The sequence below is a fragment of the Eutrigla gurnardus genome, assembly GCF_963514095.1.
Source record: "Eutrigla gurnardus genome assembly, chromosome: 12".
Lineage (NCBI taxonomy): Eukaryota > Metazoa > Chordata > Actinopteri > Perciformes > Triglidae > Eutrigla > Eutrigla gurnardus.
The window spans coordinates 18,313,659-18,535,124 of record NC_139926.1 but is presented as its reverse complement, the minus strand read 5'-3'; the positions used below and the strand labels follow the sequence as shown (position 1 = coordinate 18,535,124).

The following is a 221,466-nucleotide window of genomic DNA, read 5'->3' as shown; positions in this document are numbered from 1 at the left end:
ACATAGACTGGAGGCCTGTAGTCTCAGGCCTGATGTTTATATCTGGGCTTTACGCAACTCTTTAGCAGAGTTGTGAAATTGAATAGTTAACAGTAACATACAAATAAATGGGCGTTTGGGTGATACTTTTGGGAGATTACGCAAAAGCAACCGCACAATGAGCCCATTATCTCAGAGGCTGAGTGTACAGAAGGTAGAGTGTCTTGGGGGCAATAGCATTATACTGATGGTCTGTGTACGTAAAAAGGACACTGCGCATGTCTGCAAAGTTCCCTCTGTCATCGTGTAGACGTCTGATGAGAAGTATTTTAATAGAGATCCTATTTGTGGAGTAACTTTCGTTTGCATAATTATCCACCAGCACATCTCTCTTTTTTTTTGCAGGGTGAACAAAGGAAAGGAGGGGAGCAACCATCCTGCCTGTTCGGTCTATAGTGAGTAAAAAGTGCTGCTTATGCAAAAGGTTATTCTCTTATCACTAACCCAATGAAACCTTATTGTCCAACAAGCACTGCGGCACCACGTCATCAGTGAAAATGTGAGTGTTTTTTAACCTCAAGATTAAAAAAAAATAAAAAATGTCTCGTTCTGTTCCCCAAACCGCCACCGTCTATTCGCCACAGGTCATGTCGTGTCATAAGGACACGTCAACACATGTTTTTATGGTAACACAGGCAAACAATAAAACTAAATATACAACATATTTATCCATTTCACGTGCACGAAATATTGTAACTATTTGCTTTTTAAGAGCGTCTACGGAGCTCGTTTGCAGTATTTATGAGTAATGGATTGAGGAGTTGACATGTGCAGCGTTTAATGTGTTCATCATTTGATTATGGGATGAAATACTGTTGGATGTCCCGTTTTTATGATCTGAGGAAAAACCGAATCTTTTAGTGAAAATGGGACTTTTAATGATCACCAATGAAATAATCACTGTCCGGTATCTCCAAGCTATGGATGCAACTACAAATAATACATTGTCATAAGGAGTTTTTTTTCATACAATGTTCTGTTTGTGGAGTTTGACAGAAAAAAAGAAAAAGAACTAAAGTTGAACGCTGAAGCTGAAAATCCAGACTGACAAGACCCGGTGCCTCCTAATACAGAGCCATTCCCCCATAATGACCGTGGATAACCGATAACCCACTTTTAGCTTCCCGTGTCGTGTGCGCAAATGAAAGTGATCAACTGACAGAGCTGACAGTCTAATTGTCAAGATGTTTGCTCTCTCCCTCTGTGTGTGTGTGTGTGTGTGTGTGTGTGTGTTTTGGGGAGTGTCGCGCTCACGGTTATGCAGCAGTATTTGAATATGTGCCCGATGTGTGGGCCGGTGCACAGTCAGAATGCAAAGAAGAAACAGTAAACAGGCACACTAATCTGATGGGCTGCGGTTACGCTTAAAGGTCATCATACAAGACTGGAACGAGAGCGCCAAAACAGTTGTGAAGAGATATTTTCCTAATTATAATCTCCTGCTTTCAAATCCAACCGTTCTCTTCCAAACAAGCCGCGGAAGAAAGTCGGCGCAGTGTTCTCTCGTTCTGCTTGTTGCACTGCTGCTGACTTTCTGACAATCTAAGACAGATGCGCGTAAAAGACTCCTTTAAAACTAATTTGTTTTTGTGCACGATTGCTGACCTCTAGCCTCTCGTTAAAGACACGCCTTTTGCAATCAATAGCTGATCAATCTCGCAAATGTAGTGCGCCAGAATATGCATTTTAGAGAATAATGAAAGAAGCGACGCCAAATATTGCAGCCACAGTCAGGATTGCTGTTGGGAAAGTCACCAGATATAAAGAGACCCCGTAGTTTATATAAATAAATAAGTTTTGGACTTGAAAAATGCTTCGGACAGATAATCGATTACAACACGACCAGGAGCGCAAAAGGAGCGCGTTCAAGTGCGCGAGAGCGGCGCAGTTGGGGACGTTTAGTGATTTAGAATATGAGGAGCAACTGAAAGGTCACACTGTGTAGGAAGAATCTATATGACTCAACATGAAAAAGTCGGTAAGCCTGTTTGGGTGTGTTTACTTGTGTGGTCTGTGTGTGTGTGTGTGTGTGTGTGTGTGTGTGTGTGTGTGTGTGTGTGTGTGTGTGTGTGTGTGTGTGTGTGTGTGTGTGTAATCGCACACATGACACACTGATCAAATCAAATCAAATCAAACTTTATTTATATGGCACCTTTCATACTTTGCAGTAACACAAAGTGCCCTACAGAAAATAAAAGCAAAACAAAACCAAAAACAAAACAAAATATGAACAACAAAGAAACACTATGAAACCCAAACCTCCCACCCCCACAAATATACACAGAGATACACAGAGACATACACACTCACGCACACACATAGCCAAATGCACCGACATACACACCCACACACACAAACACACACACACCCACACACATACACTATCTGTCACTGAGGAGACATGGCTGGGCACCAAGATCTGAGGTGAGGAAAAAGCTACCTTTGGGGGCCGACGCACACCGAGAGGAATCATGGTCCATGACTGTAGGGGGCGCCACCACAGGGACCACCCCAGCCCAGGCAGACAGGAGGCTCCACACCAAGGTGTAGAGCTGTCCAGCCACCCAGTCCAGGGCCGTCCACGGGACAGCACCCCCAACGGTGGACCAGAGACAGCTCCCGGTGCGGTAGGCCCCCAGGAGGAAACACTGGAAAACCGAGGGGCTAAAACAGTAAAATAAGATAAAAAGGTAGAAGTTAAAAACTGAGGGAATAGAAACAGTAAAATGCATCAAAATGTATAGAATAGACCCAATAAATAAAACAATAAAAATAAATAAATAAATATAATATATAAAACAGTAAAACAGGATAAACTAAAATAAATAATATAAAATAGAATCATAATAAAAAATGTAAGAAGCATAAAAGGAAGTAGAAAGAATGAAACAGGTCAGATAAAAGCCTGATTAAAAAGGTGGGTCTTGAGCCTCTTTTTAAAAACATCAACATTCTCTGCGGCCCTGAGGTTCTCCGGCAGGCTGTTCCACAGTCGGGGGCCATAGAAACTGAACGCCGCCTCCCCGTGTGTTTTAGTTCTGACTTGTGGTATGGTTAAAAGGCCAGCACCGGAGGACCTCAGGGTCCGTGAGGGTTGATAGGGTAAAAGTGTTGCAGATAAATAAGAAGGCCCAAGGCCATTAAGACATTTAAAAACTAGTAAAATAACCTTAAAATCGATCCTGAAACGCACAGGGAGCCAATGCAGCGATTCTAAAACTGGTGTAATGTGCTCCCGCCCTCTGGTCCTCGTCAGCACGCGTGCGGCTGAGTTCTGTAGTAGTTGTAAATTGTACATGTTCTTTTTGGGAAGACCAGAGAGCAGGGCATTACAATAATCTAAACGACAAGAAATAAAAGCATGCATCAGCACCTCCGTGCTGGCCTGAGAGAGAAACGGGCGGACTCTGGCTATATTCTTAAGATGGTAAAAACCTATCTTTGTTATGTTTTTAATATGTGGAATAAAAGTAAGCTCAGAGTCCAAAATCACGCCCAGATTTTTTACAGATTTTGCGGGTTTAAAATCCTGTAACTTTGGTAAAAGTTTCTCTCTCTGGCCTTCAGGACCAATGACTAAAACCTCTGTTTTGTCCCGGTTGAGCTGTAGGAAGTTTGCTGCCATCCATGACTTGATGTCTAAAATACAGTTAAAAAGGGCATCAATTGGCCCTGTGTCATCAGGAGACACGGCGATGTACAGTTGCGTATCATCAGCATAACTATGAAAGCTGATGCCGTGCCTCCTGATGACGTCCCCAAGGGGTAGCATGTAAAGGTTAAAAAGAGTTGGACCTAAAATTGACCCTTGGGGAACCCCACACTTTATCTTATGGGTTCCTGAGGAGCATGTATCCATACTTACAAAGAAACTTCGATCAGTAAGGTAGGACGTGAACCAGTTAAGAACAGTACCAGAGAGGCCGACCAGGTTCCTCAGTCTATTTAATAAAATGTGATGGTCTACTGTATCGAAGGCGGCGGTTAGATCCAGTAGTACCAGGACTGTGAGTTTATGATTATCTAAATTACACCTGATGTCATTTAAAATCTTTAAAAGTGCTGTCTCTGTACTGTGGTTCCTCCTAAAACCAGACTGATGAGTCTCTAAAATATGGTTTGAGTTTAAAAAATCATTTACTTGATTAAAAACAAGTTTTTCTAAAATTTTACTTAAAAATGGTAAGTTGGATACAGGCCGGTAGTTATTTAAGACATTGGGGTCTAAATCACTCTTCTTCAGAAGGGGCTTCACCACCGCCGTTTTAAAGGAGGTGGGGAAGACACCCGTCTGAAGAGAGCAATTCACCAAATACAGCAGCTGTTCCTCGAAGAATCCATAGAGTGTTTTAAAAAACGGTGTGGGAATTGGATCTAAAAGGCAGGTTGTGGGCTTTACCTGGGAGAAAACTCGACCAAGTGTCCTCGCATCAACCAGGTTAAAACTCTCCAGTGTTTCCTCAGGTAAAAGCAATGATCCAGGTGTTAAAAGCTGTTGGGATAAAAGACTGGATCTGATGTCATTGATTTTTCTTCTGAAGTGGTCTGCAAAGTCCTCACAAAGGGCGTTATCTGCTGTCCTGGAGGATTTTTTAAAATTTGTGTTTGTTAAAAGATCGATGGTGGAGAATAAGAATTTGGGGTTATTTTTATTGTCATTGATTAATTTTTGGAAATGGGAGATTCTGGCTTGTTTGACTGTGTTATTGTAATTTTTGAGGTGTTGGCGTAAAATTTCATAATGGACTGTTAATTTTGTTTTTCTCCACCTCCTTTCTGCACTCCTGCAATCTCTTTTCATTTGTTTAGTTTCTTCAGTTCTCCACGGGGTTGTAGGTCTTGTTTTAATTGATTTTATAAAAACTGGAGCAACTGAGTCCAGTATCGACTTTATCTTATTATTAAAATTGTCAGTGATAAAATCGCAGGGTGCTGGTAAAATTTCGGCAGGAGTGCTCTGTAAAATCTGGATAAAATTTTCAGCCACTTCAGAAGTTAGGTAGCGTTTCCTCACTGTTCTCACAGGGGCCTCCCGTTGATTAAAACTGGTGATCGTAAAAAACACACAAAAGTGGTCAGATACAGCCAGGTCCACAACAGAGGGCGCACCAATGGACAGGCCATAAGATATAACCAGGTCCAAGGTGCGCCCTCTGCTGTGGGTCGGCTGCGTCACATGTTGCTTAAAATCAAGGCAGTTTAAAAGGTTTAAAAATTCTCTAGACATTGAGTCCATGTGTAGATTAAAATCACCGGTTATTAAAATTCTGTTAAAAGTGGTATGAATAATTGATAAAAGTTCTGAAACTTCACTAATAAAAGAAGTGGAATACTGGGGTGGTCGGTAGACTGTCATACATAGAATCGGTGGGCTGCTAAAAACGAAGGCATGGTACTCAAATGTTGAGTAACTGTTAAAAAATACTTCGTTAATATTCAAGGTGTTATTTGTGATTGAAGCAGTACCTCCCCCTCTTCTGCACCCCCTGGTTGAGAATAAAAAGTTAAAATTTGGTGGGGAAGCCTCAGTGAGAACAACAGGTGCGTCAGTGCCAAGCCATGTCTCTGTAAGGAGAATGCTGTCAAGGTTATTGTCTAAAATTATATCATTTATGATAAAAGACTTGTTTAAAAGAGAGCGCACGTTCAGCACAGCCATTTTAACGTCTGTGCTGAACGTGCGCTCATCACATTTTTTCAGTGGAATGTTAAAAACACATTTTGGTCTAAAAACAGTCCTGGGTTTCAACTGTCTGTGTGAGATTATGGTTGTGATTGTGTGAATACTGTCCTGTGCCACTGGGGTCACTGAGGGAGGGGCGTGTATGATAGGGACGGGTGAAGATGAGTGTGAGTGAGATGCAGAGGGCCTGTGTGTGGGTGTAGTGAGTCAGGAGGTGGTTGTGGGGCAGGACTGGACAGTGAGGTCAATGTTGAGTGCTAAAAGCCTTGACCCCTCCTGGTTTGGATGCAGGCCGTCCCGTTTAAAAAGGTGGGGTCTGTTTAAAAAAGAAATAAAATTGTCCACAAATGGAATACCCTTCCCCAGGCAGTATCCTTTCAGCCATATGTGTAGCTGTCGTAGGCGACTGGTGATGACGTCACCAAAACGCGGCGGGGGAAGCGGGCCGGAAACAATCAGCCGCTTCCCCGTGTCCAGCAGGTGGTCCACCATGGACCTGAAGTCCTGCTTGAGGACCTCCGACTGGCGGTTTTTGAGGTCGTTGATACCGGCCTCCAGGACCAGCGTGGAGGCCGAGCTGTGCTGTGCACACAGCTGCAGGGCGGAGGACTCAACCTCCTTAACGCGGGCTCCCGGGTGGCAGAAGGTCCGGCCGCCGCGCACCCTCACGTGCCTTACCATCGAGGTCCCGACAACCAGCACGGAGGCAGTGCGCTGATCCCCGGGCTGCCTGGAGGTGCGCCGCTGGCGGGATGGGCCCTGAGGTTGGTGGCGTCGGCCCGCTGTTGCTCCTGACCGAGACGGAGAGGAGGGGTCAGGCTGGGCGAGCGGACCCCGGCTCCTGGGCTGATGAGAGCCACGACCAGCTGGATGGACAGAACCCGGGGGCGAGCTGGACGCACCCACAGGAGGGAAATCCTGCAGACTTAGGATGTCATACCTGTTATCCAGCGGTAGATCCGGAGGCGGAGGAGGTGGAGATGAGCGAGCCCTAGCGCCCCTGTTCACCACTGACCAGGGCTCGCTCGGCTTGAGTGGTGTTGAACTCACCAGCGCCGGGGCCACTGATAGCGATCATCATTTGCTTCTCAACATTTCTGCAACTTTTCAGACCATAACGAGTTTTTTTTTTTTTTTGTAGTCATGTGGAAATTTAGAGAAGAAGAAAAAAAAACTGAATATAATCAAATGTTTTTTTTTAATTAAATAATGTTTTCAGATAAAATCAAGGATTAATTAGTGCAATATGAGTTGCAGTCCAAACATATAAGCAGCTGTTCTGTTCAATGTGACCAGTAAAGTCAAAGTAAACCCACTGCCCTGCATGTGATGGCTTCAGAGTGACTGTGATTGTCATAATTAAATTAGACATTTAGATCTCAAAGATTTAGTTTTTTTTTTAAACAAATGCAGAACACACTTCATGTGACATGCCGCACTTTTCAACTCACACCAGTGCCTGAAAAACGTACCGGCGGCATGCAAACACGGCCAGTCAGTCTGTCAATGGTATCCTTGTCAGCTGCACTGGGGGACGCAGCCCGAGATCAATGATGTTCACTCAATTAACCTGATGGATAAAATGTCAGGGAGGTCATGGATGTGATTTTTCTCTTAGTGAATATCTTTTTACGTCCCAGATAGTGGTGCATGTCTACGGGCCCGGAGAGGAGACAGTGGGTGAGGCCTGTCCCTTCTAAAGCACCCTGTGTCCAGAGCAGAACTAGGTCAACAGAGACCGCTGGTTGGTGAGTTGGAACGATGCTGCTCTCTCACACACACAGGAAAGAAAAGGAGGGGAGAAAAAAAAAAAAAAAAAAGCAGGAGAAGAAAATCCTTGCCTTCGATTGAGGGATAATTAGAGACTGTTTGTCCCCTTAAATAAACCGTTGGCCATTTAGCCGGGAGTGGGTTGAGAGCGTGTTGAGCCCTTCACTGGACCCCTCCAATTATGCTTTTTAATGGCAAATTGCCTGACGAAGTTCAAAGGTCCCCCCCCCCTCCTCATTCTCTTCCCTTCTTGTTTCTCTGTCACAAACTCACATTCAGAGATTCAGCGTGCAAAAAGCAGTCAATTACATAAACATTAACGGTCCAGCTTCAGTAAGACAGTATGACAAACTAGATTAAAGCAGTGACCGTCTGGGTTCGCTGGGATCACGCCAGACGCCACGCCAAATCGGGCGTAGGGTTATGAAGTATGTGAAAGGGTGATGGGTGGGGGCTTCCCCACTTCTCCCCTCCCATCCCCACTTCCAGTGCCCTTCAAACTCGGCCTTCGTTTTAATCTCAGCTACACACCTGAAAAGTTTCATGATGCCGAATCAGGCCAGGGGTGTAAAGCAGAGCCCCCTTGTGCAGATCACACCCATCTTCAATCTTGATTCTGAACTACACCTGTAAAGTTTATTGGGTCCATCATGGTTGCTGTTGTGGCGACAATATCTGTCCAGAGACAGACCGAAATCTAAACATCTGGCTGACTCACACACAGAATCACAAGGTTTATGCACTGATGTGGTTGGTAAATAAACACCTGGCGAAGTGGACTACCCGAAACCTCCAGGACTACATTCTGCCATGACTCACAAGGTGAGCACAACAATAAATAAGTCACTTTAAGTCAGTAAAGGTGCCGTTACCAGCCATTTTTTAATGGATGTATTCAAATTTTCCAGTTAATCTTTTTAAAACAATACTCGCATGCCTTCATATGGACATTGAACCAGTTGTTGGGATCTGTAATTATTCCGCTCCCGCTTGAAAAGCCCAGTAAGGCTCCGACAGAGATCGTTAAGTTGTCACAGAGGGCCGTATCTCATTGTGCCGTAAAGGCCATCAGTAAAATCATGATAGCAAAATTTACATGTAACCCCATGTGGCGCTGCTGAGACAGAGCTCAGCTGAGTTGTTTTTTTTTTAATGTGTCAGAAATGTATCATTGTAACACAGAAGGCGTTTGATTCCGAGCAGTGTTATTGAGCATATCAGCAAATTTTAACTTCCGTTACATACGTTGCAAAACGTGCTATCTTGTAATGTGCGGTTATGTAATATCGATATAGGAACCTGACACGGGCTGAGGAAGTCCCACACACGTAGACCCTCAATGCAGCATGAGTGTACGCACAAAAGGTGTCCCATATTCACAGTGATTATGGGGCTGGTGTCCATAGGGACAGCTGCTCAGTCTGTCACCACAATGGGAATCAACAGGTAACTTAGCGACCTGAACCAAACACATTTCCCATAGAAATCCTGAACACAAAGGCTATGAGGTATATGTTCCCCTTTCCGTCTACATGCAAACCTAACCCCCACCTGAAGAACCAGAGAAAACAAGGAGAACGCGCTTTAAATTGAAATCCATTTCCTATTTATTCCCAGGTGAGAGCTGGACGCCGGCGCCATTTGCATGCGTACAGTATATGGCTGTGTGTGATAAGGGCGCCGGAGACAAAACACACGGAAGTGACCAAACATATCGACTGTTTGGAGGGCTGAAGCTGGCACCTCATGAGCGAGGCCTATGACTAAGATCGGAACAGAGTAGGAGGGCGCCTGTGCCAATGTTGCCATACCAATACAGCAGAGAGGTTGGAAAGAGTGGATGGTGATTGGCCCGAGCACGGCTCCACCAAAATAAGACCAAAAATAGGCGGCGTGTGTGTGGAGTGGGATGGCAGTGTAATTCATCCTCATTTATGTAAACACTTCCAACACTTTGACCCCACAGGCAGAATCGTACTCACGTGTGTGTGCTCTTCATACATTATGTACAGGATGTGTGTGTGGATGCGTGACTGTGTTCATCGGATAGTCTGCAGGACGTGCTGTATTTTTTTCCCAGGATGGGATAGCAATACAAGCCTTTTTTTATTTTCTTCTCCCCAACGAAACAACAAGACGCAAAAGTGTGGAGACTTAAAAGGGAAGTAATCACTGAAATCGCCTGCTTCCTCTTCTCTGTTCTAACTATATCTTTTCTTGCTTGCGTAGCTGGACGCAAGCTATTGCACTCGGAGCCAACTTTTAAAAAAAATAAATTGTTGAGGACTTGTTTGGGCTCTGCAAAAGCACAAGGCCATCAACTGTGCCCCGGCATCACACCTCTGCTTTTGTTTATTGATACGTGGCTGTGAGTAATATCCTCGCCAAGAATAGACGTCGTCAGGGCCAAAAGAGACTCTCACAGCTTCGTCTTTGCTTGTTATTTTGTTTGATTATCCCTGACCAAATTTTTCCTCCATTGTGTGGACTCACACCCTCACATCACGACGAGCCCTCCCTCATTCCCTTCCTATCTCTCATCCCTGCTCCTCTCTGTCCCACACATGCCTCTCTATTTATACAGTTGAGTCAGTTCGCCACTGACAGCAGTTAGCGATAAGGAACATTGAATCATCGTGTATTCGAAAAAACTTCGGGGTTTTCATCCATCAATACGCGTTCTCGAAAGGAAGCAGCGAGTGTTGCTGAGCGGTTTCGGCAAAGCGTTTCAAAGATGCTGCCAGCTACAAATAAACGTCAAATAAAATAGATGTGTTTTTTTTTTGTTTGAATGCATCACCGTGTGCCAAGCGGAAAGTCCTCAGCATCGACTCCAGAGAAGGAGAGGTGTATCACTCCAGCAGGGTATTTGGTCCATAGGTGTCTGGTTTCAGATGGCAGGCATGCTGGGAGCACAGTGTGGAGCACAGCACAGCCAAGTGGACAACAATGGAAACACGCAGAGACACAGGTGTCCCCGCTCAGTCCAAACCTGTGTTTATTTGTCCATGTGGAAAAAAAAAATACGTAGTCGTGCATTAAGCTTATGTTTAGACGCAGTTTGTCTGCAACTGCAGCACATGTGCATGTATGTGTGTGTGTGTGTGTGATACCTGGTGTCTAATGTGTTTGTGTGTTTGTATTAGCTCACTGGTATTGATTCCCTTGCACTCTCGCTGCACTTTAGCTGCACTCATGCATACTTCCCTCAGGACGGCAACACCTGCAAACGGAAACGAAGGACGAAATTTCCCAAAAAGAGAGACGCGTGGCTCTGGGAAGTCTGCGTGAACAAGAAGCGTGTCGTTTCAAAGAATGAAAATTCAGATCGCCGTCATACACCTCTCTCTCTCTCTCTCTCTCTCTCTCTCCCTCCTTCCTTTCTCTTTCTCTTTATTTACAAGTCTCTTTCTTACCCGCTCCCTCCCTTTAACTCACTGGAGGATGCTAACCCATCAGGTCCCTTGGCTTCCCTCCATGGGATGATGTCATTTTAGATGACATCACCATGCAGTGTATGTGTGTTTGTGCTATGTGTGTGAGCGTGTGCCCCCCCCCCCTGCAGCCCTCTCTCCCCGTCTCTTTCCTCTGAGGGAAGGTGCTGTTTGACACACACCCTCTATATACTCAGACCATCAGCCAAACTGCCGTGCTAGCACAAGTACTTCGCAGAGAGCGGGGCGAGGAGAATGAGGGAGATGGACACGGAAACGCTCGCACAAAGGAAGAGGCGAGCCGGGTCTTTAGAGCAGCAGTGGTGTGATGTGAGGAGAAAGAAGAGTGGAGGTGTGGCGAGGACTCTCAGGGGCAAGTTAGTTTAATTACACAACATCGCTGCTGCCATAACACCACAAAAGCCAGGCACACACTGTCATTAAGATTTAAGCTGGTACATGGAGGAGTGCCTCAGACAGTCTTGTCTGAATTCTGTTTGGCTCCATTGTCTGTTGTTAACACTGACATATTCAAGGCTTCATTGTCTGGTGCAAAAAAAAAAAAGGGTTTAAAGGCATAATACAGGATCTTGGAGATACGCTCATTCTCTTTTCCTGCTGGGAATTAGTCGGGAAGATTGACTCCTTTCATGTCGGTACATACTTTTGAGGCTACAGCAAGCAGCCAGTTAGCTTAGCTTCACTTAGCATGACTAAAGGTTGGAAACAGCTTGGGGTCCTGTGCATAACGTCCCTGAAACCATGACTTCTGGTTTGTCTTTTTGTGTGAATTAAACAAATGGGATATGAAGGAGCTGATTTTGTCACCTTTGGACGGAGCAAGTCTAGCTGTTTCCAGTCTTTATGGAAAGCTACGCTAGCCACCTGCTGGCCGTAACTTCTCATTTATCCTACTGACGTTAAAGTGGCATCCCTCTTCTTGTCTCTGTCTAAGTCCTCCAAATGAAACAACAAAATATGTGGTCTTTGCCTTCCAACACCGCTGTTGAAAAGTGACCCTCTTTGTTATGATGTGAAAACGCCATAGTTACGGTTAGGTTTAGGCACAAAGAAGACTTGGTTGGGTTTTTGGGAAAGAGGGTGATTAAGGTTAAAAAATGACTAATGACTTGACTTTATTGGGACCTTAGCCTTCGTCGTCACGGTTACGGTGATAAACACGTGGCTATGGAGCAATCGCGGTCATGATTTTTCAAAAAAGGAATCTCGACTGGCGATTTTAAGTGGGAAATAAACAGTGATCTCCTGTGTTTAAGTCTGTGTTGAGCCACACATCCACCCAGACCTCCTATCGACGATCGTCACTTCATTATGTCGTCACCTGACTCCCATCACAGTACCCACGGCTTTGTCACTTAAACATCTGTTGTTTTTGGGGGCCTTTTTGCTTTAACGACTGATGCAATCATTCTTCCTGCTATGACAGTCTAGAATTACCTACCAGCATCTCTAAAAGTCGCTAATTAACGCCTTACATGTCTCGAAATAGAGTCCGCTGCAAACTGTTCCACAATAAAAGGCATCCCCACCGAGCAGTTCATCTCTCTGAGCTCAGCCACACACACGTTAACATCTACGGGAGGCAGGGACGGCTGTCGTCGTAGTGATTCAGATTCTTTACAATCAGCGAATACTGGTGACAAGCCATACTCTTCCCTAATGTTTCAGCCGTGACTAATTTAGTACAAAGCTCTTCTCCCTCACGTCTTTCATACGAGCCTCGCTGCAGCAGCGGCACTCCCACACTGAAACACGCCTGGGCTTTATTGAGCACAGTTGGCACGCTCTGAGCCAATGATGTCATCCTGGTGAATGGGCCGGCAATATGGGGATCAGCAACTTTCTGTAATGAGAAATGGCGAGGACAGACACCATGTGTAGTTGTAGATATCGGAGTCAGTGGGAAAGGTAAAGTAGCAGCGTTTGTTTTCATTTTTTTCATTTTTTTTTGTTGGTGTGTTTTTCTTTTTCTTCTTCTCTCCGCCAAAGGGGACAATGGTGAGCATTCGGAGACTGCGTGCCCACAAAAGCTGGTCTCAAATTACATGTTGCAAGTCTCAAAATATTGAGGCATGGTTGGAGGTTTTCATGTGGTGGTGCTAAACAGTTTTGATAAGTGGTTTTAGAGTCTGCCAGTTAAATCTGTTGTTTTCAGCCTGGGATTGAAACATAGTATGACGCAGATTATAACCGTCAGTTTGAGGCAATAACAGACTCATTTTTATGTGTGTGCGTGTGTGTGTGTGCCGAGGTGGGGATGTCATTATCGGTTCTATATCTAGATTGTGAGGTCCGGGGCTTTGGTCATGGTGTTCACCCGTCTGTCCCATGAGTCCAGGCCAGGGCCCCCGTCACCTCCACCTGCTCCAGCCTCTAGAGGGGACCGGGGCTAAATTTAGACCAACAAGGAAGCACGCGGGGTAGAGATCCTCCAGATTGTTGGAAACCTGGGGATACCATCTTTGTGCCAAACATAGAGATCACATATCTCCCCTCAGAACCAAAACCATTTTTAATCTTTTTTTAAATATCTATGTAACATTGTTGCCCATAAAGTTGGAATATTTTGTTTTCAGACACAACCCTCTGTTTATTCCTATTTAAATGCATTAGTGATCACTTCTGACCAGGTGCAGTGATTACATTATGTATCCCAATTACCCGGGTGAAATTAATTCATTTTTTGGTGCTATAAAAGACAAGACATTTGCAAATTATTCCAACTTTATGGGCGACATTATATTTCTTTTTAGCGATGCTAGCATTGCTCTTGTTTCATCACTTTGGTCCAATATATATTTAATATCTCAACAGTGTTGAGGGGGCTAAGGCAAGGGGTCCACCAAGAGTGAGGCGTGGACCCCGGCCAAATACTCTCTCTCTCAACACTCATTACACACTCACACATGCACGTACACAAGCACATGTGCACTCCTGCCTTGCGCGCACCTGTTGTCCTATATGGAAACATGCGGCTTTCCCTTGAACAGGAGGTAGCACTAAGAATTTCCACCTGTGCGTGGGATGTGTGTGTGTCTGTGTGTGTGTGTGTGTGTGTGTACATGACAGTAAAAGTGAGAGGCAAGCGACAGTGGTGTTTTATTAAGGGACGACCTGAATGAATTTCCTCTTTTTAAAAACACACCCTCTTTAACTCACTCTGCCCTTCAGCTGCCCCCCCTCCCCCCTCCCCCCCTGTGGGGCCAAATGTCGCCCAAACATTGACATGTTTTGGGTCATTTCATCTGATGGGATCTCCTGGGAGGAATTAGCATGTGCAAAAGAAAAGTCCATAGTTTTAAAAGCTCAGTGTTTCCAATTTGCTGCCACATGCTTCAAATTAGCCACGTATTTACTAAGGTCAGGCACTGGGCACCGAGCCCGTGGGGGAGCATGTGTAGTACGAGTTTGAGAGGGGGCGGGGGGGGGGGGGGAGAGAGAGAGAGAGAGAGAGAGAGAGAGAGAGAGAGAGAGAGAGAAAGGCAAGTTTGTTTAATTGCAATCCACGGCTGCCATCATAATACTGCAAGATTTAAGCCCATCTAAACAAATGCACAAAAGGATAACCATTTCAACAAACTGTCAGGCAATGTGGAAGTTCAATATAAATCCTGATAATGTAGTCATTTTAATATTTGGACTCCGGGGGGCACACATTAAAAAACCTGCTCAGGGAAGACACCCAGCTCTGTTAAACGCCTCTCCCTAAACACACATGGCTCTTTTCAGAGGGAAGGTCCTGTTTTACTGCCAGTTGGTTTATTTTTTACTCACAGAGGAACTCTGTTTATAAGAAGAAAATTAACGCGCGGCGGTTTACAGTACTATTACAACACAATGCCTTTGGGTTATTAGTAGGCTCAATAGGATCGCATTCAGAGTCTGATTTAAAGTAGCCATTTTCCTGACATGACAGTATATGGGAAGCTGCTGCCTGGTTTCTGTCAGAAACCTGAAGGTTTACAACCTTATTATTAGGCGTTTTTAGTTCTGGAGACGTGCTTTATTTATTCTGAGGCCAAATTACTTCCTTATCGCATCTGTTGTGTGCTTGTCTTGTTTATATCACGACTCAGTCTTGGGTGAGGCTCCCGGAGTGGGTTTATGTGTGTGCGTGTGCATGCACACGCTTTACTGCGTGTGTGTGTGTGTGTGTGCGTGCACGTGTGTACATGAGTGTGTGTGAGAGTGAGTGAGCGTGCGTGTGTGTGTGTACATGAGTGTGTGTGAGAGTGAGCGTGTGTGTGTGTGTGTGAGCGTGTGCAGCCAAGCCTAAAAGCATTTAAGCGGGAATGGGAGAGGGTCTGGAATCCTGGGATGACATCATTATCCATGATGTCATTTCTGCAGGGTGACTTTGGCACATGTGATCGTTTGGATGAGGTCACACTTTCACTTCTAACTCACTGTAATTGACAATGAAACAGCAGGTCACCACCGCAGATCGAGCCATGTCAAATTTATGCAGCCAATTAGGTAGTCAGAACTAACAGTTTTAAATTTAATTTGATCATTTAATAATCTCCAAAAAAAAAAAACCTCCACAGATCTCATTTTTGTAAACTCATTGCCTCAGTCCTTGGAATAACCGATCACGCTCTGTAGTCGATATATCTCGTTTGTCATTATTGATTCTAGATTGCGTTGATGTGAGAATTTATGATGTGCTGCTTATTGTATGTAATCGAGGTCCAAATTTTCTCCACATGTGCACCCATTAAAAAACAATGCCTGCTTGCCAATTGTTACTATGATCTTCATAGAATGGAAATCATTTTCAGAAGTAAAATAATTAGTCACATTAAATATGTGAAGTAGAGGAAGAAAAACATCACACTCAAACACAAAGAGAGCGCTGGTGTGCTGCTACCAAAGGGTTCCAACAGCCAAATCAATTACGATGTTGCTTTTATTCAGTTTAAATGGCAACAATTAGAACGGGGGATTTTTTTTTTTTAATTTGGGGGGGGGGGGGGGGGTGGTGGAGGACGTCTTGTCTTTGCCCTCCTCAGTGTGCAATACCCTTCAATTTCATGGTAGACTCGTTTGAATTTTTTAAAGATTTTATTCACTCGGCTAATTCAGCAACTAACGACGAGTCGGACGGTAGAAAGAAGCTTCTTTAACAATCAAACGCAGGGAAGCTCAGGCATTAACTCCACGCCGTGTTTTTATGACAACGGATTATGTGTCAGAGATCGTGGTCATTGCTCGGACCACAAGGAGTAAACTTGGAAACACACTCAACCTTTGGTCATTCTGTCTGCTGGGTTCTCAGCGGTACTCATCCGATGAGTGGCCGCGCGTCGTCTTTGCTCCGTGAGACGTCTGAGAAACAGAAGGCCATGTGTCAGCAGGAAAACCCCCCCCCCCAAAAAAAAGAATCAAATTCATGTGAAACTTGTTGACCTCAAAACTTGCATGTTTTCCTCATGTGTCCTCCTCCGGCGAGGATCTGTAGGTCATTTGCATCAACCCTTCTTGACTACATCATTCTGCCAATAACCATCAATTTATCAAATCATGAACATGTGCACTCTGTCTATCTCTCTCTCACACACACACACACACACACACACACACACACACACACACACACACACACACACACACACACACACACACACACACACACACACACACACACACACACACACACACACACACACACACACACACACACCTCGAGGCAGGCTATCCATTCTCATTAGTACCCTGGTGCAGTCGGCTGACGGTAAACTGAGCGTGTGCCAAAGTCATAAACTTACACACCCCTCCCGCCATTACCTCATAATTATGATATCACACAAGTGTCTCATAGTGATGACATCACGCCACCAGATTCACGGTCATGCCTCTTTTGATTACATTACATTTGGCCAGCACATGCCAGGACCCTTTATCCCCCCGAAAAAAAGCCAAGGACGAAATACAGACTGTGAGACAGGGTCCAGTCTGGAGAGTAATTACCCAATTTTACTATTGAGACCAAAGCGTCTGCTTTGTCATCCAGTTAGAAGAGCTTATTGGTCATTCTTGTTCACACTCTGAGATAATGGTGTTGGCAAGTGAAGCTGTCATTACCTATAGCGTGGAAATTTGCCAAAATAAAAAAAACCCTCCGCTGTATTTCACAGGAGGAACGTTTTGGTCTCTCTGGTCACGAACTATGAAGTCAGTCGTCCATCCATTCATGTCTCCGATATAAATATTCGCTGACAAACGTCGTTTCATGCATCACTTAAAAATGACTGTTTGAAAATGCCAATGTGTTTATTGAACACGTGCATCGGGTCAGGGAATTCGGCGCCCTTCGGAGCAACGTGAAATCATGGCGAGAGTCGTTTTAGTTTAGTGGGAAAATGACAGTTCTGACATAAAAGCGTAGATCCATCATGGGAACAATTTCACTAAAAGTCTTGACTAGTTATTTTATGAAGCCGCCGGGTCAATCTGTCTTCTGAGGTAAGTTAAAGGCTGTAACGCCGATCTCTCAGCCACCCCGAGTTCCTGTCACCGCGGCGTAGTCACTCTGCCTCCCTCAACACCTATACAGCCTGTCTGTCCATCCTCCGCTCTCATCCAGCATCTGCTTTTCCCGTTCCACTAATGACTCTCATATTGGGAGAAGTGTGAGAGGGCTGAAAAAAAAAACAAATTCAAATTGAATTCGAATGAAAAGCTGCTCACAAACACCCCAAACCTCGGGGTTAAATCATCCGGCGTGCTTGATAAGAGCCGATGTGCAATGCGTGATGACAGCAGTTTGGTATCGAAATGAAAAGTGTCCTTCAACGCTGAGGATTTTTCTAAATACTGGAGAATTTATTTGTCTTAAGGGGGAATATAAAATAACCACAGATGTGTTACAGTGCATATACACATGCGTGTACACAAAGGCACTGTGTAATAGACTGTGTCTCCCCCCCCCCCCCCCCCCCGAACTCTTTGATTTATATGGTATGAACATAATGACTTTGCTCCCAAATTATCCCAGCATGCCTGTGAAAGATCCAGATAATCTTTAAATGGCTTGAGTTGTCGACTATCTCATTGCGCAGCTCATAAATCTGGGAGTGGAGAAAGCGCCCCCTCGGCAGCTCTGGTCCCCTCCACCGGTTCGTGTCTGAAACCGGATCCCTTCAAAGTGAAACGGGAGACGTGCTGCTATCACTGAAGAAAGGGCGAAACAGTGAGTCTCTGCTCGACGCGAGAGATTCAGGGATTGGTGGAAGTCCCAGGTGGAGAAAACAGTTGCTGCAGAGATACTGAAGGTGTAAGTGAGATGTGCTTCTTCAAATAAGATGTTTAGAAACTGCATGTCAATGTCAGGCCTCTTCCTCTATTTTTTAAGTGTGACGCACTTATTGGGCGGCGCTTTGGATAAAAGCTTCAGCTAAATGAAATTTAATGTAATGTGATCGGAACAGAATACCACTCACGTATTTTCTTAAAGCAGAATTAAGTCAACTTTATTTATATGGTTATAAATGTTAGTATCTGTACGACGGGCAACACCTTCTCTGTGAAAACTTTTTTTAAAAAGGGAAAGAGAAAGACCTTAGAAATCCTTCTCTGAGGACGGACATGATTTGCATAAAGAGAAGTTGCAGTAGTAGAATTGTATTATGCAAAAACAGTAAGTTAATAAATTACACAACATACAATATTAAAGTGAGCCTAATGCTATGTGTCTTTTAAGGTAACAGCGTAGGGGGTAGAGTCTAAAGTTCACCAATCAACATCACATAAAAAGTCACGCTATTACTGGTATTTAAGCTAAACTAAGCTAAGCTAACTGACTCCTGGCCTGTATTCATTTGCATACGGAGCTATGGAAGCATTAGCTTTCTACATGATGTCATTTTTACAAGTTTTGGTACAGCTCAACAAAGGAGACACGTGATAGAGGCTAGCTGTTTCCAGTCTTTGTGCTAAGCTATTAGCTGCTAGCAGTACCTTAACATTTAGCGTAGGCCTACAGACATGAGAGTGGCATCACTGAATTTAATCAACTTAAACTTTGCCAAAATGGCAGAAGTTAGCTAATGTTAGCCACTACAAGCTAGCGGCCATTTCAGACCAGGTTTCAGAAAACCCCTGGGCATATTTAATTGAATAAGAGTGTTTAAAAAAAAAAAAAAAAAAAAAATAGGTTTTGATTTAAACTTTTCATTCGTGCAACAATAAAGTGTTGCTACAGTTGCACGGCCTCATAACTCTAGTTTCGGGGGTCAGATCCCCCCCGGACAAGATCCAACAACCTCGGAGAGCATAGAAGCACGGCGAAGTGGCCCCAGAATCATGGGGTCTCATAAATAAACAAATAAACACATTTCATTCACAGAGTGCTTTTTCTAATTACAGCCCTGGACATGTGCTGAGCAGCCTTTAATTTCTCTCCGAGCAGAGAGACTTGCGGAGCCGTCTGCGGCAGACCAGCAGTCGGCAGATGTAATTACCACATCATCTCTGGTCCCGAGGACGGAGGGAGGGAAGGGGGGGGGGAGGTTGATCCTGGTAAACAATAATTAGGGTTGGGGATGGTGTATTGTGGGACATCCACTCAGCGGGACAGACTAAAGACAGGGAGAGAAGGAAAGAGGAGACGTGCAGGGATCACAGGCAAATGACAGTTTACATTTTCATCAGGTACCACACATCAGTGAAGACTCAACGTCACGCTTATCTGATTTCAAACCATCTGTCAATCATTTCTTTTTTTTTTTAAATTGGTTTTTAATTAATGGTTTACTTTAATAATCAAATTTCTCAGTTTGTATTAAAATACTAATAACATAAAACCAAAAAGAGCTGCAAATTATCACACTTGATAACTGGACAAGTGATTTTTTGTTGTTTTTATTTGATTTTTAATATTTGATATTTAAGCCCGAGATCCTTCATTGGAGTTGTCGTTTGAGATACAGGAATGATATATGATGAAGAGATAAAACACATTTCAAACATTAAAATGCCCAATTGGAAAATTAATTTGTACCAAATATGAAATGTTTTACAATAGTATACTTATCATTTTTAAATTACTACTTTAATATATTAAAGGTTCCATATTAATATTCAGTGTTTCTCAACAAAAAAGCATTGTGTGTATGGAGGTCTTACAAATGCATTTCTGTCTTACGAAAGCAATGATTTTTAAAAATGTGTCTATATCCATGTTTGCTAGCATACAGTACTAGCATACAGTATTCTTCTTCTTTGCTATTGAGCGGCCTAGTGCTACTTTTTAGGGCACATAATCATCACCACATTCAGTTGAACCTTGTGAACCCATCGACAGGCAGGATTCACATCCTAAATGATGTACAAGACACACAATTAAAATAGTTTTACAGCACTACTACTCCCTTTTTGTTTATAAATCTGACTAACTGTTGGGACCAGCCGTTCCCCTCCCTCCTCTTCTGTTTCCCCTCTCCTCATGTCTCGTTTTGCTTTGATATTTGTCTGCTTACGAATCCCGACTCACTGGTGTGACCCACAAAGACCAGACCACATCTGCTCCGGCCCACGTCTCAGCCCGTCCACCTGCAGTCTCATGGATTCTTCCGTTGCAACGTCCACTTCTCATGAAATCACTGAACGCTGACTCGTGTGTCTTGAATTCAATAGCTCTGGTTTCAGAATTCCAAGAACCTACCTTTGGGTCAAAAACTCAACAGGGTACCTTTAGCTAAGCTACGTAACTTATTTTCGGTGATTTCTTACCTCTTTGCTTGCAACGGTAGCACTAGATGCCGACGACGAAGTTGAGCAAAGATTCTTAAATGTCGCCGTAGAACAGAAAATGTAATAAATACATGTCATCGTACTGTGTCCACTCTGAAGTCAAACACAAGTCAGACTCACCTGTAAGTGACGGCGTTTTGCTCCGGGCGGTTGCACAGAACTCAGTTTGGCCGAAAACATTGTGCTCGTAATCCTCCGGTTTGAAATGGAGACGACAAACTTTTTATAGCCGTGTTCTCTCCATATTTTGGATTATTGACAGCTCCCAGCTGCCATTTACAGCGTCCGGCTACAACTCCACAACCACGTAGTTCCTCTTCGACTCCAGCAAGCTGCTGTCACTGAAAATGAACAACAAGCCCAGTGCATTCTGGGTGTTTTCTACCTTTTTGAGTAAAAAACAATAATACCACAGACCCTTTTTCTCTGGTAATTTAGCACCACTTTTTTAAAAACATTTGCACCTTTCTACTGCAAAGACAGCCTAGTTCCATGAAAAGATGGAGTGTGGAGGCTCTCCGCTCACTTAGGCCCCGGGGCCACCTAGACGGCTGATCCTGCCATGATTAGGTGCTTTAAACCTAAAGCTTCATGAGCTTATTCTACATTTTGCATATGTTCTGCAAATTATCTACAGCCTTAAGATAAAGGTAGTGGAGTAAAATGTAAATAACCCTCAAAAGGGTACTTAAGAAACATAAATACAAATCTACACATTTTCCCACCAAGCAGTTTATTCTCAAGCCACGACGCCACTTTCTGCCTTTAAGAAGAGGGGAAATACCCCATTCAACCAGAGGCCTCACACGGAGCAACTGATGCTGGGAATAAGGAGTCACCGTCCCGTGGGGGGGGGGGGGAGTAAGACTTTACGGGAAGGAACGGCTCCCCAGTGAGAGGAACCGGCGAGGAATATGATGCGTGTGTGGGTGCAGACGAGACACGTGCGCGCTCAAACTCAGACTTTTCAAACGTGCATGAGGGAAATAGCATTTGGGTGATTCTTGCATTCCCGACATTCCTCCCTGTGAATTTCCAGTCAGCGTGAGATTCACTGTTCCAGAGCTCTGACATCACGAGGGGGTTCCACTCTGCCTTCCACATTCTGCCTCCCGCTCGCTCACAATCCCACCCATATTTGGAAGTGAGAGGAAGGGAATCCCAGATGATGACTCAAAGGGCTTCGGCTGCCAAGGGGAATTCTCTCCACATCTGTTTTCTCTGTGTGTGTGTGTGTGTGTGTGTGTGTCTAGTATTAATGTGTACATTACCTCCTCGCAGCAGAAGATCCACAGGGAGGTGAAAATGTGGCTTTAACAGCCGTGTGAAGTAACAGCTTATGTCTGTATCTACACAGAAAAAGGTTGAGTGATATTGTCTTTTCATTTATAACCTGCTCCTCTTGGCAGCCGTGACCATTGAAATCAGCTCTTTTCACTGTAAATACTGAAGAAAAATATATATTTTTTTTCCTTTTTAAAATGCACCCTTCATATATGGCACAGCACGTGGCGGTGACACGACTGCTCGGGGCCAAGTCGATATGTAAGCTGGAACCAGTCACCCTGCATTGGACCACCACAAATGAGGCCACAGAGATAGATATGACCATGGGGCTGTTCAATGTGCTCAGCAGAGTGTGACCAACCGTCCACCGCCTGCTGGCTGCAATAAACTCCTACCTCCACAGAGAAGTTTATTGGAATCGTCTTATTATTTTAACAAGAAATAGCAAGCTTAAGAGTGAATGACACAGGGAAGAGGAAGTAGAGCTTGAGGGGGAGATGGCAGAACAGATGTGGCTTCTCTTTTGTTGGATGTATGATGTATGGGGATTTGGGTTTTGGGAGAGGATGGAGAAGTCTCGGACTATGGGAAGCCATATCGGAGCCTAAATTTAGACCCACTTTGTTCTCGTCTGCATGCTGGTGACAGAGGACTCGACTCTCTGGGGCTGTCTGTGGTCCAGCGTATCAGAAAGGCCGCTGTTGTTCTCCCTGGCAGTCAGAAACACAGACGTTCCCTCAAGCAGCCCAAAAAGAAAGAAAGCTTTCATGGAATATTCTGTTTAGCCGCACAGACTGTTGTGTATGATACCCCCGGGACCCATAAAACAAGTAATTCACAGACAATATCTCACCCACGCTCTCTTTGCCACAGACTACAGCAACATAAATCTAACTGATTTTAAGGAGGAGACAGTGTTCAAAGGGTTTAGACTTGGAGCATGTGTTTATCAAATCTGGGAAAATAAGCCTGCAAGGGAACATTTTCAAATGGGGCCGGGAAAGAAAGTGATACAAGACACAATAAACGCAAAAACGCTGAAAATTGGTGCCATGAAAATGAGCGAGTGAGAGAAACACGAAGCCTTAAGTAACCCTGCGTAGGGCTGTAGATTTTCTTAGATCATGCTGCTCCCCACAGGTACATGTAAAGGTGATGTTTAAAAGCTTCGTCAACCAGCATCCCACCCTTCCTCGTGAGCAAAACAAGCCAATTAAAATCATTTCGGCTGTGCAATCGGTGTCTTGAAATCAACATCCATAAAAAAACAGCTATACAAACATATCAGGGGGACCCTGATACAGTACAACAGCTTGATGACAGACAGCTATAGTCACAGCTAATGGGGTATGAAAACACACATGCATCCTACACACACTCATGTGAGCATGCAACACAACCAGTGCAAGAGGGAGGAAAATAAGTGACTCACTGAAAACCAACTGGGACACACACAGTGTCACATGCTGAGAGAGAGATGCACCTCCTCTTACTGAAGGACAGATGGATCCCCCAATCTGCTGCGTGCCAGTGTGCCAAAGGACAACTGGTCACGAAACAACCTGCACCCGGCGAGCAGAGACCCTCCTTTAAAACCGCTATTCTTTAAAAAACAAAAATGTAATTCCAGAAATATCAGGAAAGTGACCGGATGGAGAGGTGAACTGTGCTGGGCAAAACCTCGAATGTTGCCATGTAATTATTATCACGGTTCTCGAGCGACCTCTAATGGCCGCGTTTGGGAACTGCACGCCGAGGTGACGTCACCACGGAACGTTCCACTGAATAAAACAAACGGGTAGAACAGGGTGAATTAAAAAACTATAACTGCGCTTTTGTACCTTATTTTGAGCTCGTTTCTTCGCCGAAATAATTACTTATTGCGCAAAAATGTGTTTAATATAGCTTGTTTTAAATAAATAGATGCAAACACGCCGAAAGCGTTATAATACGTGTCTTGTTTTCCTCCCGTGTGACGAACGCAGAAATGGTGGTCGGAGAGGCGCCTTTTCTGAGCTCACATCGTTTAGGCGAAAGGTAGCTGTCAGTGTTAGTAGGCCGACACTCGTTCTCAGCCCAAACAAACAGCAATAACAAACCTCTTCTTCACCCTGAATCAAACAACATGGCTGCCAAAAAGAAGCGAACGCCTAATTTGCAAAACAGCAGCTGGGTTGTCATCGCTGCAGGTAGGCGAAGTTTGAGCTAACTCGGCTAGCTTGTGGCTGTGTAACATCACGTAGAAGTCATTGGTATATTAATAACATTGATGCCTCTTTAGCCACCTGTCGCAATGAACACGTAACTACTACTAGGTTGCATAGTTATGTGTTGGAATCACCGACACAATTAATGTCTGTGCTCATATTCGTGTTTACGCAGCTTTTATTTATCACTTATTTTTGTTTTGGTGTTTCACAGACTCCGCCATCGACACACAGAAGCACGACACTGACCCAGCTTTTGTGAGGCTGAGGAATCCCTCCACAGGTCTGTCTTTCAAAACAATAAAGAAAACATTGTTATAGAGCTATTTAGTGCTCCAACTGACAACATACTGCTCGGTCAAGTCTATAAATCACGTTTACTTTAATAGAAGACTGAAAATCAGCAAATATTCACATTAGAGGGAGTGAAATAATGTAATTCATGCCCCCTTGTGGTGTTTTTGACCTCTAGTAGTGCTGTGGAGCTGTTTCTCTGTGAGTTTTATTTATCTTGTGCACATGTTTTATGAGGAAGGAAATTAATTCACATTTGTTGGACCTCAAGGATACAAGCGCTGGGTCTCATTCAGGAAACGTGTGTGCAAAAAAAAAACTGTTCACTGAAGGACGTTCACATTTTAAAGAAACATAATCTGAAGCTTAAATATTAGAAATGCCTTTTGTCTTTCATCTGCATACTGTGAACATAACATAGCACAGGACGCATTAATGTAATTTATGATAATGAAGAATAATATTTAAAAAAATGACAAAAAGCTCAACATGAGGACGTGTTTATAAAATAAAAAATATATAATAAAAGACAAGCCTTTTGATGATGCAGGCTCGTTCTGCATGTCGTGAACTGTGTTTGTGGTAATGAAAGTAACCGTTACTCTTTTCCTTTATCCTGCAGATGCGGCATCTCTCTACATGCTGAGCTGTGGTGATCTTCAGCTGTTTGAGGTCAAAGCATTTGATGAAGACTTCCACTCCTGGTTTGTTGGACAGACTGTACAGAGAGGTCGGTCTCATTCCTCATCACGCTGTAATCTCTGAAGCAACCCTAATCATAATTGCAAATGCCGCCACGGAGGTGGCTCGCATTGCGTTTAGTCCCCGTAAGCCGTGGTTCTTGGCTTTTTGCAATCAGCTCTAAGCATCCCGGATAAACCAACGGAGTGCCAAAGAAGCTAAATCAGCAGTGCAGAAACTACCGGTGCATTCGGTCATTAATGTTTAAACAAATGTTTGACGTGTCCAGAGGAATGGTTTCCATACATCATGACAAAATATGCCAAGTGCAGACAAACAACACGGAGAAAGAACTGTGAAGTTACCCTTAACTTTGAGCATTATTTAAACATTTGGAGTTTTATTCTGTAATTTTAATCATGCGTTAATCAGGTGTTGTGTGTCTTTTTTAAACAGATGGGAGACTTCTCTTTGTCACACCAATGGATCCTCTCTATCTCATTTTGCCCTATTTGATCAAATCTGGCAGAGAGGTAAGAAACAGAAATCTGCATTGATCCTTGTGGTGTAATGCAGTCTTTTTTACAGTTCACTTTTTAACTTAAATGTATGTTGGGGCTCCAGCATGATAGTAAATTAATCTCAATCAGCTGAGGTGGTAATTAACGTATTCATCAACAACCACGGGGTCTCTAAAGGGCGTCTTCATAATGAGGTGTTCAGGTTGTATTGTAATCTTTCTTGTCGGGTTGGTAATGGTTTTCAGCTGCTCACTTAAGCCCCTTTGGCGTGACAGTAGCAGTATTTTTAGCTTTATTCTATGCGGGTAATATAAAGAAGATACAACCTGCAAGGCTAATTTAGAAGTTGTCAGAAGGTGTTGACGCCGTTCTGAGCAGACTGGATTTGATGCCAAACTAGCGCATTTACTGCACCAGAATATTTTGACTTCATCACAAATAAAAAAATGAAGCGTGGCGGCCATTGCAACATATTAACTCACAGTAGAGCAGCAACATCTCGCCCCACATATAACCTTATACATATTGTAATTTCCTGCTCAGGGGAAGTTCCAGCCTGTGGATCAAGTCGTTATGGATGAACAATTCCCTGCTTGCTCAAGGCTGCTGAGCTGCACACGTTCCCTGGCCTGCCTGCACCACATTGCCGAGGAGAAAGGTTAGGTTTATCATTATTAAAGAAGATACCACTCCCTATGATGTTGTTTTAAACTGCTGTGATTCATATATCCTCCCAGAGGTGGGAAAACTGAAGTTCCATCGATACAGTCAAGAGAAGACGATGAACTGGTTGAAGAAAAAGGTATTCTAACAGACGCCACCGCCACAACCTGATATCATATGCAGCATTTAGTCATACTCTGTGGAATTGCTTCGCTTGTGTAGGTGGAGAGGACAGTGAGTGTGCTCAAGGCCAGAAACATCTCCGTGGGAGAAGGAGTCAAATCCTCAACATACGTCAGAGTGAAGTCGGAGTCGGACTACCACGAGGGTAAGTCGCTTCAGCTACAGGCCACTTCACATTCTATTTCCCATCTTGTTTCTGTGTGAGAGTCCCGTCTCTTGTGAAAAGACATGCAGCAGATAGGATGTTGACCAATAGATGGCAGTAATATTGCACCGTTGATGGGTTAGAATCCCATAACATTGTCCGCCAATGTCAAACAATACAAATCTCAGGATCATATTGCTAATAACTGGCACTGTCATTCTTTGATTCAGAGGACTACCTCCGCTATGCACATGGCCTGATATCAGAGTATCTCAGCCAAGACCTGAGCAAAGCCCTGCTGAAACACTTGGAGTGAGTTCAAAATCTTAATTGCAAGCTTTGATAATGACTAGTGTGAAGGTACAACGGTGATCAAGCATGCCTCTTCTTCTTCTCCACAGATTACCAGAGCTCACAAGCCCAAAGGAGACAGAACCGCCTTCCAAGGTATGTTTCTGTCTCTTAGACGTGTGTTGGTAGAGCATATGGACTTCTCAAAACCAATGCTGGGCTTACATTTCTGTAGTCCTCCTCCTTTACGAACATCGCTGCTTTGGCTTTGTGCTTTAACTTTGGTTGTAAAGGTGTGTTAAATCATCCGAGCTCTTACTGGTTGTAGTTCTTGGGTATAAAAAAAAAAAACTTGGTTTCCGCTTCTCACGGAAAGCTCGTCTTACTTCCTCCTTTTGGCAGAAGCGGAAACTTTCAGAAAAACCGGTGGAGGCTGAAGACGACTACACCAAGTTCAACAGTGCAGACTTTGCACGGAAAGTGAGTGTTGTCTGCCTCAATCACTGCAGGAATCTGTGGCTTTGAGCATCGTTTGTTTTAATGATTTCATTCATTTCTCTGCTCTCTTTTCTCTCGTTTGTTTAATGGTTTCTTTAAGCTTTGTATAGTGCACACAAGGGTCAAAGGGGCTCGCCTTGTGGTTTTCCTTTTTCCTCATCTAGACTGAAGTCGTAATGAATTCCCCGGCTTCTCTTTGCAAAGGGTGTTGCGTTATATCGATTTTCTTCCATCTCATTCCAGCCTCCTAAGAAGATGACGATGGCTCAGAAAGCTCTGGCTAAGGTGGACAAGACCGGCATGAAGACTATGTCGTCCTTCTTCAGCCCCAAGGTCAAAGCAGAAAAGAAATGAAGGCTATATAGTTTGTGGTTTTTGTACATGAAACATTTGTAATAAAGAAAAGAAAATGTATTTGATGTTTTTAATTTAATTGTATTTTTCATTTGACCATTTCTGTTTAACTTGATACTTTTATGCCACTACATTTGACAGCTATGCAACTAGTTACTTGTGAGAATACGATTTTGCTTAAAAATAAACAGCATACACTTATATGATCCAAGTACTTTAAAGAGCAGTAGTACATAAAACATCTCAACCTGGCTCCAAATACACACTTTTTACCTGCAGTGTTATATAAGCATGCAGACGGTTAAAGGTTCAATAAAAATATCTCTAAACCAAGCAAATCAAGAAAAAAAAAAAAAAATCAGCATTGGAGATGAAGGTTTGAGCCAGGGAATGTGCTCGTTGTAATTTTGTGAACTGACCCTTTTGTGTTTAAGCTCATAGTAACTTTGGCAACAATGAGCAGAATAACCTGAGGTAGTTTTGAAGCTTCAGGTAACAGCCCTGGGACTCACCTTACAAATGTCATCTCAAATGAAACAGGCATTCATGCAGTACAGAAATAAATTCCTCTTTCAGCCAGTCTTGTTGCTGTGAAGGACATTGTTGCAATTTACCGTTAGCTTCAATAACTCAAATGAAAGCTGTCTCTCTGCAGGTCTGACCATACATATAAATATGCATGTATATACTTACATATGCATGTATATATAAATACACATATGCATATGTATAATATATACACATTCCTTCCCATAAACACTCACATAACAGCATGAGAAGGTCATCTTCACTAAGCTTCAAAGGACGTTGAATATTTAAAAAAGTTTTAAATGGTGTTTAAAAGTTCAGTATCCAGAAAGCATGAAAAGATGTGTTACCTTTTCAAGTGTCAATGGAGTTTCTTCCTGAAAGTTTGTTTGAGTAAATAAGAATTCAGTGAGAATGTTTCAATTTCGACAAAAATGTGGAACTTAAGTAAAAAACAAAAAATAAATAAATGCATCGTAGGAATAGTAAAAATAAAGTAGGTTGCTAATAGCTTTTGTTTCAGGGTCCTGCTGTCATGGCTTACTATGTTATTAGTAACACCTGCTTTTTCAAATATGACAAGTCAAACATTCAATATGAAAAAAGAAGAATTGGCTAGACAGATTTTTTTAAACATTTGCTTTATTAAAATTCCTTTTAAATATTAAGTATTAATTGTCCGGATGTCAGCAGAGCACACTTCAACAGCGTGGAAATGCTAATGAGTTTCAAATGTCTATCAGCTTCACTGCTTTTTTAATTTGGGCTTGAAGCGCAGAGTCTGGAACGCACTCTCCACCACTTTGGGCAGATGGATCGGGTTCCTCTGCAGCCGCAGTCTGCTGCTTGTGGACCCGGTCTGGGCTTTCTTCTTTCGGGCACTTTCCTTGGCACACTCGCGACCTGCTTTCTGCTCGGAGTCACCCGCGACCCGAGGGACCCGCAAGACCCAGTTGGAGTGGAGGTCATGTTCGGCCGAGCTGGACGCCACTGTAGGGGAGGAAAGTACCTGGGGTGAGGCTGAACAACGCAGCAGGGGGGGTATGTAGATAATCAGCTAGTCCCTGAAGACCTGGAGTGATGCATAAATGAGCATCTTCCAATCCTTGACCCCACTTGACCTTTACCAGTCAAACAAGTGGTGGAAGAAGAATCGTTTTTGTGTTTACAGCTGATCAATGATTAACGGCTGCATTCCATTCAGGTGTGCCGGTTCAGCTCTAAAGGTGAACGCTGACCGGACCAACTGAGCCGTCATTAAGGTTATTATTCCTGTAAGAATATTCCATCACAAGGTATGAAAGAAATGACAGCAATTCAAGTGTGACAAGTGAAGGGACTTTGTGTGAAGTGGCCTCATTCGGAGCGAATTATTGATCCATTAACCTGTAAGCAGCATTCCTACGTTGTAACTGTTCCAGGTAGAGATACATCACTACACTATACGTTTAGGCATTAAATCGGCACACACTGTATCGCTAAATGGGTGAAAACACCGTGTGGGTGTACCACAGGGCTGTGTGTAGGTGCTTTAAGCTCAGTATTTGTGTGTCCATCTCTGAGCTCAGCTTAAATAAAAGTAGCAATACAGCAAATACTGTTAAATGTAAAAGTCTTGCATTTAAAATATTACTGCACAACATGCTCAACGTAGAGTAAAAGTACTTCCTGTAGAATGGCCTCTTCCTGCGTCTTTATTACGGTTTCTCATTTTATCGGATTGTTGATGCATTGAAGTGTAAAACATGTTTTCATGCAACTAGTGAACGCAGATCTAATTATATCCACTTTATGTACTGGTGGTTAGTGTATTTAGCATGTAAAATCTTCAAGTAGTAGACTAGTATAACAATCATATATAAATATCCATGTAGCGTGCAAATCATATGTATGTAATCAAGTACAGTTGAGTAAATTAAAGTACTGATCAGCTGATTATGTCATACGAGCTTCTGTAATGGTTATACTTTTATATATTATACACTCACCTACACTAATGCATCTGGTCACAATATAAAACTGCTTTACGTGCCGTTGGGCTATTGAATGTAAAGCTATACATCGTATTTATAAAATCAGCTTATGTTTTGTATATAAAATGTGACGGTTCTTGAGTAAATCTACTTGCTTTAAACCATTATCTAACTCTTAAAGTAAACACGTTTTCAACATCATAGCTATATTTAGTAGTTTAAGGCCTTCCGGTCCTAAATCCCAGTAGTTACAGTTAGAGAGCAGCATCTTAACCCACCGATGAAGTCCACGTCTGCGTGTCCATCATCCATGTACGGTTTGCGCTGAGGTTCGCTGTCGCATCCGGCGATGACCGCATCAAAGAACTGCAGCGTGTCCTCCTCGTTGGGGACTGGAGGTGCAGAGGGTTTGGCTCTTGATTTCTGCGGGTTGGAAAAAAATAAAAACTGGACGCTTTTCTCAGATATTACCTGCTGCGTGCTCCGGGGATGGAGGAATTCAACTCACCGGTTCATCCTTTGTCGGTGGCGGAGGTGCCGGCTTCTTCTTGGAGGACACCGTAGCCTTGGCGTCGTTACTTTTCAAATCACTCACACTCTTTGTGTATTGTCGTCTCAAAGCCACAAGTGCCTCCAGGTACTCCAGGCAGTTCTGATTCTGAGAGTAGAGCCATATCCTGTCCTCTTGTCTCTGATAATAGTACAAGGTCGACTCGATGCTCACTGTACTTTTGCTCCGTTTTAAAGTCGAGCCCACGGCCGTCTGAGTCCTCTCTCCCACCACGAGCATGGAGGTGCTGCGGACCAGCCTGACGGTGCAGGCGTTGTGGTAGTCCTGCTCAGACCTGAACCCACCATCACCTCCGCCATCCCGCCCTCCGTGTCCGTGCTGGTTGGGACGGAACACATTATTAATCTTCCTGAACATTCCTCTAAAGGGAGTCTTTTGGGGTTACAGACATGTCCTTAGACTCCTTCGTGTTTGTGACGCATTAATCCATAATCGTCCCGTCGAGCTCGCCGATACGTCTCAGGACAAAAGCAAAAAATGCCTTTAAACCTGACTGGGTTTGTCAGACTGTGACCGCTCGCTGTCCAGGGTGCTGAAATCGCGAAGCCGCTGCTCTCTCGTGACACAAAAGGCAAAAGCGGGTCCGAGTCTCCTGTGGAACCTGAGCTCAGTCTTTAATGTCATCGGATGTTGCTCGGCAACGCTGCCGGTAACTCTACACTTTGTGTACGATTGCAGCTGAGCAGCAGGCCTGTGTCAAATATCCTGACTCACTCAAGCCTTAATGGACAAAACAACAACAGCCTGACTCCGGGTCAGTTGGATTCCTCATAAACCATATGTTACGACGAAACAGGAGAACAAAATATAAACTGCCTGTTTGCGTTTAAATGAAGCGGCTCTAAAGATCAAAACTTCTAATACAGTTTGTTGTATGAAAGACCAGGATGTCGTAACAAACTCGAGCAGTTATGCGAGGTTGACTTATGTCGAGGTTGACTCACCCGATTAATAATAAAACGTGTCGTCTTGTGTTTCATGTGCTGCAAGCAGAGGAAGTCTGAATACAAGAGTCTTCATTGAAGCGAGTTATGTATGCAGACAAGAGTATTCTCGTCTAGGAAAAAAAAATCCCAGCCATAAATGCAGCCTGAAAGTTTCCACCACACTCACAAGATAACCGACTTAAACCACAGCTGTGAAAGAGAGTTTCTAACGAAGTGGAGTTCAATTCAAGTTGGGCCTTGGGATGTTTACACCGTCTGATCTACTCGGCCACCTGTCAGATAAAGAGGCTAACGTGTGCTCAAATAAAACCACAAACAAACAAACAAACAAAAAAAACATGCTGAAGATTCGGCACGGTTTCAAAGAGGAACCGATGAGTTGTGGATACACAACCGAGCATGAAGTCAGACTTCTGCTTTTTTAACAAGTTACCAGGAGGAGTAAAGCTCGGAGCTCCAAACAGCAGTTATTGGACTAAAAAGATGCATGTCGTCAAAGAGAGGCAACTATTGTCAGAAAATGAAAACAGGAATCAGACAGTAGCGACTTTCTTTTCTGCTTTCCCCTCTACACACCTGCTGCTTTTACGAAGAAACAAAACTGTGGTTTCCTTAATAAGAATAAAACATCTGTCATCTCCCTTCGTTTGTTCAGAGGAAATTCAATACATCTTTATGCAAGGCTGTACAAATTGACTAATTTACAAAAGTCCGTTGAAAATAAGCTATTAACGTTGGAATTCATGATTAACCCAGCTGCAATATCAGGTTTTCAAAAATGGGAAGAAAGAGAAAATATCTAACATTCCCACTTCCCCTTGGGGTCGTACAAAATAACCCTCGCACATGAATGCACTCTTATTCATGCAGATCTTGAATGAGTCGCAGTGCACAAATGTTTCTAAGAAACGCTCCGCTGCGATAAAGACCGTGGAAGGATATTTGGAAACCCAAGGTGAAAACTGACAAGAGACCGGTCCGAGGTAGGAAGACGTTCATTCAAAAGGACGATGATTATTGGACGCCCTGTGGTAAAAAAAATCCAGGACAGATGTTTGTTTGAAGGGGATCAATAGGTTGGACCCGGTTAAAAAAGATTTTTAAAGCGGGATCATGTAGTCGTGAATGATCTGGTGTTTCAGTTTTATTGCAATTTTATTGTATCAGTTTTTTTATGTGCGTTTTTTGTTGAGTTTTGCTGTGTGACACTGTACGGCTTTGGTCTATAGATCTGTGATCACACATGGATTTGAAGAGATAAATCTGCTGATGTTGCACTGTGTTTTTGACAACTCGTCTCACGGCTTCTGTGAATGTGCTTTTGTGTTGTAGCCATGCTTTGTGAAGGCAGACTGTTGAGCATGACCTATGGTGAGTCGGAGGAGACGGATCCCCCCCCTCCTCAGAGAGCTCTGCAGAGTGTTCACGGGATGCCGAGAGCAGCTGCCACCCTGGTGCCGGGCTCCATCAGACACACTTCGCTTGTTCGTCGCAATTCCCCCGAGCCGACGGGTCGCACGGACAACAGGAGCGATCCTGTGGAGTTCTACATTTCTCCGCTGCAGTCCTTGGATGGCCACGAAGCCCTGCCGGGCAGACAGATGTCTCCGGAGATCGAGATCCCGGCTCAGGCTCGCTCGGTCGGCGATGCCCCTTTCCTGGTCCCCTCCTTCTGTCAGAGCTTCTGCCAAAACTACAGCGACCTTCACATCGGAGGCGACCAGGTGCTGCCGCTCTCAACCAACGACGGGGAGCTCCGGGTCGGTACCGAAGCCCAGGGTTTCGGCCCTTTCCTGCAGTCCTGTGATGTCCCCCCAGCTAGGGAGGATTCTCCCCCGGGACAGACATCTCCAGGTGGACGTCTGAATCCACACAGGGGGGGTTCAAATCGCTGGAGACTGGGGAGCGCCCGTGATCGGAGCTTCTTGTTCCAGAGCCGTGAAGGTCCATTCTCCAACTCTCTTCTAAACCACTATCTGGAGCAGAAACTCTTGGACTTGTACCAGCAGTACATGATGGAGAACATGGCCAAGGAAGGGGCCCTCGGTTCGGACTCCGACCCGGGCCCCGTTTGCGCCCTGCTAGGCTCAGAGCTGTTCCTGACCAGCCTAGACCAGATCACTCTGCAGCTGAGTCGGGAAGGGAACCTGGAGGCCGGTCTGGCCAAGGACATGGTACTCAGCTGCCTTCTACGGGTGGCTGGCGACATGCAGTCAAGTGAGATCAGCACTCCCTTTCTGCAGATTTCAAATGAGGCATCCAGGGAGCAGCTCACAGAGAATAAAGGGGAGTAACCCCGGGGCCTCACCAATTATTTCTCCCTTCTGTTTTAGTTTTATCACCGTTTCTCCCTTTTTATAAGCTGTGGAGAGGAGGTGCTGTATGTGATTAATAATAATACCGTATGTATCATCATAGGTTGCGTGTATGTTGGGCAGTTTTGCTTTCTTAATAAAAACAGGAACTGAAAATTGAAACCGATCTCTTCCTCCCCCGAACAGAGTAACACACCACAACCAACTACAACCTAGTTCTTGTACTGCCAGCCACTTCTGTGAATAATACTTTCCAAATCTGATGATTATTTATTTCCATCCATCAATTGTCTACTGCTTATTCTGTATTCAGGGTTGCGGGAATGATGATGATGGAGATATAATTACTGATAAAGATATAATTAATGAGACGATGCAAAGTCTGCAGTTCAATAAATGGTCACAAGGGGGAAGCGTTATCACCTAAGTAAGTATTAATGCAGATTGCAACACACACACACACACACACACACACACACACACACACACACACACACACACACACACACACACACACACACACTCTCCCACTCCCACTCCCACTCCCTCTCCCTCTCCCTCTCCCTCTCCCAACATCCATCCACCCGTCCTGCTAATGCCTCCTATCATCTGCACCCTGCCAATCTATGATGTCATCAGGACTAGGTTGTAAATCTGTAGGCAGACGCAGGCAGTCGGGCACTAACACCAAATTTAACAATGTGTCTGATACTGGTTCCCCTACAGTGTAAACACAGTACAAGCCTGAGATAAGGTTATCTACACTGCAGGATTTATTTTGGGAAAATATTACACAAGCACAAATGAGCAACTCAGCAGGGCTACAAACCGATGGATTTGCACACTAAGTGACCCCCCCCCCCCCCCGCCGCCTGCCTGCCCAGCCATACCATGCTTTGAGAGACCCCCGACTCCATCCCGGCTCCGTGCAGCTGTGGCCTTCTGAGCCAGCATTTGATCGGCTTCCTTGTTTCCTGTCCAAACAGAGAGCCACAGGAGGAAACTGTGTTTACCGAGCGGAGCGCTGCAGTCGCAGCCCTGTGAAGTCTCAAGGCCGCAGAGACACGTTTGGCATTTCTGCTTCTATCCGGATACAACATTCCAGGTACACGTTAAAAGGAGCCGAACCCTTACGGACCAAAAAAAAAAAAAAAAAAAAACATGCTCGTATATACAGTCATGCCCGAAATTATTCACACCCCCGGCAAATTTTGACTTAAAATCGCTTTTATTCAACCAGCAAGTTTTCTTTTGACCGGAAATTACACCGGCATCTCCCAGAAGATAATTAGATGATGTACAAGAGGCATCATTGTGTAAAATATGTCAGCTTTTATTTACATTGGAACAAAAAAGTGGCATGTCCAAAATTATTTATACCCTTTGCAAACTGTCAGAAAATCCAAAAATCTATACCATTCCAAAGATTCCAAGCTGTTCTAAAGCATCCTTATTACCCTGATTCATTGGGAACAGCTGTTTAAATCAACTCAACAGGTGAAAAACAGCAGCTCATGGCTAAGACATAGGAGCTCACTGAGGACCTGCGGCTGCTCACAAGGAAAGGGCTCTAAGGCCATAAATCTAAACGCTTTCGAGTTCCAGTGGCTACAGTGCAAAGTTTTATTAAAAAATACAAGACGTTCCGCACTGTGGAAAATCTCAGAGGACGTGGCTGGAAGCCAAAAGTGACACTTGTTCTGGCCAGGAGGATAGTGAGAGAGGTGAAAACGAATCCAAGGATCAGCACCAAGGCCATAATGGTGAATCTGGACTCTGCTGGTGGCAACGTCTCAAGGCAGACAGTCACTGCTGCCTGCTGGGTTCAACGGACCCAGACCAAGGTGGACGCCACTTCCCCAGATAAGGCACACGAAAGCCCACTTGGCCTTTGCAAATGCTCATCTGGACAAAGAAGAAGACTTCTGTTTTATGGTCAGATGAAACAAAAACTGAATTGTTTGGCCACAATAATGTATCTTCATTTGGAGTAAAAAAGGAGAAGCCATCAACCCGAAGAACACAGTCCCCAACGTCAAACATGGTGGTGGGAACCTAATGCTTGGGGGTGTTTGTCAGCCAATGAACCAGGGAACCTAATCACAGTAAACGGCACCATGAAAAACGACATCATCAGGCAGTCTGCAGAGAAACGTGGCCTTGGGCACCAGTGGACATTTCAGCTCGACAACGACCCAAAACACAGCAAAAGTGGTGAAGAAATGGTTAGCAGACAAAAACGTTTACAGTGGCCCAGCCAGAGTCTTGATCTGAATCTGATGGAGAATCTGTGGAGGGAGCTAAAGATCAGGGCGATGGCAAGGAGACCCTCCAACCTGAACGGGTTGGAGCTCATCACTAAAGATGAATGGGCAAAGATACTTGCTGTAACAGCCAATAAAGGCTTTTCTATTGATTATTGAGAAGGGTATGAATCATTTTAGACATACCACTTTTTGTTCAAATGTAAATAAAAGCTGACATTTTTTTCCTTGTACATCGTTTTATCATCATCTAGGAGAAGCCTGCGAAAAACGTGCTGCTTGAATAAAAGCAAGTCAAAATTTGCCAGGGGTATGAATCATTTCGGGCTTGACTGTACCTATAACTCACCTATGCCAAATTGCGCGGCGTGAGCATTTTTCAAAAACAAACAGATTTCCACAGACCCTGGAAAAATGAAAATCAGACATCTTGTTCCAGCAGAGATTACGAGTTGTTTACAAGGCTGAGAGTAACGCTATAGTCTCTTACATAAACACATGATGTGCATATGTATTCACCAACCCTCAACTTTACCAAATGATACAAATGGTTTACCTGTCATTCAAAAAGCTTAACAAATAACTTTGCACCCTTATTTTGGGTGCAGATGCAACAATTTGAAGGGCAAAGATGTTTTTAATATTCTGTAATTAGTAGGCGTTTTTACTCTTTAAGAAAAAGTGAAACGAGGGTCAAAGACTAAAGGAGAAGCTAGAAAATGAGAGCAGGGACAGACGGATAAAACAAACGGTGAGCTGCAGTGAATTTTTTTAAATGGAAGAAAACACACTTCTCTCATTGTCTGGCGATGAACCTAACAGGGAGGTTGAAGTGTTGGAGCGTCTTTCAGAGGTTCATAAAGTAATTTCCCTGTCACAAAGAGCTTTTAACATGGAGGGCGGTTAAGGCAAGGCCACAAGATTTCATATCAAAGCCAAGGTCCCTCACGATTGTGGCTTTAATGCTCTGTAGCACTCTGTGGCTTGCCTTTATTTAAAAAGCTTTTAGTATGTAGCCTTGTTAATTGGAACAGTCATACTGTTTACTTATTTTCCCCCCCTTTGTGACTGTCTGATTTAAAAACCTCTTTCACCGATTTTTCAAGGCCGATTGAGAGTCAAGATCTTTCGAGCTCTTTTCCGGATCAGACACGGATGCACGCGTACATTTCCATTCACTTTTATTTGAACTAATGAATTTGTTTGTCGATAAAGATTTTAATGTATTGCTATGGTAAATGCTCGTAACCAAACATGGTGGAAACATTTCAGCCTACAGGTGGTGTGTCCAGGCACTTAATTCAATTAAGTCCAGAGCTCTTTCTCCTAATTTCTTGGATGGCCTTGAGCAAATGTGGGCTTTTTTTCTCCATTTTTTTCCCCCTTCAGATTCCATCTACCGGAGTGACCTAATGTCCAAGTGACAGCTTGCTGGAACATTTAATGACAGCCCTGGCTCTGTATCTGGCTGATTGACACTGGGACACGTAGGTGGTGGAACGGGAGAACACACATTTCCCGGTCAGTTAGTCGCTCAAGGTTGCGGGGAGCCTGTAGCGGCGCCGGTGACCTTGGCTAAGCCGGAGCAGACAGAGGAAGACCTTGGGAGACAGCGGGGCAGCAGGATCTGGTGCTCAGAGAGCCGGGGAACATAATGTGGTAAAGCATGACTATATATCACAGCACACGGCAGTCATGTGACTGTGGATGGCAACTGGAAGGGGACAAATATTTGTATCTACTCATATGTTTGTTCTTCTTTACCACAGAGGTTTGTAACACTGTTTTGTGGACATTGTTGAAGGGTGATGGAATTTCCCCCAAACTTCATCCTTGCTGTATCTTTATGTAATTACAAATAGATTATGGTTATGCTTAGGATTAGCCCTGACCCCATTTCCTGACGTTTGTGACATAATAGTTCTTTTATCTCTTATGTTCTCTCCTTTTTATCTGCCTTTGCTCTTTGCATGCCATAACTCATTCCATAACAAATGTCTTTATGGATGATTTGACTAAAACGGCTCGACAGCATCTCAGAACAAAATCACAGAAATTGTTTGAACAAAGACAAGCCAAAGACCTTTGCGATCACAAGTCATAAAGCATTTGCGTTTCCATACAGCATTGTTGCTGTGCTGGTGGAAAATGTGCATTTTGCAATAAAACAGGAAGTTGTTCTTGTAACTTCAGCATTCTTTGTCAAGTCGATGTTTGGTCCAGTCCCGAGGACATTTACGTTCCTATATAGATTCATAGCCACGCCCCTCACATTGCACTCGTTATGCCCATCCTCTTTCATAACTCATGAACTGAGTCGTAGACTTTTATGGGAGGCATCATGTCACGTTCATCGCTGCTTGCAGCTTTAAAACAAAGGGTGTAATATGCAACAGCTGTTAGTTGCCGTTTGTAATTACAGAGCATTCAAAGTTGGCCACTCCTCCTCGGCTCAAAGAGCGACGGAGCGATGGTCGAGCAAGCTACATAGTGAATGAAGAGAGGGAGCGGCGTTGGTGAGGAAAAAAAGTGAGGAATCAGAATGTCTTTTTTCCCTCTTGATTGTTTCAAATAAAGACTCTGCACGGCTGCATGGGAAGGTGTAGGTGAAGGATTTAAAAAAAGAAAGCATGGCCAGCTTCCTCCTGTCTGGTGACTGAGAGCTGGTCTCGGTCACTCTGAACACAGCAGAGGAGAGAGAGCAGAGCAGGGGACACACACACAAACACATTCTCATCCATCAGCACGGCTGCTTTGTATCTGATGAAGCTAAAGTGGACCTTGTGCCCATGGATGGGTCTCGCCATCGGACGCCGAGCGCCATGATTAAGTGGTGGTATTTGACAAAACGAACGGGCTGCACACCCTGCATGCTGTTATCGGCCGGGGGGTCACACCCCCAACTTGAGCCGCCAGATGGTTTGCTCCACAGAACCAATCAGAGGAGTCGTCATTGGAAACTGTTTGGAAAAGGGCACTTTCAAAAAAAAATATGCTGTGAATTTAAGGTGATTGGATGAACCATCAATGTCATCATCAATCAAACTCTTAGGGGAGCCAGTCGGGTGAAAGTAAAATCATCTTTTCCATCGAGGCTCTCTGTAGATACGGACACCACCACACATCTCAGGTGGGTCTGAGGTGATGATTGAGAGGGATTATGTCCGTATCAGGTGATACATTTGTTTTTTAAGAAACATCCTAAAATTGTTCGTTCTACACCCTATTGATTCAACATTTCCTTTCTGTATCTACACCACAAGTCACGTTAAAAAATAGTAACTGCCTCACATGTCAGGGAATAATTACAAAATAGTGTATGAATTCAAGGTTCAAGGTTTAATGAAAGAAATAATCTTTGTAAACGAGGAGATGCAGAAGTCTCTCTAGAGAGAGATAGATAGTGTTGGAGAGATAAAGAGGCCTCTCTACAAAGGCCCCAATCAATTCAGTTCATGGTGTACTTCAGCCTCAAACTAATTATCACAAATACTTGCCAGACAATGAAACCTGTTTCTTTAGACCACATAAGAGTCTGGTCCAGTTGGTACTCCAGCCTTGACTGCTGGAGGGCAGTTTTATTAATTTCAGTTAATTATATATTGTAAAGAAAAGACTTTCATCTGTTTGTGTTAAAGGCGAATATAAGACATACAAGTATGATGCCTGCCGAGGTAGCTCAGCAACAGAATGTCTAATACAAACAGGAAGTTCAACAAGCTCAACTGGCCTTTAGCGGAGGCCTTGGCCTTGGCAAAAGCAAACATGTATAGAAAGAAACACCCTGAAAAGAGAGGAAAATTATACAGGTACAAATAAATTGTGAAGAGGAGGCAGAATGGTGTGCCAAAGCAATTTATCTAGTTAAGCAAGGCCAATGGATGTACTTGAAAGGGTAGAAAGGAAGAAATAATTGGAAAAAAAACTTCTTGTGATGAAAAGAATCTAGGTTTAGATTCAGACGGAGAAATATGACATGCTTTAAAACCTCAATCAGTCATGGTAAGTGCATGCTTCGTTTCAAGACACAACATACTATTATTATTATCATTATTAATATTAAATAAGTAGAATTAGTTGGTGTTAACCTTGATCTGTTACCGTTGCCCCAGTGCTCCGTTGTTTTGTCACTGTTCAAATTAAAGATATTACCGGTATAAATATTTGAATATTAATCTGTGATCGTTTTGAACAGAAATCCAGCTTTCTCTGGCGTAAAGTGTTTGTGTCTGGACCAATCGGAGCGTGTGATGCAACCCTGGACCTAGGGGTGGGCGATATGGCAAAAATATATCACAATTCTTTTTCATGTTGGTTTGTAAGACTATTTTGCAAGTTACTGAACAGTACAACCAAAGTAATTTCCCTATTTAAAAAAATATAGCCCTACAAGGTAACAAAACTGAAAGAATAACAGACCATTTAGGCCAAAGTACCTTTTCAAAGTATGAACATTCAACAAGAATTTCAAAAGGTAAAACAACACTATAAATGGCAAATTCCTTTTAGGGTCCAACTTCCCCGTGTTGTCCTCCATGCCGCTTGCGCGCTGTATACAAGCTGTCCGTAATCCCTCAGCGTAGTGGCAGAGGTGCGACAGCGTATTATGGCCACTGTAGTTAAAAAAAAAAAAAAAAAAAAAAATACAGAACCGAGAGGTGCGCAATATTCAGAGAAAAAAGTAGCAAATTTATAAAGTAGCAATTTTGCCGTTGCTCCAACAACAAGTGAAAGCTACGGCTACATCTTAGCCTAACCACCCGATCAATAAAAACCCATAAGATGACATATAAAAAAAACCCCAACAATTACCATCAACAGCCCTCACCCTAAGGACCTTAACGAGGTGTTGTCACACATTGGCATGGATTAATTAGAAAGATAAATGTACGTACATTCATGGGAGCTAGCATAAATGCCGGTTGTTTGTTAGCATCGTAATAAAGTAGCATATCTGCAACTTTTTTCTCTGAATATTGCGCCCCTCTCTCGGCTCCATTTTCCCATACAGTGGCCCTAATAAGCGTCGTACAGAGGAGCAGAATATCTGCTGCAGCACGATCCAACGGCCCAAACTTGCTTCTGCGTTTACACACAAAAAATGTTTCCGTGTGGACGGCGAATGTGTGCTGTAGCACGATGCTTAAGATCTCTCTGTAAAGGCAGATCGCGATCTAATATCCTCATATCGCACACCCCTACCTGGACCTGAAAAAGACCGCCGACTGCTCCTTCAAAACAACAATGGCGGCTCCTAGAGGTCAGCGCTGATGCTGCAATAGAACCCATTAAATCAAAGACTGGAGAGGATTTCTTTGTTTAAAGAACCTGCCATGTATTTTTCAAAAATACCACATTCCACTTTCGAGTGACGGCTGAGTAACAAACCACCTGCAGGCCCACTAAAATAGCAGCAGAAGCTGAACAGAAAGTTCAGACATCGTCATCTACTCTCGAGTTTGTAGCCAATATGATGGCAAGCTGGCAAGGTTACTTCTGAATTAGCTCAAAGAGGCACGGGCTGAATAAAAGGCTGCTAATTGTGAAAACTCAAATATTAGTAGCTCAATATGCTGCAGTAGTGATGATAGTGTCACTGCGTCTTGCCAATAGATCTCATCTGAAGACCAAAAGTTAACTGATGCAACCAACAGGTCTGCACTTTTAGTATAACTTATTTTGAGTTAATCTCCACATACACTGTTCTGATGACATAAATATTCATTAAATCCGCTGGAGAAAACTCCAACAATAACCAAGAAACATGTTATTTACTCCCGTTTGGATATTTGCTAAAAAAAAAAAAAAAAGGCGCCCTTAAGGATGTTTTTATTAAATAAAACGATGTAATGTCTACAATAGAAACAAATGGGTTTGAAGCTGAGAGCCAGAGATGATGCACGGAGCTCACATATGAATAAGACCTTGTTGGTTTTTTCATGGTATTTGTTGACAATAAATTACATGTAGAACATCGCCAGCCTTATCCCTGAACCATCATATACACAGGTTGAGTAGGTCCTTTACCCCACTTTACTCTCATTCATCCAATGTATTTCAAATGAGTGTTCAGTTGTGTAGTTTTCAGAACATTTAAGTAGATGTTACAATACAGCAATAAGAAAAACACAAACACAAGTGTCCCGCATTAAAAATACAGAAGCAGAATGTATGGAAATTAGTCATCATGGACAAAGTATTAAATTATTGATGCATTAATCACCATTCTAAGCTGGTCGAGGTGGAGCCCTTTTCAACCGCTCTCTTTGGCTGGTTTCATCTTTAGCAATGCATCATGGTTCATGAACTTACTGTATATATTCTGCACATATTTAAAGTCAAAAGCAGCAGCTGCAGACAGATAAAAGAAATTGAGCTCAAAGGAGAAAAGGAGGAGAGAATGGGAGAATAAAATGGACGTAAAATTATACAAGAAAATAAAGAAAGCAAGTTCTGAGCTTTTCAGCCCGTGAGTCATTTCACAGCTTCAACTTCAAATAAGAGAGTCCAACTCTTTCAGGATGACATTAAAAACGTCAGAAAACACTACGCGATTAAGATCCGTGAGGCTTTCAAAACTCAAAGTATGACAGCGTGACTCACCGCCTGCCGACGAGTCACTTACAGAAGTCTGAAACTGTGTTTGTTGTTGTTCAAGGTGCCCAAGTCTGAAATGAAGGACACGTCGCTGACGGATTTAATGAGAAGTTTTCGCTTTTGCATTTCATCGGCAACAAAAGACCGATCAAAACGTGTTTATTCTTATTTAAAGTATTTGGTTCCTCTTGGTCTCTTCCCCTCACCTCGGTCATCGCCACAGCCGAGCCCTTTTCTCTCCTCCATTCAAGCCCCCTCACCTCCTCCCACGGCTCTTCCAGGCACGCCGACATTGTTATTAGTGTCATAATTTACCTCCTTATGCAAACATGACCCTGTCCTCGATACGATGTAAGGCAAAAATATTCATTCTGTAGTCACTGTGAGACCAATAAAGAATGAGATAGGAGGAACATAAATTATTGCTCTACAGTCGTTCATATTTCACTCGGAAGCCTTTACACACATCACACAAACACACACTCTGACGTACACATGTGTTGTCAGTAATGGCTATACATATGAAAAAGCAACGTTATTTCATATGGTGACAGACAAGATAAATAGATCGGCAAGGACAAGCCGAGAAAGAAGGAAAGGACAAGAGAGGGATGAAGGCGGGTAAATGGGATATGCATATAAAAAAAAAAAAAAAAAGAAGTCCGGTGAGGCAATCTGCATTTTAATCGCTGCTTTGTCCAAATGCATTTTTTACGACGCCGCTGTCGAGTAAATCCTTTGCGACTTGCCGGGGTAAGACGGGCCGAGTGACGCGACGGGAATTAAGTCGTGTTTTGCCAAATGAAGACGGTTTTGAGCAGCGAGGAGGCTGAATGAAGTCAACCCCGTGAGAGTGGCACTGAGGGGAGTTGCTGTATGGATTCAGTAGCACGTGCACACTCATGGGTTTGACCTTGGCAGCCTCCCCCCCCCCCCACACTTTACCCCCCTGGGTACCACTCATCCTTGGCTAATTAGCTCACGTCCCAGTGGCATATGTTCAACACACAATTTATCCACAACAAGGACATTACAACAGCAGCGTCCCGCCTCTGCTCTGCCTCCCGCTCACTGCCTCATTCTGTCATATCGTGGGTTTATCTGTACATGTTTGGATACAGGCAGCGATGACTTCTCTCGATCCTTCAAATCTGACTTTGAGTGCACCCTTTTTAAAAATTTTTTTTTTTATATTTGGTTTAAAGCTGTTATAATCTGTATTATTAATTAATTAACAAGGACGACGTTGCCAAAGTCTCAAATAATAAAGACATTGTGTGTGTTTGTGAGAGACTGTGGACGTGTTTGTTGGGGGCGGCTGTGGCTCAGAGGCAGAGCGAGTCGTCCTCCAATCCCAAGGTCGGCGATTCGATCCCCAGGTCCTCCAGTCCACATGTTAAGGGGCAACATACCAAACCCCAAAAATGAATGTTGACATGTTATGTAAAGGTGGTTAGAAATACTAGAAGTTATGTAAAGGTGGTTAGAAATACTAGAAGAGTGTGTGTGTGTCTGTGGTGTTTCACCATCTTTCGGATCATTTTGGTTCAGGCTTACTTGTCTAGGAATGTCACAGAACGATACTTTGGTACCAAGTTGATGCTAGAATGTTTTTTCTATTGTACTGCAGGTACCGGGGAGCAATAATACAAATCTAGAGTGAAGATATAACCTGCCTACTCATCGGATTCTCTCTGGCTATGCCTCTACCATAGCAGGCTTCATAATTAAGCTACAGGGGATCAGGGATCGAGACCAACGGTGTCACGTCTTCCTGGGGACGGTCGAAAATTTCCCCCATAATGCCTCATTGGGAACAACAAAAAAATCTTCAGGAGAGCTAGAACGTTAGCTGGTTACGTTGGCCTGCTTGGCTAAATAACTCAATGATTATTGGGAGAATTCTACCATTATCACAACAAAAGGCTCCACCAAAGAGACAGCTCTGTTGGTGGAGACCAAAAACAGAGCTAAAAGAGTGAATATAAGACTCAGCTTATCATATGAACTTGAAAGTTGATAATATGTCAATGTTGTATTTCTGCTGCCCAAGTAGCCCCCCCCCCCCAAAAAAACACAGTTAATACAGGCTTAATATTACTTTTAATATATATAAATAGATGCTTTTAAAATTTGAGTTGTATGTGTTTTCTTTTTTAATAGCGCTGAAACCACAGTGACTGAATAGTGACTCAGCCACAATATTTACTCTACTTAGACGTTCAATATCTGAAGTGCTGCTAAAACTCATCCAATCTGAGTTTGAAATCATTTACTCACAAAAACAACCCCTGAAGACAAATAATAGCTCTCAACTCATTATTTAGAAAGAATTTCAGAATAAACTGGAGAGGCCCTTTAAAATCCTACTCTGGACATTAGGATCTTGTTTTTGTTTTGGACCACAGATACCCTTTTTCCCGACTCCACGAATGAGGTTTCTTGAATAGATTCTATTCAGCTGAGTGCATAAATAAAGCTGAACTTCTTGGTTTAATTATAGTTTGTGTGACCCATGTCCAAAACACTGCACATTTAAAAGAGGTAAGTATGAGCCGGACGATATGTATTTGACAACTGAATGAACGGCATCGACACCCAGGTGGTTCTTGTTGGCAGCTGGTTGCCAAGCGGTCTGGCTGAACTCAAGCCTCCCATGCTAGGAGTTTGGCTTGAGATTGGCCTGAGCCTGCAGTTTGAGGGGCATCGTGCCCCGGATCGATGACACTGCAGCTCATCACTCCCTGCATCCGCCCACAACCGGGATCTCAGTTTAATACTACCTTAATGCAGAGCTTTTTTCTTTAGTACAGCACGCCATATGTTTGTTTTTAATGTGATTGTGTGCTTTGCTTTTTGAAATTGTCCATGCAAACATCTCAATTGAAAATATGACAGCACACATTGTCATCCGAGACAGAAAAACAACTTCTATATGAGTAATTTTCTTTTTGTATGAGGTTTTTTTTCTCCATCCATAGGACAGTCGGTTGACGGTTGAAACACAAAAAATAGTTTTAAAATGTGATAATTATCATCATAAAAACTTGTAAAAGTGTACATTTTTAAGATTTGTATTAGCATCTCCGTTAATCCGATGCTAATACAAGATTTGTATTAGCATCTCCGTTCACAATACTGTATCACAAACACAAAAAGGTATAGAATGTATGCCAGCTTGAATGCGAAACACTCAACCCCAGGAAAAGTTATGCAAAATAAAAGATCTGAAAGGCTATTATCTCAGGCAGAACACCATCACCGTGCACGACAACACAACCATTTAACATTACACAATGCAGCGTACTTTATCGCAACATGTTGGAACACAATCCGAGCAGTGAACAGCAAAATCATCTGGCATATCTGCTGCTTTGTTTGTTGTATGCAGCGTGACCTTGCACCCATATACCAACCTTGAACAGTGTTACAAGAGAAGAGGCAAATAGGCTACAGACTGTCGTATCACAGGTGTGTGTGTGCCGTTTACCCACATACGGTGAGAGGTTCACAGCTGAGGTAAACAATGAGCAGAGCTTGTTCAAAGAGACCTTCTGTGAACAACTGAGCTGCTTTTATTAATTATTGGGGTTTCTGCACCCAGCTGACTATAAAACTGAATATGATGCCAAAGACCATCTATGCTGAGGAAAACGGGGTTTCGATGCCCCGACACTGGCTGCACTATATACAGAAATCCATCCAAAAACCATTAAAAACAGAAGAAACCGTAGTAGGTTTCTTCATTACGATGACCATGGCCATTGGAGTGTATTCTGAGGGCCATTCAATCAGAAATCAATCACTATCTGACCTTGCAGCACTGTTGCCATTGTTTGCACAGTTCATGCTGTAAGCACCGTTAGCTGCTAGCTGCCAGCTCAGTTGTTGCCATCTTGAGAACCGCGTTGAGGCAATCCCTCAAACAACGTTCTATCATTCTCATGCAGGTCAACACGTAGGGGAAAAAAGTCAGAAAGTGATATATTCCTACACCATCTTGCTGTCATACTCTCCAAGAAAATAGTCCCCAAAAATAATGGCAAGCTGGATCGTGGATGAATTACTAATCTGGGTCCACCGGGCACAGGCCCAAAGTGTCAGGGCGCCCCCTGGCTTTTACCGACAAAATGTGAGACACGTGGAAGAGACTCCAAATAACCACAAAGAAACAGAAAACTACAAAGAGACCGAAGCAACTACAAAGAAATGAAAAACAGCTGCGGAGACAGACTTATAACAATAAACTAGAAATCTGTTCAAAGTAGCATATAAGATGTTAAATATAGGGCTTGACTTGTCACTTTGGCATGTTGTCGGGAAAATGTGTTTTATTAATTAAAGTTGACTATGGCAAACGACCGCTGTACACACCCAAATCAAGACTACATGACATGTAGAACCCCACAGGTCATTTTCAAATATTCAGCTCTGATAAGGTTGTGTGTAAAGCTCCTTTTTTAGGAAAACATGCAGCCTATAAAGACAAAGAAAGGGTAGCTTCTTTGTGCGGATTATCAAAGTCCTCTCCCCCTGGTACATCCCTTCATCCAGAGTACATGTTCTCTACCTTCTACCAAAATTTTTACTTCCACAGGATATCACGTATCACAGCAACCGGACGAAACCAACGAAAGCACCTCAGCTGAGAAGAAAAAAAAAAAAAACCTGCTGCACCTCGTTGCCCTTCTGTGTTCTGCATTCAACAGTAAACAAGTATTCAATCTGTTTTAAAACTGCCAGGACGTCAAAAAAACCTCAACAAACTGTACATTTGACCTCACATCACATCTGAAGCAAAGTTGTCTTCTTTCCTTCTTCCTCTCCGACACACACACACACACACACACACACACACACACACACACACACACACACACACACACACACACACACACACACACACACACACACACACACACACACACACACACACACACACACACACACACACACACACACACACACACACACACACACACACACACACACACACACACACACACACACACACACACACACACACACACACACACACACACACACACAGTGCTGCTGCTGTAAGTTGGTGACATGAGTCCTTGGAAAGTGCAGTATTCAATTTGTAACTATTATGGAGACAAGGACACAGCCCTTTATGCGAGCAGCCACAGAGAGAAAATGGAGGCAGTCACTATAGCAACCGCCAGAAGAGCGCCCAACAAATCAACAAACAATGCAGTACAAGACTTTTCCAGGGGAGCCATTTAATGCAAAGCCTTGAATCCAACGAAGTTGTCCTCTTAAGTTTCTGAGACCTGCCTTTGAGTGTCTAATCCCCGAGTGTTTGGTAAAAAACCTTGTATTTTTTTTCTCTCCACACTTGTGTTTCAAGGACGACTCGACACAATATGCCAGAGAGCTGTCTTCTTGGGTCACGGCAACCTCTGAATTTCATTTGTGTGATCAGCCTTCAGGAAATGTTTACTCCTGCACAATCGCTTAACATAACAATGCTCACTTATTGAAAACATTTGGTGATTTCTTAAACAATCTGTACATGTTGAGAAATACATTTTAAGTTTTCGTATATATATTATTCAACAGAGTTATAACAGAAGATCCTTTTTTCCTTCCATCAATCCAGCTGAGAGATTGTGAGAAATCCTCCTGGATATTCAGACAAAAGTTGAGGCGCTTCATTTCTTTTGTTGTAATTCGAGCAAAGTTTTCATGAAATCTTCTTACCGGCATCAACACTGCAAATCTAAAGCAATGGAATGTACTTTTGATGCTGCTCTCCTTCCCACTTTGATTGGTGCACGCAGCTCTGCTCTCACTTTCCCATGCCCCTTGTCTGGGCAGATAGCTTCTTTGCTACTGACCTTGCTCTAGATTTCAGCAGTCGACAGAAAGCTGCAGCGTGGCTGATGCTGTCTGACTCGGACTGTCTGGGTGTCACAGCAATTAGTTTAAGAGTTGCAGATCACAGATAGACGATTGTGTGTGTGTGTGTTTAAATTGTGTGTGTGTGTTAGTTTAAATAAAAACTAGCATGTGATGTTATTTCAGAGCAGACAAGTCATGTGATTGTGAGTCCTGGGTTGGACTCATATTTATGATGCTGAAATGTGGCCGTTTTCTAGCTGTAGACTAACACTAACCGTGTGCAGTGCTTTGTAGGAAGTGTGTTCGCCTCCTTGATGTTATGTGAAATGACTGTGACGGCGCCCCCTGCAGTGCCATTTTGAACTGGGCTTGGGACCAGCAGGCACCGGGGAAAGAGACCGCTGTACGTCTCAGAAACCTACGAATAGACTGGACCTGAAGATGAAAACACGACCGTGGATACTTTATTGGATGGTAGAGCTTCTAAAAAAATAATGTTTTTGCAAATCAGTCCAGAATAATCTAAAAATATGAATCTGTTGTAATCTATTCACCACGGATCTCTTCTAAAGGTATTGTCTAACTTAACCTTTAATTGCTGCCATCTACAAACAGTTTACAGTGTCTCATTCAGCCCCCAAAGACTCATGGGAAATGTGTTGTTAAAGGCCTGTTATAAAAAAAAATAAAAAAAATAAAAAAAACATGTTTGTGTTTAAAAAAAAAAAACTGCCATCCTTTGGCTTTCTATGGAAACCTTTTATTGTTGCGGAGTCTGCCATTCCACCAACTGAATTCAGATTGCCTGCGTGTGTACAAGGGATTCTCAGAATATGATGCACATGCTGTTGCCACGGCAACCATGAGTGACGCCAAATCTAGCAGCACTGAAATCTTAAGGATTAGGACGGTTCTCTCTATGATATTCGGAGCAATAATATTATAGCTATTGGAATAATGTGGAATAATGGCCACTGAGCCGCCTTGGTAAACACCGATAGCTCTGTCAGGACAGTCTTACCACAGCTTCAGCTGTCGTCCATGTTGGAGGTGCTAGATATGCTCTGAATTAATCCTCCCATTTACACGGGTTTCCTTTTATGCACACAGAACTACAACAATACAAAAAAAAGCCTTCACCATTTATCAAATGGAAATATTTGTAGTCATGTAGCTCGACATATTTGGCATTTTTGGACACTTTTGGATCTGCGCTGAATGTTAAATAAAGCCCAGTTGCTGCGACAAATACATGACTGCACATCAGGAGCCGAGGGTCGGCGCAATTTAAGATCATAAAAGAAACATTTTCCGATGAATTGCATTTGCGTCGTCTGAGGGAAGATGATGGCGTAGGAGTGGAGAGCTTCTAAAATACATCTCGCACAGATTTGATAAATAAACGAAAAGGAAAGAAAAGGTGGACCTGAGAGCAAGACAAAGAGCCACGGAGCACTGTAGCCGTCTTTTCAACTTTGTGCGTTTGCAACAAGACATAATGTAATCTCTCCTTGAGACGGAAGGATTTTTATAACCTGCGCTGGCTGGGCCTTGAGCGCTAGAAGAGACAGGCTGGGTGAAGGCTGTTTATCCCGCGCTGTCCTTGATATAAACATGTGAAAAATCTCTCCGTTTTCTCTCTCGACTAAATCAATACAAAGGCATTCGGCCTCCGAGCAATGTTCTAGCACTCCTGCAAAACTTCTTCATCCTGCCTCCATTCAGAGCCGCGTCCTTCGACGCTAAAGAACCGGAGCCGCTGAGGTCCTACTTACTGTGAGTTCATGAATGTGGCCGTGCACTCAATGTCATCCTTTTCTCCACACCAAAGGCAGCCTTGGATGCAGACCCTCGTGTGACATTGTGTAGGTTAGTTGTTTGGTGGCTGCATCTGAACCGCCTGAACCGCCAACGTACGGTAAAGCAAGTCACGGCCGCTGCTCAGAACTTTTGCATTATTCTCACGGTATTTTTCCCCTCATTCAGACAACTTCTTTGCTTGCTTTTTTTGTGGTTAAACTCTGTAATCTGATTTCCCCGAGCCCTCGTCTACCCTCACTCTCTCTCAGGTAGCAGCCAAGCCTAACCTGCGATCCCTCTTAGGAGCAATTAAGATAAACCTCTTAATTCATCTGCTTTATCCCAACCTGTCTTTCTCAGTCTCTCATTCACTTGACCTCCACTCCTCCTTTACTTCAACCCCCCCCCCCCCCCTCCTCCTCCTCCCCTCCCATCCTCCTTCAGTGACAGAAGCAAGGAGAGCATTGAGTCATGACATCATAATTCACCAGCTCCCGTTTTCACGGTTAAATCAATATCAGTGTGTCCGAGTCAAGGTTGGAGTCTGGCCTTCGCAGCTCGGCTCTTCCTACCTTTTTTTCCCTCCACCCCCCCCTCTATAGAAAATCATATAAATTGTCCCTAAAATAATTAAGCCTTCAGCTCCGTCGCTGGCCTATATTTTTTACCGGCTCCCGTCTGATAAACAGCGCTGCCACAGAGTCAAGGTAACGCTGAGAATAGAAGCGGACCCCGATTCCTTGTCCGTCTCTGCCTTTTTTTTTTTTCTTTCCACGACTAATAAATGAATCTGTTTAATTAACGAGGCCTAATGACTGCCACTTTATCTATTTATTTACCATTGATGTCATGTGAAGACCTTTCTTAAACTTTCACATGCGAGCCAAAGAGATGCAAAGTGCTTTTGACTAATTTTCGAGTGGTTTCTTGCAACAAAAAAAAATCATAAATTATCATTTTTATAGCCTGGTGGTGAATGTGAGAGCCCTGAAAAGTCTGTGTTTATAGGTGTGTGTGTATGAGAGTTAGAGAGGAAGACGGGGAGGAGGAGGAAGAGGAGGCGCCTAAGTGCGGGGAGGCGGGATATGCAGAGAGAGTGAACAAGCGCTCAAATCCCGCGGACAGACAGGAGCTAATATAAACGTGGTGCCTACACTCGGGGCTATCAGGGGCTAAGGAAACAGCGCTACCTCTGTCACTGACCTCCGGCGCTTCAAAGAGACAGCGGGACGCGCTGAGCTCCGGCCCCGCGGCCATGGCCACGCTGGACGGCTGCCGCTGCCGGGGAGCCGGCGGGCGGAACAACAACAGCATCCTCTACAGCATTTTAAAGAGTGACAGCCTCGCGACCGCGGCGGAGCATCAACAACAACAACAACAACCCCAACAACAAACACTGCAACACTTGCTCCACAAGACCTCCTCCTCCGCCGCCGCCGCCGCCTCCTCCGCCGCCCCAGCCACGCTGCAGGAGCTCCGGCAGCAGGCGTGCTCCTGCGGCTCGACGCGGCGCCGCGGCGTCCTCCGCTCCCCGCAGGTGACGTGCAAAGCCGCGTCGGCGGTGCTGGTGAAGACGCTGCGCTTCGTGAAGAACGTGCCCTGCTTCCGCGAGCTGCCGGAGGACGACCAGCTGATGCTGATCCGGAGCGGCTGGGCGCCCCTGCTCGTGCTGGGGCTGGCGCAGGACCGCGTGGACTTTGAGACCACGGAGACCGTGGAGCCCAGCATGCTGCAGCGCATCCTCACGGGAGTACCGGACCGGCAGAGCGAGGCGCCGGCCGGCCAGGGCAGGGGGGCCGCCGGGGTCTCCGCCGTGGATATCGAGGCGATCAAAGCCTTCCTGAAGAAGTGCTGGAGCGTAGACATCAGCACGAAGGAGTACGCGTACCTGAAGGGAGCGGTGCTCTTCAACCCGGGTAGGTGGCCCGTTTATACCTGTGCGTAAAGTTAGTTTACTCAGGTGCCACAAGGCGGGTACTGACAGTGTTTAATTATTATTCAACACTATTTGTTTTAATATTCTTTTATAAATTATAATGTACACTTTCCATAGGAAAGGTGTATTTAGTGCACAGGCATCTTCTCACAGCAACATGGGTTTAATTGATATGAGACAGAGAAGCTATTTAAATGACCCATCCAAGCTTTCAGCATTGAGAGATTTCAGTCACATGTCTTTGGACTTCCACTCATCTCCTTCCCTCCTCTCCTCCCTCCAGATGTGGAGGGTCTGCGCTGTCTCCACTACATCCAGTCCCTGCGTCGGGAGGCGCACCAGGCTCTGAACGAGCACGTCCAGATGATCCACCGGGAGGACACGACGCGCTTCGCCAAGCTGCTCATAGCCCTGTCCATGCTGCGGGCCATCAGCCCGCCGGTGGTCGCGCAGCTCTTCTTCAGACCTGTCATCGGGAGCGTCAGCATCGAGGAGGTGCTCATGGAGATGTTCTACGGGAAGTAGGTCACGGTCCACGATGGAGTCCACAATGGACCTTCAGGTGAATTCAGCAGAGCTGGCCTGCCACGATGGACCCTCCTAAAGCTCTTATTCAGGACGACATTAGGGACTGAATTTACTGTATGTGGGATGATCTTCAAGGACTGTGAAATGACCAACACAGGTGTGTGCGTGTCTGCGTGCGTGTGTGTGTGTGTGTGTGTGCATGGGAGAAAGGAAGAAAGTCTGTTGAAGGCAATAGATGTTATATTGGAGGAAAAATACAAAAGCAGCTGCTGTAATTCATAACTTATTTGTTTTTATATAAACTATTTTTATATAATAAAAAAAATACTCTGAACTTTTGTTTATTGTCCCTTTCTCTCTCGCTGTGTGTGTGTGTGTGTGTGTGTGTGTGTGTGTGTGTGTGTGTGTGTGTGCGCTGTCATCACTGACACACTTCTCACTGGGCCGAGTGTGTAATCAGTCCCAGACAGAATCTCGAGCAGGAGATTATGTGTCGCAGCACGTAAGCGATGACACCCACCGATTACTTATAAATCTGGCGTCACCTTGAAAAGTCTGAGTCACACTGATCCTCATCGACTCCTGCTCATATAAGTTATTGATGAAAAAGGTTTAAGATGTGACCGATCACAGGACGATGTAAACATTTCATTTGATATTATCCTGATAAAAATCAAACCAGAAAATACATAAAACTCTTAAAATGACACTTAAAACAAACTGGTGTCATTTTGTCAAGAAACAACTATTTTTATTGCATCACAGATAAGACCATCTTAAATAAGATCAATCATAAGTATAAATAAAAGGATGAATATGTGTTTTAAATATCTAGTTTTCACTCATCCACCACCATAGTGAGCTAGACAGCTTTCTCAAGTCGCTTAATGTTCTGTAAACTAACCACGATTATTATTGTGAATGTTTTGAATCATTTTGAAACGCGAGCTGCGACAGAATCCTCTGGCGGTCGCATCCCTGGATGCGGCTGCAGCGGAGAGCTGCTCGCTGCCCAACAGGTAAAGTGGAGCGTTTAACCGCTCTGACTTCTAAATTCGGATGAAGTGCTGTGTTAGACCACCAGAGTGCAGCAGCATACCACACATGCGTCACCCTCCTCCAGCCAACACACACAGAAATGGTTTGGTAAAGTGCCTTGGGTCATTTTCTGAGTGTGCCGTATTCTGTGGATGCAGGAAGTATCTCGAAGAGGGATGGAGGGTCGCTACAAAATAACAAAGAAGAGCATTTCTTGCAGAGGAAAAGCATCCAGAGACGGCTCCTGAAGACACAGCCGGATACTGGAGGCGTATAGCATCATCATACATCCAACCATCGTCTAAGCTTATCCTGTATTTAGGGACGCATCATCATACAGGTTCCATTAATTCCACAAAGATTTAAGTGATGATCCAACTCAACAACAACAACAACGGGGCAAAGATTTCCAGATTTTTATCATACGAGTCCCCGAACACCTGATTACCGCCTCCATTCTACTCAGAGGCCAGATGGCCTGTACCTGGTCTCAGTCCCTGCAGTTTGGTTTGGCTCACTGACATGAATAATCTGGTAGTTAAAATGAGACATGCATCTGATATGATACCTGAGCAATATGCCTACAATCTTCTATCCTGATATAATTCAAGATATATCATGTTTTCTGGTCACTGAATAAATAAACAGTCAACGTGCAATATCCCCATGTTTTTGGATGTGTGAATGATGATGTAACCGTGCATCACAATATCTCCAGATATGATTCTATTGGAAGATAATTATCACATTTATTGATATTTATTTTTATATAGACAAACATCTGGTATCAGTCAGACAGCCACTGGACCATCCTGTTCCTGGGCAGACCTTAAACCCGGAGGGACTGGCATCAATGCTGCAGCTGTGCGACAGAACGGGTGTGTGAGTGACGGCCTGCAGGTGGACTATTGTTCCAGAGTCACAGAGCAGAAGAGTTTCAGCAAGCAACAACCTTATTAAACTCCTCTTTGATGCAGAGTGAGACAGACTGATGGGATCATCAGTGTTTGCTCGTCTGGGATCTCTCCATTCACCGCTACATTTATTATGAAATCACACGCCAGCTACGGCGTCGGCTGAAATATAAAAAAAAAAGAGGCCAGAAAATGGATTTTCCAGTCTCAGTCTCATCAAAAACTCAATGAAAATCTGTTTACAAGAGCAGCCGCGGTTCAAGTGTGCCTCAAAGAAGCAATTGCTTTTTTTCTCTCTTGAATATTCAGCACAGAATAACCCCATATAATCAAACATTAAATGACACCAGAAGGAAGGAGGTCAAGGCAATAATAAGCTGAGAACATGAGGTACCAACTGGATGTTAATGTGAGACCATCACCGATTACTCTCACACACCTCCCAGTGGTCTGATCAGGTACTGCAGGGAGAGACAATAATGACACAAACTCAACAAACCCACCGTGGCTCTGAAGGTAGTGTTGTTCAAGGGAATTGAAAAAAGGAGGCTACTAGAATATTTTATTTAAGTAAAAGTACTGCTAGTTACGCAAGTACAAGGTTCGTACAAATGTAGATTTACTCAGACTACTGGTAAGAGGGTGGGTAAAGGAAAATGGCTTTGATGATGAGGTTATATTGGGGCTGGGCCATATAGAGATGTCAAATATCACAATATTTCTGACCACATACTTACATTTGGTATATTAATATTGCCACAATATTGTAGGGTTGACAGTTGATGCTTACACGAAATATTAACACTGATATTTTTGATAAATAATCATCAGTAAGGTGGATACAATAACTGAGTGGGCAAAGGAAAACAATAGAAATGTCTGGTAAGGAAATGCCAATTTACCTTAATGCAGCCTTTTAAACCAGGAGAAGGCAACACATATATCACAATATCCAAAATCCAAGAAGATATCTCATATCGCCAAATAAATATATTTCCCAGCTCTAGGTTATATGTTAGACCTTATTAAATAAAAAAAAAGACATTTAGTCTACAAAATAAAGTGTATTATTTAACAGACATCACATGTCCAAACCAACATATTCTGATTATACAGAATGTACTTTACAACCAATTAGCAACTACTTTCTTTTTTAGGAACCGTCAAACCCCAGCTAACTTATTCACAAAAGGCCTTATTTATGATATATATATTTTAACATTCTAATCCTTTCTGCATCACCTCAAAACCAGTCATTTAGAAGAGACATGCTTTGATAAATCACAACCGTGTAAATTAGTTGAGGAGCTATGCTAGCCTGTATGCTAGCCTTTAATAGCAGAAGTAGGCTACAAGTATCAGACCAGTAAAAACATCACGGTTACCTCACGTGGCTCAAATGTGTACTGCAGATAGAAATGTTTGATAAAAGACTAAGAAAGTTATCGGGCGACCCAGATCAAATCTCCTGCGGCCCATCTGGGGGTCCCGAGTCAGTCTTTGAGAAGAAACAAACCAAGTCAGCAACGCGCGCACATAGAAGAGCGCAGCATTAGCGCGCGCGTTAATAGACTCACCTGTCCGAATGACGCCGCCCAAATCCTCCGCGTGCACCTTCTCCGCTCGTTTAAATCCCCACGCAACACACAGATCCGGTCCGCTCTCCGCTGCAGCCCCTCAACGGTTCCAAACACTGCAAAGCGACTCTGCAGCCAAACGGTCCCTCCACGATCACCTAGCATGTAGCTTCCAGCTGGACCGGACGTGAACTCCGCGCGCGCCTACAGGTCACGCGACGTGTGGGTGCGCTTGATTTTTATCACTTCGCATGCTCCTTGGGCGGTGCGGGGTGGTGCGTTCAACCAGCAATCAATTAAGGTGCAACCTTTGAACCTCAACTAACGATGACGTATTACACCGCGTTTTAATACTGTTTATCAACAGCTAAGAGACACACCTCACTCTGCCACTGAATCTAAAATATGTCTTCTGACCTCAGTGAAGCTCAGCTCTACACTCCACACACCAGCAGCTTCCTCTTCCACTTCTTTTATTAATTGAGATTAAGACGAAATACTCAAGTAAAAGTCAAATTACTGATATATTCACACATAAAAAAAACCCTGACTTACATTAAGGAGAGTAAATATAATTTGTTACTTCCACCCCTGATTATTCCTGTCTGTCTCCTCTAGATGTTCCCTCTCGATGGGGCCTATTTTCTCTCCAATTAACTCCTTAATTGCTCTAGGTGATAAAGAGTCTATTAATCCTGTGTCTGCTAATCAAACTCCAGCTGTCTGGCAGGAGGCTGCCAACACGCAACAGTCACCGGCTCTACTTGTGCTCGATTACATGTTGTGCGTGATGTTGGTGTCTGTAGTAAATTCCAGTGGTTTGCGGTTAATCTGTGTCTCATTTATACAGTTGTACCAGTTTTGTTCTGTGTGTTTGCATACTGTGAAACCATCTGAGCCTTACAGCTCTATCCGTGTACCTTGCCACAAACAAAAATGTCCTTTAAGGTGACAAACTCTGTCTTTCACTCTCCCTTTAACTCTGCCCGTCTTCTTCCTTTGCCCCAGTTTCTCTTTTTCTCTCTTCTCTCCCGGGAATGACAGAGAATCACTAAATCTGCTTTCTGCATCTGTGTTTACAGCGTTCAATCACAAACCTCCCCCTCCTCCCTTATAGGTGGTGTGGATCTCCAGGAGAGGGCACTGTTTAGCAGCACTGCACCGCCATTGTTTTAGGTTGCCGAGCGAGTCACTCTTCAAATGAGACTCATTGGCTTTAAGCCAAAATGTTTGTTTTATCAGCACTTTTTTAAAAGGCCTATCTTTACCATTTCTGCCTCTATCTGAGAGGCAGGAAGGAAACGTGGAGAGATACGATGAGACTAAAGTCCCCGGCCAGCATCGAAAGAAATGGTGATTGCATGGGAGGAGCCCCCCAGACCCCCACATCAGCCCACTTTAAACCGTGAGATTCCTTTGCACTCGACCCCCTGCTGTTCATGATAATGCTAGTGTTGTATGATGTCAGTGAGAATCATGGAAACAGCAGCAGCTCTTCTACTCTCCTTCAGATCTTTCATGATTCATTGATTGGAAAGCACCATTAGAGGGCATTTTGGAGTTAAACAAATACATGAAATACATTCTTAGTCCACTGAAGCATTATTTTAAAACTTTAACACCGTGGATTTCATCAGCTTTCCCGTTGGGAAACATGTCAACGAGGGATCTGTTAACGCCCAGAAAGAAGTACTCATTTTAAATGTTAGAAAGAAACCTGAGCCCGTCTGTGTTCGTCATGAATCAGACTATTAATGTGGAGTTTTTTATGGATTATTGCCAACAAACAGTCAAAGTCAGACACAAAAGAAAAACATCAAGGAAATCAATGCTTTTAATGTGCAGTGAGAAAGTAAGGGCAACTGATGATGATTGTGTTTCTATAAAGATAGACATTTCTTTCCAAGTGAAAATTGTGTTTATATATTTATATAAATATCTATATTATATATAGAATACATATCTATTTGCTATGCATACTCAAAAATCACACCTTCAAATATATTTAAAAAGTCTTTCAAAACACAAATGTATTCTTTTTCTTTCCTTAAACATGAACTATCCATATGAACCAAAGTAATTTTCAGGATGGGAATAATATTATGCTTTTAAAAACCAAAACATTGAAAAATGCTTTGCTTTTGAATCTAGAAGAGTAGAGGATATTTTTTTTTTCGTGTGTGATTCAAAAAGCCACCGTAAACCTCTTAACAAACCAGGAACCACGTTGCAAGTGTACAAAACCAGCATAACACTTATACACAAATCCCCTTTCAATGGTCGATGAAATGCAAATAAGTATGACTTCTCAAGCAAACTCTTTTCTGTTACAAAAATAGAATTCTTTTTAAAATAATCTACAGATTTCCTTTTAAGGTGAGGCATTTCACTATCACTCTAAAACAGCAAGGCTGTTTGTTTCAATAGAAAATATGAAGCTTTAGAGAGATCTGCCGGTCTGTCTGATTGGAGAGGACTAGCGCTGCCCCCCAATCGCTCCTCCTTTTTTCGGTCCCACGGGACGGTGGATTTCTGCCAGCTCCTCCTTCTTTTTGCATATTCTATGATTTCTTAAAAGAGAGTTTTCCTTTTAAACTTGATGCACCTTTTACAGGTAAACAGAAAGAAGATTCAGCTCCTTGAAGCTCCTGAAATGTCCAGGCGATTCCAAAAAGTGTTAAAAATGTTCTCTTAAACTACACAAAGATTTAAAAACAAACAAACAAAAACAAAACCAGAAACACTACAGCGCAGGTACATGGCATACTGGCTTTCCAAACAAGCGTATTGAAATAAGAGGGAGGGGGGGGGAAAAAAACAACTAAAAAGAGAAAACAATAAAAAATATACAACTCTGTATAACAAGATAAAGCAAAGTCCTACAGTAGAGAAGGCAACAAACATGACTGAATAAAACAAATAAAACAAAACAGGAAAACACTGATGCTACAAATAAATTGAAATATATGTACAAGACCCTGTTTTCCTTTTGTTTGTGTGTATGCACATTTGTGTATGCGTGTGTGTGTGTATGCGAGTGTGTGCACAATTGCCATAGTGTTGGTTCTTTAATGTTGGAGTTCTTGCAAGTCCGTGTCTCGCTCGTGGATGAAACAGTGTTTTCATTGTACCTCCTGTAGTTCCACATAGAAAACATCCTCTGCCACAGAGGCCTCTGTCCACTTTAAACAACAGCAAAAAAAAAAAAAAAAAAAAAACGAGGGGAAACTTTGTCCAAAAAAACCTGCCGTATCGCCAACGCTCGCTGCCAGTTAACAACGGTTGGAACCCGCCGGATCCAAAACACTTTGCGGCGTAATCACCAGCATAAACTGTGTTCCTAAGAGCCACCAGACGGAGCCTCGGCGCGTCTGGCTCTGACCGATCCTCCTGCAGCTGATGCTGAGCCCCGTCCATCATTACCAGATGACGCTGGAGATGCTGGTCTCCCTTGGCAGCAGGGGGAGCATGGCGTTGTTGGCGTGCGCCTCCTCCAGGCTGTGCTCTCGGCTCTTCCCGGGAGGCCTCTGTCCGTTCAGCAGTGTCAGTGGGATGTTGCAGTAGGTGTGCTGGTTCCCCAGAGAGGAGAGAGGTGGCAGGGTCCCTCCCGGGGGCAAGTCATACTCGTAGCTGCGGTAGTAGTGTTTCTGCCTCATGGTGGTGTGGTAGGTGTTGTGGAAAGTGGAGCGCAGCTCGGGGTGGGCGGTCGCCATGGCGGTGGAGGTGGCCGCCGCCATGGAGATGGCGGAGACGGTCTGCAGCTCTCCGAAGGGGCCCTGCTCGCTGACGTCCAGCGCCGGCTCGTGGGTGAGCATGGGCTCGGTGCGCCGGAACGGCATCTCGTACTGCAGCTGCTTCCAGAACTTGGAGTTGAGCTTGTTGCTCTTGGGGCCGCGCCACTTGATGACGGTGAGGGTCTTGATGGTGTGCTTGAGGGCCTCCACCTCCTGGTAGTTCATGATGCCGCGCAGCTCGGCGCACTCGATCAGGATGACTTTGATCTCGCCGGTCACCAGCATGTTGCGCAGCCTCGTCTCCAGCTCGAAGATGCTCCAGCCCCGCCGCACCACGTAGTTGGGCGTCATGACGATAATGAGGCGCTTGCTCTGGTCCACGCAGCGAGCCACGTCCTCGATGTAGGCTGCGGGAAACGGGAGGCGGAGGAAGGAAAAGAACAAACGTGCGTGAGACACAAGAGCAGCCGAAACAGCTGTCGTAGAATCAGAACGCTCTGAGATGTGATTTTAATGAGGACCACACTTAACAACGATGGAAGAACGTACAGCGTGAGACACGAAACACAATGACAAGGTGCTCATTTTGCTGCTCCACCTCCAGCATGTGGTCAAATAACAAGTCATTTTAGCCTGTAGCTCATAGTGTGGAGAGGAGGACATGCGGTGTCGTACATATCTAACAACATGGTCTTTGTTCAGTTGATTATGTGTCGTTTGTTCCAGTGTGAAGAATTATTCTATGCATTGTGATCAATACTCTGGAGGGCAGACCCACAGACAAAGCCGAGCGCTCCACTAAATGGCTCGACTTGGGGTGGGGGTGGGGGGGTGCACAGTGTATGGGATTAGGCTGAGTCGCTGTCTAGATCACACAACAGCGCCTCTCTAAGAGCCTCTCTGACACCTTCTAGGAGCAAATACATGACAGCAGCTCATACAAGAGGGAAAAGACGGAGGGCGAGTACCTCCAAAGAGTCGCGTTTCATCCTGGTAATGCTCATTGGTGAGACCTAAACATAAACATTTGGACATTTAGGTCACAGGGCAGAACACAGCACAGACACAGAAACATGCTCAACACAGTCGTGAAAGTGGCTCCTCTCACTCATCTCTCTCTCTCTATATATATATTTTTTTTATTTTTCGGATATGATAAGTAATATACCATGTTTCCCTGATTGGACATTCATCTGCGATGAGTTTGCTCGGCGTTGATGCCGGCAGCAACTCTCTTCTGATTAAAGGGAAGAGGCGGCGGGGCTCGGAGACTCCACACACACACACACATTTCCCACTGATGTTTAATTCAATCTGGACCAACTAGGACGTGTTTGCGTTTTATCTCTTTCACATGAAGCCTACAGTACAAATACACGGCGTTACTACTAACTAGAGCACACTGGCACAGACGGACTACTAAGCAGAGTTAGCACGCATGAGAATATGTTCAGACAGAATTTTCATGGATTTATTAATGCATGGATGGAACCCAGGGAGGATAATGAATTTGTTCAATATCTGAGCTCCTGGTACACAATCCATAGCATGCTCCCATGCCTGCAGCACATGAAACGAGAGTAGCCAGTGTGCAACCGCTGTGATCTTTTTTTTTATCCAGAGAGATTTGACTGAATATTGCCTTTTTTCCTTTTCCTTATTTGGACTAATCACCCACAATCCCTTTGTGGGTGTTAATGAACTTGAATCTGCCCAAACAGCACGGACACATTGAAACACGAGACAGTGACAGTGAGAAACAAAACAGAAGAAGCACACACAACGAATACAAACTAACAAAGTGAAGCAGTTATGGGCTAAATCCCCACCTCTAATCTAACCCTGACTGATTTATACCTGGTTGACCCATCCTCTGATGCCGCTTCCTGCTAAACTACATCAAAAACAAGTTAGACAACGCTACCTTCCATTACAACATCAAACTGTACATCAATCTGCACCGTCGAGGCGATGACCTGCATGAAAGCGATTCTCCTCCAGCCATTTCAGTCCCGTCAATCCTGACACTCCCTATATCCGCCACCACCTCCAGTCCACTCTCACGAGACTCCCAGCCTCTCCGCCGGCTGTCGCAGCTGCCAATCTTCAGGGGGGACACTAATGGTTCAGGTAGCCCACACTCAATCACTCCGATAACGGAGAAGCTGGAGGAACCCGTAAACATCTCGTTCGTTCTCTGTGCGGCTCACGTTCCCCGCCAGCGGCGGCTGATTCATCGTCCTGCTCCGACATTCATTCCACGCCGGGTCCCGCCGCTTTCAGCCACGATACTCAACTCGCCCCACAGCTGGAAAACGTTTTGAATACTTCACAGGAAGCCATCCTTAACAGCCTCACCCCATGCACTCCCTCAGCCGAATATCGACCGGCTGGAATTGTTTCCTGGCGTATCGTAGCACATAGCGGCCGCCCGCTCCCTCTCTAGACATCATGTAGTTTAATCACTTCATCCTTCTCCTCCACCATCCAGACCAGATTATCAGGAATCAAACTAGTTACTGTCCTTCTACCTCACATTTCCACGAGTCGATCACTTCCGACCTGCTCAGCCTCCATCGTCTACGCATCCTCCCTATAATCCTTCTCTTCCTCCCAGTCTATCTGCTATCACCATTCATACTCTCTGATATTCACACCGTGGGGAAGTGAAACCAGCCTGGAACTTCATCCTTCACATTTTCCATCTAGACTCCTAACTCCGACCAAATACATCAGTCACACATATGCAACCACGCGTTCTCACTGAAACTGGAAGAATGGCCACTAGATTTGGGTTCAAACACATTTTCACCAAGTCCTCCACATTGTTGGCGTATCTTAACAATATTCTACCAATTCTTTAAGCTTCCACAGCAGCCAGACTGGACGTTCAAGTCCTCGGTTGCTGATCATCTCCGGGATATCGCACCGGGATTCGCAACAATCTTAACAATCTCAACATTTAAGTCAGCTTTCAACACACCCGTCCCAGATCCCCCTAAATGAACGACTTCCTGCTCCACCTTCACATCTGACCCCGACATCCAGTACTTCCTCCCTTTGTTAACCCTCTGAACTAACACGTATGACCAACCCTGACAATCCACTACAGATATGATACATGAACCGAGCGTGCAACCACGCACACACGGACGGCCACGGCGCTTACTTCCTGTCGGAATGAGATCTCGATCCGGGATGAAGAGTTTGTAGCCGTAGTGTTTCTCCAGGACATCGGGGAGGATCTCCAGGGCGAAGCGTTCCTCCTCCCTGGTCTCCTGGCTCCACTGGTCAGGGTCCACTTTGGTGTAGGACAGGTACGCATCGTAGTCTTTGTTTTCTGAAACACAGAGAGACCAAGTGCCTCATGAAGAAGGGCTTCCATCATACAAACTTAAATACTCCAAACCAACCTTTAGTATCTTTAATCAAAGCAGTCTAGATTTAAAAAAAACACACACAGACTGTTGTGTTTGTGTTGTATATCTACATCTTCTGCTTGTTCAGCACTTTGGTTGTTTTAAATACTACAACGTGACTTGACTCAACACCAAAAGTATTGCATTTGGACAGTGGTGTGTTTGGCCACTTTGTGTTTATGAGGAATAAATTGGGGTAGATAAAAAAAAAAATACTCAAATGAGGACTGAGGCAATATCTTGTTCCCCACCTCAAATGATTTCCCAGAAGACAGTGAGAAGAACTGAAAAGGCAGACAATGGGGGGAAAAAAAGCACCACTGGTGACGTTCAGCGAGTCTTAGTCATTACGCTCGATACAAACTGGATTGTGGGACCGCCAAAAAGGGAAGAGGGGCTTTTTCACAAACTCTTTGAGGAGCGCACGTCGCTTTGAAAACTTGCTGGAAAGGCCACGGCTGAGCCCGATAGCATCCCAACATCAAACGGCGTTTTCAAATTAGCAAACCAGCCTCAAATTAACCACCTAGCAAAGTTGGGAAATCAGAAACAGCTTGTGTCTGCGGGTCCCTGACGGTACGACTTAATCATGTGGAAGTTTGAGTCAACAAAACAGCGTGTAATAGATAATTCATGTGACTGTAGATACAATGCGATGATTAAAAAATGAGTTCCCGTCTTTTCCCGGAGAGTTTTTTTTCCGAAAAGAAAGCGAGGGGGGAAGTTACTGGGACACGAAGAGACACATCGTTAACTGAAGCAAAAGTTAACTACGATCTGTAGAGAAAACACAAAGTTGCCCTCCAATTGCGGGCTGTTTACGCCCCTATTTGTCGCCGAGGGAAGCATCTCCGAGCCGGCCCAGGCCCCGTGTCCCGCTATCAGGCCTTCCACAGCAGAGGGTGGGCATCATTCCATGACATATTGAGACTGATCTCTTTTTAAATGGGCAACAAATTGAAAATCTGTCTCCTCTCTATGCAGCCTCTGCAGCAATGTACCCACAATCACATGCACCTCTACGCCAACAGAAGAGGGAGAGGGAGAGGGAGAGGGGGAGAGAGGGGGGAGGGAAAGGGAGGGTGGAGAGAGAGGGGAAGGAGGGAAGAGAGGGAGAGGGGGGGGGGGGGAGAGGGGGGGAGGGGAGAGAGGGAGGGAGAGAGAAAGGGAGGGTGGAGAGAGAGGGGGGAGGAAGGAGTGGGGGAGAGAGAGAGAGCAGGGGGAGAGGGAGAGAGAGGAGAGAGAGAGCAGGGGGAGAGGGAGAGAGAGGGGGAGGGAAAGGGAGGGAGAGAGACAGAGAAAGGGAGAGGGAGAGAAGAGCAGGGGGAGGGGGGGAGAGAGAAGGAGAGAGAGAGAGCAGGGGGAGGGGGGAGAGGGGGGAGAGAGGGGGGGAGAGAGAGAGCAGGGGGAGAGGGAGAGAAAGGAGAGAGAGAGAGCAGGGGAGAGGGAGTGAGAGGGGGAGGGAAAGAGACAGAGAAAGGGAGAGGGAGAGAGAGAGAGAGGGAGATGGAGAGAGAGAAGGAGAGAGAGAAGGAGAGAGAGAGCAGGGGGGGAGGGGGGAGAGGGAAAGAGAGGGAGAGGGGGGGAGAGAGGGGGGAGGGGGGAGAGAGGGAGAGAGAGAGGCAGAGAGAGAGGGAGAGAGAGTGGGGAGCGAGAGGGAGAGAGAGAGAGGGGGGGGGAGAGAGAGAGAGAGAGAGGAGGGGGAGGGAAAGAGAGGGAGAGAGAGAGGCAGAGAGAGAGGGAGAGAGAGTGGGGAGCGAGAGGGAGAGAGAGAGAGAGGGGGGGAGAGAGAGAGAGAGAGGAGGGGGAGGGAAAGAGAGGGAGAGAGAGAGGCAGAGAGAGGGGGGAGTGAGAGGGAGAGAGAGAGAGAGAGAGAGAGAGGAAAATGGGCTCCTGTCACTGAGATAGGAGAAGACATTTGTATCTTACCAGGGAGTCTGTTATGGATAGAAGCTCTGACAGAACACACACACACACACACACACACACACAAATCGTATGCACATGGGTAAAGAAACAGAGCGTTAACATCCATGAAAACAGACAAACACACACACATTCATCCAGGCTCAACATGACATCTAAGTTTGGAGAAGAAAAAAGGCCTGGTGGAAAAAAACGAGTTCAGAGAGAGAGAGAGAGAGAGAGAGAGAGAGAGAGAGAGAGAGAGAGAGAGAGAGAGAGAGAGAGATAGGGTTTGCTTGTGTCGTGTTTACCTCCGTCCACGTCCTCGCTGCCAAAGTGCCTCCTATAGAAGAGCATCAGCTCAATCTTGTGGCATTTGTAGAGGGAGATGAGGAAGATGAGTAGCAGCAGGATCGCTCCCAGCCCTCCTGCCAGCTCCACGGTGTACATGAGCTCTGCTGAGGACGACACACACACACACACACACACACACACACACACACACACACACACACACACACACACACACACACACACACACACACACACACACACACACACACACACACACACACACACACACACACACACACACACACACCAGAGAAGATGCTTCAAAGCTGCAGAGACAACCACAGCGTGATATAGCGAACACACATACCTCCCATTAATACACAACAATACTCCTGTTTTTTTCTTGGTCGCCCTGTTAAACTCACAGGATGAAGCACTTATAGGACACATTTACATTAGCTGGAAGGCTGGATAATCATCGGGCTTTCCAGAGCTCGGCTCAGAGCGGAGCGGCATCAATCTTCAGGGGGAAGAGACGCGAGGCTCGTAAATGACTTTGGGAAAAAATGAGAGGGCACAGTGCAGGAGGACACATGGGGGGGGAAAGAGAGGATGATGAGAAATTGGGTTCATTTCGTTGCAGCGGTGCAGGAATGACACAACTCTGCCGTCCACAGTGGGACCTGTGACAGTTCTGGACATGGATGGAGGCATTTTCCAAACAAAAGGCTTCGCTCTCCCACTCACTCTCCTCTCCACCATACCTCTTCTATCTATCTCTCTTGCTTCCTCCCCACCCTTTGACTCTCCATTCATGCCTCCTCTCTGTTATCTCCCCTCCATCTCTCAGAGACCTGCCGTGGGGGGAAGGATGACTTATGTTGTGTATGAGAGCAGCATTTACCTGCTCGGCTCAGCTATAACAGGTTCACCTTATATCACTGGAACACAGCACGGCTGCCATGGCAACCGCAATACAGCCTCTATATCATTACGGATTATGTGCACTGCAAATATCTTCACACGTCCGTCGGTGACATGAGATCACTAGGGCCCGATGCAAGCAGTTTGATTATCTTATTTCTCGACAGGGCGGGAGTGTTAGCGTGTTAAAGTTACTCCTCTGGTCGGTGTGCGAAGATAAGCGGCGTTAATTTGGCCCAGTAAAATGTAATATCTCCGTGTTCCCTCATAACTTTTTAGATTACCATCATCCTCACTCTATAAGTTGTTCATTTTTCATTGACCACCATGTCCCTGCTGCCTTCTCCCTCTCCATTTCTGTCCTTCCTCTGATATGGAAGGAAAGGCAGCCTGCAGAGACACTCACATACCTGCAGGGTTTAAGAGTGAGTGATGCATTGTGGGAGGGGGAACATGAAATAAACATCAGAATAATGTGCCTGAGAGAGAGAGAGAGAGAGAGAGAGAGAGAGAGAGAGAGAGAGAGAGAGAGAGAGAGAGAGAGAGAGAGAGAGAGAGAGAGGTTGGCTTTTCTTTAGCATCCCCCTCCTTGGAAATGCTGCTTTGACAGAGACAGAGAGAGACAGAGAGTTAAATGAAGCTGTCTGGAGTCTACAAAGACCACTCAAAAGGAATTGGGCCATCTACAAAAGCCGGTCACAGAGACAGAGATTAAAGCGAGGAGACAGATAGATAAAGACTTAAAATGTAATTGTATGCTGAACTTATTGGCCTGTTGGGAAAAGCTGAGGGCCAATTTGCTGTTTAAACAGCCATCAAATTACCTCTCGTTGCAGGGTGACAAGCAGTGCATGAACAGAGCATCAGACTCGTCATGCTACAGAGGCAGAATAGCTGCACAGCTGCTGGAGCAAACGTGGAAAGGAACGGCACGACCGAATGGAGCCGGAGCGTAGATTGTTAACAAATGCATGGAAGGGAATGAGATATATATTTAAAAAAGAACCAGAACGGTGCTGTTTGAAAGGGTGCTGTAAGGTCTTTGAGGGTGAGAATCGAGGTTGAAGTCTTGTTTGTGATCTTAAAATAATATTTAAACATCTGAAGTGACCTTAAAGAATCAGAGTTTATGCTGTGAACACCTGGAAGCTTTACACCTGCAATAATGATGTTTTGGCTGCTTGGGGAGAGCAGTGAAAACAAACACAACACTGTTATATGATACTATGTATGACCTTATAAACCTAGTACAGAGAGAGAACAGATATGGAGCAACGTTAGTATTCATTTGGATTCGTGTTTTGGGCCAATATTGTCTCTCCTTTCATCTCTTTTGGTCTCCATCATGTCTTGAGGGAAACATCTGGCTCTCACTTCCTGTCTGGTGTTTGGTGCTGAGCAGAAATTCATTTACTAGCGATTTTACCATCCGACGATGAGCTAAGGTAAATTGCTCTGTAGAGCGGAGAGAAACTGCAGTCAGGTGATAATTCTTTGCCTTTCATAATCATTATTACCATAAAAAAATATTAATTAGAGCACCGTTGAACCCTTTAACCCGAATGAGGCAGCAGATGCTGTGCAGCCGAGTTTGTTCACAACACACAGAAATCCTCGAGATCCCCAAAAATACCAAATATGTCAAGCTGGCTTCCAGGAAATGGAATATTTTTCATTTGATGAAAATGGTGAAGCTAGGCGTTGAATATTTCATTCATCATATAGCTTTAATGAAGTGCTGATGCAGAATATGTATGAGCGTGTCAGACAGTGAGGAATAAGATGGAAGTTTTCAACCTTAAATGAAATGAAATGCAAAAAATCGGGATGTGAAGGGGTTAACGCTCCTCCCTTACCCCGCCTGAAGAGCTGGATGGTAGCTTGGCGACGGCCGTTACCATTTTCCACATAACAGGAGTAATTTCCCAGGTCCTCCTCCTCCAAGGACTCAATCGTCAAGGAAATGGCCACTTCCTGCTCACCGAGATGCTCCTTGACGACCCTGCAAGAGAGGCAGACAATACGTTACTGAGTGATTCCTCTCTGCACCGCTAGTTATGGAAGCGGTAGGCGAGGTCAGGCCCTCCGATCTGTGCCAATGTGCAAGAACATGTAATCAGTGCAAGGGAATGTGACGGCAAATAGCACGTGTGCGTCGGGGCTTCAAGTGCAGTGGATCCAGAGTGCAGCAATAACACGTTACCATCGGTTACGCCATAAAATGCCCACGAGCAGCTTCTTACTGTGCGACTGTATCTGGATGAAGTCCCTTTTGTGTTACTGTAAGTACTTCAAGGTATGTTCATTTCTTTTTTCTTTTTTTTTTTCTGAACTCAAAACATATGAGAAATGAAAATCAATAAGGGACCTTCTTCGGAGTGTGCGGGGGTTGGGGTTGGGGGGGGGGGGGGGGAATCAAATAATGGCGATCAGAGGAAAATCTTTTTATAGCGGCTGCCATGGTAACTGCGAGAAGGAGAGAAAGTAATATTCCATAAAGTAAATGAGCGTCCCCCGCTGGGCTGGTTGAGCCTGATGGAGGAGAGAATGGGGAGATAATGCTCCCTCATACCTTAGACACACCACTCAGCCCACTTTTGCAGCATCCTCAGCACAAATTACACTTTGGAGGAAACAAAGTGCAAATGAGAAAAAGATCTCCCCCGTTTGTTTGCATGTGTGTGTGTGTGTGTGTGTGTGTGTGTGTGTGTGAGAGCACCATCCTCCGCTGTATGAGTTCATAAGGGCCGCGTTGAGAAGGAGATGCGGGATGAGGAAAGCGTGTCGGGGTGTAACGACCCTCAAGCTTCTCTGTTCGCCTTGGAGCGAGCGCCTTCAAACTGCACACGAGGACAGCTTGTTGGGGAGATTTGGCATCAGTAATTGAAAGTGTATCATGGGCTTTGCGTGGAGAGGCTGAGGCAGGGCTGATGATATTTGTAGTTTCAGTTTGAGTTTGTGGTGCAATGGGGTTGGGGGGGGGCTGGGAGAAGTAGGCACGGGAATAATTCATGTCTCCCCGGGGAGTGCTGGGTACTTTGAAGCCTCCAGTTTCACATTATCACACTATATGAGGCAACTCAGCTCGCTGCTATCCACCCTGATAGATAATGACCACCGCTGTTCAACCTGAGCCTCCAAAGGAGGCGATGAGGGCCTACAGTTAGACGCGGCTGCAGCTGGGAGCTGAATGACAGACGGACAGACGGACACACACACACACACACACACACACACACAGCTGTGCAGCTGCATCTCCTGTAAAATGGTGAACCAGGGGGACTAAGGATGGCAGAATTCCACGTAAATCTTTGTAAAGCTCTCAACATGGGCTCCTTTTCTTCTGGGTGACTGAGGTTGATCGATATCAAGTTAGCCGAATGAGTAAATCGTGAACACGTTCTCAAACTATGACTGCTGCAGGCACTTTTTTTCTTTTCGATATTCTCTCCCTTCCTCGTGGGAAAAATCCTCCGTGTTCGCAACTTATTCATTCCTTTTATACATTCAATTGAAGGCACAAGTGCAAAACACAAACTGAACCGGGTCGATAACATATCGATCACCTTCTTCATTATGCTGAGCTAGATTTGTTTGGCTAATTTATTAATCTCTGCCTGCTATGCTAATGTCCAGTCATCCGTGCTATGATAACAACAATAGCCCTGTCCCGGCGGTGCAAATGAGAATTTATGGGCTCGGGCTACTGTAGAAATGAACTCCTCTGAATCAATAGACTCAGACTCGGTTAAGTAAATGCCTGCAGAAATTCTGCGCCCATGTTATGTGTGCCGGTCTCTCAGCTTAAGTTTGGCTGCTGATGCATTAGTAATAAAGCTAAAGTGTGTGGGTGCCAGCCTGAAGAAGAGAGGTAACCCTTAGAAACATGCCCACTGCATCATCTAATAGGTAGACAGCTTGGCTGCAGGGTAAGCACACATTTGTTCATGTTTCGTTTTTTTCCTCTCCGTTCTCTCCATCGCTCCCCAGCTTTGCCTGGTCCATACGAAAAAAAAAAAAAAAACAGAGGCACTGACTGGATGTGGAAAAAGCTTCGGCATCAGCAACAGAGAGTGGATGATCAAATACATTATTGATCCGCTGCATGAAATATCGCTATGAATAATTGAAAAGATAACCCCTCAGCCGGTGAGTGGGGGGATCCTGGTGTCAGGGGCCGACGGAGGAAGAGAACTACGGAGGCCGAGGCGGAGAGCAGCGTCGGTGGTTTAAATATTTGTTTCTGTTGCATGTTCATATCAGTGAACAAGCAAATTCACTATCACAGTTGTGTCTTCTTTACTTCCGTCTTAAGTGACTTCTACTGTATTCCTTACTCTTTCCACTGCCCCCTCCCTCTCCCTCTCAGCTTCCTGCGTCCCATCTGCATGCCTCTATAGGTGGGTGCAGTGAGGGAGATAGCAATAGTGGCGGCGGTGTGAAAAATGGCGGTTGTTAACCATCTGACAGGGCTGTCTCCCCAGAGCTGCAGCCTCTCCAAACAACCCTAATGGGAAACATGCACACGGACCAGGGAATGGACTTGTTTGAATGTGTTACACCGTCAGGACGGAGAAACATGGAAATGAGCTTGTTCTAAATCTCTTAGAGCCCTGAAAGCGAAGAGACGGCATGAAGAGAGCAAGTTAGAAAAACAGATTTTTTTTTTTGTGTGTTCAACATTCAGCCCATTCATCTTTGGTGCAATATGTTAGAGAACATGACACGTTTGTGGACAGAAAGCAGAGAGGGCTTGCTCTTTTTTTTATAGAACTGTGGTTTCACATTGTGGCGGTGACTATAAACCGGCAAATGTGCGTCCTGTTCTCCAGCTGATAAACAGAAATGTAAAGAAAACAAAAGTCTTTCCATGCAATGAAATGGTTAGACAGAGAAAAATGAATCGGTTCAACAACTCCAACGGAGACGAAATACACAAAACACAATAACATAAAACGAATACTTCCCAGATTTATCGTCAACACTTCAGACTACATTTTTCCTTCCAAGAGAAAACACTAACTCAAAGTCTGCAGTACTTGGAGACAATCAACAGCTAAACTGGAGAGAGAATTTATAACTGCATGTCATACGGCAACAGATGTTTTCCTTTATGACGGGTTTGAGGGTTTTTTAAAGCAAAAATGCCTGTTTAACACTTACATTTAATACAATATTGCCATTGCGCACATTGAATGCACAAAATATTTTATTCATAAGGGTTCATTAAGACAAGAACTGAGAGGACAGTACTGCAGTGTATGAGTTACTGGTTTCAGCAAATTTCAGAAAACGAAAATATTCTGCAGACTTCAAACTCCACCATTACAAACAATTCACCTCCTGCATTCATTCATACATTTTGATCAGGAGTGGTTATGCAGCAACACAAGGACTGCTTTAAAAACTCTCTTTGTTGTAGAACTCGAGGACACTCGGCGTCCCTGACTTGAGTCAGCTGCAGAACAACAAACTTTTAATACAACAACAACAACATAATCATGGTTTTCTTTTCTCAAAGCACCGACTCGCTGTTTTTGTTGTTGTTTTGTGGCTTGACTTTTTGACAGCATAGCTGGTAAATGCAATGAGGCATGGGACAAAGAATCAATATGAAAGTGCAGTACAATACAATACACTGGCACCAATATTGGTAAAACAGTATACGGCCATATTGAAGCAACATTGTTCTGAATTCTGAGCTTGAACTCTTGTGTTGTGTCTCTAAAAAAAAACAGATGAGAGCACCTTATAACGCAGTTAATAAATCCTATTACCCCTGTAGTTCAAATATGATTTCAGGGGTGTTTGCTCACACAGATATTGTGCTGCATAATAGATGATTATCTTGCTATGCGTGTGATGTGTGCAGTCCTATTGTTACTGTGCACAGTGTAGCACATTATGAGTGATCCTGTCTCCACCTGCTTGCTAGAGCATCTCCACAAGACAATAATGTGACAAAATGAATGAATAATGTTATAAAACACGCATTTAATATCTGCGTGAGCTTCATAGCATTGCAAAATAAATGGCAACCAGCAGCTGCTCGGAATGCGGCACATAAATCTCTGGAAATAGCCGGTTTAGTTCATGCAATTTGAAGTTAATGGACCAAAACACGCAAAACCATTGGTATCGTCCCTTAATATTTCCCAGTGCCTGTATCTGCATCTGCACTTAATTCCTCGTTAGTGCCAAGTCCTGTGAAATCAAATTCCGGGCGGTGTGTTTCTTACTTGATGTCGGTTTCCTGGATTCTCTCCTCGTCCAGATCCTCTATGAACTTCTCTCCCTTCATCCAGTAGATGAGCGTGCTGACGTCGCCGCTGTAGCCGAAAAACGCCCGGCAAGTCAGGTTCAAAGCACTTCCTGCGAAGACAGGAGATGACATGCCGTCACGCTCGATTGTCCCGCGGGCAAAGGTGTGCGTTTCATGTGTGCAACACACAAACTATACTCCCGTATGTATGTATATATAAATATATATATATAGCTTCAAAGTCATATGTACCTTCAAAGTCAGGGGCATCAACAGTGTGTGAGTGTGAGATGGTTGGTGACGTGAGAATTCACAATTCTTTGTCCATATTCTGCAAAATTCAGGTCCCGTGATTCTGTCACTCAACAAACGTCGGGGTACGTACGGCTTCGATTAAACCGTTCGCACAGAGGGGAATATTTAATGCCAATAGCACACACATACCATACACTGATCTGAAAGTAAACAGTAATGAACACATGAGGGCACTCAAGAGCTTCCTAAAAGCCCCCTCGAGACTCTGTGTCCATGAGAGAAAAAAAAGAAGGCAAAAAGTATTGAGAGGAGGCTGACAACAACATTATTTTATTTAGAGCTGCGGCTGCCGGGTATGAAGACGGGTCAGGAGTCAACAACTGCAGTTTGCCGAGTGTCGATATGTGGAAGAAGGAGTGATTGTCACCGAAGAGCCAACGGGGTCTTTGTTTGGCGAATTGATGGATTATCTCTGCAAGGTGATACTTCATGCACCAATTACATACAAGTTATTTGTAGTCATTGATGGGCTGTTGGGGAAAGGTTTTATGTTTCAAGTGGCACTGTGAGCTGATTACAGTTGGCATAAATAGGACTGTCCCCCCCCACCACACACACACACATACACACACACACACTCAGGCAAGACCTTCAGCATCCATGAACTATGCATGTGTGAGGCTGCTGAGCATAAAGACGGAGCACCGTTGGCATATACCATCACATGTTTATTTTGCATTCCTCTGAAGTGGCATTCTGGAAAAGGCCTGGGGTGCAGCAATCACATGCTGCTGCCTCTCAGGGAAGCACACGGCCACATGTAAACAACAGAGATGAGGGAGGCTCATCATGCAGCACGCACTGGAAGCTGTGCGGCGGCGGCAGCGGCGGTGGCCACTCTCCTGGTGGGAGAGCCAACGCCATGTCTGCCTCCGAGGCATGTGATTTGGGAAGCGGTGGGAGAAAAGCATTATGGGAATGGAGGAGGACGCTCTGCCCTGTTCCGCAGCAGGATTTATGAGCAGGAGTTGAAGGTAAACCGTGCTGGTATGGAGCATGTATTCATTATCCTGCTTAGCATGTTCCAGCACCACGGACAGCTCCCAACAGTCGAGTGCAGGGGAGAGAGGCAAACGCTAGCACTTAACTACAGCATAGTTTGAGTCAAATCCTCTCTGATTTAGTCCAAACTAAATGCCTGGTTTTTAACTTCTACTGGAGAGAATGAGCCTCTTCCACTCTTCCACTAACACCTTCCTGCCCCCCTTTCTCTCAGACGCCCTCGCTGTGACCAGGCGAACACATGCCTCCAGAGCAACACTGGCAAAAGGTTCCTCTTGATGTTCTTCTTGAGAAACTGTTTGTGTTTGAACCACCGGACATGTATCCTCCGTGACCCACCGCCCGATCTCAACCGAGACACAGCTTCAAATGATTCCAGTAGGTCACTCTCAGCGCGAAGGAAAGTTTTAATGCGTGCAGGATGGAAGGACACCCGGCACTGAACCGCCGGTACCGTCTGTGAGGAGCAGTGGCTGACATTTCCAAAGTTCAACAGCCACTCTCAGCTTGGTATTTGTGCACAGCCGGGCTCTACAAAGGCTACACGCTGTACCTACAAAACAGTCAACCTCCTGCGTGTGATTACAATACAAACACACACACACACACACACACACGTTGGTGCAGCGCTACTTAACTGCAGTCACACCTATTAATTTGGTTAGCGAGCGCTCAAAGTAGCCACACTGTGCCAAGTACATACTGCACAACTGTGCACGTCGACGTGCGAGACGGATTCGGCATATCCCTTCTCCCCTGTTTGTAAATCTCCCCCATGCTGTTAGTTTATCCCACAGATCAATGGCAAACTAGGAATGCCATGCTGCTGGCAGCCGCTGCCTGGAGAGGAAGTCTCCACTGAGCTCCATGGGAATCACAGGAAATTGTTGAAGGCCTCATGCTGTCTTATTCTAATCCAAGTGCAGCAACCTCCCCCCCCCCCACCAAAACTCCCCCTTTACTTTTGTTACTTCTGACGCCACTAAAAACAACAGCGGGCGGTGCTACACCTTCTGGAGGTTGTGTTGCCATTCAGCATCTTGGCCCATGCCTGCAAAAAGGCTGAGATGAAGATTTACACTTTAACAAAACCACGAGGTGCTTTAGTAGATGATTTGCTTCTGAGTCTCTCTGAGTACTTTATGGACTTTCATTGTTGGCTTAGAAGTTCAGACTGAAAGTCTATTATCTCGAGAAGAATGAATGAAGAAATGAATGGATTTCAATAAATCAACTTTTTCCAGATAACACAGACGAGAAGTCATTTGAAGAGGACGTACTAACTCGACACTGCGTCAAGATTTATTTCAGTTTCTAAGGTGCTGATGAATGTGATGAGATGTGATGTATTGCTCCATTGACAAAACAAAGACCAAAAAAACCATTCAAGATTTTATATAAACGGCTTTACAGGCACGTTGTTTATAGTGATCAAATGAAAAACATATTTTTAATGAATAGGATGAACTGACAGTGAGGTTGCTACACACAGCTATTCTCTGGAACCGCTTACCAATTCATATAAAAACTATGGAGAACAGAGAAACATTTAAATCACTGCTGAAGACCAAACTTTTTAAACTCATTAGCATTTGATGTATTTAACTCCTGCTTTGTTCTCATTATGTGTTCCTCAGTTCTCATTGTTGCTCTGGATTTATCTGCATCTTCAGCCCTTTGGTGAACTGTGCGGGTTTTAAATGTGCTATACAATTAAAGCTTCTCTTGACTTATGCAGCTCCTTAATGAAAAAGATATCCAATCACGTCCTCCACCTGTGTAGATTGCACCCTCGCCTCCTTCTAGAGCCCCTTCTTTATTCTCAGATGGTTTATTTTAGACTCCGAACCGGCAGGCTGATCGGCAGCGTGTCGTAAACAAGAAGACGTACAAATATCAGCTATGACTAATATTTGGCATGACTCTGTCATTAGCCTCCGAGCCAGCAAACTACTGTACTATGATGTTGAGCCGGATGAAGTTTGAGCAGATGGTGGGAAGACTATTAACCAGGACTGGAACAATGAGGTGAATAATTTGCACACTATCAAGTTAAAGAGGAGGAGCGGCTTTTTAAATTTCTTCTCTCCTGCTGCCAAACCCCACAGCAGTATCATTATTAGTATTATTATCATCTATTATTATCATATTATTATACGCAGCAGTTTGTAACCCCTGGTAACTCAGGAGAATGGTGTCTTTGTTGACTTTAACTGATATCGAGGGTGAATTATTACCGAGACTTGCTGCTTCTAAATGGGTGAGGAGGTGACGCGTGCAGACAGACCCCAGATCAGCTGACTGTTATCAGGCCTAATGAAGTGAGCGCGTTTGCGTGTGGAGGAGTTACGGGTTCATCCGTGACCACCTCGGGGTGCCGTGGCAGGAGGAACACACACACACGTCTAAAAGGCTGGGTAATTAAAGCGCTTACCGGTTCGTTTTAAAAGAAGAGTACAGTACGTTTCAGATAAAAGCATCACGGAGGGCGAGGGAAGCCAAAGAAAGTTAAATTATGACCTTGGGCTTCGGAGAGGCTTTCAAAAGAACAGCACAAAAAAAAAAAACAGGAACAAACTGAACGATCTGTTCCAGCAGGAGATTCACATCACAGCGAGTCCTTTTCACGTTGCTTCACATTGTTAGGACATTGGCAGCGAAGGTTACAGGTAACCTTCGTTTGCTATCTTACACAGAGTTTTGTTCGTTTTTCTGTGTTTTTCTATGAATGTCCAGCAGTACGACTGAGCTCCACCTGCCCGCTGTGTGACTACTCCTGCTTTTTGGTCTACGGCGACGTGGTGGGATGGATCCATCTCGGCATGGCTGTGCCTGCTGCCATGGACTACTGTTGATACTATTGCTTCTGTTAATGCTACTACCATACTACCAGAACCAAATGGAGTTGGAACCCAAGGGCCTGGGCTGCATGAGATTTCTGCCTAAAAGCCTATTAAGGCAGTTTTTTCCTCACCACTGTCACTGTAATGCTTGCCCCTGGGTGATGTTGGCACTTTTGAGCGTGTTCTAGTCCTGCTCAATGTGTTAAGTGTCCTGAAATGACTTCTGTTGTGATATGACACTATAAATAACATTGAATTGAATTCAGCAGCAAACCACAAACTGCAGCATGGAATACGTAACAAATAAGTAAACACTGACTTCACAGAGGAATCCTGGCTGACAGTCCTGTGTTCGTTTGACTCGCTCGTTTATCACAGTCACCTGTCCTGGCTCACGATGACATGAATTATAATACGAAAATGAGTTTGTACAGTTACAGGTGACATATTTTGTATGGAGGCCTTAGATCTCTGAATTCTATATTGATGACATCAAAATGCAGATAATCCTGCAGTGAGAGGTATATTGTGATGTGCCGTTTTTGCCTTTTTATTGAGAGAGAGTGAGAGTGAAAGGGGGAGAGAGAGATGGGGATGACATCGCAGAAAGGGCCGGCGGTCGGACTCGAACCCGGGGTCGCTACAGCGAGGACGCAGCCTCGGCGCCGACTCTACCGCCGACTCTACCGCCGAGCTATCCTGGCGCCCCTGCTCGCATCAGTTTGATAAAAAGTCAAACATTCAAGTCCATCACTGTGTCATTTTTTTGAAGTTCACAAATAAATGTGCCATTACAAGACTTGGCACGACGCGGTGTGAAAAAGATCCCCCGCTGACTGAATGTGTGCCTTGTACAGCACAAGAGCATGACTAAGTGTTTCCATGAGTGTGTTTCTTTATGTGTGCACCTCTTTGTGTGTTGTGTCTTCCTTCACGCGTGTGTGGGAGTGGAACAAATCCATGTAATCGGAGTGATTGACATCCTCCCTCCCGGCTGAGAGTTGGTCACAGCGTCTGATGGAAATGAGATTTAAGATGCACCTTTTCTTTTATTCCTGCCCAGCGCCTCGTATAGTGTTTTCACTTCAAACTGGTTCCTTTTCCTGGTAAGTGGCTCATTTCTGCTGGTATGAAATATGTCAATCGATCTGCTTCTATGAGGACTTTGCTGCAGTTCAAAATCTTCAACCGCCAAAACTGTCCAATCAATGAGTCCCTGTCAGGTTGTATACCTTCAGTGTGAAGAGGAACCGAACCAGAACTAAAAAGTGTCACTTTTCCACCTCGGTCCAGACCGGATGAACCCAACTACAGGTGTGAAAACCGAACAATTTCACTCCACCACGTCCTATATGCTGGCGACAGTATAATAACCTTGTTGTAAGTGGATGTGCAGTGGAGGTGAAGTTGAATAGATTTGCTATCTGGCATCTGGACTCCTGGCGTTCTTATTGGTCTGTCTAAAAAGATGAACATGGAGTTTCTTAAACAAATGGCTGTGACGAGCCTGACAGTCTGGAACTCCTCAGTTCATTTTCAATTACCAAGGAGCTGCATCAACATATCAAGCAGGACTTGAAAACATGAGCTGGTGCACAACGACTTTCTGGCGTCTTGGCGTCACCAGCAGTTTCTTATCATACATTAGAAAAGAGCTGGGATCGGCTCCAGCCCCCCCGTGACCCTGAATACAGGATAAAGCGGTAGACGATGGATGGACATTAGAAAAGCTGTACGGACACGGCAAAATTCAATAAACTCTCACTTTGTTCGAAAAAACCATACCACTAACTCCTGACCAAACTCAAAATAATTAGGATTTGGTTTTTTTGGTGACATTTCAAAAGTCTGCTTAAAATGTGCTTTACAATTAAAAGGTAACATGCTTCCTGGGAAGCTGTCAGGCATGAAAATATCCCACACATAACCTGTAAAATGTGTCATTTTTACACTTTGTCTTTTGCAAGTTAAACAAAAAAGATATATTGTGTAAATTTGTGGGACAGATTCAGGCTATGAAGCCTTTATGCTACGTTGAGCTACCCTAGCTGCTTGCTGGAGCCTTATTTTGTGATGTGTACTAACAGCAGGTGATAATGCTGCTTGGCATAAATACCGGCCCTGCACTTACACAAAAGAACATAACAGAAAACCACATCAAGCCTTTCCAAAGAATCATTCAAAAAAAGCCCTTTAACAGAACATACATGAATGCAAACTACCTTCATTGATGAATGAATAAATGAATGAATGAGTGAAACTGTGAGAGACCAAGACTCACGATCGCATTTAGAAAAGATGATAAATTGACGTGTGCCACAGAGGGTCATGAATTTGATTTGCATCAACCGTTGGTGCACGTTTTGGCTGATTTCACAGTATTTGGGATAATTAGGCTTCACAGAGCCGATGCTCATATTCAGAGGGAGGAAAACTCCCTGAGCCAGAGGAGAGGAAAACAAACCGTGCACAGAAAACAGTCCGTAGATGTCGTCCAAATTCTGCACAGATGCACAGCGCCCAGCGAGATTGACAGATACGCAGACAGACGGGCAGATGAATGGACAGGCAGCCAGGAGAAACAATAAAACCATGCGCATACAAACATGATTATAAGCGAACAGACGCACGTCAATGTCATCTCTGTCTCATCGCTTTTTCTCCGAAAAAATCCACTGAATAGGCCTGTTGTCTTTCACATGTCACTGCTCGGAGCAGAGTCGGATTGTTGCGTTGCTTTGTGTTCCACAGCCACCGCCATATTTTATTTGTAGAATAACAACAATCCGGAGTGCTTTTTTGAATAAGTCATAGTCGGAGTGCGTTTGATGTTTCATAACGCACTCTGATCTTCATCACAACCCACTGTTCTCTTACTCTCAAGGCCGGGGCGAAGTCTGGCACAAGAAGAGATACGGCATCCTGGAGTTGCCTTCACCCTGAGGTGCACTTTGCACATTTGCTTGATTCTCTTGCCCTGTGCAGGTGGGAGGAGGCACGCGGCGGAGATGGAGGTTGCATGCTGAGGTGTTATGTTGAAAAAAAGTCGGATCTATTCGGCTTCATTAAAATGTCACTATTTTTGTGCTTCCTAATTCCATTTTGGTTGATATCAGCTACCGTGATCTGAAAAGTGTGGTGCCAAGACACAGAGCCGGTACGTAGGAGTTGCAGTTAATTCAATCATTTCTGGCAACCATAGAACACAGATAGAGATATTGAGTCCAAGGAATGTATAAAAATAAAAGCTTGCACGGTTGAAAATATATGAAAATGATTTTCTTATTAACATCCCTTCATCCTTGGGACCGCCTGTTATTACTCTGCGGACTCATCCAAAAACACAAGGTTACCAAGGGAAACAGCCGCTTGCATCATCTCCCTTTTTCCCATTTCCCGTTTTCATTTTTAAGACCGTTCTTAATTGCAATATGATGTCATACAGCAAGAGAAATCAAACCGACTCTTCACTTGTATTAGACAGCGAGGACACTGTATTAAAACCTCACCAAACCGAATTAAACTGTATTTGTCTAATAACTCAAAACTAAAGAAAAAAATCTCAAAACTAGATTGTCATAAAATTTGGTACAAATAGTAGTAAAAGTAAAAAAAAAAAAAAAAAAAAAAAATGCAAATGTAGTTTCCATGCTGTTAAATTAGAGAAAATTAGCAGTTTGAACTCTATTTTATTGGTTGTGTTTGAGTCACTGCACGGTGTCCTTAAGGGCTCTGAAAGGCACCTATAGCATGTATTATTATATATATATATATGAAACCTATCATCTGAGGTGAAAAATAACCAAAGATGGAGTAATTCTGCAATACAATTTCAGATTGAGATTTCAGATATCAAGCATTAATTACCATAAGCAAAGCAAAAAGTGCATTTGTGTGCGAGAGAGCGAGAGAGAGAAAAGGAAAAGAAACTGTTCAGATTTCCTGCAGATAGAGAATCTGATACTCGTCCTGTCAGTCATGATTCTTCCCCCACGAGGTGTGAAAGAAGCATGAAAAAGTGCACACAGTACTGTGTAATCCGTTCTCTGCACACGAGGATGAGACAAGCAATAAATAGCAACATGCCTTGAACAACAAATTCACCACCCATTTCAAACTATTGTGGCATATTTGAGATTGTTTTCACTAAAGTACTGCTGTGTGTGTGTGTGTGTGTGTGTGTGTGTGTGTGTCTCGGTGTAGCAAAGGGAGGCACATCCATCTGCGTGGTTAAAAATGGATGGATCACTATGGAGAGTGGCAGTGAAGGAAGTCTCTCATGCATGTTGCATATGATAATCATATCCTATATTTCTGTATGCGCTCTTATGTAAATGACATGCAGCCTCAGATTCACCCCACAATCATAGAGTAGCACACTTTCACCATATATACATATATACACATGGGGGAGAGTATCAGATGAGTTTGGGGAGGGGGAGTCATGATAAAAAAAAGATGGTGGACGTCAGCATCAACAACATCCTCTAGAGATTCCTTGAAATTCTCATTCTAATCGCAGTTTGGAGGGTTTAGCCGCCCTGCAGGTTACCATGACAACGCCTACTGTGCTGGGTAGGCTCGCTGGGCTCCGTCAGAACCAGAAAACACAGCGAAACACAGGTACCGCGCACCGCATCGGGAGCTTTGCGACGCAGAGTGGCAATCAATGTGGGCTGTAATTGGAGGAGGGCCAAAAACCCAATCCTGGGCGCAGTCACGCAACTTTCTGAACCATTTTCCACCTGAGAAAAAACAGCCCTACTGCATGTAAAGACGAGGCCTTTTTTGTTCACGGCACAGCAGTGAGCCGGTGTGGAATAATGAGGATAGGCTGAACTGATTACTTTTGGCTCTGCATTGCGGAGAAGTGCAGGTCGGCGTGAGGTGGTGGTGGTGGTGGGGGGGGGATCGGAGGGGTGAGCAGTACACTGGAGGAGCGGATGGAGGATTTGGGGAGAATAAGTGGAGGAATGAGTAAGGGCAAGGAGAACAGGAAAGAGTTGGGGGCCCAACCCCCTCAGCTTCTCCTCTGTTCTAATATCGTCCCCTCTCCAGAGACAAGCCCTTAATTACCATTACAAGCCTGAGAGCTTTTAACAGAGGAGAATCCTGCTTCTTTTCCCTCTCCGTCGCTGCTTCTCCCCATTTGTTCCGTGGCCCCTGATGATCCATCAGGGAAATGTCAGCCTTTAATTACCGGTAAAAATTAAAGCCTTTGTGAACAGGTAGTTCGTGCCCCCCTTTCCCCCTGCTAATCGCCCCCCTTTTTTTGATGACATAATAGGTGCTCTGTCCAAGGCAGCGGAAGACAGAGGCCTATTATACTGTGAGAGGCACTGTGGGGGATTATGGGATGACGAACTAAATAAACGCTCCTTTATCTTTTCAGGCAATTTCATAAAGAACGGAGGGATCACCGCGGCATCGACTGTCTGTTCCTCGTATAGCTCAGCCATGGCGGTAGGACACTGCGCCACAGAGATGAAATTCCCCAACACCCCCGAGCTCAGCTGTTCTGTGAACTTGCTTTCCTAACCCTCCCGCGCCCCGAAGTAAAGGAATTCACACATTTAGATACTTCTGCGTCTTGTTCTCTGACAACGTGTCTTTTCTCGACATCGCCGCAGGCTCCACATCCTCCCTCCCTTTTAACGGCGCTTTTATTTTGACGCCAGAGGGTTTGGGGACCGCGTTCCCCCACCGCTGCGGGTTCAACGCAAAATCTCCTTTTATGGTCAAAATGAGACCAAAGAGATTGCGATTTTCCCTCGATGACACTGGGAGCCACCCTTCTAAACACCGCCTTTCCAACGCCTTCGGAAAGCTGGGGGGCAAATTGCAGCTGACCAGGAAAATATACCGAAGATGAAAATACGCATAAATACCCCAGATGAAATAACATGAAAAAAAAAAAAAATCGAAGCAGGGGCTAGAGAGAAGGAGAGAGAACAGTTTCAACATTGCAGAGAGACAAGTGCCGACATGCAGAGCATAAGAGCGAAGGAACTGTAATTGGCTCCTGTCCAGGGGGCTGGAGGCCAATTAAATGGTGTGATTTGAACACTTGACGAGGAACATCACTTTAACGAACGACCCGAGAGAGGGCCTGGCTTCAGGCGCTGACCCACTGACCAGAATACCAACCGAGGCCGGACTAACTCAATCAAAACCAGAGCTCACAAACCCAGATCAGGGCACACCATACAGCATGCGGGCTCCATCACAACCCCTGATCTCACGCTTGTGTCATCCTGCGTCTGTCAACAGAAAGGCCCTCTCACCCCTCAGAACTCCACATTCCCAAAGTTAAACGAGGAAAAATGCTGCCTGTGATGAAAACAGACTGGAAAAAAAGGACTTATCAAAGAATGTGACGATCATTAATCTGTGCTTCTCCAATGACTAGAGGTATTTTATGGTAAGGTATGAAAACTGGATGATCTAACAGGTATGACCGATGTTGGTCTCTGTGGAAGTCTGATTTAAAATGCAGTGAAATAACCTCTTACATGCTTAGAAACGATGACTCAGAGTTAATAGGTCCAGTTGATTAGGATCATGAACTGCCAGTGATTTTATTATGTTATCACACTAGTAGCTATGGCGATGACGTGGAGCAATCACAACATAGCAAGCTGGAAGTACAAATCTCCATCCTGCGACTGGATTACCACCTGATCGAGATGTGGATTATGCTTGATTAGCTTCACTGAAAGGAAATTCACGGAAAGGCGTGAGGTAAGCTGACAAGTGGTGATAATGTATGACTGATTGCAGGATTTGAAGGCGACTAATTCCGGGTTAGATGTGGCAAACACGTAAACCAGATATTACACATACTTTTTTTTTCTCCAAATCATAATCAAGATCTATGCTCCTTATCCTGGACGCCTGATTAAAATAGCCCTTGAAAATAGTTTCAAAATAGGGTACCAAATAAGGTGGGATACAACAAAAAGTGTGTAATTTAAAACGCATTACCATCTGAAATTTTGGGTGAAGTCAAGAACACATCCTGCACTTGTCTTAATCAGGTTGCTATGAAAACCAAGCAAGGATTCATCATTATAGGCAGAAAGTTTCAGAGGACAGAGAAACAGAGCGTGCACGTAACCATAGTAACTCTCTCTCACTCCTGCATGAGTGCAGATGTGAGTATATTTCTCACTTCCACCCTGACGGTCTAATAACTTCCTGCTCCGCCTCGTCTGTCTGTGCCATCGTGTTCGATCTATGGTTATCAGTCATACATCACATTATTGTGGGTAAATGTGGGATTTGGTGTTTTATATCTATATGACCAAAACAAACGTTTGTTTTATCTGCTCCCCAAATGCCCTCGTTAGAGCAATATCTGTATTTACTGAATGTGTTGTAGCTGTTTTGTTATTGTCGTTGTTGTTGTTTGAAATCTTACATTCATGATCAGTTTAAGCTGTTTGAAACACTGAATTTCCATTTCAAATGCTTTAATATCCTCAATGTTACCGATCAAAGAAACAGGATAATAAAAGAAAAGTATTCCAGTTTGAAATATCTTAACTTTTTTTTGCTGTTGCTATGGCGACGAATTCACTCAGAGGAAGTTAAATCAAAACTTCATCACCGACTTTAGCTTCCACCTGTCATTATGGTGCGTATACCATCTTTTTAAGCTCTCTGTTAATTTATTATATTATATATTCATTCTATTATATTTATTATGTTATTTATATTTTCTTAATTTATCTATAAGTTCTATTCCCACTTCTTCCTGATATGACAATTAGCTAAATCGACAGTTGGTCTATTGCTTTGAGAATCCATTTTGTTATGACAAATTAATTTTATTTTTCCTGATTTTTGGTCACTAACATTTGATTCGAATCAAGCGTTTCTTGTCCAAAACTGTCGTCCACACTTCTGTCCTCACCCTTTTACTGGAAGAGTTGTTTATAGCTCCCTGCACACATGCGTCTATGCACAGTGAGCACAGAGGAGGCCAGCGATGTATTTTGGTTTTTAGTCCCATCAGTGATTTACAGAAGGAACAAGGAGCCGTATATTAAACTCATGTCAGCAGTGCAACAACAGAGCTGCAGCGGGCGTGAATGTCACTGTGGAGCAACATGTTCCTGAAAGATCACTCATGCATGTTCGGTCTATAATTAATGAAGCGTAAATAAAGCATAAGTACTAATAACTGTGAGATTAAAAAGATTAACAACGAAAACATGTCAGAGTGAGTCTTTTGTTTCTGATGGCGCTCGGTCAAACCACCGCAATTCATAAGGATGGAGACATTTAGACAGAAATATGGTGCGTTTAAAGCAACTACGGCTAAAATATGTGTGTCTAATTTAAAAAATACATGAAGGCATATTATACTCATTTGCCAAGTTTAATAGCGACAAGACTCGGCCATGCCATTCCTACCTAAATGTAACAATTTTATGCAAAAATTGTGATTTCTTTTGCACAGCCTCTGGAGATTAACATCCACACACACACACACACACACACACACACACACACACACACACACACACACACACACACACACACACACACACACACACACACACACACACACACACACACACACCTCTGGCTTTACTCTGTCTTGAGAATAGCAGATCTAAGGAATTAATTTACTATTTCTCTTTCATCTAATTTCTCCATGCGAGAGATCACATATCTTCACTTCCTGAACACAGAGACCTTCGCTATCTCTTCTTTATCCTCCAGATATGTCGCCCCTCCACTCTGGAGCCAACCCTTTTTTTTTCTCAGGGAAGCTATCTAGCGATTTCCTCCAGCCAAAGCTTTGGCTTATCTTCAGATTCTGAACATCACTCCAACCCCCCCCCGGCCTGGTTTTTTCTCATCACCTGCCTTCTCCTCCCTTTACAGCACATCCCTCAGCACACACACACTCACCCTTTCAGCCCTCCTCCTTTCTATAACACAATGGGGTGCTCGCCCCCCCTTCACCCCCCACACCTCTGCCTCTTATTGCACCTCCAGCAGTCTGTCCTCGCTCTAACCCCCCTGGTTTGGGAAGCTGACCCTCGTATCTCAACACACCACTTCTTCCACTTTCAATTGAGCCGGGGCAGACACAAGAGCCTCTCCAGCCCTCCTCCCACCTCTCTTTTCCTCTGTTTGTCTCACACCTCTTTCTAATCCTCCCTCCTTGTCATCTCGTTCTCTCTCCCCTGTTTCAATCTCTGGTCCCCGTCCATCATGTCACCCCTCCTCCTTACCCAGCCCGCCCAGAGCATGTCCGGTAAATTCAGGACTTCTGAGTGGGAGTGCAGCTTGAGCTCCAGCCGCAGGAGGCCGGTGTGTTGATAAATCTAAATCAAGGCTGACAAATGACTTGCGCCGAGTGGGCTGGAGGCACTGGGACAGGGGGGCACTGGGGAAAACAGAAATGTTTACACACTAACACAGGCTGATGATGTCCCCTGGTACCTCCAAAGCGCCGGGATAATTTTACTCCGGCAAAATACATGTGGGAACCGAGCTGCTTCTCAGGATGACTTTCAGCCAATCAGAGTGGCAGCGAGGGAGCTAGGAAGCAGGCTAGGACGTTAATTACTGCAATGATTTCCTGTGAGAAACGGGCTCTGTTGATTTGTCCACGTATTTGCATGTGTGAATGTGTGTGTGTGTGTGTGTGTCTTCCCTACAGAATAATGTATGTTCCATCATACCAGGAGGAGAGCTCAGCATCAATCAGTGCCCCCTTGTCTCCAGAAGAGATTAAATAAGATGCGCTGACTCATTGCTCTTCTTTTTTTTCTGTCACTTTGACCACAACCGTAAGTCCTGCTGCACTGTTGTTGCACGGCAACGGTATCCGGCATGAATCTCACACAGCATCCTCTTGATGATCCAAACTTGCCAGGACCCTATTTTGAACACATCAAAACACAATACATCATAGCCTATTTTCTCTTTGCTCCTTTTGTCCCCGAGGAGCACAACTTTAAAAGAATATATCGTAACAAATAAAAAGTTTGCATTGCCTTCTTGGCTAAGCAGACAGAACAAGGCTTTGAATTATCAGACGGTATGATTGTGTGAGTGCATGCACGTCACAGACAGACGGTTTGACTGTAATGTTGTTGATTAACCCGACGAATACTGCTTACACACACACACTGGTAACAACGGTGTATTTTATTCTGAGTAAAGTAAAAATTATTATTAGTATTCAGTGAATGTCAATGAAACAAACTCTTTATAGCTCATCTAAGTGTATGTATTGACACTGAGAGCCATCCATCACATTGTCAACTCTTTGTTTTATAACTCTTTATTTTCTATCAGCCATTTAAATGTTACTCACCTTGAGAGTAATTAACATATTGTTTGTTAATGACTTTGGTGTAATGCATTATTTCAGATTCTTAACTCATTTTACTCACAGTTAATTAATTTAATGTGATATATAAATAAATACCGTTAATGCATCTGCCTGTATGTTGATGAATATCTCCATAAGGGATCGAGGAGATCTGGGCATTTTGATCCTTAGCTTGGAGATAAAATTTAAAAAAAAGATTTATTTTTCAAGTTTATCCTCTGTTTTTCATTTACATTTGATGTGAAAACATGTTGAAATAATCTGTCCGGGTTCCCATCATGCTTTGTATAAAGTTGTCATGAGTCAGCCGTGAGTTACACCTGAGCCGTGTTTTCATATTTATAATCTGCTCATGCTGTATAGATTACCAGTACTCTATTTAAAAACTACACTCATGAAAACTGCATCTCCAGATAACAAAAATGCACAATACTGAAAGCACACACACACACACACACACACACACACACACACACACACACACACACACACTGACTTATGACAATGCAGCATCTTTAAATGATGAATAAGGACCATTCCATCAGTAAACTATAGAGAAGTCTGGATTTATCCTTGGTCTGCTGGGCTCAGAGAAAGTGTGAGTGATTATTCTGTGTGTGACAACAGAAGCTGTGCCTTATGGTGGACTCTAATTGATTCCATAAAGAGACAGGTATTACCGGTGAGGCAGTGTGGTAATTCATTTCAGAGACAAGTGGCCCTGAGAAATACACTCACTCAGAAACACACACAGCCAGCAATCATGGCTGCGTGCGTCTAAACGTTCATAATGGAATATATACGCTGTGGCTCACATTTGAACGGTCCTCAACCACACAGAAAAGATTTATAATATCTTTGAATTAATAGAGGAAGACGGCGTGCATTTCGAACATTTGAATCTCACCTACTATCTCCTTCTTAAATTCCCGGTGAAAGAAAGAAAGAAAGAAAGAAAGAAAGAAAGAAAGAAAGAAAGAAAGAAAGAAATCTACCTACCCACCCACCCACCCATCCATCCGACCACTAACTGTATAAAAACAAGCATAAAACAGAGCAACTAACTAAGTTGCTGCACTTTTAATGAACACATTTTTAAATGTGCTACAAGTTTATTAAAAAACATTCAAATACTGTAGACAAACACTGCAATTATTACTCCATTCTGCATTAAAAAAAAAGGCAGAGAGAGCAATTTGTTTGTTATATTGTGTAAATTGTATTGTGTCCCTCCTTAATGGACATAAAAATGATATTAAAGAAAGGACTTTGCTCATCATCTGCAGACAATCCTGCCAACATGGCTTCTCCAAGAACAAACGAGTTATTAAGCAGATTCCTCATCCGCTAATGTCGGCAGGCTTTTGGGTAACACTTCATTTTATGGATCTGTAATGTCCTAATCATTTCCTTGGGAGCTTGCTGCATAGAACTATGTAATTTTAATTAGAGGGGAAAACAGACGAGACTCTGAGTTCTTGGAGTTAGTTGTGTTTATACAGAGAGCGGTTGCTGATTTCCAGAGAAAATATATCTGACCTGCACTGAAAGTGTGACACTGCAATGCAGATCTGCCTCGGCTTGATGGATGGCCAACGGTACGCGGTATTCATGAGCACAAACTGTTTTGTTTACAGAGGTGTGGACACCAAATAGAAAGAAGATGAATGGAAATTGCAGACGGACCCAGAAAGGAAATATCTGGATTATACCAACCTGCGGTTCATAAGCAGGGTGCTGGAGATGCGTGACTGATGAAGGGCCCACTCATATGAAACCATTGTCACATTCTCCTTATCTGCCTTTCCTCCCCTGTCATGCACCAACTCCCCTGTCATTTCCTCCCTGCCACTCCTAGTTTTGTTTGTAACATGATGGAAATAAATAAAAATCATCATTAAATTATGTTTACTGTCCACAGACATTAACCAACACAATTCAAATTACTATATGTCTGCATGCAAATTATTGAAATAGACATATTGTATGTTTTCATGGTGTTCGGCACTTTAAATGTTGCTCTCACAAGGAATTGTGGGTCGTTTTAATCTCCTTTCCTTTAGTAAAGGAAGATCCGTTGCATCCTATGCTAAAGGAGATGTAAAAGGAAGCATTGGAGCTCCTTTCCTTTGCATTTAGAGAATTAAAACGGCTCTCATCGTGGCGGCCACGTGTTTACTTCGGGTCATTTCTTCAGTTAGTTAACGACTATTCGACCGCAGCCACGGTGTTCTGCTGGTTACAGGTTGCATGCCTCTATGAGCTGTGAACAATTTTATCAAACAGTCGTGTTTACTTCTGTTGTCAATGTGGAGGCAATTATCGGATTTCTCCGATTATAAATAAAGACAAAGTACTTTGTTACCCATCTGTGCTCTACTCACATTAATTATATTAAAACTCATGGATTCGTCTCGGTCGCGCTGCTCTCTCTCTACTCTCGTCTGTCTGTAATTTTTCTTCAGGGCAATGTCTGACGTATATAATGCTCGGTTGTGCTCTACTTTCCAAGATGAAATACAGGTTTTGAGTCCATCCAACATGGTGAAGTCACTATATTGTGTAGTGAGAGATTTTAGGGGATTGTTGGGAATCTACTTTACGTCCCATCTCTGAACCTTTAGCAAAGCAGCTTGTTAGTTATGCTATATGTCCTCATAACCAACAGAAATGATCGCCGAAGCTATTAAACCCAGGGTAAAAAAAATAACTTATTTTCCTATAATAGCTTTGAGTGGGCCAGTGGTTCAGTGTTTCCATTCTTTCTAACAAACCATCTGCTGCCGGCTCACACCCACCACAAATGTAAATGCTAAAGTTTGTAATCACTACAAGATGCTGCGATATCAAATCTTCTCTCACACAAATGACAACTGGAGGCATTTTTAGCGCACAAAAAAAAACCTGCCAGATCAAGGATCAAAGAGCGAACGTGCAAAACGGGCGAAAAGGTGCCGTGAAGCCGGATCTCCGTTAGATCCAACGTGACTCGAGGCGATACAGTTGTGTGATGTGAAGAACATAAAACCCCAGTGTGTTTGTCTGTATTTTCTGATTATTTGACTGATCTTTATCTCGGCCTCAAACGGGTGGCAACATTTAAATGCCAAAGGCTTTTAATCATTGGCATTCAAATAAAGTTCCTCTGAAGTTCTATCTCCTTCATCCGATGTCAGCGCGGATCAGGACGTTTCACAGATACCTCTCTTGTTCGATGTTAAGAGTTGAGATGCAAATGAATCTAGCGGCGTGCAGCAGGCTTCACCAGAGAGGGTTCATCTCCAAGACGCACACTAGAAAACACACAACAAACCTGACGACCCCCCAGACACACACTAAAAACACTCTCTTTCCCATGATATTCAACCCTTCTCTGCTTCTCCCACTCCTATTTCCCTTCCACTTTCCCATCCTATTAACTGCAGGCATTTAGTCTGTGTGGAATCTTGCCGCAGTACTCTCTCAGAATGCTAATATGCTGGGCTGATGTGGGTCAGGACTTAATCCTGTAGAAATGATTATCGCTGTGCGGCTGGAACTTCTCCTGTAGGATATCATTACCATTCTGTACTTTTCCACCGCCGTCACCCCCACCAAGAGAAGCACATCACTCCGGAGGAACTGGAACAATCAAAATGAAAATGATATGTTGTAGCACCCAACTGGGAAATACTCTTTCCCTCTGTGTATTCATTGGCACATTGTGTGTGTGTGTGTGTGTGTGTGTGTGTGTGTGTGTGTGTGCGTGTGTGTGTGTGCGTGTGTGTGTGTTCATGCAGCATACATGCATGCAAATCCACTCGATTGTCTCTATTCTGATACAAATTATAATAATACTAAAACAGGGCTGCCGAATAGGATTACAGCAGGCAAGGTGAAAGAAAAAAACCATACGGAGAGATATTAGTCTCAATACTGGGGACAAATATGTATTTCATAAAGCAGGATTTACAAATTTGCATGACAATTTGTGAGTCATCATGAAGGTATCTACTAATCCACCAACATACACACACCAAATTCAACAAATATATAAAACAATTTTTCAAAACTAATGCCAATTTTCACGGTCTCCGACAAATGCATTAAGGTGGAATTGTTTCCTTGTGCGTGTGTTAACCAGTGAGTGTGCACGCATGTTAATTCATATAGGCCACGCTACCTACAGAGCGCAGGGAATCTGGGTTATGGAAAAAGTTATTTGTTTCACAAATAGAGTTAAAGCCAAAAGGGAATACTGTTGTTCTGTTGGAAATTACACATGCATGCTTAAACAGCCACACATGGAGGAAGAAAGAGAGGAAAAGGCAGCGTTGAGCACATGTGATGGCTGCATGTATATATATATATACGGTAAAAATAACGACAGACAGAAAATATAGAGGTACATAAGTGGGTGGCTCTGGCTGTTGCCTCAGGGACGACATAGCCGAAACTCCCGGATAATCCAAAGAGGTGGAATATCGGTGGGGGCGGCCTGAGTGACGCAGCAGAGCAGACAGCTTGCAGCACCTGAGATGACGCCCACCTGTTACTCAAAGCACCCATGCCCTTCTGCCCATCTTTAAGCCTTCATAGGATTTAAATGGACTAGTTATATAAGCATGAATCCCCTGTACAGAAGTCATTAAGGGGGAATTCGTTATGGAGAACAAAAGCATTTTGCACCAGATTGTAAACACGTTTATTTCTGCTGCGGATCTGTGGGGATTGACTTGCAAGCCTCAAGTGGTCATTTGGGGAACTGCAGTTTTTTTTTGTCAATTATGCTTTAATTATAATAATTGATAGGCCTTCTATAGTGCTTTTTTTTTACTACTCAAAGATGCTTAATTGTTCAGCAGCAGAAGTTGCCGCTTGAGTAAAAAAGCTTTTTAGAGTGTTAACTGCAATTATAAAGCAATGCGTGGCATTTTAGTGATATTCTTACTCTTAAAGTACTTTCAATATGATAATCATTGATCAGTGAGAAGGGTATATAGCAGGAACAAAAAGACAATTTAATTGTATTACTCAGAGGAAAATGTAAACAATCCATTTCACTGCAGTGCTTCAAAAATAAAAGTTAATGTTGATTCAGATGTCTCAGATGAGGGTTGATGAGTAGATATGAATACTTATTCACCAAATTGGTTTCGAGTGGAGAAAAAAAAAACCGGCTCAAACTTTACTCTGAGTTAATGAGAATCCCACAAAAGGGAGAGAAAGGCGAGGAAGCAGCTGAGAGGAAAAAAGAGGCAGGGGTCCATAACCAGCGAGCAGCAAAGAGTGCGATGAGGAGGAACCCGGCGAAAGAGTGAAAGCGACAGATTACTTGTGAAACAAGGCGTGATCTGGACGAGCCGCTCTTGTGAAGAGAACAAGAGACGAGGTCAGAGGTGTCCTTGAAAGCTCCGCTGCACTCGCACATACGTAAAGGTGACTAATTTTCTCATTTTCCAGTTGAGGACAAAGTGTTGTAATGGTCCTCTCCGACTGAACTCCTTGATCAAGTCCACTTTAGCCCCACATTATGCTCCACTCCATCCACAGCTGTTCTCAGTCTGCTTCACTCTTAAAGGTCACACAGGAAACTGCCAACACACAAAAGGTCATGTTATCTCTAATAGGGGAGTGCATGCGATTACGAAAAGCCACTGAGTAGGGGAATAATTAAGTACGAAGAGGAGAGAGCGCGGATTAATATAGTAGCAAGTCAGTGGAGAGAAAATGTATGCTTGATAGGTATTGTCTGCCTGGCCACACCTCGTATGGAAAAGGCCACGCTTACGTGATATAAGAGCAATAATTAAATGTCCAAATGAGATGAGCCAGAGAGTTGAGATAGAGGATGGAGAATAAAGTAGAAACACCAAGATGATAAGGTACTTGTCTAATACAGCTCTTAGTTTTACTGAGTTTATTAATAACAATGAAACTGTTAATGTTAGAAATAAATGTGGGGAAAAATGAAAATTTGTTGCAAAGTAACAAAAAAAGAGTAAATAAATAAAATAAAAACAGAATTAAATTTCAGAGTGTTTGCAAAGGAAGCTGTATTTTTAAATCCAATTTTCACCAATATTTCTGCAAATTAAAATAGGTAAAAAAAGAGGTCCATGTGTAACGCCCATACAGGATCAGAGTGTTGATGAATCACATCCACATAAACTCTGCTGGCTGTTTGGAGGCACAGACCAACGAGTCCTCAGAACAGATAGTGAGAGCTGTACAGGAATTGTAAAAACCCTGAGAGATGAGACAGTGAAAGCAACCCGAGGTGGGAGGAAGTGAGTGAAAATGTGTCATGGTCAACATCAGACCTGGAGGAATTCTCAAAATTAATGTTAACCGGCAAAAAGTCTGAATCGTTAAACCCACATGCTAAGCACCTTCCATAATGACCGATCTGGTTTCTGACCTACTTTTTAAATCTTCTACCTTTGCTACTTTTTAATTTAAAAATGTTTTTATTATTAACAAACATGAGGCAGACTTTAAATATGCTGGAAGCGTCTAAACAAACAAGCAATGTTGGTTAAAAGTAGAATTACAGCCTCCGTGAAGGACCTCGTCTGTCCAAAATGTCATGACGTCATCATTTTATCCAAAATGATCATAATTATCATATGCATTATTAAGTCATGGGCTTGATGATCTTGATCTTTAACCATCAAAATTGTGCTAATATGAAAGAAAAATGAAAGAAAAAAAAAAAGAAAAAAGTATTATTGAGATGTGACGTTCTCGAGAATGGACCGGATGAAAATACGGACGGACAACCTGAAGACATGATGCTTCATCATGATGCCACTGCTGTTGCCGGCGGCGATACATAAAAGCGTCCCCTTTAAAGACGGTAACACTGTCCCTGACAGGAAGAGCTCATCACAAGGAAGCTGTTTCTCTTATATAACACCGTGACCATGATGCTGATGATGATCGGCTCTACTCCGGATCCTAAACAAGGCAACATGATGATGCTTGAGGAGACACATCTCATTAAGACTGAGGGAAGACGTGTATAACAAAGACTGAGCCTGATAGACGTAGAGCCAGAAGTTAACCAGTAAACGTACCTGATCTATGTTAAAAAGCAATAACAGCTGAAAGGACAGTTAATGAGCTCGTCCCTATTGTTTGTCAAACATGTGTAGAGGAAGACAAATCCATGCTCTTAACGTTGCACATCCATTGAGTCACTGAGATCAATGTTGACCCAACATGAGCTGGTTAAGTGTCGTAACGATGCATCTTTGTGACATGTGGAGAATGAGTTAAAGCATAGAGCACATTTGTTGATCGGTTGCTGAATTTGGACCAGTGCTAATGCTCACCTTGTATATATAACCTTTACTTTAACCTAATAACTTGAGAAAAAGAGCACTGGTATTGGGTTACTGGTATTGGGTTACTGGTATTGGGTTACTGGTATTGGGTATAGGCATATTCTGAGGTGAGGTAAAATAAGAGACAAAATCCACATTTGATCTCAGCAAAAATGCCTCCTAAAATTCAGATGAAGCTAATATGTGGCTTCAGATGTCTGACTTTTTTTCCTCTTTGTGTTCCCCAGACAGCCTTGTATCCCTGCCAACGGCAGCGGAGGGATACGTCCAGGTGGAGGAACTCGCTTGTTCTTAAAAGGACTGTGTATTTCATTTCAGGGAGGGATTGTTTCACAGCAACCACGGAGAGGTGGAACGACTGCAGCGATGAAATACAATCTAAACAATGAACAATAAAATGTGAAGTGCTGAATGCACTGTGTAATGAACTGGTTCGGTTGTTTGGCTCATTGATAAAACAAGTGGAAGTTATAAACTGGAAAACAAGCGAGGGGGGGAAAAAACTCTGCGATCTGCAATGATGTGTTAGCTAAATATGTGCAAAAGTAAGTGTGCACCCACACAAACGGAAAGCACACGACCCCAGCTGCATCCTTACTGCCTGGTAACCCAGGAAGGGTTTTATTTGACTTTTGTTTCCAAGGGGCAATTATTACCATGGGGGTAGTTATTAAGGAAAGCAAAGCTGGCACTTAAAATGCCTATTCTTCCATTGTTAAATGCTAATAACACATTTCAGAGGCTGAAGAGAGTGGTTAAGGGAGGAAGGAAAGACGGAGGGAGGAGAAAAGAGCGGAGAAATTGCAAAGAGAGGCTAAAATAGCGAAAGGAAATTAGGGTTTCTCTCAGTCTTTCACTGGTCAAATTACAGTTGAAAAAAGGCTGTTTATTTTTTTACCAACAGTTCTCTTCCATCTCGAGCAGTTTCCAGAGCATGAGAAAGAGTTGCAACCTTTCTGAACCAAAAAATAAATAAATAAACACAATAAAAAGAAGCTGGCTATACTTTCCCGTGAGCATCCCCGCAGGCTAGCAGCGGGCCAGTTAACTTCTATTATTAAAACAGAGTCAGCAGCAGCCAGTCATAGTCAATCCAACAACGTTCATGGTAATGACTAAATTGAAGATAATTATCCACCTAAAACTGTTTATTCATAACATCATGCAAATTATGCACCAAACCTGTTCTATACTGCTTCTGCAGCAGGTTTTGATCTACTGTATGATGTGTGCCTGCTATGTAGAGGGGGGGAGGGAGAGAGAGAGAGAGAGAGAGAGAGAGAGAGAGTGTGGGGGGGGGGGGGGGGGGGGGGTGTTAGAAAAGGCCTGGCAGAGGAAGAAAGCGGGGAAGAGAATGCGGGAAACAAGAAAGACGAAGACAGAGAAAGTCCATTAGCACACTTGTAAATGAGTCTCGGCTATTTACCCCACGCTGGGGCTCTCGAATTACCGACTGTGTTCAGGATGCAGACTCCGAACGGCAATTAAAGATGAACCGCGTGCACACAAAGAGGCACGCACGTGCACCATGGTGAGCTCGCATACACTCTCTCCTAAGGCGGCAGTTCGGTGCAGATCTGCTGATCTCCATAGCAACCTTCACTGCCGTGGGCGATGGTGACATCACGAAGATTGATTGTCATCGAGAAAAAAAAAAAAATGTTAGTAAAAAAAAACCCCACAGAGAGGGCCACGGTAATAGAGGTGTTAGCTGAAGTGCAACGGTGCTCCTGGCTGCTGGATGGAGCCGTGGCCTCCAGCTGGAGGTCTTCTCTGGCTAATGAAGAGCAGACATAGGGGAAAGGCCTCAGCTGGCCTCCAACATTGTCAGCGGTGAGGATGGAGAGATCGGCTTACGTAACACGGAGAAAGATAGAGAGCTACTGTAGATGGCTCTCTGGGGTTCAAATGCTCAGTGTGGTCCCTCTCCTCTCCTTTTTCTGTTTATCCTCCCTCCTCCTCCTCCCCTATTGCTCTCCATATCTTTTTCTGTCCGACAGCCTCCTCTCAACCCTCCTTTCTTGTCTCTCTTCACACCACCGACTGATCTTCCTCTCTTCCCGCTCACTCTTTTACCCTCGCTCCACACCAAAGCTCGGCGCGGTGCGGCGACTAGCTCCAGCGTCCAGATGCAGCTACGCGCTTGCCGGAAACATCAGAGAAATTAAGTTTGGAAGTTCTCTCTTGCCTTTCGTTTTTCTCTCTCTCTCTCTCCGCTCTGCCTCCGTTTTTTTTTTTTTTTTGGCACTTGTTTTTCTTCATTTTTCTGTTACGTAAGACAGACAGAAGTGGAGCAAGCTTCAAAGTGAATGGCAAAGCCGCCTTTTCCCCTGCTCGCTTTGCTGTTCATGCATGTCATTCCAGTGCCAGCTCTCTCCCCTCCATCTCTCTCTCATCTATCTTTCCTCACTTCTCCATCCTTCCTCCAACCTTTTTCCACGTTACTTAACATCCATCTCTTTCCACCTACAATTACTCAATTTCCTGTACGTCATTTTACCCCTTTTGTTGCTCACCTTCACCTTCACCTAAGTGACCGGAGGAAGAGGATGAACGGGCAGTTTTCTGAGAGCAGAGACCCTTCTGAAAAAAGAAAGCGGGTCTCATAATGTCTGCCTCTTCCTCCTGCCTGCCCTTGTTGTATCAAATACTGAGTGATACAGGGATGAGTGGGGCGCTCCTTCTCTTTGATTTCCTGTCAGTGAGCCTGAGCATCAAAGCCGACGAGGTAAAAGCTACCATTACCTAAATCATCTCTCTCTTTAAAAGACATGCGTTCCTCAAAAGGTGGAGAAACTCTTACCGGTGACTGATTCAACACAACTGCTCGGGATGGCCTGGATAATGGTTGTGTTGTAAACACACAGACACACACACACACACACACACACATGACTGACAAAATTGAATACGCGCTCCGACAGTAAGCATAAAGTTGAGCTCAGGCCAGAGAGAGACGAGGCAGATCTGTTGGCCTTGTTGTGGGCGGACCTCATGGACCTGACACGCCAAACACAAAGTGCTGACAAAAACCCACTGATGAGTCGCCTCACATCACCTCAAGTCTTCTAAGTAGCACTTAAACACACGGGGAAGACTGCGGCAGACGCGTAAAAGCATCCGAGCACGTGCGTGGCAGGAAAAAGAGAAGATTTTTAAGGTCAGCGTCGCGGTGCTGATATGATGTACACAAGTCTGCTGTGATCTAAACCTTCAAATAAACCTTCAAATAAACCCCTCATTAAACGTTTTCCTTCCTGCCTCTCGAGCACACTGGTGCTTCTGATACACAAGAACGTTGGATTTAATTAAATGGAACACAAGTCGAATCCTTTCGCAGACTAAGTGGGATACGGATTGAGAATGCGTCTGATGAAAAGTTGGCACTGTCACTGTAAAAGTTTTGCTTTGCTTTGCTTGTTGTGTGCTGCCAGTGGGAAAGAAAAAAGAAACAGCCAAAAAAAATCGCACTAAATGGATGAAATCACTGATTCACTGGGCTGAGCAGCCAGTCAGACAGCTCTTTCTCAGACTATGCCACCGACTCGACATGCTGAATCGGCTTAACGGCTGCTGATAAGGTCTATTAAAACCAACGGTGTTGGACACGCCGCTGAAACTGCAGCTGCTCAAAGACGGCGGCTGACAGTCCCACGTCAGCCCGGCGCCTCGCAGGAATAACAACCGGGGAGACCGGTTTGCATCAAGAACGGGTTCACACCTCTCTTGCATCTTCTCACCAGCACGGCTGGCTGCGGTGAGTAATGTGAAGGCAGCAAATAAACAAACAGCTGCATGTGACGCACAGCGGGCCGGAGTGTCCGTCCTTACTGCCTGCAACGCGGTGCTGTTTTCCGTCTCTGCCTTTGTGTGTTTTCTCATTCCCTCTCCCCTTCCTGTTGGGCATGTGTAGAGGCGCTGTTAGTTAATTTATCATACGGCACGCTCCGGCTCTCAGCCCCGGACTCGGTGATTAATGACGACCGTTCACACACTTAAACATTTAGCTTTGTTTCGCTGACACACTAGTTACCATACCGGTCACCACGGCTTACTTAAGGCGAGGTCACTGTGGGACTGGAGCCAAATAGAACGACGGCACTTCCCCCCCTCCTCTGTATCTGCAGAGTGACCTTTAAGGGCTGGATTTTTCCCACTGTGTTGGAATGTAAATATGTCATTTATCACAAAGAAATTAACATATCCAGACACAGTCAATTGAGAAAGTGCCTCGTGGCCCATCTGTCCCCACTTAAAGATATAGATACATGTACTTGGTTAATTAAAAATCATCTTCTGATTGATTTCGTCTCATTAAATGAGCAGTGTGACCGTTTCTAAGCATTAAGGGGCCAGCTGGACCACATCCTCTGGTCCTTTTTCATGGATTCTCTGTAAGATCCTCATATTTTCCAGCACCAAATATCACCATGCATCATTAGCACCAACAGCTCCAATTTCTTATACGCGCCTGCAGCCACACACAGCTGCATTCAAACTTCAAATTTCATGCATGTCAAACATGCGCTTACTGTCAAATAATGCAGGTTGGTCGAGCTTCAAACAAGACACTCTGAGTCTTATATCCGCTTATTACATGCATAGTGTCTTTTCACAATAAACTTCCATCTTCACAGGAAGTTAGGCACCAAAACCACCTCAAAGGTTTAAGGACCTCTGAGTCCTTGAACGTCCACCTCCTCACCCGCCGCCCTGCGGACCATCTCGCCTTTGTACCGCGTCAGTTGTGCGTCAGTCCGCCTGTAACGCAGCGGGCGGGTGCATCACATGCACACACTTAACGAGCGAGACGGCGAGGAGCGCTGAGCGAGGTGCGTTATTGGACGCGTCGGCTGAGAGAGCGGGTTGGCGTACATCTCATCCCGAGCAAAGAAACGTGACAGGAAACCAAGAGATACGACGCTCAAGTGAGCGAACGAAGAGCAAGAGGGACAGAATGAGAGACGCCGAGAGTTATCCAGTGATGTGACTCCGTTTTGACCTTTAGCAACTCTGCAGAGCAATGTCAATTTCAATTTGACCCGGGGAAAGGTTGACGTGCGTGGTGAAACAGCTAGGTGTTCTTCAGTATTGTAGACTTCTAAAGATGGCAGCGTTAACCACTTCAACAGATGTTGGGAAATCAGGACATCCTCAATGACAAATCCTCCAAATCTTCAAGCAAGCAGAGGTCAATATTTGAAGCGGTGAGGAGAGAAGAGAGGTGAGGGATAAAAGGATGTCGGAGCAGATAGAGAAGTGAAGAAAGGTCAATAGAGCGTGCTTCAACTGCCTACCTTCAGTTGAAAGGCAAAGCGACAGGAGGCTTGCATAAATAAATGAGCTTAGACCATAAATGCTGCGGTGTGTGTCATGTTAATGCTACATACTATTCCCCATACAGATAAACATGAAATAAATATTGTTGGTACCCCTCACCGCTTCACTTTATGCCACAATATCAGTGTCACATTAGCATAATCTGCCCTTACTTGGAGTGGAGCTCTGCAAACCAAAAGAATTTTTGATTTAAAAAAAAAAAAATGTGCTCAGACATACAGTAGTCATAGCAACCTGTGACAGAAAATAATTGCGTCTCAGTGCCTGGTCAGACCAGAAAAGTGGCATAAAAATAGTCCCCTACATGAAACAGTTGATGCTGCAAGTACTGACACATTCGGGGTTGGCGAGCTAATTATTAGCATGTTCTCCAGCAGGTCACACGCAGTGTTGAGCGGCGACATATGCAATATAGGAATATAATGAGGACGTAATAATAACAGTGAAATTATGACTTTTTTAATTGGTAATAAGTAACAAAGCTAACTTACTGACTGAGTAACTTGCCCAACACTCCTCACACACTAATTCTGGCCACCAGCTCATCTTGCTACTTGCTTGGTTGCTAAGCATATTTATTAAAGAGCCATTACCAAAGTTTGACTATGTGAATTTTCTCTTTAATTACTTTGTCCATCGTCAACCGCTTATCCTGTATTTAGGGTCACGGGGGTGCTGGAGCCGATCCCAGCTGTCATTGGGCGAAGGCAGGGTACACCTGGACAGGACACCAGTCTATCACAGGGCCGACAATTAGAGACACACAACCATTCACGCTCACATTCACACCTACGAGGAGGAAGCCGGAGAACCCGGAGAGAACCCGCGCTCACACGGGGAGAACATGCAAACTCCACACAGAAGGAACCCGAACCCGACCTTCTTAAAACCCTCTGTATTTACTCACACAAGCAAATCCACTGATTGGAGCAATCCTATTAAATGAACAACAACAACAACAACAACTGTTGTTTGGTGTCTCGGCCAGCAGACAGATGTTCCCTTATTTATAAGGAGGAGATGGAGGTAGTTGGGGGAGAGAGAGTGGGACTGCCACAGTGGGAATTTGTCAAAAACATATCACTAAAACACCAGGAAAATCAGGAATGCCATCATCTATTGCAGATGTTTAAGTGTGTGTGTGTGTGTGTGTGTGTGTGCCTCTACACAGTCCTCCTCTCTGGAATAATTGATTCTAATTCCTTTCCACTAGAGTGCACCCATCTGCTGGCTTTGGGGGACAGTAAAATCCTCTATCAGTTACAATTACAGCGCCGCGAGTGCGTGTGACCTGCCCACCGCAAGTGGTGAGAATGTCTGTGCATGCTGACGGAGGGTGGAAGCGAGACGGACCGGCGGAGTGCTGCGTAAGCGTGAGTTGAATCCCTCCGCTCTTTTCCTCTGGGACGGCGAATTCATGACAAATCATCCCGAGGGAATAAACACCGAGTGAGTGAGTCTGTGAGTTTGAAATGTGGAACTTTGTGTGATTTGTCACATACTGTGTGTGTCTGTGTGTGTTTCTGTACAGACCCCAACACAACAAATCAAAAACCCCCACATTATGAATCACCCTCCCGTTTGCGGAGAAGTGGACTGCACCAACTTAACACCTATCTTGCAACAGAAAAAACTCGAGGGCTACTGACGAAAATCCAAACCGTCCTACGCAACCTTGATTTTGTCTCCTTTGAAAGCTAAAAATACCAAAAGTAACATTGCTGGTGGAAAACAGGCTTTCAGTATTCGCACAGTCACACGTCCCTGAGGACTGCTGAGGTCCCGAGGCCTCGTAGATCTGTGATGACGGCAGCACACACACACACACACACACACACACACACACACGGCTATGTGCTGGTGGTGTAGTCCTGAGTGACATAATCTGCAGCTGTGGGATTTTGGCCCTTCAGCTGAAAGGGTGGCAGAGATAAGCAAGGTTGCGTCTGGAGAGCTGGGGGACGCTCCCGACAAGAACCCTCAAACTCTCACCACGCTCTCGCTTCAGATCCCCTCTGTGTTCATCCCTGCAAGAGTTTAGGCAACATGAAGGTGTTTTATTTCTGCGTGTACGTTTGTGTGAAGCTGGCCGCGATGGCGGCTGTCTGAGATCTGCACTGGTTGCAGCAGCAGAGGAGATAAAGTGGGGCTGTGTTTCCTGGCAGTGTTGCAGATTTATCTCTCTGCTTACGGCTCTGATTTTACTGCCCGTCCACGAGCCTCCACTGGATCCTCTCTCTCTCTCCCGCTCTCTCCCGCCCTCTCTCTATCTCCCACTTGCCATAAGGGACCAGCCTCTCCCTGTGCACGCTCTGGCTACCATAAATCTGCCACGTTGCTCCATAAAGCTGCTTAGGGCATGACTCAACAAATATTAAGGAAGAGGAGAATAAATAAATAAAGCAAAATAGAAACTCTCGTCTGGGGGGAGATACAACTTTTTTTGCCCACAAAATGGAGTCCGGCTTTAAAATATTTACCTCGGTGTCTCTGGGCTTTAGACACTCTTCTGGGAGTGTGGAGGCTCACTGAACAACATCACACACACACACTGAGTGTTTGCCACGGTAGTGCCAAGCTCGTGTACCGCACCATTAGAGAGGAGCTCCGCTGGTTTCACACATCGAGGTCAGTTGAGATGTCACTAATTAGCCATTTCTTTTTTTTTTTATCTCAAAAACGAACCTCCACTGGGTTATCCTGGCTTGGGCTTAGAGGAAAAGAAATTGCAATTTCAAACTGGGGAATGTGGTGCTTGAACTGCATCTACCTGGCACAAAGAAACACTATTGGATTGTGTTGTGGGGGAAATGCAAGATCCACAGTTTTTGGAGCTCGTCTGGGACGAAGAGTCAGGATATCTCGACCTCTGCTGCACCGATTTAAACCATTCCTCCTTTAAACGAGTCTCAAATGTTATGGACGCTCAGCACTACTTCCCTGTGCATGTTGTACCCTCACCAAAACATACGGCATACATTAGTAACAACTGGTTTTAAATGAGATGAAGCTTCAATATCATTAGCAGCACCAATGATATCAAGAGCCAAACAGCTGAAGGGTGCATTGTGCAGCCTGTTCATGCATGGGTGTGAGTCTGCTGACATGCGAGGGCCGTGCTTGTCAGTTTATCAACAGCAGCAATTTTTCACTCTTGATCAGCCAAGCGTGGAGGCAATATAAATGAACTAACTGGATTCCAACAGCATCAGATAGGAGACAAAAGGTAACCTCTCAGTGAATCATTGCACCTTCTTTGTCTTCGTCCCCACCCTCCTCCTCCTCCCTCTCTCTCTCTCTTGTCACACACTCTTCCAATCCCCTGGCTTCCTTGTCCAATCAGCTTCACCGGGACTCATTCACAGAGCGGCAAGCTCCATGTGGACTGCAGACCGTGCCCAGAAATCAAGCAGTATGCTGTCGCAGGAAAAAAACAACCCAAAAAAAAACACACAACCGCTCCGCATAGATTCGCTCACGCACGCGTGCTCGTGCAGTCGGCCCTCCGTGACCCCACGTCAAAGAAGACAAACAACGGCAACCGAGCAGCAGCCGCTTTTCCATGTGGCGAGCCGGCGTTTGGAACCCTGGCACCATATGGGCTCTTCATTGTTGACAAAACAGCCGCAGGGACATTAGCACCCACCATTTGCATATGGAAAACACTTTTACAATTGTTTTTTTTTTTTCTTCTTCTTCTTCTTCTTTTGCTGTTTGTGTAGCAAATAAAAAAAAAGGTGCCATCATCAATCTGTGTTCGCCGCCCCGGAGGCGTGTTGGAGTGGATTTGTAAAGTCATCCATTCCCTGTCATTTTGGAAATGACACGAATAGTAGTGACTGCAGCTGGAGGAAATCCCATGATGCTCTTACCTAGCTGCAGCTCCATGTTGCTAATCTTGTTTTCCGTGGGAAACAGGATCTTCGGCGGCTTGTCGGTCAACGGAGCTGAAAAGGAGGAAAAAAAGGAGAATTTAAATATAGTAGCAAGACAAACGAACAACACGCGTCTGCCTTGGAGAGATTTTGAACGCAGCACAGACAGAAGTCATCTACCTCCTCTTCAAAATAAATAAAACGCTCATGCCCTCTCTGGCTGTCCTCGTTCCTCGCCCGACTTGCTCTGGGTGTCTCTTTGCAGACACACTCCTCCCTGGTGTCTGCACACCTTGGGTTCCATTCATCTGACCTACTCGTAATCATAACTGAATCACTGCTTTGCCAAGAACAAGTCATCAGTTAATCTGCACGAGTGCGAGGTGTTTGAAGAGCCATCGTGGAGTGTTTGGGTGTCTGAGTGAGAGGGAGCAGCTGATGCTCTAATGATGCTAATCATCCAAACGGCGGATGTCAGACCTGCTGCCGGAGCCCGTCCTCCGGGGAACGGCAGCACACGGAGCAGCTTTATTGTTGTTAAAAGCGTTTGTGTGTTCGGTGGTCTGCAGGGTTAAGGGGTGAGGAGAACACAAAGAGGGGTTTGTATGTACCTGACTAAACGCTGACACGAGGGGAGCGACATGGAGGCGGAGTGTCGGAATGTCAGATGTCCTTTTACATATAGATGTTACATTCAAGCTCTTCCCAAAGGAGTGGTGATTGGCCTATTGCTGCCAGGTATGAGAAGTTGCACATTTCCCCACCATGGGATTAATACAGGATTATTTTATCTTAATTGTAGATTTTTATTTTTATTTTTTGAGGCACAGTCGCCTTTTATTAGCAGTAGACAGATAGGATAGACAGGAGAAAGAGGGGGGTGTGACATGCAGCAAACGACCTCCGGCCGTGATTCGAACCGGGTGCATATGTACGTGCGTACATGGCATGCGCTCTAACCACTCCGCCACCTGCGCGCCATCTTAATTGTAGATTTAAGATGTACACGCAAGATACTGCAAACTTTTGATTGTCTCAATAAAGTTGGTTTGAAAAAAAGAAGAGATCATAGTGAGGCAGCAGCAGCGAGGGAAATGGCGAACATCCTAAGAATCTTCCAAGAAAGTTTCAGGAGTGGATGCTCCAGATAAAAAAACATGACGGGCTTAAAAATAAAAAAAATAAAAAAAGCTACCAATAGTCATGACAAACACGGATCAGATGTGGCGAGCTCACCTGCAGGTGTATGTCATAATCAAGCAACGTTTTTGTGTAATTACTCTCACTACCAAAGGGGGGAGACAAAATATCCACATTGAACACAAGCTTCATCTCCCATTCATAATACAGAAACAAAACTTTTTGCAGACCAATGTGCTTATCTTGGGTTGTGTATACATTCAATTTATGTAATCATTATTCTTTTTCATTCCTTATATATGTAAATTTTCATGTATAATGCATATGTGATTACCTGAATAGATGTGTTATGTAATGACAACACATTATTTCAGTTAATTGATTCTCATAATGTGATGTCTCTTCCATTATGAATGCAAAAAAAAGCAAAAAGTGAAATGAATGAAAATGTGGTCACAAAAAAGAAGATTAAAAAAAGATGCATCATCTTTATGAAACAACTTGGCCTTTACTTCTAAACGTATGGTCCGTTTTGCATTTGACAATGAGTTTTTTGTGCTCACCTTTACGTAGAAACAGCAAGTGAAACACACTTTTCTTCTCTGCTGATTATAAGGCTTACTTTGAGCTTGGTATACTCTGTGATATACACTCAAACACACTATTTTTGTTGCTGTGGCATTACATCATGATGAGGAGAAAAATTGGGGCATGTTAAGCTCATTATAACCCACATTTCTCTGTTGGCAAGCATGATCTGTTTGATATTATTGCAGACCTGCACATTTCTCGTCTTCTTCTCCATATTAAAATGAGTGCAGACACATTCAGATACAATCAGATGCACTAAAGAGGCCAACACTAATTCTGGACTTCCTAAACCCGCTATGGAAAAAAAAAAAGTGTGCTTTATTGAATAAAACAGAGGCTACTCCCAACAGCAGAGCTTTCAGGCATGTCTAATTATGTAGTGGTGAATTTGCAAAGGCAGCTTATTCAGGCCAGTTTGTAGCCTGGTGCTTTCATTAAGATGTTCCCTTGGAGTGTCCTCACAAGCCCTCTTCTTTAGCCTTATTATAAGGGCGCTCTAACAAGCGCTTTGAAAGCCCCGCTCTGTTTTTGGGGTCTGTATTTGGGGAGGAACAGGACATGTGATGTTCCCGAGCTAGCAGTGATGTGCAGTGGAGTGCGCGGTGTAAAGTGTTTAAAGGCTGCAGGATAACCGGTTTAACATTTCTACAAGCTGTCAGGCTGCAGTGTTGGAGGGGGAAGTGTTTATCCATGTGGTGGTGAGACTGGAGGTTTGCGGTCAGATGTAGAACCGGTGTGTGAACGCTCGGCGAGAGGAAGCAGAGTGACGTCGATGAGAGGGGCGGTCACGGGCTTTTAGGCACAACTGTTTGCACTTTTAATAGGTAATCACACAGCACAAATTACACTGGATACTGATACAATTTTAATTACATATCAAACTGCTATACATAATTACACAATGGGTGATCCTATAGCCAATTATGCACTGGGCAAACAAATGAGGACAAGCTGTGTAAGGGAGACAAGAGCGGGGTAGCGAGAACGCAGATAGAGGCAGAAGGAAAGTAGAGCTGCCGAAATGAGGAGAATAAAACGGGAAAATGCATGAAGTAAAAGTGAACCAGTCAAGAAACATGCTCAACCCCCCCCTTGTTTTGGCATGCTACACTTGCTTCTGAAAATCTCATTATCTTAATTACAACTCCTTTATGGGAAATACATCAATTATCACGGTTCAGGGGGGGGACACCATTTAAAAATACGGAGGATGGGGAGCAACCGTCAAACAAAAGGAAAGAGTCTCCGATTGCCATTAGCAATCAAAGTCTGGAATTAAGCAACCATAAACATAAACAGGTAATTAAACACGCAAGTATATCTATTGAGCTTTCAAAGCATTGTGAGAAGAGAAATGGATGTTTCTTGTCTATTTTTTTTTCTGGAAGACCGTGATTATAGGCTGTATATTCACGGTTTGTTCAATTTCCATCCATGTATCTCTATCTGCTACTTCAAAAGACAGGTAAAAAATATTTTAGTTTAATTCAACTTTTCTTGGCCCAATTAAAAATGTGTTGTGTGACTCTGCTTTATGTGACAGTCTGCAACACCTGCATGTTGGGCGCTGAACGTCTTATTTTAGTATTTCCCAACCACACCAAACGTTTAATGATCAACAATAGAAATAAACCATCATCAAACAATTATATCTGCTGGGCGGTGAATTAATAAAAAAAGTTGTCATCAGAAAATAAATTTAGCTTTTATTGGATTTATTTCTTAAAAAAACCCCAACATATTAGGATTCTAATTATCAGATGCTGTGACATCAGCTGTGGTCTAATACAGGAATCACAAACACACTCAAACATCATATTGCATACCATCTGTTCTGTAATCGTTTTGTAAATTACAGTAGATCTGAGGAGGTTTGTTCTCTCTTAATAGATGCAAAACAAAAGGTTGGATCTCTTGGTTCAGAGTGCTTTGTGTTACATATTCAGAACATTTCCTGGTAAAAGCTCATCTCATTTTAAAACTGAAAAGAATCCCATCTTTGGAAGGCTCCCAGCATGCGATAAACACTTCACTCTGAACAACACATTCCCAGAAAACAAAGTTGGACAAAGAGAAACATCAGTACTGCAAAAGGAAAGTGTAAGTTGGATAATCATGAACCCTGAAAGGTTGTTTCACTTATCTGAGGATGGTTTGTATCGGGAGGGTGAACCTGCTTGTCATACCTCAGGTCCACAATGTTCCCTCTTGCAGATTTCATAACGGGCACTCTCTTTCTTTGGGGGACAGCGTCAGAGAAATTATGCTTCGTGTAGACTCTCGTCCTTCCGTTTCATGTCTTTTTGGAGAACCAGAAGCTTGTCTTTGTATTTCTTTGTATTCCTCGGCTACTGGCCTGGGTCTCTTGCTGCTGGTTCCAACGCCGATCACTTTCCTCATCCTGTGCACACGTTCCAGTCCCATCTGCTCTTGGTTCAGCTTTCAGAGAGTAGCTTCAGAATTTAGCTCTCGGATTTGGCGCATGTGTTGTTGTGGCGTTCCTGGACGCCGTCAAAGACGAGATAGTTTCCACTAGATTGCCCCTCCAGGGATTCTTTTTTAACATCTACTATTCCCATGCTCTCACGGATTCTGGATGTCTCCTTCCTCATTGAAGTGCAATCTCTGGAAAGTCATTCTTGAGTGGCGGTTCGTTTATTCACATCGTTCTGCATGAATCACTTTGGATTCTTGTTCGTCTTTGGTGACGCCGTCCAGCTTTATGTTCGTAGGCTCCATCACAATCCGCACAAAGCCTTTGTAAAAGTCTTTGTTTCTCCAGAAAGCCCACTCACCTGGCTGGCAGTCGTGCATTCATCTTGGTTTTTTCGCTTCTGGAGGCAGTGTGTGTCTTCTCTCGTTAGCGTCTTCCGTCAACATTCCTGCGTCTTCTTAGCAGCGGCCTCTTGATGAAGGACACATGTGGCGCGTGGACAGGAGGCGGTGGGGAGCTCCTGAGCCACAGCTGCAGCCGCGACAGTAAGCGCATCGCTTAAAGTTGGAAAAAAGTGTCGTAACTCTAGCGAGTTCGCCCTCATTGATCGTGTCTGGGTACGACATGTACTGTACGACATGGTTGTCTGTGAGCAGACTCAATTAATGTGTCCTGGGTGAATATGTGTCTTCAGGGGACGGGAATGGCCATGATGGTGTGCTTGTGCAAATTTTATGCCCTAGGATCAATGAGTCACTATAAAATATTGATGTCTGAGTCGCCTCGGGGCGGAATCATTGTTTATTCTCTGCAGCAAACCAAGCTGAATTCATTTCAGAGGGTGACACAAAATGTCTCTGTAAACTCTTACAGTTGGCCTGCATTACTTGAACTTCCGAAAGTATGCTATCCATATAAAGTTAAAGGAAGGTGGAATACACGGAGTGGACCGAGCCTCGGCGTACGTCTAACTGTGTGAGATTTCAGGTGTAGTGAATTATTTGCAAAGTAATTGCGAGCACAGCCGGGTTTTTATTCTCAACGTTTTCAAAGCCTGAGGTGCTTCTCTGTGAGTAGAGGAGAGTCTAAAGCAGGCTTCGTATGTGTGTGTGTGTGTGTGTGTGTGTGTGCAGGTCTGCATTGTGGATACATTAACACACAGCGAGAATGTGTGGATATAAGCTTTGTGATAAGTCATCCACAATCCCATTTCTGCTTGGTAGCGGAAAAGCTCACTGGACTTTCCAGATGGATTATTCTGGGTGACTGACTTTAGGGAAACAGCAAATTAATGAATTAAGGATGAAGCGGAGATACTTGGATCACTGGGCTTTTTTCTGTTAGTCATTCAAATTGTGGTCGTGTGCGTGAGGATGATCTTATTACCAACACATGAGAGTATAACTATTAGTGAAATAAATAAGAGAAGTTCCATAATAATGTATTGGAATTCATGTTTGGGAGGCCGATTGTGTTGACTTGCAGATTTTGTTGATTGTCTCTTTGATATCTGTGCTTCTACCATACATGAGGACGTAGGCAATGTAGTTAAATCATTTCTCTTTTGTTTTGGTCTGATTTTATTTGTTATGGCCTTATTAGTTGTGTTGTAGCCTACAGACACAGTAAATACAGTTAGAAGTCCAGTTATGAACGACATGGATCAAGATTTGTGGGTGCATTTTATTTGTTACATTCATACCTCATCATTTTTCATGATGGAATCCCAGGTTTATACGGTTTTAATATTTTTTTTAAGTTAATTTGATGTGTGAAACCTTAATATCACCACTAGCAATCAACATGTAACAATGACAACAATCTACAGTCAAACATTAATATATACATTGTGATAAAATTACAGAAATCTGGCTTAAATCGAAGTGAAAAGAAGCCGGGAGGACGATGTGCTGCTGGTGCAGTATGAGCTGCATCAGAGGAGTCAAGAAGAAATGTAAATCGCTGGCACATGCAGTATATATGGGTGAGCAGGTACTTATATGGGCATATAAATACACATGGACACACACATTCATGCATGGACACACACACACGACTGTGTGAAGTTGTGAACAGAGGACTTCATTGTCCTTTGGTCTCAGGAAATTGGCTCCCAAAGGTTTTCACTATTTCTTTTTTACCAACAAAGGCAGTGAAGCTAGAGAAGAAAGGCAAAAATAGCAGGTCGGAGTCCCTGTGAGCCTCCCAAGACTGCTAAGCTTGACTAGAGAAGTCTTGGTTCTCCTCCACGGTTGGCAGACTCCTATAGTGTACCGCGGGAGATCACCATATATTAACAGTGACCTTCCTCTGTACAGTTGTCACCTTTGAGCCAGTTTCATTACATTCCTGATGGTGCAATAACCATCCTGTATGATTCCCTTATAAAGTCACCTCGGAGTATGCGGAAATTCAATTCCAGGCCCCGACCGTTTCCCACATGAGAGAAGCTGAGCAGAAAGCCGGATGGTGTCAGTGAAAGCAGTTATATTCATCCTAAACCACATCACGCTCCCCCACTGTCCACCACTGTTGTGCTCTCTAAGAGCCTTGCCTCTGGCAAAGCTGAAATGCTTCAACATCAAAAGCACGAGGAGCGTTCGCTCCAATCCCCACCAATGCGAGCAGACAGGTTTCCGGCATCGAAGGCGCCGGCGCCGTCAAAAGGCTATCATCACGGACGAAGTGAGAACAATTGGCCACTTTTGGACAAACGGCCGGTCCGGCTTTTTTTCCCCCGACTAAGTGTCTTCTCTGATAGACGATCTGATGATGAAACATGGCAGTGATCAAGCTGTTCAAAGGAGGATTCCAGCTGTGAGCCGCGATACTCCATATCTTTTTGGAAGAAGAAGGAAAGAGGAAATTAAAAGTGCCGTGGCGTCAGGCCGCTCGCTCATTTGCGGAGCATGTTAACCAACCAATGGGAACTTCATTTAACAATTTATTAGCCCGATAAGTACGACGTGGAGACCGAATGAAGATGAATTTGACTCAAAGAGGAGGAAAACCTCCATAGGAAGTGAGACACAGAGTGAAGGGAACAGACTGAGAAAATGTGTTATTGACTGCTGGAGCTTTACTGTGATTCTGCCCTCTCAGCAGGTGTGTGTGTGTGTGTGTGTACACGTGAATGTGTGTGTGGGCGTACACGTGAGCGACCACAGATCTTTGACCCTTGTAAATGCCGTTGCTCCATCCAATAATCGGACGTTGTCTGGAGATCCGTCTGCAGGCTCCCCCCTCCCCACAAACTTTAACAGGCATATCTATAACTCCAAAAAATCACCTTGAGTCAGCCTTCATGATGCTGCAAAAACTAACTCTCAGTAACTACGTGCCTCCACAGGGTATACCAATTATTCTCTACTTAAAAAGCCACCTCGTTTAGTCTTAATTTGGGTTGGAGTTTTTTTTTTTCTTCTTTTCTTCAGACTCAACGAGGATTACATTTTACGCAGGTTGATAGAATAACTTGCATTGTATTCACAGTAAGAGGTTCAATTAAGCAGTCGGGGAATGTGAATAGCGTTTGAAATGAATGAGGTGCATTTTTATGGGTCTATTGTTTACAGAATAGTGAGGATGAATGCCGAGGCGGGGGGAGGGAGGGGGGGAGAGAGAGGTGTCCTCAAAACTCTGGTCGCATAAATGAGCAGAAAAATGACAATAATGACTTTGCCTCCAGATTTAATGAAATAAAATTCAAGTAATTACACTGATAAAGTGAGGACAGCAGAGGTAAAACCTCCTTCTCTCTTATCCTACACACAGATACACACCTGCCACACAATCATTACTCCTCACAGTCTGTGGGGGTCTGTGACACATACAGTGAGGGGTCCTGTCTTATCCACCAAATAATGAGTCAGTGTGGGCATCTCCGAGCATCGACCGCTACTTCCGTTCATGCATGTTGCAGCGCAAATTGTAAAAAGGGTGCCGGCTGAAGGTGAATATGGATCGGAAGGTGTGATGATTAATAACTATGTTCTCTCCAGGACATCACCGGCCTCATCACGGTGACGCACGGCGGTGCAGAGCGCCGCAACCCGAACTCACGGCTGCTGAAACCTACAGCCAGAGGAGCCGGTGTGGGCTTTTAATTAGCACAATGATGGTAGAAAATAGCCATTTATAGGATTTCATCAATATTATTATTTGACTATTTCTGTCATAATGTATTTTACATTGTGTATAGTAAAATGTGATACAGCAGCATTTGCTCAGCAGCGCATTTAAAGAACAAAACACAATCTGCTGATTTTTTCGTTTTTTAAATGGGAGGCTGTGATGCTCAGGATCAATGAACTCCTGTAATCCGATGCCGAATGAAACAGCAGAATGCCAAATTATAACCGGACCCGTCGGATCATCATTTGCGCACGAGGCTAATGGCACTACACTCTTCTTCTTCTCAAATCCGAGGCTGCTGATTCATCAATGTACCTTCAAATATTTCATAAACTGGGGAAAAAGCTTTCATTCATTATGAAGTAGCTCATAGACACTGTAAGAATCACTCCCAGTCATTTATACATCAATGCAGACTGCTATTCTAATGTTCCTGCTTTAACCACATTAAAAGTCTTTTTTTTAACGCATCCACTGACTGGGGAGTGTTCCATTTAATAGTTTATGTTCACTTTACGTATAGTGTTATTGCTGCACATTACAGTATTTTGCTTGCCGTTTTTGCTAAAATCACCAAAGTGGTATATGATATACATTCGAATGTACTACAGTCTTAAAACAAAGGGACCGTATCTGTGCAAGTGAGACGGTTTTAAAGCCCTGCATGTGTGTGCACTCATGTTTATATGGATACACCGGGAGAGGAGACAGCCAACTGCAATTGCCAAAACAGAGAGCAAAAGAAAAATGGGAAGAAGGTGCGAGAGAGAGAGCACACGCTGCAAGTTTCTGATCTTCACAGGGTTATTTGCCTGTGAGGATACATAAAACGGAGCATGTGAGGAACGCGTGCACCTGCGATGTAACACAAAGTTCAAATGAGTGTGAATAAACGGGAGGGCGGACCACGAGCAGCTCATGTGTGTCTGCTTGTTTTCCGAGCGAGCGGCGAACACGACTGCTTCTGGGACCTCGGATGGATGTGAGGTGGAGGGGAACAAAGACGGAGAGGGAGTGCAGGCGGCGATGGAGGAGGACAGAGAGGGGTGGAGCGGGGAAAAGAGGCTGATGGAGAGAGGAGTGTCTGCTCCAATCCAGCCTCGACTAACAGCTGATGAGGAGTCGACACATCGGCAATCTGGGTGGGTGTAGCTTAGCTGCCTCGCTCTGAGCTCACTCCTTTCATCCGTCTCCGACGCCACACTGTTCTTAACCTCTGTCACTGGAGCACAGAGCGATATTTTCTTTCATTCTGTCTCACTTAGAGGCACGGACCGTTCTGCCGCTCTGTCATCCTTTCATCCGTTTCGTCACTGTCCCAGAATTGGCCCCATCGCACTCTTTTTTACCTTCCAGTAAACCGTTCCAGTGCTTTTTTCTTTGACTGCATCTCCAGCTTATTCCCCTGCCTTTCCCTTCCTGGCCGCACGTGTGGATCAGTGCAGTGAGATCGGACAATATCACCGCAAACTTGAATGTTCCCCAATGGGTGGAGTGTACACTACACTGTTCTTCCATTAGGGCTCAGCATCACAGACATCGTGTAGACATTCAATAATGCAGGCCGGAGCAACATCAGCATACAGCCTGGCTACCTGGTGTAGCACACATGGTTCCTCAGCACACATGCAGCCTCCTGATTCCTGCAAACAGCCATACTCTGGCGCACACACACACACACACACACACACGCACACACACACAGACAGACGCACGCACACACACACACACACACACACACACACACACACACACACACACACACACACACACACACACACACACACACACACACACACACACACACACACACACACACACACACACCTTCCTGTCGGCCTCAGATAACAGAGCCCAGCGGTGGAGTGGCGATAAAGAAGCTATTCCTGCTAAATAAAAGAGTAAAACGTACAATAAATACACCTGTGTGGAGCTTATGCAGATAGGCAGATAGGCAGTGGGGGGGAGGGGGAGGTCGACAGGGGGGTTGGGGGGGGCATGCGACATGTGAAAAACATTTTGAGATACCAACACCACATCCCGCAGCTAGTCCTACAGTAGGCAATGAAAGAGGATTAGCTGTGTAATCAGCGGCGATCTCTGCGGGCATTTCAGAGTGAAGCCCCGGCGGCCTGGTGTCCATTCTGTTCCTCGGTCAGAGCCGCTGGACAAGGCTAACCCAGGCCTCCGCAGGGGAGAGCCAGAGCAGGTGGATCCTCCCCCGGGGGACTGGATTAACACAGTCCTGGCACATCGCAACCAGTACACACAGTGTATATCCCACTGGAAGAGTGTAAAGACACTGGTAGAAGCAGTAGGCTGTATCTGAGGTCTCACACACACACTCTCTCTCACACACACACACACACACACGCACACACACACACACACACACGCACACACACACACACACACACAGGGCTGAGATTTACATGAAGTAACAGAGGAACAGCGAGGCCTGCAGGGTCACCTCACTGCCATCTGCTCCGTCAACTCCCTTTCACCCGTCTCCACGGCAACCTCAGCAGTTCACGTGAGCCACTGTTATTTTTCATCTGTGTATAATAAACCCGTAATAAATGTACACACACAAAATGGACTTGTTTGGATCATAACTACACTTTACGGATATGTATATTAAGATTATTTTGTACATTTAGTTTATTATGCAGTTTGACAACAGAAGATATTAGGAACAGGTGTGTGTGTGTGTGTGTGTGTTAATCCACTGAAGTACTAATAACACTTGAGATTGTTATTATAAAAAGCTGAATGTTATTGCGTAGTGCTAGACCCTCAAGTTCAAATGCAAAGAGCTCTCACTGACGGGGTCATCGCAGTACAGCTCCATGTTTATCATCTGTAATGTATATAAATGATATGCTTAAACGCTGCATAGCTTCTATGTACTGCACCTCCAGCTCATGGTCCTAAAATATACTGTGTTTAATTTAGACACATTTGACTAATCTACCTTTTTTCTATGAAAAACCACCACACCTTTCCTGCGATTACGATATTTTTAGGTTTTTCCGTGCGCCTGTCAGTTTCAGATTCATTGATATACGTTCAAAAGACAAAGCAGAAGAGGAAGTATTCTTATAGCCAGACACACACAGATACTTTCATTCTGGCTTGCATGGCCACACTAATGCTCACACACCTCCCCTCCTTGATGTCAGAGCCACTATAGGGTGAGTCTAGTCTGAGCCAAATTCTCATTAGAGATTTTGTCGTCTCCTGAGATCGGGACGCTCAAAACTTAATGCATAGACATACATTAATAACACACACATTAAAACCTACGTGCCAAAATGGGCGTACGTACACATTGTTTAACCACGATCATTAGCATGAAACAACTGATGTTGTAAATGTCTCTAAGTTTTACCAGCTGACTCAAACCAAGCCAGCCACATAACAGTGCCAGGGTGAGATCTGCAAATCCTGTTTGTTTGCTTCCCCGAATTCCAAAACCCGATGCTCTTCTCTCCCAGCCTTGTAAGACAGATGGAGATCATTAGCTTCTCTCCCCCCCCCCCCCCCCCCCTCTCTCCGATCTGTCACGTCTAAACCACGGGCGCTCTTTGTCTCGCCGTTTCACTCATCCCCTCCTCTGTTTGCCCCTCACTCACTGTCTCGGTCCATCTCCCTCTACACAGATTTATATCTAAAAGGTTTCAAACTCCAGCCGAATCTTACAACTTTAACAAGTGCTTCATCACTCGTGTCAGAAGTAGTTACAGGAGTCATGACACACACTTCCCGAGACAGGAGCAATTGATGGGAGGCCATTAGACTGCTGATCCTGAGGTGAACGACGAGGCCTCCATCACGGCGTTCCTCGACTCCGAGACTACACCGATCCTTTCACTCCAAAACGTGTCAAAAAAGAAAAGTTGTGTGCAATATTTAATCATTTAGAGGAAGTCAAAATGTAACTGACCTTCACAGCTGTGATGCAACACTGCGATTCCTCCAGTAAACCACATGTGGAGTCTATTATTTGTTATTTCTGTCACCTGTTGATGGAATTATTAGGAGAGGCGACTAAGTACAACAAACAGCACACGGCGGGGAGCGGCGGGGTTTATTGTTGGTATGGTAGCGGTTCTTGCCGTGTGCGTGTTTGCAGCAGTGCTGAAAAGTGTTAACAGAGCTCCCCCGCTGTCCCGCCGGCACCGGTGACCATCTGGACCGAATCCATCATTTCCCTCCTGCATTTCCTGTGTGGCCCGCGACTCCTAATTTCTCATTATGACACTGTGGTTTTGAGAACAAATACAGGAGGGGCCGTTTAGCCACAAGCCGTCGAGCTGATTGCCAATGTCATGTCCTCGCAGTGTTTGAGATTACGGAAATGTTTGATGGTGAAACAGGCACAGAGGCAGCCGAGAAGTTTCCTTGAAAAACTTGGATATCTTGCCAGAAATGTTTGAACTACATAGAATATGTTCAATGTACTGACTTCTGCTTGAATCCTGAATGCTGCTCGAACACACAGGCCGCTTGCTAAAAGATCAAGTTCATGTAAGTCAAGTACGGTATGTCCGGAGACTCTGCACTTTGATTTGTGTGGATTAATTCTATAAAAGAAACATTTTTGCCACACAGATGAAAGGCATTTTAGCATGAAAAGTAATTGGAAGCATCAGTGCAGCTGAAACGTAATCACAGTATGTCAAGGTCAGACTTGATCTAAAGCTAAAAAGCCTGAGTTCACGGAGGTGTTTGTCACGAGAAAGTGGAATACATGCAGGTGAGAATTCCTATTAAATCCAAGAATCACAATTTGTGGAATTACACAGAACATCATACACTTAAACCTCCGAGGAAACCCTCCTACTTCCTTTTCCGTTTCATACAACAGTCAGCTTCCGCATATATTTGCTGGTGCATACCATTAATACAAGCGCATACATGCACTAGGCAGTATTTTTACATTGAATCCTAAGCTAATAAAAGTGGAGGAGCTGATTGAGTGCTTCGACCTCCCTGGAGGTGGTCGAGGTTAAACGGGTGCAGGGCTGGGCTCTCGTTCTCTGCTTTTAAAAGCCTGACATGTTCCCTGCAGGACGTCTGACCCTCTCTGACCACAAATCAACCAGCAATTACAACCCTGCAGAACACACACACACACACACACACACACACACACACACACACACACACACACACACACACACACACACACACACACACACACACACACACACACACTCACTCACTCACTCACTCACTCACACACACACACACACACACACACTCACTCACTCACTCACTCACACACACACTCACTCACACACACACACACACACACACTCACACACACACACACACACACACACACACACACACACACACACACACACACACACACACACAATCAGGGTGCTCTCCGACCGCTGCTGCTGCTGCTGCTGCTGGACCAGAAACTAAAGGCAGTGTGATATGTTTGTGAAATAGGGAAAATGAAAAGCAGCGCAGGGTGAAGTGGCAAGTACAGAAGAAAAAGAGGGAAGCACAGGAGTGGAAATGAGCTTGAGATGTGAGCACGTATGAACAGCAGTGACTAATGTGTTTGATTTGGCCCCATTAGTGTGATTCTAAAACCCACAAAATGTATTGATTAGTGTCATTCATCTACCGTGTCATGCACTCATCCCTCTAACCCCCAAACTACCGGGCCTGACTAAAAGTGATGCATAGATATTGTCGTGGCCCTGGGGGGGAGAAGTGGAGACTTGAGGTCTGAGTGGCCGTCATGTTTGGCTGTTTTGTTCCACGGCTCTGTGTCTCATAAATAAGGCAAGTCAGAGGGCCGGAAAGTCCTCCTGAGCCACCGCTTTGTTCCAAGACAAAGCCCCTTTTTATTCCACTTGGAATAACTTGTCACAACAAAGCCAACCAAGGTGCGACCCTATCAATTTCCATGGCAACAGGGTTTGTGGCATACTGTAGGTGCAAGAAAAGTGTAGTTCTTGAGGGTTTGCTCTCTGTGGAGTGAGATTCTGAATTATTTTAGGGGCAAACACTTACATAATTATTTAGTGATCAGAATTCTTTTAATTTTCACATTTTTTCAAACAAACAAAGCACCTGTTGTAAAGGTGCTAATGTCAATATTTAGCGCAGATCTGAAGCCTTCACGTGGCTCTAAACATGGTGACGCCTAACAAATAACTTGAACACACACTGCCATGATCACGGCTCTAACATTACGTCACACACGCTCTCTCTGAGTTTGCCAGGCACAAACACTTGGCAGCTAAACTAACTGAGGGAGTGAAGACTTTCTGGGGAAAAGAGGCTGCATGGGTCCACGGCAACACAACGCTAACTGTCCCGGGTTGGGACCGGCGCCAGTTTTGAGCGCACACTGCAGATGGCGATAAGATGATGGATTCAACCTGTCTGGTGCAGCAGTTACTGTTGCAGTCGGGCGGCTTGTTAGCAATTCAACCGCCGCACCCCTGCATGCAAGGCATTAAACTTGTCTGTGAATGATCAGGTCGGCTAGCTGTCAGAACAAACACATAAATAACAATTAGAAAGGAAAATGTATCAAGGAATACAACGAACGCCAATGTCAGGACGGCAGAGTCGCTTGCCATCTTCCGCAAAAGACTCAAGAACACTTAGTACAATGATGGACTTCACCATTAACGATGGCGTATGAAACCCCAGGATTTTCACCCCATAGAAAACAGCCTTCCTGTTGCAGGATGTAGAACTCACAGCAACCCCCCCTTGTGAAATGAGTGTTGGACAACTCAGATAAAAGAGAATAAAACAGGGAACACAAGGCGGGCCACTCCACCACTGCTGTGCTTCACAGACTGCATCACATTCCCCTCAGAGCTCCGAGGGGAAGTAACGATACCTACGTTATGTCTGCATTTAGGATACAACCACCTGTTGGCTTCAAAGCACCGCGGCCGACGGGAAACACAGAGGGGGTTTGACAGTAATGACTAATTATGGTCCAGCGATATATACAAAGCGGGCCTCTTCACCGGGAGCTTTTGATGCAGGTGAATCACATCCTAAACATACTTATTAGCAGGAGTGGGGGAGGAGAGAGGGGGAGGAAGGGTGAAGTGAGGGGGGAAGAGGAATTTGTTCCGCACGTTAGCTGGCATGCTTGGGTGCGCGAGAACAGAAGGTTGGCATAATGAATTTTGGCGTGCAAGCGGCTGTTAATGAAATAAAGAGCCCCACCCCAACAGAGGTGTGAATGTGTGTGTGTGTGTGTGTGCAAAACAGAGAGGGAGGGGACAAACAGAGGAAGTTAGAGACGTGAGGAGGGAGAAAAGATGAGCTGCTTGAGTTTATGACAGAGAAGGGAAGACGCAGAGAAAAGAAAAAACAAACTTTTCCTTTATGTGAACAGGTGTTTTGTAGCTGTGTACGCTGCTTTTGTATTTCTGCGTGGCTTTTCAAAGTAAAAACATTGTTCCCTTTAGCTTTGTTTGCTTATCTCAGGCCTGCACAGGAATAATCTGGGACGAGATGGAATTCCTTTCCATGTTGAATGGATGATAATTCTGTCTCTTTGTAATCTTTTTGCTTGAGGCAGTCTGCGGAAAAACCAGAAACTGCAAACTTACATACTTTATATACCTAAAAAGAGGTATTGAAGGTTATTTTGCTTGTCAGCAGCTTCAAGGGAGAGAAGAAATGAAAAAAAAGCATGGCTGACAAAATCTTATTTCTTCATGTTTGCCCACAAAATAATCTTGCAGATGGATCTGCAAAAAAAGAGCACTTTCAAGTTGAACTTCATCAAAACTTTGTCACCTTTTCTTTATCACTTTACTCTCAAGAGAAGCGCAAGTATCACAAGGTACCCAGCTCTGTAGCGGCTCAATTTATAAATCAAAGCTTTCTGCTGAAGCAACATAAAGCACAAGAAGAACTCAACCTCTGTCCTTCCTTCCGTCGGGGATTCCTAAGAGTCGTACCCAAGTACACACATCCTGCTTTAATGGCAGTAATGGGATTGTATACAGGGACCAAAGAGGGCATGAGGTATACGTTTATATGTAATCGACATACAGAATGTTCTCAGTAGGCCAGGTGGTGTTTGAGGCTCTGATGCAATTTCTAGAGCCTCAGAAGACAGCCTGTCCCCACCCTCTCAACACGGGTTGCCTAATTGAGTGTTAATTTGGTGCTAATTATGTAACGTGTTATCCCAGTGAGACGCCCCAGATGCCACGAGACAAAGGCGCGTGGAAGAGTGTGCAGAATCTCACAGCAAAAGCATTTAGAGAGACACTGTGCTGCATCTGCTTCCCGAATTCAAAGAAAAAAACAAACAAACAAAAAAAAAAACTCCACATGAACATTACACACTAAGCGGCATTCAATCAAGTCAAGAGAAACAGTGAGAAGTGAGCACTTTTCAGAAATAAGGCCATCCTCACATGAACCGCGGCTGATTGTTAAACAAATATTCCTCCCTACCAGCGAGATGAATTAGTCATCGGGCAAACATTTCCCAGTGAAAAGTTCAGCCACTGCATTAAGAATTAAACACATTTTCTTAACTGTCAAAGTAACCCACACTGCGGCTGAGTGAGTGAGCGGTCGGGACTGGGACAGCGCCGCCGTTCTCTTCTGCCCCTCAACATGAATAGTGTATGCTTATGAAGAAGTCATGGAGCCTTACACAACGTACACTGTAGAATACTCTGGTATCTGTTTATGCGAGTTCATTGGGGATGCAGTGTGACACATCCATCCAAGGGAAAGGCTGTTGTTTCCTTTTGTTTTTGGGACAGAAATCCCATGAAAACCCCCGAACCAACAATGTGGTGCCCAGTCGTTCAATAATTTCTGACTTCCCTACCTCGTCTGAGCCCATTTGTTCCTCCTAAAGATACAAATCTTTCGGAGGAACAAGAATATATTGTTTCATTTTTAAAAGAGGAAAGTCATTTCCTAAATCAGCTGGAAACTCAAGTTTTAGCAAATCCTTCTCCAGTAAATAAGGCATTGTTTTGGGCCTATTTTCTGCTGCGGATGAATACACATTTGATGCACTAGTGAGGAGTTATGATACCAGGACACTGAGGAGGATCTCTTCTATACTCTGAGGAAGCAGGTTCTTGTCTGTAACGAGACCTGATCCAGGACTGGTGTGAACCCGCCACTTCAGGCGTTCAGTGTCGATTAAAACACAAACTCTCAGCGGAGGCAATGTCAACTAACAAAAAGACAACTTTCTCCAGTGGTGTGCAGTGACATTTTGACGTGTCACAGCAGGAAAAGCACAGGTGCAAATAATAAGATTCATGACGGCTGAATTGTATTTAGCTATACTTTTGGAGTCCCCCTGGTATTTCTTCTCAAATCAGATCTGTAAAATAAAGTTCATGCTGGTATTTCAGGTGATCAGATTGGGGTTGTGTGTGCAGTTAAGCCAACGAGGCCCCCGTTTTAAAAAGGCCCGACTTTAAGGCAGAAATTAACATGTTTACATCTTGGAACAAATAAAAAAATGTTTTCTTTATTTCCCCCTTCTTGAAATTTCTTTGCGGAGTGAATTTTTATGAAACCCACCTGTTGTAATTATATTGAGGCTTAAAGTTGGGCATAAATGAGGGGTGTGGCTGCTTCTCACCAGAAAATCTCAGGTATGGAAGAAGCTTTGGTGTGAGAAGGTGAAGGTGAGGAAGGATTCTGCTCATCTGTAGTTATCTGATATGAATCACATTTCAAACCACCCCGTGTTTTCTTGCTGTCCAGCCTTTTCTAAAATCAATGTGGATACAATCTGGATATGCCACAGATTAGAGCTGGCAGTCTGATAAAGGCCAGAATGTCTGCTGCATTGATGGCTGACGTTATATTACACTAACACCACCGTAGGAGCATGCACGTGTGTGATGAAGCCAGTTATCAACTGTTTCTTTTACAGTAAACCACGTTTTTTTCGCCTTTTGACAGGTGAGAGAGATAAAAAAGCACATCAGTTGTTTAGTTGTGAATCCAGTAATGGCAGGGGAGATGTCTGTAGTTAGTTCAACACTAACTGAACTCAGCAATCCCTCATTCAACACGGAGCATTCTCTGCATTCACTAATAGATTTCCTATTCTTGTCTAATTAAAAAGGGAAGCCTTTCCCCCCTGAAAGGCTCCCAGAGCTACACTGAGGGGTGGAGAGGTCGCTGGGAATCCATCAGATGTGATGCAGTTAATCAGCATAAAGCCTGCTCCAGTGCACCGCTAAACAACGACTGCAGGGGCGGACCCAACCCTCACACTGCGCCACGCTGCCACGGAGGCAAGAGGAAAAACTCATATGTGTGGATTCGTTTGACACTGCAATAGCTGGTCGTTTCTCTATTCTCTCTAAAATGGGTAATTAAAAGGGGATTTAAAAATAACTACAGAGACAGCTGGAGAGAGAGTGCAATATGGTGAGAGGCAGAGAGAGAGAGAGAGGTAAGGGGTTTGTGGGAGAGAATATAAAGAAAATGAGAGCCTTCGTCTACGATAATTACCTGTCTCTCCGTTCTATCTTTTTGAGCGACGACAAAAGAAGTTGGAGAGAGAAGGAAGAGGTTGAAGGAGGCCAGATCCAAACAAGGACAGAGGAGAGGAGAAATAGGTGAGGACAAAAAAAAAATATAGGAAAAAAAATAAAATAAATCGGCACTCCCAAAAATTCACATCATCCTGCAGCAAACTGGTGAGCCAGTAATACAGGCTGACTCAACCTCCTCCAGCAAGGCACACTTTGCCTTTCTCTTCGCTCCACAGCGCCGTGATTACGCTACAGCAGCTATCTGGTCTTCAGCCGGACTCGGCGAGGAGCAGAGCTGGTCAACAGATGAGTCACGGGATCTATTGTTGAGCATCTGACGGACAGAAATGTGAGTGTAACCACAGTATGGTGCAACACTCTCAACATGATCTTACCCTCACCGTCGGAGACCTGTCACCCAGTCGCTGCTGCAGCAGAGAAAACTGCCACCCGGCTGCTGCTGCTGCTGCTGCCGCCTCTAATAAAGGCTAACTTCTGCAGTTTTCAACCTGCATCATATTTACCCATCCGTCCCCTCGTCTTTCTGATGTAATGGGGACAGCAATTTTTGAAATTGGTCCAGTTCCATAACGCTGTCAGATACTGACAACAATCCGAGGCCCATCAGTGGCACAATCAAGCAAACAGGAGCGATTACTTCATTGTCCGTTCAGCGGCGGCAGCGCTCTCCCTCAATACTGGAACAATTTGTAAAAATCGTTATCCCCATTAGTCACTTAGACACACAGATATGAAAAAAAAAAAAAGTTGGGAAAATACAGAAATGATGCAAAACAGCTCTTCTTTGGCTGAGAGAGGTGAAGGGACTTCTTCATCCATCTACCTGTCTAAAGTGGAAACTGGCTTCAGGGAGGAAGAGTCACTGGCATTCACTTGCAGTTATCACACCTGGGCAGGCATGGAGGGACGGATGTGGACGTCCAGTCAGCAGATGTCCAGAGACGGCCACGAAAACAAACATGCCCACATCCTCTCTCACACACTCACAGCAGGTACAGGCACAGGCTGTTTTTGCACATAAAAACACACACACACACACACACACACACACACACACACACACACACACACACACACACACACACACACACACACACACACACACACACACACACACACACACACACACACACACACGCAGTCAAAGCAGACTGTAGATGCTGACACTGGCTTCCTGGACAGCCTCTCTAACTGTACAGGGATGCCAGAGGAGGAGAGAAAGAGCGAGCAAGAGAAGCAGCAATGCTGCTGTAAAGACATCATTTCCATTGTGTACCAGGGAAAATGGTGGCAACACAAAATGGTAATGACAGTTAAGGCGTTTAGTCACGGACTCACTGGAAGGAGCTGGGAGGAGAAAAAAAAAAGCCCTCGTTTTGACACAACCGACACTCTCCAAGGCACCGCGCTGGGTCCAAAAATAACTATGACGTGGCAGAACATAGACAGTGTATGAGCTGGGAGAGTGGGCCGGATATCATTTATACACATGTGCATGCAGGCAAGCATTCACAGGACAGTAGTGCTTATGCACACATATACTGTATATTTTGGATTTAGAGCACTGGGTGACAAGGGAAGGGCGAGGGTTGCATCAACCTCATGACGCTCCACAACTCCAGGGGGGGAAAATGAGCAAGATGTGAGGGCATATGGAGACACGGAGACGCGGGGCAAAAGTGCAAGTCAGAGGGAGATGATGTCAGACCTTTGAACTGCATGTGTAGCTGTGTGCTTGACAGGAAAAACAATCTCCACCTGCACCGCGGGTGAAAACAGAATCCTTTCATATCACGGCTTCTCTCGTGTGCAATATGCACACAGATGCTCACGCACACTTATTGTGACCCTTTCGTTAATATGGACTCTTCAGGGCCGAATACAGTGTCCATTGACGCTCTGTGGCTGAGATCAAATGTGGGACAATCTCCCTCTTTCCCTGTCACCGTCCCCCGTGGTTGTTAATGGTCACCTTCTTATCTTTTAATTGGACAGAGGCTTTTCCAGCGTGCTCTTTTCTTAAGGACAGTCAGTATAATGAGAGGGTTATTTAGGGCCCCTTAATTGACCTTCAGCCCTTTCAGATCTTTGTCATGAGCACCAGACTGCAGATGGCACCGTTCTGATTATAAAAAGAGCAAACTTTATTCTGTTGAGACAGCAACTGCAGACCCAAAGTTAGGCGGCCTGTCGGGGGAGAGAGAGGAGAGGGAGAGGAGGGAGAGAGAGAGGTGAATGTCTGCAGGGAGAAGTGAGTCAGGATGTAAGGGGGCCAATTACCACTGGACCGCTGGCAAGGAGAACCGGAATTGCAGAAAGATCAGAGAAACAAAGGGCATAACATGATCAGTGTCAACATGGCCAACGGGGCCATTGTAACGTCATTATTGGACACACATCAGGGAGGAAGACCGGCAGAGGAAGAGGAAGGGAAGGGAAGGGACGTTCTGGCGCGAGTGCAAGGTGGTGCGGCATAATGTAAGCAACATGTTCGCCCACAAAACTTCCCTGCTGGTCGTTCAAATTAAACCAAACACAGAGGAGGCCATTAGTGCAACCGGAGCTGCTGCTGGGTTTTATTAGACTGTGGGAGCAGCTCTAACGTTGCTTGGAGGAACAGAAATTGTACCTCTAAGCAATGTTAGTAATGAACATGTAATTCACATGTAGGCTGCTAACTTCACGTGTGCAGCTCAAAAGGATCTCGTCGTTCAGGGACGGGAACCCAACAAAGCGGAGGAAAGCTTACAAGCATCGCAGTAGCTGCTTGAACTCTCTTGTTGCATAGAGAGAGAGACAGAGACACACAGAGAGAGAGAGGCTAGGCCGGTCCTCTCCAGAGACAGAGGATTTAAAGCAGAATGCTGCACTAACATGGATGATCTACGTCAGGTGGAGAATACATGACAGCGAAGCTTTGTTTTTTCTATTCACCCCCGGTGGACGCTGCTGCTGCTGCAGCAGCCGGCGGCAGGTTTACACCTGCAGTGTTTCAGCAGGCTTATAAGGGCAGCTCTCATGAAAATGTTTGTCAAGGCAACTTCAAAAGGAAAAAAAAAGAGCCGTGTAATATTTCATGCCGCAGATTCCCACAGAGCGCCACACATTTGAAGCAGCAAAAGGCTTTGATGCTCGTGGAAGATGCAGAGAGGCTGAGATTCTGCTTCCCGCATGTAAAAATGATCTGTTCCGTTGCTCTCGCCAACATTATTTTGCTTTTAGGAAGGAAAACAATCCCAAAAAAACTATTTTTGTGTAATACGGAGAACTGTGCGCTGCTTGATTAAAAGTAATATACTTGATAATTGGACGGAATAAAGACATTGCAAAATAAACACAAGAGAGCCATTTTAGATGCAGATCTAAATCATCATTTTCATCGCTTAAATTCAAATTAAATCTCAGGCATAATGACATACAACAATAATTCTAAGTGTAAATTTGTAAAGAGCTAGATGAGAATACCAAATCTCATATCCATGTGGTGAATATGAAGCGGGAGCTAGGAGACAGTGTTAGCTTAGCTTAGCATAAAGACTGGAAACAGGAGAAAACAGTTAGCCTAGCTAACTACCAGCACTCGGGTCTGCATCAATAATAACATTTCACTAGAGTTTCTGCTCAACTGCAGGATGTTTGGTAACACACAGAGATTGATGCCCTCCAAGCAGCATAAAGTGCTCCTGTTATCAGGATATATTGAGATGTAGAGCTGTGTGTCATCTGCATAGCTCTGATAAGTGATTTAAAGTACTTATTTAGCCGCTAAATATCTCATCTAAGCTATATATTGTAGCAGTTTTTTTTTTTTTTACTGAGTCTGGCTTCTAAAATATATTGCCAGCCACTGCAAACACTTTAATTATTGACCTGAACGTGAAAAGGCTTCAAAAGACAGACTCATAATGTAAACTTCACCACTGCTGCTCTGGTAACACTTAGGGGGGTTGCGTGGGTGGAGCGGGGGTAGGTCAGGCAAGATTAATTGTCGGGGATGTAAATTTCATTCGTCACACGCAGATTGATGTCAATTTTAATTGAATTAAAACAATGTGAACCCTGGCCTGCTCAGAATCTAGGACAGCTGGTGAATAGTGATGAAGTGAGTTGGAGAACACTTGAGAGGAGGTGGGAGGGGAAAGGAGGGGGGGGGGGGGGGGGTGCAAAGGTTAAGGGTGAGGAAGACAGTCAGAGAGGGATTAGTAAATGATGAGAGTGATAGTTGACCTTAAACTAATGAGCCATTCTGCTCCGCCCCGGACTGATAATACTACCGTTTCATGAGTAACTCAGCTGCTCAGTAAGGGCATTAAAAGGCCACGTGGACGTCCCATAGATAATCATCGTACCGCACTTTCTGATATGAAATGATATGACAGACAGCATTCTGCACATCTCACACGTATAAAAGTGATTTCGCAGTTCGTGCACCAGACCCTCATGGGTGTGATTGATGTTCAAGTGTGTGTGTGTGTGTGTGTGTGTGTGTGTGTGTGTACACAGGTGGTTACATGTGTGTAGGTGGAGGCAGGGAAAAGTCAACCGCTGGAGTAACACTTATCTCAGGTGTGATTTTATCATCGTCTCCCCAAGGACGCGGAGCTGGAGTGTTTGGCGTGGACCCCGACAGGCGGGCGCACGCGGGCGCCGTGTATTCACGCCAGACTCGAGCGTACAGGCGGAGAAGATGGAGAAGGATTCAGCCGAGAGCAAACCCATCTCGTTTTGTCACCCCACACCTCTTATCTCGCCCCGCTCGTTCCTCCTCTCCCCGCACTCTGGGATAATATCAGGGCTAATCGCAGCTTCTCCATCCATCTATCCACATTCAGCCTGATATGTGTGTGTGTGTGTGTGTGTGTGTGTGTGTGAGGTGGAGGAGGTGTGGATGCCACATTCCCTGTGCTTGCATCTCTGCCGACTGCTTCTGCCACCGCGGTGAGATTAAGTCCAGCTGGCCGGCTAAAAACGACAAGCTATCGCTAAAATAGATACATATAAAAATCACAAAGAGACACGCGCAAAAAGTCCTGCTCGCACGTGCGTTCGCACCGGCAGTAACGTTTTATAAGGTTGTGAAGTGTTCGTGTGTCTGAAGGTGACCCCCTAGCTGTAAGTAGCCTTTTACTGCGATGAGACGATGTCCTGGATCACCTCCCCACACCTCGGCTCCTCATTACACACACACACACACACACACACACACACACACACACACGCACACGCCACGTACAGTAAGCATGCCGTCCTACCTCAAACGTGAGATGTAGCCCAGAGAGCCAAGGGCAATCAGGTGACTCTGCACCCTGATGGATGAATCTTAAACGGCGCCTGCTGAAGATTCAGAATCCATCCCAGTCGGACGCGGGCGGCAGTCACATTTTATTTCCAACACATATCATACATTTAGTCGCTGTTTAGGTAGCGTGTTTTTCCCAAGCATCGCCCCTCCCGCCTCCTCACCGCCGTTGCACTACAAGACGCAGATTAAGTTGGATGATTCCTCTCCTGCCCTCGGTTTCATCCTGCCCTCTGCACCTCCACTTCTACTGTGCCAAATGGTACATTTACATTGGTCGTAACCTCAATCACCGCAAGCTCGCGGGCTACGGCGAATGTGCAGACGGACATTTCTACAGTAAAGGGGATGCAGACAGGTATAATGGGAGCGATAGATAGAAACCGGCGCCCGAGGCATCCATCAAACCAAACGACTCCATTACAGTAAGTCCGACAGAGGCAAACGGTAATGTGCACTGTGATAAACACTAGGATAATGGTCTGTTTATGGTCCTGGACACACTGTTTCTGCTGGGAAACACTAGCAGGGAATACAGATATTGTACGATGCAGGAGCGGTAACCCCTCTATCTTTTTCATTCCTTCTATCTCTTCACTCCTTTTGCCGTTATCAGTCACTTTCACTCCCTTGTTCTCTTTATCCATTTTCCCGCTCCCGCCGTATAATATTTTTTGCTTCCTACAAAAGGCAGAGGGAGCCGCATACATCAGCCGAAGCAGGCTTTTATCTGGTGTTATACTCTTGTAGCATTACCATCGCGGCGCTGGAATGAGGCCGAAGAGAATCGTAAAATTGAATAGGAATGATTCACATGTGCGACTAAACAACGGACAGATATCGCCCCAGACACCCGCCGGGTAAGCATATATAACCTTAAGACGGCAGCACGCACAAGCAGACGTACAGTACATGACGTGGCCCATACCGTGCGTGTATCAATTAATCATAGCTGGGTCGTTTCAGCCGAGGCGTCGCTTCCCGTGTCTCAGATAATAGAAAGGGGTAAACACAAGAGTCGACTAATCTGACCGCGCTCTGTATTCCTCAGAGGAAGCGGGAAATAGGGAACCTGCTGCAGCTATGAATCAATTATAAGAGTACACAAAAATGCACTCAATTTACAGACGGGGGGAGGTGTGGAGATGAAGGTCCATGGAGGGGAGAGAGAGGAAAACAAAAATATTTCCATCTGTTGATAATGGTGTTCTGATTCTCCATATATATATATATATATATATACACACACTGCGATGCGGTGCAGGCTGTACCCGTGGCGTGTCACACATTCAAATGGGCTCTGACACAAAGTGGAGAGAACATAAAATGAGGTAAAGGGGTCGCTGTTTCTTTTGCACTTCTATTAACCTGAGGAGCGTCAGGGCTTGATTAAGGGGCTCCTGGATCAGCCTGGTGCGGGTGAGCTTATGTTTATGCCCATAGTTAACCTCTATTACGAGACTGACCTCGGTTCAGATAGCAGCTTCTAATAGAGGCAGTTACATGGTGCAGCGGGGTCAGAACAGTAGACACACACACACACACACACACACACAGATTTTGCAGCAAGGCGGGGTCAAACAAAAGGCCGGTGTCTATTGCTTTATGTTTAAGATCAGTTAAACTTAATGACCTCCTTCATCCTCTTGGCCTCTCAAATAAACTACAACATTAGCGCGCAGAGCTCGGGCGTAGTTTGGCCTTTTATGCTTGCCGTGCAATGCCAGTTTTAACAGGATGTGATAAAATGTGGATAATCTCACGCCCACTTGAGGGCATGATGGTGTAGGTTTATTAAAAAGGAAATGAGCCTTTGGTCAGAGTGAGTGCAATGTAATTCTACCAGGATAATACAGCTTTGCAGAGGAGCTACAGCACTGGTATAAGAACAAGTTATGCATTTTTTTCCACAGAATTATAATTGATGAAACAAGGCAGCTATTGTGATGCTGTAAAAAAACAAACATTACCTCTACATAGAGAGTGTTCTGCTATACGGGAGATGGGATTCTGGGTCACGAAGGAACCTTGAAGATTGTCTTCATTTGGAAAACGTGCTTCGTGAAAATCATTTCATGGACTGCCAGAAAAGACACAATTGTGGGATCCCATTATCAACCTCCTGATGCCTTATTGGCGCTTCATTATGGGAAACATAGGTATACCTCTGGCAGTGTGTGGGCGTTTCAGTGTGCCTATATAAGCACAAACTGCATATGTGTGCATGAGAGCATTACAAAAGCCATACAGCAGTGGGAAATGCCCTCTCTCACTCTCTCTCACTCTCTGTCTCACTCTTGTTCACAGGGTTGATTTAACCCCAAACGCCAGCTACATATTTCTATTGTTCTGGCTTCTTCTGTATATTAGATATGCACCTCAAAGTCTGTCTCTCACTTCACCAGCGCTTCTTTCTCTCCGCCTCTATACGTTTGTGTTCTTCTATTTCCTCTCTCTCCTTCCTCCTCTCTGTATCATTAATGGAAACTGTGTATATTTATAACCCAATAAACTTTTTATGGCCACCGTCATTATAGAACATTGAGGTCGCGCTGACAGGCTAACAAACACACGAGCGCGCAGCCAAAGCACATACAGCATACAGCCAACATGGGATCCATTCGCCAGCGTACACACCGTGTAGCACACAAAATGCCCACATTAAATACGTTAACACGTTTCCACAGCAGCAATGTTAGTATGCCAGACGTCTCAGTGGTGTATGTATCGCAAAAAACACGGGCAAATAAAACAAAACTAACGGTTAGGGATGAAAATGTGCGAAAAAAAGGACCGAAAATGACGAAAACTGTGTTGCAAAACTTGTTAAAAACAGTCCTGCTGCTTGTGGCGCCTCACACTGAACACAGTATTAAAAAACAAGTCAGACATCTCGGTGTTATTATTGATTCAGATGTCACTTTTAACAAGCATATCAAGTCAATAACAAAGTCAGCCTATTATCATCACAAAAATAAAGCAAGACTTTGAGGATTTGTGTCTTAACAGGATGTAGAGAAGCGGATTCAGGCCTTCATCTCAGGTACGTTACACCACAGTAATGATCTCTTGTCAGGTCGCACGGAGAAAGCACTAAACTCATTCTACACACACTCTCTGTCTCGGCACGGTTACAGAATTCACTTTAGGTTACTGCAGAATTGGGGAGCAAGAGAACACATGGAAAGGGCGTTAACTAAAATGATTTCATACAAAATGAAAAAGGTAACTGGAGTTCATTACAGTTACAGAAGGCTGCAAACAGAAGTAATCAGATTACAGTTACCATTTTTGTATAAATGTGGATAATGAGCAGGATTGTCATTTAAAAATAGATTTTGAAATAAAGAACGACCATGCAGCACATATGACACAAGTCTCACACAAAGCATATTTTGCTGTAAATGTTACTGTACTCTACAACAAATATTCATATTTCTGAACAATTCATTGTAAAATAAGATATAAAAACATTTTTTTAAGTATTTCGTTATGAGTATTGATAAAAGTAGCAGTATCAATAACATCCTAATGATGCTCTAATCATAGTGCAGAGCAAAATATTCCAAATAACTCTCTACTCTGGTCAGAACAAACCGGAACATTTGCATGTTGGTTAATGTAAATTAATTTATATGGGTACTGCTGCAGCAGAAAGTAATCAGTTACTTTAATATTGTGATAATGGATCAGGTTACTGACTTTATTTTTTTTAACATAATTAATAATTGTATTGGAATATACTTTAAAGTGACCCTCTCATCCCTGAAACAGGTCAGCTGACTGTTCCCAAAGTCACATGGTGAAGCTGCTTTTAGTTATTATGCCATCCAGCTGAAATTGCACTCCATGTTTGATTTGTACTGAAGCTACACTTTTATTTTGCCTTTTGTCTATATGATTATTATTATTCCTTTTGATTAACCTCATTATGTTAAGCACCTTGAGCTGTCGCGCTATATGAAATATGCTATTTATAATGCCCCATGCATGTCCTGAGGAATTTCTAATTTAGGTGCGTTACAGGGAATTGTGGACACACTGAGTGCTCGGAGTGCTCTACTGTGATGGTAATGGTGATAAAATTAAATCTAGTGTATCTTCCTCCTCATATCTGCCTCATATTTATTGAGCCCCCGCTGGGAATAAAATGCTGGCCCATCAATCACCAGAGCAGCCAATCTGGGAGCCACACCTCCAGGATGACGTCCATCCAATCGGCGTGCTGATGTTGAGGTTTGCGTCTTCCCATTCGCTGGATAGCAAATAACGTGTCTAAACGCTGCTATCGCCCTCTCATGGCACACAAAGAAACAACACACAAGATACTTATCTAATGTACTACTTCTGTGTGTAACAACCCACACACACACACACACACACACACACACACACACACACACACACACACACACACACACACACACACACACACTGAGACTTTACCTATTTAAAAACATCCTAGCAGCTTAGCTAATATTGATTTGTGAATGTTTTGGTTCGGATATAAAAACCAGACATCAACACACATCCAACACGACGCAGTGACAAAGCAACCGCCCCCTTTTTGAGCTTACCAGCTTTAATCCATTAATCTTAATCATATATAGCTACAATACACACCATCCCACGCCGTCACACGCCGATGCAACCGGGGCACGCATGAGTCTTTCTGAAAATGTAGACTTTTATAACCCCCTTTTTCTCATATTGTTGATTGCCGATACATCTGGGGTCGAGCAAAGATCATTCAATTTACTGCAGCATCACTGAGCACAATGGCAGTTTTAGGAGCACCAAACGGGTGAGTCGTCCGGTTTGAAAGATAGAAAAGGAGAGGGAGGAAAAAGAAAAGAGGAAAAACTGGATTTGACCTTTTCATCAACCCCAACAGGAGCAGTTGACCTGGCGGTGCTCAGAGCACCCGATCCCCCACGTCTCACCCTGGAGGACACTCGCACTGAGAGAGAGCGAATGAATGCATTTATTTGTCATGTGCTTACCTCGCAGCTGTGCAAGGCAAAGAAAGAGGGAGGGAGAGAGAGAGAGAAAGGGAGAGAGAGAGAGAGAGAGAGAGAGAGAGAGAGAGAGAGAGAGAGAGAGAGAGAGAGAGAGAGAGAGAAAGAGAGAGAGAGAGAGATGGATGGATAGAAACAGGGAGAGCAGAGTAAGAGTGCTGTAAATCTCCCGACCTTGGTCCTGGCTCTCTAGCTCTCGGTGTGAAGGGGTTTAGCCTATAGCCTTAAATATTTCAACACTGCTCGGTGGGCCGGGAAGTGCTGAGTTAGAAGAAGGGATAGAGGCCAGGCCACAGCAGTCAACCTCCCCCAGCAATTAGCAGAGCAGCAGGACATCGCTGCGGTTCTCAGCAGCGTGTGTGTGTGTGTGTGTATTTGTTAACATCTAGTCCTTTTCTTCACGCCCCTGTGACTGATACGGTATTGATTGTCCCGGCCGTAGAGCTTACATGGAGAGAATAGATGCTGCAGCGCTGCCGCATATCTAAAAAAAACACACACTTTCATCTTCATGCCTTTTTGCTCCTCCTGAAGACTCACCAGTGACTGTGAGTTCAGCTGTCCTCCTCACCACGAAGCCCCCGAACTGGACTTCACAGGTGTAATTCCCAATGTCATCTTCCTTTACCTCCTGGATGGACAGAATGTCTCTCTTCTGGAGGATGCTGGCACGCCACTGCTTTGGACGGCATTCCTGTACACGGGAGAAAGGACAGGCAGGTCAAACTCAACACTTCTCCTCAAAGCGGCTCTTGATAAATCACTGGAGGAGTGGAGTCCAGAATATCTGGCAGGAGATGGAAGGGAATGCAGTCCGAAACGGAAAAAAGAATCAGGGCCAAACCTGACATTATGCTATTCAAGACCTTCCCTCGGCTTCATAATGAATTAGATCCATGAGATTTCAAGCTGGACGCAAAAGCTTTTTGAAGTATATGAAGTGGTGGGGTTGCATAAAAAAAAATCCATATAGTGGAACAACAAAGCTATCCTCTTCAAGTAATCAAGGCTTATTGCGGCAAACTAAATATTCTCCGTGTGATACTGCGGTGGAGCCACAGAGGACAGGGAAAGTTATTTACACGACTCTCTGCTGGCAGAATAAGCGTGTGTGGAGCGTGTGTGTGTGAGGGCACAACGTGTGGAGTTTCTCCAAGACTCGGCCTTCTCTGCAGCCCCTCGGTGCTCCGGCGGGCGGCAATGGTCGCTCGGCAGATTCTATTCCACCGCTGCTCCCGGCAACCTCGGAATTCAATCACGGTGGCTCTGCAGCCGTCCAAATAACTCTGGGTTCCAGCACTCCCAGTCATTACCCGCACCATAATTGAATTCTGGAAAAACCTAGAGGTCGAGCCCGACCAGCTAATCTACTGCTGATCTGCCTGTGATTAGTCTGGCCCGAGCCCCTCCACCGGGATGCACCGCGCTGTCCCCCCCAGGCCTCGCCTGCTGACCTGGGAAGAAGCAGGAACCCAGGTGAGAGACTGGGGAAGCTGCACGCTGAATAAAGATCACTCTCTGGCAGCATCTTTTGGAGGACATCCACTCGCTCCGCAGGGCACAGAGTGACATCGCACTCTTTTCCCCCCGGTACAAGTTTCGTGTTCTCTTTGGCCGCCCTCCGCTCAGCCGTTGTTCTCTTCAGACGACTCACTTCCGTAATTCACCGCGATCATCTGCATCCGTACATAATCCGCCTAAGTGATCTGGAACCGTGTACCCGACGAGGCTTCGAAACATAAACAGCCAAGGAATGAGATGGAAACAAACCAATGGACCATTCAGGAACATTTCTCGGTTGTATAATCACAAAGAAAGATGCCTTCATTATTACTTTTCCCATAGCACAAAAACAAAAATCAATAAATCAACCTTGAGGCAAGTATGATACACAAATCACACGGCAGCAGAGATCAATGTAACCACATGTAATCAGACAGCCGACCCACCTTGAACCAGGTGATGTCCGGCTCTTTGCCAGCTTCAACGTAGTCGTCGATGTCCGGACAGAGGATGTCTTTGCTCTTGCTGAGCTCCGCCTTCTCCGTCCGCCTCATGTTGGAGTTGTAGCACAGGTTGGTGTCGTTCTCCGCCACCGTCAGAGACATGGACACCTTCATGCAGTAGGTGGAGTTCCTGTGGTGAGAAGAGCAACACGAGGAGGTTAAGATTCACCTTTAAGCATCTCTCCATACGCCACGATGCTGCTACATCAGCGGCATACTGCTACACACACTCAAACAAGTGGAATGTTTACTCCCGTGGATACGCTTTGAGTTATTTTCATCCCCCTCCCCTCCCCCTTACGTTTGTGGGGTTAGCAATAACGACGTGTTCAGCAGCTTTACCGAGTCAATGACTCACACTCACGACCAATATTGGATTTATGAGGAGGGGGGGGGGGGAGTCGGCCAGGACGAATGCTAATCAGAGAAGAGACAGAGAACGCTGAGAGTGGCCCCGGCGACATGAAGGAAGAGAAAGCTGCTTGGTCATCACAAGGAGTTAGTCCCCGCTGCACCCACCGCCTCCGTCTCCCGGCAACCAAATACACACTTCACCTCTGAAGCACACGAGCTGTCAGAGGTGAAGGATCTCATCCTCTCTCTCTCTCTCTCTCTCACGTGTCATCGCTGTTGTCATAATCATCATCCTCATCAAAGCCGCCATCGTTCCCAGCCACAATAACACAATGACAACTCCGTGTGGCCAAAAGTATGAGGACACCTTTGAATACATGTACTGTTGACCGTCACTTTTGGTATCCTACTGTCACTTTATTTTTTTAACTGCTTTTAGCTGTTAATTTGATTTATACTGTGTACATAATTTACTAGTATTGTATTTTAGATTTTGCATCTGCTACTGATGCTTTTTTTGTTACCCCACTGCAGGATAATAAAGGATTATCTTATCCTCCACTTTGGAAATAATGTTGGCATCGTATGTTACTGCAAAGCACGGACACGTTGAATGTAAACATTTTGGTGAGATAAGTGAGATAATAACAATGGAGAACATCCACTCAGGGTGGTTGCTAATGATTCACGCTAGTAACTTTGTCACGGTTGTTAGGTTGTGATGCCTACGCCAAACCAAGCGTTAACTACTTGCCATTGTGTGTTTCTGCAAGCCTGATACCAGAATGATTTGAACCGTGTTTATGAAATGTATTTTAGGTTCAGAAATGTTCAATATCAACCTTTTCTGCTGGTGACGGCTTTTTAGAAGCCTTGGAGCCTTACTGCAGGGATTTGCTCAATTTCAACAGCATCAGTGAGGCCACATTTTTTATTCACAGGGTGATTTTTCTAAACACTCAAACACATTTTACAGGTTTGACAACAGAACACAGAGAACTAAAACACAGGATCCACACACTAATTCATCCTCATTCCATGGAATCATAATGTGATGTAATTGATTATGGAGATACCATGATAAACAATTATGTTGTCTAACAAGTACACGCTGATTTAAATTCCTCAGCAAATGTGTTTATTTTGCACTAAATGTCTTAATTCAATTAGAAACTACTCAAGTGAAGTACTTAATTCAGACAGGAGTAAACTTAATCATGTTATTACATATAGATTATTCATACTGAACCATCCAAATGCTGCAATATTGAACCATCAGAAAACGATATCATGATAACGAGATAAAATCACGTATATTGTGATTTTTGGCCATATAGCCACAGGAAGATAAACATTAAAAGTGATTCTAAAACGGTGATTTTTCTGTGAGTTCTTGAACACAGCATGATTGGGAAAGGAGTTCAATACGAAGGGGGTGCAGCTGTGAGGAAGGCCCCTTCACCCCAATATGGGGGAGAGTAATGGAGGCTGTGGGAGGGAGGGCGGAGGTGGACGAGGGAGGCGAGGCCGGTGGATGTGCAGAGCTTTGTGAGTGAAAAGGACCTTCGATTCAATCTGTTGTGGGACAAGAAGCCGGCGGAGGCGCTTTAGGACAGGGGTGATGTGGTCACCGGAGTGGGAGTGAGTGAGCAGGCGAGCAGCAGAGTTCTGAATGTCCTGGAGTCTATTAAGGACTTTGGACAATGTGCCATGAAGGATGCTATTGCAGTAGTCGAGTCCTGGAGGTAATGAAAGAATCTATCAGAGTTACAGCAACAGAAAAGGAGAAGGATGGGCGGTGGCTCTGTGAGAAGGGAGGCTCTGTCGCATCCAAACGGGGAGAAGGCCGTCTCCACACTGTGAACTAAAATAGATGCAACATTAATGCCTTAATTTTAAGTAAGGGGCCTGATTCAAAACCTAAAAAAACGAATACCAATACGTACTTTAATAACATGTCCGTGTTTCCATCCTCCAGCCGGGCTGTGATCTGTCGCGGTCAGTCACTCGGTCGGAATGGGAGGCTGTGCCTTCACCGGCCATATGGGCTTTCATTTCATTTCATTACATTACATTTACGGCTCGCCAGATGCTCCCATTCACTGTAAATGACAGGGTTTCATATGATCTACTCAGGTTATGGAAGCAATAAGGGAGTCACCTCTCTCGTATAAACACCTCTGACCCCCCGGGACCATAAAACACAGTTGCAGACACGTACACACATTTACACACTTTGAAGACAAATGTGGCCACGCGCAGTCATGGAAGACTGGATAGAGATAGCGAGGAGAGGAGCCGAAGCAGAAGAGCTACTTGGAATGAGAAAGGAAAAAAAGATACAGTATATATTTCTACAGCAGGAGAAGATTACTAAAAGGGCATCTGGAAAATGCTGTAGGAAGCAAAAGTAAGATGCAAGATACTGCAACAGAGCAATGCCCTCTTGGTGCTGATAACTAACATTATCGACTCGATGCCTCCCATCTAGAGGGAATAGAGTGGGAAGATGCGGTGCAGTGGGCTCACCGAGTACACTTGGACAACATATTTGTCCACGGAACAAATTCCACCGATGCAAACCTGCACGTGCACCAACACGCGTGTGGACAGGATCACGCGTGTTGCGGGGGAATTCGCACACCTACAAAGTCAACCCCCCTCCTCCCGCTACGCGTGTTGATGTATCGCCGGGGAGATGATCACAAATGACCTCTCATAGTCGAGCACCTGAGCCGCTAGAATCCCCAGGGAGCGAAATTGGGGAGACGTCTTCGCGTGTTAAATATTCACAGCAAGCACCCTGCGGCATTGTGGGACGGTGTCAGTGGTGGTGCCTGATTGATGGACAGCCGGGGGTCGATTGCACAGTCCTGTGGCGTCTTTCACGTCTGTCACATTCTATTTGAGTGGAGCTGCTTTGGGTATTAGTCTGCGGCTCACGTTGGCTGTAATTCTCCACACATTATTACCCCCCCCCCCCCACCCCCATGTTGGATAATGTAATCATGTGAAGGGAAATACATGTGGCTTCACCTTCTCCAGAACACAGACTCATTACTGGTACTATTATAACATAATTCATCAGGTGAAACACAGAGGAGGCAGCGTGGGACGAGAGGAAGACGTATCGATGACACGAGTCGATGTTGCAGGCCTTAAGTGAGATGCCGTGCGATGGGGGGGGGGGGGGGGGGGGGGACAGAGGCAGAAGAACAGCAACGGGGGGGAAAGAGAGTGGGAGAAAAAGCACCAAGCGATTGCTATGCAAATGAAGTCACCTTCACATGAAAACTGGCGATTAGACTTACATTTCCCAGACAGAGAAGGACAAAGATAACTGCTCATGCCCGTCCGTATCTCCGTCTGAGTAAAACATCTGTGGGGCTTCGGTGGGAAGCTGAACTGAACACGGGGGGATTTACCTACATTTATAGACAGTACACAACGCGCCCGGAGCTACTGGAGACTATCCTGCCATATATACCTCCAGTCAGGAGGTATTAGGGCAGTGACACATCTTTTGTTGCCTTGGCTTTTGTACTCCGGCGCACGGGATTAGAAATGAAACATGACTACGGCTTTAAAGTGCTGACTATCAGCTTTAATTTGAGGGGCCTTACATCAGGACCCGATTAAACAGCGATACTATAAAATCATTGCGGCGTAGTGTACAGTCATCGTTGCTTCTTGATAGCTCGTTGCTATGGCTACCACCCAATTTCTGGTACTCATACTCCATTTACTCCAATCAAAAATACATATCACACAAGCCTTTCATGTAGCTACTTTTCCATTTCCTGTGTTATAGAGAACTTTTTAAAGGTGGGCTACGGAGAGTATTGCATTCACTTGAGAAAAAAAAGACCACCACGACCAATTTCAGCCTCTTAGGGCTCAAACTGTGAGGAACTGTTTTTTTTTTTCAGTGAGCTTAAGGAATAAAGAATTTATGGCAGCAATGCAGCAAGTTGTTTTATGTCCCTGTTGAGTCTCAGCGATGTGGAACGAAGCATTGTGATGACAAACACACCTCACTGGTTTGTTTGATCGTATTTTAATTGCAATTAAATGAGTGAGATCTTGCCATTATTCAACCGTCGAGGATAAAAGGAAGCGCGTCGACGTGGAGGTCGTTGACGCCATTGAATCAGCTCTCAGGGCTAATTTACATTGAAATAACATTTAAGAAATATGACACATAATGCACATGCTCATTCTGCTATAGAATACCAGTGGCATATAATGTGCTTTTAATTGCGTGTATAAATGATGAGATTTTTTATAACCGAGTAACTCATTATGTTTTTGGAATATACACCGTGCTGCCAGTTTATTCGGTGCATAATGTGTGTGAGGTAAATTGAATACCAAGTCAATCTGTCCTGTAATAAAGCAGCCTACCTTTACATTTATTGCTTCATATTTCTGATGATACGTCACAGATATATTTGCCCACGCCTGGTTATGTCAATGAGTGCAACGAGTCGTTCAGATCGGAGGAAGAAAAGACGAAGGCATATTCTCCTCTCTTTGCCTGCAGGGGGTTTTAGGGTACCGTGTTTAGGTCATAAGTGCCAACGCTTGTGACTCAAAGCGTACTCTCTCTCACAAAAAAGATAATTGATTTCAGCTCAAAGGCAAACGTTCTGATTAGGGTTATGTGAGAAGTGTGAATTCGCCCCCCAGCCGAGCAACAAGAAACACCAAGCTGGGGGCACTTTTCTACAAACCGCAGCGGAGCCGAAGCACGCCCCGGAATCTCAAGCAACGTTTCAAACGGGACCCAAGCCGCGCTGGAAGAAATTGTCAACAATCAAAGACGATATTAATTTACGGTGAGACAACAGTGTTTGTGCCCGATTAGTCCTACGGAGAGCGGTAATGAATTGCAGCACAGGCCTGAGTATCATCACTCGATGCATACTGCGAGCCTCTCTGGGTCTTTAAAAGGCTTTTAACTGCGTTTATTAAAAACACTCCGAAATGAAGAGCTGCAATGAGCCGTTTATTGAGGGATGTTCTCCACTGTAAAGGTTAATAAGTTACTGCCACGTAATTATGCTTCTTGTATTAGGAAGAGACTCTCTGTAATGGCCCACTAAAGAGTGTGTACGTGTGGGTGTTTGTATTCAGTTATCTCCTTGTCTATGTTTCACCCCTGGCCACTCGGTTTACACTGTAGCTCACAGGAAGATAAATAAGAGGAACTACTCAATTATCATACAGAAGATGCGGCCAACATTCTTGAGGTTGATAATATTCTCTATGATGAAGAAATAGTTTCCCTGATTAAAAGGAATAGTCCAACATTTTGGTGAATGGGCTCTCTTTTTGTGTATTATGTTGGTGTACTGACTAAACTGTGATTCAAAGTGCCAATTATTAGGTCTTATCGAGTTGCTGTTAGGCATATTTTGTGAATTTTGGAGAGAGCCAGGCTCGCTGCTTCCCCCTGCTGCTTCCAGTTTCCGCACTAAGCAATGCTAATCACCTCCAGGCTCCAGCTCAATACTTAATGCACCGACATGCGAGTGGTATTAATCTTTTTTTTTCTAACTCTCGACAAGAACCGCAAATAAGCAATTTTCCCAAAATGCTGTCAAAGTCAGGGAGAACAACGGGATTTTAGAAAACCCACAGCGAAACAAATAGATTACGTGTTAAACCGGATATTTATTTGCATTATCTCTTTCCGTCCTACCGTAGCACGCAGGAGTAGAGGCCCACGTCCTGGAGGTCCGCAGGTCTGAACCAGATGGCGTCCTCCTCCTTGCTCATGCGCACGCCGTCGAAGGAGATGGGCTCCTCGAAGTCGCTGTGGCCCAGGCCGGAGCTGCGGTACCACATGAGGCTGAGGCCCACGCTCTGGGCCTGGCTGTAGTTGGCCCGGATGTAACCATAGAACAGAGCGCACTTCAGCCGCACCGGCTCGCCCTGCAGCACCCGGTACTTCAGGTAGTCCACTGACCAGTCTGTGCAGCCATCCACTACAGGGACGCACAAAGGGAGACGTTCGTTAACACATAATCAAACATGCGTGTTTGTGTATGCAGTGTGATTACAGCACATATCACTGAATATTACATTCACAGCAGAAAGAATAGAGAGATATGATGCATCTTCACGTTACTTCACAAGAACATAGGAGTGTGGATGAGGATTACCAGGTCATAAACCAGCCACCATAATCCTCTCTTTTATTTATTGGATCACACTGTCTCTAATAGCTTTATTAGTAATGAGACACTAAGCTGTGCACTAAGCAGGTATACATTCATTCATGGCGTACACCTTCGCTCATTCAGGGCATGAGCACCTCCGCAGAGATGGCAACGTTTAGGAACGAGCTGTAAAACATCTCCACAAACGATGTCAGGAGGATGCACCGCAGCTCCAAAGCCAGAGTGCAAGGCTCGTTCCTGAACTGGGAATGGCTCCTCGAGCTCTTCACGTTTTCCTCGTCCATCGGTTGTGGAGAGGTATTTCTCCCTCAGGCCCTTTGTCTCAAAGTGTTATAATCCATTCTGCGTAGATACTCGCCCCTGACTGCAGAGAGTTTTGGCCTACATGTCCTCTCAGGTTAGTGTGCCGACCACAGTGAAAGTAGAGTAGCTCATTTTTACAGATAAAATCACGTGCGATACGGATGGCAACCGTATCTCCCGGCCTAAATTTGCTGCAGGACAACAAAGTGCAGAAGAGACAACAAGGGAGGCTGCCGAGGGCAAAGCAGCTGAAAGGACAAAAATCAAAGACACTGGCACGACCCTTCAGGCCCACTGGTCTGCTCCGCTTCAAGCCGGCAGATCTCTCTCTCGCGCTCCCAATTCCCCGGCTAGCCGAGGTTAACCTATGGCCAGCTATCGCTCCCCGACTAATTAGCTACCATTTGTTTATCCAGCTGGTGTATATTAGGGAGTACACGTGTGTGCATGTGTAACCGCAGAGAGAGAGAGACGAGAAGCGGCGATGGTGTGATGAGATAAGGTAATAAGAACCCTGCTGCGTGCCAGTCTGTGAGTGATAGAGAGCCTCACAGGGACAGCTATGCTTGTAATTAATACTCTTAATTACCAGGGAAGTAATGTGCATGAGTGTGTGTGTGAGTGTGTGTGTGCATTCCCCATACGAATGGTTGTCTCCCTAATTATGTCTGTTAATTACCAGTAGGCTAAGCTGCGAATGTGTGTGCGTTTTACATATGTGTGTGTGTGTGTGTGTGTGTGTGTGTGTGTGTGTGTGTGTGTGTGTGTGTGCAGGACATCATGTGTGTCTAATTATCATTCCTAATATTGAGGGCAGGGCCCCTATAGATGCAAACAGCATGCTCATATGCGTTCACGTCCAACTTTAACATGATTCTAGCGTGTTAAAGAACCTCGGTGATGTAAATGATTAAGGATTAAAGCACAGAAGACAAGGTGTTTTTTGGCAGCAGTTATACAGCTGAATAATTCAAATATCAGCCCACAACAAGGAGAAACATCTCTATTTTCCGTGATTATGTCAGAAAAGAACCCCCAGCATGACTCACTTCCATTTTGTGCTCCTTTTCTTCTTTGAATATTTCAACACTGAATAGGAGATTATTGTGAGCGGTGCTCTAAACCACACACAGCTATACCTCCACTGACATTCACGTTCCCATTGAAGGCAGCAGGTAAGCCTTCTGCATATCAATCTGCTAATCAGCAGGGACAGCGGAGGCTTCATTCAGCCTTTTCTTTATTCAGCCTCTTCACCTCTAATGGATATGACCTCTGCCTCTCCCGCTCTCTCTCTCACACTCTCCATCTCTGCCCTCCCTCGCCGCAACAAAAGCGGTTTATTCTAAACGAGCTTGTATCCTGATTCGTAATGAAAGAAAACATTTTATTCAGCGGTGCCTCGCCTGTCAGTTTCTTTCACCGGCTTGGATTTGCAGACACGTGCTGTCCGGGAAAACAAAGTTCATATGCATGAGGCACACGTTAACACACACACACACACACACACACACACGTAAACACACACACACACACACACACACACACAAGGAGACCTCTCATTCCCTACGGGCCGTCAAATGGGAATTGTTTAATGCGGTGGCCTTTTTTGCGGAGGGAAACCATATTTATGTCTTAAACTCAAAACGGTTTTATCAACTCAATTAGAGGCTGACATTTCCCACATCCCCACGCTGGGCCGGAAAATCAATGCTTTCCGCTGGAGGAATACTGCAGTCCTCACCTCTCACTCTCCGTCTGCTGACAGCACACACACACACACACACATACACACACATACAGGATCTGGCCCCGGTTCCTCCCCTGCACCTCTGGGACGTCGCACCTTTAGCAGCGACTGTGCGGCCGCTCTCAGACAAGCCCGCGGTGTAAAGGATGGCTCCACACGGACGCGGTCCTACATGGCTATCAAGATGAGGGGAATTGGCCCCTGCCCCAATGAATCTCACTGCAGCAGCGTAGGATGCAGCACTCCTTTATCGTTTCGACTCTGCTGCTGCCGCTCCAACGCTGCTACATCACATGATGTATAGGACGTAGGTGCGTTTGGTGCAAGGATGTAGCAAAGGGGAGGAATGTGTGTCTCCTTAATGTGTCGAGGCAGACCTGTCCGTCATCCCGCGACATTAAAACACCATAAAAATATAGACCCCCCGAGCTACGATAAATTGACCCACATTCACACATAAACGCAAACAAGCAGCCCAAACATACACACAAGCACGAAGCAGGCTACGTGTCGTCTTAGTCCTGTATTTCTTCCCCCTCTCCATAATCATATTCCCATTATCCTTTCACAACAGCATATCACTCAAGTGTGCCTCGCTTTCCTGCTTTCACGTCTCTCACTCTTTGGCATATCGTCCTCAGTAGCCGGCCTCTCGTCTCTAATCGCTACCTGTTCTCCTAATGAAGTGTAATTATCAGATGTCGGGTGGGCGGAGGGTTCTCGCAGGCCACGAGGACATTCAATGATCTATATGTGGATAAGGACCCTTAATAACTTCTGTCTCTCTCTCTCTCTCCCTCCCTCTCCTCCTCACCCATACATTACTCCATCTCCGTCTCCCTATACAGCTGACTCCTTCCCTCCAGCTTGGCATTGACGGTTTTCCCTCCTCCACTGCCTTTGTGGGGCTTTTCTGACCGACATAAAGAACAATCATGACTAATTCTCCTTTTTTTAAGTACACTGTAGGAATTTATTTCCAAACGAAACAAATTATTACCTCACACATCCAACATCTTGTATAATCAATAACTCCGGAGGCAGAGAAATGACCAGCGTGATCCACGATGGTAATTCGCCTCTGTGTTCTGGGAAAAAGGCTGAACATGTACTATAGATCTCCACCGTTTCTAGCTCCACAAGTGGCCAGCTGGCTGACCCCAGAAGGTAATTGTGCAGAATCTATAGTAAATGGTTCACTGCGCTAGTAAGCCCTGGAATAAGAATGCAAATGCCACCCATAAGCTTTTGGCAAATGACATTTTATTCTCCTGTGCTGCACGCATTACTGATGTAAGCCCTCTGCACAGATAATATGCGATGATTTGATGTACAAAGCAGGGAATGCACAACAAATCATCGTTGCGTTAGTCTTCAAAACAAGCTCAGGTATACCTTCGTCGATCTCTCTCTGCTTTAGTCTCAAGTTTAGTTCAGAAAGGATCAGGTCACCCCATCCGGAGCGTTGACCTGCAGAGGTAGGATCACTTAAGTCCCCCTAAAGCACCGGCTTTTTCCTTTTAGCTCTAGTGTTCATGTCTGTGCCCTGACTTTCAGTCTTTCTTCAGTCTTGGTAGTTGTTCAAAGCAACAAACGCTGCATTACTTTAAAGTACTTTCATCCACCACTGTCTATATTTATATTTATATATATATGCCTTTCAATGATTTAGTTCGTGGAAAAAGATGAACTCAGGCCTTTGATGTTAAAATGACTCTGCTGCAAGATTACAACCTGATAAGAAAAATAAGTTTCTGTGTCATCCATCTTTTGTTGTCTGGGATCTGCATCACTGGAGCAGACCATGTTAATGGAGCCTGGCTTTGTTCTGGTCCACTCTGGTCCAGTGGGGGCAAGATCCAGTTTAACAGCAACTGACCAGACCTGAACTATCAATAGTACCGGAGCTTTTCTGCATGCAAATATTCATAATTTATTCTTTTTTTTTTTAAAGTCAGAACCTACAGGTCACCAACTGAAAGGTTATCTCTGCAATATTTTATGAATATAAATTATGTATACATGTATTTGACATTATGTGTGTCACTTGAGGTATGGTGGTGTATTAATGCTCACTCCTTTTCTTTGTGCTGCGATATCAAGTAACTTGATGTCTGACTGTTTAATCTGCTCCGTCGGCCGTGCCACTCTATCGTTCTCTGTCCCCCAAATCAGTCACTCCCTCTGACAGTTAACCATTCTTCATTTATATGCAAATGTGGACCAATAGTGATAATTTCTCTCTAAAGATGGTGGCGAACCTTTGCTGTCTCTCTGAAAAAGGGTCAGGGAATAGCACCCTCGTATAAATCTGCCTTCCTCTGTTTCTCCTCCTGACAGGACTGAAGGCCAAATAAAGTGCATACATTTAACTTGCATGTGCAATATTTTAGCATGAGGGAACCTTGTATGAGGGAATACTATACTTTTATTTGTGTAGTAAATTTAAATGTGTTGGAAAAAAATGTAATATATATTTATAATTAAGGATGGGAAGAGCAGGCCGAGAGAAACAAACAGAGAGAGAGGCAAGAGAAAGGGTGATGGGATGTGATGTGATGGCTGCATATGCAAAGCAAACAAGCAGCATGTCTGCCAGACCTGCTGCCACACAGCTACCCCCCCTCCCCCCCCCACACCTGAACCGCCCAGTGCCAGACTTGGAACAGGTGCCCGCTGCCATATTGTAGCCCGAATCTGGCTGCATTCGCCGACTGTTCAAACACATATCGAGTAATTCACCCTGTATTTGTTTCTTCCACAGCCTTATTATTCTGTTCGTAGAGCTTTCTCATTCTTCCCCCGCCTGTAGTCGATTCCAGCTCATTTTACTCCGTTGCTTCTCCTCGTCACAACTCACAGAGAATGCAGCTATTCCCAGAGGTTTTTTGGAAGCGTGAGGCGCATCCTCCCGGGGCAATGAGAGAGATGAGGCAAAGATAGGGAGGACGATGAAAGGGACAGGTGTGTGCTGGTGTCATCGTCTACAACAACGGGAAATAAATTGCTGGTTCGGCACCACTGATTTGGCCCACAGCTGGACACCGCTGATGGAGGCAATTACGTTAATTTAGGAATCCTTGAGCGCCCAATTGTTGCAGTTTACGTCAAATGTACTCATTCCTGGTGTCACAACACACAGATGATGCACATATTTATATATCATATCCTTTGCTAGTAAATATCCATGAATCTGCTTTGAAATCAAAGAAAAACTCAAGAAAATGCCTGAGAATCATCGTGTTTTTTAAGTGTTCAATGTATCGATGTAATGCAATGATAGGATCAGCAATGAACATTGCAAACAGGAACTGCTAATAGCTAATACTGTATACTTTTAATGATGCCAATTTCTCAAAAATGTTAACAAAGAGAGCCTAAAAAAAACAGGGCTCAAGGTGCAAGCCCACAGAAACACTAACTAACTCCATGGCAACATTATACTTCTTGTTTATATCCCACAAATTAATTGAATCATTTGTTAATTAATGGACAAATAAATCAAAGTAAGACAAAGACTAAAAATAGGAGTTAAAAAACATAAATATTAATTCAAACATGCTGTAAAGACGTCTGACTACCTGCCTGTTTTGCTCAGATAATATCCTGCATGAACTCGTACTTGTTTTGGAAATGTCCCATTGGAAGTGTCCTGTTACTGCAACCTTTTGGAAATGTGTTAATTGAACCGTGGCTGACTTACTACAGTTTCATTATGTTCCAGACTTTGCCCGGTGTCTGTAACAACAAATCATTCACACTTAATCAGAGAATATCGCTCTACTTTTCTTCCTTCTGGGTGCCTGAGAGGAAAACATCGATGATACTTGATTTAGCTCTCATTTCAACATTCAGAAACTCCGTTAGCGCCGACTCCCTGGCTGTTAAGTCGAACAAGGCCCGCCCTAAGTCAGCACAAGCATCGCCTTAGATGGCCATGTATGATAATGAACCTTCTGATTGTCTGCTTTAATGGATGTAACGCTCTAATGGCGGACGCTCTCTCTTGCTCTTTATTTTAAATTAATTGTATCTAACAACTCAAAGACAATAAATGGCTGATCACCCTCTATAAGTTGCCTATAAATTCACTAATGAATCCTCATTAAGTTGTGCTCAGAAGATCTATCCTGCTCATACTGGTGTGATGGGTGTCCACATTAGTGCGGTGCGCTCATCATGTCCGAGTGCATGTGGATTCAATCAGTTTCTCTGCATCGTGCTTCATTAAAGTTCATCCCTGACATTATTTGTGGTGCACGCACTGTAAATTGTGCTGTAATGCACAGCTGTGTGTGCATTATAGTCCTGAACCTGCACCCGAGGACCAGACATGACACAGGAACAGTAGGGGAGTGGAGTTAATCTAATTTGTGGCGCTGGATGTTGACATTTGCATACATATTGGCTTCATTTCCACGAGTCATTTCGAATGCGACATGAAGCTTCCAGAGATAAACCAAAAACAATACCTAAAACTAAAGCAAATCCTCAACGATGAGAGAATCTAAGCAGGTGTTCAGAAGGACAGACAAATATATATATAAGTATTTGAGGCAAAATCTGTGATATATCCAAATATACAATACAGTATTGAAAGTAGTTTATAGTTAAATCCTTGTAACTTTCAAGTTTGCCTAAAGGTGACAGTCCAGTTTCTATTGTTTCATACAGAAACCAGGATGATTTGTTGCCCTTGACCAAGTTCAGCACAGCTCACACGATCCTTTTAATAACTCTCCAATTGACTTCAACTCAATTAACCAGAACCCGTTATAGAACAGAAATTTCCCCTGTTGTGTGAGAAAGGGTGTCACTGAGACATTAGCTTTTTGACTTTCCTCTCTCTCTCTCCCTTGCTCGTCTCTGCTTCCTTTCTCCTGGTGATAAAGGGCTCTTTTTAAAAGGAGAACAGAAAGCTTGTCAGGATTTGGCCAGCTGGAGACAGTCATTTGAAGCCCAAATTGATGTGCTCCGGACTCTCAATAGTATCTCTCCAATATAGGGGGCAGCATGGAGGGGAGATGTGGTAGACCGGGACATTGTTCCTTGTAAATGGCTCTTTATTTCAGAGGCGAAGTTGGGAAATGAGCAGCGCCGGTTCACGACTGTTCATGCAGCGGTGGGGGGGAGGGACGGCCACGAGTAAAATGGAACACGGAGAAACAGGAGCCCTTAATATCTTAACAGCCAAAAAGTCTGCGGCTCTCCTACATCATGTGCAGTTTTACTGGTAATGGAAACACATGCAAATAAAGCCCATATAAGTTATAAAGTCGGGGCTGTGTGTGAACACCATCCATCATGCTGACGGGGCGTGGGCCGGCTACACACACACACACACACACACACACACACACACACACACACACACACACACACACACACACACACAGAGAGCGTGACTGACTGAGCCAAACCCTTTGGACCATGACCGGGAAGAAAGGCCTGAAAGGGAGGAAGCATTTCAAATCACAAGATAGCCAAAATGCAAAGTGTGTGTGGCGTGCATGTGAGGAAATCTCTGTGTTTGTGGCTGCAGGTGTGTCTATTGCGTTGTATTAGAATGTAAGTAATTTCTTCCCTTGTGTGTGTGTGTGTGTGTGTGTGTGTGTGTGTGTGTGTGTGTGTGTGTTTACTGGTGCTCTCTATTGTGCAGCTGTGATCCATGAGCTCCAGGCTGAGCTGTCACTCCGCTAATCTCCCCCAGTAGAAATACAGCTTGGAAAATGTCATCTGAACATTCCGAATTGTGTTTACACTCGCTGCAGGTTCCATCGCTTCTAATTTGACAAGTCATTATCACCCATGCTCCTTTCCCCGTTCCCTCTCGCGGCCTGAGACACAAAAATATAAAAAATAAAAAAAGGAGGAGGGAGAATGAAGGCGGCGAAAACAAGGGCATTAAATTCCACTCCCAGACACACGATTGTGCTCTCAATTGAAAGGTAATCCAAACTAGGCTGGAATAGGGAGGATTACTGTGAATTTCATTATTTACATTTAACATTTAGGTGTTTCTGTAAGGTTCACATCTTTTAAAAAACGAATTCCCTAAAGTCTGCTAAAACTAGACACGGAGCCCCCCTGGTGATGTTGTTGGCTGTCTGGTAAAAAAGCAGCAGTTGGAGGCTAATATATGTGTTTTGTATAAGCACATGGCTCTCCACACCTCTCAGTAAAGTGGGAATTCCATATTGGACAGAAAATGGTGGGTAACCTCACATAACAAGTCCTCCAAATGTATCAACAGCGTGGTTGATCTATTCCCTCGGGAACGACACCTTTTCCTCGTCTCCTCCCACAAGGTGCTACTGTTCTATTATCAGGATGACATTGAAGTTTCAAAAGCTGTTTCCTTCTCTTCAGGGTTTGGTACACTTTAGGCAAAAAACACACACACAAAGACAACAACAATATGGCTCAGTTAAGACATTGTTTATCAAACATCTTTTGTCATTCCCTCCTTTGGAGGATGAAAAATCACTCAGCTGCCATCCTACTAAGGCAAAGCTCACGGTTCGGACTCAATAAATACATGGAAATGGTAAGGTTGCCATGGTAATACCAAAACACCACCCCAAGGTTGAGAAACGATCGCTGTCATGTTAAAAAAAATAAAAAAATGTGATTGACTGTATACACTTCCCACCGCTGTGACTTTATTAGGATGTTTTACATGATCTTGAAGTCTGAGTTTGATAACATCTGGCCATAAAGAACCAACAGACACAGGCACTCAGTGAGCAGGCCGCCTTATTGAACAAAACAAAAAATAAATCATGAAATTGAGCAGTTTAGTGGGCCATGGGGTTTGTATCCTCTGGGTTTATTAAAAAAAAAACACTCAAATTACAACATATCATACAGCACTGTTTTGCTGCTAGCAGCCTACATCTACTGCGTTTTCTTTTGCACTTTGTTTTTTATTGTTTATTTTAGTATTAGTAATATGTTGTGTACATTTTCTTTTGTGTGATGGAAGAAATTGACAAATAAAAAGTTTATGAACGAGCCTTTCTCATGACCTTTATTACCAGGCGTACAACTGACAGCCTTGTGAGGATGCGGGGGAGGGGTTGGGGGGGTTGGGGGTTTTAAGTGGACGAGACCACCACTGATGGTTGGGGCTGATGGACCGGAGTTTTGGTTAACTGTGCTGATCACTGTCCACCAGCACTACACTCCACTGTGAGAGTATCCACGGAGCTCTCCATGGTGCTGAACGGCATAACATGGGAAATATGAACCGGGAGTCATGCTGATGCAGACCGCAGAGCACCATTATTAATGGTTGGATGCTGGCCTCGCTTGGCTGTCAGGTTGGTTGTAGATAAATGTGTATTCTACTTCAGTCATCGATGTACACTTTTTCATTATTTACTTTGTTTCATAATACATCGTGATGATTTATTCATCTGTGACATTAACCATCCTCTCATACATGTATGTATTCTGTCTCTATAGCATTCTATTGTGCTTTTTTTTTTGCTTCTGAGTTAAATAATTATTACGTCTACATTTGTTTCTTTTGTCTCTGCCATCTGAGAGTGATCATTTTTGTCATGCTGGTCACAGTTTGAGTCCTTTTATGTTTGAAATAAGAGACGGTGGTGACTCAGTGATTACTGGCGGCAAAGTAAAACAATAATGTTTGATTAACTTTTTCTTCCTGAAGGGTTTGGTGTTTTTCTTTCCCCCCGACCTCTAAAACAAACTGAACCCAGGATTAGAGGAAATCTGTGTCTCGGAAACGAAAGCGAAATAAATAAATAAAATCGTGGGCCACGGTTGAATAACGGATGTGATGCTAAATCAAGGTGATAACCTGAGAATTGAGAATAAGGGTGTGTGTGTGTGTGTGTGTGTGTGTGTGTATGTGTGTGTGTTGGGGGGGGGTGGAAGCAATGACCCATCCGTCTATCCAGTCAGCAAAGAGGCCTCTCCAGTGAGGGCGACACCCGGGGCCAGAGAAGTTAATGACACTCGTGCCCTAGGCTTAGACCCAGGCATCATGCAAGTGATTTCTATTCACTTTTGTTTTTTTTTTTACCAGCATGCCCTCTTAAAAAAAAAGCAAACTGCCAGGAAAGACTGATACAAAGTGTGAGTGAGGTCTATCCATCAGTTAACACCTATCATCTGAAGCTGTTGTTATTGACTGATAACACAGAGATGAAGTATTGCTGGTGTTTTGGCGGGCCCCTAATTGATTCCTCCTATTTCACCTCATCCTCTCCCTGTCTCTTTACTCCTCAGTTTCCTCTGCTCGGTTTGCTCTTATTGTTTGAGGTGCTGGTGTGCTAACAAGGTGAGAGTGACCACCACTTCTGTAACGGCAGAAAAACACCGACATGTTTCTCTCATACACGGCCAACGCATTCCAGCCCACACAGTGCAGCGCTGACTTGATTACTTTGTTTTATCACTTACATCCCTTCATTCTCTCTGAAGCTATACAATCTGATGTCCCCACTGAGCTTCACACACCTTGGTTTCTTGCCATGACACCTTCCAGTTTATACCCATCATCGATCCTCTGTTCATTGTGCATGACCCTCATTTAATCCCACCTTTCAAACTCAACCCCTTTCATCCCAACACCCCCCCGCATAATTTGCATACATCAGTGGTGTTGCCTTTGTTAGTGTTAGTAAGAGCAGGTACAACAACAGCACCAAGTGATGATAAAATGGCATAAAAAAGGAAAAATAAAGTCCAGTATGTGTGTTTAATGTGCGTCGGTTATGGATGGGAGGACCATGAGGGTCTATGTGCCATCTACACTATATGTATTACAGCACTTGCATTGAGGGAGACGATAAATGAGCAAGCGCTGAAGATGAAAGAACATTTTCAATTAAGATGAGTATGAAGCCTGGTTCATTAATAATGCAAAAATCATTACCCCCATTACGATAGCGCCCCAGTTTAAAGGCTCCGTGTATGTGCATGCGTGTTTGCTTGCCAGCTTTTGCACGCAAGCGTGTGTGCCTAAGTAAAATGGATTCCTCGAGTGATTTGGTGCCAATAATTCATCCCCCTTAATGGCCAAAGGAAAAAAGGCTTTACAGCTTCTCAGAAACCTGCACGGCGTATGTGTGCACGTGCATACTGAGAGCGAATGCTTTGGCGCACCTGCGTGCATGCATGCATGCGCAGGGACAGGAGAGTCAAAAGACATGGAAACGACAGAGGACAGTCAGAGGGGCAGACTTGTCCGATGCGTTCTCCTGAAATATTCATGTGGCGGGAGATTTCTGACCCTGATTCCGAGTCCAATTAAAGCTCGTCTCTAAATGAATGTGCTTGTGCAGGAGCCAGGAAGTGGCAGCCATCTGCAAAAAAAACAGCAAACGCAACACTCAGTCATACAGTCTGTATTTCACACCTGCAGCAACGGCACACAGTGAACATGAATACACAGACACACACCACCTTCATCCACGAATGCAACACGCAACGTCGTGTTCGCCATGCTCGTACTGAAGTTATGAATTACTGCCCGCGTTCAATGCGATAGCGAACTCTCGGCGTCAACCTGCTGGCCGGGAATAAAAGCAATCCCCTTTACGTCTCAAACTGCTGAATTATTCAGCGGATGGCCAATAAGGAGCGGCGCTGGAGAGGACGGGGCCTCTGGGTGGGCATTGCTAAGACAAATGACACAGATGCTAACATGCGCCGCTCTCCAGTGGCACCACACATTCGTCTCATGAAGTTACCATGGAGATGAAATCAGCGACAGAAATTAACTGATACTGACTACCATAACATGGATTGGTCCTCGCTGCGTGTCTGAGCTTCCAGCTCTCCCCCGGCCTGGAGAGCAGGGAGGGCAGGGCCTGTGTGGAAGCTTTAAATGGGAATTAGCAGCATTTCATTGTGATAGTGATTGAGTATGGGTCCCTGGGGTGGGTCTGCTCATTGTTACCAGGCCTTGTAAATCTACAGTAATCCTCCCAGTGCAGGACAGAAACCCACACATACACACACATGAATAGTGTATATACACACATGGTTTTTTTCTTTCTGACAAAAAATATATATATAAAAAGTAAATCTCGACTCAACTCACATGCCTTCTCAATGGTCTTGGGATTTATAAATTCATAATCCGATGCCCTGTACCCAACTTTGTCCCTGGTGATGTGTGTGAATGTGGCTTACAGTCTGTTATTATAAGTTATCTAGAGTTCAGTAAGTGTAAGGAACATTTGGCCCCCACCCACTCATCCACCCACACAAGCAAACAGTCACATGGCTGCTGAGACACAGTGAGAGTGCAGAACAGAACCGGTTCTGTGAACTTCACTGAGCAGCACACAAAAGTTCACTGCCAAGTTTGGGAAGGTACTTCAAGCCGACACTGGAGAGGTGAGAAGAGGCGGCTGCATGGTCCTCGTCAGCACGCAGCAGAGAGCACGCCGGGTGGAGGAGGAAAAAGCCACAATCCATGAACCCCTGCTCCTTTAGGGGTTGGGACACACAGGCCCTTCAGAGTATTTCATTAGCAAATTCTATAATTTAAATTTAGGGCAAACTTCACAAGATGGACAACAATGACAATATAATCTGTGGTGGGAGAAGTAATCAGATTATTTTCCTAAAAAAAAAAAATACAATAATGTAAAATATAGTCAAAAGTAAACCTCCTTCATTTAAATATGTTTGTAAACCTGAAATAACTGATTACTTTGACCAATTTGGAGCAGTGGAAAAGTGTTGGAAACAACCCTGACATGTCATCTTTTAAATTGATATGTTCCACTAACTTATTTACAAATCCAGCTGTTGCTAAGCAACATCATCATTCGGATTGGAGTTGTGTTTCCGTCTTTTAGCTCCGTTTTTGGTCTCCACCAATTCTTTGCCACCTTATACCTTAAGTTGCTTGATCATGTTCACCAGTTAGTTGCTAACTTTGCTTTGGTACTGAACCAAGAGTACAGTGGGTTACTTTTCTGGTAAAAAACAGAACAAACCCAGAAAACAATGCTACATGAAAGCTGTAGAGTTGCAGGCCAAACAGCTAAACAATGAGCTAAACCACGATCAAATTCCTCCCAGCATTACGTCCTCACTGCCTATCCTGTTGCTAGATCCTCTTGAAACGCCGTTTCTGCTCCACTTTAAAGTGCAATACAAAGCATTCGATTCATATATATGTGAGACTATAAAATGAACCATCGTCTATTAGCCGCCCTGCCCTCACATTTACATGCACGCACTCATCCGTGTCGACAGACACACAGAGCCGGAGCATGAGCCCACATTGAGAAACCGTATCTGCTGCTCTCTCCGGCATGCACTGCATATATATACTATTTTCATATTGAAGCACACAGTGGGTAAAGGCTCCTCTCTGGGGCACAGTAGGTGTTGTGGAAATAAATATTTTATACTAGAATCTAATTGCATTTTGTGGCCCTGAGCGCCCTACCAGACAATCTGCAGTACTGCTCTAATGGCTATGCTCTTCAGTGTGTGTTGGAGGGCGCGTGCAGACAGACAGACACACTCACATTCACACACACACACACAAATATCTGGTTTATGGACTGTGTGGCATCTGTGAAGCTCTCACACATCCGCGTTCTGTGTCTGTACACCATAACGGCCTCTCATATAGGTCTTTAGGTCATAAAGCCGTGTGTGTGTGTGTGTGTGTGTGTGTGTGAGTGTGTGTGTGTCTTCACATAAGCAAAAGAAACAGAATTTCCAGCGTCCGTGCAGCATAGAGTCGTGTCACAGAGGACTGTATATGCGCCCTTTCTGCCTCTGCTTATTGACCGAAACGACCTTGTAAATGCCACATGAGAGGGCTTCGAGGTTAAGTAACATACACAGACACGCTGCGATAAACTTATATAAGATCCTAGCATGATGAGAAAAAAAAATGGTATTAGTGCATTAATACATCAGTAAGAGATCTATGAAGCATAAAAATATCAACCACTTAAGGAGCAGCACAAACAGACAACATGGAGACAACTAAATCTTGTGTGGGCTGCAGGCCACAGATATTATGTATTGTCCTTCAATGATGGCATTATTGACAATCAACAGAGCCAGACATGTATAATCTAAAGGAAAGGGCCAAATCAATATCCACCACGGGATCCAGCACCTACCACTCCGATGCGGGTTTAAACCCACTCAAAACAGGAGCCTGGAAAAGCTCTGTTAACCCTCGGAGGCCAACCATCAGACAAAATCCCAAGCCCCTGGGTTTAATGAGGGAATCAGAATAATCGGCAGGGCCCAGGCTGGCCTTGGCTTGGCTTTTTTCGTGTCTTTCGATACGGGCTGATGGATGTTGTCGAGAGCGGATGCTGGACCAGCATGTCCCTCCGTACACACAGAGAGCAAACAAACAGATGGTCACATAGTCAAACATCATTTTCTAAAGGTCGAGCTGCTAAAACAACTCACCAAAAAATGCAGAGTGAGTCCTTACCCGCTATAGACTGTGCTGCCTGTGTCCGAGCCCACTGCAGGGCCGCAGAGGCCCCCTTTAGGATTACCCAGTATGGTGTGTGTGTGTGTGTGTGTCAGTGTTGCACAGTCACAGGGTGGGCTCAGTGCGGCGCAGAACTTTGATATGGTTTTCTGCTGGCACACAGCCAGCATTTACATATGAATAAATATGAGGAAAAATCAAATAAATAAAAGGAAAGCAGGGAAAAATAATCCTGTTAAAGATCAAACAGCAGGCTCCCTTTCCCCTCCTCCTGCTGCTTTCTCCTGCCTCAATTTTTCTCCAATTTATACCTATATCCCTTCACTCGTCCTTTTTTCGCTTTTTTCCTCGCTTCCCTCGCTCCCCTTTTAGGAGAACTGTACCTCTCCCTGTCAATATTCATTTCTGGTTCACCCCATCCTCATCCTCTCCATCTTTTCTCCCTCTTCCCCCATCTCCCATCTCCTTTTTCCATTTCATGGCCAGCCGTATCTTTAATCTTGCTCTTCCCCCTTTCCCCCCCTGTCCAACGCTCCCTTGACACTCCCCCGCTCGCCCTCCCCCCCCTCCTCTCCAATGCAGAACTAAATGGAGATTAATGAAGGGAGGAAGATGTGTCTGTCATCCCGACAGTCTGATGCAGCCACCATAGCCAGTGAAGTACTGGATCCATTCAAAACACACCAGGGAGAGCTTTGCACTAACACTGCTCCTGCGGAGAAGAACTAACAGATTAGCCCCCCACTTCTATTTTGATGATTTGTAAATACTAACCATGCATTCCTTTCTGCAGTGACATAAAGTATTTAGTATATTGGGCTCCTCTCTCGTCTCTCTCACTTTTATCCTATCATTGCAGGATATTCCGAGCACACCCCAATGTCTCATTTCCTCCCTAAGTTTAAATCCTGACAACCACTGACGGCCGCTCGCCGCTCACACGCCAGTCAAACGGCTCTGATAAGCCCCGCAGGAAATTGACTCGTATTTTAGAGCTTCATCTCCCCCCCCCCATCACATCCTTCCACCACCCATCACGCCCTTGATTAGAGGTCAAGCAGCTTCCACTAATCTCGAATGCAAATGTGTGAATGGTACAGTGTGAACGCCAGGGTGATGTATGAACCGTGTCCATAATTCATAAGCCATTACCGGTGACAAGTTGCACTCATGTTTGAACACAACTTTGTACAGATGTGTATATTTGAGAGTCTCATTGCAGATGTTACATTACCTGTTTGTGTTGTGTCTGAGTGTGTTTGCATGAGAGGATAGGGAGAGTGTACGCCTCACAATGCACCACACAAACAAACACTCTGATGAAGATGATGCATTTACAAGCATCGATTAAAACCCGTCCACAAACAGGGTTGTGAGTGGCTCCATCAACAGTACAGCTGCTTCATCTCCACTCACTCGCTCACCAAAGTGTTCAATGGCAGCTTTTTCATTTGGGCCATGTATTCGTCTATCTATTGTGTTCCTTCTCTCAGCCTAACTGGGTGTTGCTTTCAAGGCGCAGACGTCTCTTTTGGAGCTCCTCTGTCGCAGTGTAACGCAGCAACCATGGGAACTGACAGGCTGCCGCACACGACCGGGATCCCAGTTAAGGCGACAGGAAGACTCCTGAGAGGCCGCTGCAGATGTGTGCTCGGAGGGGAACTGGATCTGGATTACACCGGGGAGCATCTGCCCGGTTAAAATGGATTCCAACGTTCTGCATCTGTTTCCAAACTCACAAGAAGGAGCAGAGTGGACCGACAAGACCTGAAGTTATCAAAGATGAGCTAAACAGCGCAACAGAGCTTGGATGGATAAGAAAGTGACCTAAAAAAGCTACGGGAGTTGGCGCTTGGAGGCAGAACATACAGATTGTAACCTTCCAGCATTCGTTTGAACAGCCAGTCTTTAATCTCTCAACCATTTTTTCCCCCTACCGCTGTTGTATTTCATTGACCTTCCTTACCGGCTACATCAATACATGAATACACAATGAATGCCTTGGTTTTGAAAGCAAAGATCATGGAGGGACTGTGACTCCTTTTCCAATCCCACCTCCTCCACACACACCCACTAAAACACGTTCTCATCATTTTTCCTCATAACCCTCCTCCTGCTCCCTTTTCTTCAAAATGTCACAGCAAGAATTGACATCATTAATTGTCATGGAGTGATCCCTTCCCCGCTACATCCCCCCACCTCCTGTTCTTTTTTCCTCTCTACAAGCCCTCATCACTCATCCTAATCAGCCCGGGGGTAATGCCCGTGTCAGGTTTGCTCATCTGTAACTTACACGGCAACTGCTGCGATCCCGAATCCAACTCGTATACTTGTACACCCACTTAAACGCGCAGGCAGCATGTCTGAAAGTCTACATGTCTCGGTACCAGAAACCCATACGACCATGTTAGCATCGTACTCTGCTTGTCTGGTTCTGGTAAAGCTTTACATAAAACGGGAGCAGGCTATTCGCTGGCAAAAAAAAATCCTGACTGACAATAACATAACGAGCAAATTCACTTCGAAATAAGTGATGAAATGTGGGAATAATAAGCCAAAAGTACCTTAACCAAATTATTTCTGAGGTGCGAGTTGAAATAGTTTCTGCAACTTTCTGTGATAAATGGATTGGCCTTGCTGGATGACAGTGCATTGTGTTGAGGCAAACGTTGAGCCAATTCTTTTTTTTCTCCCGTCCTCTGCGTTGGCACTCGGCATTAGTGGAGTGGCCCTATTAAAATGAATGAGGGGAGTGCATTCTTTCATACAGGACTGGAGTTTGTCTGAATGTGACTACAGTCGTTGGTGCACACAGTGCGATGGAGTGTGGTGGATGCGGGTAATAAATACAGATGCGTTCTCGTTTTGATAAGGTGACTGTGGATTACTTCAAAACCAGCCAGATAATGAAACCATAACTGATAAGAATGATTGGAAAAAAAACTACAGAAGCAACAACTTTCTCCAAGAAAACAGGCGGCAGGTTCATCGACAGACCAGTGAAATGATCGCCTCCTGAAGCCTCTGCAGCACTCTCATCGCCACCGTCTGTTCCCTAATTGAAGGAGAGCCTGCTGGCCTCAGACTTATGCATGGAGTTACAGTGCTGCTGGTCTTCTATTCAGACAGAAGATGGGGGGGGTGAGGATGCTGAGAGGGAGACGCAAATGTTTGATATGTCATTACTGGGAGCGCATTGAGACTCTGGGGGTAAACTGACAGCCTGAATGCATTTCTCAACTAAATCAGAAAGAGACGGCAACAGCAAGTTAAACACAGTCAAGGGGATGTTTTGATTACCAAAGATGAAAATGTGTCCTGACATAAAATATGTGAAGCCTAGAAAACTGCTATCTTCCCATTCATCTGCGCTTTAGTATTTACGTTCCCTCTATGCAATCATCACAGCGCCCTCACTATCATTTTATGTATCATAACGCTAGATCTTTCCTCTTATTTTTGTCCTTTCCTCAGCATACATTTCCCTCTCATTCATATGCTAATGTTCTTATATTAATTTCTTTTTTACCCTACCTTTTAGTGTTCACTTTCTCATCCACCTGTGCTAATATCGGCATTCCTCCCCCCCCCCCCCACACCCACACCCCCCGTCATCTTTTCTCTCGTCTTCCCTTCCTCTTTTGATCTGTGAGCTGAGTTATTCCATCTTACCCGGGCTTTTAATTCTCTTGATTGGGCCAATTACCTTCTGGCTGGATCAATGTGGGAAAGGTAATGATTTAAATGGCTGCCGCATAAAGCCACATAACCACTTCAGCTGGTGCAAAAGGGAAAAGGAGGGGGGGGGGGGGGAGGGAGCAAAGGAAGGTGGTTTAACAGAGGGATGGAAATGAATATCCTCTCTTTAACACAACCGTGCATGATTCAGCATGTACCTTTAAGTGCTTCATTTTGTGTCCCTGCCTCTACCTGCTGTATGCTACAATGTAAAAACCACGCAGGGGAGGCAGACTGTGCAAAACCCAGTTTCCTCAGGGATTATCTAAAATGTATGGGCTCTGTGGAAACTGGGTCAGTCTGATCCTAAATGGTGCCACCGTAGCAGAAACCCACTAAGTCAACATCCTTCAGGATCCTGCAGTCCCTCACTCGCCTGTCATCCTACTGCTCCAATTCATGCCACATGTACAACCCCGATGTGCACACTTGCATGTTATATGTGCGCTCCGAAAAATAAAACACACACACACACGCGCACACACACACACACACACACACACACAAGCGCACTTTTCCCCGTCATTGCGACTTGTCATGTCCCGTTGAGTGAGCCGTCCCATCCTATTTGGCCTTCCTCCTTCATCCTCCTATCTATTATTGATGTAATGGAGCATTGTATCTAAATGCAGCTCTGCCTGTGACAAGCACTTCAGCCCGGAGGGATCCAGGGAAGCAGGCCAACGGCTGCGAGCTCCTACTGGGTTCGCTCCGGGGGCGAGTCAGGAGATGGATGAACGATGGGGCAGGTGGTTCTCTTGAGCTCGAACTTGGCCAAGATATACAGTATATATATATATAAACAAATGCTGTAAATGCTCCATATGGCTTTATTCAGACAAGAAATAAAATCTACATTTGCATGAAAATATGTCCTCAGTAGTTTTAAGTGACGACCACTGTTAGAGACGCTCAATCTGCTTCTCAGTGAATCCACTAATAAATGATATCATCAGTTTTATCATGTGCACAAATTGGTGTAAAAATGACAGAATTTTCCAACAAGAACCCCGTTTTTTTGCTCTTTGCGTGACATTTGAACGCCATTTAATCGCCATTTAATCTGCACTGACTGCGATTTGAAGTGACGTCGTATAAAACACGACACATGAAAACCATCAAAAGAAGCAATAAGGACACGCACGTACACCTTCCCATGAGATCGGGTTTATCGGGAAATTCACCCTTTTTTGGGGGTTTTGAGCTTTCATTCTGTAGGCGAAGCATTTTGCAGTTTATTCATTTCAATCGTGCAGTTGGAATGAAAGCAAGCCGAAAGTATGAGAGGAGAAATGAGAGTGTACCGGCTACTGTGCTTCTCTTTTATTCTGCACGGCGAGATGAAAGAAATATTCTTTTATAAACTGAGTAATCTATTCAAAAGTTTAAAATGGGCTCAGTCACAGTGTTGAGCAGGAGATGATTAGGTGATACATTCACAGAGTAGCTCTTTATAAGAAGAATGAGTTGAGTTATATGTCTTGTCTTAACGTTAAAGTACACTGTGTGCTTTATAGTTTAGTCAACTGGCCCTCACTACATTTACAGAAAACTCCATTGGCATGTTTTCGTCTACAAGGCCATGCTGTTCTCCTCCCGTCTTACTTAAGTAACCTCCTACCAACAGCAGTATTCAGCTTCGTTCCTCTAAATGGATCACCTACCACGTAGCAAGAGTCTTGGAGTAATCCATTACATTTTAAAAAACTAGTATCCCTGGGAAAATTTAAAACAATTCAGATGGCCATGTAACTAAATATTGCACGTTGTTTTTCCTGAGTTGGATTCAGTATCTTCTTGTATAAGATGTATTTATTTCCTCTTTTTCTGCTGTTTTTATTATACGTTTCCATGTATTCTCACTTTCTTTTATTCCGTAACCGGTGACCGTTCTTGGCGAGGTCTCCCTCGAAAAAGAGATTTCAATCTCAAGGGACTTCCTGGTTAAATAAAGGTTTCATAAAAATAAATTAAAAAAGGGGGAACTGATTTTCCACATCTCTGAGAGTACTACTGCATATGTGAAGAAGTCCCTCCAGCTAAACCAACACAGAGGATTCCAGACATTATAATTCACACGCAGGTGGGAGATTGCAGGTCATTGTTCTCTCAGAGAGGTTGTGTGCGGTCGCAGAGTTGCAAGTGTTGGAGAGGATCAGCAGTAAATGATGGAGGACTAGGGCTAACACAACCAATGAGCTGCCGATGGCCGATCCTTATTAAAGCAGCAATGTTTTTAAATACAAAGTGATTGACGGCAAGTAATTAGTTTAGTGCTCCGTTTTTCTTGCCTGCACGTTTTCTTTATTAGTCCTTTCGTTTCCTGTGTGCCGTTCTCACCGGGAACGCAGGAAGGCCGGAATAAATCTTTAGTTAAATGCTTCAGAGCAGCCGCTCAGTCAAATCAGCAGGTTGACAGTCGGCACAGACACCAAGATACTTCACAATCAAATGCAGATAAAAAGGCCTCATGATGTCAAAGAATAAGGGATGAGTGATATGCCAAAGAGCATCCTCCAGATATACTGTAGATAATTCCATATCTTAATATATATATTTAAATATAGCAGGTTTTCTGGTAATTCAATAAATTAATAGTCTGTATGAAATAACTGCATTGGGAAGCCTATTTTTGTTTACTCGACAAATGATTATAAGTTAAGTATTTTCTCATTTTATTGACACCTTGAGTGCAAACTGAACACATTTTTTAAGTAAAATTACAGAAGAGACAATTAATTTAGCTACACTGGGGTATTTTCATAAGAAGAATTCATATCAATTCAGATTTTCTGAGAAAGCTGCATTGGAATATGGATGATATGATTGTGTGCCACGATATCTTGACATATGATTACACTACAATATGATTGTCCAGGTTTGGGATCCATTCCATCCCAATTATCACTTCCTTCCTTGTACTATCATCCACTACTTCAACAGCACTACTGGATACTAAATGGCTCTGCCTATTGAGGTCGGTTAGGAATTCTCCCCATTTCCTGATCACACAGCAGCCAAAGAGCAGCACTTTGGTTGGCCATTTAAGTCAAAAGTCCACCTGAGCCACTTAACTGAGCGCAAGGAGGCCAACAGCAGATTTGGTTTCCACAGCAACCGGAGACCAGTTCTGTCCGGGAGGTCGATGGCGATCGGTTCCCTTCAAGGGGGATGATGTTGAAGAGGTGGTGGAGGCTCGGGATAAGTCAGGGTATAATGGCCTCTCCAAACCCTTCACCCTCTATCTCTGTTTAACAGGACTCTCCTTCTCCTGGCCAGGTAACGACCCGAGCTTCACCCAATAACAGCTCTCCTTTTCATTTTCACTCTCATACAGCAACTCTCTCTCTCCACTAAAAGTTTCCTTATAAATCATAAACTTTCAAAAGCCACACACAGAATATTTATACACCCGTAAAATATTGAGGTGATTATCTGGATGTGAAAATATGCATATACTGTCCACTACTCATTCTGGCTCCTTTCGTCCCTCCGCTATCACGGAAATAAATAGTAATCTCGATTTACCATTTAGATAGTCAATATATGCAAAGATATTATTCACGTTTAGCACAACTTCAGTTCACGGTATCTTTAATAACATTCATTGATGACATTTATTCACGTCTGGACCGAGACAAAGTGTGTGGAGCAGCCTTTAGTACGTATACTCCTTATGACAACCTGCCAGAACACCTTTTTAAAAAAGATTTGCATAAAAAGTACATCAATCAGAGCTTTTATTTTCTCAGAAAATACTGTATACTATTTAATAATAATAATATCTCTCACGGTGCTATTTTACTTCAGAGGATTATTTGGTGATAAGCAACATTAAAAATATTTTATTATAATGATACACAACTGTTTACATGTGTCGCCCTGTCTTTGTGTTTTAGAAATTAGTACGCTTTGAAATAGTTTGCATAAATTGCATCTTGGCTTAATTTTGTATAAAAGATAAGGACATTGTTTTCTCTTCCATAAACCAATCACAATCGTCTTGGGCGGAGCTAAGTACAGCTCCTACACCACGGTCTACTTCCTGTAAGACACACTGGACCCCAGCCGGTCCAGACGTCAAGCAGCAAGAGTCTCAGGAACAACATCTAAGCTCTCGGTCCAGACTCACATCCTGACCATCTTTAACAGCGGCAGCAGGCTAAGAATAGTGAGGAGACTTTGGCTATTGATTTGAAATTTGCTGTTGTGAGATAGCAGCTCCAGGAGAGACACTTCCCAGGAAGCCCAATTACAGCGGGTCACAGTCTCACTCTCCTCGTTACAAAATGCAGGTTTCTGTAAGAAAAGCAATAGAAAGCAGTCTGACAGGTCACATCACAAACTGGATTCAAACCGCGGTCAACGAGGGCATCATTTCTAACAAGATGGAAACACAACGGGAGGTGGTCATAAGGATGATGTGAACACATTTTTATACTTTAGACAACTTGTTTATGTATCCAAAGACATTGTTTCTGTGTTTATACGTTCAGCTCCATAATAATGTTTGTTTGTTGTTTTTTTCATAACAAATAAATCAGAATTAGAGTGATGGGTCTAATATCAATTTCATCAATTAAAAAATGAATCTGCAACTATTTCCATAATCAATTAATGACAATAATGCGACTGTGAGCAGGAGATGTGGAGTTAAATCTCCCTGCTTCCTTTGGTAAAACACACAAGATGGATCTCCAGCAAAGAAGGGGTTTAAAATTGAAATCTGCAGGAGTTTGTTACCAAACAATACCCTTTCTTCTAACATGTGCACAACTGCAATTGTTTCCTTTCATTAATTCAGGGTTCTTCTCTGTAAGGCATCATCCTGTTTTCGTCTTGCATCCAATCTCTAATTTTTTCCGTCCACTCTGCAACTCTTTTAAAACATCTTTTCTAAACCTCCCCGTCTCACCTGCCTGCCTCCCAGCCCTCTTACCCCACTCCCCCAGCTTGCCCCCCTCTCTCTCCTCACCAGCCCCTGCCACTCACCCTCAGATGGCATAATCCCTGTCATATTGTCACATTACAGAGTTCAGATGCTAATGGCTGCACTGCTAATCCAGCTGCCGGCAAACCTGGACCGGCGCCCGTACCCGCTCTGCCCGGTCCCTAACAGCTGCGCCTTGCACAGTCATGCCAATGATGCGCCAGGGATCTCAGGCAGAGCAGTGGGACCGGCGGTGGGAGGACTGGGTGCTGAAGTGGACATTACAGGAGAGGGCGAAGGGCCCGATGGACACGGTAAGGACTGCAGGAGAAGGCGATCTGCATGCATAGGTGCCGAGGACAGGAAACCAGCCTGGAGCTTACTGTGCAAATGTTCAGGTGCGATAAGATGGTGGCTTAAGTTTGCATTTGGAAGTTTAAACTAATGAATGAAGCAGGACTCAATTCAGAAATGTGAGCTTATTGAGCTGTGGATGGGAACGAGCCTTGGCAGGCAATTATGGGCATTACTGTCTCTTACAATCTTTGTGAAATAGAAATGTCCCATTCTGCGGGACACGGGGAATGTACTTAAGCTCCAGAGCATTTGGTGTTTGTTGTGAGGTAGTTCAAACAGCTCTCCCATCCATTAGAGGGGGGGAAATCAGTGTGCCTATAGTCTAAGTATAACACCACTTATCAAAAATTTAGAGTGAATTAAATCCTCCTCCTTTTCAATAAAACATCTGCCCGAAAGCGCCATCCCATTAGCGAAAAGCAGTCGTTCAGCTACTTCAAAATAATTCAGCTAATTTGGCTGAAACCTCTGGGTTCAATTAGTGATGAATGAGACCTAGGAGGGCAGCGGATGGAGAGGGACACGGCAGCAGACTGAATGCACAAGCGGGGGAGATGAGGGCTCTTTTGGGAGGGAGGGCGTCCTTCACCTTTTCACCTGCAAAATTACACTCCCATTCTCTGCCCCTCTCTTTCATACACTATGATGATGAACTCATCTCGGGTTGATGAAAGCGTCTCCTCTGTCTGACACAAACAAGTGTGTGTGTGTGTGTGTGTGTGTGTGTGTGCTGGGAAGAGGAGAGGGAGGGTGTCGGGTGCTTCAGCCGTATGATGGATGGCAACATTACACAAATGTCCTCTTAATAGATGAACATATTACATCAGGATCAACTCAGAATCACAGCGAGCCACGATGCGGGCTGAAATTGCTCTGTCCGTTAATTTGATTGCTACGCTTTGGGACCAAACCAAAAGTAAAAACAGGGACGGGCAAATCAAATTGCGTGTTTGCAACTGTATTATCAGATATCATCAGTTCCAAGCTATAGGAAACAAGAGGCCTGCTCTCTCCGATTTGTAAAAAAAAAGCCCAAAGAGAAGCGACGCCGACGTCTCACGAACACACAAGCTCTCGTCTCAATCTTGCAGTGTGTGTAGAGGGAGACCTTTGACCCCCCATACTCACACAAAGCAAAGTTTGGAGAGTGGATGCAGAGCGCTTGTGTACTCAGCTCTTGTGCACACAGCGCTTCGCCTCCTGCCTGTGTGTGTCCTTGCTGTTTACCTTTCATTAGACCAGGTGATGTGTCTATTACAGCGGAGGCCCTTGAGTTATTGTTGTATATTCACCTCGTAATTTACTCCTCGTTCCGCGGATTTGAAACGTCCGACAACGAGGGGACAAACAGCTTAAATGTCAGTTGTGATTTAGACAAACAGATTTGATGATTGCGGAGGTGTGGTTGTTTATTTACTCCTGCTAACGGGGACGTCGTGACAAAAGTAAAATATGTGGTCATTTGTCATTCTAAAGCCTCCGTGAGATAGATAATAGGAATATTGTGACAACCAGTAAGCCAGCTCCTCCACAGTTCTGCATTGTGTCCTCATAAAGCGTCGGGTTCAAGGAGAACCGGGTTCTTCACTCTGGACGACTGAGAGGGCCCCGAGCTCACAGGTGACAAGTTCGCACAACACACAAGGCCGACAAGTGTGTGTGAAAGAGAGAGAGAGAGAGAGAGAGAGAGAGCTAGATTCAAAAGATTTTCAAATCGAACATTTGAATGAAGAGAAACAGAGGGGGAAAAAGAAAGGGGAACTTGAGTCCTTTTTCCTGTTACGGTCTTTATTCCTGGAGTGAAGAGAGGGTCTCGAGGTCAGAGTGGTTGGGAATGTGCACAGAGATTCCCACAGGAAAATCAGTGACGCCTGAGGAAGTCTCTGAGGCTAATCTGTCATTAGCATTCTGAAGGAACTACGAGGACAGACGCACACACACAATGACGTTAGCCTGATTGACACATTTTATGAATATTTGCACCAAAACAAACACGCAAATGTGAGCAAACATTATGTTGCACCGCTAAATGAGCAGGTCCACGATCCAACTCTCTTTGAACCCACAGACGCAATGGATCCCAAGAAATAAACATTAATTTAATCGAAAGCTGCAATATATATATACAGTTTTCTTGGATTAATTTAAAGAGTTTGGATGTATTTTAGCAGGGCCGTCTTGAATACCATTTTTGAAGCTTCCAAGCTTCAGTGAGAAATATCCGCCTTTGGTTTGAAAACATAACCTCGGGCTGTGGGAAACTGGGCTTTCTCACCTCATTTGGACGTTTGAGAAACAAAAAAGATGAATCAAGAAAACAAACTGAATTACCAACCAAGATGGTAAATGTGTCTCTAACAGTACAGAGTAAATCCACAACAGGAAACGTAAATGATCTGAACAGAAAACGAATCCCGTCAAGAGAAGAGCTTATTAACACACACACACACACACACACACACACACACACACACACACACACACACACACACACACACACACACACACACACACACAGGCTGACAACTACACATGAACAGAAATTTGCTTGTCCTCGTCCATTGTATGGAAAACACAATCAGGTCTGTTCCAGTAATGAGGGGCTCCAGAGCTGTATTGATCACACACCGTGGATCAGAAGACCTATGTCAGTCCCTCGGAGCCCACTTTATACAGCCGGAGAACCCGGCACAACCCCCTCTCATTTACCACTTTACTGTACATTCCTCCCTCCCTCTGCATCCGCTTGATCTATCTTTGGGGTCTCCCCCCCCTGAATCTTTTTGTTGCCTCATCTCTTCCCTTCGTTGCCTTCTCTTCCCCTCCACTTTCATGTATCAACCTCCTTATTTATGTAAATCCATTTGCTGTGAGAATGAAGCTTGTCTAATGTCCCGAACACTGCTGGATTTCATGCCATTTCTTCCCGGTAACGTTAGAATAATGAAAATGTAAATAGCGTTAAGCTGGGTAGCTTAAGACAACCCCTTAATGAAGGCAGAGAGAGGGAGAGGAGCAGCGAGGGAGAGCGTAGGCACTTTAGCTTCAAACGAGCGCCGACGTCACCGGCGACAACATCATGTGCAGCGAGCCGCCGGAGCTTGTGTATGGGAACCGGCTGGATGTGGGACGTTATGGGAAGTAGAGATGTGTGGTATAGCGCCGCCTCTCAACAACGGCTCAAAGAATATCCTTTCAAGTGACATTTCAAGTGGAACGCCATTCATGCGTCTCTCTGCCTTGTTTGTGTGTGCAGGGTTTTCCTACTGGTCGCCAGTCAGTCCATCTCCAGGGAACAATCCCGGGCTGCGATCGGATGGAGATGGTAATCGGGCTTTCGTTTTGTGGCCGTCCATTAGCAGGATAAACCTAATATTATGTGAGCACTGATGTTATCAATATTCCCTCTGCATCTAACAATCATGTTGCTTTATACACATACGCTCATCCAGGAGAGTGAGGGGAGGGAGGGAGGGGGGGGGGGCAGTTATGTAAGAAGGGATCCAGGAAGGCTTCCCTTGAGCTTTGCAGGGAAAGTGAAAGGAAAAGGAGAGAAACACGGAGCATGTGAACAAAGAAAAAAAAACACAGGAAATGGGGCAGAGGTGCACAAAGGTGACCTCTCATATGCTGCTGATGAAAAGATTGAATCAGAGAAAGGAGAGGGGAGGAAACAGAATAAACCAGAATAATTAGTGATTTCTGACAGTGATTAAAAGACAGGGAAAGGCGGGCGCAGGGAAACAATGGAGGCAGAGAAAAGAATTCAAATGCACGATGAATTCAAATGAAGGAGGCGTTTGGCTTTTGTTTCAGGAATACTTCTCTCAACAAAGTGTTTGCTCTCACCTTTACAAACGCGCCGTGCCTATATAAAGGATTTACGGGCGACCGCAAAACAGCATGTGTGTCCTTCCTATGGTGCTCAACCTTGGGATAACTCTGCATTAGCACATCAGGCTGTTAAGTCAATCCCAGAGCTACTCAGCCAAACAGACCATTGGCTTGATCTTTGACTGTAAAAGCCTGCCAGGCTGGCAAGTTAATCCTGGAGCGTAGTAGGCCAATCAAGTTGTCAGGCCAGGCTCACCGTCAATAACACATTCAGGTCAAATACAAAGGCAGATGAAGCACCGACACACCTCCACTAAATCAAATATAATGAAATAGAATACATGAAAAGGAGTATGCCTCTAAAAGCCATTTTTACGAAAATAAAACAAAAAAAAGAGAGTATAAAATCAATCTAGAATCGGCTTGCTGGATAACTTGCTATAGCTGCCTTTTTTTATTGATTGCCATCCGAGCTCAGGCACTTGACAACGTGAAGCAGGAGAAAGGTTATTGTGCAGTCACCAGAACCACCCACATCTGCAGTGGCACAGAAAAATGAACTCGGGAGCACAACAACGAGACGGGAGTGGAGAGAGAGAGAGAACGGGCGGCAGTGAAGGACGAGGGAGGTGCCGTGGCAACGAGCGGAGTGGAGGGAGGCTGAGAAATGCAGAAGAGATCGAAGCGAAATAAAGAGTGATGGAGAGAAACGGAGGAAGGAAGAGGTGGAGGCAGACAGGGAGACCGCACTATTTACGGTAGATTAGTTGTTATGGTGATAAGCAGAAGGGAAAGAAAGGGATGTAGTTGTCAGGGTGATGGGGCTCTACTCGGCTACTAATGATATGTAAAAATAGCTGTGCTTAGGTTTTGCCCTACCTTTCTGCACACACACACACACACACACACACACACAAAATGCTAACACAGATACACACACCATGATTCTCAGATGAAAACACAGAAAGACAAAGCAGTCTGTTGAAGAAGGCTCTTCTCATTAGCATTTGGAGACGTACTAACATTCCTCCTCCACATTCGCAGCATGGAGCTCGCTTTTTTCCAAGTTCTTGCTTAATGAGGAACAGTAGACAGTTACACACAAACACCTAGGATGTGTGTGTCTGTGTGTGTGTGTAACGCTTGTGGTTGTGTGCTTCTAAAGGTCTGACAACAGCAACCTGCATGTGACTTTGACAGAAGTAGACAGCGGAGGACTGTGGGTAATTGTTGTTAAAAGGGCATGATGAGGATTCTAGGATGCTGGTCTTTGTAGTTTTTCTGCCTGCGGTGTTACCTCTGGGTTTTCCGAAGGCATCCAATGTGTTCACTGTCAAACTCAGCCCCGTGTGCCTAAAAATAACATCTCAGTTATGTCAATAAGTAAAGATACTGTACGTCGTGGTGGAATGGAACTAAATACAGGTACGGTCATTTAATTGAACTCCTACTAATTGCATTTTACAAATAATGCTAAATTACACTCTACAACTACATTTTGGAGGGAAATGACACATGACATAGTTCCTATTTATAAAAATATGATTTGGAAATACTGGGTCAGGACCCACATATGGGTTTGATTAGGGTTAATGAAAAATTTGAGATAAGATTTATTTAATTCCAATTTCCACTTACATGTTTTGCATCAGTGGAACAGCCCTAATACATACATATACAGTTTATATACACAGTATATACTGTACACACACACACACACACACACACACACACTCTTCCAGAGATTGGAGGTTTACAAGAGAGGCACAAACCAATAATAAAATAATTCCAATCTTTGATGGATGGAATCGGCTACTTCCTTGTCCTTTACTCCGGTAAGCAAAACTATCGAACGCAAGCCTCTACTTTCCAATAAGAATCGATGCATTGTTGCTTGATTGCCGCTCCATCCTCAGGCCGCGCGGCTGTTGTGAACCGAGCAAAGACAAACAGGTTTCCTATCTACACAATGCACCATCCAGAGGCAGTCTGGCTCTCCACAAGAAAGCCATTTAATCTCCAGTAGTCTGCATGTGATCAATCTCCCGGTACAGTGTTACTGCAGCGCGGGCCATTCCTCATCATTTAGAGAGAGAGGTATTGACCAAGCCCAGACAGCCTCCGTGCTGCATTTGTGTGTGTTGTGAGCCGACGGGAAAGACTGAACAAAATCACAGAGTGAATACAACACATCCTGTGTTTGTTTCTCTACTGTGTACATGCATGTGTGCTTGTGAAAAGTGTATGTGGGTGCATAAGAGTAGAAAAAACATGCATATGTTTGCATATTCACGTGTTGTGGGCTCACACAGCTGGCCATATTCTCTACTTATCATCATACTTAGTTGGATATTCCTGCATCCGAGGCTTGCATAAAAAAAATCAGGCACAAGATAAACGCGGCATTTTTAATGAGCATCAAATGCATTCTACTTAACACGATGATGCACAAGGAGAGAGGCTGAAACTACTCTTGGATGGGTAGCGTCATTTTGGACGTGTCGAGTTGACGGTTCGGAGCGATCAATCGTTTAACTTCAGACTGGTCGCAGCCATATATTAGTGTGTGCCGATGTCAATGTGGACAGCTGATCTGTCAATAAACTGTTACACTCGTTTCCCGCACGAGCGTGGAGGAGGCCTCGGGTATGAGACAGGCATGACAAGTAGAGACAAGGTCTCACTAGGTCTTATTTGTGTGGGTCATTTAGCCCTTCTGCGTGACAGAGAAAGTGTATAGACAGGCACATTTCTGTTTTGAAGTGCCAGACAAATTGCACCAGAATGATTTGTGGAATGGAAAAGGGAGGGGGGGCCTTGACAAATAAATTAACCGACTGGATCTTGTGTTCCTGTCCCCGCACTTATCGTGAGGTTATTCAGGCGTCAGCGCCATGGACTTCATCCCCCACACTGCCTTGGGGCCATGTCAGATTTACAGTTATCCATGACGGGCTCTTATCAGGGATTTGGAGCGGGACTTTGCAGAGTCATCTAGAATATTGGCTGTATCGTTTTTATCCCCCGCTCAGAGAAACAGCAAGAGGCCAAGGTTGGGATATCACGAGTCACGCACGGAGAAACTTTCAGATGACTACAATCTCTCTGTCGTGCACACACACACACACACACACACACACACACACAAACACACGCACTGACATATCCTGCTGGGATCATAGCATTGCCCTGTCATATCAGAGTATGTAGACAGCAAGCTGACTGCAGTGGCTTTTGGGACACTCCTACGCTACATTAGGCCGGCAGTCACAGCTGGTACCGCTCCGTGCAGCTCGGAGTCTTATCTGTTCTTGCAATTACAGTCTTTAAAAGGCCCAATCTATATCGTTTGAGCACATTAATAAGAGGCTTATTTAGATATGAGTTTGGTTGTTTTTTTTAAATCGAAAAACAAAACAAAAATCATACAAATTGCAGTTTTTCCTTGTGCCATTCATAATTGCAGTGAGTCAGCAGTAATGTGACTCAAAATGTCCCCAAACGTTTTTGCACTTAGTGAGTGACTTGTAATGGAATGAATGGGACGCCGTGGTTTCACAGGGCATCACGTTTTTCTAAACACATCCAGGGTTGAAGCCAGAACAGCTCAATTAGTCTAGTTCCACCCTCAACCACAAATCACAATTAGATTGTGTTTTGGTTCAGTTGCGTCCAGTGTTACTGCTGGTATTAAACGACATGATGAGCACATTCATTGTTTATGCTTTAAACAGCTGAAATAACTAGAGCACTCCACATATTTACTGTAAGACAATGCTTTTAGTGGGTTAAGTGCAAGACACGGCCCATTCTTGTATTTGAGCCGAGTGCAGAGTGTTGTTTTCCACTGCAGCATGTTCACTCATCCCTGCAGGCTGTGTTTAAGAGCCATTATTCCAGCTAACAGACCGGTCAGCAGGCCTTGGATGTGTTTAGTGATGTGTATTCTCTCATGACATTTGGAGTGCATAAATGGACAAAGTGTTCATGTGGAGTTTTTTTTTTCTTGTCTCTGTATGGGACAGCAAAGGCCGTGATGGTGCAGAGTCGCAGCTGTGAGCAATTCATAATCAGGGCTATTGTCTGTTTATCTGCTGGCAGTGAGTGTGGGGCAACAGGCAGCGGACACTGGGCGCCTGTGTGCCCTCCTCATGATCCTACACTGCACTCAACCCTTGACCAGGCGACACTGATTGACCTTCTAAAAGTGGAAACGATGCCGGTTACTCACCGCATCCCTATTGATTCAACTGAGAGGATGAAAAACATGCGGCGTGACAGATAAACTAGAGAAGTCACAGAATGGGAAGTAAAACAAATATACATTCTATTCTTTCGAGTTTACAGCAGCTCAATTAGACCCCGCCTCGGGGGTATACATACATATACATCGTTGGTGTGGTTATATGCAAAAAGCCATATTACCTCTGTGAGCATAAAGTCATAATAAGAGACTGAAGAAGTCAGTCGAATGAGTTTTACTGATTGTACATTTTCATAAATCCATTTTGATGTAATCCATTTAAAGCAATCTTTCTAAACACCTTTTTCTCCATGTATTCTTCTTGATGCACCATTCTCTCAATAACGTTTGACAAAGCCTGCATTATGTTTTACAGAGGGTATTATGCTTCTTTCTTGACCATATTTAACGTTCTCCAGTGTGGCTTACAGCCTGCTACAAACTGGTAATTGGGTTTGTGAGCAGACAGAGGACCCAGTTAAAGAGTCGCTGTCTTGTTCCATTAAAGTCTCCTTCTTTATGAGCTGATCTCCAGGCTGGAACGGGCCTGCTCAGGTCTGACTGGGGCCGGGTCCGGGTCGGGCCGAGGAGGAGACAATTGCAGTCTGACGGATGGACCCTGACAGCTTGTCCCTGTCAGAGACGTGCTCGGAGTCCCGGCGAGTGAATCTCACGCGGTGTCAGCACGGCCTCGGTCAGCCCGCTGCACAGCCGCACCGAGGTGAGAAGACACAGCGAGCAGAACGCCCGGAGTGAAAAACCCTCATTTGCAAGCAGCAGAGCCTCCACACTCCAAGATGTGGGTCAAATACGACTTGTGTATGAACAGCACCCGCACCTACACAGCAGATATAACAATCCCAAAAACAGCAATCAATGGATATCAATTCTGCAGAGTCTGACTGGTCATTAAAACCGTGAGCCGTGGTGCAAAGAATGAGGGAAGAGGAGACACATGCACACCTTTGGGAAACTCATTAGTCCAGGTAATACCGGCGCAAGCAGAGCCCACACTGAGTAATTGTAGGATTTCGGAGCGCTATAAAGTCTGGGAATCCCATCCGGACATTGGGAGGGAAAATCAATTGAACAGCTTCTTTAGCTAGTGTCTCTTAGGGGCTAATCAAGCCCCCATAGCTGATCCCTCACCAATAACTATTCAAGGTTGTGCAATCAAATTCCCTACTCTTCCCACAATCCTACAGAAACAATAAGAGTACTCCCATCTGATACCGAATGGCTAACAAACAAGAAGAGTAATCCAAAAAAAAAAAGTGTCTTTCTTTGTCTCCAACTTTCTTTTCCTCTCTGAGTTGTGTTAACATTTCTGGTTTGGACTCAGCAATAACAATAACAATCACCTATGAATGACTTTCACCTAGTAAGAAGCCAAAGGTGGTCATTTGAAGTTAATTTAATAGCAGTCATGAGAGTCCAGCTGCTCCATCTCTTTCATCCGCAGTACATGAAGACAAATATCCCAAACCTTTGAACCAGAAAACAATCGCCCACCAGGGACTTTATCAGCCAATTAATCTCCTTTACCATCGCATTTCATCTTTAACACAGACGCAGAACCGTCATCCTGTTCAATTTGTCTGAATCTAGTAGTGGAGAGAAGGATAGGATGAGGCAGAAAAAATCATTTAACAAGTCTTAGGGCAAAACAATTTGATAAGGGAGAAAATAAGACTGAAAGCACCACACGTGTAACGTCTGCATTGACAAAAGGCTGCGGTTCTCTCATGTACATTTAAAAAGGAACAGATATCAAAAGACAGCTTTTCACTGGAGGCATTTTAATACTAAATCAAAGTTTGATTTCATGCAAACCACAAACATCTCAAGCTGCCACATCTGACAGCTTTTTAAACAACAAGAGATCAAAAAGAGATGATGCAGTATGTGAATGTAAATGTGCATGTGTGTGGCCAGAGACAGAGAGAGAGAGAGAGAGAGAGAGAGAGAGAGAGTCCTAGATTACAAGTTGAATGTGAGATTGTCTGATTTTCCACAAGCCTCCATCTATAATCTCCCAGGCAGACAGAAAAGTGCCATTAAATAGCCACATTGCACTGACACTGAATCACCTTTGACCTCAGATTTGGGGGGAGGGAGGGGGGAGGGAGGGGGTTATTGACTTTACTGTTATCAATATTCGACCAAAGGACCCAGAGGACCCACTTGATTGATCTGATGGGCTGTCCTGCTTTGTCCTCCACCGCCCAAAGCGTGCAACCACACAGGTACTCGTGCATGCACACAAGCAGTCAATTACCTATTAAGGTCAGCTCAATAGTTGAACAGATATCAAGTTGAATTCCATTAAATGAGTCTCTTATTTTGTTACCGTTTTCTATAACAGAGAGAGAGAGAGAGAATGCTTGTTGTGAGAATTAAAAGACCAAAGCCATCATATACTGTGATTTTAGCTCTAAAGTAATTGTGCGATAGATTTTCAGACAACAAAATTGCTGAATCAATTGTAATTAATTGATCTTTTTAAGCAGTCTTAAGGGCCTGATCGGGCTAATGGGCTGATTTCACTGACATGAGCTTGGCCGTGGTTCTAACCTTTTATTTGAGCTAATTACAGGTATGACCAGTGTTTTGAATCATAAGGTGACCTGCCGTCTCCGTTTAGTCTTTTAAGAATAACTTGACACAACATTGCAACATACAAGGTCTTGGGTGAACTACTACTATCCAGTCTTTTACCGGCAACTTGTACTTTGGTGAACGTTGACAGCCACATTAACCAACAACTAGATGTCTTGCTCCACAAGAACGGATCGAGGACAGGAGTCGATTAAACTGTAAATAAACTGTACGAATGTACTGTACCGTTAGCAACCGAGCTAACTGACGGACAAAAAGCCTGCTGGGACTTTGCAGAGCTTTCTCACCCCTTCAGTAAGTCTTCATTGACTGTTATGATGTACAATCTTTGCACAGTACTGCAGCTGCAGTACTTTACCCAGCAGCCCCTGTGAATATGTTCCCTGGCCGGGTTTAGTAGGTGCACGGGTACGGGTGTCTGTATTCTGTGTTCAGCGCGAGTTGGAGCACATTATTCATTGATAAGATGCCCTTCTGCTCTCCATGCTCGGGTCTGTCTAGTGGGTGTGCTTCCTTCAATATAAAACCTTTATCTAAAGGTCAGTCCTTAAATCTTCAGACATGCCTACTCATGTCTGCAGCACAAACACGCACGGAGAGACAAAAAGCCCAGCGTGTCACGAGCACAAACATTTCCTAAACAAAACCAATGGATTTTAGTATTATCTTGATTTTACCTGCCAAGTTTTACCAAACCGAATACTACACTTTAATGTGAATGCAAAAGAAGCGCATTCTTATAGTACCTTTGCTCTGTAATGGCAGCTTGAAAGTGCCTACCTGAATCCCTATATGTATTCCTGTCATGGAAGGCTTCTACGTTCAATCTTTTTGCTCTCCATTTTCTCTTCTGACCTTTGCATTTGTTCACAATTGATGGTCAATTTGCTGGCATTTAGAGTCAAAATGAGTTTCGCGATAACCCCTGGTGACCCAGTCACTGAGCAATTGGATCATTTGGTAGCTGTCAATCTCTCTAGATCAAGGAAGCTCGAGATCATTCTAAGAAGTACAGTGTATATAATGTCATTAATTGAAAATGAGACGCAGGCAAAGAAGTTGTCTTATATCTAAATTGCTCAACAGCGCCCCCATGGTTCATTTTCAAAAATACGAAGAGCGTCATCTCTCGGAAGTTACCTGCCTTTCATCATTTCAAAGCATCAAACGCAGACATTAGTGATCCGGATTTCCTTGTCGAATCAAGCTAGTTTATTGCGCCATGAGGCCCAATGAGCAATAATTAAAGATTTTTCACCAGCTAAATACAATCCATCAATGACAATCACTGTGATTTCAGGTGTAGACGTTTCAATTAAATGCAGGCAGAAGTAGGGCTGTCGCAATAACCGCAAAATAAGCAAAAATATACCTAATAATAGCCTGGCGATAAAGCTTATTTAAAATAACTCTAAATGAGGATGAATCAGGATAAATTAAGTCATTTCCAAATTAATAAATGGCGGTAATTCCGCATACCGCGTGGTTGAGTCTCCCTAAATGATCGCAGGGGAAATTCCTTCACCACGACGGCCCCAGACAGAAGTTCATAAAAGAACAGAACAAAAAAATGATTCATTTATGTCAGTGAAATTTTCCAGAAGCCTCCAAATTACATCAATGGCGGCGCCAGCCATTGATGGTTGGTGGCCATCATAAAAGGCAGACAGTGAAACACATTAACATACAGTGGGTGCATGCAGGCTTCGAAACACAAAAGAAAAAGGAGGTGGGGGGGGTCACGTACCTGAGCCTCTCTTCGAGACCACCTTTACACTCTTGGACAGCGTGACGTACAGCAAGAGCAGCAGAGGGCTGGGAGGTCTCATCTTCCCCCCGTCCTCACAGCCTGGAGAGAGAAGAGAGGGAGAAGGAGGGATGGTTGGGGAGAGAGGAAGAGAAGGAGAACCATCAGTCACTGCATGGACAGGAGATCAAGTACCTCCCTGTTGCTCCTACAGAAGACTAAGTGTCGGTGCGGAGGGATGTTCTGTAACAGCCCAAACACTACCGCAAGTAAGCACACACACACACACCTACTCTTGGACACTCACATCAAGATAGTATTTTGCACATTACCCTGGGGGATCTTTCCCGTAACGATTTCCTCTCTTGATTGCAATTGAGATGGGTTATCATAGCGGGGATATATTTCATGAGAAACCGTTCCTTAAGATGCTGACGAATCAATAAAGAAATAATTACATGTGTAAGAAACACCACTTTAAGTCGCCGGCTTCATTAAAAACGGGAAGGGGAGGGGTGAGGGGGGGGGCCTTGAAAGGAATTTCAAATTATCACCTTGTGACTCGCGGAGATGCGGCAAATATCCCACCCATATCCCTCATCGACTCATATCATATTAATTGATGGAGGTGACTCCTTCACCACTCCTCATCTTCTCTGAGTAAATGACATAATCTAACATGTAGTAATTACCCTCTAATAGCCGTCTCCTGAAATAGAGCCGGTGCTGCTGAATAAATTTGATGTTAAATAAAAAAAGAATACACTCATCAAAGTAGAGCAGTTTATTAGCTTCCGGTGGTAGCCGACGGTAATACCCTTCATCATCAACCGTCAACGGTAATAGAAGCTCTGCAGACGAGGCAAGACACATCCAAGACATTAGGAAGTGAAATTTCTCAGAGGTTGAGATGTCAGACAAGGGAAACCATTTTGGTATACCTTGTTCCTTTTCTTGCACAGTTAAATGACAATTGATAGCACTTCATTAAATCTACTGCCAACAACTGCTTAGCTTATCTTTGGATAAAGACTGGAGGAAACATCCGAAAGAAGCAAAATCCTCGTCAGCTTCTCTAAAGCTCAGGACCAGTGAATTCCTGGGGTCTCAACAAGTCCCAGACAACAAATAGATACACATCAACTGTTCTATGGAGATTAATCCAACGACATAAAACATAATTAGGAAGCTTTAGTAGTTCCGGTAGATAGATTTTATTACCTTTGGACAGAGCCAGGCAATCTGTTTCCCTGGTTCCAGTCTAAATGCTAAGCTAAGTTAGCTGGCTGCTGTCAGCCGGTCCATACTTACAATACTGACACATGTGGCCAACCAACTCTTCGCAAGAAAGCGAATAATCATTATCTTTCAAAGTGTCAAACTTTTTCCTATAATGTTGGGACAGACCGATTGCCTCGTTGCATTTGGAGCATGACGGCGACAGAGCAGCAAAAGGTAACAGAGGTGGCATTATCAGAGCCCTCAATCTCCTAAAGCTGCCAGTCTGCGTAGCTGTTTGTGACAGATGTACCAGACAACCAAACGGAAAAAAAAAACGATTGCAGGAGAAAAAAATCCACCGACAGCCAGATCTCTGCTTCAGTAGGTCTAACGATAAGGAAAAGGAGAACACAGCAAATTAACCCAATGAACCAGAAAGGACGAGATGAGGGCCCTGGCCTTTGGAGACAGGAACGGCACACAGAGAGAGACGGAGCCAGGAGGGACCCGGGAGCCTGCGGCGGGTCACGTGCACTCCAGATTAGCATAGCTAATGAAAGGAGCCTCTCTCAGTGTGTGTTTACACGTTACTCGCAAGGCCCGCTCTGAAAAGAAGCCTTTCACATTCTACTAGGAAACAACGCTCAGTCGATAAACACCGCTCTGCCAATAACATTCTGGCAAATGCCACAGCTGAAGGATTGGCTCCTCTTTGTTCGGCTAAAAGGCCTTTAAAAACTCTTGCTGATAAGCTGGCCGGTTCTAATTGTGTGTGTGTGTGTGTGTGTGTGTGTGTGTGTGTGTGTGTGTGTGTGTGTGTGTGTGTGTGTGTGTGTGTGAGAAACACTCTCAGGCCCAGATTCTTAAAGAGTTCAATTCAGATAAGAGACTATAATCTGAATGACCATGATACCCCTCTTTAAACACATCCAATCACCATTGCTGCAATACTGTCCCAGAAATGTAACAAGGCAAGCATAATGGAGGCAGAAGAGAGAGAGACAGAGAAACCGCTGATATCACCCCGTTGTGGCTGCTGAGATATTTACTTTGTCCATCGTGAAGAACACAATGTTATCGGCCGCTCAGTGTAAAAACTGCTTCACCCGAGTACAGCCCTCCTCGTCATATACCTGTCCAATGCATGCTTCATTATTAGCTGGCTTGATATCTTTGTCTCGCTTCACGATAGCGATATGCTGCCTGCATGTCAAAACTGTTAATCCAACACTTCCCTAGTAGGCCATTCAGGGTTAAAACATTTGAGTTTGTTCTGTCTGATTTCATCTGTTTAATGAAACCAAAGGACCAATATAATCCAAAACAGTAACAGGGCTGTATATCATATAGAGCCCGACATTAGGCATTTTCCAAACTATCGGTATTGGCATTTATAATGGCCGATAAATTATTTTAAAAATAAAACAAAAACAGACGAAACACCCTTATAGAACTTAACAGAATTTCTTCAGTCTTGTTCGAAGTTATATTTACCAAGTCTTTTAATACTGGTAACTTTGTGTTTGGTTGTTGTTGTTATTGTGTTTTTGTTCAAAGGACTTTAAGTTTTATATTTTAAGTTTGTATTTTTATACATTTTATTCATCAAAACTTTAATATATTTTGATGTTCCTCTGTTCCGTTGTGACAATAAAATAAACGTAATAAAAGTTAGTTTTTTAACTGCATTATCATATTATTTTAGTGAAGAATCACGAATAACTACAAATAACTAATGTTAGGGAAATCTGTTAATGTTTTGTTACGCGTTTCTGAAAAAAAAAAAAAAAAAAAAATATCGGCCGATATATCGGAATATCGGATTTTTAAATCAACAAACATTTGTATCGGTATCGGCCTTTAGAATCCTTTATGGGTCGGGCTCTAATAACATATATAATATATAAGATTCTGACGAGGGGCCGTTGTTGCGTGCAAAACCTCCCATCATCCCAAGCTGCTACAAGTTGATTCACCGAACTCAACCGAGTGACTGACAGGTTGTGTTTCTTTGGCTGCAGGACGGGGATCTGCCCCCCCGTCACAGCCTGATTCAAGAGAACAATACCAGCGACCCTCCTCTGTGTCCCAATCATGTCAGGCCTTCACAAGCTCACTGGGCTTTGGGTCCTGTCAGCCATGACATCACCAGCCTGCCATCCCCACACACAGAGGGGCATTGTAGCACATACGTTGAAACTGTTGCACAAAAGCAGTAAAAGAAAAACATTTCTAAGAACCCAGAGAAGTTTCTCCAGAGCTGTTCAGACCGGTGATGGAGAGGGAGAAAGGATTAGACACACGTTAAACATCACTCGGTGAAGCAGCAGACTTCCTGTAAAAGATGTAGCCATTAAGAATTTGCAGTAACTAAGCGGAAAGTGAAGTTGTTTTTCTTAGAATCGCTCCGCTCTTGAGTTTCTCTCATCACTTCTGTCGTGCACAAAGGGAGCAGCGTTCAGTTTAAATAACACACCGTTCACCTTGAAGGTTCATTTCCCCCACAAGGCCGGGTAGCCTCGCAGACCAGAAGCATCCGCCGACTTTATTTAAACTGTATGAAGACAAATCTCTTATTTTAATTGCATCTGAATATAACCTCCAAGCTCTAATGTTTCCAGGGTAACATGGAAAAAGAAACCCTCACAAAAACGCTGACCTGCCATTCCTCATAGATAGATATCAGACAAAAAAAGGTTGATATTTGGGATTTCTTTTTACTGAGATCTTATCGTCAAGCAACATTCTGTTGTGGCGCGTTTAGATACGGCCAAGCTGTTTCCTCCGAGGCGTCGGGAGCAGGTGTGTGTGAGGAGGCACATACAGAGACATGGCGTGGTAGCCACGCTTCAGCGATGCATGAAGCATGCACACATCATCACACACTGTAGCACACACGCCGTTTGCCTGCTTTTATTTGTATTTTTTTTACCAGAAAATGAGGGGCACGGCCTTGCACCGCCTGCTGACTCGCCCTGACAAAGAGCAGAGGAATGTACCGCCTCCTGCCATTGTTGTGGGACTGGATCTCCCTGGAGAGCCGTTTCTCCTCCTATCTTTCCCCAAATTCAATTATCACCTCACGCTTGTTGTTGCTAGTGCACCCCCACCACTATATGCACGTAGCGTGTGTCCGTGCACGCCCTCTACGTTACTCATATTCTCTTTTTTTCATTTTTAATCTCTCCACATCTGAGCAGCACACACATTTCCACATTACGAGGAGAAGCTCCCACCACAAACACTCTAATTTACAGCTGCGTTACTGTTGCTATAGCGAGCAGTTCCATCTTAAGACTGAGAAGGAAACCTCCGCCATCTTGGCACAGCAAGCTGTGGATGATTGATCATGTGATTTGGGGGTTTAATCCAATTTGAAGGGAGCCTGCGCTGTGGTCTTAGGTAAAGCACATCTTCATAGCATGTTAGCAGACGTGGCTCTGTGGCCCGACAGGATCAGATATGGAAATGTGCTTCTGAAAAGAATAAACACACACTGTGCCACTTTACTGGAATACATGAATTGGATAAGTGCATGTAAAGTTGTATTTCTCTGATTAATAAAACCGTTTACTGTCGAACGGATAATAAAAAAAAAAAGTGTTTTTCATTGAACATAAACCAGACAAATAAAGCTCTGGTGTGTTTGCTTGAAGAGAAAACACTGAAGGTCTGTGTTGCATCTCTGCCGGGTTACGGCGAGGTCACATAACTAAAGGGCTGTAAGCACGCGGCTGGAGATACAAGGATTTCAACTTTCTCACACACACACACACGCACACATATGACAAGACCAGCAGTGGTTTTGGATTAATATTTCATAAGTAATAACCGCTGAATACTAAATGAAAATTCGGGAAGGTGGAAATATACTCTCCGGCTGTGTTTGGATCATTACCCTGGTGTCATGAGATGAGAATGTGTGTGTAGGGTATACGTATGCCATCCTCCATTCTAGGGACGCTACATTATTTATATGCTTAAGCAGCCGCGGAATAACAGGCAGCGATAAGACATAAAATGACTGATAACATTTTCAGCTGGAGTCAAACACAACAATTAAAGGGGGAAAGTCAGAAATATTCAAAAGTGAACGTAAGTGTGTGTGTGTGTGTGTGGATGCAAACAATTTCGTATTCCCTCTCCCTCTGTAGGTATAGCTGAGGCAACATGAAAAGCCAGGCCAACATGCAGAGCGGCCACACACACACACACACACACACATACACACACACAGTGAGTCAGAGATGTTTATGTGTGTCACTGTGTCAGAGAGCTTCATGCTGGGGTTGCTAGTAAATGGCACAGCACACTGCGGCTGTGCTTCCTGCACCGTCTACCTGTTCCTTCGTCTGCCGTGCCGGCGTGGATGTGTGTGTGTTTGCTCTGCTGTTTGCCAGATGTGTCACAGCGAGAGTCGGGTCCCGTGAGTATTCCTCCGCAGCAGCATTGTGAATCACTGCCTCGCATTAAAAAAAAAAAAAACATAAGGAGGTGGGCTGAGTGAGCGTTCGTTAAAAACGCGTTTGACCGCTTTTGACCATGGGCAGCCCTCGTTAATCTCCAGAGGCTGGCCATAGGTGGTTAGAGTTAACGAGCAAGGTGCGGTGAGCTATGCCCGGCCTCAGTCCCAACATGCACCTCTTCACTGAGTGAGATTAATTACCACACAACCGTGAGCCAATCCGGACCCCGGCGTCCTCCCACGGACACACAGATACTGTACATGCACTTACTGTAAAGAGCACAATCGAGTGCATAAATTGCAGCGCTGCTTGCATGATTAATTAAAAGCGCTTCAAGGCAAAGACCTGAACCGTTTGCACATGATCGGTCAAGTGCAGAGCCGTGGGTCGCTGCGGGTGAGTTCAGACGCATTCCACCAGCAGTGGAGGACTTTCCTCCAGTGGTTGTTGATTGCTTTCAGCCATAGTCCCCCGTGCCTCGGCCCATTGTCAGCTGTCCAAGGATGACTGGCTGCAGAGACACTCTCCTGCTTCCAGCCAATGCTGCCTTTGATGGAGAGCAGGGAGCCAACACTCTCCTCACCCATTTAGTGTACACACCCCACTGGGAGAAGCCCAGCCACCACTGACACACACAGACCGACAATACCGTCAGGTGCACACAAACCAGCATGAATTCATACGTACATCCATCTCTATGTACACATGACATGATCCAGGGGTCGTGAGTCAATGTTCTGCAGGAGCAACGCTGTAATATCATTTCAGCAAAACTGCCATAGTATAAACAACAAAGCACTACATGCATGAAATTAAAAAGTGTATGCAATCTTAATAGTGGGATCTGCATTTCTAACAATCCCATTAAACAAAGCACTGCTCTGACAAACCACACACATCTTTACAAATTAAATAAAGTATTGATTGAGTTTAGCTTTGCATGCAAATGATTAATAAAAAATGTAGCGTTTTTGAAAATCGATAGTTATCACAAAACAATATTGTGATACTTACACATTGTGCTTTTTATGAAAACTTTAGTCTTTTTAAGCTAGATTTGATAGTATTCTTACAATACTTGTCTAAACTCATATCTTCATATTTTTATTATCTTGTTTTTTTTTATTATTTCTGAACATTCAGATTAGTTCTTCCAATCTTTTATTAGACTCCATATATATATATATATATATATACAGTATATATATATATATATATATATATATATATATATATATATATATATATATATACAGTATATATATATATATACAGTATATATATATATATATATATATATATATATATATATATATATATATATATATAGGCATCTCATTTCTAAAACACATGTAGGAGGACTAACATCATGCTTTACTATAAAACAAGCTGCCCTTTTGTAGTGAATCATGAAGCCAAGCAGCGGAGCCGCTTATTGCTGAACGTTTGCTCAGTTGTATCCCCCCCTCATCAACTTAAACACATAAAAACATCACCAAATGGTTATTGATTGGTTTAGATATATTCTTATTATATCAGGCGTGGAACATAATGCCCTTCATTTGCCAAATTGCAGTCCCGATATTGACAGCTGCTATTAGAGGGCATCGGAGCGAGCGGTGCAATGCCAACACAGTTTTCTAAATGTGCAACTGTTGTTCCTGCAGGGAGTGACGACATGAAATCAAACACATCCAACAGAGTACTTTTGTTCACATTTTGTCCTAAATGCTGCTGTTTTGGTGGGTGCACCTCAGGGCTCCTGCTGCATGAGCTCTGGTGCAGAACATGGCTTTCCGTCTTTCCTCCACACGCTCGCTAGCAAAGTAAGTCCTTGTTTCTCCATGAATACATATTTAGTAAGAAACTGCAAGCCTGATGGGAGATGTGTGGTTGTGGGGACCCGGTGACGTTATCCACAAGTGGATCTTTCACCTTCATCAGCTTAGTGCACCGCTGTGTAGGATTAACAATGGCTGGAATAGCAGAAGCTTTCCTGAAACCTTTGCAATCCTAGAAAGAGAAAGAGGACAGTGATTGCCTGACAGACCTACAGCGCTGATGGAGGAGCACAGAGGCCTGATGGAGGATCAGCAGCCGATGTTTACAGTAGAAACAGATTGCTCCATGTTGCAGGATACAAAAAAAAAAAAAATGATGGCGTTGATGAAAAGTAAAAGGTGGCATGCAGTATATAATTCCTCTCCTATGGAGCCTGCCACTGTGAAATGTGCTAGATGTATGCGGGGTGTTTGGAGAGGCGCCGCGGTCCATCCTCTCAAACTGACAAGGGGTCCCTTAAAAAAAAAACGACATCCCCCAAGACAGAAAACGCTGGCCTGAGCGGTTTTCGGCTGGGATGTGCATTTACACCTTGGTATCCATGACAGAGTCTATCCCATTGTCTAGTGGAGCCATTGTGATGGCAATGGAGCCTAAATGAGGCCAATAATGGTTCCCTGCTCGGTCCCCAGTGTCTTTCCTGTTTAAAAATCGATTCTCTGCTTGACTAGGGACAGGCTGGGAGTAGAGGGAACTGGACCAAATGGAGAGGAAAGTGGCGGAAAGAACGGGGGGGAAGAAGGGGTACAAAAGATAGGTAAGACAAAAGGCTTGGTTTGCTCATTTTCCTATTTGTATCATATATGGTACATAGTGTACTCGGTTTTTGGGTCAAGGTTCGCTACGTTTTTGGTACATAAGGAAATGCATAAATGTACTATTATTATTATTACTTTAACAGTTAAGACATATATAAACACACACATGCACACACACACACTTGTATATGTTACAGTACATTAGTGCACAACAACATGCACTTACACATGCTCTCGTCTATTTGTACAGTTTCCAATCAGATCTGCACACTACATCAGTGTTTATTGTTCAGCTGTAGTTGCTTGTCTCTATTTTGTGCCTGCTTGGCTGTACATAAAAGTCACATCTTTATGTTTGTTTAGCTTTGTTATCTTTGTTTTTATGTTATTGTTTTTGGCACTTTTCCGTTGGAGATAGAACTAGTGAAAGAAAAGATAAACTGCAACTTTTTAAAGCTGTTTGTTTCCAGCAGGCCGGTCCTGAACTACTGCAGAGATTCTTAACTATTTGTTGAAGGTTTAATTTTGGAGAAAAGACTTGAGTCAATAAATCAGGAAGGGGGAGGCCACCTCCTGTCTCATCTTAGCTCTCGCATAAGTGTGAACATTAATATGAAACAGCGACTGGAACTTTACATACCCAAACTTTTCCGATTATTCTGATGAGACTTGGCGAGAATTGACTCAGTGATGGATGACGAAAGAAAACAATCTCATTGTTTTACAGAAAACGAGCCCAAGGAGTTTCATAAAACTAATTACAAACCCACCTGACGTCATGTATCGAACACTGTGATGTACTATATAAAAAAAATTAAATCCATAACATTATCCCCTTGAAAATTACAACAAACTAAAAAAACAATAACTCTCTCTGTTAAAGCACGCAGCGTGGCGACTTACCAAAGCGAAGGTAAACCTGTCACGGAGTTGCAGTTAGGTGGAAAGGTCTTCTCTCCTACTGTACTGCCCACAAAAAAAAACTCTGATGCTGTCAGGTTTTGGCAGAGAATGATATATGGGCTTCATTAGCCACCGGACCAATGTGAGCAAGTCGTGGGTGGTGCAGAACAACAGCTACGACCAATGGAAAGCCCCGAACATGCACACAAAGACAGCACACACACACACACACACACACACACACTCTTCGGTGAGGGGAGGATGGGAGGTGTGTATGGGGAAGGGGACGATCAGAGGATGTTTTATTCAGGATGTGCTCACCTCCTTATCGGTTGCTCATATTTACCCCCCGTCTCACTTCAGCTCTGCTGTGTGCAACTACACTCCTTAAGCACGTCTCAGTGACCTTCAGCCGTCTCCTGCGTCTCCGACACACTCACCTGTTAGTCTCCGCCGACCCCAGTGTGCACTTCACGGTTTGAAACAATAGGACTCCAAACCGGATCTACACATAAGGTGATACGATACACCTAAAGGCCTCTTTCTCTGTGGTTCTGATCCATGCACTCACACCTGCAGTCACAGACTATAGCGTAGTAATACTTATAACATATTATATAATACATTTTCTTTAGGTTTCATCATTGCAACAATAAATAGGTTGCCAATGCACATGCAAAAATAATGTGAAAGATACCGGATGGTTTCTTTGTTCTCTAGTTTCACACATAATAAAAAATGGAAAGGCTTATGGCATCTGGCATATTTCAATTACATTGTTGTGGCTGTTGGAAATTCAGAGTGGCTGTTAATCTTTAATACCTATTATCCACATTGGCTGGTGATTCACATTTATTTTTAATTTCAAATCGTGGATGCACAGACACACTAACACACACACTAACACACACACTTACACACACACACACTCAGTATTATCGATTGCTCTCGGCCATGGCTGTATCCATTCTACAGTGCAGCTGCTGCGGGTCTGAGAGGCCTGCGGGGAGCGGTCCAGTTATCTCCGATGGAATCTTATTTCAGGATTTATGTGAACAGAAACAGAACAGTAAGGCAGCGAATCTCTGTGTGCGTGTGTGTGTGTGTGCGTGTGTGTGAGTGTGTGTGTGTGTGTGAGAGGTTATCCAAGGTTTTGTCAAAGGAATATGGAAAGAGCTTTGTTGATTGCTATCCTGGCCGATGAATTGCCACAGCTCTTCGCAGGCCATGTGTTGGCTATCTTTTGTGTGGCATATTATAATTAGGTACATAATACTGCCATATAACTGTCATATGATAGCAAAGCTCTGTGAGGGGAGCCAGAAAATGAGGAGGCATACAGGGAGAGACTGGGTAAAAGTCCAGTCGGCTCACTTTTTTCCCCACTGACACCCTGAAGGCCTGGCCAGGCTGACCTGCACTGGTGTGTGGACGGAGGATGAGGAGGAGGAGGAGGAGGAGAGAGAGAGAGAAGGTGGGGGTGGAGGGATAGAGAGAGAGAGAGAGAGAGAGAGGGGGGAGGCATGGCAGTGGCTGCAGGACTAGGAGAGGTGCCAGATCAGTGCTGGAGCCAAGAGCTGGACTGACTGGGCCTGTGTGTCGGTTCAGTTTGCGCACACACACACACACACACACACACACACACACACACACACACACACACACACACACACACACACACACACACACACACACACACACACACACACACACACACAGATGTCACTGACCTTCGCCGAACATGCTGCAAAGTCACAGCTCCCACGAACCGAGACATCTTTGAAAATCCGTCCATCATATGTATTTTTTAAAGGCGTCCTGCATGTTCATTGAGAGCTCCCCATGTCCAAGAATGTCAGATTTGAGTTTATCCTCCAACAAGCAGCACGTCTGCCCCGTGCGTGAACTCCGTTGGACGAGCGTTTAAAGACTTTTAAGAGTTGGCCGGGGCTCAGTCATCGCTGACCGATGCCACTAATGGGCAGCATCCTGAACCCAATGTGAGCCTACAACAGATCAGAGGTGGCTGTTCCACACAGTGCGATGTTTATGGCAGTCCCCTACTCCCTGGGGACTCATTACGCCGTAACAGACCACTGCAGCTGATGGAATAACGGGGCAGAGTGTTCTAGCTTTGGGAAACAGTAGCAACACCTCTCGTTGTCTCTTCGCCTCGCGCTGCCTCCTCTTGCCCACTCTTGCATGACCTCGCCTGTGGTTTTTTTGTTTTTTTTTTGTCTTTCCTTCTTTACAGCTCAGAGCCGGGGCCATCTGAGTGGATTTCAGAGACAAGTTGACAAGCCAAGCAACAGAAAATTGAGATAAAGTCCCTCCTCTCTCTCTCCTTTTTGTGGTCCAGTCCACCGAGAGATCACGGCTTACAATTTCACCGTTGTGAGCAAATCTGATCTTGAAAAAGTCTGACAACTTTCTCAAGAGCAACTGCCAGCTCCGAGATTTTCAACATCTTATGTCTCTAAGGAATTCTACAGCGGTGATTCGCTTTCCGCACCAATTCTTTTTTTAAAAAAAAAGGAAAAAGAATAAGGAAATGATTAAATTACACCTGAAAATGCAATTTCACCCTGTAAGACAAGGCGAATTGCCCAGACTAATTACGTGCGTGTACATGTAAGTGTGTCACACAGAGAGACGGAGGCTGTTTCTCTATTGTACATCCCTGTACTGCATGTGCACGTGTGTTCCAGCGCTTCGTTTCTCTTCTCGTACACGTTTGCCCGCGGGACTCTGGCAAGATTTTTCCCAGAACGAATGCAGAGTGACGCTGAGAGAATGATTCCGTTACAGTCGGTGTGGTCCACCCTCCCTGTGCCAAATCCGACGGCAGCACGCGAACAGAGACAGAAACTTAAAAGGGATGAAGCAGAAGTGAGATCTATTCAGTTTCTCTCCAGATAGGCCGAGTAGTCACGGCAGCAGCTGAGAGGGTTTTGGTCTTACAAAAGATTTACGAAATGACTAGTAAAGGTACATGTATTCCTACTGGACATTTCCATTACAGGACATTCAGTATGTGACGCCCTGTGGCCCAAAGAGGTTTTTTTACTACGTGCACACGCAGAAAATAAATTCTGGAGTGCCGGTTTTACCCGGAAAGTTTTGGCAGAATACCAGTTGTTGTTACTTGGAGCATGCAAGCTGTACTGTACCGAAATCCTACCAAACGAGGTACGTGAGGTACATATCCAGCCCTAGAAACCATCGTCTTCAGAGCTTCCACCTCTATGGCGGAGGCTTGGTAAAGTTAAGGCAACTACGACTACTCTCTTAAGATTAGAGGACGCTCAGTGTCATGGTTACGTGACGGAGAGGATGAAAAGGAAACAGAATTGACAGTTGTGAGGGGGAGATTTGGCAGCACCGGTACAAAGTCCTCCTACTTCCACCTTTTGAGTGTGACAGACTAAAGGACAGACGTTTGTACGGACACAAGAAGTCCTCATCTGGAAGATGAAAATGAACCATCCCAAAACCTGGCTTCAGATAAATCTCCTTGAGTCCTGATTGGATAATTAACCCAACAGATGAAAGCAGCCTCTGGCAGCCCATATTATTATGGTAAATGGTCCTCATTTATATAGCGCTTTTATCCAAAGCGCTTTACAGTAATGACTGACATTCACCCATTCATACACACATTCACACACGACGGCGGAGTCAACAACGCAGGGCAACAGCCAGCTCGTCAAGAGCAATTAGGGTGAGGTGTCTTGTTCAGGGACACCAGGCACTCAACTAGGAGGAGCCGGGGATCGAACCGGCGATCTTGCGGTTGCCAGCCAACCCGCTCTACCTCCTGAGCTAAACCTCCCTACTTCTTACATGTTTACATTCAAACGATCCCACAGACATATCACCTCCATCTGGATTCCTTTCTCTTTCTACATCATCTTCCCTCATTTATTTCAACACATTGGCCAATTTGCATTAAAGCTCTACATAAATGTCTCCACGTATAAAATGTCACCTGGTGAGCAAAGTAAAAAAACTCCACTTTTGTCCTAATACTGAGGCTGGTTCTTTCAAATGACTAGATTAAAAGCTCTTGAAAGTGACTTTGGCGGGCCTGACTTTCTTTTTTAAAAACACATTGACAGTCGTCGAAGAACAGCTAAAGAGCAAAGCAAAGATGGAACTGAAATAAGAACGGCAAGAAAGAAGAGCGCTATGTGCTGAGTGAGCGATGGGGTCACAGAGGTCATCAGTGAGGAGGGATAAGTGGAGCATCTATCGTCCTGTGTGATCTCCTGCATTAAAGGCTTCACCTGTTGAGCACAGATTTGACTAAAAAGCAGCGGATATAGCAGATATTTCAGGTAATCTAAGCAAGCAGTCAATTATAATATGTATTGGCTAATTCATAGGGAAAAGTGCACATTTATCAAATTGCAAATATGCTGGGTTTAGCTCAACAGCTACTTTGCACCCATAGTCCCAACACAGCTAAACAGATACATGAGAATGACTTCATGGGCTTTTAAAAGGGGGGCCGGTGAGTCCTGAGACCATCACATGGTCGTTAGGGTCATGATTCCCAGTGTGGATGGTTGTCTCAACACACACAGTTCACTTGATGGATCAGGACTCACTTGCCCCCCCTCCAAGTGCTACACCTAAAATCCCCACTGCAATTCAGTTGGAACCGAAGAAGCCTCTTGGATGAGAGTAGAAACGTCTTTAAAATCCCTAAAGCGAGTCCAGTTGCCTACGATTAAGCTTTCAAAGCGTCCTTGAGGTGATTCTTCCATCATCCTCCGAGTGACAGCCGACGATCTGCGTGTGCTGTGGAGCTGATGGTGTTTTAACTATCTGGCTAACATGAGTAAATAAACATTTTATGAAGGACGTGGGAGAAATAAAAAGCCTAACGCCAAAAAAAAATAAATAAAAAGGTTGAGGACCCCTGCCCCGCATTACATTTAATTTATAGCTTAGGATTTACAGGGATTTGACAAAAGACATCCTGGATACAGATTCAGACGTGAAGAGTGACAAGAACTGAAATATTGTGTTGTTTTCCTCGCTTCTCAGACTGCACCCCACGTCACCCTTCTCCATGTCAAACACTGTTTACATATATAGTACTGGCAGTAGAAGACTATCTAAATCATATTAGTGCTCTTATCCTCTGTATCATCACAGAGCTCAACTATAATTTAGACTTATAAGCGGCGAAGCCTCAACACTTCAAGCCTGAAGGTCTTTAAACCGGCATCTAAATGCCGTCATCCTCATTTGTGAGATGGAAAGCAGATTTATTGCACACGTTTGGTTATTTTGAAGGGCAGTTAATCAAGCAGTATTCTCTACCGCGCTGTTTATTGTCCCTTTATTGTCAATCAATGTGACAGGGAGGAGATGGTCTTTTAAAACATGTCCCTCCTCCAAATACCAATAGTTCACTCATGAAAACAATGTGTGTGTGTGTGTGTGTGTGTGTGTGTGCACGCTGGTGAATTAATGAATTAGCTGCAACCTATCCTCAACCTTTTCTGCAACAGGGATACAAATCACTGACCTGTCCTTTCTGCTGTGATGTGAGGAGCTTCATCAGATCACAGACAGGCTAAAAGCTTTTATTCCCAGGCAGACGCTGCTCTGTATTCCACATCTACGTGTTATTATTGTGTGATTGTGTGCGTCTGTGCATAATTGAACATTTTGAACCCTTGAGCCAATATGCATCAAATGAATCCTCAGCACCCACATCAAAATGATTATTTCTAAACAAACCGTGTTTAATCGACTGCGTGCCTCCGCGGCACTCTCCATCTGGAGGATGCCGTGTGACAGCTTCCCTTAAATTACAAATATCAATCTGCCACAGTGGGAGCTCAGCTGCCAGTGGCCTCATGGGGGTCCACGTCAAAGCAAGCAGCCTTCAAAACAAAGCCGTCAAAAAGGCTGCGTTCGCTGGTTGCTTTGCTCAAAGACAGCCGTGCTCGTCGCCCAATGTCAGGTCAAATGAAGTGAACGAATACAAGGAATAGCGAGGGCTTGTGGCTCCTTATAATACCCGAGGTCAACGGGCCAATCAGAGCTGGGTTTAGGGAGGATGCTGATCTGAAGTTGGCCCAGTGTGATGCTTTGGGGCATCTCTGCGTGGCTCCACTCCCCTCAGCGGCAGGGGCCGACAGACGCCAGCACCAAGGGCTCCCAATCTGCTGTGTGATCAGCGCTACTCTCCCTAAGCGCGTTTCCCCATCTCATCACCGGCTGTCCGCCCGCGGCAACACCACCACTTACACTCCATCCACCCGCTTATTGATACACTTCACCGCAGGATCGCCTTCGAGTGCTCCTTGGGAAAGCAATGGGTCCGCGGGGCGGCCTAATTCAATCAACGGTGGGGGGGGGGGGAACACACACATCATTCATCACCACAGGAGCAGTCCACGACGACTCTACCACCTCTTCCTTCTTTTACGAGATGACCATTAGTCAGCCGCACTGAGCCACTTTGTGACCTTTGTGTTATATTGCTCTTTTACCTTGTAAACTTACTTAAATACACATTTGAACACACATCGTGAACCTACACGGGAAATCAGATAAGCTAATCACAGAGAAGCATTGCAGGCAATTACCAGGCTCATTTTAAAACGTCATGGCTCTCCCAGGGTTAATTTGATTTCCACTCGGGCCGTGTATCGGTCCCCAACGCTGCACATAGCAGCCGTGACGTTCCCCCCCGTGCATTACAGCAGTCACAATTGTGTGTTTAGCCCGTTGGAATCAAAATACATTCTGCAGCAGGAGAATTACCTTTTCAGGCAGGATCTGCACCACACATGCAGAGTCTTGTGGGTTTATTAAATGTGCGTGTGAGTATGATACGTGGGCCTGTAATGTCCCAGGAAGGGGGTGGCTCAGGGATAGAGAAGCCCTGAATTCAATATTGGCAAAACCGACAAAAAAAACCTCAACACTGCCACCAAAAGCTTTGTGTTCCGTGTCTAGTTTTAGCGCATTTTGTACATTTTACACACAACAAGAAGAGGAAATGTATTCTGTGATTGCATTTGCATTCATTACGACCATGAAAGACTTGAGAAGCCAAACTTCCTTTCAGATAAATATTGCATAATTAAGCAACAAGGCCAGACAAATCTGCTCCTCAACTTACTACAGAGCAAATTTGTCATATTGTTGCAGTTCTTTTCTTAAGCGTTGATATGCTTCATTTTCACACTGGCCAAGCAAAGCACCACTTCAAGACGATCAGCTAATTTTAACATCACTCGGTGCACATGATGATGTCACTTAAAGCAAAACACTGAAATTGGAAAGACAACGCCGGGACCCGATGTGCCACTACAGCAAGAGCAGTGCAACAATGGGACTTAATGTGTGCATTAAAAATGGGTCACATGTAATATGGATGAAATGTTCAATAAACGACATCATCACACAAACATGATGAGGCAACACAGCTGGCCCGAATCATCAAAGTCCTCTCTAAATGTAAACTCCCAGCTCATTAAAGAGATTTCCTATGAATGTGCTCTTTTCCCCATACGTTTACTTGAGACGCGCTCACCCCAGCACCCATGCACCCGGCTCAGCAGCGGCGGCTCACACACTTAAACACAGAATGTAAGTGAAGCCGGAGAGACCCGCTGCAGCCTCAGAACATTTCGACTTACAAAATCAGCCTCAGAGTTGAACAAAGGAGCTGTCGGTTTCAGCTCCACGGACAGTTCCTGTCATCTTCCCGATGACGAGGCGCCGCTGGCAGCAGCTCCCGGCCGGCCACTTTTATCTGCTGCACTTTGTAACATCACACACACACAAGTGTCTTTAGGAAATCATTAATGCACGGCCCCGCGCTCATAAAAAAATTACACCGTAAATCCAGAGTGACACACGGGCTTATTCTTTCATGGCTTTCTATTGTTGGAACAACTTGAATCGGGGATGAGGCTCACCTCCGACTGGCCTCTGACACGGGGTCAGCTGACAAGAGTCAAAAACACAGTCTGCTGCTGTGGAAGACACGGTGTCTTCTCCAAACGCAGTCCAGCCAGACAGGAACGGCTGCATTTAACTGTGTTTAGAGAAAGCTGAATAGTCTCTGGCTAGTGTGTGAAAGAGTGAGAGGAGAGAGACGGCACACACACCCAACAACCACATCAGCAACATGGCTTCAAAACGACTTGTAGCAGCAACGAGCAAACATGACACACACACACACACACACACACACACACACACACACACACACACACACACACACACAACCTGTCAATAAATAAGGTTGACAGTTCCCTGAGGGTTTCGCCACTGTGGCTCAGAAGTGGCCGTTTTTCTGATGCAGACGCACTTCCAGAAATAGGATCAACATCAATCATCGCTCAGACTCCTGCGTCATGCGTCGGTATTCGCGCGGTTCCACCCAAGGGAGCGCGCCGTCCGTCCTCGTGGGAAACTCGTACAGTACGGGTCGAAATGGCAGGAAAAGCCCGAGAATGTGAGAGCAGACCCCCCCCCCCCCCCCCCCCCCCCTCCCTCCTCCATACAGGTAAATGACCGCAATCATACGGAGAAGCTTTTTTCTTACACAAAAAAAAGCGTGTGCGCGAGTTTTGGCATCTCGTGTTGTCAGTGACGCACTCTCTCACGCACAACCAAACTCAATCACCGGGAGTGTGTGCGTGCACGACGTGAGACACACACGCGCGCGCAGAGAAAGAAAGAGAGAGGGAGAGAGAGCATGATAAGTTATTATGTGGCGCAACCATTAAAACTTGGGTCCATGTTATTGTTAAACCGCTGCCTCAGTGGCCGCTGTCCTCCGTATAAGGAAGGATTGTGCGCATAATAAGGCTTACTGGTACACTGCCTTCGGGGAAGGATGCCGCTTCGTTTACACCTTTATCTAAATCCTCTTCTTAGTGAGCTCCAGTGAGCCCGGCGGGCCGGCATGTGAGACTGCACTGCAGAGGGCTCCTCCGGCATCTCCATGACTGAGCTCATGAGCAAACACATCGTGAGCCAAATATACAACATAAAGGCTTTTTCTCCCAGTCAAAAAAAAAGGGAAGAAGAAAAGAAAAGGAGGCACTGAGATCCCCTCTCAGCCACACTGCGACACATGCCATTAGTTTAATATTTATATATTGCTTTCCTGAATGCTGTAGCCTCTTTTCCATCTCATCTCATTGCTGCAACAGTGGCAGATGCTCAACTTCTTCTGCGTAAAGCAGATTGGCTCCTTTAAAAACACACACATTTCCACCAAAGAGGGTTTTTGTTTTAGTATAACTGCTGCAACTGTTCAACAGAAGCCCAGACTCACGGACGGACAATCCATTGCCGCAATAATCGAAAGAATACACTGAGGTCTGCCAACTTTATGAAATGCTCAGGAGAAGAAAAAAAAAGACCGTGTTATATCGACAAGCCAACGTGAAAACTGGCCTACCTTCAACTCGATTCCAAAATGGTACGACGCCGTTTGTCAGTCAGCGGGGAAGGCTTTGGACATCACAACTCCAGGTCAATGGAGAAAACACGTTTCCACAAAACGGGTGCACGCCAGTGATCGTCTGTGTTTCGGCGAGGTCACCCATTAAGCCAGTCGTCCGGTTTAAATCCAAACAGAATAATGGAGATGTTGTCTCTCTCTGTCCTTTGGGGGGGAAGAAGTGCGCCAAGCGCTCTCCTACGCAGACGTGACTTTGCGCACTTGAAACGAACCGGATGATGGATAGAAATGAAGGCGAAAATACTACTAGAACCAATAAAAATCAAATTGGATATCGAAAGGAGTGGGGGCGAAGCCTGCGAAATGATCACCCCCCTCCCACAAAAAAAACCTGACAGCTGACTTTTTACGCAAATCGTGCGCAATTACGAATCCTCTCCCGGGTGCTTCACCATCCCAGACGCACTAGTTGGTGCGATCCCCACTCAGCGGCGCCGCGGTGGAGATGGGGAAAAGAAATGTATGGATATAATGGCCAGATCCGATGGGGGGGTTTCCTCCACGGCTCCGCTCTGTAGTTGCGATGCACACGACGAGGAGGCTCTCTCTCTCCCCGGTCCTAGTGCACCACGCACCGTCCCCTGCTGGCTCTAACGCACGCCGCGCGGCTGCACCCGCACTCTGTCATTTTCATCGATTTGAACGGTGGAATGGATGAGGGGGACATAAATTCCGGCAGACGCCTATAACTCAACTCAAAGCTATACGCGCTGAAAGGCGGAACGGGGATGCGAGAGGGTCCTCACTTGTTGGAAAGGGGGGGAGAGAGGAGATGGGTGGGGAAAGGGTGAGAGATGCGAGAGAGAAGGGGTGAGAAGGAGAGCAACTTAGTATACCTGATACTGACACCCAACACAGTCTTGTAAGAGAGGAGGGCTTGAAATGAAGACGGGTCAGATCATACAGATGAATACGTGTGTTGCTATAATGCAGAACACAAGGCTGACTGACATCATGAGAAATATCGAAATCATGCGTGTGCATAATTTGAATCGTGCAGGTAAACTCAAGGGATCAACAGTGGCCTGGATCCTTTAAACCGGACCACACGTGTCCCCCCTATCCCCGCGTTATAGCGCACTGTGCTCTACAGACTTCCCGTGAACGCGTCATAAAAACAGGGAATTATCTGTCATTTGAGGCATTTGCCGAAGTGGTGGTTATTATAAGAACCGGTCAGGTGACCTGCTGCTGTTTTCTCAAACGTCAGCCAATTAAATCTTCGCATAAAAGCAGCAACGCCGCCTAGTGGCCATTTCTTGAACAACACATACAATGCTAACTTCCCTTTCTTATGTAAAAACGTGACCAACGCGCGTGCGTAACAAACAAACATCGCACCACACACACACAGACAGTCAGCTAGCACCAGTAGCTAATTAAGCGCAGCCTACCCGCAACCATCGCCTGGTCCGGTTTAGACGCGGACCTGGTCCGTCAAAACACCGTCTGCCGACGTCTTGTACTGTATCCTGCAGTGCGAGTAACGCTGGTTCTTGTTGTTGACGTGTTTACCCCACTCAGTCATTTCTGTCAACGTCGCCACCCTCCCCAATTAAGACGCAACCTCCGGTCCTCGGGTGAAGCCAATGCGGAAGTATTTAACGTGCATTCTCTCCGCTGGCCATCAGGGGGCGATCCTCTGAAATGACCCCCACTTCTCACTTGATTTACTATCTCACTAAACATTGTATGAGTTTATGGTCTCAACCTCTAGTTTCAAGTCTTCTTCGATACATCATGATGTGTCCGTTTAGTAAATTATGGTCTAATTTTGTAGGAATGGACGACATCGCAAAATTAGTTTTTTTGATACAATACCAAGTAATACCAGCTGGGATCGGCTCCAGACCCCACGACCCTGAATACAGGATAAAGGGTAGACGATGGATGGATGGATGGATGGATGGATGGATGGATGGACCAAGTAATACTGGGCCAGAATAGCATCGATACAGAAACGTTTTATTAAAGTATGTATGTATTTTCATGCAGGAGTGTTTCATGGTTTATCAGATGAATGCATCATCAATAAGGATGTGTTTGTAGTAAGCAAAGCAACAGCAAAAAAATCTAGCTATTTTTGTTTTGCTTTTAATTGCTAATTAACAGCAACGGAGAAGACATTTCTGACACTCTACTCCTCACATTGTCAAAACAGGGTAATTACTTTAGTTTTTAATGCATTAAAGGGTGCTTATCATTTTTGATTTATTATTATTAATATGACACAAGATTCAGTTAGCCTTGAATGAAACAGTCACACACGTCTTTCATAGGGATGCTTCATACTTTGAGTGCATTTAGCCTGAACTTTTTCACTTGAGTAAAGAAGTTGAATTAGTACTTCTGAGACTTTTTGAACACAGTTATCTATAATTCTACCTGAGTATGTCTGTTCTTTGGACACCTCTGCTGCACTTTAGTCCCTAGTATTGAAGAAGCAGCAGAGATGAAAGGAAAAAATGCGCAGCGAGATTAATCAAATCACTGCGTTGTTGTCCCATCCTCTGAACCGGCATCCGTTTCTGACGTCGGTGGCACAGCTGGATCAGCTTTCTGTCGGATTTCTATCACACGTTTGTTGGTTTGGAGTTTGTATGTGCATTTATATGCACTGTCCAAATATCAACAAGGGTGCACAGTAACCTCAGCCGGCACAGCAGTGCTTTTAAAAGTCTCTCTTTATGTCCGCCTTAAAATAAACTGACAACCATCTGCTCATTTATTAAAAAACCTGCATTATTCTGTATTTTCACTGCGCACCGATCAGTCAAACAAACACTGTTTTCTTAACTGCTCAGATGCTGAATTCACATGAGACATTTCTACTGGCAGAAGGCTGTTTTCAATTTTTCTTATTTGCATCCGCATTCATTGATATTCTTTTTGGAAATGCACAAAACGCGAGAGGATTTTCAGCAGCACACGTGACTGAATGGAAATGACAAATTGAAATGTGTTTATTGCTGAAAAGAACCCGTCTCTTCCTCTTCCTAACTGTATTAGTATTCACGATACAGATTTTAAAGGGTAAACACCTCGGAAGAGAAACAAATTCTAATGAGTGAAGAAAAACACAAAGCAGGTCCATTATTTGCAACTGAATGGTGAATTAGAAAACCCTACAACCCAGGAGCATTATCCTCGAGTTATTTGAGTGCATTCATGCTGTGATGCAGAGCCCAATCACTCAAAGACTTCAAATATAGAGAGGTGAGTTGTTGAATCGGTAAAAGACGTCTGCTGGTCTTGAGTGTCCTCGCTCTGCACCACAACAGCCTGCCAGCTACTGTCAATCAGACACAAACACAGAAATGTCCCTTCTAGCCGACTGAGTCGAGTGTTTCTGATATTTCCCCAAATACCTTTTTTTTTTGTCTTTCACTGAATGGTATGAAACTACTAGCAACTCATTTTAAAACACACCCATGATAATCCCACACAGGTGATTTAAATATCTTCTTATAGCTTATAGCTTATATCTTTGTGTTGCACAGTGACCATCAATGGTATCTCTCTCTCTCTCTCACACACACACACACACACACACACACACACACACATTGTTTTCTATTAGTACTTGAATTCACCTCTCCAAAAACGATCCCAGTTCTAACACACAAAGGCTACTGCATTTCAAACAGCAATTTATTAATATCTTCTTGATGAGAAACCACCCAAGAAGTGTCTTGGATTTCATTTTTCTTCCATATCTCTTGTCTTCTATATGAAGCCATTCCCCCTCTTTAAGCCTTTCTTCCCTACATGACTTGGCTGCGAGAGAATCATCCATAAATCACAGGAAACAACTCTCAACAACAGGACTATTTCTTCATGTAGAAAATAATAAGACAGCAATAAAAATAGAAACGGTCCACGGCATGTTCTGTTGATTATCCAGAGAGCACCGTAAACAAAACCCCACTCACCTGTACCAGCTTTCACACGGCTATGGACATGCATATATATTCAGAGTGTGATTCCCCATCATGTCTGAGCCATCAGTGATGTATCGTCTTCTGTATTATGAGCGAAATGTAAATGAAGAGGTATGCAATTAACATGAGTTTAGCATTGTTTTGGTAGTTTGAGCTCCCAGCTGCAACAATATTACTGTCGAATCTATGACAATACATCAAAAGCTACTCACGTTTTACATGTAAAATCTTCATTTGTGTGATGAAGTGCAGTAAAAAGTAGAATATTTCAGTCTGAATGGTTGCAGTAGTACCCGTTATGAACAAGCACATTTGTAATTAAGAGCAGCACTTAAAGTAAATGTGTCAGCTCCGACTTCATAACATAAACCGGTTTTAAACCGCTGATAAAAGCCACAACTCATTCCTTTTGTTGCTTTCCTTTAACTCTCGAATGGCATTTTGTGAAATATATGGTATTGCTTTGTTTTATTAATCATAACCTGTTGATGCAGGAAAGCTGCTTTACGGCGTCAGGCCAGTAAACTGTGATGTTTTCTCAACATATAAAAGGAACGATGTAAGAGAGAACCCACGTTAGATGTCATTCACTTCAGAACACGTCTGTTTCAAATGGCATGCCATCTCAATTATAGGGATTATCGGCAGGTTGATCCATTATCCTTCATTGGTAAAGTACCCTGAAACAGCAGCAACGATGTTACAAAAAAAAAACATACAAACAATAATATAAATGACTTTTTTCATGAGGCCGACAGCTCAAGGACATAGAGGAGGAGTGCACTCCAGATGCACCTGTGTGTCTGCGTGTCAATATGAGGACACCTCTCTGTTCAAATCCAATCAGGATCTGCGGCGTCCCTTAAACTCGATGGGAAGGAAGAGGGCCGTGCGTCTTGTATAACCAACACCCGCCCGGGGCTGAGGAAACTCGTCACAGACCTATCTGCCTCCACAGTTTTCTTTCGGAGTATGAGTAGGTACCGGACTGTTCTCTGTCATGCAGAAAATATAGAACCTGACTGGGAGGACATAAATACTCTTCTCCATTCGCTTTAAAAATATTTCACCCACTCACTCACTCACTCACTGGCTCACTCGCTCACTCACGTTGCTGCCTGGTGAATATTCAGTGGATAAGTGGTGCATAAGTGATGCCATAGAAACTGTTGCGAGATCACAGGACGCCATCACGTCTCACTCCCACACTACTCTTTGCCCCCCCTGCTGCTGCTGCATTGTCCAGTCCACTCAACAGCTCTCCACAGCAGCCTCATTGACGACGCAGTAACAGCTGCGTATCAACTGCTACCAGTGATTTTTTTTTTAAAGATAAAAAGGGACCAACATTGCTTTAAAGAGCACTATCTTGAATTAGCATCGTGTCCCAGTTTCACGCACGGACAGAAATAGATTTTGCATTAGAATGCAGACAGATAAAGAAACAATTACTTCCTTGGTTCAAATTGATAATAAGAAAATATATAATGAATTCTCATTGGGGACGCATGCTGCACAAAAACAGACGTAACTATAGTTACAAACACAGACAAATGGAGTTTTGATCTAATCACTCAGTAGATTGAAGTTCACTAGTAAGATGAATGCACACATGGCTGTGTTCATGCTGAGACCTTACAGTTGAAGAACTTAACGTTGAACCGGTGTTCATTGTTTTGGTTTTTATTTTCTTCCCACCAGGGGGCAGCACAGCAAACAGTAAACGTAACATTGACATATTTTCCACATTATAAAGCTGACATGCAGCAAGCAGATGCCTTTTTACAGCAACATCAGCCTGACCAAAACAGTCAAAACAAAACCAATGAGCTGAAAGACACTAAAACGCTCTGCAGGCTGAAGGCGAACTGAAGAGTGGGCCGATAATTCTCTGTGGGTTCATCATGTTACACATTTGGCATTTCGTATCGACATCGACATTTGTGCTTTCTTCTCTCGGTGAAGCATCTCTGATCAAAATAATCCAAAAGGAACTGGTGATTCAAATGAGCAAGACGAGGTGGAAAAACAATCTAGAAACAGAATCAGTGATGTATGATTTTGCATCCATGGCATTACTTTCACATTACACACAAAACCAGACCTTCAGGTTCATGCTAATTATTGTCAAATAGAACATCTAATAATTTTACATCTCAGCACAACAAAATGATTTTCCGTCTCATCTGTCTGTTTACTTTCTGTCTGACATTTGTCTTCCCTATAATCTCTCTTACACACACACACACACACACACACACACACACACACACACACACACACACACACACACACACACACACACACACACACACACACACACACACTCACACTAGCAGATGTTTCACAGGGTGTGCTGACTGATACATGCCCGGTGCCTAATTGCAGGTTTATGAAATCTGCAGGTAGTGGGTGCCAAGCAGTTTCCAAACGGATGCCAAGCGGTTGCCATGACAGCAGGTCACGACCTTCGTGTAATTGTAGAGATGATGCCATCTCCCCTGCTCATCTGGTATGCACATCTGTGCCAGCACTAAAACCCGCTGACAGCCAGAGCAAGCAACTGAAATAAAAACAAGAGTCGGTTTATTGTTATGAGTCCCTCAGGGGTTTACTTTCCAAAATGTGAAATCTTTTTTTTTCTTTCCTTTTCTTTATTTAAATTTGTACCACTATGCCTGTTTTTTCTCCATCAATAATCACTATGGATCTGGGATTTTTTGGCTGTGTCACCCCCTTACCGTATCTCTGTGTATGTCACCACCATGACCTCAGAAGTGGACCGTCCAATGGAGTTGTCTGATGTTGGAGTCTCATTTTAAATGCAGAACGAGAGGATATTGTTAGAGAGTTAAGCAGTTGTAGATTCAGAACAACTTCTGTCTGTCCAGGTTTTTACAAGAATGCACCACCCACTGCTGGACGCTCACAATCTATAAAACATATCAGCTGTTGTAGCACAACGTTTCCTGTGCGTAGGGAGTCCAGTATATTTGAACATAAAGTTAGATTTTCCTCTTTGTCAATCACTCGCTCCCCGTTTCTTCTCCAGAAATGGTTTGTTTTGTAATAGGACGTTGTGGGAGTGATAAATGCATTAGCCAGAGCTTTTTTACTGCCTTCTTATTTTACTTTTATGCTGAGAATTTGTGAGAAGCCGGAGAAACATTCATCACATTGTACAGCTTGGCTTTTTTCCGCATGTACGTCTAAATATTTCAAGAGGGAACTAGATTTTCTCCCTATGCAGCTCACCAACACACCGTCTCCAACCCACAGAAATCATCACAAGAACGAAAACACAGTGAGAGCAGGATCTCCACACAACAGCCACGGAGGAAGAGAGATGGGGGTGGGGGGGAGAAGCCTCAATGCAGCAAAGAAAATGTGGAAATGCTGAGACACTGGAAACGTAAAGGTGCTAAATACGATATTCAGAGCAATAATATAGTAGAAAACAACAATTTGCTATGTAAATATGTAGTGGAGAAATGTCTACCTGAGCAGAGAATGAAGTCGCTCTCCCTCTGTTTGTGTTGTAGTCTGAGCTTCTCTGTGCTGTCTATGCAGCCGACCACCTGTGTATGTTAGTGTATGCTATGTTACTGTATGTTAGTGTATGTTACTGTATGTTAGTCTATGTTACTGTTAGGCTGGGTGAACCCTGCCTGAACTTCCGGGAAATTTGGATTTCGCTCGGCAGTTTAGGCTGGACACCCTCAGGCTTACTTTCGCTGTTACATTGCCAGAATCTTTGGCTCCAATCAGAAACGGCCATTCTCTCCTGGCACGCTCTGATTAGTTGTAGGACTATCCAATTGCGTACGGAGTCATTTGAACGATGCCCATTGATCCCGCCTCTTGAGCAGTAGAAACAAAGCGCAGCTTCCCCAGACTAATGTTCAATCTTAAAAGATTGACCTTAGTATGGTGAAAACCAGACTATGTTACTGTATGTTAGTCTATGTTAATGTATGTTAGTGTATGTTGCTATATGTTAGTGTATGTTAGTCTGTGTTAGTCTATGTTAGTGTATGTAACTGTATGTTAGTCTATGTTAGTGTATGTAACTGTATGTTAGTCTATGTTAGTGTACAGTATGTTAGTCTGTGTTAGTCTATGTTAGTGTATGTTACTGTATGTTAGTCTATGTTACTGTATGTTAGTCTATGTTAATGTATGTTAGTGTATGTTGCTATATGTTAGTGTATGTTAGTCTGTGTTAGTCTATGTTAGTGTATGTAACTGTATGTTAGTCTATGTTAGTGTATGTTAGTCTATGTTAGTGTACAGTATGTTAGTCTGTGTTAGTCTATGTTACTGTATGTTAGTCTATGTTAGTGTATGTAACTGTATGTTAGTCTATGTTAGTGTACAGTATGTTAGTCTGTGTTAGTCTATGTTAGTGTATGTTACTGTATGTTAGTCTATGTTAGTGTATGTAACTGTATGTTAGTCTATGTTAGTGTACAGTATGTTAGTCTGTGTTAGTCTATGTTAGTGTATGTTACTGTATGTTAGTCTATGTTACACTACATAAGTGTATGTTACTGTATGTTGGTGTATGTTACTGTATGTTGGTATACGTTAGTGTATGTTAGTCTATGTTACTGTATGTTAGTTTATGTTAGTGTACAGTATGTTAGTCTGTTAGTCTGTTAGTGTATGTTACTGTATGTCAGTGTATGTTAGTGTATATTAGTCTACGTTAGTGTATGTTCGTCTATGTTAGTCTATGTTAGTTTATGTTTTGTATGTTAGTCTATGTTAGTGTATGTTAGTCTATGTTAGTCTATGTTAGTGTATGTTCGTCTATGTTAGTCTATGTTAGTGTATGTTAGTTCATGTTTTGTATGTTAGTCTATGTTAATGTATGTTAGTCTTTGTTTTGTATGTTCGTCTATGTTAGTGTATGTTCGTCTTTCTTAGTGGCCCACTGGCCTGCTAATCCTCACAGCTCTGCACTGCAGTGGTGGTTACCGCGGTTACGCCTTCCTGACCCACAGAGCCAGGGCATTAGTGTTACACCCGCCCCCCAGTTCCATTAAACACTGTTTGCGCTGTCAGCACCGTTAGCTGCTACTGCTAGCCTCCAGGTCAGCCGTCACCATGTTGAGACCTGAGAGCTGGAGAGGTGAATTTAGCACCTTACATTGTAGGTACGCCAGCTGTAGGTACAGACTTCAAATTAATTTGGGGGGAAAATGGGAAACAATGAATATATCAACATGCAGCTCCACCATTTAAAATAAATAATCTTATATGCTCGGCTCAGATGTGTAGCAGCCACTTGGAGACATTTTGTCCTTGACAAAGATCCAATTGAGATGAAAACGCTGCCCCTCGTAAATGAATTTGAGGTGTGAGTGAGTGAAAACTGAGTGTGCAGACGTTACCTTTTTTTTTCCATCAACATTTTTTGAGACACTTGTCAACATCATTAGCCAGTCTCATTAAGGTCTCCCATCTAGACTGAATTATACATCAAGCGGCCAATCAAGAGCGTGCATCCAGAGCTGATGACGACTGGAGCGGGATCAGCGTTTTCGATCTAAAGGAATACAGGGAAAGGTAGAGAGAGAGGGATGAATACAGAGGAACATTGTATGTGCATGTCGGGTTAAAACATAACATTCAATGTGTCATTTACTGGTATCCGTTGGTCCGCATGCATTCCTTCTCAGACAATAATTATTGTCAAGAAAAATACAAATTAAATGGATGGTTCAAACGTCTGCAGAGTAAGAAGCTCAGGGAAATCCGACATGGGAGGCATCACTCATTATTCCAACATAGTCACCCCGAGTGCTAGTCTCGTCATTAAAACAGACTCAATTAGCTGCTTCATGCACTTGTAGCAGCTTTTTCTTTTAGATACTAAGAAACCATCTGAAGTTCTTTTTAAATTGTCAGAATTCACCATATTGTTAATTTTACAGATTTAGCTCCCAGTGTTTAAAAATGGGAGATAAAGTGAGATATTTTCAGAGATCCTGATGTCTTAGACTTAAAACTAGGAGGCTGACATGAACATTTTTCACAACTAGGAAGCTCATTATTATAATGATAATAAAATCTGAACTTCCTTAAATTATTGTAGCACCTTTTGGTGGGTGGATTGAACTATATATACCACCAAGGAAATACCTCTTCTCAAGCAGAACGGTGTCAAATGGTCAACTATTTTAGCAAAAGTGGACACCGGGGTGCACTTTGACCACTTCCTTTCACAAAGAGCTTTTAAAGAGGGCATGCCGGAATAATCATTTCATAATCAGATTTATTTTAAAAATGGGAAAAGAACAGTAAGAGATCCTCTGGACTAAAAATGTAAGTCTCCATATAGCAAAGAGACTGTAATTGCAATACCATAACACAGTTACATTAAAAAGACAGTACAAACCACAGTACTTTTGAAACGCAGGACGGATGTGAAATCCTGCAAAAAATACAATATTAATAATAAAGCACTTCGGGACATTTGTTGTCTTATGTCTCGTATCTCTCTCTTTCAACACAAGGTTACTAAGCAGCCTTTTAATCACGTTACGTCTTCCCGGAACATCAACTTTGTCTGAAAACAATTGTCCCCTCCCTGTCCCCTCCCCATCGCCTGTAGTGTTCATTAACATAGAAATTGACGAGCCACAATTGATGCTCTAAAGCAAAGTTCAGACAGCAAGGTCAGCCAAGAATCAGTAATTAAGCCAGTCCTTAAAGTGTGGCGGATCGGCTTATTAGCAGTGGGGGCCAGGACTCATCCACATAGAACTGAAAATGGAAATGAAATCCATCTCATTCTCGGAGAAGGCCGCAGGATGTCAGCAGTCAAAACAATTACAGACAATTACACCGGGGATAGAGGGTTGAGAAGTGGATTTTGTCTCCTTGCCTCTAACTGTCTTTTGAGAGACACAAAGGCCGTCTCATATCGTGAGCTTAAATATGTGTCCAAGGTCTTCATTCAAAGACAGCCCCTTCATCCAAAAAGAGAGAAAACGTCCTCTACCTTTCGTCCCATCAGAACAAGGTCTGGCTTCTGATATGCTACTCTAGATGCGCCCAATTACTTGTCATTTCAAGCCCAATTTGGCCCGAATGAGGAGGGAAAGAGACTAAAGCCACATCCTCTGCTTACTTCCCCTTCTACTGGGCCTCCCTTCCCTCAGCTCTGTCACATTAAACAACCATAACAGCAAGTGTTTGAATGGTTTGAAGGACAAAAGGAGTGCTTTCAAGTACAGCAGAGATGATTTATTCATTGTTTTGAGCTCCATTGTATCAGAGGGCCTATCGCAGGTGGTAGAGGCGGGCTAGATCTGAACTTAAATTGCCTGACAGAGGCGTAGGCAGTCTCTCTTTTACTCTCCGTGTAGCTTCCCCTGCTCCTCTGTCTCTGACATGGCAGTGTTTTTTCCATGCTGCAGTAGTAGAGCGGTTTCTGTCGATGTTGGGCCATTAGCGTGTACAGTGACTGGAGATTTTCATACCGCACGTCTGCATTCATTTAGCTTTTAGGCACAGTGGCTCGCACATGCTCGGCTCTCCTGTCTCCTGTTTAATCCACTCTGACCCTCTGCATACTGCACGAAGGATAAACATGACGACTGTGAATTATTTAGCCGGAATATGGAAATCATACAGAGACCAAACACACTTTTCCTCACATGCGACTTCTATCGTTCCTACGTCGCTAGATGTTATAAGGTCTAGCTGAATAATGAAATATCTCTGTGGGCTTAATTCGGTTTTCTTTAGGCAAGTGAAGTCTGTACTTTTTGTCTGTCCTGTTGTGAGGAGACAGACAGACAGGCAGGCAGGCAAGCTTTGTTTTCTAACAAAGGGTTTTGAACAAACTTCATATTGCACTCCCATTGGAAAGGAAGGTTTTATTTAACAGTTATACTATGGGAACTCAGGTTCAAGGCAGCAGGACCCTACTGTAAAAAAAACCCCACTCTTTATAGATAAACACAGTTTATTGTTATATAAATTATTTGGGGTTTCTGACCCCTTTAACCTCTTTTCCAGGAGACTCCGAGTCTGACTACACTTTCTAATATTGGCAATCATTGGTATTGTCAATATTTATGTAGGATTTAATGTCATTATAGTGCGACTCTATACAATTTTCTTCCAGCATCCCCCACCCCAACATACTCCACCACAACCCAGCCTACAGTTTGGCTTAATATTTAAGACCGCTAAATCCAAATGATCAACATATCATGTTCCCCAAACCTAATTACAAATGGTAATTAAAACAGATGTGATCTAATTTCATCCTGAGGGGGCACCCTGATAGCTTCATGGTTCGGTTGCACACACCCCATACCTGCAATGCCCCTGTTTCCTGTCTGTCTCTCTCTTATGTCATCCCAACAAAGAAACCCCTCCAAAATCTTTAATCTTTCAGTTCAGCTTTCAATGGATTTGATAGAATTTCTTCAAGTGAGCATTCAGACCTTAAAAAGGATTTCTGCTCCTCACAGTTTCAAAACAGGCTCACTTTAAATGCATTTAAGGGGAATTATTGATCATCTTTCCTTATTCATATGACACGAGATTCAGTTAGCCTTGCACAAATAACACAGCCAGTAGAATGCAGTCCACAAAAAAGGCTGCACATTCTTACACAGCACTAAAGTCGAGACCAATATTGAAAGCGAGAAGCGAACCATCTTGACTGTGTTCATTTGCATGAAACAAACAGTTCTGAGGAGTGTGTTTCTCCGTGTTAACAGGAGAACACCCGCAGACAGCTGTTGGAACATCTGCTGGAGCGCTGTCACCCATGCATCAAGTGTTTCCGGTTCATTCTGGGCTAATCGGGGGGGGGAAAGACCAGGCCGAGATGCACGGTCACCGTGCCCCGGTACAATTTCAATAATTACAGTGGAAAACGTCGTAGAGGAGACTCCTCATTAGCCGATTTAACTGAATGTGAAAGGTTGCCGAGACAACAAACCTTTCGGGTTTAAGTCTCAGGGTCCTCTGAGTGGCACTCATCATGAGAAAACCACTATATTATTTTTTATTATACTATTACTATTATTATTATACCATTATATTGTACATCAACTGTTTTCAAGCACACTGGTTTACAGCATTTACACAAAACAAGGCTTGAATCTAATCAGTCAGCTTCGTTTCTGCCTCAGGTCAAAAACAACAACAGAGGTCCGAGGCGTCGTCGTGGGAAGGCGATGAGAACATCAGAGGCGAGAGGAAAGCTCCAATCGGCCAAAAGTTTCAACACACACACACACACTAAAGACAAACACAAAACCCGGAGCAGTCGCGGAAGTTATTGAAGGTCAGAAGAGCGAGTGAGAAAGTGAAGGACAGAAGGAGAGCACTGTTAGCCTCGAGTGACAAAAGGAGGAGTGTTAGATGCTCGCCACTTCATCATTCATCATTTTGCTGTGAATGATTTTGCATGAATTTGTGTGATGAGTCATGATACGCTGATTGATTTGCTCTGCAGCTAAATGCTTATAATTAGTAACTGGAAGTGAAAAAAAATCAACCATGTGAACGACTTTCTTCTAAAAGTTAAAATCGCTGTTTTTCTTCTTTCCTCGGGAGGAAAAATAAAAATAAGCTCCTCTAATCAAAGTCAGAACAAGTGAGTTGTTACCAGGCCGAGATATTAGACATAATGGATATTACCGCATGTCTGGCCAGTCGTGCTGGTATTGTGTTCATTATGCTGGGATGGAACATTGGGTGTGGGTGTGTCATTAGTCGTAAGCTGATCTGGAGTCAGGGAGCAGGAGTCTTCCCCCGGCTCACTCAAGTCTGACAGACGGAAGATTAGTATGAAGGATGTTCTTCATTTGTTAAGTGCTGATACTAATCCCATCTATCCACCTTATGAAGTGACACTCTGTCTTCATTCGGCCTGGACAGCATCTCTAAGATCAACACTGACGGAAATTAAAACCACAACCTGCTGCCTTTTATTCAGCCATCAGTAATTCATGTCTCTGTGTCATGAAAACAGAGTGCTTTGTTTTTTTTTAAGCCTTCAGATTCACATAAAACACGGCCTTAAAGGGCGTAACCTTTTTTTCCCCTCTCATACGTGAAATTGTAAATTAATAAAATTATTATTATTATTTTTTTTTGTTAATCATTGTTAATACGGTGACTATTGAGCATTCTTGATCCTGATTTTCTGGCAGAAGTTACGTTTTGGTACGTGACAGTATAAGACAGTGCAGTTCTAAATGATTGCACCAGTATTGACCTTTAGTGAAGACAACAGTGGGGCTGAGATAAAGAGCTTGCAGCTATTTGTGTAACAACAGAAGGGAATACATTAAATAGCTTTAATTAGAAACGTATCTCCACTAAATAAATAAAGTGTTTTAATCAGAAAACTCTTCTCCATTTCTCCATTAGATTCTGATTAGTAACAGTCATCTTTCTCTCCCACTTCAAAAACTTCAAACGTCAACATATTAAAACTCCCGGTGAACTACTTCCTATTTCACTGGTTACCTAGCAACATAAGCGGCAGGAATTCCTCTGGAGCTATAGATTAAGTGAGATCAAAATAATTTATATGATAAAATTAACAACTCACATCTTAACCCAAGAACCCAGACCCATTTTTCCTTAAAGGAAAATACATTTTATTTATAATTAACTTAATTTATTATTATTTTTAGTTTTGTTAAAATGTTCTTGGAATTAAACAACAAAAACATGTATTAAAAATAACTCAAATCAGCTAAATGAATTGAGCTTCTTCTTCTTACTCGCCGACCCAGTGACTCTCATGCTATTATTATAAAACAATTTTAGTAACCATCACTACTTTGGCCACAGAACCTGCTTTTCAGCAAAAAGAAAAAAAACATCTATTTGCTCCCCCCCGTTGCGGTACAATGGATGGGACGATAGTGTGTAATGTAGTTCCAAAACAATTGATCAAAAGAAAATCACATTAACAGTCTCTCCAAAGTGTGAAATATCGCTGTGAATCGGATACATTTGGCTTTTTAACTGTCAAGTTTGGGTCTGTTAGCTGAACATATTTTACAGACCGGACAATTATCATCAGATTAATCCATAATAAAAACAGGTCAAACCAATGTCACGCGATGACAAACACACAGAAATGAAAAATAAAACTAAACAATGCTGTCATAAAGCGATACAAAACAGCATCCATTAATCCAAAATGTGCACGTTATGGTTCCGGAGGGACCATAACATTTAAGCAACAGAGGGTGTTGGGACGTTAATGTGCCCCGGTGATGGAGGCGGGTTCATAAATAGTGCACGCTGAGCTGGCTGAGGAGGTTCGGGCGGCTGCTGAACTTGGAAGCTCCTTAGTGAATGAAAGTTCAGAAAAGTGGCGAGGCCCTCCTCCACTCGGCGGCCCACACAGCCTTCACACCTCCTTATGTAACCGTGGACGGAGAAGAAGAGAGGCAGAGGGATAAGAGCGGTGGTAAAAGATAGGAGGCAGGAAGAGAAAGAGATGGAGTCACAGAGAAGAGAGACAGAAGTAAATATAGAAACAATGAATAAGATCCACACTCGCTTTTCTAAACTCTAAATAGTAGGATGACATCTTATTGTTGTGGGCTTTTGCCCATCTAAAAGGATAATGTTGGATATTATTCTTACTGTCAACATATCCCATGAAAAGACCAGAACCAATATTACATTTGTCCGTCTCCCTCTCTCCATTTATGGCTCTCGGCCCATTCGTTCCTAATAAAGCTGTAAATTTTGAAAATGGCCTCAGTGATTTTCTAAAACAGCTGGACCCTGTATAGTGTTATAGCAGATGTTACTCAAAGTGGAGTAAATTTGAGTGTGACTCATACCAGACAGCAGAATGTGAAACTACACTACCCATGTCTGTTGTAATGGAGGATCATATTGCAGTGTAAGTGCAATGTAATGGCTCATTTATGTTTGTAAGAGCTTTTGAATGTGTGGAAAAAAAGCTATACCAGGCGTGTTACTGGGATCAATAAATGGTATCAAAAGATTTCGAAACAATAAGTAAAAACAGAATGTCTCAGTCTCATCCATTAAAGAAGAACAAACCAGATGAAAAACAAAGTTACGTGTGGATAAGAGTTTGGATATTAGAATATTTGAGTCACACGGCTCGTCATATTGTGGCTCGATCTTTGTGCTGGGATCACATGGACCAATCACCTGATCAGCTCTTCCCCAGTCCTAAACCACGGCTGTGGTCAAAAAGTCTTTTTCTCTAAGAAGGTTTCCTAACTGAAGAAATGACCCGAAGTAAACAGGTGGCCGCCATGATGAGAGACGTTTAAATTCTCTAAATGCAAAGAAAATGCTTCTTTTCACATCTCCTTTAGCATCGGATACAACAGATCTTCCTTTACCAAAGGAAAGGAGATTACAACGACCCACAATTCCTTGTGAGAGCAACATAGTGCCGCACATGAAAACATACAATATGCCTATTTGCATATTTAACACTGACTTTCATGCAGGACTATAGTAATTGCAATTGTGTTGGTAAATGTGTGTGGACAGTGATAATAATTTCATGGTATATTTATTTATTTCAATCATGTTACAAATGTTTGACAAAAACAAAACTAAAACCACAAATTAAATGTAAATACAGCAAACGGTCAAACGGGAAGGAGGAGCTGCTGGACCTGAAGCCGGTCAGTGAAACAGTTGTTTATAAAAGCCACATGTGGGGAGAAGTGGACAATGTGCTTTTTATAGTCCATTATTGTAGTTTCTCCAGCGCAGACCGGTGTCCATCATCAGCTGTCAATCATCAGCCGCATTATAATGACGGAGCTTAGTGAAAGTCCGGTCTGATTCTCTGAGCACCGCGGCTGTCTTTTCCTAAATCCTTTTGAGTTCTCCTCCCACCTTTCCTTAACCCGTGACGTTCCACCCCGAGGTCAAGGAAAGGGCGTTAGGAATAGCAGTTAGGACCTCATTTGCAGCCCACGAGTCGCTGCACTGCCTTTTTTCCTCCTCACTGCCCCTCTGCAATGTGGCAAACAGAGGGTCTGGAAGTGTCATGGCGACACGCGGCGTCCTGCGGAGGCCAGGTTGGTGGCGCTATGGCAACAGCACACTTGCCTCTTTGATGTTTCCTGCCCTCACGACGATATAAAAGAGAGAAGGTGCCTTGTTAGCATTATTTTTGAACTGGTGTGACCTCACGGACCTCCACTAACAACCTGCCTCGGTGCGTACAAATTAATCTTTATTGACAATTGTCAGCCAGAATGGTGTAGAGGGGCTGACCGGCGGTTTTGTTTTGGATTTCACATGTAGAGTGGGAGCACTCAGGTTGTGACTTGATGATCATGAGCTTTATATTGTGGACGATGTACTCGTACTGTATGAGTCAGAGTTGAATAACAGCACGATTTCTAAAATCGTTCAGTGTTTGCCCGGCTTTAAAGACACACAAACACACACAGATTCCTACATTACAAACAGTGGACTATAAATCAACAACCGCCATGTGTGGACCATTGTTTCTGATGATTTTGCAACAACAAAAATGTTATAAAAAAATGTTCTTTTATCACAGAATAAATGCAATATTTTTTCAGAAAATACCATTTTGTAGAGGAGCTTCATCATCATCAACCACTGTGTTTTCAGGGGAAATTGAGTATGAAGGTATTTTCTAGCAATGCACTGAAACCACATTCACACAGACCAGAAGGATATAGAGTGCATGAGAAGGAAGCACATACATCATCAACAACTACATCAATAAAACCAATAAAATGTAGAAATTAAAACAATAAATAACATCCGTGTCTGCGGATCAACTGAAGGAGCAACACTGTACAACAACTATATCATCTAAACACTTCGAATGATCCACATACATGTTTAATTCCAATACCTTGTCATTTGTTTCATTTTGTTTTGAAGAAGAAACAACTAAAAGCTAATTTACCAAGCCTCGTATCGATCTAGCAGTTTCAAGGGATAACATTTCCTGTGAGCATGTGACATGATGAATAGATTTGTGTTTTAAAAAGTTCACAGCAGTAATAAAACCTTCCAAACACACTATGAAACTGAATATTCCACTTTTATTTTCATATAAATATGCATATAAATCGATTTCCAGAATGTCAATATCCCATGTAAATCCTTATTATTCTGATGATTAAAGAGTAACTAAATAAACAAAAGTGTAATACCATAAACAGAGAGTAGGACAGCGGGAGAGTGACCACCAGAGGTAAACATGTGTACCTAAGAACGTGAAGCCATCCTATATAACAGCGGTGACATACAGCAGTGTGATGGCAGCTTGACTACACCCACAGGATCCAATCTAACAGCTGACTGTCTGAGCGGCGTTGTCACTCCGCCGCGGCTCAATCTTCTGATGCACCGTAAGCTTTTGTAAAGTGGTTATGAAGAGCAGGAGTCATGGTTTCCAGTGCATGGAAACAGAAACATTGTCTCCACGGAGCCCTAAAAATAGGTCACGCTCTGCTCTCTGATCTACTCCGCACTGTTACATAAAAAAAATATTCTCTGCTTTGTATCAAATCCCCGTTTCTTCGCCTCTCGCACAGACATACAGTACACAAACAGAGCAAATGCAGCGTTCGTAACTAAAACTCCATGTGAGGAATTAAAAGGCAGGACGCTGTTATGGGTTTAACGTTAGCACGTGGCTAAAGATGAGGCTTCATGAAGTAGCAGGTGTCTGAGCTACAGAGGGTTGTTGAAGATGAAGCATCTGTTTATGCAATACATTGTTCATTTGAGGTAATGGGATGACATCACACGCAGCTAGCCGGTGATGATGAGGCTGTTTGCTACCGGCCTCCTGATGTGAAGCATTTCTATTGACTTTTTTAAAAAGGACCAACAACAAAGGCGGCGTTGTCATTAATACACCACTGCTCTTTATAAGTCGTTACCACTCAGGCTCGGATCACACAGAGCGCTTTTAAGCAGCCTGTAGCGACTCGCTAGAGTGTTTTTGATGACAGTGAAGCTGCTTTTGCATTGCAGAGCGCCGCACGTTTTTGCCCTGAACACCTCAAGTAGAAAAAAAATTCAACTCAGTCGGAGGTTAGGGGTTTCTTCACCGTGGTTACTGTGATCTGAACAGGAAAAGGAGGCAGATTAGTGCGGTACTTGAGAATTCAGTGATTTAAACTGTACGGTAGCATAGAGTTCACAGTTTCTGTTTAGCTAAAGTTAGGACTAATTCAGCCCAGCAACAAAGAAATAAAAGAAACAGTAAAAGGTGGCGACCATCGTCACCGCCACTTGTTTTTTCTTTTCTTTCTGAGCCTCGTTTCCAGATGAAAGCGGCTGAGATGAGAGGCCGGCTTAATGCCACCGAGAGAAGATCATCTGAACCCTTCTAACCTTTTCCATTGATCCCGGAGCAACATGACGCTCATTGACTGTCAGCACGCTGATAAACAAACACAGATTGGCACCGCAGCACTGAAACACGGAGGGGTTTCTTTTGCTACCGAGAGTCTGTTTAAACTATGTTGTTATTGATTCATCTTAGAATCTTCTTCCATCCAAGCTTGCAAGATAATAATTCTTGTATTTTTATAATTAGATATCGCTGCCCTGGTCTTACAATTTCTGAGTCGCATAAATCTTTTAGAGTGAATTTCAGCTTGGTTGGGCGTCGTTGCACAGGGGGGCACAAGGACCGATCAGGGCCTGATCACCTGCTTCTGACTGGACGTCGGACGCTTTGATGGATTTCCGTCGTGTCGTAAATACTCCAGAGGCCAGAGAGAGGCCGCTTCAAGGCTGCCGGGAGAAGGACATGGCCGGCGGTGGGGGAGTCTGAGCTGCTGAGAGCAAACACCCACTGGTGGTGCTTTGGCTCAAAGTGCTGTCCAATGCCAACTGAAACAGAATCGTTCAGCTGTAATGAACGTCAGCGTGGGCAGAGTTTGTTGGTCGCCAACGACAACCCAGAGAGCTAGCGATGTGTGCGTTGTCACTGTGCTTGAAAGTTTTCCTCCCCACTAAAGAGAAGTGTGCTGGAGACCTTCTTCAGGACCCTAAAGATAAACCACAAAAATAAAGACCAGCAGGGCCTCTAAAGGACTGAGTGCCACCAACGAGCCACTACAGCAGCATGCTTTCACATCCCCCAGTGGAAATACTAACCAAGACGTGTTCTGGGAGTGTTACTTTGTTTCTGTCCATTTCCAATGAAGTGTGTTTTACAATGAGTTAACAAGGCAGTTAAGTGTGTGTTCGGTGTAAAAGAGACATTTGAATTCAGAAGTAGTAGAGTCCTCTATTTTTCGGGTTAGGCTTAACAGTGTTACCTTCATTGGTGTTTTGTGAGTTAATTTGCGAAACGTGTGCAGCACACACTGAGGAACTTGTTCCTTCAGAGGACTACGTTTACCATCAGCACTGATTGAACGAACACATAAAAAGGTGGCAAATTATCCCTTCAAAACTTCCAACACGCTATCGGCTCAATTTGTATGTATGAGGTTCGATTGAACATCTAATTATTATTTAAATGACGTGCATGTGAATATTTTTACTCTGGAGCATTTACCATATTTTGACAAGAAGATTAGTTTCACGTGAAGAATCTGAAGTCAACATCCAAACAGAATGAGTGATTGCATTATTTACTCTCAGAGTGAACTATGCACACAAGGGAAAGTAACTATAGGTAAACATAATTGAACACAAACTAATGTAATGGAGCCAGAAATCTGCCGGTGTGAATACCTCAACATTGTATTTGGATTTAAAGGCAATACTTTGTTCATTAATAGATTTTACAAGTTAAAGGTACTATGAGGAACTTTCATTTTGTCTCGATTTTAGTGACCACCAGAGTTCCTTTTGAAAAGTTCTCATTTTACTGCAGCAGGGTCTGATAGTCTGGCCTGCTCAGTCCTGACTCTGGTTCTACACGCCATGGTTCTAGGTCTGGTCGCTGCTGGAGTCTGAGCTGAAGTTTCTGCTGAACCTGTGTGCAATTAATCCATTGACTGGTAATTGGACCGATGACTAAGAATAACTACTCAATAAAGGCCTGTTTGCTTTTACAGGTCACAGGCATCCATATTAAATTGAGACTGTTTTATAACCAATTAAAAGCTCCTTCTAGTAACTTTAAATTGTACCATTTTTTTAAAAAGTGCAATTTGGGAAATAAATGTAAGCAACCATAACTTTCAGAGTTTTTCTATTGGCTATGCATTATAACATTATGTCAGTTTCAGCTCAGGTTTTTTAACTTTGTTCATTTTGACTCTAATGAAGACACACTAGCGTCTAAATGTTGGGCCGTTTGCATGATTAAAGAATGCTAATCAGTCAGTGAGCTCCAGCTGTGACATAAAAGTTCGGTATTTGCCGTACCTCCACTTTGTTACATGTTGTCCTGCTCGCCGAGAAGCTGCAGCATATCTTAGAGAGTTGAATGACCCGTCCCGAACACCTCCATTCTCCCTCCAGGCAACCCCCCCCCCTTCCTCGCCACGTCTCCTCCCCGCCTCTCACCACAGGTCCGATTAACGGCGCCTGCTTTGTTCTGGCCCCCTGGGGCTAGTCCTATTGCGGGGTACCTGTGTGTGTTTGTGTGTGTGTGTGTGTGTGAGTGGAATGTGATGCTACAGTAGAAAGTCTTTGAAGAGTGAGAGAGGAAAGAAGGGGTGCCAGAATAACTGATAAACACATGCCGAAACCTGTGCTGGTGGAGTTATTTTACACAGAAAAGAGAGGCTGATGGGAGAGAACAAGAGCACTGCAGAAACCAGTCTGTATACAGGAGGCGGACGTCGTCGCGGTGACGGCACCCATTTTGAAGCTTCAGGTTCAGCATTTTGGACTTGGGCGAAGCTAAGTACAACAGACACCCTGGTATTACAAGAAGGCCCCGCCCCCTAACGTATACTCTGCTTTATCATTCATCAGACTCTAAATGGGATCCTAATCCACTATATGAACAACGAGCTGGATTGAAGAAGACATGAAACTAGTCACATTCACAATAACAACTCTTAAAACAGTCAGACCAGAGGAGTCGCCGCCTGCTGGCGATTAGAAAGAATGCAAGTTTAAGGGCCTTTCGTACCTGATGGAGACGAGGCTGTGAGGCTGAAAACGGAGGTGAGAGGGTACACATGTACGTTCATAGCAACCACTCACCTCACTGGTGTCATCTGTATGTGAAGTGGGCTTTTCCTACAGGTTAGAGAATACCTCAACAACAACACACTTAGTAAGCCTGCATGTGGAGTACTGTTCTGAAGAGCAACACAGCAAACCAGCTGACATGTAATCTCATATCTCATACCAGTGTGTGTGTGTGTGTGGCTGATGTAATAACTTGTAACAGTAAGTGTTGTTTACTGGTAATATTATGCACAAACTGTCTGCATGGGGTCTTTCATCGGCAGGGTTTCACAATATATATATATATATATATCATGGGCGAGCGGTCATAATAAGCTATAAATGCAGTGCATGCCCAAGCCCTTCAATAAAAATAATTGAAAATATTAATCTGGCAGTGTGTTCAATTATACAATACCTTAGTTTTACTGTTTTGGTCTTAAATCCGTGCCTAATCTGTCCCGTTTTGCTTGCGAAAAGCTGGAAAACTGACAGCTTGTTTCGCGCATGCGCACTGTGACACCGACTAGTACAGTTACTGCTAAAGGCTGTGTTTACTGTAGATGAGCGTTTTGAATGGCAAAAAAGCTGTCAGTGAAGCAGCTTATCTGCCAACGCGCATGCGCAAAAATGACTTGTTTGAATTGTTCAGCGGGAAACTGTCAGTGGTTCATTCATTGTGTAGCCTGGTCAAAATGGCTGAAAATATTAATTATATTCAGGCTTTGCGTTCAGTGCCGTTTTCGCGGAGACCTTTTGAGGAAAAGAAAGCTATAATTTCAAGTGGACGGCCTACTCCTGAAGGAAATATCAGAAAGACTGCAAAGAATTCCGTCCGTCACTCTCAAGCTAGCGCGTATGAGAAACATAAATGGCTAGCTAGCCGACCCCCCTCCCGTCAAACGATCCGGTCTGACAGCGACATATTGCCTGTTCATTCATGAAAACCATCTCGAAACACTCTCAGTCAAACAAGGTGGGGAATGAGAAATCTGCGGCGCTACTAGCCTAGTTCGTTTTAAAAACACACCGGCAGCAGCGCCTACTGATCTGAGACGTGTCAGTGAGTTACTGTAAATGCTGTGCGGAAAACCAGCTGTGGTCTGTGATTGAGGTGCAGACGGGTGAGTTTGGAGCTGACGAGAGGATCGCGCTGACGACCGCTTCGTTACATTTTTCTCATTGAAAAACTATACAACTGGCATTTAGATGATGTTCTCCATAAAAAAATAAGTGAAATACTGTAATAACAATTCGGTTTTAGTAATCAACCGCTTATAGTGATCAAATGTACTCTGGACCAACGTGATCTCTACAAGCTGTTTCCACTAACCATATTATATTTTTTATTAAAAAATATAATGCCCCCCCACGGGCGCGCATGGTATTGACACTTCAGCATGACCACAGTAAACGGTCACCGCTCGCCACTGATATATATATATATACAGTATATATATCGCATGTAGCATATATACTGTATACTTGCATGCATATGTGCCCAGATGTAATTGCATTCACGCTCTCTCCAAAAATATAAAGAATGGGTGTAAACAAGTATTAACTTCAAGTTGACTTGCTAATGCAGGCATTAGTGTCATCGTTGCCGTTGCCTGTGATTTCTGATTGCCTCCTTTTCTGTCTCTCTCGTTTCACAGATGGAAATAAATAGTGAAGAAGCAAAAGAAGAAGAAGAAGAAGAAGGAGGAGGAGGAGGCATTTCCCCACAATATGATGTGACTAAAAATGCGGTCAAGTAAATTACAACCGATCTGTGAAACGAAAAAGCAAAATGAATCTAGTAAATGGAAATACAACAGTAGCAATTTAAAAAAAGCAGCCCTTCACTCATAAATTACTTGTTTGTGTATGTTCAGTCAGGAAGACTATAGTTCTGCATGCTCAGGCCAGCCGCTATTACTCACACATCCCATCATTCATTCCTCTCACGCATAATCTCCTTGTTGTCACAGCTCGAGGCCGTCAATCATGATATCAGCTGTTCTCATCAGCTGGTCTCTTCCACCCAACAATGACACACCTTCACCGTTGGCCTATTGCCGCCGTCTCTGCCTTATGATGTTTGTCTCTCGAGCTTCAGTAGGTCCATGCTGCCGTCACGCCTCCCCATCACCATCGGCTTCAGAGCTTCATCAGCTCCTACCAGTCCCACCACCACCTCCACCAGGGGATTTATCCTGCCGCTGCCCAGGGAACACACCCCTCCATGACTAATCCAAGCACCACAGACTCTGTTAAGGCTTTGGAATCACACATCATCCGTTTACAATCAACAATCCATCTTTTACTAATTTTCTTGTCGCTGCTTCATAACAACAAGACCTTCAAAGTCATCTAGTGATGAAAAGTCTTTCCCCTACTTGTATTTTCCCTGGTTTTCTTATCATACTGATGCACTGACAATGCAATATAAGGGGACTAATGAGAAAATAGTGTGTTCAGGTATATATACACATCTCAGATCATTTCTCCGTTATTGTTTTCATCTCTTCCTGTCACAGAATTCTGCAGAGAGGAGAGCCCTTCTCCGACGGAGGGATAATGAGCCATTGGTAATAGAACACACACACACACACACAAACACACAAACACACGCACACACACACACACACACACACACACACACACACACACACACACACACACACACACACACACACACAATTTCAATCTCTATGTCCATCACAGT

General features: G+C 44.1%; 5 protein-coding genes across 9 annotated transcripts; 3 read left to right on the top strand and 2 right to left on the bottom strand.

Annotated features, from left to right (window-relative positions):
- The first annotated feature begins 23,937 nt into the window (after positions 1-23,937).
- On the top strand, positions 23,938-27,884 carry rnaseh2b (ribonuclease H2, subunit B). Its single transcript, XM_084023088.1, has 11 exons — positions 23,938-24,176; positions 24,409-24,477; positions 25,111-25,218; positions 25,626-25,702; positions 26,234-26,348; positions 26,428-26,492; positions 26,576-26,681; positions 26,912-26,993; positions 27,083-27,128; positions 27,375-27,452; positions 27,714-27,884. The coding sequence occupies exons 1-11, from the start codon at positions 24,113-24,115 to the stop codon at positions 27,822-27,824; spliced, it is 921 nt and encodes a 306-aa protein (XP_083879214.1). The 5' UTR covers positions 23,938-24,112; the 3' UTR covers positions 27,825-27,884.
- Positions 27,885-29,013: 1,129 nt separating this feature from the next.
- On the bottom strand, positions 29,014-32,003 carry c9h13orf42 (chromosome 9 C13orf42 homolog). The gene is made up of 3 exons (XM_084022446.1): positions 30,834-32,003; positions 30,604-30,748; positions 29,014-29,342 (listed from the first exon to the last, which is right to left on the bottom strand). The coding sequence occupies exons 1-3, from the start codon at positions 31,251-31,253 to the stop codon at positions 29,098-29,100; spliced, it is 810 nt and encodes a 269-aa protein (XP_083878572.1). The 5' UTR covers positions 31,254-32,003; the 3' UTR covers positions 29,014-29,097.
- Positions 32,004-32,689: 686 nt separating this feature from the next.
- On the top strand, positions 32,690-34,552 carry LOC311021954 (TLR adapter interacting with SLC15A4 on the lysosome). The gene is made up of 2 exons (XM_084022905.1): positions 32,690-32,826; positions 33,176-34,552. The coding sequence occupies exon 2, from the start codon at positions 33,178-33,180 to the stop codon at positions 34,135-34,137; it is 960 nt and encodes a 319-aa protein (XP_083879031.1). The 5' UTR covers positions 32,690-32,826; positions 33,176-33,177; the 3' UTR covers positions 34,138-34,552.
- Positions 34,553-51,808: 17,256 nt separating this feature from the next.
- On the top strand, positions 51,809-53,406 carry nr0b1 (nuclear receptor subfamily 0, group B, member 1). The gene is made up of 2 exons (XM_084022906.1): positions 51,809-52,603; positions 52,907-53,406. Exons 1-2 carry the CDS (start codon positions 51,943-51,945, stop codon positions 53,146-53,148), a joined length of 903 nt encoding a protein of 300 aa, XP_083879032.1. The 5' UTR covers positions 51,809-51,942; the 3' UTR covers positions 53,149-53,406.
- A 5,092-nt stretch (positions 53,407-58,498) lies between these two features.
- On the bottom strand, positions 58,499-197,223 carry il1rapl1a (interleukin 1 receptor accessory protein-like 1a). 5 transcript variants are annotated; one of them, XM_084022836.1, is made up of 12 exons: positions 196,615-197,223; positions 177,980-178,081; positions 141,515-141,800; positions 135,400-135,586; positions 133,991-134,144; positions 104,276-104,350; positions 73,196-73,328; positions 68,813-68,958; positions 66,050-66,193; positions 63,584-63,754; positions 61,383-61,427; positions 58,499-60,821 (listed from the first exon to the last, which is right to left on the bottom strand). In XM_084022836.1, the coding sequence occupies exons 2-12, from the start codon at positions 178,059-178,061 to the stop codon at positions 60,100-60,102; spliced, it is 2,145 nt and encodes a 714-aa protein (XP_083878962.1). In that variant the 5' UTR covers positions 178,062-178,081; positions 196,615-197,223; the 3' UTR covers positions 58,499-60,099. The 5 variants fall into 5 exon arrangements, with proteins under 5 accessions (XP_083878962.1, XP_083878960.1, XP_083878961.1 ...); XM_084022834.1 differs by having other exon boundaries at positions 66,050-66,196; positions 196,615-197,222; XM_084022835.1 differs by lacking the exon at positions 196,615-197,223 and adding an exon at positions 179,201-179,219 and having other exon boundaries at positions 66,050-66,196.
- Positions 197,224-221,466: the final 24,243 nt, after the last annotated feature.

What these genes read in the sequence shown, in the direction of transcription:
- il1rapl1a (XM_084022834.1), bottom strand. Translation starts at nt 178,061, where the DNA reads ATGAGACCTCCCAGCCCTCTGCTGCTCTTGCTGTACGTCACGCTGTCC. An exon ending in CAACATGGAGCTGCAGCTAG is followed by an intron (nt 73,329 to 104,275) that starts GTAAGAGCATCA and finishes CTGTCTTCGCAG; the next exon opens with GAAGTGCTTTGAACCTGACT. An exon ending in ATCCAGGAAACCGACATCAA is followed by an intron (nt 68,959 to 73,195) that starts GTAAGAAACACA and finishes CCTCTCTTGCAG; the next exon opens with GGTCGTCAAGGAGCATCTCG.
- c9h13orf42 (XM_084022446.1), bottom strand. Translation starts at nt 31,253, where the DNA reads ATGTTCAGGAAGATTAATAATGTGTTCCGTCCCAACCAGCACGGACAC. An exon ending in CACCGACAAAGGATGAACCG is followed by an intron (nt 30,749 to 30,833) that starts GTGAGTTGAATT and finishes TCCAACCCGCAG; the next exon opens with AAATCAAGAGCCAAACCCTC. An exon ending in CGCAGACGTGGACTTCATCG is followed by an intron (nt 29,343 to 30,603) that starts GTGGGTTAAGAT and finishes CCTCCCCTACAG; the next exon opens with TGGCGTCCAGCTCGGCCGAA.
- LOC311021954 (XM_084022905.1), top strand. Translation starts at nt 33,178, where the DNA reads ATGCTTTGTGAAGGCAGACTGTTGAGCATGACCTATGGTGAGTCGGAG.
- rnaseh2b (XM_084023088.1), top strand. Translation starts at nt 24,113, where the DNA reads ATGGCTGCCAAAAAGAAGCGAACGCCTAATTTGCAAAACAGCAGCTGG. An exon ending in GCTGAGGAATCCCTCCACAG is followed by an intron (nt 24,478 to 25,110) that starts GTCTGTCTTTCA and finishes TTTATCCTGCAG; the next exon opens with ATGCGGCATCTCTCTACATG. An exon ending in TGAACTGGTTGAAGAAAAAG is followed by an intron (nt 26,493 to 26,575) that starts GTATTCTAACAG and finishes TCGCTTGTGTAG; the next exon opens with GTGGAGAGGACAGTGAGTGT.
- nr0b1 (XM_084022906.1), top strand. Translation starts at nt 51,943, where the DNA reads ATGGCCACGCTGGACGGCTGCCGCTGCCGGGGAGCCGGCGGGCGGAAC. An exon ending in AGCGGTGCTCTTCAACCCGG is followed by an intron (nt 52,604 to 52,906) that starts GTAGGTGGCCCG and finishes TCCTCCCTCCAG; the next exon opens with ATGTGGAGGGTCTGCGCTGT.